Genomic DNA, 257,546 nt, shown 5'->3' with positions numbered 1-257,546 from the left:
CAATGGATGGGTTGTATAAATACATGCATTTCACAGCTGTTACAGTCTCATTTTGAAGAAGAGAGGATTTCCATTGGGGCTTGGTGACCCCTGGACAGTTCTATATTTGTAACTCTTCAGCTTACTCCACCCTTCCACCAGGATGGAATGGTATTTGTGGTTTAGCCTATGTTATTCTACCTGTATCCATGCATGATCACTATATTGGCTGGATAGACATGTCCACAGCCAGAAATCTAGGCTCTTAGTGGCATTCTAGACCCAAGAGGTCAAGGCCAAATTCAGTAGCATCTTCATCAGCAGTACAAAGGTTTTTCTGGGCACTCCTACCAAATTTTGGAATGATGGCAATGATAGACTGTTAGAAATATCTCAGCTGAGGTTGAAAGATTGGCTCAAGACACAGTTCAAGTCATCTCCCAAACTAAGGCCATCTCTTACCTACAGGAAGAGATTGACTCCTTCACAAAAAACAGTTCTACAAAATTGGCTGGCCCTTGACATGCTCACAGCTGCAACAGGAGGTGTGTGTGCCTTTATTAATCAATCTTATTGTTCTTATGTAAATAGATTTGGAGAAATTGTGACAAATATTCATGAGCTTCAAAGGATTTTAAATGACACACAAGTGGCTATAGAGACTCATGTGACTCCTAATGATAAATGGTGGAATCTCTCATGACTACAGGAAACTGGTTTGCTTGCAGTTGTCATCAAATGAGCTCTTATAATTTTGGGGATTGTGGTACTTCTTAGAATCTGAATTAGTTGTACTACTGTTTAAAACAAGCTTTTACCTGGTGAAAAAAATATGTACACTCACACTGTGGATCATGGCCAAGTTAGAAAGGAAATAGAACTTGCTTTTGAGTAAGAAACCTTTGTGTTATGTCTCTGTTTGACTGACAGGTCACATGGAATGTGAATTATGAATTCTTGATTTTTTATTTTTATTATTGTTTTTCTTTATATTTTCAATAGCATATTTGATTTTTCTCTCTTTTTTTGTACTTGATATATGGAATCAGTATTAATGTTTTTTTTTATTTTGAAGGATAAGTTTACAATATCTATTAGCTCTAATACCAATGCATGCCCAAAAGCTTTAGACTATGGAAACCTGATATTGATTGTTAAGTATTATGGGACTTTAATAATTGTGTCTGATTTCAGAAGAAGGGATCACAAAAGAGCCACTGCACAGTGCAAAGAAACACAAGGTCAAGGAGACCAACAATCCCTGTGAGATTGATGAGTATCTATCTATGTCAAGACAGAGGATTTGTTTTGAGGTTCAAGAAAGGCTATTTGACCACTTCAGATGCTGGACTTCCTTATGCCAGATTCCTACAAATACCGTAGTTTGGCTTTCATTTTGGTTCCCCTATCCCTGAGATTGAAGGTAAAATTAGACTAGGGAATCATTCTTCCCTTTTACCTCATAATCGAATCCCTTTTCTTTTATAATATGGCAATTTTCTGTAGTCCTGGCTGCTGATGGGTAAGTGCAATATTGCTGCAATTGTCTTGCAGGCTTGTAGGATATAAATCACTATAATTGTGCCTTGCTGGTGATTCAAGGACTTGTTATGGGTTTATTTTTCTTTATTCATAATTTTATACACATAAGATTTTGATGTATATTTTTATCCAGAATTTAATTTTTTCTCTTCCATTGGGTTTTTTGGTTTTCTTTTGAGAATTAATTTGTATACCTCATGACTCAGCCATGTATCCTGGAGTGATTCTAATGTTGGTCAATGCCCTCCTCAGGGAGGGATTGTATAATTATCCTAAAATCCAAGGTTTAAGAGCTTTTAAAGCAATTTTAGGAAAAGGAAATCATCAACACCTTGAATCAGGAAAGTGGATCTTTTGGAGAAAGTGCCATAAGGATGAAAAAGATCCAGAGTGAACTTTGGGATATAATGAACTGAACTGGAGGGGGTTGAACATATCATTTATTCAAAATGTAAACTCTTATGCCAAAGGGGACTGCCCCCTAATTGTTTTTTGCCAATGCATCTATCAATCATTTTTTTGTTTTCTTTCTCTTTTCTTTCCCTTTTAAACCCAAATTGCTGTAATTCCCTCTTTGTAAAGTGCAATGTTTTACACACCTCATTGGGGAGACCTGACATGTTAATCTCCTAGAAACCCCAAGGGAAGAGATTTTAATGAGCTGGTCTCCCAAAGAATCACAGGGAGATTGTATAAAGGGAACCCTCTCCCCCAGGAATCACATAACTACGGTCATCCTACCTGTGTCCCTACACTGTGTGCACTACTACCTCACATGAGAGCTTGGGACAGGGACCTAGGCACATGACCTAGAAGGGAAAGGTTAGGATCTGAGGGATAAAGGAAAAGAAATAAAAGAGGGGGTTCCAGGAAGTGGGCTCTCTCTATTCCCTTGGATGTGGTGGTAGAAGACTGTGACTAAGATAGATAGCCATGTGGAGAGCACCCACGTGGTTAGATTAGAAATAAAAGTCAGTCTCTATCTATCTGCCTTCTCCATTCAAGTAAATTTTAATAAACTCTATGGAAATTAAGAACCAGAGAGTGTTAATTTAATTTAGTTTTTACAATAAGTCATATGATATCAAAGTGAATAAAAAATTTTAACTGAAAACAAATTAGGAAGTTAATAACAAAACCTTATAATCAGGCAGCTAACACCTCTATTACCATTTCACAAATCTCCAGACTCAAGGTTGAGTGTCCAGTGGGTTCTCTGTGTCCAGTGTTGATTTATTAATCCAGAGCTATGGTCTAGGAGAATCTGAAAAGTGTGCAAGTCTAATCGTTCCACATTAACCATCTTGAATATTAAACATATTATTAATATTAAATTATTATTATTATTAAACATTAACATAACAAAATAAATAAATAAAACATAAAAATATTAAACAAGTGACAGGCACAGACAGTTTGACCATGAGTGAGTAAGATAAGCTCCATGTTGCTGATATATTGGAGAAACCAAAGGGCTAGTCCTGTGGGGGATTAGAGAAGGATATGTGTTCATTTAGTTCTTTTTTTCTGGGTTTTCTATTTGGACATTTCATTTCTTACCTAACTTCCTGTTTTCTGTTAATGCACCACTATTGTCCTCTCAGTCTGCTTCCCAGACTAATAAGTTGTCATTTTCAACTTCACAATCTCTCATTCCCCATTTTCAATAAATTGCTAAGATCTATTACTTCTACCTTCAACATCTTTCCATGTTTCCTCCTCTCCACTCCAACTAATACCACCCTAGTTTAAACCCTCATTAATTCTCTTTACCTTTGATGATTGGAATAACTTCCTAATTAGTCTTCCTTCTTTCAGTTTCCCTTGACTATTTCATGCCAATATGAAAATAACCTTCCAAAGGGTAGTTAGGTGGTGCAGTGGATAGAGAGCTGGGCAGGAAGTTAGAAAGACCCAAATTCAAATACAATCTTGGACATTTACTAGCTGTGTGATCCTGGGCAAGTTACTTAACCCTGTCTGCCTCAGTTTCCTCCTCTGTAAAATAATCTAGAGAAGGATGTGACAAATCACTCTAGTATCTCTGCCAAGAAAACCCCAAATGGGGTGTGACAAGGAAATCACTTTAAAAGACTGATATATATTAATTTAAGGTCGCCAAGGAATTCAGCTATGTAATTCCTAAATGAAAACTCAAGTCAGCAGTCAACCTTTTATAGAGTTTAATTACAAACAGGAGGAAGAAAGGAATTAGAGATAGAGAGAGAGAGGGAGAGAGAAAGGGGAGAGAAGGGAATAGGGCCTAAATACCCCTTCTGTTTAGGCTGGGCCAAAAGGCCCAAGCCCTTAGATAGCTGAGGCAAAGAAAAGAGATCAGTCCCTATTACTCACGTGACCAAAATGGAGAAACAGTCTCAGGGGCCTCCACCTCCAGCTTCCTTCAGAGCCAACCCTCAAAGCACCACCTCTCAGAGCCAAAACCTCTCCAACCACCCACCCCCTCGTCCTCAGACCCCTCTCTCTTTAAGGAAACCATCCAAGTTCCCTCCCCTCAGTTCTCACATCTACCAATCACTGTCCATGTCTTCCCTGTGCCAATGGTGGCTCTAGCTTAACCCAGGACCGCCCAGAGGTCTGTGGCTTTGCACATGTCTGTTGAAGGTCATATTCTCAAATAATTAAATCTTGATCCTTTGCTGCAGCCCTTCCTAAATCCTGTTAGGACTGAGTGGGGTGGAAATTGTATTTTCCAAGATCTGGTTCTGTCATTCCAAGTATCTCTATTGTATCAATTCTAAAATCAATCATGACTCAAAGAACTTCCTGTTCTATGCTTAAGCATAGGTCAAAGCCCTTTCCATTGTTCAGCAAAAGGTTTCTGTCCTAAAGTAATCTTAAGAAGGGAGGAGGAGGAACCTCCCATGCCAATGGGGTTCACATTCCAATAGAGTTCCCACTATCAATAGGAAATTTTTCAAGTATGAAATTTCCCAATGGTGAAATTTCCAACATTTATAAGTCTAAGAAATTTTAAGGTTTACAGGGGTCACAAAGAAGGCATGACTGAATAACAACCTAACAACTTACTCCCTTTTGGCTCCCAATTGCTTGAGACCTGGATTCCAGCCTTGCCTCTGATACTCAATGGGTAAGTTTTTAGCCTTGCCAAAATTCAGTTTTCACATTTGCAAAAATAATCTTTATAGAACCTACTTAGAATCAAAGGATGCTTGTAAGGAAAGTGTTTGGTAATATTTTCAGAAGCTTATGTAAATGTGAGTTATTATAAATATTATTTCATTTCTTTGAGATTCCTACATTTAACCTAAATTATGGAGCCCCAAATAACCACAACTTCAACTCTAAAACACTGATGAAGAGCAGGTAAGGTGGCTCAGTGGGTTGAGAGCCAGGCCTAGAGATTCTAAATTCAAATCTGGCCATAGATACTTCCTAGTTTGGAGACCTGGGCAAATCACTCAATTCCAATTCCCTAGACTTTACTGCTATTGTGCCTTACTTAGTATTGATTCCAAGATGGAAGGTAAGTTTGGTTTTTTTTTAAACACTGATGGTACTGTAATTTGAAAATTTCTGCCTGGGAAGATTATGAATGCCATCCTTATAAGACTGAAGTTTCTACACCAAAACGTGATAGGATCCTCTGCCATTAATTTACCCATTTTGGCATTTTTAATATTTTCTTTTCTTTTTAATTTAATTTAATTTTTTCAATAAACAAAAAATCTATTTTCTCTCCCTCCCAGGTCCTTCCTCCTGAAGTAGAGGATAATGAAATCCTTATAACAAGTATGTGTGATAAGCAAAACAAATTCCCACATTGGGTACATCCAAAAAAAGTCTCAATCTTACCTTGAACCCATCATCTCTGTCAGGAAGTGGGTAACACATTTCATCATCTTTCTGAACCCAGAAAAATGTGCAAGTTCTATCCTTTTATCACTAGCAGGGAGCAGAGATGATGAGAGTCAAAAGGGTCAATGGAAAGGGGAGCAAGTGTTTTTCTCCATCTTCTAAAAAACTCAGCAAGAAGTTCTGGCCATGGGAAGGCCACCATGAGATGGGGGAAAAGTGAATGGAAGTTCTTGCTAACTCATTTACAAGGGAGTTTTAGAGTTCTTGTAATGTGGATGAGTTAGCAGGTCCCCACAGCTACCAAAGAGATAAGTCCTGGCTGGACAAAGAAGCAAGAACAGAAAAGCAATAAGGCAGAAACATGATGTAAAGGAGCAAAACCAAGCCAGAGCCTTTGCTGGTACTGGGGGTCTTGTGGATTGTGAAGGACCACAAGAGAGGGCAAAGGCAGTTCTCCAACAACCATAAGACCTTTCTTTGATTTCAGGGCCTTAAATCAAATACAGAACTGGACAGATTTGGAATGGCTATTTAGGTAAGATGGGAGCCACCAGATAGGGAAGTTTTCTTAACTGTCAATGGACTCATATGTGAATCTTTGGTATATATACATTTTTGCATGCAAGTAGTTTGTTCCATATCCCTAACCTTGGTAGTCCAGTTTGCATATAAGAGAACTTAAGACCCTTAGGTGATAGCCTAAAAAGAAAAGTAATTCAAGTATTCTCAGGAACTCAGATCTAATGATGAGGGGCAAATGGGAGTCATATAAATTGTTAGTTATTAAGAATTCTTCCAGATTGTATTTGTTCTACATTGGCTCAAAACCTTAGTAATGGACCACAGATTTTACATTGTATGTGAAATGTAGATTAGAGTTCAAAACATATACTTTCCATTTTATGTAGATAAGTCTGGTTAGAACTAAAATCCAATTCTAAATAAAATTAAAAGGAAAAAAGAACTAAACATCCAATTTTATAAAGGAGAAAAATTCAGAGTGATTCTTTCCTAGACAGAAGGAGGCATGATGGGAGATTTAAAGGGTAGTTCTGACTAATTCATTTTAGCCTTTAAAATAGGATTAACAAGATTTTTGTTTTTTTAAATCTTTTTTTTTATATCCCTTTTTAAAATCCCTTACACAGTATTGGTTCTAAGGTTCAAAATGTAAACCATTTGGATAATGACATATGTATAATCCCGTAGAATTGCTTGTCAGCTCCTGGGAGAGGGAAGTGAAAGAAGATGAATCTTGTAACTATGGAAAAATATTCTAAATTAAAATAAATTAAAATAATAATAAAATGTTTTGATAGGGAACAGCTAGGTGATGCAATGAATAGAGTGCCTGTCTTGGAGACAGGAAGATGAGTTTTCTTTCCTAAGCTCAAATCTGTCCTCAAACACTCACTATGTGGGTGACCCTAAGCAAGTCACTTAACCCTGTTTGCCTTTAAAACATTTTTTGATAGCTGTATTTGATAACTTTCTTTGTAATCTTGTGTATTCCATTTAATGCATTTAAAAACATTCTTCTGAGAAATAAGGGTCCACAGGTTTCACCAGATTGCCAAGGAGATCCCTGGCACACAATCCATGTTTATCCTCACCAACAACTCTTTGAGACCGAAAGGGCAGCCATTATTATTGTTCCCATTTTACAGGTGAGGAAATTGAGTCTCAAATAAACAAAAGGACCCGACAGAGAGGAAGCAGAGCGCAGACTTGGCAAAGTCAGTTCTCCCAACTCCAAAATCAATGATATGCTGCCTTTCCCAGCTCTCATTTGGCATGCAGAGCAAGGTCCACCTATGGTGTGGGTGGGTGAGAAAGAAACTATGGGAGAACCCATTTAATCCAACAGATCAGGTCACATTATAGAAGGAGCAAACAATACCTCCTTGTGTCAGGTAACTTTACGCTGCCCTTTACTCCTCGCCTTCCACTTTCTTAATGAGCCTCCTCCCAGGAGTAAAGCTTAAAGGGCCTCCTTCTATTTCTTCTCTCCTAGATAAACAAATTCCTCCCCACCCAAACCTGGTCCAAGGAAAAGAAATTAAGTCTTCGGGGAGAAGGGAGAGCAATCAACACGCCTCTTAATATCTCTTCCTTTCGAATTCTCAAAAAGATTCCATTAAATGTGGACTTTGGGCTCCCTCCTATTCCCGGGACCTCCTAGCCCAAACAGGTTGTGCAAGAACTCCTTTTATTCAAATAGTTCCTTGAATTAATCAATTAAGATCCACCCTCTGCAGAGCTGATACCTGAAAGGTGAGAGCCTGCCTTTGGGAAATTGGAACCGAGAAACCAAAATACATCCTCTCAGCAAGTATTTGGGAGAGGCGGCACTGCGGTGTAACGAAAGAAGCCCTAAAGCTGGACGAAAGGGAGCCAGTGGGGACTTTCAGCTCTGCTACTAAGTTAGCTTTGTGACGTGGAGCGAGGGACTTTATCTCTGGGGCGCTCCGTTTTCTTTTCTCGCCAGAGGGGAGGGGATTGGACCTGGCGTCCTCTCAGGTCCTGGCCAGCTCTACTCCTCTTTCCTTTATGTCTGGTTTCTTGAGAAGACGGAGAACCCCCATAAGGCTCAGAGCTCTCTGGGTCCCTGAGGAAGTGAGGCTCCCCCTTTCTCTGGGCTGCTCCAAAGTGAGGAAAAAATGAACTCGGTGTCCTCGAGAAACTCAACAGCTAATTGTCACAAGGCTAAAGGAAGTGGAAGTGGTGGTTTGGGGCAGTTAGGTCCTTCTCACTACCACTTCTTCTAATGGGTCTCCCCTTCCCCCCAGGGACTGAAGGAGTTGCGATACTCTCTTCAAAAATAACCCGTTTCCCCTCCTCAATCAGATCGAACGAGGCATTGCAGTTCTTTTAAAATGGTGGTTTCCCCCGCACATGTGGGGAAGGTTGAGAAACTCTTTTTTTGTTTGGTGCTTTCTCCCTCTGTCCCGCACCAAATATTTTACTATTTACTTTCTGTATATTTTATATTTATTTACATGGTCCCCCCTTTAGGCTTCCTCTCCCAGCTTGTACTTGACTGTTTCCCAGAAAACGAAGACAGAAGGGGCAGCTGGGTAGCTCAGTGGATTGAGAGTCAGACCTAGGGAGGTCCTAGGTTCAAATCCGATCCTAGACACTTCCCAGCTGTGTGACCCTGGGCAAGTTACTTAACCCCCAGTGCCTAGCTCTTACCTGCCTTGGAGCCAATACATAGTATTGATTCCAAGATGGAAGGAGGACTGACATTTCCAGCACTATTTCTCATGAGCCAATCGTGTAATTGCTATCAGTGTATGAAAGGGCATTTACTGAGAAAGTACAGCCATAAGAGTAGTTACAAAACAACTGGGCACATTCTCCCCTTGGATACAAATATGGGGTCCACAGGAAGAGTGAGTTTACTTTTTTTTTAAACCCTTGGAATCAATACTGTGTATTGGTTCCAAGGCAGAAGAGTGGTAAGGGCTAGAATGGGGGTCAAGTGACTTGCCCAGGGTCACACAGCTGGGAAGTGTCTAAGATCGGATTTGAACCTAGGACCTCCTGTCTCTAGGCCTGGCTCTCAATCCACTGAGCTACCCAGCTGCCCCCTTACTTTTTAGGGTACTGAGTCCTCCCATTAGGGAATCCATGGGGCCAAGGGTTACTCTTTGACTCCTGGCCCCAGCAGAGGACGGAGTATATTTGGGGGTAAAGTGTTCCTCTACACATCTGAGATGATTCCTTGGTCAGGTAAATCACTCAGCTCCTGCACTGATGGGACTGTTCCAGCTACTGACTCCATATATCTGTAAGAGGGTTCTCTCAGGGCTTTCATGAGTCTCACCAGTGCCTGAGCACTCCAATCTCAAGATATTCATTTACCCAAGACCAGAAAAAAAGAAACAAAAGAAACAGCTACCAGGTGTTCTAGGCATGTGGCAAACAGGTGAAAGAATACAAGTACTGTTCCTCCTCTCCTCTCTTTAGATCCCTTTGGTCTTCTTCACTTGAAAACAAACTAGGAAGAGCCAGAAAAATTGTCTACTTGAGCCATGTGTGTGTTTGCTCCCAATTCAGCCTCTCCTAAATCATCGATCCATCTGTCACTGAAGCCTCTTAGAAGGCTCCTCCTCATCATGATGAATTGTTAGGGCCTAAATTCTTTCCTAAGGTTCCAAATATTGAAAAGACAGCAAGTAGGGAAGATAATCCATTTCCTATAAAACCTTCCCCCATTTGAAAAGCCAAATCCAAGGATTCTCCAAGGGCTGAACCTGCACTGGCCAGTCCTTCATACTCATTGATGGGCATGTGGTTTCCCTGTGCCCAGTGGAAGGCAAACTCCCTGAGGTCAGGATCTACTCCCTTTTTGGCTCTGTCCCCAGCCCTAGAACAGTGCCTGGAACACATAGGAAGTACTTCATTTTCAATAACTCCTTTTTTTTAACTGAATTGAATTGTTAGGTCAATTTATGTCAAATCTCAATTTCATTACCTCTGTAGAAATATCTCATAACTGAGTAAGTAAACTTACAACACAGTGGGAAGTGTCCTTTGCCCCAGTGTCTCAATTTGTATATATGGAAACCGAGCCTCAGAGAAGGGAAATGAATTGTTTGAAGTCCTGCAACCAGTATGCACTTATTCTGTCTGCCAGCTATATAGAGATTGATAGAGCAGCTCTATAGGTTGTACTTCTAGCCATAGCTGCCTGTTATGATCTAGTTAAAGGCAATCTTTTTTTTTTGAAGGGGGGGAGTTGGAGGGACATTGAGCCAGTGATTTTATCTGTGTGGGGAGTTCCAGATAAGGAACTTCCTCTTTTAATGCATGTCATCACCTCTGAAATTTAAAAGTCTTAAGAGAGTTCCCTGGGGGTACTAAAATGTTAAGTAATTGCCTGTGTGGTAAAAGGAGGTCTAGAACTCAGGTCTTCTGGATTTCAGAAGCCAAGCTTCTATCTGCTTTGCTGTACTTTCTCTCCAAGACATATTTTCATCTATTGATCATCCTTCCGACATAGATGGTTAGATCAAACTGTTTTGAGTGGTTATAGAGACTTGTTTCAGTTCTATATAGTGGTGGAAGATCCTTGACATAAACATATCATTTTGTAATCTCTGCTTATTTAAAATAGGAGGGAGTAGCTGGGTATCTCAGTGGATTTAGAGCCAGACCTAGAAAGGGGAGGTCCTACGTTCAAATCTGGCCTCAGACACTTCCTAGCTGTGTGACCCTGGGCAAGTCACTTAACTCCCATTACTTAGTCCTTATCACTCTTCTGACTTGGAACCAATACACTGTCTAAGGCAGAAGGTAAGAGTTTTAAAAAATAAATTAGTAAATAAAATAAAATAGGGATGTGTTTAAATGCTGCTGCGATTTCTATATATTTCCAACACATCCGGCAGCAAGAATTAGAAAGAGAATTTCCATTTAAAATTACCCTAGATAATATAAAATACTTAGGAATCTATCTGCCAAGACAAGCACAGGAACTATATGAACACAACTACAAAACACTCTCCACACCACTAAAACTATATCTAAACAATTGGAAAAACATTGATTGCTCATGGGTAGGACGAGTTAACATAATAAAAATTACAATCCTACTCAGATTAATTTACTTATTTAGTGCTATGCTGCTGGGAATTATTAAGGAATTCATTTATTTGGCACTGTCATTTCCTATCTAGAAAAGTTGCTGGGATAGGAAATGGGGAGTAAAAGTAAAGATGGCTACTCTTTCCCTTCAGAAAGGGAAAACCACCATGGTGGAGTGAAAGGAACACTGAACTTAAGACTTAGAGGTTCATAGACCTGGAGCCTATGAAAGGAATCTCAGAGATTGCCTAATCCAATTCCATCATTTTGCAGATGAAGAAACTGAAATAAAGTAAGTTGTCCAGGGTCACACAGTCAGCAAATGGGTGAGCCCATGTATGGAACCAACTAAGCCCTCCAACTTCAAACCTGGATATTGTGATATTGAAATCACTTTAAAAGACTGATATATATTAATTTAAGGTCACCAAGGAATTCACTTATGTAATTCCTAAATGAAACACTCAAGTCAGCTGGCAAATTTTTATGGTGTTTTAATTACAACAGGAGGAAGAAAGTATTAGAGGGAGAGAGAGAGAGAGAGAGAGACAGAGAGAGAGACAGAGACAGAGACAGAGAAAGGGAGAGAGAGAGACAGAGACAGAGACAGAGAAAGAGGAGGGAGAGAGAGAGAGAGAGAAGAGAAGAGAAGAGAAGAGAAGAGAAGAGAAGAGAAGAGAAGAGAAGAGAAGAGAAGAGAAGAGAAGAGAGAGAAGAGAAGAGAAGAGAAGAGAAGAGAAGAGAAGAGAAGAGAAGAGAAGAGAAGAGAAGAGAAGAGAAGAGAAGAGAAGAGAAGAGAAGAGAAGAGGAGAGGAGAGGAGAGGAGAGGAGAGGAGAGGAGAGGAGAGGAGAGGAGAGGAGAGGAGAGGAGAGGAGAGGAGAGGAGAGGAGAGGAGAGGAGAGGAGAGGAGAGGAGAGGAGAGGAGAGGAGAGGAGAGGAGAGGAGAGGAGAGGAGGAGAGGAGAGGAGAGGAGAGGAGAGGAGAGGAGAGGAGAGGAGAGGAGAGGAGAGGAGAGGAGAGGAGAGGAGAGGAGAGGAGAGGAGAGGAGAGGAGAGGAGAGAGAGAAGGAAAAAGGGAGAGAAGGAAAGAAGTTTAACTCAGAACCACTCTGGCTCAGGCTGAGCCAAAGGGGGCATTAAGGCCTTGGATAGCCAAGGCAGGGAAAGGGATCAGTCCTTATCACTCACATGACCAATCTGAAGGAAAGCAGTCTGTGGGGCTCCTCCAACCTCAAGCACCAGCCTCAAATTGCCTCTAGCCCTCCTCACAGAAAGTCCTGAGAACTCCAGAGGCTGTTTTCTACCTTACTTCCTGCATCTCACATGTGCCAGTGGTGGCTTTAGCTTGACCTAGGACTGCCCAGAGGTCTGTCCTTTTTTTGCACATGTCTGTTGAAGACTATATTCTCAAATAATTAAATCTTGAGTTTTCTGCAGTCCTTCCTAATCTTGTTACACTGAGTAGGGTGGAGAATGTAGTTTCCAAGACCTGATTCTGTTATTCCAAGTATCTCTATTGTTATTGATCAGGAAATAGCTAAATCCGATCTTCTAATGAATGGTCTGAATAGGGTGGAGTAGTTTTGAAATTCACAATATATATTTATTATATATAAGTAGGAAATGACTTGTAGAACAAGAATTAATTGGTAATTTGCTCTAATAAATTAAATACTTTTTTGTGTCCAACAAACTAAAATATAATAGAATCTCATATTTTCTGTGCTTTAATCCACTTTATACCTGTGTGGCCTTGGACAGTTCTCCAGGTCTTAGTTTCCTCACTTGTAAAGAAAAGCAGTTAGACCAGATGATCTCTACCATCCTTTACAGTTCTAAAATCCTAGGGTCCTATGGTGTTGGTGTATGATAGTTATTTTGATATGTTTTATGCATGACAGTGCTTTTTTTTTTTTAAGGAAAGGGGGTGATTTTTTAAAAATCACTGAATAATATTTTCTGTGGCCTTAAGTTTCTTACTGCTCAAAAAGCCCAAACTCTTCCAAGTCAATATGAGTGCAAATCATAGAATATCAAGATATTAGAAGACATTTCCAGTGCCCGTTGGCAGTGGAAGATGCATGATAGCCATAAGTAGGCTTCATTCATTTATCATAGGCAACTTGTTTATGAGAAGCTTACATCATTAGACATGGCATAATTTAGATAGGAGGAGAGCCAATTAAGGCTAGAATGAGAGGTGGAAAATGGACAGTCACAGTACAATAGTGATATCCCCAAGATATTAAATGAACTGAAGACAAAATATTGATGTACTGAATTAATTAATGAATGAAAAAGTAGTAAGTGCCTACTTAGTGCCAGGCATTACACCAAGCAACAGAAATACAAATACATTAATAAGACTGCCCTGCCCCCAAGGACCTTACATCCTAATATCAAGGAGACAACAAATATGGGGGAACATTAGTCAAAGAAAAGGATTTTGAGTTTGAGAAGCCCTAGGAACAGTGAGTGGATCTCACCAATAAGTGGCAATTATCATGCTCTTTTTTAAAATAAAGTTATTTATTTAATTAATTTAGAATATTTTCCCATGGTTACATGATTCATGTTCTTTCCCTCCCATTCCTTCCTCCCCCCTACCATAGCCAAAAAGCAATTCCACTGGGTTTTACATATATCATTTCCATGTTATTAATATTTGTAGTAGAGTGATCATTTAGAGTCTACATCCCCAGTCATATACCTATTGAACCATGTGATCAAGCAATTGTTTTTCTTCTGCATTTCTGCTCCCACAGTTCTTTCTCTGGGTGTGGATAGCGTTCTTTCTCATAAGTCCCTCAGAATTGTCCTGGATCATTGCATTGCTGCTGGTAGAGAAGTCCATTATATTTGATTGTACCACAGTGTATCAGTCTCTGTGTACATTGTTCTCCTGGTTCTGCTCCTTTCCCTCTGCATCAATTCCTGGAGGTCATTGCAGTTCACATGGAATTCCTCCAATTCATTATTCCTTTTTTAGCACAATAATATTCCATCACCAACATATACCACACTTTGTTCAGCCATTCCCCAATCAAAGGGCATCCCCTCATTTTCCAATTCTTTGCCACCACAAAGAGTGCAACTATGCCACCACAAAGAGTACAGCTATGAATATTTTTGTACAAGTCTTTTTCTTATTATCTCTTTGGGTTACAAACCCAGCAGTGGCATGACTGGATCAAAGGGCAGACAGTCTTTTAGGGCCCTTTGCATAGTTCCAAATTGCCCTCCAGAATGGTTAGATCAATTCACAACTCCATCAGCAATGAATTAATGTCCCAATTTTGCCACATCCCCTCCAGCATTCATTACTTTCCTTTGCTGTCATGTTAGCCAACCTACAAGGTGTGAAGTGGAACCTCAGAGTTATTTTTATGTAATGCCCTTTTTTAGAAGTGATGATTTCATCAAATATTAATTCAAAGACTTCCTCAAGTAAAATGAAGAGAAGAGACAAAACCAGAGACAGACAGACAGACAGACAGAGAGGGAAGGGTGAGAGAGAAAAGGGAAGGAGAGAGACAGAGTTGGGGAGAGAGAGGGGGAGGGAGAGAGAGAGAAAGAGAGAGAGAGATGGAGAGTCAGAGAGGCAGGGAGAGGGAGAGAGAAAGGGGGAGGGGGAGACAAGAGTTGGAGAGACAGATACAGAGACAGAGAGAGAAACAGAGAGAAAGAAATTGAGAAGTAGTGGGCAAGATGCCCAGGGTAGGTAGGTGGATGTGAAGTATGGTCTGGGTAGGCAAGTTTATGCTTGTTCACTCACCAGTCAGGACCACTCAGCTCCAAGGCTGGACTTGCAAACTGAGTGACTTAACTCCCTCAGGTTGGAGACAGGAGGCACAGTCTCAGTCTCTGGAATTCAGACCAGGAGGGTCCTGTTCCAGGTGGGGTGAGCTATAACAGGGCAAATGGCAAAATGCCCCAGATGGATGGGTGTAGAAAGATAATGGACAAGAATGTGCACTGAGTGAGAAAGCAAAGAGGGACTGTGCTCTGCTGAACTTGAAGGAGTGCCCACACAGATGAGATCACACATGGCTCTAAAGAAAGATTTCTTTCCAGCTCTATATCCTATGATCCAAGAGCTAGGTAGAAGGGTGAGATTTCCTTCTGCTGTGGTTGCTGTCTTGAACATTATCTCTTTTCATTCCTGTTGTTTCTTTTTCTTGCAGTGTATTTCCTTGTAATACTGTAGTAGAAAGAACCCTGGATTAGGAGTCAGAAGACCAGTATTCTTTCTAGTCAGCCTCATCCTCCATGGACCTCTAACCTGTTAACCTGTTACATTCAGTACATTATTCACCTCTGTGGACTTCAACTTTGTAAAACTGAGGGGATTAAAGGGCAGCTACAGTGACTTGGCAGATAAAGAACCAGGCCTAGAGACAGGAGGTCCTGGGTTCAAATTTGACCTCAGACACTTCCTAGCTGTGTGACCCTGGGCAACTTACTTACCCCCATTGCCTAGCACTTATCACTGTTTGGCCTTGGAACCAATACACAGTACTGACTCCAAGAGGGAAGGTAAGGGTTTAAAAAACAACAACAACAACAACAACAAACCTACCAGGTGTACAAGGCATTGTGCTAGACACCAGGACCCACAAAGTGTATATATATCTATGTGGAGAAGAAGATAAAGGGGAAAGCCAGTACAAAGTACCAGTGCCCAGTGTCTGGAAACTATTTCCAGTCTTTTTCTCTTTCTCAGTATAATAATTATTTAATGGTTATTTTTTACCTACATTTTAAAATCAGTAAATTTCAAAGAAAATAATGATAAATGAAAACTTACTAATTATTGGCCAAAACAGTCTATAATAATCAAAGAACTATTACATATTAACAAAATAATATTTAAATTTTGAACTATATATATATAAACATATATATATATTTCATGTTCCAGACATGCCTGATTATAAATAATGTCTTCTAGACAAGCCTTGAAATAAGCATTTCTACCTTTAAAGTTTATTCAAATATTTGATTTGGTTATAGTGTCGTCTCATCTTCTTATGCATAGCCTCAACCTTATTGAATCAATTCTCTTAAAAATACAGATTTTTATGAATAGTTACAAATTGGAGTGTAATTTTATTTTATGATGGTAAGGTATATAGTTAAATTTTTAAAGTTATTTTTTCATTACAAAAGGCTAAATGATCTACATGTTTATTTTACAAAAAATATAATTTATTTTCAAATCTTTCTAACGACATTTCTTTTATTTTTAAAATAAGTAAGGTTTCATGTAAAAATTATACATTTATTATTCTAGGTTAAAACCAAAAACTGTTGCATTTTGCAAGTACAGTAGTTAATTTTAAAAATGTTACATTACATGAATGTTGCAATTTACAAAAAGTTGCAATTTGTGAGGTTGCCTTTCACAATTATTTACTGCAATTTTAATTTAATGAATGTGATATATGGAATTTTTATTTGTTTTAATATGTTGTTTTTTTAAAACCCTTACCTTCTGTCTTAAAATCAATTCTTTGTATTGGTTCCAAGACTGAAGAGTGATAAGGGCTATCACCTACTCTCCTCTCACCTCCCCTGAGAGAGGCTGTTGTCAATTTGCTGCACTGATATACTGAGGTTCCCTGGGGGAAGTTGATGACAGGGTTCCCCTACCAAATAAACCCAAGGACAACCTCAGTTTCTTTGGCACAGAGAGGTTTTGGCAGCAAGCCTTGGTGAAGGCTTTACCTCAGTGAGGGATGGTCTTGGTCCCTCTCTGTTGAACTTGATCCAGATATCTCCTCAAGTATAAACCAAGAAGCTGGACAAATCTGACTACTGTTTGTAAAGTTTAATAATGGAATTGTAGGCAAATTGGGAGATGGAAAGTGGGGATTGGTTTCCCTAATGTTTTCCTGATACTGTCTTTCACCTGGGCAGCATAATTTTGTGGACCCAGGTTTCTCTATCCCGTATCCCATCTAAATAACGCCACAATTTTTTATATATTGCCTAAAGAATCTATAAATAGATAGGTGCAAGAGGGCTGGAAGGGCAAGGGAGCTGGGCTCTCTCTTCCAGTAGTCCACAGACCCCCTTTGGGGTTTGAAGGATCTTCTCCTCAGTTGAGAGGTGATTAGAGATATAAGACCAATGATGGATCTATGGAAGAAATTGAATACAGGAAGAGGATATTCTCTTGTGGCTCTTGGTGAAATCCTCCAGCTAGGAAACAAGTCCTGCAAGGACTCAGCTGAAAGGCTAAGAATTCCATTCAGATCTTTCTCAGGTCAGTTTCCTTTCCCAGCATGCCTCGCTCTCCAATCCACACTTTCTGTCACTCACCCCTGATGCCAAGATTCCAAAATTTTCTCATGCACTGATCATTACACATCCCATCATAGTCAACTCACACCCATGCCTTCTGTCTATGTATACTCCTTCTAAAAGCCCTAATAATGATAAAATTCTTAGAGGTTACAGATATTGTCTTCCCAAGTATGAATGTAGTCACTTTAACCTTATTGAATCCCTTGTTATTCTTTTTATGCTTCTCTTGAGTCTTATATTTAAAAATCACATTGACTTTTCAACTTTAGTCTTTTTATCAGGAATGCTTAAAAGTTTTCTAGTTCATGAAATAGCCATTTCCCCCCTGAAAGATAATACTAATACTAATACTAATAATAGATTTGTTTTTTTTTAAACCTTACCTTCTGTCTCAGATTCAATGTTAAGTATAAGTTCCAAGGATAAAGAGCAGTAAGGTCTAGGCAACTGGGGTTTTGCCTGATCTAGGGTCACACTGCTAAGGAGTATCTTAGGCCAGATTTGAACCCAGGTCCCTTCTCCCTTCTCTAGGCCTGACTCTCTATTCACTGAGCCACCTAGCCACCCTGGGTACATGATTCTTGGTTGTGATCCTAGTTCCTTTACCTTCTGGGATATCATATTCGAAGCTCTCTGATCCTTTAATGTAGAAGTCACTAAATTTTATTTTATCTGGACTGTGGCTGCATGCTATCTGAATTGTTTCTTTCTGGCTGTTTGCAATATTTTCTCCTTGACCTGGGAGTCCTGGAATTTGGCTATACTATTTCTGGGAGTTTTCATTTGGGGATCTGTTTTAGGAGGTGATCACTGGCTTCTTTCAGTTTTTATTTTATCCTTCAGTTCTAGGATATCAGGGAAATTTTCCTTCATAACTTCTAGAAATATGATATTTAGACTCTTTTTTTTTTTAAGTATGACTTTTAGGTTTCCAATAATTCTAAAATCATCTCACCTCATTCAGTTTTCCAGGTCAGTTGTTTTCTGTGGAAGAGAGAGAAATTTGGGGAGCATGCAAAAAGACAGGAACAGCTGAGAATGATGACCTGTCAGTCAAATGAGAAATATTCTGATTTGGAATGTTACCGGGAGAAGCAGTTGGAAGAAAGGAACAGACCAACTGAAGGGTTATGTCTTTAAGCTTGAAGACAGAAAGGAGGTGGTCTATTGATTTTGAAGACAGAAGAAAGAAGGACAAAAGTCCAGATATATGTTTCTCTGACTTGCTCTGATGATGATAGTGACTGAACTTCCAAACCTATCAGCCATTTCTCTCATTTGAACTATATTCCACCATCCTCCAATCTAAGACTCATCCTAGTAATAGGGAAACCTCAAAATCCTCATTCTTTCCATTTCCTTATCCTTCCCTGTCTTCCCCAATAAACCCTTTTAGTTAAGATAGAGAAGAGAATAGGTATTTCCTTTGAAACATCATAGAACTCATCCCTGAGTTGATTTAGAAGAAGAAAGAAGGAAGGGGGAAGGGGAGGAAAAGGGAGATTGAAGGGAGGGAGAAAAGGGGAGAGGAGAAGAAAGTAGGCAACAGCCTGATCTTTCATTATAAATTACCAATCAATATAGTCCTTTATTATTATGATTTATTACATTTCCCAGTGAGATAGTTCATATTTTTTCCCATTTTTTTCATTCTTTTGATTTTTTAAAAATTGTTTCTTGATGTCTGGTGGAATAATTTGCTTTCACTTGCCCAATTCTAATTTTTAAGAATTGATTTTCATCAGTGTGAGCTTTTGTATCACCTTTTCCACATAGCCAATTCTGCTTTTTAAGGAGTTATTTTCTTCAGTGAATGTATATCTTTTCCCATTTTTTGTACTTCCTTTACCAAGCTATGAGTCTTTTTTTTTATTCTCTTGCATCATTTTCTTTTATTTTCCCAATTTTCCCTCTACCTCTATTATTTGATTTTTTTATCCTTTTTTTTAAGTTCTCCCAAGAATTATTTTTGGACTTGACCCCAAATGACATTTTTCTCTGAGGCTTTGCATGTAGGTATTTTGACATCATTCCCTCTTCTAAATTTGTGTGCTTCGGCCTTCCCTTTCATGACAGTAACTTTCTATGAACAGGTTCCTTTTTGTTGTTTGTTCATTTTTCTAGCCTAATTTTTAACTTTTAACTTTAGGAGTTATGGAATGGAGGAGACACTGTTCCAAGCTTCAAGTTTTTTCATGCTGTTGTTTTCAGAGCTATTTTTGGAGACCTGTAAATTTTCAGTTCTTCTAAGGTGGTATGATCTAAGGAGAAGTGTGGTCAATGCTTTTCCTGACCTGTGTTATTTTTTTTGAGTAACCACAAACACTCTTTTCTGCCCTAGAACTATGACCAGGGTCTTAGATTCCCTGTGGCTGCAAGCTCTAAGGTGCTAATGCTTCTCTTTGCTCTTGGACATCATCTTGGTCTACAACCCAGAATTGCATATGGGCAATGCAACAGAATCCTGCCCATATTGCCAGCAAAGTATCCCTAGTAGTCTCTTTCTGACTAGTTGTCTGGCCCTTTTACCATCTGAAGACTGAGAGCACGAGAAGTTACCACTGCCAATTCACCAAGACCTATGCTGGTGTGGACCTCACTATTGGTTTGCCAGAGTTCTACCTGCATGCTCCACTCTTTTCCTATTGACTCTGTACATTGATTAAGGCAGGAAAATTATTTCACCTCATCCTTTTGTTGGTTCTGATGTTCCAGATTCAGTTTTGAGGTATTATTCTAAAGTTGTTTGGAATGGAAGCTGAGAGAGATCAGGTAAGTCCTTGACTTTAGCCCACCATTTTGCCTCTATTTCAACAAGACATTCTTTAAATTTTCATTTTTACATATACAACTGGAAACTGACTAGAGATGGGTTCTTATTTGCCAGTCTTCCATTAAATATGTTTAAAAAAAATTTTTAACCCTCACCTTCTGTTTTAGAATCAATACTGTATATTGGGCAGAAGGGCAGTAAGGGCTGGGCAATGGGGGCTAATGACTTGCCCAGTATCACACAGCTAGATAGTGTCTGAGGCCAGATTTGAATCCAGGATATCCCATCTCTAGGGCTGGCTATCAGTCTACTGAGCCACCTAGCTGCCCCCTCATTACATATATATTTTAAGAATAAATGTATTCTTCTCTTATTCTACATTTTATTATACCAGGCAGATATGTGGGGGGGTGGGGGGGGGGGAGAATCTGTTTTCACAACAATACAAATTCTGTGTAAAGATTTCTAGCTGGTTCCTGGAAATTCTCTCCTCTTTTCTTCCCCCACCCCCACCCTCCTTGAATCTTCTTTCTTTTCCTTTTCTCTTTTTTTCCTAAAATTTTATTAATATCTTACTGCTTTTATAGGTCCTGCTAAGTACCAGATATAGATACAAAGAGAAAACAAACAGTCTCCACTCTTGAATAGCTTACATTCTTCTGGGGGAATGCTATCCCTTTTCATCTCCAACTTTACAATCTTTAAGGTTTCTTTAAGTCTCTGTTCAAGTGCCACCTCCTGAAGGAGGCCTTACCCAGTCCCTGAAACTGCTAGTGCTGAGATTACCTTCTTTATAGTCTCTATCTTGCATGTACCTAATTTATTTTATATATTGTCTCCCCCATTGTAATACAAGCTTCTTGGAAATAGGAAATATTGTATTTTATTTTTTGTATCTCCATCACTAACACAGGATTTGGCACAAAGTAAGTGCTTAAAATCTATACACGTAAACAGGTAGGAAGAAAATGGATTTATAAGCTATGTTGAATATAAAGTACATTGATAACTATACAGCTGATCTTTGACCAACTCCTCAAACCCAGAAGTCCCGAAATCACTAAAGATATTGGTGAGGTTATAGTTAGTTAAACTCAAAAGATGTATCTAAACCTTAATTGAGAGGAATTAAAGGGAGCGACCTCATTGGACCAATAAAACTTAGATATGCTCTGCCTTTGAGATTGTTCAGTTAGAGAGTATTTTATGGAGGACACTCCCATACGGAGGAGAGGAAGAGCATTCCTCTCTTTCCTCTCCTCAGTCATGTCATCTACTAGAGAAAGGCACACCTAATCCAGCACTTTGAGAGCTCTTCTGTTAGAAAGAGATCAAGGTACAATTAAGGGAGGAGAGACACATACTCCAGGCAGCCACAAATGCAAGGAGATGTTTGCCTTAGAAAAGAAGCAGTTTTGACCCTGCTGAGACTCTGGCAGCAAACAAACAAGCCAGCTACAGAAAGAAGACTATGGGAGCTCCACTGGACAAACTTCCCAGCAAAGGTGCTGCACCCAGGGAGAGCTGCTGGCCAAATTAGTGGTCAAAATACCAAGAGCTCCATGAAGAAAGAAAGGACTCCCAGACCCTTTGCAGCCAGGAATTTGGGATTGCTTTTGCCTTGTGTGCATCTTACACAGGTGCCTCATTACCATAAACCCATTCTTACTAAAGATGCTACATTCATGGGAGAATTTGCCTCAGGTCTATCAGCGAAATGCTTTGTAGCTACTGTTTTTACTGTGCCAGCTTAATAAATTCCTTTGCTAAGGACTAGACATCGAGTGGCTATTTGTTGATGAGAAGAATGCTGATGGAGGCTCATGAGCTAAGGTTTTAAGACAAGCAGGGTGACCCTAGGACCCAAGGTAGCAGCGACCTTCTGGGGACCTAATCTGCCAGTTCTAGTATACATTGGCAGGAGGAGATACATCTATAAAGCAAGTTTCAAGAAGCACGAATAGGATCTGGACCTGTGGTTTGATTGGGAAGAGAATTCTCTCCACCAATGCACAGTGTCACCTTTTCTGCAGCTTATGAGAAGTTGCTTTCTTTGCCCAGGGTCACACAGACAGAATGTGAGCCCAGTTTATCCTGACTGTAAACTACACCCCATTGCTAACTACTGGGAGAATCAGGAAAGGCTTCATGGAAAAGGTAGCATCTGAGATGTGCTTTGAAGGAAGCTATAAATATGGATCCTTTAATGTAGCAGTAAAAATACAATATGATTTTGAGTAACTATTTCTATAAAGTCATTTTGGCAAGAAATGATATGGTTGGTTTTTGAGATGATCTAGAAGATCATTTGGACTGGAGTAGAATAGGTGAGAGGCAGTAACATGGAATAAGCCCAGAAAGACAGATAGGGGACTTGCGCGTTGTGACCTAAACTATATTAATTATTGGTCGCCATAATTTCCAGCTGACTTGGTAATTTATTGCTTGAGATATCCCATGGCGACCAATAATTAATTTATATTTTAGGTCACCACTATAAAATTTTCCTTACAGGCTTTGACACGCTATGTAATGTCTACTTGAGAATTTCCTAGAAACATGCTTTTATCAGTGTGGGTTCCTGTAGATCACTTCCATCTTTCCCAACCCCCAGGACTAAGAAGACAGTCTTTAAGAATTATTTGGCTCTTGGAAACCTATGCCAGGAGAGCTCAGACTCTGGTAGGTCCTTTCAAGATGGACAGGCTTCAAGTGGGAGCCCAGAAATCCTCAGACCTGCCTAGATGAATGCAAGGGCTCATCCCCAAGAGTTTGGCCACCAAAGTGGGATTATTTTCAGTCAAAACAATTGACTGGGAGTGTCTTCTAAGGCGTGGGGGACCTAAATCAGTGGAGGAATGATTAAATTATGTATCCTTAAAATATGGAGGTATAAATATTCTCTTAATGCCCTGTGGCTCATGTAATGTGGGCACAAAATAAGCATTATTTGTATAAAGGGGCAACACCTAGGTGAAGACATTTTCAAATAACCTGAGGTTAGCCTGTGTACATGATGCTACATGCTAGGTTTCCACTTTGCATAATATACCCACACAGCCATTAAAGTGGTTAATTATTTGACTGGCATGGAACTACTCCCTGAGCTACCACATGGGGAGGTGGCCTATTCTCATTCTTATAATAATAATAGCTCATTCTCATATCATATTTTATATACATTATTTAATCTGAGCCTCATAACAACTTGGTGAAGGTAGGTGCTATTATTAACTCCATTTTACAGATGAAGAAATTGAGGCTCCAAGAAATGAAGAGCTTTCATTTACTAGGTCACATGACTAACAAGTTTCTGATGTGGGGTTGAACCCAGATCTTCTTGCCTCCAACTGTGGTGCTTTATCTATTATCCCAATAAATATTGACTAAAATCTGAAACATTCCATGTAGATATTACATGCCATACCTGTCCTTTGCCATACAAAAGAAAAGCCTGAATTGTGTGCCTTAGCTGACATCTAGATAAAATTGTTCTGCCATCTTAACACTGCACTTGAGTAATTTTATTACTTTTTGAAATCGCATATCTTAGAAATGAGGGTTGAAAGCATGTTTAAATGAAAAAACAAATGAACAAAAAACCAAAATGAGGGCAGAAATCCCTTACTATTGATGAGTTTAGGAGCAAGTGTTGCTAGGTATTTCACTCAATAATGCATGGTTTTGCCATTCTGTAGCCATTTTGATTTTTAAATCTTCTACTTTCCTGACAGCATTTCTCTGCCTCAGTTTCCCCATCTGTCCCACAAAGATCCTAACCTAGCTTTGGTTCCTCATATAGGACAGCAAAGATCCTGACACTCTGGACTCCAAGTGTCTTGATTTAATAATTATTCAGAATTACAAGCCCTTGCAGAAGGCTTGACCTGGTGGAATGGAAACTCTTTGGGAGCAGCAACTTTGCATTTTAGTCTTTGTATCCTCAGCACTTAACCACTGAGCCTGACACATCGTAGCATTTAATAAATGCTTGTTGAATTGAATTAAATCTATCCAGGCTTGAATTAGGATGAAAGATAATGCTCTGATTCAGTAGCAGATGAGTGTCTATCTATATACACACACATAGATAGACACACGTAGATGCTGCCAGAACTTTGAATGTGCTTCTTCTCCACACACACACGTGACATAAGTAATTAGGAGTCCACCCCAAGCCCGTCAAAGAATTCCCACTCCATCATACATACTAGTCTCGACCTGAAGACCTCCCGTGATCCCCCCTGTGCACCCTCCAGAGTTGGGAGCCTTTGGGACATTTGCTCTAATTATCAGAGGTTTTTCTTTAGCCCAGGCTCAGCTCTGGCTCCTTATCCGCCCCCCCTCCCCGACCCCCATCATTCCTAGTTCTGCCCTAGGTTATACCAGGTTGTGTGCATACTTGGGAGTCAGTGGCTTGTGAAATCACCAGGCGAGCTAGAGAACACAGAGCATTTTTGAGCTAGAGCAGGGTGGATGGGCTGCCCCGCTGGGCAATTTCCACAGAGTGAAGAGCTGATTTCTCCTCAGTTTGGACATAAAGGGGTACCTCAGAACTTCATTTTGTAGCTAAAAGCGCTCTCTTTGAGGAAAGGCAACAGTCGTTGCTTTATTCCTCTTGGGACTCAACTAGGTTTGACAACCACAACCCAGGGGGACCATTCTCCTGTGGCTCTAGAGAAAAATCTCACAAAGAGCTCAGTGGAATGAAGAGGCCTGGGTTCTGATCCCAGTTCTGTCCCATTCTTAACCTCTCTGCCCAGGGACTAGGGACATTGCAGAGTACCTTGGTGTCATAGGACCTGAGTTCAAATTTCATTGTTATATTCTAGTAGCTAAGAACCTAACTTTCTTATCTGTGAAAGGAAGGCATTAGGCTAGATGACCTTTAAGGTCCCTTCCAGTTCTAAATCCATGCTTGAGTCTTTGTTTCCTCATCTGTGCAATGTGAGAGTTGGACTACCTAATCTCTAAAAGGTCTTCCAAAGTCAAGATTCTCTACTTGTACCTGTTACCAGAGAGTTAGAAAGAATGGGGGAAATTTTTCACCTTGGAAAGAAAAAAAAAAGCTTCACCTAAGCCTCATGAAATGCAGCTTTACCTTTTTGGCATTCAAAAGTCTTTTCTGCTTCGTATCTCTAAAAGTATCTGCCTTTTCATTTCAATGACTTCCATTCCTTTTTTTTCCCCATTCTGCCCTGAGAAAGAACAGGCAGAATCTTTGAATGGCATCACTAACTCAGGCTAATGATTTCAATCATTTCCTCCCTACTATTCTCTTTTCAGAGAACCTCTCTGAAATTCTCCTCTCATCCCTTTCCCCCTAAAAGCCTTGGCTCCCTGGCCTCCGGCAGTCACCCAAGGGAAACCGAATGGTGCCAGTTGGCCAATTCTTGCAAAAACTGGGAGGGAGATAGGGACATAAGGCACAAGGGGTCCTGTTCCTGATGCCTAGTGACCCCTCAGAAGCCTTGGGGGAGCAGCCAGAAAGTGTATTTTCTCTAAGAGGGGGAGGGAAAACTGCCAGACTGCTGACTTTGCTCTAGCAGATGACGAGTCGCTGCAATCTGACTCCTTTCCCAGTTGTGGGGAATTCTGGTTTCCTGCTGCCTTTGCACAGTCCTCTAGACATGTCATGGCAGCATATCTCTTGCCTTGTGCCCACACACCCGGTACCAGAGAATCAAGAGATGAGCTTCTTTGGCTCCAGTTAAAAGGATGCCCTCTTTGGCTGAGGTGGAGAAGGCTTGCCATACCCTGGATGTGCAAAGCTGCTGAAAGCATAGTTATTAGTTGACAAGTCAAAGAAACGTGGGCCTGGCTAGACTTTCTCTGCCCTTAATTTGCCTTGCTTTTCTTTTTCTTCTTTCTCATGCTGGTCTAGTTAGGCAAGAGTGTGTGTGTGTGTGTGTGTGTGTGTGTGTGTGTGTGTGTGTGTGTATACAAATGTGTGTGTATGCATATCAAATTTCTTGGCGGGTTTTGGGTGGTCCCAAGTCTGCCTCAGTCCCCTGAGAACTTGCCCTGAGGCAACTCACCCATTTCAGACTGAATAATAGACCATAAAGTTCTTAATAGTCCAGGTTTAGGTAGGACTAGTAGATCTAATCAAATGTTAATATTAATAAGTATTATTATATATAATATATATTACTATATTATTACACACATATAATAATAATGAGACAAATCGTACCCTTTTGTCTTAGTAGTTTCTCCCATTGTATCAAAGTCCTCTCCCAGGTAGCCCAGCCCTGGACTGAACCCTTTCTTTTTGTGTCCATTGTAAAGCATCAGCCTCTCCCTGATAATCCTGTCTTCTCTTTCCTGGAGCCATAATAAAGCCAATCAATCATACTTCCCTGTCCTTAGTTCCCCAAATGGTATATAAGTTCCCCAAGTTCTGTTACTCTTTGGAGAATCTTCTAGCACAGTGATCCTCCCAGAGATATGTCCCCAGAGCCCCAGGGTTTTGACTCTGTATAGCATTTTGGCACTTGGCTCTATATAGCGGCTGATTATTATGGACCTCTCTCTTTCCTGATTAAAGACTTGGTTTTGCTGACTACTTTAGTAGTTCTGTGTTTTTCCAAGTTGATATATGTACATATATATGTATATAAATATATTTATTCAAAAATCATTTATTTTCCCAATTATATGTAATAACAATTTCAGAGTGTTTTTCCAAATTATAAGATCCAAAATGTCTTCCTCCTTCCCTTCCCTCCCCACTCTCAGAGATGGTAACCAATTTGATGTGGGTTATACATGTATTGTCATGCAAAACATACTCCCATACTGGTCATTGTTGTAAAAGAATATTTATATAAAACCAAAATCCCAAAATAAAAACAAACAAATGTGAATTTTTTTTTTTGCTTTGATCTGCATCTGACTCCAATAGTTCTTTCTCTGGAGATAGAAAACATTCTTTGTCATAAGTCCTTCCAAATTGTTCTGGATCATTGTTGAGAATAGCTAAACCATTCACAGTTGGTCATCGTACAATATTGCTATGTACAATGTTCTCCTGGTTCTGCTTATTTCACTATGCATCAGTTCATGTAGAACTTTCTAGCTTTTTTCTGAATCATCCTGGTTATTGCTTCTTAGAGCACAATAGCATTCCTGTACCAACATATACCATGATTTATTCAGCCATTCCCCAATTGACAGACATTCCCATAATTTCCAATTCTTAGAAACAGTATGATTTTAAATTATTTAAACATTAATGATCAGATATATAAAAGTTTGGGCCATGCAAGAAAACAAACAGGTGTGTGAGCTGGGGTCTAGAGATAAAGAAAACCTAAAAAGAAACATTGAAGTGCAGGTAAATGGAATCCACATGTAAAAGTCAAGGCAGCATAATAAGCTCAGAATTTGGAGACAGAGAACATGGGTTCAGTTTCTAGGTAGGCTATTTATTTCCTGTGTGATATCAAGCAAACTACCTACCCTCTTGGGCTTCCATTTCTTTTTCTATGAAGAGCTGCCATGCCCTGAGCCAAAAAAAGCTTTGGGACCAAAGAGTGTGCCATATGATTATTGGTGCAAACTGAACAAATATAAAGAGGAAGAAGTATGTATGACAGTGAAACTGGGGAAACATTAACCTGCTGGCAAAAACCATGACTTTTCTCTCTCTTTAGCTGAGCTGGACAGAAGTTCATGTTCATGGACACCTACTCACTCCTACAAGAACATGTGTACAAATTAGATGCATAAATCAGATAATACTGGAAATATGAAAGTGGAGGGATGGCCTCCAGAAAGCAAAAGTATACTAAATGCTACCTTCTTTGGGCATCCCTTACATCTTTAGGGAAACAAATACTCAAATTCTTATATTGCATCAATGGACAGCCCACAGGATAATAATAAAATCATAGAATCATATATAAACTGAAAGCAGAAAGGAAACTTAGAGATTATCTAATTTGACTCCCTCAAGTTACAGATGAGGAAACTGAGACCCAATGAAAGGGTTTTTTTGTTTATTTTGTTTTGCCAATCCCAAATATACTTCACATTCCTCCATGTTGATTGTCATTTGTGGGCCACTGTTTCCCCAGAGGCCAAACTTGGGGGACCTAACCCATTCAGCTCTAAGACTCATGGCCTGGAACCAATAACTTCTTCCATGCTTAGACGGCCCACATATATCTAACCAATATATTTGGTGCTTCACATTCTGCTATCTGTTCTGCTGTTGCAACCATCATCTTCTCCTTTCTATATTTTCCTCTGGGAATAATAATCATATTCATATTGCCATTTTATTTATAAAGGGCATGTTAGTTGCTTCCTAACCCAGTGATCCCTCCAATCCACACAGAACCATGGTCAATAGTGAGTTTCATTGATATGAAACCTGATGTTGTTCATCCAGCAGGTCTTGGGCCCTGGGCAGGGACACTATTAAATTTTCTGAGTAGATGTAATTCTATGTCAGGGACATGAAGTTCCTTAGGGCCTCAGAGGAACATCTGAAATAGCATCATGTTGGCCTGAAGGACAGATTGTTTTTCCCCGGGCTTATGAAATACCTCATTTCAGGGCTTGTTGTGGCCATGGTCTGGGAGGGATTGAATGTGGTGAAGGCAGCAGAGTGATGGTGGGGGAGACCAACCCAGCTGTTTCCAAGCTAAGCATCATTTCTGGGAACTTCTGCATTCAAGTCAACAGGAACATCATTCACCACAGATTCTGTAAAATAGTGCTGAAGAGGAAACCAAGTCTGTGGTCTAAGAGCTGACCAACTAGAAGTCTTGTGCTCAAGACTGTGTCTATGTATAAGGATTTTAGAAGTTGAAATCCTACCTTTTTTTGTGGGATGTGTGTGTGTGTGTGTGTGTGTCCATCTCTTAATATAGCTTTTCACACCTGGATTTCAAAAGAAATTAAAACCATCATTTTCTAAAATAACCCCAGTAACAACCCTGTCAAATAAAGTCTTAGAAATCAGGGACAAAAAAGGATAACATAAGAAAAGCACCTGTTGATCAACTCCCCTTTGGTTCTACTTGTCATCTCAGTGGCTTCCCAGACCAAAATACCCTTCTGTGGTCACTACTGCCCTATGTACATTGTCTCCTCCCATTAGGATCCAAGCTCCTCGAGGGCAAGCACCATCTCCCTCTTTTACATTAGTTGAGTTTTTATTGTTTGTTTTTTAGGCATTTCAGTCATATCCAAAGTAGTATCCAACTCTTCGTGACTGCATTTGGGGTTTTCTTGGCTGGTTTCCTTCTCCAGCTCTTTTTACAGATGATGAACTGAGGCAAACAGAGTTAAGTGATTTTTTGACACAAAGGAAGAACTTAATGAGTATTTTTCATTTGTTCAGTCAGTCATTGCCTAAAGACACACAGCTGGGATTTGAATCCAGGCCCTCCACACAAAGGGAGTAGAGGTAAGGAGTAAGTTGTATTAGACTATTCTAAGACCCATAAAGACATATTAGTGGTTGGTTATCTTAAAAAACTGGGGATGGGGAACAGCTAGGTGGCTTAGTGATAGAAAGCCAGTCCTAGAAACATAAGGTCCTGGATTCAAATTTGACCTTAGGCACTTCACTAGACAAAGCACTTGATCCCCATTGCCTAGCCCTTACCTCTCTTCTACCTTCAAACTAATGCATAGTATTAATGATAAGATGGAAGGTAAGGGTTTAAGAAAAAAGTTAGGGGAGCATGAATCAGTGTTAGGGGGTATAAGTGACAGGTGAAGCTGAGAGAAGGACTAAGCCTCATGCCCAGAGTCCAAACTACTAAACGAGATCAGTCATGTCACTCCTATGGTGGCACATCTAAAATGAAAAGCTTAAACTAAATAATCTCCATTCTAGGGACAAATTCTAGAAATCCTTGGTTTGATTCTATTCAACAAACATTTATTTTTTTAAAATTAATTTATTTAGTCAATTTAGAACATTATTCCTTGGTTATATTAATCACATTATTTCCCGCCCTCCCCTCCACCCACCCTTCCTGCAGCCAACAGGCAATTTCATTGGGTATTACTTGTGTCCTTGATCAGAACCCATTTCCATGTTGTTGGTGTTTGCTTTAGGATGTCCCTACATCCCCTCAACCCATGTATTCAAGCAGTTGTTTTTCTTCTGTGTTTCTACTCCCACAGTTTTTCCTCTGAATGTGAATAGTGGTTTTTCTCGTAGATTCCTCCAAGTTGTTCAGGATCACTGCATTGGCACAATATGGAGATAATTGCCACTACATTTGATTGTGCCACAGTGTATCAGTCTCTGTGTACAATGTTCTCCTGGTTCTACTCCTCTCACTCTGCATCAATTCCTGGAAGTTGTTCCAGTCTCCATGGAATTCCTCCACTTTATTATTCCTTTGAGCACAATAGTATTCCATCACCAACATATACCACAACTTGTTCAGCCATTCCCCAATTGAAGGGCATCCCCTCATTTTCCAATTTTTGACCACCACAAAGAGCGCAGCTATGAATATTCTTGTACAAGTCTTTTTCCTTATTATCTCTTTGGAGTACAAACCCAGCAATGCTATGGCTGGATCAAAGGACAGACAATCTTTTATCGCCCTTTGAGCATATCAACAAACATTTATTAAGCACCCAGTGTGTCAAGTCAGCAAGTATTTATGAAGTGCTTCTTTCATGCCAGGCACTGTGATACAAAGAAAGCCAAGACAAAAACAAAAACCAGTCTTTGCTTTTCAAGAGTTCATAGTCCAATGGCATAGTCCAATGGGAACAAACTATGTACAAATAAGCTATTGACAGGATATGTTGGAAATGGATTACAAAGGGAAAACACTGGCATTCAGGGGGACTGGGAAAGACTTCTAGGAGAAGAGGAGATTTTAGCAGGGACTCAAAGGAAGCCAGAGAGGCCAAGAGACAGAGATTTGGTGGGGAGAGCATTCCAGGCCTGAAGGATAGCCAGGAAAAATGCACAGAGTTGGGAGATAATGTTTGAGAAACAGCAAAGAGGCCAGTCAATGGACCAAAAAGGACTTGGGGAAGAAGGCATTAAGATGTAAAATGCCTGGGAAGGTAGGAAAGGTCCAAATTGTAAAGGGCTGTAAGAATCCAAGTGGAATTTAAAATTTTATCTTGGTAGTAAAAGGGGGCCACTGGAGTTTATTGAATAAGTAGCATAATCATACTTAATAGTGACATAATCAACTTCAGGAAGGTCACTGACAGTTGATTGAACTTAGGGGACTGTGAGAGAGTAAGGAGTCAAGGATAACATGTAGGTTTTGAGCTTGGGTGACTGGAAAGATCAGGGTGCCCTTGACTGTAATAGGAAAGGTAAAAAGAAGGGCAGAACCAGGAGAGCACCATACATACTAGTAGCAATATTGTGGAATGGTTGACTGTGAAAGCCTTAGCTACTCTCAGAAATACACTGAAACAGGACAATTCTGAGTGACTTATGACAAAGAATGCTATCCATCTCCAGAGAAAGAACTGCTGGAGTAAGAATGAAGATGAAAGCATATGATTGTTCAACTTAGTTTACTTGGGTTTTGACTTGGGGTTTTGATTTTACATGATTATTATCTTGCAAAAATGAACAATATGGAGATATATTTTGCATGATAATGCACATATGACCCAGATCAAATTGCCTGCCAACTCCCTGAGGGGGAAGGGAAGGGAGAGAAGGGACAATTTAGATCATATAACTTCAGAAAATTTATGTGGAAATTTGTTATTACATGTAATTGGTAAAATTTTTTAAATTTAAAAAGAAGAAAAGGTTTGGGATGAAATATACTGAGTTCAGTTTGGCATGTGTTGAGTCTAAGATGCATGAAACGTTCAGTTTGAGTCCAATAGATAACTGGGGATGAGAGACTAGAGATTAGGAGAAAGGGTGGGGCTGGGAAAGTAGACTTATAGTCATCTGTAAAGATGGACGTAGCTATGTGGCAAACTGGATAAGAGTGCTGCGTCTGGAGTCAGGAAGACTCAATTTCCTGAGTTTATCTGACCTCAGATATTACTAAGCTGAGTGACCCCGGGCAAATCATTTAACCCTGTTTGTCTCAGTTCCTCATCTGCAAAATGCTCCAGAGAAGAAAATGGCAAACCACTCCATATTTCTGCCAAGAAAACCCCAACTGGGGTCCTGAAAAGTTGGACATGACTGAAAATGACTGAACAACAAAAAATAAAGATGATAAATCCATGGGTGCTGATGGGATCACCAAGTGAAATTGTATAGAAAGAGGACTGAAGGGTAAACACCCATGGTGTGTAGAGTATCATGTCGAGTGATGGGCAAGAGACAAAGATAAATAAAACCTGGTTCCTGACCTCATGGAGTTTACCATCTAGTAACCACAGGAACATAATAAAGTGGTTATGATGTTGGGTGGATCCGAGAAATAGTGTAGAATAAAAAATTATAAGACTTTGAAATGGATTGATTGAAAAAGGTAATTTTATTTTAGTTCATCAAGCATCTAGCATGTGCAAAGCATCATATTGGATGATGTGGATAAAAACAAAAGGCACTGAAATAGTTCCTGCCCACCAGTGGGTACAGAAGGCACAACATGAATGCAGATAAGAAAATACAAGATCATTGAGAAAAAAGAAAGCATCCAATTGGAAATACTTTCATTGGGGGGAGGCTTTCATGGAGGAGATTGCATCTGATTTCAGCCTTGAAGGAAGGGAAAGAGTCTGAGCATGAAATAAGCTTCCAAAGGTAGATTTGGAAACAATTTATAAAAGGGCCTTCAATGCCCAGCTGAGGGGGTTATATTAATCTTAGAGGACATAAGGAGGTTTTTGACCATGTCATATCTGTAGTTAGGACACAGGACAATTCTCCTTGGGTTAGAGAGGAAAGAAATTGAAAGCAAGGAGGCCAGTTAGCACCATACCATTACTTCCTCTTCTGGGAGGGTAGTGCCCTTTGAAGGAGGAGATTAGGGGAGAAAAATGGTGAAATTCATTTTAGTTGTGCTGAGTTTTTTAATGATAGTGCAGATATTCAAGAGATAGTGATATGAGACTGGATTCTGGAAAGAGATGAGATGTACTGATCTGGGAGTTATAGAGGTGACAAATGAGCCTACAGGAGTGGATGAGATAATAAAAGAAGGCAGTGTAGGGAGAAAAGGAGAAAAGACCTAGGACAATACCTTGTAGGACACCCTGAGGAGGCAGGACATGGAGGAGGATACTGCAAAAGAGAAAGAGAAGTTATCAGAAAGGTAGAAGGATAATAGAGTCCTAGAAGCCAAGGGTAGAAAGAATAAGTATCTGGGGGAGAAGGTTGTTGACAATGTTAAAAGCTGCAGAAAGTTCAAGGAGAATGAGAACTGAGAAAAGGCCATTAGATTAAGCAACAGATGATCAAAGGAAAGAAGGGGTAGAAAATTAACTCATGTCTTAACAGTCTAGAGTGTGATAATAATAATAATAACTGACATTCACAAAGTACATTAAAATTTACAAAAGCCCCTTGGGTAAATTGTCTCATTTGAGTTTCATAACAACCCTGTAAGGCAGTTAAAACAAATATGATTATCCCCATTTACATATTGAGGAAAATGATACTCAGAGAGGTCATATATCATAATTCTCTTGTGTCTGTCTTTTATTACTATATTAAGCTGTATGTTCCAAGAAAGGGACAATATCTTACTTAAAGTTAGTAAATTATTCAGCTCCTGCCTCAGTGCTCTACTTGGAGGGTGCTAAAAAAAATTTGTTGAATATAGAAATGATGAAAATTCAGGAGAGGAAGTGTTAATGGTCAAATAGCTAGCAAGTGTTAGGGGCAGAATTTAAACATAGGTCATATTGATTTTAAATCTAGCCCTTTATCCGCTGTTTATTTGCTAGTAAGATGGCACAATTATTTATAATAATTTTTTAATCAGAGTATGTAAAGCAATGTATAACGTGTTCAGGCATATCCCATCTAATGTCCTTAACTTAATCTGGAAAAAAAAAACCAACAACCCTAATGCTAAATGAAACAAGGTGTAGACCCCCCCCCCCCCCCCCGCTTATTCTCCCAAGCCTATACTCACTAAGGCAAATTGAATGCCCCTATAACTTAGAGTTATAGAGGTTACCATGAGGGTTGTAGTTGCTAATATTACCATTCATGAGCCCCAATCTGTTGTGCTCTCCCAATAGCAGTCAACTAGTTCATATAAATTAGCTTTTACAACATTATACTGATGAAGGTTAGAAAGATTGTAGTTACAAACCATCTTCCCAAATCAGAAGGCTCACTCTCCCCTGGGCAGCATGGGGGGCATCAAGCTTAAAGTTATTGGTTCAAAATACTCATCCTCTCACCTAGGGGTATGTGCTCTTTACTGAACATATACAAGATCCCCAGGGAAGAATGGGCTCAAACTCGAAGCATAGTTATTTTTTTTTCATTTATTAAATTTAGAATATTTTCCCATGGTTACATGATTCATGGTTTGCCCCCCTCTTCCTCCTCCCTCTTCCAGAGGTGACAAGCAATTCCACTGGATTCTACATGTATCATTATTCCAAACCTATTTCCATGTTATTCATATTTGCAGTAGAGTGATCCTTTAACATCAAAACCCTATTCATATCCCCTTTAAATCCTGTTCTGTTCCCTTTCTCTCTGTTCCTCCTCATCCCGCCCCCCCCCCCCAACTTCCTCCTCCCTCTAATTACTTCCCTCTTCTCTTGTCTTATTCCCCTTCTACTTCTCTGTGGGATAAGATAGAATTCTATACCCCACTGAGAAACTAGTTTTACCCTCTCTGAGCCCTTTACCACGAGAATAAAGTTTAAGCATTGCCCATCACTACCCTTAACCTCCCCTCTATAATGATTTTTCATGTCTCTTTATATTATATAATTTACCCCATTCTATCTCTCCCTTTCCTTTTCTCTCAGTGCAACCCGTTCTTTCAGTTCTTGATTAATTTTTTACATATCATTCATATGCATACACATCATATCATATATACATATTGTTCCATATCATCATATTTACATATATATCATATCATCATTATCAGCTTACTTCTCCACCCTCTTTCTGAATAAATTCCTCCTATCTTCTCTATTACTAAGAGTAATTTTTGAGAATTACAGAAATCCTCTTTCCATGTAGACATATAAACATTTTGACTTTAATGAGTCCCTTAAATTTCCTCTTTCTTATTTACCTTTTTGGGCTTCTCTTGTGTCTTGTGTTTGGATTTCAATTTTTTTGTTTAGGTTTGACATTCCTCAGGAATGCTTGGAAATCTATCTTATTGAATACCCATTTTTTTGCCCTGAAAGAATATAATCAGTTTTGCTGGACAGGTGACTCTGAGTTGTAAACCCAAATCTTTTGCCTTCCTAAATATCATATTCCATGCCTTTTGATGCTTTAATGTAGAAGCCACTAGGTCCTGTGTGATCCTGATTGTAGCTCCGTGGTATTTGAATGGTTTCTTGCTGGCTGTTTGTAGTATTTTTTTTTAATTTAGCTATTATATGGAAGTTGTCCTTTGAGGATTTCTTTCTGGCGGTGATCTGTGAATTCTTTCAATTTCAATTTAATTTTCTTGTTTGAGGATCTCTGGGCAGTTATCTTTGATAATTTATTGTGTAATTTTTTTTGGGGGGGGACTCAAACTCCTTAGATAGAGAAATGAGGGTTGAAGGCAGTGAGGAAAGGGTTGATGAAAATGGCTTCCCTCATTACTCCCTCCCTGAATCCCTGAATTACTTGAGGGAGACAAAATGGAGATCTCCCCTCAGTGAAGACTTGCCCCTTGATGGCCAGGCCGGCCCTCAAGGGTGGCAGGGAAGTCTTCTCTACAAGGAGAGGTATGAGGGACCTCAATCTGGATATGTACAGCTTTGGAGCGCTTATAAGCCTCCCCCTCATGTCCTCTTGAAAACTGGCAACAAGATGGAGTCTGCCAATGGGCTTACTCTCCAGATATAAATAAATGAGATTGAATTCACTGACTGATTCTTAGATTTAACTGTTGATTGGGACAAAGGGTCAAGGTTAGAGGGGTTCTGGTTGACCTAAATCTCTTTTCTAAATAAAACTAATTACTGAAGTACAAGATTTACTCGTACCCAGGGGAGAAGTAGAAAAAAGGGGAAAGAGAACACTGCTCACTGATTTGAGTCCAGTATCTCAATAGTTCATGGATTGAAAGTCTTTGAAGAAATTAGGTTTCTTGACAGGAACCAGTGATGCTTTAAACAGGAATCCTCAATGTTAGGATTTCTGTCAGGGTCAGAAATCTCCACAGGTGTCTTGAAATGGCCCCAAGAAACAGCTCCTCCTTCTACTCCCTTCTATGCCTCTACCCTCAAGACCCTGCTCCTCAGGAGAATTTCCCAGAAGTCCTTGTTCCATTTCCAACTGTCGTTCTTGCCTCATGCAACTCTAGATCCTCAACATTCCATTCACCCCCAACAGTTCTCTTTCCTACTCCCCATCATTACACTTGTAATATGATAAACAAGTTTTTTTTCTTGATCATGGCTTTCAGGTAGTCCAATAATTCTCAAATTGTCTCTTATTAAATGGTAATTTGGACCAGTGATAATGTTAGTTGAATCTTGAATCTGTTTAGTTGCTAATCCCTGGACTAAGGGCAAGATGGATACTCTCAGGCCTGGAGCTCACTCACAAATTCGATCTGACTTTCTTGTAAACAAAAGTAGGTTTATTCAAGTTGATATTCTGGAATAAGGGAAGGATGGTGGGCTAGTAAAGTTCCTAATCTTTACCCAGATCTATCTATCCCAGGGCCCTCTGATCCTTGTGGATCTCTTCAGTGTCCAACAATGTTGGGTCTACTCTGCCTCCCTCTCTATCTAGTTCCCACCTTTCTGTCTAAATAAACTAACCTAAGCCCATCCAAATAGTCTGTGAATTAAGGTCAGAGCTAGTTGATCAATCAGGAGAATGGTGACAGAAATGACTTCACCACAGTCTGTAGGCTGAGTCCACTTGAGGTGACTAAGAAGTCCAAGTCCAAGTTAATGTCTTCTTGGGAGTCAATGGATGTCAATGAGATGTCTGGAATCAATCCGGAACCAAAGAAGGCAATTTGGGTCAATGTCCACACTTGATCTGGAGAGAGGTAAGTTCAGGAGCTGTGTCCTCCACAAACCCCTCACTTTCCCCAACTGCCAGTCCAGGCTCTCAGAACTCACTCAGAATTCCAAGCTCCCTCTTATATTCTCTTTTCTGGATCCAGCACAGTCCTGTATCCTCATCTCTGTCCCTTCACATTTTTTGCAAATTTCTCCCCTTCACTCTTCTAGATCTCTTTTCTAGATCAGTTATTTTTTCAATAAGATATTTCATGTTTTCCTCTATTTTTTCATTCCTTTGATTTTGCTTTATTGTTTCCTGATTTCTCATGAAACCATTAGTTTCTAGATGGTCAATTCTGATTTTTACAGCCTAATTTTTTTCTATCAGTCTTTGGTTCTCCTTTTTCAATTGGTCCATTTCTTCTTGCATTACTTTCCTTTCTCCTTGCATCACTTTTATTTCTCTTTCCCACTTTTCCTCTGCCTCTCTTAATTAGTTTTTGAAGCCATTTTTGAGTACTGCCAGAATCTGTGTCCAATACATATTTTTCTTTTGGACTTTGGGTGTCTTTCCTTTGCTCTCACTGTCCCCTTCTTTGTCTGTACCTTGCTCTTTGTCTTTATAAAAATTCTTTAGAATTGGGTGCTTTTATTGTTGTTTACCCATTTTTCCTATCTAATCATGGGTAGGTTTGGGGGGAGGATTTGATGGTCTGATGACTGAGAGCTCTGAGAGCCCCCTCCCCCTTGCTGATTCATTTGACCTTTGTGATGCTGATATCTTAAAGACTTCCCTCAGATCTAGGGGTAAGCTTTTGATCTCACTCTGATCTTGATCAGGTCAGGAACTAATCAAATTCTAGCCTCAGGCTTAGTCTCAAGTTTTTGGTCTCACTGTATACTTGATCAGGCATACCCTTTGACTGTTTTGTCTTGGAGCTCTTCCCTGAGCTTTAGGCAAAAAGATCAGTACTTAGTACTTTGTACTATCATCCACCCCAAGGTGGAATTAAGTCCTTGTCCCAAGCCCAGGCTAGAATTCCATGGACTGAGGTTCTGGACTTCTCCACAGGTTTGAAATTTCAAGGGGTCTGGGTTGGCTTTTACCTCTATTTGCTCAGGCAGGGTCTCAGGATCTGGATGCTGGGTCGGGCATAGGTTCCCAAACCTTGGACAGAAGATGTTGGGTGGGGTAGTGTGGGTCACTCTTGGCTTGCTCTTCCCTCCTTGATACATCTTCTTTCTGGGTCTGCTCTCCTCTCACCCCAGTGTCCTAGATGTTTGTTGCCTACCTATTGGGTTTTTCTTTTCTTGAAAGTTGTTTCACTCTGTCTCCTTGTTGGCTCTTTCACTCCTGTATTCATTTTGTGGCGATATTTTAATTTTGGTTGGGGAGGATTCTCATGGTGGCACAGAACTGCTGAGAATTACTCTGTTATCTATGAAGTACAGTTATTTAAGATGCTGAAAAATACCATGCACTCCTCAAAAATGCTGAGACATGCTCAAAACACTTGGATCATTATAGTAGTCTTTTTCACTTTTTACCGTCATGAAAATCCCCAACAAGTATATTTCTGGGTATGCTATTACTACACCCAGGAAGAGTTGATCATTTCCTCAGCTGTAAAAACTCCTTACATATCCTCATTAGCCTAAAGGAAAAAATTCAAAATAAACAGGCTCCATGCACCCAGGGACAGGTGGCAGTTTGGTGGGGAGATAAAGTAGCTACAACTACTGACCCTTTCCCCATCTAGAGACACAGAATTCCTTCCTCAATTGAAAGGCATCTGGAAAGAGAGAAAAGCAATTTAAAAAAGCCAAGAGAGGGGCATCCTGATCCTTGTGTATGCCAGCTTGGTTAGATTTCATCATCAGTTCTTCTGCTCACAAAGCTCTATCTTATTATAGAGTACTAGCCCCTTAGTCCTTCTAGATCAGAAAGTCTCTCTATGGTTCATGGATTAGATTGAAGCAGGTTGAATATATTCTGTATAATTCACAAGGAAGGGCAAACCTAAACCTTTTAAAGAAGGTTTGTCCCTTTTTATTGACCATTCCCCTGTTACAAATATTATATAAGGTCATTAGGTTACATAGGCACAATGTGATAACTAGATTTTGTAAATGGCATTACTTTAAGAATTCATCATGTTCTGATGAGGTTTGGTTAAGATCTATTAGTGATGTTTTTGTGAAATAAAGTTGGTTATCTGATGTTCTGTGAGAAATGACTATATGTACTACCTATAAGTCCTCTATTCTATTATTAGAGAATATTGGCAAATTAATGGAATTAGAATTCTGAGAAAGTAATAAGAAACTGAATGAAGCTGTCAAAAAAAATTTTTTAATGAACGCAATAGACAGCTTGTGATAACAACAAATTACATGTGCATGGAATTTGCAAAGCTTATAAATTTTGCAAACTTTTGAGTTTGCAAAGTTTATAAGGTTTGCAAAGCATTTTGCATACATTATATTATTGGAGCATGTAGAATTCTAATATAGTAAGACTGATGCACTGTATTCTATTTCCCATTCACACTGATAAGCTACTGAAAGTATACAAGTCCCAGGCTGAGTTTTAGATGTACTCTGAGAGATTAGGGGTAATTCTTTTTATACATTTTTAACTAAAAAACAAAATAAAACTAAGTCTCAGGTCCTACCTTGCACAGACTCAAAATGTAGGGGCTATTCACAGACCTAATCCCACTATTGATTGATCCTGAAGCTCTGACCTGCTCCATTTCTGATCTTGGCTAGTTTCCATCTTTTTAAAAAATTAATTTTTTATCTTTATATTATTCATTCTTGTAAGTGAAAAATCCCATAAAACCCAAACCCCCAAACATATGCCCAAATAAAGTGATAAATCATATGTTTTCATCTGCATTTCTACTCCAACAGTTCTTTCTCTGGAGGTGGAGAGAATTCTAGGTCATAAGTCCCTCAGAATTGGCCTGGATCATTGTATTGCTGTTAGTAGCAAAGCCTGTTACATTTGATCACCCTATGATATTTCAGTTACTCTGTATAATGAATGCCTGATTCTGCTTATTTCACTCTGCATCAGTTCACATAGGTCTTTTCAGCTCTTTCTGAAATCATCCTGTTAATCCTTCCTTATAACACAATAGTATTCCATCACCATTGTATACCACATTTTGTTCAGCCATTCCCCAGTTGAGGGACATCCCTTTAGTTTCTGATTCTTTGCCACCACAAATAGAGCAGCTATAAATCTTAATCAATCTTAAAGTGGCTCTGGTAGGCAGATAATGTCCTGAAGCCTCTCTCCCTTTGGAGGGCTTACAGTAATATTTGTCTTCTTACTTGGAAATAGAAGGCAGGGAAAGGAAGATATTCCATTTGGGTAGTTAATGTCTTTTGGATGCATCTCCAGGTTGACTCAGCAGTCAAGCAAAGGCCTGTCTCTTTACCATGCAGTTAGCAAACCCAACCAGTTACAAGCTCCAGATCTGGAGGTAGGACTCTTCCATCATACCTCAATCATGTCTTTTCCACCTGGGCTGGCAGCAAGCACAGCATTCCGTATGGGCTCTGAGGATGGAGCTCCATCAGTGAGGTCATCATGATACTAGGAAAGGATTTTTTATTCATCCATTAAAGTTCAACTGAAAACCTGACTCTTCCATGAAGCATTTCCTTATTTGCCCAAGTTGGTCATGGACTTTGCCTTCAACCTTGATTGGCATCTTATTTTGTAACTCTCAAATGCACTTATCACATGATATTTGTTCATTATAATTATCAGCCTCTTATAACTGCATTAAACAATACACACCATGAGAGATCATCTTATCTAGACTTTGTCATACAGTGGGGCTTAATAAATATTTGATGAAAACAGTCATAATAGAGTCAAGAGAGAAAGGTTGGAAAGAAAAGGAGACTTAAGACTTTTTATCAAATGTGAAGAAACTTGGATAAAGACAAGGAAAAAATGGGACTGTTCCAGCATCTCTTTTGGATGCTGGTGTGATCAGAGTGAGGTTGGTTTCTTTGGGGGACTTTTTTAATCTTTACTAATAATAGACTATGTCCATATTGAGAAGTGATCTATGACTGCTAACCATCCTCAGAAACAATCATGTATGCTTACAACGGAGTCATTGACTGAGAATTTTCTAAGGATGCTGCTTTAAGGAACAAGAAATAAATGGGTGATTGCTATAGCTGGGCAAACCAGAGGGGCTTGTTGCTGATTTTCTGAAATACTTTCTAAATGATGAAAGTATATGAAGAGGCTTTCATCCTTTCATCCAAGCAAAGAGACTTATTTTACTTTTCTTAATATGAAGACTGGAGTGGCCTGTGCTTTCCACTCATGGGAGGAAAATGTACCTTGTCTCTCTTGACATAGTGATTTGATGAGTGGTTAGATAAAGCTTGAGCCTGCTCATATTTTAAGGGTGAGTGAGTTAGCCTACTGAGTGGGATGGCCTGGTCAGTTTTCCCAATACAACCAAGTCACACTGAATAATTATTGAGCCCTGGGGATTCAGAAGTTTACTCTTTGAGTCAATATATTTTATATTTACTTTTCTTTGTACAAATTATTTCTTTCCAGCAGAAAACAAGAAATTGTTTTGCTTTTACCTGAAACAAAATAGATGCTTAATAAATGTTGGTTTTTTTGGTTGATACTGTGTCTGTATCCTAGTACAGTTTGAGCCTGGATATGGGGCAAGGAGGCAAGGTTGGGAAAGAGGATGAGAAGGGTCCAGTAAAGATTATCTAAAAACTAATATAAAATTAGGACATTCATCTACCCAGGATCCCATCTGTTCTTGGGTATTCTTTGAGAAGAAGGATAAAATGAAATTAAAAATAAGGAAGTGATATTTGCAAAAGTGCTTTGCAAACCTGAAAGCACTATATTCAGTAGTGATAGTAACAGAGGTAGTAGTAGTAGTAGTGGTAGTGGTAGTGGTAGTAGTAGCAGTAATACAAATTTAACCTCATCATCCTTAGACAAATGAGGTGATATTTGCAAAAGTGCTTACCCTTAAAGCATTCTATAATTCCCTAGTAATGGGAAGAGAGGCAGTAGTAGTAGTGGTAGCAGTAATACAAACTGAACCTCATCATCCTTGGACAAAACCCAGCTGGTAAAGGGGCAGAGAAGAAGAAAGCATCGTTTCCTCGGTAAAATAAAGGGTTCACACTAGAAGGTGTCTAAGGACCCTTCTAGCTCTAACAGTCTAGACGAAACAGAGCCTGGGCTGTGTGGATTCTCTTTGCTGCTTTTCCTTTCCCTTCCGCACTCTCCTTCTTCCCCAGCTCCTCTAATTCAGCAGCAGGCAGAGAATCATAATGAGGAAAGTTTGTGCATTTACACGAGTAATACAAATCCTTCCTGGAATACCCAGTACAAAGTGCCAGGGTGTGGAGGCAGGGCCCCAGGGATCATAGGCACCCAGGCTAGAAGCTCACCCCATCCTGCTCCCCAGGAACTTTCTACTTCAATTACTCTAGCTAACTGAATGAATTCTGTTGTTATTACTCTACCAAAGCGCTTCAAGTCCCTGTAGAATCTCTATTTGGCAAGCCTTCAGTCCCCCCCACCCCAGCTAAAGCCCTGACGGTGGGGAAAATGCTGGCAGCTGCACGGTTATCGCTGATCTAAAAATTAGAATCACTGCTGGGCTCAGGGGGGGCTGAGGACACTCGCCTACCAAGGGGCCCATCTGTTCCTGTGTATTCTCGGGTGTAGTCGAGCCTCTAGAACATCTCCGATTTCTGTTTGCTATTTCGCAGCAGTAAACGGACTTCTTTCGTTCGGGCTGTGGGTCGTAGTCTTTTCGTGTAACTAACATTCGGTGGGGAGGGGCCAGGCTGGCAAATGTGAGCGAAGGGCTACCCTTTCCCCTAGGAGCAGTCTGGAATGGGGCTTTCTTTTGCAACCTGGAGTCGGGTCCCTAAAACAGAGATATTTGATTGGGTGGCGGATAAATATAGAGAGATGTGTATACACATTAGTGCGTGCACACACATAACACACGATGTTGATGCATATGACATATGTGTGTAGTCTCATACATGTATATGCACATGTTATAAATATTTATAACTCTAGCTAGATCTATAAATATATATGTAAGTCTATATGTATCTCTCTGTGGGTATATAGAGTAAAGAGAGACAGAGATATATATACACACATAGGGATGTATACAACATATATGTATATGTAGATCATATATGCTATATATGTATATATATGTGTGGCTATATATATTTATCTATACAAGAGAGAGAAAGAGAGATGGAGGGAGGGAGGGAGGGGGAAGGGAGGGAGGAAGGGAGGGAAAAGAAGAGAGGGAGAGAGACAGAGTGACAGAGACATAGAGAGGGGGAGAGAGAGAGAATGAGAAAGGGAGGGAGGGATGGAGAGAGAGAAAGAGAGAGAATGAGAGGGAGGGAGAGAGAAAAACAGAAACAGACAGAGAGAGACAGAGAGAGAGGGAGGGAGGGAGAGAGAGAGACAGAAACAGAGAGAGAGGGAGAAAGGGGGGAAAGGAGAGGGGGTAGGAGAGAGAATCATCCTCACTCTTCCTCCTCAAGATTATTTCTAATCTTTCCACCTTTCAATCATTTTCTAGGATATCACTCCTTCACTGGCTTCACGCTCAGCCCTTCCTCATCTTAACATCTTGGTAAACCAGTATAATTCTACAATATCCTCTTCCCTGGAATCTGATCATTGATCATTCTCCACCAAGCCTTACCTTAGGATTAATCTTGCCATCTGCTGCCTAAATGGAACCAGATAAAAACCTCAAAAGGAGGATAATTGTGTCCACTACATATTTGTTTTGCACAGTTTCAACTGGGCCCTCCTAGCAGGAAGGCAATCCTTTGATACCTCCCTAATTGATTCACTATCCAATGTACCACGCATTTGTAAACATTTCGTCCCTTCTCAAACCTTCTGTGGCCACCCCTCACCCCCCATCCTCTTAGCTGAGAATCTTGCCTTTCTAGAAATTCATCATTCTGCAAGATTAAATCAACTGTGAAACTTTTACCTTCTCAGGTTATTTCCCTGCCTGGGATACACCTGCACATGTAACCATTCCTTCAGTCCCTTTCAACTTCTTTTTATAGGTGACTTCCCCCATGTTATGTAAGCTCCTTGAGAGCAGGGACTATTTTATGGGGTGGGTATTTTTGGTAACCCCAGCAATTAGCACACTTCCTGGCACATAGAAGGCACATAATAGGATGACTCCTATTTCACTGAAAAAACTTGAGACCATTTGCTGAGTTCCCTCTTCTCTCCCTCTCATCTCACTTCACTCAGATGCCTTCTAGTATCTCCTCCTTCATCTCTATTTCACATGAAGAGGTGGCCCTTTCCCTTGCCAAGAAAACATAAATACATCCCAGACCCCCATCTCTGCCAGCAGAATTTCCCTCTTTATAATCCCCCATTTTACTAATCTCCCATCTCTTTCTGTATGTTGCTCAACAGACACACACATGCAGGCACACACAATTAGTTGCCAAATCCTGTTGATTCTATCTTCTTAGACTCTCATCACTCCATGGATTATTGGAATAGCCTGCTGGTCATTCTCCCTATTTTAGGTCTCTCCACTCTACTTTATCCTCCAATAAGCTGTCAAATTGATCTTCCTAAAATGTGGGATAAAGCATGTCACCCACCATCCTCAATGAACTCCAATGGTTCCCTACTACCTCCAAGATCTACTTAAATATCCTCCTTGGCTTTTAAAGTCCTTCATAACTTGGCCTCTTCTTACCTTATATCTTAGTTTCACTGTTCTACCCCCCAAATCCTGCATTCCATTTAACACTGCTTTCACTCCATCTCCCATCTCTAGGTATTTTCCTGGAATTTTCTCTCATCTCTACCTCCTGGCTTCCCCGACTTCTAAGTAAGACCCAGCTAAAGTCCCACCTTCTGTGAGAAGGCATTCCTCAGTCTCCTATAATGCTATGTGCTAGTGCCTTCCCTCTGTGATTATATCCCATTTATTCTATATGTAACTTATTTATATCTCCTTTTCATATCACTTCCTTTTTATTTTATTTTATTTTTTAAACCCTTACCTTCTGTCTTAGAATCAATATTGGGTATTGGTTCTAAGGCAGAAGAGTGGTAAGGGTTAGGCAATGGGGGTCAAGTGACTTGCCCAGGGTAACATAGCTAGGAAGTGTCTGAGACCAGGTTTGAACCCAGGAGCTCCCATCTCTGGGCCTGGCTCTCAATCCACTGAGCAACCCAACTACCCAGCTGCCCCCATAACTTCCTTTGTTTTAAAAAAAAAACAAAGCTCATAATAAGTGTTAAACATTACTTTGGAAAGCATCCTGCTACAGCCTGGCTGTGCTTCCTTCTGTTCTTTTCTATGCATTTTAAAAAATGTTTCCATGGCCTGCTTCTTTATTAGGCAGGGGGGAATCACTATTCCTTATCAGCCTGGTGCCATCCAATTATTGTCCAAGAGAAAGCTAGGGGAGAGAAGCCCTCTACTAAGTAAGCATAGTCAGAAAAAAATAAATCCACATAGTGGCCATTAAAAACAAAGTATACCCTTGTATACTCTTCTCACACACTTCAGTTGTGAGAAATAACAAGTTCCACCCTCTTCTTCCTCTCTCTACCCTAATGTGCTCCTTTATGCACCTACCTTGAAGTATTTGTCTAGAGTTGAGTAATCATTTAATCCTAGGTTCTCTGAAGACATGGCTGGTCACTGCTCTGATCAGAATTCTCAAGTCCTTCAAAGTAGTTGTTTTTTTTAACAATGTTGTTATCTTTATATAAATTATTCTCCTGATTCTTCACACTTCATCCTGAATCAGTTCATGATTTCCCAAAATTCTCTGAAATCATCTCTTTCACTATTTCTTATGGTAAAATGGTATTTTATAACATTCATATGCCACAATGATTACAGTTATTTCCCAACTGTCCAAGAGAAAACCTAGGTTTAGGGTTTTTCTGTCTATAGTTCCTTAATATTTGAACTAATATTCTCTGTATGTTTATAGTATTTTTTCTTTGCCATGGGAGCTCTGGATTTTGGATATGTTATTCCTAGAACTTTTCCTTTTGAATTTTCTTTCATAAGATAATTAGTGGACTCCTTTGATGTTTACTTTGCCCTTTACTCTTAATGGATCTAGCCAGTTTTCATTTGTGATTTTTTGAAAAGTATGTCTAAGTTTTTTTTTAATCACAATTTTTAGAGAGTCTAATGATTCTTAAATTATTTCTCTTTGAATCATCTATTTATTATATCCTATATCATATTTTCTTCCATTGGTTAAATCTTGTGATTTTGTTCTAATATTTCTCTCTGTGTATCCTCTTAGTGGCATAGTAGATAGAGAGCTTGATTTGGAGTCAGAAAGAATTGAATTCAAATTTAACCCCAGACACCATGATCCTGAACAAATCACTTATTTCTGCTTCAGGTTTCTTATGTACAAAATGGCTATAATAATAATATCATTCTCATAGGTTCATTGTGAAACTAAAATGAGATGATATTTGTAACATGATTTGTAAATCTTAAACTGTTATGTAAATTCTAACTATTATTATTTTCTCAGGACAGGTAGGTGGTACAGTGGATAGAGTCCTGGGCCTGGAGACAAGAAGACCTGAGTTCAAATCTGGATTCCCAGATATATACTAACTGTGCATTCCTTGGCAAATCATTTAACCCTGTTTACCTCAGTTTCCTCCTCTGTAAAATAAACTGGAGAAAGAAATGGCAAACCACTTCAGTATCTTTGCTGAGAAAACCCCAAAGGGTGATATGAAGAGTCAGACACAACTAAAACAAATGAATGATAAAACAATAAAAATTACCTCATCAGCAACTATGTGTTCAATGATCAATGAATCAATTCCAGACCTATATATCCAATCCTAGTCTTTTCTTGGTCTTTTTCTGGGTTTCAGTTCTGTATTACCTCCTTATTAGTTCTCTCTAATTGGATGCTCCATTGGTATCTCAGGCTCAGCCTGTCCAAAATTAAGCTCATTATCTTTCTCCAAAATCTTCCTCCTTTCTCCAACTTCTCTATTTTTGACAAGTGTACCATCGTTCTTCCAATCACTCAGGAGCACAATCTCAGAATCTTCCTTAACTCTTCATTTCCCAAATCTAATCAATAATCTAATTATTTATTCGATTCTACCTCTTCACCTTTTCTTGCATTCATTCCTCTTCTCTCTGCTCACAGAGTTACCACCCTAGTCCAAGACCGTGCCGACTTTCACCTAGACTTTTGCAACAGCCAGCCTCCTACATGAGTTCTCTCCCTCCTATCCATTCACCAAACAGCTGCCAAAGTGAGATTTATAAAGTGTAAATATGACTACGTCACTCCTTAGCTCAAAAAGCTTCACGGATTCCCCATTACCTCTAGAATAAAATACAAATTTCATCAGCCATTTGAAGTCCTTTACAATCTGACTCCAATGTCTCTTTCTAGATTGATTTCACATTACTTCCCCTCATGAACCCCCCAGCTAAACTCCAGGTATTTGCTATTCTCCATAAACAACATCCCATCTTCTATTATTGCACCTTTCCACAGAGTGTACCCCAACCTCAGAACATGCTCCCTCTGAAGGAGAGGATCACAGCTCCTCCTGAATTGGGTCTTTCTTTATCCCTTTAGTAATTGGTGATCTCCCCTTTCCCATTCAATGAGATGGGGGAGGATGATTTAAGAATGAACTCAAAGCTCTCTTTGACTCTATCTACATATAAAAAACTGGCAATGGCAGGACAAGCAGAAAAGAGAAAGATCTATTTGGTTGAACTTAACTTTGTCTCTGTTCTACCATCCTCAGGCTGAGATATTTGTTCTCCTTGGGTCTGGATCAGAGGTTTGCTGCTTTTGGTGCCAAACAGGACTGAGACAGGGCAGATGGCAAGAAACCCACTCTGGAGAGACCCTAGTTTTTTGGTGGCCAGTTGTAAAGGACTTGGGTCTAGCTTGATGTAATGGAGTCCAGTGACATTCCTTCCATTCCCTCATCTTCATCCTGATGTAGAAGTGTGGTCCATAGGTGTCTTTTATTGACCATCAGACAACCTTTAGCAGGAACCACCAACCCTGAAGCATCAGATCTGCAGAAAACAGTTATGCCATAACTCATCTGAGTATCTAACAGTTCCTCTACTCCCTCCAGTTATTTATGACTTTTATTAGCTGCTGCCTGCTTAGATCTTTATAGAAGAAATATCTGACTAAGCACTTCTAATGCCCAGCCCTGAGTTGGTAGACTTTATAGGTTTTCCACTTTTATTTTGGCTGCTGTAGCTATAAAATGTCTTCTCTGCAGAATGTAATTTTGTTGTCTGGCAAGATGAGAAATTTAGCCTCTCAAATAGTCTCTGTGAGCAGCAATGCTGAATTCAACTAAGACCCAGAGTTTATTTTAGTTCACTTCATCTCTTGGGACATTAATTCCACAAGGAAACGGTTTCATTAATGAAGCTTGAGGAATGCTGACATTTTAGACTTCGAAGTGCTTTTGTTTGGTTGTGTTTAACCATATTAAGACCTCTCCCTAGGTGACCAGTAAGATTACCCTGGGGTTTAGGATACTCTAGTGTGGGGCCGCAGCAATGAGATGAGGACACAGAATACACCACAGTCAGAGAGCGTGATGAGCACTTCATTCTTCAGGAGCACAAGTTTTATAGCCCAATACAGTGGACTGAACCAGGAAGACTTGAGTTCAAATTTGACCTCTGACACCTTGTTGGCAAGTAGTTACTTAACCTCTGTTTGCCTCAGTTTCCTCATCAATAAAATGGGGATAATAATAGCATCAGTTTCCTAGGGTTGTCAAGATCAAATGAGATACTTATTGCATACTGCTTAGTATAACGTCTGGCACAGAGTAAGTGCTATAGAAATGTTAGCTATTATTATTATCAAGACCTGTGCTAACTTCTGCCTTTGACACACAAGCTGCTTTTAACCATATTAAATCATGTAAGTAATGCAATCCATAGAGCCCCCAGTACCCTGAGGAAATTCTCTTAGACTCTAAGATGGCACTTGTAGAGGAATTTCTACAATGAAAGTTCTTTTCCCTGACAAAATCATAGGTCTGATCCCACTCCATCCCCTTCTTCCACAACATATAATCACAGAATCACAGTTTAGAATTGGAGGGGACCAGAGAGATCAGCTCCAATCAATCCCTTCATTTACAGATGGAGAAACCAAGGATCTCTTCTCAGAAACCCTCTAAAGTGAGCACCTAAAGCCTGTGCAATGGCATGAAGTAGTGAGCTAACAGTTAAAAGATCAGGTTCTAATTCCAGTCCTGCCCCTTGTTACATGCTTGAAGCTTGAACAATAAAATTGAGCTCTCGGAAGTATTATTTACGGTCTCATCTGTAAAATGGAGTAAAATACCATTTCTTCTGCAGGGATTTTGAAAACTGCAATGTTGTTGAAAACTATCACAATGGAAGGCCTCAATTATTATTGTTTTTCATTTTTTCCTACCTTCCAGACCACAGCATACAACTGGCACATGAGAGGTCTAAGTTTTGTTACTGTTCCCCTGGACTCCTTTCTTCTTCTCATATTTTAGACTTTAAATGCTTTATATTTAGCTTTGAGTATATTTAATCCTTCATTAAGAAGATTTAAATATTTTCCCCTACATTCATTGGACCTACCATGTATATATATATCTACCAATCCTCCAATATCACAAAAAAACATTGAAAAAGGTACAAAAGCCTAATAATAAATATGCTCATTAAAAGTTTTCCCTGTAGAGGCATAAAGTGCTTGAGCCAATTCCAAAAAGTTGCTCCTGGGCTAATACTTCACAGAGGAGGTTACACTGAGCTGTGAAGAGAAATTGAACAACTTGAACTATACCCGGAGAAATGTCATGTTGTAATAGATAATAGGCTAGTAGATAGTAATAAAAACTTGGAGATAGACAAAGATATCGCGTTTTCATTGATTCTTGAAGTAGAACGTCTCTCTTTACAGATAGTCCAAGGACCAATCAAATTATCCATATGTACATCATTTGGGTTGTAATCTACTACACCCAAATATAAAAGGGAATGATTCTTTTATACAACAATACCGTTTGGTTAAGTACATACATAGAGAAAGGAAAGTGCTGTCACATATACATGATGTGTTCTTGGATATTCTTAGAGTCTTTCAAATGGCATTCAAACCTTAATCAGCACATCACTTACAACATTCCAGAGAGTAGAAAGAATTTGAAATGGTTGACTTTTGTAAAAATTAATAAGATCTCTAAATTGGGCTTCAGGCCATATTTCTGTTCAAATGTTAGTTTATCATAGAAATAAAAGAATGAAATATAATTCTAGAAACTCATGATTACAAGATTGCTGTTAATGTGTCCAATGACCTCCCAGTTCTTCTCACTTCACTCTGTATCAATTTAAATAGTTCTTGCCATATATTTCAGAAACCACTCCCTTTGTCATTTCTTATAGCAAAATAGTCGTCCATCGTGATCATATGCCACAACTTATTCCACTATTTCCCAATTGATGAGCAGCCCTTCAGTTTCCAATTCTTTGCTGCAACAAAAAGAGCTGCTATTAATAGGTACTTTTCCTTTTTCTTTGATCTCTTTGGGATAAAAACTTAGTAGTGGTATGATTTGGTCAGAGAGTATGCACAGTTTTATATCCCTTTAGGTCTAGTTTCTCCCTGCTACATTTGTTCACTTCAATCTTCTTTTTTCTTCTCTCTTTTTAATGATTAAGTGGGATGTTTATACTTTTGGTGATTAAATCTAACAAGAGGGCAAGGGGAGCTTATTTCATTTTCACAATCAGGGGAGAGATTTAATTTAATCTTCACAGCATCCACTGGCACCATTATCTCCTTCTATCTGACTAACTGCTCCTTGTCACTGACTAGTTTCTTACTTTCTGAACCTTGGGCTTTCTTTCTGAAACAATGCGCTTTCGGCCATAATCTAGGGTTGGCTTGGATATATGGGGGGGGGGGGGGGGATATCCTTAGAACTTTGACCCTGGGGACCTTGAAGACTGATCTCCAGTTTGATCCCTTTTCCATATTGGAGGTTGATGGCTATCATTCTACCACTGTTGTAGCAAACTTTAGTGAAGGGCATGATCAGGAATATCATTAGCCTCTGGGATATATTTGTGTCTCTACTTCCAAAATGCTCCATAAAGATACACTCTCTCCTTGAGTTCTACATTTCCAGTTATGTAGAATAAGCTTTGCCTGTACCAACTAGCTAAAGTAAACTTAAATAAATAGTTCACTTCCTCTTTCTGGGCTTCATTGTGCTTATTTGTAAAATGAAGGAAATGGACAAGATGCTTTCTTAATGATGTTCTAGTTTTACATATGATTCAATGATTTAAATTAGTAGAGGCAGCTTGGCATATGTATAAAATTGGGAATTTACAGTCAAGACCTTGCTTCAAGATCATCTCTGATGCTTATTGGTACATGTTACTGAGAAAATCACTTAACCTCTAGGTGCCTTAGGCAACTCCCCTAGAATTTACTTACTAAGTAATAAACTGATTGTTCCCAGGGGAGTGCCTGGCTGGCAAGATCACAGATCCTTTGCATTCATGATTCAGATCACAAAGGGAACCTTGTCCCACCCATTCATTAAAGATCAAGGCAAGACAAGTACTGGGGCAAAAATAAGAACCTTGCATTCCTTTCTAGCAATACCTGATATTAATCCATGGAAAGATGGGGAAAAAAATAGAAGAAATTTAACAACTTAAGAAAAAAATGTTTTTTCTTCTAATTATAGTCCTTTTGATTTGATTGTCTTTTATGAGAAATCATTGGTTCTTTAAAAGGATTAGAGGAATATTGTCATATCTTTTCTTGAGATTCTCTTAAAAGGGTAAGTTTTAATTTGGGGAAAATTAGGCAATTCTGAAATGATTCCCCAGATTGGCTTAACTCTCTTTGTGGCATAAGATAATATGGCACTTCTAGCTGTAAATAGTTATCTTACATTTTGAAAGGGCTCTAAATTTAGCTTTCTATGATGTCATTAGGAAAAGTAAAAATTATTCCTCTGTTCTTATTGTCTACATCTTAATTTTTTTGGTTCATTTTTATATAATTTCATGTAAGAATTTGGGACTCAGGGTGGCTATGTAACACAGACCTGGGGCTGGGAGGATCTGGGTTTGAACTTGATTTCAGATACTTCCTAGCTGTGTGACCCTGGGCAAGTCACTTACCCCCAACTACCTGGCCCGTCATAATCTTCTGCCTTGGAACCTATACTTAGTAGCAATTCTAAACCTTATGGTAAAGATTTAAAGAAAAAAGAAGAGTAGGTCCTACATATGTAATGAGGGACTCCATGAACAGCAAGGCCAACCTCTGTGGCAAGGTTATGTATTGCAAAGGCATTGTGTGCCTCAAAGGGAGGCAGAATTGACATCTCTAGTCCCTTCACCCCTACTCTTCTCTAAGGGAGATGTTCATTCCTGCAGGGAGAAACAGGAAGTTGGGAAAGGAGGATACTCTGCTCTCTTCAATGGTAAGGTGGGATGTAGGGGAAATTCTGGGCTAGAATTGTGTCTATTTTCTCCCTTAAATATAGTTTATCTATGGGATATGATTGTGTTCCATATAATATCTAATTATTGGGGGGAGGGGGACCCCAAGCTCTATACCCAAGGGTTGGCTCCCTTGCCAAATGAACCCACACAGAGAATAGCAAAACCCCTATTTATCCAAATCAAAGTGAAACAGGAATCAGAGAAGGTATATACATAGAAGAATATATAACAGATAATTCAGAGTGAAGGAGCTTTCCCTTTTGGAGTGAGATAATGGAGCTCAACCACAAGAGAGTATCTTGGATCTTAGCCCAGAGGAAACTCCCCAAAATGTCTACTGTAGCTAGCTGGGAATAAAGATATGATGGAGACTGCCAGTTCCTCTCCTGTCTTCCAAGAGTCTTCTTCAATGACCTGAAGTAGAGATGATCTCTTCCATCTTTTTTCTTGAAGCTGGAAGCCAGAATCATTAAAAGTGACTCAAATCTTGAAGAACTGAAAAGAAATAGTCCCCCACCGCAATGATACTGGTGCTTGAAATGTGGAAAAGGAGGCCTGTTGAGAACTGAAGCTCTGTCTTTTACCAACTCTGTACCACTCTTCACACAGAGCAAGGCATTCATTTCTATCAATAAGGAGAGAGTCCCATACAAATCATCTTTGGGGATAAGGTTTATATCAATTAAGGTTTGTTAAACACCAACTATGTGCAAGATACTGTGCTAGGTTTACCAAAATAAAACAGTCTGCCCAAAAGAAGTTTACCTTCTACTTGGGAGAAGACTACAATCAACCAATAGTTCTAATACCAACTCAGTCTTGGGCCATCTCTCTGGTCTTCACCTTTAAGATATATATGATGGGGGGGGGGTGAGCCCTGTGATTGGTAAAGTCCCTTTCAACTCTGCCATTCTTTAATCTCTGATTTATAGAAGTCCCTCCACTATTTCTAGAAATGGGAAGTCATATTCCATATTCTAAGGAACCCATTTTTTAAAACTTTTGAAAACTATGACTTTAACAAACATGAACATTTCAATATATGAAAAAAAAATTGGATATTGTAAAAGGGAATCCTTTGTTCTCTGTGAGTTTACATTTGTGAAAGGGAATCCTTTATTCTCTTTGCCTAGGTGGAGCTAACACTTTGGTTAATAATAACTTAATTATTCTTACTTTAGTACCTCACTAGATTGTGAAGATAGGATTAACTCTCCTTTGTCTGCCTTTTGATTGAATCAATAAAAGCTTGAACTAGGTGGAGGAGCTCACAAACTACTTAAAGAATTTATACCCTCAGAAATTCAATTAGCCAGGAAATGAGAATTCATACCTTAGTCAGCCAGGAATCTCTAAACTCTTTTGGTAAGTATTCACCTCTCCAGAAGGTAAGAAGCAGTTCCCACAAACACTGACCCTTGGGCAGTGCTGGGCAATTTGGAAGCTGTGATTGGTCCTTGTGAAAAGGGGAAGAGACAAGAAGTCACTATAAAAGGCCCTGAATTTCTGGGACTAAAAAGTTAACTCCAAGAAGGAAGTTGGCTTGAAGAAGGAGTTGGACTTCAAGAAGGAAGTCAGCTTCAAGAAGAAAGTCAGCCTCAGGAGTCACCTTCAGCTTGAGTCATCATCTTGACCTGCCTCTTGGAGGTAACTTGGGTGAGTGGATAGCTGGCTTTCCCTTCCTGTCTTCTGGAGAGAGTTTAATTCCAACTGAAGGTCAACAAGTCCTGGCTGAGTTGAGCACCAGAGCAATATTTAGTCTTCTCTACCCTTTTGTATTTCTCTACTTTCACTCTTTCCATCTTTTTTGTAAATAAAAGTTATTAAAATCATTTTGACTTTGAGCAATGTTACTTTCAATTGGAAACTACCATTATTATTTATAATCTTCATATATTTTAGTCAAACTATTAAAATTTAATTCTTACAATATGAATGTATCTGTTATAGTTTTAAAATCTATATTATATTTTTACTGTTAACATTACATATGCATGGTTTTAAAAGTAATTTCTAAATTTAATAGTTACATATTACTTGATTTTTAGTGCCCCCTTCTGAACTTCCTTCTGCTATTTACTGTTTCTCTATTGACTTTGCTTTATTAATTCTTGTTGTTTTGCAAGATCATTGGCTTCCAGTTGCCTAATTCTGGTCTTTAAATACTGGTTTTCCTTTTCAGTTTGGTCTATCCTGCTTTTCGTGGCTTCCAGCTGTTTCTCCAATTGGGAGTTCTTGTCCTTTAAACTGTTATTTTCTCTTTGAACTATTTCCCACTTTTCTTGCTAGAAGGCTTCCATCTTTTTGATAAGCTCTAATTTAAATTCTTCAAGAGCTTGTGGACAATTTTCATTTTTTTTTTGGAAGATTTTGGTGCATTTATTTGAATTTCCTCCTCTATTTCCTCTGTAGCCTGGGTTTTTCCTCTGTAAAAATTTTCCAGGGTTAATCCCTTCTTGTTTTTATTGGAGGGAGGTTGTTGTTCCTGGGCACAATTTGCCATCACTGTGGAGGTTTTTCCTTCCCTTTTTAGTCAGAAATCTGAGTGAGATGGGCAGGCTCTCTGTGTATGGAATTAAGGAGCAAGGATTTTGCCTGAGGCAAGCTCTGGAATCTCCACAGCTTCTGCTGTTTGCTGCCTTTCTCTGTGCTATCTTCCTGAGAGTGCCCACAGTCTGCACTCTTCAGCCTGCTGGGGTTTCAGGTGTAGCTGCTCTCAGGGGTAGGTCTTTGATGGTCTTAGTCAGTTCCCAAAGACTTAGAGATGTCTCTTTCTCACTCTAGAGGTGCCTCTTGCTCACTCATTGATTCTGGTGTGCACTGATTCTGACTCTGGCTCCATAGGTGGGGTGGGGGAGGGTAGATCAGCTTGCATTTTGGTGGGAGCTTTTTCACCTCCTTATAGTGTGGAAATGCCCAAATCCCACATTGCTTCAATGCTGTGCCCTACTGTAGAGTCCCTTTGTTCTTATGAATTTGTTATTTTTGGTCTTTTGAGGTAGTCTATATCAGTGGGTGCTGAGGAGAAGACAGTCTTGCATCTAGACTGATGCCATGTTTCCCTGGAAGTCTATTTATTGTTCTTTAAACATTTTATTGACATTTAAAATTTGTTCATGCCTTGTTCTCACTACTCAACTATCTCTCACAAAATTAAAAGTACTCCTTTGTAACAAATAAGTATAATCGTGCAGAACAAATCCCCACATTGGCTATATCTGAAAAAGTATATCTCATTCTATCCCTAGTCTATTGCTTCTCTTCCAAAAGGCAGAAAGCACATTTGCTCATTAGTCTTCTAGAGAGAAAGTGGATGAAAGTTCTTAATTCTTAATTGGGAGAAAGCTGGAAAAGACCTATATCCTTCTGCTCCTATGAAGGGTACACACCTTCTTTCTCAATAAAAATAATGTCTGTAGCATTGAATCCCTGTAGACACAGTGGTAACAATGGTAGGGGCAAATAGATCTAGACTACCAGTGGGTTTGGGCTCAAGTGGTCAAATACAAAGCTATCTCAGATGTGTAACTTTTCTCCTAAGAAAAATCACAGAATCAGGCTTAGAGCTGGAAAGGATGAAAGAAGCCATCTAGTCTAGTCCTCTCATTTAAAGATCTGCTCCTAAAATTGTTAATTAATTTTTGATAGTTTGTTTCAATGGTTATCATTACTGAAAAATATACTACTAAAATATGTAGATTATTAATAACTTTTTGAATTATTAATACAAATTATTTCAAAATATTGTGATTTATTCATCTTAGTTTTTGATGTATTTATATATGTTTTATAATGTATGCAATATGCTAGTATAGTAGTATATTTATATAATTTATAATTGCTGGGAAATGTTGGAACCTTTTTTTACTGAGAAGGTTCATGGTCATTTTCATTGTAGTTGATGTTTGATATTGGAATGAAATGAGGCATGTGTGGGTCATTCAACAATTAACAAAAAGATATTTATTTAGCCATGGCAGGAAAAGGATATTCAGCATGTTTATGCATTGAGAAAATCCTATGGTTGATTCTGTTGAATGAATCTCCCCTACCTCTGAGTTGGCTATCATGGCCTTTAATCAAGCATCAGAGTACTTGTAGCTTCTGGGTATCTTGTATTCCAGTGACTAGGGAATGTTATCAATAGCTTGAGCCTTTAGGTCTCCTGAGCCAATAAATCTTTTTTAAGCCCTTCCCTTTCATCTTAGCATCAATATTGTGTCTTGGTTCCAAGATAGAAAAGTAGGAAGGGCTAGGCAATGAGGGTTAAGTGACTTGCTCAGTGTCACACAGCCAGGAACGGTCTAAGGCCAGATTTGAACCCCAGAACTTCCTGTCTCTAGGCCTGGCTCTCTATCCATTGAGCCACCAAGCTGCCCCCTAAATTCTTGAGGATGGCTTCAATCCCTATAAAGGAAAAATTAAGTCTGACTTGTATGGTAACAAGGTGGGGGTTAGGATATTGCTCCCACTGCATAAGGGTTTGCTAAATCTATCCAATCAGATTCTTGGCTCCAATTGCATATGATATTTCTATCTGGATATCTCATAGTACTTCAGAGTATTTCCTTCCCTCTTCCCAACTTCACCATTTCCTTCCTGTGTCACATCCACACTATCTCATATTCAAAATCTTGGAGTTCATTTTGGCTTTTTTCTCCCTCATCTTTCTATCTATTCAATTGTAGGTTCTATGGATTCCATTTCCATATCTCATATCCATCTTTTCTTTAATTTACCCTACTCCTACCTTAATCTTCATTACTATTATGATAACTGCAATTCCCATTCTTACTCTTCTCTCCCTTAAAGCCATCCTTCATCCTACTGTTAGAATAACCTTTTATGAATAAACTTACACTAGCTTTCTGTTAGAAAAATCTTCAGTGGGTCTTTATTGCTGATTAAGTAAAGTTTTTTTTAAGACCCTCTACAACTCAGTATCATTATATACATACAAATATATGTATTTGTATATCTTATCTCCTATAATTTTTTCCCTCCTTAGAGTCTATGCTTCAGTTAGGCTATTCTACTTGATGTCCCAATATATTTTTTATTTTCCTACCTCCATTCATTTGCTCAGCTTTCCCTATATTAGAACATCCTTCCTCTCCTCTTTACCTGTTGAATTCTTACCCATTCTTTAAAGAATATTTGAAAGAAGCCTTTTCAAGTTCCTCCATTTTGGTGATGCTCTCCTTCTGACCTTACATAGCGTTTTGCTTTAATATTACATAATATAGAAATGTTTGTGTCTTATCTTCCTTTGATACTGTAAGTGTGGTGAAAAGAGGGACTTTATCTACATTTTTTATTTCTCCACCTCTCATTCTCCTACCTAAAAGCTTTAATATCCATCCCATTTTCACAGATAATCAGGAGCCTGATTTGATTAAGGAGTTGTTCATTAAATAGTAAGAAATTGATCAGAAGTGTAATTTGGCACCAAATTATGGAGAGTCTTGAATGTTAGGCTGAATTAGGAAATCAAATAGTCAATAATAGGAGGCCATTGAGTACTCTTGAGCAGTGGAATAATGTGATAATCTTTTTAGGAACATTAAGTTGGCAGAGTTGCATAAGGTAGATTGAGACTGAAAACAGGAAGACCAGTTAGGAAGCTTTCTTCAATTTGCATTTATTATTAGACACTAGGACAGCATTCATAAACTGTTTCTCAAGCCCTAATAATAGTATGTAATATTTCTGCTCTCCTTACTCTGTGGAGGAGAAATATATTTTTAAAAGGTCCTTTGGGACCTGTCAAAATTTTCACCATGTTATTTCTGCAGAGAATCATTAGGCACAGACCTATTACCTAGACCTTTGCTTCTCCTTTTCCATTCAACAACATTCAGCATGATTAAATATCCAATATATTCAAGTTGCTGTGCCTAGGTGCTGGGGTTATAGAGACAAGAATAAAACAGTCCCTGGTCTTAAGGGCTTTATAGACTGCTAGGGTGGATGTAAGGGTGAGGATATAAGAGGAAAGATAGGTAGAAACTAAGTAATTTCCAGAGAGATTATGTTTGGGGTGGATCAGGAAAAGCTGGTGCTGCCTAAGCTGAGCCTTGAAGGAAGCTAAAGATTCTGAGTTGAGGAAGTGTTTTCTGAGCAAGGAGATCATGAGAAATTGTGGGAAGAGATTGAATCTTGAGTTCAGGGAACAGGTAGTGAGCCAGTTTGGCTTGAGTGTAAAAGTCATTATAAGGAGTCAAAGGGAATAAATCTGGAAAGGTAGAAGTTAAGCTGTGGAAGACTTTAAAAGTGAGGCTCTAGAGTTTGTATTTTATTCTAAAGCTAAGAGGGAGTCACTGAAGATTTTTGAGTAGGAGAGTATTATGGTCAGACCTTGTTTTGGGAATAATAATTTGGCAACTGTGTAGAGGATGTAATAAGGAGGCGTGAGACTGGAAGCAAGGGGACCACTTAGGTGGCTTTGGGCTATAGTCTTGACTGCTTGTTAATTAGTTGGTCCATCACCTTGGAATTCAAGTCACTTTAGCATCTTTTTTTAGCTTGTTTTTAGTCTTAATATGATCTCCCCTCTATCCCCCTGAGATCATAACTTCCTACCTCACTACCATACAAATTCTCAGTTGTTTTTTTTTTTAATAGGCTTATCTCCTTTTGCTCTGCTATTTTAGAGGAAGAGACTAAGAGTAAGTCTCCTCTACTTGTGCTTTTGGTTCCATCCCCACTTGGCTCCTTCATGACTTTACTCCAACCTGTCTCTACTCTCATGTGTTTTCAGTCTCTCCTTCACTACTAGTTCTTTCTCATATGCTTACAAATACGTTCTAATTTTTCCAACCTTGAAAAATGCTTTTCCATGATCCTTCTGCCATCTTGAGTTATTGCCAATTTTCTTTTGTTCAAGGTGAAACTTTGAAAAAAGTAGTCTACATCCAGTGATCCCACTTGGTCATTGTCAATTCTTCTACTGAAACTTTTCTCCAAGGTTATTTCCTTATCCCTAAACACACTGGTCTTGTCCAAGTTCTCATCCTACTTGACTATAGCACTCAATACCTTTCATGTTCCTTTGTAATTTTTCTTCTTTTGTGTTCCCTAAAGCCACTTTCTCCTGGTTCTCCTCCTACCTCTAGGAAAGTTCTCTTTTGCTTGTTTCTCATCTTCTTTCTTTTCTAGAACTTTAAAGTGGTTGTCCCTTGAGTTTCTTTCTCTGACTCTTTTCTTTCTGTATCCTCTCCCTTGGCTATCTTATGTTGTTCCATGGTTTTGACCATCAGCACAGCTGTCTCTAGCATTGACCTTTCTTCCAAGTTTCAGATTTGCATTCTAAGTACATTTTGAATACCTTCATCTTCATGTGGGGCAACCCACTGAACTCAACATGACCTAAACAGAATGTATTTTCCACTCAAAACATACCCCTACTTTTTTTTTTAAACCCTTCTATCTTGGAATCAATATTAACTATTGGTTCCAAGGTGAAAGAGTAGTAAGGGCTAGGCAACTGGGAATAAGTAACTTGACCAGGGTCTTGCACGGCTAGAAAGTGTTTGAGGCCACATTTGAACACAGGATCTCCAGTCTCCAGGCCTGGCTCTCTGTCCACTGAGTCATCTTTCTGCCTCTATAACTATCTGACTTATTTCTGTTAACATTACCCATCACATATGCTTAAAACCACGGTATTACTTTTCTTCCCTCTTCATCAGCTCTCATATTCAGTCAGTTACCTATTCCTATTTAGTCTGTTGTTGTTCAGTTGTTTCAATCATGTCTGACTCTCTGTGACCCCATTTGGGGTTTTCTTGGCAAAGATACTGGAGTTGTTTCCCATTTGCCAGGTCTTCTGCCAAGATTCAGGTCTTACTGGTGGTGCAGTGGATAAAGTGCTGGGCCTGTAGTCAGGAAGATCTTAGTTCAAATCTAATGTTGGACACTTACTAGCTGTGTGATCCTGAGCAAGCCACTTAATTCTGTTTGACTCAGTTTCCTCATCTGTAAAATGACCTGGAGAAGGAAATGACAAAATATTACAGGATCTTTGCCAAGAAAACCCCAAATGGGGCCATGAAGAGTTGGGTACAAAATCTTTCTGACAACCAGCCCCAGTGCTCTATACATTGCATCAACTACCTGCCTAATTTCTTTCACATGTTTGAAGAATGAAGAAAATACAGGAGCCCAATTGCATTTATTCATTTAGTATAAAAAAAATTGATTTGATAAAGCAAGATCCAAGGCAAACATTAACAGCCTATTATATACAAGCCAGTGCTCTAGGCACTGGGGTTACAAAGACAAAATAAAACATAGCTCCTGTCCACAAGGAGTTTACATTCTATTGGGATGATGTAACATATAAAGAGAAATCTCTATGTACGTGATAATTTGAGGAGGGATTGAACACTGAGATAAACAACTGAGATAAAAAATGGCTTCTCTTAGGAGAGGACATGTGAGCAAAGACTAGAAGGAAGCTAGGATTTCTAAGCAACAACACTGAGGAGAAATTATATTCTGGGCATGGAATACAGCCTGTGCAAAGGCACAAATACCTCCTCAGTGAAGTTTCCCTTAATCCTTCTAGTTATTTGCCTCCTGCTTCTCCTCACTTTGCTTTTATTATAATTCTTTGTATATATGTTTAATTCCCACTCACCCAACATCCCCAGAATAGAAATTCATTGAGAGTAGGAATTGTTTCTTGTCTTTGTATTCCAGTACCCAGCACAATTCCTTGAACAAATTTAATATTTATTGAGTTTTATGATCAATATCAAGCAAGATATAAAGGTAGATGTGTGTTGCCAAAAGTGGTTGTCTCTATCATGAAGAATGTCCAGTGCAAAACTCAAATGAATAAGTTCCCTATTAATGGTAAAAATCCTCCAGACTTTCCTGTTTGTGGATAACATTATGCTGATTGCATCAATTCCTGAGTCCTAAAGAGATTGGCAATAATTCCAAATGGTTCTTATTTTAAAACAAACAAAAACTTCCATTATTGCTACCAGTAGGACTATATGGTTACAAATCATGAAGTAGCAAATCTCCAAAAATAAAAGTTGCAGGTGACTGAAACTTCAATAGAGAAATATGTGGTTGGCAGGAAGTTGTGGCATTTTATCAATAATTATTTGTACACAAATAGAGGACAAAGATGCTCAAACTTTTTGGTCTCAGGATCAATTTATACTTTTAAAAAATTATTGAGGACTCCAAAGGGCTTTTATTATTGAGGGCTCTGTCTCTCTATATTTATTGTATTAGACATTTTATTTAAAGCAGTTTAAAATTATAATGAAAATAGTTTTGATCTCACAGATCCTTGAAAGTATTTTAGGGTTTCTCAGACCACACTTTGAGAGGTGCTTCTCCAGGAATGTTCGATTGGAAAAGAGAGCCAGTTATGTAGGTATAAGGATAGGGATTGAATTTGTGACATTCACAGTTACAAGGCATTCACAGATCAGGAAATTCTTTCCCTTGGGTCAGAGGGAAGGCAGGTCATTTATCTTGTCTGAAATTTAAGAATTTTAGTGAGTTCTTAGAATACTGGAAGATTAAATGATCCGAGAAAAATCAAAAAGGCAATATGTGCCAAAGACAGAACTTGAAGTTAGGTCTTCTTAGTTTTGACACCAGGCTGCTCCTAGTTACACAGCAAAAACAAGGAACAGATAGCTTGAATGTTGCACTGGTACCCATATAATGCTAAAAGGCCTACACCGAGGGCTCTTTACTTGGAGTCTACAGATCCAAATAGCTTTATGAATAGATTTTTAAGGGGCTTTATACATGGATGGTGAAAAACACATCTTTATTTCAACATAATTGCTTTCCTTTGCCACCCTATATATTTTATTTTATGCATTTAAAAACATCATTCTGAGGTGTCCTCTAGACTTCATCTGACTACCAAAGGGATCCATGACACAAAAACAGTGAAGAACTGTTGGCTTGGAGCAAGGTCTCCAGAACCTTAGCTGGACCTCCTCTGAAGGATGAATATGGGAATATGAATAAGTTTGGTACCAGATTAAAAGGCATATCATGATCTGGATTATTGGGTCAATAACCACTTTGATGAGATCATAGATTAACTGAAGTCATTACAACAAACCTTTCTCAAGTGCTTACTGTGTAAGGAATACTCTGTTCTCATCTCCATTCTTTTCTATTCTCATTACCCACGACAAGCATTTAACAGCCTATATTTCTGTAACAGGCTCTTGACTGGTTTTCTTGCTTGTGAACTCCTTCCCTTTTACATTGTCCAGCAGATTTTCATCAGTTATTCCTCTGCTCAAAATTTTTCTATACAGCTCTTTGATGCCCATCAAGTTAAAATTCTTTAGCCTATTTGTCCAAGCCCTCTACAATCTGGCACTGCCTTACCTTTCCAAGATTTAGCTCATGATACCAGTTCTTTGCTCATGCATGCTATTCTCTATGCCTTGGACCCTTCATATCCCCTTGGAAATCCAAGTGGAAAGGGTGCTAGATGTATTCAGAAGAGCTGGTAAAATCTAGCTCAGTCACTTATTGCATGATCAGTCAAGTCAATTGAGCCGTTTTCTTATCTGTAAATTTTTATTTTTATTTATTTCTTTTTCTTTAAAACCCTTACCTTCCGTCTTGGAGTCAATACTGTGTATTGGCTCCAAGGCAGAAGAGTGGTAAGGGCTAGGCAATGGGGGTCAAGTGACTTGCCCAGGGTCACACAGCTGGGAAGTGTCTGAGGCCAGACTTGAACCTAGGACCTCCCGTCTCTAGGCCTGGCTCTCAATCCACTGAGCTACCCACCTGCCCCCCTCTGTAAATTTTTAATAAACACCACATACTTCATAGTGTCATGCTGATCTGATGAATGTCAGTATTCTGTAAAGTTTAAGGCACTCTGTAAATGTTACCTACATTATTTTAGTTAAGCACTGTGGGGTAGTGGAAAACTCACTGAATCTGAAATCTGATTAGGGGTTTGAATCCTGCCATTTACCTTGAGGAAGCCACTCCCCCTCCCAGCCTTGGTTCCCATTTATAAATAAGATCAGACTAGGTTACCTGCAAGGTTTAAATTTGTGATTCTGAGATCTTTCAAAGCCTGCTGCAATTTCTACTTTGTTCATAATACCTTCTCAAATTTATTTGAACTTGTATAACACTGCACGTTAGACCCTGCATAGTTGTTATTGTATAGCTGTTATGGAGAAAGCAGCAGCAGCTTTCTATAATGGCTAAACTGGACTTGGGCAACTGAAAGACCTAGCTTTGTGTCCTGCCTCAGAAGACACACTGGCTGAATGATCCTGGTAAATCACTTGACCTAATAGGGTCCTTAGGAACTCTCTTAAGCACATAAGCTGTAGAGAAGGTACCAATCTGTACTTGTAGAGTTTCCTCATCCAGGAGCTCCCTATACTTAAATGGGATCACAGCTCCAGTCCTTATTGACATATGTAGAACACATTTAGTTAGGTATATATTTCTCCTTAAGGCTGAAGCCCCTTGAGAAAAAGGGCAGTCCTCTTATCTTTGCATCTCCTTCCTTGTTCCTTTCTCCCATTAACTGACCTTCTTTTCACATAGTAGGGCCTTAGTTGAATATTAAATCCTTTAAGTGCCAGTGGTATGAAAAGAGCATGCTAGGAAATCAAGAAGATACTACATTTGCATATAGTCCATGCCCTTACAGAGCTTATGAACTACAGGTGAAAATGAAGCTTTAGAGTATATCTGGGCATACAAATTACCAAAATACATGAATAAGAAACCAGAGTAATCAATAATGGGGTATATTCATTTTGATCAACTAATAGTTTCCAAGAACACAGCTGCTTAAGTTTATTGCCAGCTACAGAATTTTTAGCTCTAAAATTGAAACCAACAATCAAGGGAATTGGGATCTATTTCTAGTTTTGCCAGGAACAGGACTGGGAAGCATTTCACTACATAGAGTCACAACGTATTTATCCTCAACTTATGTATGGATTTTTGATTACCTGTTTACAAGTTGTGTCCCTATAGAGGGATTCTAAATCTTTGAGGGCAGGGTCTATTTTTTATCTTATTTTTATATCCCAGAACCCAGAACCTTGCTCAGTGCCTTGTCCATATTTTTGTTTTTGTCTGAAACTATAGGTTTTTTTTTTTTTAAGGCAATGGGTGTCAAGTGACTTGCCCAGGATCACACAGCTGGGAAGTGTCTGAGGCCAGATTTGAACCTAGGACCTCCCGTCTCTAGGCCTGGCTCTCAATCCACTGAGCTACCCACCTGCCCCCTTGAAACTATAGTTTTATTAGCAGAGGGAACTTTGAGTGTGAAAATTCTCCACTAATTCTGATCACAAATTGGCCTTTAATTTATAGGCTCTATAAAAGCTGCCATCACAAAGCTAATATGTATCAAAGGTTGGATTTAAATCTAGGACTTCTTGACTTTGAGGCCCACCCTGTAACCACTGGTATCAAAACAGAAATAGCTATCTGCCCTGAATACTGACTTAGAAAACCACAAATTAACATTTATCTTGTATTACATTTTCATATATTTTGTTAAACATCTCCCAATTACAATATCTGGTTCAAACTGCACTGGAGAGTTTTGTGGGCTACTTTAGTACCTTCAATGCCTCTAAATTATACCATGCTTTCACCCTGAGGATGACAGGGTGGCATTAGACCTATAAAACATTTGGTGACTCTACTAGATAATCTCTTAGGTACCCCCAGAAACTTCATGATTCTGTAAAATGTTAGAGGAGGTGAGGTATAATTTGGAGGGAGAGTTTTAGAGTACTGATCTCTGCCAGACATTCAGAAATAAGGGCTAGCATCTTATATCACCACCCACCAAATGGACATCAGAAGTATCTGGGGAGTCACAATCAATTGGTAAACATTAAATACCTACTTTGCATTGGGTGCTAGAGATAAAACAAAAATGAAAATCCCTGAACTCAAGAAGATTTCATTTTATCAGGATCTACACATATACATATAATAGAAATAAAACATATAACAAAATAAAAGTGAAGTAATTTGGCATGAAGATAAAAGGAACAATGAGGATTAACAAAGACTTTATCTATGACTTTTCTAGTCACAAAGACTATAAGTGACCAAGATGGAATTTAATCCCACTTCTGACTACATTTAGCATCCTATCCAGAGGATTTCTACAAGGAGATGAAGGACATCAGGCATAGAGAAGAGCACAAGCAAAGGAACAGAGGCAAAATGATGGCATTTGAGCTGGCCTTTGAAGGTAACTAGGAAATTAAAAAAATAAAGAAGAGGGAGTGCATTCCAGGAATGGAGGATAGTATGTGCAAATGCATACTGGAGATGGGATGTTGTGTTTATGTGTGAAGAAGAGCAAGAAGGTCATAGTGTGTATGATGGGGAACAACATATAATAAACTTAAAGTTAGGTTGGATCCTGATTGCTAAATGCTTTAAATGCCAAACAGTAGCAGTTTATACTTGATCTTGGAGGTAAGAGAGAACTATTGGAGATCTTGAGCATCCAAATCGCATGATCAGACCTCTGCTTAAGGAATATCACTTTGGTAGATGGGTGGAGGACAGACTGAAAAGTAGAGAGACTGGGAGACCAGTTAGGAAGCTATAACAATAGCCTAGGTGAGAAGATAATAGCCTGAACCAGAGTAGTTGCCATTTGAATAGCAAAGGGGATGGACTCAATAGATATTGCAAAATTAGAATGAGAAAATTTGTAAACTGATTAGATATGTCCAATAAGAAGAATGAAGTCTTTGAGGTTTCAAATCTAGATGAGGGGAAGGAGGCTGGTACTATACAAAGAAATAGGAAAATAAGAAAGGTGGCTTTTGTGGAGAAAAGATCAACTATTTTGGAAATGCCAAGTTAGGCACAATATATAGGTGTCAGTTCTTTTTATGACAGCAGCATTCCTTAGATAATAGACCCAAAGCTGAAAAAAAAAGCATCCATAAAGGTCACTTAATCTAACACTGATTTTACAAATGTGGAAACCGAGGCCCTATAAGATAAGTGGCTTGACTGTGATCATAGCAGAGCTGGGATGTGAACTCAGGGCTTCTAATGGCAAAGCTCTGCCCACTCTAGCCTCTGCAGTGCTCCTTTATCAAGCTCCGTCCTTTGTGTTGCTCCTAAGATGGCATTGTAGATGTTTGGGTGGGGTGAGGATAGAGGTGCTGGGTATACATAGAGGTTCGGGAGCGCACTCTGAGTTGGGGCCTAGAGTGTAAAGAAGGGAAGGGCTTGTCCGAAATAGTGGGTGCTCATTCCCACTAGGGGAGAAGTGGGTGCAGCTGGTACACGGGGTACCCACCCTCCTCCCCCAGGGATGCCCCGCCCCCCCTGCCCCAATCAGGAACCAGATTGACTTATCTTCACTTTGCAGTTCTCACTTCCCTCCCTTTCACCATCCCGCCAGTCTCAATCGGAACCCCAGCCTGGGTGTCCCCCCACCCTGGACAGGGGAAGCGACTCAGAGCGCGTGCGTACACACTCACTCACATACACACATTCCCGCACTACTAGCTGGGGGGGGCGGGGCGACGACGGGAGGAGGGAGGAGGAAAAGGGGCGGGTCCGGCCCCTATTCCCTGCCTTTGAGAACCAACAGGCTGCGAGAGGATGACCCGGTCTCTTTAAGGCCGCGGGACCCTCGGCCCGAGCTACCCCGCGACCAATCGGCGCAGCCGAGGGGCCCCAGCGCGGCTGACGCGGCGCCAATCGGAGGCTGCGGGGGGCGGGGGCAGCTCCGGAGACACTATTGTTGATGAGGAGCGAGGAGCCACCGCCGCCGCGGGAGAAGCAGCAGCGGTAGCAGCGGTAGCGGCAGAAGCAGCAGCGGGGGCCGCGGCGGCTGCACTGGCTCGGGGCTGCCTGGCCTTCCGTCGTCTGGAAGGAGACCCAGCTCGCCCCGCGGCTTCGGGGGCCTCGCGGAGCAGCCTCCCCGCCCCCCGCGCTTGCATCGCGGCCCAGGGAGGGGGCGTCATGTCCCAGCGGGTGAGGCGCAATGGGTCCCCCACACCGGCCGCCCCCCTCGGCGGAGGCGCGGGCGTCGCGCCCGGCCCTGGCCCCGGAGGCGCCCCCGGGAGCCGCCTGCAGCCCATGAGGGCCACGGTGCCGTTCCAGCTGAAGCAGCAGCAGCAGCAGCAACATGGCAGCCCCACGCGGAGCGGTAGCGGTAGCGGGGGTAACAACGGCGGCGGCGGCGGTTCGGTACCCCCAGGAGGCGGCGGTGGTGGTGGCGGCAGCGGAGGAGGAGGTGGTGGCGTCGGTGGCGTCAACGTCCCGCGCACCTCCTCGCGCAGCACGAGCCCCACGCGCGCCGGCGCCGGCGGGCCCAGCGCTCGCGCCAGTCCCACTGTGGCCACGCAGACGGGCGCGCCCCCGACGTCCACGCGGGGCACCAGTCCCACGCGTGGCGCGGGCGCGCGGGGCAGCCCTCCCCGTTCGCAGCAGCCGCCCCCCCAGCCGCTCCTAGGCACCGTCTCATCCCCCTGTTCGTCTCCCATCCATCTGCTAGCGAGCGACGCGACTGCATCCCCGGCCGCGGCCCGGGTCCGGCACCCGAGGCGTTCCCCGGAGCAGAGCCGCGGTTCCCCGGAGAGAAGGAGCCCCAGCTCCCCAGTCTGCAAGGCGGGTATGTGTCGGGGAGGTATGTGTCGCGGCGGGGGGCGGGGGCGGGGCCAGTGCAGCAGGGAAATCTCGTGGAGCTTGTCCGGGGCGGGCGCCGAGCGGCACGGGGGCTCCCGTGGCCTTGGCGGTTGGGGGCGGGGTTAGGGTTGTCTCGGTCTTGCTCGTGCTGCTCCTTGGGCGGGGCCATCAATTGATGACCACGCCTCCCAGCCCCCCAGTTTCTTTTTTTGGGGGGGGGACAATAGGCTCATTGAACTGTAGTTCACCATGTGCGGGTTTCTAAGGAGGGGGCATGCCCGTGCCACCAGCTTGCAGTGATTTGTGTTAATCAATAAACAGGGAGGTTTGTCATTCCTAGGAGTTAAGCGATTCTTTTCTCTCTTTTTTGCTTTGTATATCCTTTCTCTTTCTAGAACCTCCGCCCCCCAAAGCAATAACAACAATCTGCTCAATGAAACTGTTTAGATATAGGGAAGAAAAGGTGGTTTGCTACTGTAGGCTTTCTTTAATAAAATGGTTAAATGCCTGTTGCTGCTTTGCTTTTTCCCCCTCCCTTCAAGTTATTAATGTAAGCAGAAGATAAAATGCAGGACTTTTTAATGGTAACTTTTCCCCACTAGAATAATTTATATGTTACTAGGGAAAAACAGGTGATTTTTCTACTAGAAAGATGAACATTTTAGACATTTGGAGGAGCTTTAAAGAAACTACATTTCTTAAACCAAGCACAGATTGGCTAAAATTGTTTAGAAACATCTACATTGAAAATCATGTATAACATAGTTATGTTTATAGTGATTGGAATATTTCTGTAATACACAAGTTGTGTGTCTTAGAGTTTGTTATTCTGACTCAATCACATTCAGCCTTTTTTTTTTCTGTCTTGGAATCACTACTGTGTATTGATTCTAAGGCAGAAAAGCAGTCAGGGCTAGGCAATCAGGGTTAAGTGATTTGTCCGGGGTCACATAGCTAGGAAGTATCTGAGGCCAGATTTCAACCTCCTCCTATGTCTAGGCCTGGCTCTCAATCCCCTGAGCCACCCAGTTGCCCCCTACATTCATCTTTTTTTTTTTTTTAAATTCAGTTACACAAACATTGTTTTCTCCAATTAATAAATTATTATTCCTTAAGATTGGAAGCTGCCTTGGAAAAGAACAATAGGCATAGGTTGTAGATGTTGATGGGAATGTACCAAGAATAGGACCAGGAAAAGAAACTGAGATGGTAGTGACTGGACAGTTAGACCAGATCATGTGGTCAAGAATGGCAAGGGGTATGTGAGAGAGAGTGGGGAATCTAGGATGGAGGGGAGGAAGGTGTAGGGAGAAAGCTAATGAGTTGTGTTTTGGACATAATTAAGTTTTAAGTTGTTTACTGTAGTCTGGTTGTAGATGTCTGAAAGGCAGTTGGAGATGTGAGATTGGAGGTCAGCAGAGAATTTAGAGCAGGATTTGAGAATCATCAACCTAGAGATGGTAATTAAGTCCATGGGAACTGATGGAGATCACTAAGAGAGCAGGGAATATCTTTTCTAGACATTTTATTTTTCATAGCCCCTATGACATGTTCTACACTGAACAGGGTGTGTAGTAAATGTTTATTATTTCTATTATGGGGCCTGAGAAAAGTGGTCTGGTATCACATCGGACTTTGGAGGTCTTCTGCCATAGAGTTGTCCAGGTCACCCTGGACATCCTTTGACCTCTTTTGCCCAGGCAACTTTCTACAACCAAGCTGTAGAGCAACTTGTAGCTTGTAGCTTTGGTGTTAAAAGAGGAAATTCTGCCAAAGATGCCCTTGAGATTGCTGAAATCATCAACTGGGTAAGCTGTAGCTGCCCATGTCACCTTGTTGGAATGATCACGTGGTGCAGGCTCAACTATTCAAGTGGACCTACAATCCACAAGTGGTATGGATCACAGTCTGTTTATACTTGCCCATTCTGTGGGACCCAGTATGTCCAAAATTCTATGAGATTTTGGCCAGTATTGAGGTCTACTTTATTTTCTCCTGACATGGTGAGGTGCTTATCTCTTGCTCTTCCACATGGCTAGCTCGTCTTTTTCTATCATTTCTTTTGACATCTTTATTCTGTTCTGATTGTCTACCATGATGTCTTTCTTTATGTTTAACTGATGCCCAGTGTGTGCAGGTAGCTCAGCTATGTCTTGTAAAGACAACTTGGTCTCTCAGAATGTGTGTCTTGGACAGACAGTGCAAATGGACATCAAGTTGAGCCCAGAATTAAGCTGGAGGAAGAGAACCAGTTGGATTTTCCTCCAGGCATTACAAACTTCCTTTAAGGGATCCCGCCCCTTTTCTCCCAGAAACAAAAGCCTATCACTCTTCTGTTGGGATTATATAGACTTCAAGTTATGGAGCACTAATCTCTGAAGATTTAAAATTGTTTAAAAACATACATATATTTATAGTGGTAGTCTCTCGGTGACCGAGAATGACTATTGTTTTTGTGCAGTTTCATCTACGGTGTACCCTCATGTGGCTTTGGAGTCCAAAGACTGAGGCACAAAGTTTGTGGCACATGGGGCATGGGACGCCAGTTGCTACGGGAGGTGTGGTTGTGGCCTGGTGACGGCGTTCACATGCAAGACTTAGACGATGTTCATCTTCAAAGGTGGTGGTGGCATGGTTAATGTGGGTTCACCAGCTGCTTCTGTCAGAGCTTTTTAAAAAGGGAAAAAGCATTGTAAACCTTTTTCTTAGTGTTTTTTCCTTTAATATCTTATTTTTCCTTTTTTCCTTTAATATCTTGTTTTGAAACTCTTCTAGGTGTAAAGCATTTTGAGTTATTTGTATTTTCAAATGTTACACTGTAAAAAAGTTAGGTAATCATTGATGAAGCGGAATTCTTCCCAAATTTTTTTTTCATATTCCATGTCAATTTTTGCCTTGGCTGATTTCCTGTAATTTACATATGAATTTTTTGGCTAAACTTAAAAAAAAAAATCTTGATTTTTTTGTCTTTATATCATCTTTTCCGGTGATTTATTTTCCCCAATCAAGAAGCCATTCCTTGTATCAAAGATTTAAAAAGGGGAGGGGACAGGAAAACCAGCACATCTAAGTCTGATGCAGCATTCCATACTCATAATAATTCTTCCACTTTTGTGAACAAGTGCTCCATTATATTGATGCTTCATTTATTGTAGAGGCAGTAGATTTTAGAATCCAGAGGGATCTTGGGGGTCCTCTAATTTAGAGATGTAGATTAAGGTGTAATTGGTAAGTAATTAACAAAATAACAAAATCCTTCCAGGAAGGATTTACCTTGACAACATTCTTGGCCAGCCTTCCTTAAGATTTCTATAAAAGGAAATTGAAGTCCTTAAGTTGAATTCATCTTAAGCAGTATATTCAACTTCTGTGTTGTTCTGATTTCTTAGGAAGTTCCTTTTACCTTGATTCCAAATTGCTTCTTAGCATCTTTGCTCTATTGGTTTTAGTAATCCAGAATTTTTGTAGGCCTGTACCATCAAAATACAGACTCTGATGGGTCCCCTCAGGCTGGAAAGCAGTCTCATCCTGGAATGTCCCCCTTCCCCAGGGTCTTCTTATCCTTATCCTGGAATATCCTTTTGCCTCTGTGTGTCCCCTTTCTTGAGCCCCCTCCTAGAATATTTATTTTGAGGAACCAGGCCTGTCATCCTTCATTTCTATCCATTTTTGCTTTTGACTACTCTCTTGGGTTAGACCTTTCCTCCATTATTAGAATATAAGCTCCTTCAGGGCAAGAACTGTTTTTTTGTTTTATTTAGGTTTGTATTAGTATCATCAATAATAGTGCCTGGCACATAGTTAAACCTTAATAAATGCTTTTTGACTTGAAAACTTTCTAGTATAAGGCCAATCATTTGTTGTGTGACTCATCCAAGAAGAGCTTAAATTTGATGTTAAAACCACTGAGTGACTTTTAAAATTTTTTATTGCTGGAACCAAGGAATGTTGTCTGGAAAGGTATGGAGAGAGTGAGGGAAGTACTTGGACTGATGAAATCATGGATTCCTGAATTAGAGTACTTGGTTGTAGCTGGAAAGTACCTTTTATCCAATCCAATTCCTTCATTTTACTGATGGGGAAACAAGATGAAACCCAAAGCATTTTATTTGAGATGAGGGCAGAGCAGAGGAACCTCGGACAGATTGGACACAGCCAGAGCCAGGCAGTAAAGAGCTCAAACTTTATTTGTATAATATATGTGATTTCCCTTTTTGCATTGCCTGTTAAATGTATAATTTCAGTCATTCAGTTAGACATTTGAACTCTTCTATCTTACACCTTTGACAATAGCATTGTTGACAATTTCCACAATTTATATAGCAAGGAAGAATTATTCTAAATTTTGCATCTGAAAATTAGTATCCCTTTCTAGTTCTTTTCAGTTTTTAGATTAGTAGCCTATATTTAGAGACATTTGACCTTAATGATTGATTTTTATCTGGTAAGTTACTACTTTTTCTTTCATGATAATGAGCCATTGTTTGACATTGTTAAGATATCTGGAAGAAATGATAAGGGTTTTAAGTGTGCTTACCTTATTCCTTTTTAATGGTATGTATTTTCAGGTATGACAGTGAGAATAGCATAACTATTTTTTTTCCAGAAGTCTTTTATAGATTTATATTTTTCTTACAAACTCATGAATAAAAATTGAGACATTGTGCCATACAGGAAACGAAGATGGACTTGGAGGAGCAACCTTTATTTAAAGCCCAACTCCAATATTTCTAGCAACCTGTTTGGCTCCTGACAATTCATGTAAACTTTTAAGTCAATTTTTCCTCTTATTTGTGTTACTTATATTTGTTTTGCCAACTTTAAAATGGGGATAATAATATTTATACTACTCAACTCAAATGCTCAGTATTGTTTTTAAAATTTGCTTTTGAAAATAAGTGAAATATTTGAGTGTTTTGAATACGTGTGATATATATATATACGTTGGACATTAAGTCTCTTTTTTTAATTCATCCTCTAACTAGCTGGTCTAATAATTTACCTAAGGCACAGGTCTGACCCCACCTCTCCATTTTTTTTTTAACCCTTACTCTTTCTTTGAATTGATAGAGAATCCAGAGCGTTAAGGCATAGGCAACTGACTTGCCCATGTCACATAGCTAGAAAGAGTCTTGGCACCAGATTTGAACTGTGGTCTGGCTTCCACTAAGCCACCTACTTGCCCTTATTGTTCCATTGTTTTAAAACTTCCACTATCTTCCTAGTTTACTCCAGGATAAAATACAAACTTTCCCCTGAAATTTAGAATTCCACAGTCTAGCACCATTCTACATTTCAAACTTTATTTCACATTATTAGTCTTTGCTCTTTAGTCCAGGTACACTTTTCATCTCTTGCTACCTGCATTTCCATATCTATAAAATATATTTGTAAAATGAAAGGCTCCTAACCTGTTGGCTATGGATCCTCAATAAAGATATTTCTGGGGAGCCTGTGAACTTGAATGGGAAATGTAGCATTTTTCTTGCCTTCAATTGTGAATTAACCACAAAATTTAAGAATATGTGTTATATAAAGGCAGCAAAGAGGATTGAATCCTGGGTTTAGTGTCCAGAAGACCTGAATTTAAATCCTGCCTTTGTCTCATACAAGGTAAGGGCCCCTGAGGGCACCTCACTTAGACTTTCATTGACACAGAGGACTTCCAAGAATTTAGACAAGAAATCCTGGATTAAAAAAATCCAAGAAAATCCCAGATCTTGTTTTAACCTTCTCAGATTGCCTTGTCTGTCTTTGTTTTTGTTTTGGTCTCTCTGTCAGCTTTTTTGAGGCAGAGATCCAAATTGGTTTCCCAGAGACCTATACTGGGCATCCATCAAGTGAATTTTTTTTTTAATTGAGTAGTTGGGAATACAAAATATGAGGCACTTCCCTGCTCTCCAGAAGCTTAACTTTGTCTATTTGGGGAGAAAAGGCAACTTAAGAGAGAGTAAATTGCCCACTAAGTAAAATGCTAGGAATCCACAGCAGAGATGGGGGTTGAATAACTACAAAATATGAGAAAAGATGTTCAGACTTGAAGACTAGAAGGGCCCTCCTAGAAAGAAACAGGAAAGGTTTCAGGGTGTGCCCACTGTGGCTTGTTCTCCAGGTGCTTGTGAAATATCCCGGATGAGGCTGATTTTTTGAGTCAGTGGATATGAGGAAGATTAATTCCGTAGATACTTTAAAATTCACCTGATAATAGACTGCTCTGCTAGATGCATTGTAGGAACTAGAGCTGGGGATGATGGAAGTCAGCTGGCAACGTTGTTGGAATAGTGCAGGCATAACCTTGGTAAGGCCCTGAACTTGAATGGTGGTATTGGAATGGAAAGGAGAAAGGATTCATTTGAGATATACTACCAAAGAAGACATAGACTTTAACAGTGGCTATGAGAGATGTGAGGCTGTGGGCAAAGGAGGAAGTAAAAGATGACTGGGGTGGTTTCAAGCCTGGTTGACTGGAGAGAATGGTGCTAATGTCTTTCAATGGCAAAGTATACTTTTATGTTCTCAGAAAACAGGGTAGACTTGTAGAAAATCATGTGATGTTTATAAATTCAGATTGATTTAACTTTGATAAAGTTGAGCATCTGATTTTTTTTAATTGAGGAAGTTTCTGAAACATCCCCACATACCTTTATGCCAAGTGCTGTGAGGTAGAAAAAAAATATTTGTGGTTGAATGTGAGTAATGATTGTGAAGTGGTATGCATTTCAATAACAGGCTTATGCCAAGTTTGTCTTTGCAATTAGAATTTTTCCCCATTAAAATTGTATTTCTCCAATGTCATATGTATTTACATATAAATACCTATGTGTATATATGTATGTACACAAAATAATAACCTTTTATAAGAATATGAGTCCTACTCACCTGGAATTTTCCCTCTATGCTGCATTACACTTGACATTAAGAGAGACAAAGAAGTCCAGAAGTCTTGGGCTTTACTTCACAGAATCCTAGGATTTTAGGGACATACTATAATAAAACATGTTTTAAATTATTATCAATAGTGAAAATAATTTTAAGGATAATAGCAACATGAGAAAACCCACTAAATTCGAAAGACACGTGGTATTGGCAGAAATCTTTTCTTGCTTGATTAAAATGAATATTTTTAGACTGAGTAAGGCCTTGGGGATAGGCACCTGATTATTTACATAGCCTCATTGACTGGCTCCTCCCACCTACACTCCCCTCCCTCATAACGTGCATCTGAACCTCAAATTTCATAGCTTACAGGGAACTCCTAATGTGGAAACTCCCATCTACCCCTGCAATTTGGCAACTACTCTGGGACAATGAGAGATTAAATAACGTGACTGAGTCACATAGTATGTGTCCAGAGGAAGGATTTGAACAGGTTTTCCTGACTCTGGGGTTAATTCTCTGCCCTTTAGGCCAATGATGCTTCTGGGCTTGTTCTTCAGTGTTATCCCCTATTAGGGACATTTCAATAGATCAATCCTTAAAGTCTTCCTATCCCTAGGAAATTCTCTTTTATGCTCAGACAATAATAATGGGGATAGGACCCTTGTTTTACCCTGATCTTGTTGGAAAAGCATCAAACCTTTTGTTACAGGCAATGACAATACTATTTTAGATGCTATTTGCTGGATTATGGTAATTATGCTTTCCAGTGTTTTTAGCATAAAGGGTGTTGTCATATTTGTTGAACACTTATTAATAGACGATCCTTTGAATTATTTTTGTTATTACTATAGTCTTTTATCTTTATGGTTTTCCTAATAGTGAACTCTATGTTCCCAGACTTTTTAATATATTGTTGTATCTTCAACTAATATTCAGGTTTTGTTTTGTTTTTGTACTGATATCCATCAGGAATTAATTGTAGTTTCTTTCTTGGCTTTTTTTCTTAATAGGTTAGGTGTCAGGACCATAATTGTCTCAAAGGGTGTGTGTGTATATATATATATATATATATATATATAATATATATATAAAGATTCATTTGTTCCCTTTTGTTGCTGTCAAGTTTATGTGCCAATGGAATTAATTGTTGTTTGATAGAATTTTCTTGTTCATTTATTTGGTCTGGGAGCCTTTTTTGCTAAGAATTTATGTCTTAATAACATGTTCAATTTTTCTTAAGATTGCATTTTTTCATTTTTTTCTCATTTAAATCTAGGTATGCATTTGTAAATATGCATCCTTTCAAGTTCTTAATTCTCTTGGTATGTAATTGAGCAAAATGGTTTCTAATTCCTTTATTGTCATTTGTTGTGAATTCCTCTTTTTCATTTTTTTATTTCAGCAATTTCATTTTTTGTTTTTTAATCCTTACTTCCTATATTAGACTCAATGCTGTATATTGGTTTCAAGGCAAAAGAATGTTAAGAGCTAGTCAGTTGGGGTTAAGTGACTTGCCCAGGGTCACACCTGGGAAGGCTTAAGACCGCATTTAAATGTAGGTCTTCCCATCACCAGGCCTGGCTGAGCCCCATCACTGAACCCCCTAGCTGCTCCAGCAATTTAGTTTTAATAATATTCTCTATTTTAAAAAATCAGATTAGCTAATTATGATCTTTTAATTTTTAAAAACGGTCCTGTTTATACTTGTCAAACCCAGCCTACTCATCCCCCATCCCTACTTAAAATTTTTTGTTTATTTAGGAAGTGATATTCCTAAAGTATAGGACTGATTATATCAATTCTTTTCTCCCCTTTTCCCTCCTCAAAACTTCAATAACTCCGTTTTTATCTGCAGAATCAAATATTAAGGTTTTTTGCTTGGCTTTTAAAGCTCTTCATAATTTGACTCCTACTTACCTTTCTCATCTTATGTTACTCCCCACCAGGTACTCTTATGGTGCATTGACTGGCCTCCTTGCTCTTTATTGACGATGCTTCATCTCTTGACACCTGTGCATTTTCATTTACTGGACTATTGCTCCTGCAATTCTTTCCTTATTTCTACCTCTTCTGACCTTTAGGGATCCCTTTGAATCTTAGCTCAAAACCCACCTTCTTCAAAATTTCTCGACTTCTCTCTCTTACTTCTAATGTCTTTCTTCTGAGATTATCTCCAATTTATCCCTTATATGTTTTGTTTGTACATAGTTGTTTGCAAGTTGTTTCTCACATTAGTCTGTGAGCTTCTTGAGAACAAGAACTCCCCCGGCCTCCCTTTCATTTAACTTATCCTTTCTCTTTTTTGTAGAAATTTCTAGCAAGGATTGCTTTGATTTTATTCCAGAAGTTTTGATATATTGCCCATTGTTGTAATCTTTGATCCACGAATTCTATGGCATTATTATTTAATTTCTGTTTAAATTTGAATATTTTCTTCAAATATGTCTTATTGATTATGATTTTTGGTGCTTCATTGTCAATAAAGAATATATTTAATATTCTACTTTTCTACATTTTAGTTCTTTATTTCCTAGCACACGGTTTAAAAAAATAAAGCTATGTAAAGATGATAATTAGATATATTCCTTTATGTTCTCATTTAGTAGTCATTGAAAACTATCATGTTTAATTTATAAAAAATAAAATCTTGAATAGTCATCTTTTGGTTAGATTATTCTAAAAGTCATACATTGATTTCTCCATCTATTAAAATTTTTCTATTTATTCCTGTAGTTCAATTAATTTTCCTCTTAAGTATTTAGATGCTATGTTTTGTGGTGAATTTTTGAGATATTAACGTTTTTGTTCTATTGTATCTTTAATGTAATGTAGTTTCCCTATTTTATCTCTTTTAACTGTGTGCATTTTTACTATTGTCTGACATGATTGACACTATGCTTTTTTTCAAGTTGCCTGAGAAACAATAAATTTTGTTTTCATTGTGGCTCTATTAGTCTTTATATTTCAAGTTCTTGTCTCATAAAAAGCATATTGTTAGAGATTCTGCTTTCTAATCCATTTGGCTACCCTGCTCCTTGGCTGTGGTCTGTTTATCTCTTAAGTTGTTAATTATGTTTTTTTCTCTATTATATCCTCTTAGAGTTTTTTCTTTCTTTCTTTGCTTTCTGTCTTTTTAACAATGAAAAAAGTGGGAAAAGATAGGGAATGGAATTGATACTCCAGAGGCCTGATCTTCCTTCTCCCTTTCCTTCTTCCTTCTCCCTCTTTTTTCCTGAGACCCAGATTTTTTTTTAACTTTTTCTCCTTTTAATCTCTATGATATACCTCCTATAGTTGAGGTTTGTTTTGCCTTCATTATTGGCGCCTCTACTCTATTTTCCCTTTTAAATCTCGTATTTTTCTCTGTATTTTGCCCAATTTTAAATATATTTCTTAGGATTCTTTTGAACCCTTCTTTTGCACAGTTCTTATAAGTTAAGTTCCTTGTTCATCTGTTCTTTAGGTGTGCTTCAATTATGAGAAATCGGTAGTACTTTCTCTTTCATATCTTCTTTAGTGGATTCCTTTCCCTTGCCTTTTTATTTTCCTCATTTAGAAGTAGAACAAAATTCTATCTGCACCTTAATTTATTTCTTGTAACCCTCAAGGATAGTGAAATTTTAAAGGGACAGTTGACTTATCTTTCCCTTTTAGAAGTAAACACTTGGTCATTTAGCCCTTAAGATGGTTCAGATGTTTTTTCCAAGAAGGAAAAAAACATATATTGACCCCAAAATACCTTTGAGTTAATTCATTAGTTATGATGATGTGCAACCTGAAATAAACTACTAAAAGATGCATTTTTAGAAATTTTGATAGTTGTAATGCACTCTTCTAAGTTGATCTGGCTGCTTTTTATGCTTATGCATCTTAGAAATTGCAGTTAACAGCAAGTCCATTTTTTTCCTTTGAACTTGCTCTTCTACATTTCTCTGGTCTTTTTCTCATAAGATATATAAAGGGTTTGAAAATCCATTGTATTGCTTGTAGGAAGTTGGACTATTCCAAATCTTGCTTTTGCAGCCATTACACATCTACATATTTTTCTTCTGTTTGTATTTCAAAGTCTTTGAAGCTCCGGGTTTTTTATCAGGTAAATGAGGGAGAGACTGGAGCAACAGTATTGGATAAACTTGGAGTCAGTGGACCTGAGTTTACATCTCACAGTGTGACTAGCTTTCTTCTTTCTGATCTTGGGCAAAAGAAGTAACCTCTGGACCTTTGCTTTCTGCATCTGCAAAAAGAGATTGGGTAGGTCTAGATATCTTATTTACTGCCTAGTCCTAGTTATATGTTCTGTGAATTCTTGAAAGTCCTTTCATCTGTTAGCCTTCTTCCATATGATTATACTAAATTTTATAAGATGTTAGTCTTCAGTGTAACCCTTTTTTGGGACTTTTGATATATCATATTAAAAGTTTTCCTTTTCTTTATTGTAGTTGGATCATAGTCTTGTATGATCCTGATGTAACTAAAAATTATGTAACTTTATGTAACTAAATTATAAGATCCTTTTGGAAGAGCAAAAAGAGGAAATGTTGGAAGTTCTTACAAATGAGGTTTTTTATTTTTCAGTGAGTTTAGGTATTATTATAAATCTCCCATTAGTTTTCTTACTTTTATGTAAAGGCTATTTATAATTGTATTTATGTCTTGGTACACTGACTTTATAGATATAGTAAACTTTTTATATTTCTTTTGGTTGGGCTTTTTCTTGCTATTATTTCTTTTTGGTTTTGATTATTACCATTTAAAAATTATGATTTTTGTGGATATATTTTGTATTTTGAAACCTTATTTGTCTCTAGGAATTTTTCTGGCTTGATGACATAAAATTCCAATGCTTTATGAATATATGAATATTTCTTATTTATATCATTGAATGGTATGGAAATTATATATGTAGCATAGGTTCTTAAAACCTACATTCCTTTTTTTCCCACCACAGCCACCTTTAGTAGCACTATGCTTGCAGTCTTTTTCAGTGGTTTCCCTAGGCTTTTACCCCTGATGTGCCTGTGATGGTGGGTGGGGGAAGACCTCTCAGACTTGTTATGAGGAAGATACTTTTTAAACTTTAAATTACTATCTAAATGGAAGGGTATGAGCTTTTCTTTATATATATATATTTTTTATCTTTTATCTTTATATATATATATATATATATATATATATATATATATATATATATATATATATAAAAGATACTGCCCCCACTGTTAAGTTCTTTTTCTTACTGTATGTGATAAATTTGTACTGTTCAACCTTCACTTGTAATCAGTGGCTGGGGTTGGGATTTTAGGTAATTTATTGCTATGTAACAATTAGCTATTTGTTGTAAAGTTAATTTGTAGATAGGGATCAAATCTATAACCTTGCATATAAGCGCAATAATCTAAACCATTTATAAAGGTTTAGGAAATGTGTCATTGTGGTATTTAGTGTCTGAATTAGTTTCACTAAAGGGGTACCAGTTTGAATTAGTGTTATTTCTTTGAGATTGCAGAGTTTTCCACAAAGTGAAAAAGAATAGATTAAGAACCCCATTTTAATTAACACTTGGCAGCAAATATCTACCAAATTACAGAAAGAATAATTCTTTGGTTAAAAGAAAATGTCCAAGCTAAGAAGGGAAAAGGGGAAAAAAAGACCAGAACATGCCCTCAAATGAGATTTGTTGAAAGATATCTTTTCAACCAATGGAGACCTCATGATATGGTCTCCTGATGGGAGGCTGAAAGTGTCCGAATCTGTATCCATCTCAGTTTTGTGGGTAACTGGGGGAAGAGTGGTAGCATTTGACCTTTTGTACAGGAAAAGTCCCTTTTCTGATATGAGAAATGTGCCTGTTCCCGGTTTCTGAGCAGGAGGTAGTCATACAGCAGTGCTTGGTGGGGAAGAAAGGTGTTATCCATTAGATAATTTAGGATTTTTGACCACTGTAATTGATAGAAAAAAAGAATTATGGAGTGAAGTTGGTTTCTTCCATACTGTTTACATAGAAATAAAGCCTGGTCGGTCCTATTAGATTCTGAGAAACTTCTGCACAGGTGGTCTTGAGATTGTACAAAGGTGCCAATGTTAATGTCCTGATTTAACTCTTCAAAAAAATTTCATCTTTATTTTATTCCAATAACAAATTTACGTTTTCCAAAGTTACATGGTTCATGTTGTCTCCCTCCCCCCCCTCCCCCCGGAGTTAAGTAATTCCACTGGGTTATAAATGTGTTATCACTCAAAACTTATTTCCATGTTATTCATTCTTGTAAGAAAATAATTTTATAAAACCAAAGCATATACCCAAATAAACAACTGATAAATCATGTTTTCATCTGCATTTCTATTCCAATAATTCTTTCTTTAGATGTGGATAGCATTCTTTTTTTTTTTTTTCAGTCCCTTGCAATTGTACTGGAATCATTTTAATGCTTAGTAGTGTGAGAGATATCCACAGTAGCTAAGTCTTTGATTTAACTTTTAACTCTTATAAGCCAGTCTTCAGACCAATAACCTGCTGTAAATACTGTCAAAATTCATTCTGGACTGCTTGTTAAATTGGGATGTCTTGATCCATGAGTTGCACCTGCAGATAATTATCCAAGACTAGAAGATGCTTTAACAGTTTCCTTTTTTAAAACTCAAATAGTTGAAAGTATCTGAAGAAGATTGGATTAGACTTTAATTACATTGTATTGATATGTGTATATGTGAGTATGAGGGGGCAGGGCAAGAATAGATAGACTTTTCATTATGGCATTTTATGTTTATATAGCCAACTGGTTATTGATAATGCTCCGAGTAGTAGTTAGCTATATCTTCTACTTTTGAGTATTTGAATTTGTGAAAACTACTGTGCCAAGTTTAGCATTCCTTCTGCTAGCTCCTTCCAAGGTACTTGGGAAGGAAATGAGAATGGCTATTACAATTATGAGCATAACTAGAATTCTAATGAAAAGGACTTTGCTTCTAGAAGTAGAAAGGATTGATGAGGCTAACACTAAATAATTTGCTACAAACTATTAATCCCTAAAAGGTGGCTCTGTTTGTTTATGACACTTGGTAAGTCATATATAACTCTGGTGCTTTTGTTTACTCATCTGTAAATGAGGGAGTTGGACTAGACCTTTTAAGGTCTCTTTCAGCAGTAAGTTTAAGCTTCTACAAACAGAAACCTGTTAGACTATTGAGACAATCGTCAGTTTTGTCATTTGGCTGGCCTACCCTTCTCATTGTGTGGAGCAATAACAGATCTGAATAAAATAGAATTAGATTATTCCATTTATAACATTAGAATCAAATCATTTTGGAGCAGAAAGTGACTAAGGATCCTAGTAATAGCTAGCATTTATAAAGCCCATATTATGAAATACTAGGTTGCCATTTTGTAATGTTAATGTTTTTGAGCTAGCTTTTGTTGGGGAGAGGTATTTTATCAACTTTAGATATTTTTCATGATATTCTTTTATATAAGTGCAACCATATCATCTCTTATCTGAAATCTTTATTCTCTTCAAACTGGCTTAAGCAGAGGAAGTGGTTAGTGATGATTAGGAATGTGGGTAGAATACCAAAAGTCCAATAGCAATTAAGTGATCAGATCAAGCTGAGATTCTAAGAGGATAGACACTGGATCCTAAATTAAAATTGGAGTATTCTGGGGGCAACATACTCTTGTCTTGATAAGGCAGATCAGTGGTGTTGCGCTTTGAATGGAGCATGATTGTATGCTATTTTGTGTACTCTACCTTCTTTATAAAAGGAGTTACATCATTCTTTTCTGGAGGTGGTGATGGAGAAGTTGGGGTTGGAGAGGACTTTCTCCTTTTTTTCCCTCAATTTTTTTCTCATTTGTAAAATTTCTTTTAACATTTGTTTTCCATATTTAAAGTTTCAAATTCTGTCCTTCCTTCCCTCTCAAGCCCCTCCTTGATAATAGATTATACATGTGTCTAGTGTCCTTTTCCTTTGACCTCTTTGGGATACAGACCTAGTAGAGTATGGCTTGTTTTATAGCCCTTTGGGCATAGCTCTAATTTGTTCTCCAGAATGGTTTTATCAGTTCATAAGCTGCTAAATCTTATGCAATATTGATTGACTTCAAATTGTTTTTTTTTCCTGATTGCTTGCAATATTTTCTCCTTGATATAAGAGCTCTGGAATTTAATTATAATATTCTTGGAGATTTTCATTTTGGGATCTCTTTAAGAAAGTGATCCATGAATTTTTTCAATTTCTATTTTGTCCTGTCGTTCTAAGATTTGGGGACAATTTTCCTTGATAATTTTTTTTTAACCCTTCCTTCCATATTAGAATCAATATTGTATATTGGTTCCAAGGCAGAAGAGTGGTAAGGGCTATGTAATGAGGGTTAAGTGACTTGTCCAGGGTCACAAAGCTAGGAAATGTCTGAGGCCAGATAGGAACCTAGGACCTCTCATCTCTAGGCCTGGATCTCTCTCCATTGAGCTACCCAGCTGCCCCAATAATATATAAACTATGATGTGTTGGCTCTTTCAGGTAGTCCAACAATCCTTAAATGATCTCTCCTGGATCCATTTTCCTCGGCAGTTGTTTTTCCAATGAAATTTCACATTTTCTTTTTTCTTTTTTTCATTCTTTTGACTTTGTTTTATTGTTTCTTGAAGTCTTGTGGTAATTAGCTTCCACTTTCCCAATTCTACTTTTTGAGGAATTTTTTTATTCAGTGAGTTTTTTGTTCCTCTCCATTTGACCAATTCTACTTTTTAAGGAGTTCAGTGAATTTTTGTGTACAAATTGTATTTTCCTTTGAGGCTTTCCTTATAACTTTTTTCTGCATTTTGTCTTGAGCTTCCCTGTCTCCATAGTATTTTTTATGATTAGATATATTTTGGGTCCCTGCTTATTTTCCTAGCCTATTTCTTGACCTTGTCTGTTGGGCTCTGTGTCCAGGATACAGTGGGAACTGTCCAAGCTTCAGGTTTCTTGCAGCTATTTTCAGAGCTAGTTCTGGAGGTCTGTGAGTTTTTGGTTCTTCCAAGATGGCATGATCTAAGGAGAAAGGTCTCTGTTCCTCTGGCTATGGTTGCAGTTGTTCCACAGCCACCAATGCTAGTGCTCTCCCCTTGGGAGTGGCCACACATGCTCTTTTCTGCCCTGAAGTTCTGACTAGGTTCCATTCTCCTGTATCTGGGAATTGCCTGGGCAGTACAACAGGGTTCTGAACCCAAGCCAGCAAAAGGACATCTGTAATTGCTCTTAAAAAAAAAAAAGCCATCTTCTGTCTTAGAATCTGTACTGAGTATTGTTTCCAATAAGAGTGGTAAGGGCTAGGCAATTGGAGTTAAGTGATTTGTCCAGGGTTACATATCTCAGAATTGGGCTAGGTTGGAACCCAGGACCTTCCATCTCTAGGCCTGGATATTTTGCCACTGAATCACCTAGCTGCTCCCTTCTAATCTTTTTCTAATTAGTTGCCTTGACCTCCTCATGGTTTGTGGGCTGAGGCTCCGAAGCTGCTGTTATTAGAGCTGCCTCCAAGGCCTTCTGCTTGGTGTTGCTGCAGGCCTGACCACCAACATCTTGGTGTGACAGACTGTTGCTCCTCCTAAGTTGTGTTGGATTGGAAATTGTTTCACCGTGACCTTTTGTTGACTCTGCTCTCCCAAAATTTAATTTGAGGCATTATTTTACAGTTGTTCTAAGGAATTTTTAAAAATTGACATTGTTTATTTTTTTGTTTGTTTTTTTCTGATTACATGTAATAAATTTCCACACAAGTTTTTCTAAATTCTGTGATCGAACCTAACTTTCTACCTCCCTTCCTGAAGGGAAATTTGGAAGAGTTCTAGTGAGTTTTTGCTTGTTTTCTGCTATCTTGGCTCTGTCTTCTCCGTCTTTCTTCTAACAAGGAAAAACAAGCAAAAATGCCCAGTATTCACTTGATGCATGTATATGACATTATTCCCTAGTAGGCCCCTTATCCTCTTCCTTGAGAAAGGAGGGAGATGTGTTTTGTTAATCTGTTCTCTGTGGCTATCATTTTAAAAATACATTTTATTGATGGCTTTTCAGTTTATATCAGTTATTAGTGTTGAGTGCCTTCCCCTCATGACCAAGGTAAAACAAGCTAAAACATACAGAAAACTTGTCTGGCATATTGTCCTGGTATTTATTCCCTCTTCTCAAAACTATTAGAGATGTTCATATGGTATGTTATTTCTAATCAGGAGCCTTCACAGATTTTTATTTTTTATTTCATTTCAGCTTAGTTTTAGTAGTTTGTTATAGTAATTTTATATATTCCTTTGGAGTTATTATTTCACTTTGCATCAATTTATCCAGGGCTTTGTATGTTTCTCTGAATTTCTCATTCACCATTTATTGCTGCAGAATAGCATTCCTTATCTTTATTATTATTAATATTTTGGAAGAAATTATCATTACCCCAATTACTAGGCATCTTTGTTACCATTTTTTTTTTGCTATAAATATCTACTACTCTAACTATATTGCTTTCCAGAGGATTGGAATGATTTAGAGCTCCACCAACACCTTAACATTCCCTGCTCAAAAAGCTCCTAATCACTAAAGAAAGGTCTTTGAATATTTGTTGTAATTCATTTGTAAATCTATCTGGACCCGATTTTTTCTCATTTTAAATTTTGTGGATCCTTTACAAATTGATCGGTTTCACTTTTTTTAATAGAGTGTTTCAAGATCTCTACATCTTCTGCTAATTTGGGGTAGTTATTTTAAACCTCAGTTTTGATAACATGATTGTGTAAAGTAAGGTCTGTTAACTATTCTCTGTTGTGCTTTCATTTTGTTCTTTAGTTTGGTTATTTGATTTTTTTCTTTTTTGAGCAATTTAGTTAGAAACTTCTAAGTGTTTTTAGTTTTCTAATGAGTAGTGGTAATACCCAAACTACCACTAGTTTGGGAAGAGATAAAATCTCAAGTAGGAAAAAATTTTAAGCTGGTAAATCTTTACCTTAAATTTTCAGAATTATACATTTATAAGCTGGATTTCATCAATATAGCTGTGTTCAGTGATAGTTTGGAAGACTACAAGAATATTTCGTCTAACTCAAATTGAGTACATATTCCTGTTTTCATGAAATATCAGAAAAAAGTGGTTCAATGAATAAGCATCTGAGTGGGATGGGATTATGAACAGTGGACCCCCCCACTACTGCAATAAGTTCACAAACATGGAGTTGAGAGGCCAAAATATAAGACACCAGTTTATTCTTTTGAGAAAGGGACATTCCCTGCTTTGGATGCTTGAGGTATTGAGTTCAAGACCTATTTTATAGGGTCTTCTAATCATAGAAACTCCTTGCCTTCCCACCTCCTTTCCTTTGTTTGGGCCAGTCACCAGTCATAACAGGAATCTTCCTTGACATCTTTAAAAAATAAGTGAGGTAACTATTCCACCCCTCAAGGCCTTTGAAATTTGAAGTGGACCGGCCAAGAGTTTTTTTTTTTTGTTTTCTTTTAGAGAAGAAAGGAGTGTTCTAAAAAGAAGGGCAAATACTACTATCTAGATTTTTGAAAATACTGGAGTGAAACACTACTTATGAGAAAGACACAGATTACATTCCTCTTAAAGGTTATGCCTCCCCTACATTGGACAATTTTGGCGGGGGAAATAACTCATAGTAATGTGTTTTTCTAGGGCACAGATTTCTAATGGACTAATGGGAATCTGTATCATTTTTACTTACTGGAAGAAAAAAATTACATGTAAGCACATTTAGCTTTTCACACACTACGTATAAGTACATTTAGCTTTTCACTTACAGTTCTACAACACATAATTGGACTTGAGTTTTCCTTGAATCTTTGAGTATAAATATCCATTTTTGATGTAAAATTGCCTTTAAAAAGCCAATTGATGCATGATTTGTAGTAACTAAGCATTTCTTTAAATAATTATGCCTCTTGAAAGCAAACCGATATGTATACATCTGGGGTAGCTTTTTTTAAAACAATTTCCTCCCCTCTTTGTCTCTCAGAATTATAGCTGCTGTTAACTAATCTCCAAGGAGTTAGATATTGAGAAGAAACATAGGTTATTCTAAGGGAAATAATTTAAAATGTTATACCCCAAGTAATTATACAAAACTCCCTTTTTTTTTTTTTAGAAATGTAACAAAAATTAGAGAGGACACTTGAATCTTGAAGATAGAAATTGCAAGGTTTTGGCTGAGGTAAGGATGGGGAGAGCATTCTAGTCCTAGAGGGTTAGAAGGTAAGTATAAGAGAAAGTAGTATGTAGTAAATGTGGAAAGGGAGGCAAATCAAGGATGAGAGATTTGGTTTGTTTGTTTTTTTGTTTGTTTTTCATCCTTGTTTTGTGGGAGAAAAAAGGATTGAAGAAGTAGCATGCTTGAAGTCATAAATAACAGGAGCCAGAGCTGCTCAGCTTGTATTTGGCTTAATGCTTTGGACTGGAAAAAAGAGAACAAATTTTGCTTATGAGGAAATGATACCTGCTTAAATAGTGTGCAAAGTGCGAGAGAACACCTTTATGTCCTTGAATAGAGTAGACCATTGGGCCTAGCTAACTGCATCCTTGAATTTGTGCAAGATCCTAGTGGATGTGGTTGCTGAACCACTATTGGTGATCTTTGAAAGATGATAGAGAATAAGAAAGGTACTATTAGATACTATAGGGCATATGTTAACAATTTTATAGAATGAATGGATACTACAGTCTATAGGCCAGTGAGCTTTAGTTTTTTTGGGAGAAAAAAATTTAGAATTCATAGAATATCCAGAAAAGCAAGCAATCATAAAGCTGCCAATATTTAATGGAAATCAGGCTTTGCTAGACTAACTTATTTCATTTTTTGCCTGGAAGATTAGGGAAATTTAAAAGAAATAATTTGTATTGATTTTAGCAAATAATTCCCTTTTCATTCTCCCCAGTTATTTTTTTTTTTTACTTCCAGTGTGTGTTTGGGGAGGAGAGAAGCAGGGGAAGGAAACTAAACTTAGGGACAAATAAATATCCATAAGTCAAGCAAAATACAAATTCCTATATTTAGTTCTTCTCTATCAAGTGATAGGTTGCATTAAAAAAAAAAAACTTCATTTTCTGTCTTCGAATCAATATTAAGTATTGGTTCCAAAGAAGAAGAATGATAAGGACCAAGCTTTTGGGATTAAGTGACTTCTGTAGGGTCACACAGCCAAAAGTTGTCTGTCTGATGTCAAATTTGAACCCAGAACCTCCTGTCTCTAGGGCTTGCTCTCTATCCACTGAGCCACCTAGATACCCTATGGGTTGTATTTTTAATTATTAGTCCATTGGAATCACAGGGGATTGCCTTGATCAAAGTTCTGTAGTCTTTAAAAATTGTTTGTTTTGGAAAAGTTCTTAGATCTTTCCAAACTGTTTGTTTTGAAAATATGGGCCCCTCTTTGATATCTTTTGTGTATACGTGTAATAGTGGTATTGTGGGTCAAACAGTATGCTCAGTTTAGTAACTTTGGTGATAGTTCCAAATTACTTTCCATAATGGCTATTCTAATTCATGGCTCTTACCAGAAGTTTAGCAAAGAATTCCACCAGCTCTTTCATTGGATCATTGATTTAGAATTTGAAGGGGGAATTTCAGAGGCCATCCAACCTCACCCCCTTGTTTTATTGATGAGGAAAGAGAGGTCCAGAGAAATTAAATAATGTGTCCAGTGTCACAAACATCAGGGTCATTCTAGATCTCTTCTACAATTAATTTTTTTTAGACTGGTTAGTGACTGCATCCAGAGATTACAGTATTTCCTGTGAATTGCTTCAAGGATCTCTGCTTGTCCATAAATTTGGATGATGGTATAGATGGCATCCTTATTAATTGTGCAGATATTTTGAAAATCTAGAACATTGGATTGAATTGAAGAAGATGAAATCAAATGAGAGGGAAATCTTAGGTTTTTATTCAACAAGTTAACTGCATATGTACAAGGTGTGACAGTTGAAATGGCCCAGGTGGTGGTCATCTGAAAAGCTTAGTGTGCTAAAGTAGCCATTAAAACTAATGTATTCATACACTTTTGTTCTCTGCTGTGATCAGATCAAATTAGGAGTGTCATGATTGGTTTTTAACATCTTTTTTTAGAAAGGAAATTGATTTATTAAGCAGGTGGGTGACCAGAGAATGATGGGTGGCCAATATAGTAAAGGACTTGAAGAACATCCTTTGAGGATAGGTTGGAGGAATTGAGGTTGTCAAGTCTGAAGGAAAGAAGGGTTGGGGATGTCCAGGAGGGGTGTATCTTGAAGTATTTGAATGACTATCAGATTACTGGGGGAGAGAGATTAGATTTAGAGATTAGGCTCCAGAAATCAGAACCAAGAGCCCTGTGTGGAAAACACAAAGAATGAATAAATGGTAAATGCTTAAGTATTCACTCTGTGTCAGACGCTGTGCTAAGCACTGGGGATACAAACATACAAGCAAACAAAATAGACCCCATGCTCAGGAAGCTTACCTTTGAATGGGAGAAAATAATATAATGGGAAGAAACTGAAAGTGGAGGTGGGAGAGGGTATAGCATGGTTTGAAAATGGCCTCATTCTGAGATGAAAGGTCAACCATCAGAAACTGGGGGCAGATTCCAGGAAGGAATCTGAAGGGAAAAGGGAATGCAAGATAAAACTTCACAGAAGTTGTAGATGTCCCAAAGTGGAATGGTTTGCTTCATTGGTGTTCTTTAAATAAAAAGCAAAACGATCATTTTGCAGAAATTAAAAAAGAATTCTAGTTTGCATATGGGCTATACTCGATGCCTTGGTTCCTTCCAAATTTTTGAAGTTTGGGGGCACTTAATTGAATTAATTAGCATGTTTGGGGTTTTTGTTTTTTTGTTTTTTGAATTTTTAAATGTTTTTATTGATGTCTTCTGTTTTTATATTTTTTACATCATCATATTTATCCCCAGTATCCCTCCCACCTCCCCTTTTCCTTCCCCCTCCCAGAGTTCCATCCCACACAATAAGCTATATATTTACTTTTCAATATATTAAAAACAATTATAAACTTAATATTAGGTATCATTCATTTAATTGTTCTTTGCAGCTAGTTAAATAAATGAGTTTTAATCTGAAAAATGTCATAATTTTTCAGTTGTTCCCTGTCTCCTTCAGGATTTCCTGTTTGCTCATTTATTCCTATTCAGATTATCTTTTTTTGAATACTATTTGTATTTTGTTCTGGTTCAGCTTTTTGCTTTGCATGATTTCCTAACGATTCTTCTCTATTCACATTTTTCATATTCTCCTTTCTTAATATTTCCAATATGATTCCATTGTGTTGATTTTTGTCATTTCATCCATTTCCCTTTTTTGGGGGGCACTTAAATTCTATTTTTGTTATTACAGTTAAAACTGCCATAAAAAAATCTCTTCCGGGTAAGTATGGTGGTCTAGATGCGGGACGCTTCCTCTCCCCAGCACCCACCAATATAGACTACCTCAAAAGACCCCAAAAAAATTTTTCATAAGAACGGAGGGACTCTATAGTAGGGCGCAGTATTGAAGGTACTTGGGATTTGGGCATTTCCACACTATAAGAAGGTGAAAACGTTCCCATCCAAATGTGAGCCAATCTACCCTCTCCCACCTCACCTACAGAACCAGAGTCAAAGCCAGCGCGTGCCAGAATCAGCCAGTTAGCAAGGGGCATCTCTAAAGCAAGCAAGGGACACCTCTAGGTCCTTGGGAGCTGACTAAAGCCACCAAAGACCTACCCCTGAGAGAAGCTACACCTGAAAACCCTGTGGATGCTCTAGGGAAGGTAGCACAGAGAAGAGCTGCAAAAGGCTGCAGAGATTCAAGAGCTTGCCTCAGGCAAAATCCTTTCTCCTTAACTCCATACACAGAGAATCTGCCCAGCTCTCTCAGATTTCTGCCTAAAAAGGGAAGGTAAAACCTCCCTTTTTAGTGATGGCAAATTGTCCACAGGAGGAAACACCCTCCAAGAAAAACAAACAAAAAAAGACAGTGACCCTCGAAATTTTTTATGGAGGAAAAATCCAGACTACAGAGGAAATATAGGAGGACATTCAAAACTACAAGAGGAAAAACAAAGCCAAAAGCTTGCCAAAAAACTGGAAATTGTCCACAAGCTCTGGAAGAATTTAAATCAGAGCTTATCAAAAAGATGGAAGCCTTCTGGCAAGAAAAATGGGAACTGGTTCAAAGAGAAAATAAAAAAAATTATAGCAGAAAATCAAAAGGTTAAAGCAGAAAACCAGGCCTCAAGGACCAGAATTGAGCAACTGAAAACCAATGATCTTGCAAAACAGCAAGAATTAATAAAGCAAAGTCAAAACACTGACAAGGTGACAGATCAGGAAAAGAGAGGAAGGAGAGACAATTTGAGAATCATTGGTCTAGCTGAAAAGCCAGAAATGAACAGAAATATTGACATCATACTACAAGAAATCACCCAAGAAAACTGCCATGAGGTTCTTGAACAAGGGGGCAAAATAGACATTGAAAGAGTTCATAGAATACCCTCTACACTAAATGCTCAAAAGACAACTCCCAGGAATATAATTGCTAAATTCCAGAGCTTTCGAGCTAAGGAGAAAATTCTACAAGAAGCCAAAAAGAGACAATTCAGATACCAAGGAGCACCAATCAGGATCACACAAGACCTGGCAGCTTCCACACTAAAGGACTGCAAGGCCTAGAACACGGTATTCGGAAAGGCAAGAGAACTGGGTCTTCAACCAAGCATTACCTATCCATCAAAACTGACTATATACTTCCAGGGGAAAGTAGGGGCATTCAACAAAATAGATTTCCAAGTCTTTGAAAAGAAAAGACCAGAACTAAGTGGGAAGTTTGATATCCAAACACAAAGATCAAGAGAAACATGAACAAGTAAATTTAAAAAAAAGCGAGGGAAAAGGGGGGGAAATTTTTTTATTCAAACAATTAGATCAAATTATATATATTAATATATGGGGGAAATGTTATTTGTAACTCAAAAATTGTACTCATTATAATTAGAAGAATCATAGGAAAAGATTGGAGCATTAATGGCTATAAGATGATATGCAAAAAAAGAAAAAGGGTGGGGAGGAATTGAAGATGGTACCAAGTGACACTTGAAGAAATAAAATAAATAGAATAATCTTTGTCACACAAAGATATAATAGGAAGGGGAGAGGAAGAGAGTGCTAATAGGTAATACTTAAACCTTACTCTCAGTGAAAGGAACTCTGAGAGGGAAAAGTATCTAGATCCATTGGGATCTTGAATTCTATCTTATCCTACAGGGTAAGGGAGAAGGGAAAACTTATGAGGGGGAGGGGAGAAGGAGTACAAAAATGGTGGGAAGGAGAGGGGGTAGGGAAATTAACAGACCCTAAAAAAAAAAGAAGGAAACAGAAAGGGAGAGACCAGAAAGGGAAGCATAAATAAGGGAGGGAATTGGGGGAATTGATTAAAAGTAAACCAGTGGTTTAAAAGGATAGAGCAAAATAAGAATGGACAGAACTAGGAGAGTATATCAAAAATGCTAGGGAATTCACAAAGTGACAATCATAACTTTGAATGTGAATGGGACGAACTCACCCATAAAACGTAGACGAATAGGAGAGTGGATTAGAATCCAAAATCCTACCATATGTTGTCTACAAGAAACACCTGAGGTGGGTAGATACTTACAAGGTCAGAATTAAAGGTTGGAGTAAGACCTATTAGGCCTCAACTGATAGAAAGAAGGCAGGAGTTGCAATCGTGATATCTGACAAAGCCAAAGTAAAAATAGACCTGATTAAAAGGGATAAGGAAGGTAAATACATCCTGATGAAAGGTAGTATAGACAATGGGGAAATATCACTAGTCAACATGTATGCAACAAATGGTATAGCACTCAAATTTCAAATGGAGAAACTAGTAGAATTGAAGGAGGAAATAGATAGTAAAACTATACTAGTGGGGGACCTGAACCTACCACTATCAAATTTAGATAAATAAAAAAATAAATAAGAAAGAGGTGAATGAAATCTTAGAAAAATAAATAGGGACAAAAAGAAATACACCTTCTTTTCAGCAGCACATGGCACATTCAGAAAGATTGACCATATACTAAGCTATATAAACATGGCATACAAATGCAGAAAAGCAGAAATAATAAATGCAACCTTTTCAGATCATAAGGCAATACAAATATTGATCAGTAAGGGTACATGGAGAGCCAAATCAAAAATTAATTGGAAATTAAACAATATGATTCTCCAAAATATATTCATTAAAGAACAAATCATAGAAACAATAATTTCATTGAGGAAAATGACAATGATGAGACATCCTTTGAAACTCTGTGAGATGCAGCCAAAGCAGTACTCAGGGGAAAATTTATATCCTTGAGTTCATATATTAACAAATTTGGGATGGCAGAGGTCAATGAATTGGACATGCAAATCAAAAAATTTGAAAGCAAACAAATCAAAAACCCCCAGAAGAAAACCAAATTAGAGATCCTAAAATTTAAGGGAGAAATTAATAAAATTGAAAGTGATAGAACTATTGAACTAATAAATAAGACTAGAAGCTGGTATTTTGAAAAAAACAAAATAGACAGTACTAGTCAAGCTAATAAAAAAAGGAAAGAAGAAAACCAAATTAACAGTGTCATATATGAAAAGGGAGAACTCACCTCCAATGAAGAAGAAATTAAGGCAATCATTAAAAACTATTTTGCCCAATTATGGCAATAAATACGCCAATCTAGGCAATATGGATGAATATTTGCAAAACTATAAATTGCCTAGATTAAGAGAAGAAGAAATAGAATTCTTAAATAATCCCATATCAGAAAAAGAATTGAACAGGCCATCAAAGAACTCCCTAAGAAAAAATCCCCAGGGCCTGATGGATTCACAATTGAATTCTATCAAACATTCAAAGAGCAGCTAATCCCAATACTATACAAACTATTTGACATAATAAGCAAAGAGGGAATTCTATCAAATTCCTTTTATGACACAAATATGGTACTGATTCCAAAGCCAGGCAGGTCAAAAAATGGAGAAAGAAAACTACAGACAAATCGCCTTAATGAACATAGATGCAAAAATCTTAAATAGGATACTAGCAAAAAGACTCCAGCAAATGATCAGGAGGGTTATTCACTATGATCAGTGGTATTTATACCTGGAATGCAATGATGGTTCAATATCAGGAAAACCATCCACAAAATTGACCATATCAACAAGCAAACCAACAAAAATCACATGATTATCACAAAAGATGCAGAAAAAGCCTTTGGCAAAATACAACACTCATTCCTATTGAAAACACTAGGAAGTATAGGAATAGAACAGTCTTTCCTAAAAATAATAAACAGTATATATCTAAAACTATCAGCCAACATCATCTGCAATGGGGATAAACTAGAAGCCTCCCCAATAAGATCAGGAGTGAAACAAGGATTCCCATTATTACCTCTATTATTTAACATTGTACTAGAAACACTAGCAGTAGCAATTAGAGAAGAAAAAGAAATTGAAGGTATTAAAATTGGCAGTGAGGAGACTGAGCTATCACTCTTTGCAGACGACATAATGGTCTACTTAAAGAACCCCAGAGAGGATCAACCAGAAAGCTAGTTGAAATAATCAACAACTTTAGCAAAGTTGCAGAATACAAAATAAACCCACATAAGTCATCAGCATTTCTATATATCTCCCAACACATCTCAGCAGCAAGAATTAGAAAGAGAAATTACCTTTAAAATCACAATAGACAATATAAAATACTTAGGAATGTATCTGCCGAGACAAACACAGGAACTGTATTAACACAACTACAAAACACTTTCCACACAACTAAAACTAGATCTGAGCAATTGGAAAAACATTAACTGCTCATGGGTAGGATGGGCTAACATAATAAAAATGACCATCCTACCCAAACATACCTATTTATTTAGTGCCATATCCATCGAACTTCCAAAAAACATTTTTACTGAATTAGAAAAAATTGTAACAAAATTCATTTGGAAGAATAAAAGATCAAGGATATCCAGGGAAATAATGGAAAAAAAAATACAAAAGAAGTTGACCTTGCAGTACCAGATCTCAAACTATACTATAAAGCAGTGGTCATCAAAACAATTTGGTACTGGCTAAGAGACAGAAAGGAGGATCAGGGGAATAGACTAAGGGTAAGTGACCTCAGCAAGACAGTCTATGACAAGCCCAAAGATCCCAGCTTTTGGGACCAAAATCCACCATTTGATAAAAATTGCTGGGAAAATTGGAAGACAGTGTGGGAGAGATTAGGCTTGGATGAACGCCTTACACCCTACACCAAGATAATCTTAAAATGGGTGAATGACTTGAACATAAAGAAGGAAATATAAGCAAATTATGTGAACACAGAATAGTATACATGTCAGACCTTTGGGAAGGGAAAGATTTTAAAACCAAGCAAGACTTAGAGTCACAAAATGTAAAATCAATAATTTTGATTACATCAAATTAAAAAGGTTTTGTACAAGCAAAACCATTGTAACCAAAATTAGAAGGGAAATAACAAACCGGGGAACAATCTTCATAACAAAAACTTCTGACAAAGGTCTAATTACTCAAATTTACAAAGAGCTAAATCAATTGTACAAAAAATCAAGCCATTCTCCAATTGATAAATGGGCTAGGGACACGAATAGGCAATTTTCAGTCAAAGAAATCAAAATTATTAATAAGCACATGAAAAAATGTTCTAAATCTCTTATAATCAGAGAGATGCAAATCAAAACAACTCTGAGGTATCACCTCACACCTAGCAGATTGGCTAACATGACAGCAAAGGAAAGTAATGAATAAGAGGGGATGTGGCAAAGTGGGGACATTAATTCATTTCTGGTGGAGTTGTGAATTGATCCAGCCATTCTGGAGGGCAATTTGGAACTATGCCTAAAGGGCACTAAAAGACTGTCTGCCTTTTGATCCAGCCATAGCACTGCTGGGTTTGTCCCCCAAAAGAGATAATAAGGAAAAATCCAAAGCACAAGAATATTCATAGCTGCGCTCTTTGTGGTGGCAATAAATTGGAAAATGAGGGGATGCCCTTCAATTGGGGAATGGCTGAACAAATTGTGGTATATGTTGGTGATGGAATACTATTTCTGCTCAAAGGAATAATAAAGTGGAGGAATTCCATGGAGACTGGAACAACCTCCAGGAAGTGATGCAGAGCGAAAGGAGCAGAACCAGGAGAACAATGTACACAGAGATGGATACACTGTGGTACAATCAAATGTAATGGACTTCTCCATTAGTGGCAATGCAATGTCCTTGAACAACCTGGAGGGATCTATGAGAAAGAACACTATCCACATTGAGAGGAAAAACTCTAGGAGTAAAAACACCAAAGAGAAACAACTGCTTGATGACATGGGTCAAGGGAGATATCGTTGGAGATGCAGACTCTACATGAACATCCTAATGCAAACATCAACAACATGGAAATGGGTTCTGATCAAAGACATTTAATACCCAGTGGAATTGTTTGCATTGGCTATGGGAGGGGTGGTAAGAGGGGAGGGAGGAATAGAAAATGATTTTTGTAACCAAGGAATAAATTGACCAAATAAAAAAAGAACGTTAATTTAAAAAAAAAACTGCCATAAAATATTTGAGCTCTACATTATAATCATTCATCTCAACAATGAAATTATTAGCCCAAGGAGTGATTATTTTTTTAACTCATTGCATGTTGCTATATTACTTCTCAAAAAATAATTGTACTTATGTTTTTTTAAAAAACTCTGATATTCTATCTTAGAATTTACACTAAGTATTGGTTCCAAAGCAGAAGAGTGGTAAGGAATAGGCAATTGGGATTAAGTGACTTGCCCAGGTTCACACAGCCAGGAAGTGTTTGCCAGGACCTCCTGTCTCTAGGCCTGGCTTTTTTTCCACTGAGCTGCTTAGCTGCTCTAAGCTGTACTTATTTATAATTCCATCAGCAATGAATGGATGCTTTCCCATGTCCTGCTAACATTCATCTTGGATCCTTTATTTTTTGTTTATTTTTGCCAAATATTTTGGTATAAGGTGGTATTTTAAAGTTTTCAGTGATTGAATTTTTTTCCAATTGATTATTAACAATGGTGCTTTCTCCTTTAAAAATTAGATATTTGTATACATTTACTGAGACTTCCCACTGCATGACTAATTTTACCCTGAACTTTAGGTTACATTTAGCTCAGATAGATAATACATTTATTAAGTGCTTATTAGAGACCAGCTTCTTGCTGGAAGGGGAGAAAATGCCATTCCATTAAGCTGTATCTTTTGTGGGAAGATGAGAACAACCACTCCTTCATCTCCTAGCAACTGCCTCCTCTCCTAAAATGCCTAAAGCCTAGAGAAGACTCCACCCAGAGACCAAATTCCTATGGACAATGAAAATCTCCCTAGGTACTCCTCAATCTTGAATGAGGGTTCCCTTGCTCATATGGACTCTTCCCAATTGAAGTGATTCTAAATCTCCAAGTGGTGGTCCTTATTTAGAGTCCTTTCCTTATCACATTTATTCTCATTTCTCTCAGACCAGCTTCCTCCCTCTTCCCCCCCCCCTCCCCCAGTACCTCCCTTGACAAGTATCCACCTCTGGTTATATGGAGAACAGGCTTTCTTTTTTTCCCTTTTTTTTTAAAATATATTTTATTTGATCATTTCCAAGCATTATTCGTTAAAGATCATTTTCTTTTCCTCCTCCCCACCCCCCATAGCCGACGCGTAAGTCCACTGGGCATTAGATGTTTTCTTGATTTGAACCCATTGCTTTGTTGATAGTATTTGCACTAGAGTGTTCATTTAGAGTCTGTCCTCTGTCATGTCCCCTCAACCTCTGTATTCAGGCAGTTGCTTTTCCACGGTGTTTCCACTCCCATAGTTTATCCTTTGCTTATGAATGGTGTTTTTTTCTCCTGGATCCCTGCATATTGTTCAGGGACATTACACCGCCACTAATGGAGAAGTCCATTACGTTCGATTATACCACAGTGTATTAGTCTCTGTGTACAATGTTCTCCTGGTTCTGCTCCTCTCGCTCTGCATCACTTCCTGGAGGTTGTTCCAGTCTCCATGGAATTCCTCCACTTTATTATTCCTTTTAGCACAATAGTACTCCATCACCAACATATACCACAATTTGCTCAGCCATTCCCCAATTGATGGGCATCCCCTCGTTTTCCAGTTTTGGGCCACCACAAAGAGCGCAGCTATGAATATTTTTGTACAAGTCTTTTTGTCCATTATCTCTTTGGGGTACAGACCCAGCAGTGCTATGGCTGGGTCAAAGGGTAGATATTCTTTTGTCGCCCTTTGGGCATAGTTCCAAATTGCCCTCCAGAATGGTTGGATCAATTCACAACTCCACCAGCAATGAATTAATGTCCCTACTTTGCCACATCCCCTCCAGCATTCATTACTTTCCTTTGCTGTAATGTTAGCCAATCTGCTAGGTGTGAGGTGATACCTCAGAGTTGTTTTGATTTGCATCTCTCTGATTATAAGAGATGTAGAGCACTTCTTCATGTGCTTGTTAATAGTTTTGATTTCTTTATCTGAGAACTGCCTATCCATGTCCCTTGCCCATTTATCAATTGGAGAATGGCTTGATTTTTTGTACAATTGATTTAGCTCATTATAAATATGAGGAATTAAACCTTTGTCAGAGGTTTCTATGAAGATTTTTTCCCAATTTGTTGTTTCCCTTCTGATTTTAGTTATATTGGTTTTGTTTGTACAAAAGCTTTTTAGTTTGATGTAGTCAAAATTATTTATTTTACATTTTGTGATTCTTTCTATATCTTGCTTGGTTTTAAAGCCTTTCCCCTCCCAAAGGTCTGACATGTATACTATTCTGTGTTTACCCAATTTACTTATGGTTTCCTTCTTTATGTTTAAGTCACTCACCCATTTTGAATTTATCTTGGTGTAGGGTGTGAGGTGTTGATCTATTCCTAGTCTCTCCCACACTGTCTTCCAATTTTCCCAGCAGTTTTTATCGAATAGTGGATTTTTGTCCCAAAAGCTGGGATCTTTGGGTTTATCGTATACTGTCTTGCTGAGGTCGCTTTCCCCCGGTCTATTCCACTGATCTTCCTTTCTGTTTCTTAGCCAGTACCAAATTGTTTTGATGACTGCTGCTTTGTAATATAGTTTTAGGTCAGGGACTGCAAGGCCCCCATCGTATGTGTTTTTTTTTCATTATTTCCCTGGATATCCTTGATCTTTTGTTCTTCCATATGAACTTTGTTATGGTTTTTTCTAAATCAGTGAAGAAGTATTTTGGTAGTTCAATGGGTATGGCACTAAATAGATAAATAAGTTTGGGTAGGATGGTCATTTTTATTATATTGGCTCGTCCTATCCATGAGCAGTTAATGTTTTTCCATTTGTTCAGGTCTAGTTTTAGTTGTGTGGCGAGTGTTTTGTAGTTGTGTTCATATAGTTCCTGTGTTTGTCTTGGGAGATAGATTCCTAGGTATTTTATTTTGTCTAAGGTGATTTTGAATGGGATTTCTCTTTCTAGTTCTTGCTGCTGAGCTGTGTTGGAGATATATAGAAAAGCTGATGATTTATGTGGGTTTATTTTGTATCCTGCAACTTTGCTAAAGTTGTTGATTATTTCAATTAGCTTTTTGGTTGAATCTCTAGGATTCTTTAAGTAGACCATCATGTCATCCGCAAAGAGTGATAACTTGGTCTCCTCCTTGCCTATTCTGATGCCTTCAATTTCTTTATCTTCTCTAATTGCTACTGCTAGTGTTTCTAGTACAATGTCAAATAGTAGAGGTGATAATGGGCATCCTTGTTTCACTCCTGATCTTATTGGGAATGCATCTAGTTTATCCCCATTGCAGATGATATTAGCTGTTGGTTTTAGATATATACTGTTTATTATTTTTAGGAATGACCCTTCTATTCCTATGCTTTCTAGTGTTTTTAATAGGAATGGGTGTTGTATTTTATCAAAGGCTTTTTCTGCATCTATTGAGATAATCATGTGGTTCTTGCTAGTTTGCTTGTTGATGTGGTCAATTATGTGGATGGTTTTCCTAATGTTGAACCAGCCCTGCATCCCTGGTATGAATCCTACTTGATCATGGTGAATGATCCTTCTGATCACTTGCTGAAGTCTTTTTGCTAGTATCCTATTTAAGATTTTTGCATCTATATTCATTAGGGAGATTGGCCTATAGTTTTCTTTCTCTGTTTTTGACCTGCCTGGTTTTGGAATCAGTACCATGTTTGTGTCGTAAAAGGAGTTTGGTAGAACTCCCTCTTTGCTTATTATGTCAAATAGTTTGTATAGTATTGGGGTTAACTGTTCTCTGAATGTTTGATAGAATTCACAGGTGAATCCATCAGGCCCTGGGGATTTTTTCTTAGGAAGTTCTTTGATGGTTTGATGGATTTCAATTTCTGATATGGGATTATTTAAGAATTCTATTTCCTCTTCTGTTAGTCTAGGCAGTTTGTATTTTTGTATATATTCATCCATTTCTCCTAAATTGGTGTATTTGTTGCCATATAATTGGGCAAAGTTTTTTTCCCTTTTTTTAAAATAAAACTTGAGTTCCAATGTCTCTCTCCCCATAAAAAACCCTTCCCCGCCCATTAAGAAAGCAAGCAATACGGTACTTATTTATACATGTGAAATCATATAAAACATATTTCTACATTAACTATGTTGCCAGAAGAAAAGTCAAAGAAAGTAAAAAACTGCTTCATCCTACACTTAGTTCCATCAGTTCTGTCTGGAGGTGGTTATCATTTTTTTTTCGTGAGTTCTTTGGAATTGTCTTAGATTGTCCTGTTGATCAGAGTATAGCTAAGTCTTTCCCAGTTAACCATCATTACAATATCACTGTTACTTGGTATAGTGTTCTGGTTCTGTTCACTTCATTTTTCATTAGTTCATATAAGTTCTTCCCCGGTTTCTGAATCCAAATGCCTTGTCATTTCTTTTAGCACAACAATATTTCTTCACAATCATCACAACTTGTTCAACCATTCCCCAATCGATCTGCATCCCTTCAATTTCCAATTCTTTATCACTAGGGGAAACGGCCATAAATGTTTTTGTACATGTAGATCCTTTTTCTTTTTCTTTGATATCTTTGAGATTAAGACCTAGTAGTGGTATTGTTTTGTCAAAGGGCATGGAATGCAGTTTGATGGCCCTTTGGGCATATTTCCACATTTTGTTCTCCAAAATGGTTAGACCAGTTCCTAACTCCATTAACACTGCATTGGTGTCCCAAATTTTTTCCATATCCTCTCTAGCATTTGTCATTTTCCTTTTCTGTCTTGTTAGATAATTTAATCTGATAGGTGTGAGGTGGTAAGAAAACTTCTTGTAAAAATTCTTGGTTGCATGGGTTTTATTTGTGCAAAATCTTTTTATTTTACTTAATTAAAATGACCCATTTTGCCTTTTTGTCTCATCTAGTCATAAAGTTCCTTATCTTAAAATCTGATAGGTAAATTTTTCCATGTTCTTCTAATTTGTTTAGTATATTACTCTTTATGTCTATCTAAACCATGTACCCATTTTGTCTAATTTTTATCAGCAATTTTTGTCAGATAGTGAGTTCTTTCCCTTAGAGCTAAGATCTTTAAGTTTATCAAATGCTAGGTTACCATGATCATTTTTACTATGACATATTACATACCTAATTGTTTCCACTGATCCACCACTTTGTTTCTTGGCTTATTATTTTGATAATTACAACTCTTTAATATAATTTAAATCTGGTACACCTAGGCTACCTCACGCTTTCTTTTAATGTTAGCACTTTTTACTTTGCTTCCATGTTGTTCTTCAATTTTGTGTTTTTGCATGTTCAATTAATCTGTGGGTTCACGTTTTTCTATTTTATCAGTTATTTGTGCTGAGTAGGTCATAAATTCTTCTCTCCCAATTCATATTTCTCCTTTGAACTTAAGGAATAATATGCTCTGTTGTTCTTTGCTATCCTCAATCCACTGCAGCCTCGGTCTCATTAAGTGTTGAATTATTTTCCTTTGTTTTGCAATATCTATTTGTATATTTCTGACCTTTTACTAGATTTGGAGGCTGTATTTTTCCTTCTGCTCTTATTTCCCTGTTGAGTATCTGCTTATGCCCAAGGTCTTTTGAGGTTTTTCTTTTTTTAAGGTCTTTGGTGATTTCAATCTTTTCCCTTTATTTTCACCTATTATTTCCTTTCCAACTTCCTCCCTTCAGATGTTGGGTTTCCTGGGAGACTGGATCTGACTTGGTGTCTCATGCCTCTTTCCAGGCTGGGAAAATCATGATGGTTCACTGGCCAATGTTTCTCTGCCCCCACTGACCTGTGAGTTGATAAAAGTGACCCTTAGCTGAATGGTAGGTTCTTTCCCTTAGGCTTAGTGAGTGGGGTGCCACAGAGTCCCCCACACATTTCTTCCTCCCGGGTCTTCTGACACCAGAACAGAGCCACACGCCCAGCTATTCTTGCCTGAGCAAATTTCTCCCCTGTTACTGCCTTGGGAGGGGGTAGGGTGTGGTTAGGGTGTGGAGTTGAATGTTGTTGCAAGCCCATCTGTTAACTTGTGCAGCCTTGGTGGGCATGAGGGGGAGGGAGTGCTGCTAGTGCATGGAGTTTGGATTTTTTCCCCTGTATAATTCTTTTACTTAAAACAAATTACACATAGAAACAATTTCCAACAATTGTTTTCTGATCTTCTGTGATCCAAATTCTCTCTTCCTCCTTCCTCAAGATAGTAAATAATCTGAAAATGGATATACTGGTTGCTGTCATGCACTACATCCATATTCTCCATCAAGTTCATGAAGGAAATAGTGAAAAATGGTATACTTTGATCTGCATTCAGACTTTTTCAATTGTTTCTTCTATGGTTGGAGGTAGCATTTTTTTCATTGAGTCATTTGGGATAGTCTTGGATCCTTGAATTGCTGACAGTTCTTCACAGTCGGTCATCTTACACTACTGTTACTGCATGCAGTTTTCTTTCAGCTCTTGGTCCACCATTCCCCAATTGGTGAACATGCTCTCAGTTTCCAATTCTTTGCTACTACAAAGAGAACTGTTAAAAAATATTTTGGTATAGGTAGGTCCTTTCCCTTTATCTCTGATCTCTTTGGGAAACAGACCCAGTAGTGGTATTGCTGGGTCTGGGTCAAAGGATATCCATAGTTTGATGGAACTTGGGTGTGGTTCCAGATTGCTCTGGTTTTATCAGTCAGTGTCCCAGTTTTCCCATATCTCCAAGTTTGAACTTTTGGAATCCTAGATCATTTAAGATAGCTAAAATGTCTTTATCTCTGGCATGTAATTTCTATTTTAGAGGGGTTTGAGATGTCATGAGGCTTGAGAAAAATGCCTGCTCTACTGCCATGTGATCTGGAAATTGGGATACTCTTTTAAAATAATTCTCTTCCTTTAACACCATTTCCATTAACAGTCAGCACAGAATTGTGTCCTAACATTTGCTCACTGAGTTTATGATTTATCTAGTTATGCACTTAAATATATGTATTTAAAAGTAGAGATATGATTGTATTTTGGTATAATGCATATATATAATATACAATTATTCCAGATAAAAAGTTAATGATAAGTCATCACTCAGCTTCTAATCTGCTGTTGAATTATGCATATTTTAAAATTGATATAATGAATATATACATATTGCTTTATTTTTTCACATTTTTTATGTTTTCTAATTTTCCATGTGCTGACGTGGTCCATACTTGTCATTTTAGTGATATCAATGTATTAATAATTATTACAATTTATTATCTATTCCTATAGTTTCATTGGTATAGGAAATTCACAGTATAGAAGCTCTGCCAATTGTAGACTGGCATCTTGGCTGTAACTTGCTGTCGTAGATACTAACAGGTTAGGTGACTTACAACTTAGGCAAGTATTCTTAACTTTGTGGCTCATCCTTCATTCACTGTACCATGTTGCCTCTATCACTTTTTTTTGCATTTTTGGAGGTATTGAATTTTATTTAATCTTTATTCTAATAACAAATTTACACATGAGTTTTCTAAAGTTACATGATTCATGTGGTTTCCCTCCCCTCTTCTCTCCCTGCTCCTGGAGTTGATAAGCAATTCCACTGGGTTATACATGTATTATCACTCAAAACATTTCTATAGTATCCATTTTTATAAGAGAATTATCTTATAAAAGTCAAAACCCCAAAACATTTGCCCAAATAAACAAATGATAAATTATGTGTTTTCATCTGCATTTCTACTTCCAACAGTTCTTTCTTTAGAAGTGGGTGGATAGGGGGCAGCTGGGTAGCTCAGTGAATTGAGAGCTAGCCCTAGAGACGGGAGGTCCTAGGTTCAAATCTGGCCTCAGACACTTCCCAGCTGTGTGACCCTGGGCAAGTCACTTGACCCCCATTGCCTACCCTTACCAATCTTCTGCCTTGGAGCCAATACACAGTATTGACTCCAAGACGGAAGGTAAGGGTTTAAAAAAAAAAAGAAGTGGGTGGATAGCATTCTTTTTCATAGGTCCCTCTGAATTGTCCTGGATCATAGTATTGTTGTTAGTAGTAAGGTATCACATTTGATCATTCCATAATATTTCAGGTACTGGGTATAATGTTCTTCTTCTTCTGCTTATTTCACTGCTTGTAGGTCTTTCCAGCTTTTTCTGAAATCATCCTGTTCATCATTCCTTACAGCAGATAGTATTCCATCACCATCATATACCACAATCTGTTCAACCATTCCCCAATTGAGGGATATTCCTTTAGTTTCCAATTGAATTATGCTTGTAGCCTCAAGAAATAATTTAATTTTTAAAGCTGGTCTTGAGAGATGCTATTGCTTCATGAGTTTTAGAGCTGGAAAGGGACTGTAGAGATTCAACAATTGAATTAAATAACAAACACTAAGGTTTCAAGACATAAAATGAATAATAACCACTCCCCTCCCCCAAGGTACTGAAATTCTGCTGGGAGATCTATTTCCTCAAGCTTTCAGCCTAATTCTCTCTTTCACAGCCCTTTGAAAAGGTTATCAGCACTTGTTGCCTTCATTTCCTCACCTCCTTCTCTTTCATGCCTTTGTAAAATGGCTTCCAACCCCTGTGGCTTTCTTCAAAATTGCCAGGGATCTCTTTTTACCTACATGATTTTTATTGCCCTAGGGTCCTCATTTCCCCTGATTTCACTGTGACTTTTGGCACTGTCTTTCCTTTGCATTAGTTGATGTCTTTTCATACATCTCTGATTTGTTTCTTATTCATGTTTCTTAATAGTGTCACACTATTTTATTACATTCCTGTACCATTACTTGTTTAGCTGTTCCACAGTTTCTCATTCTTTGCTATTTAAGAAATTGCTGCTATGACTATTTTGATTTAAATGTTAACTTTGTGTTTTTGAGCACTTTGGAATATATGTTGATCAGTAGAATATTTTAATCAAATGAGAATAGATATTTTAGTCACTTTGTTAGCAAAATTTCAAATTGTTTTCCAAAATGATTGACCTCAACTCACAGTTGGAACAGAGGTATATTCCTGTGCTTGTTTTGCAACCCTTCTCTCATTTACCATTTTTATCTTTGCTAACTTGCTCAATAGTAGGTAAAATGTGACTTTTGAGTTACATTTACCTTATCACAGGAGCATTCTTTTCTGTAGTTTTTTACTTAGTTGACACTCCTGCAATTTTTCATTTGAGAACCGTTTGTTCATATTCTTTGACTGCTTATCTTCTGTCTTCCTAAAATTTGATGTTATATCCTCAGCCTCCCCTTTCCTGCCTCAGTAAACTTCAGTAGCTTCCTGATATCAAATGTACAATCATCTCTTTTCACAACCTGATCCCTTCCTAACTTTCTAGTATTCTTTTTTTTTTTTAAACCCGTACCTTCAATCTTGCAGTCAATACTGTGTATTGGCTCCAAGGCAGAAGAGTGGTAAGGGCTGGGCAATGGGGGTCAAGTGACTTGCCCAGGGAACTTTCTAGTATTCTTGTGCTTGATTCCCTTCCATGCATTTTCAGCTATGGTAACCCACTTCTAAATGTCTAACATATTGATTTTGACATTGGAGGTATTTGAATTTAATTTCCAGTTTGGGGTTATTATTAACATGGATTTTATACAGATAAACCTTTTTTTTTTTTTAAAGTAAACTTTGTAGTGGTATGATGATTGCTTACATTTGCAGTTCTTACTGTTGTCAGAGGCCAATGACCTCAAGAGTTATAGCAGAATTCTTGATATTCATATATGCACTGAACACTTGGTGCCAACAAAATACTGGTATCCCTTCTACATCATGACTTCTCCTGTCATGATTTTGATATGTTATAGATCAGAATAAGAATAAGAAATTAAATTTTGGAGGAGTTTTGTAGAAGCTAAAAGATGACATGGGAAGGCCAGCAGACAGCACAGAAAACATTTAGGAACTCAGAAATGCATAAAATATGTGTAGTTTTATATAATATCAACATTTTATCTCTTACTACCATAAATATACATAGTAAACACCCTATAAAAGAAAAAGAAAGAAGTTCAGACTTCTCTGGTAAGAAGAGAGGGCCAAAAATTTTTATGCATATTTTTCTAATTAACCATACCCTTGAAGGAATCCCTGTATATACAGAGTGACTCAAAATAGTCATCAGACATGTTAGTAAACTGAATACTACATGTCTTGTACAAGTACTAATAGTTTTAAATTTTATTTAGATGCAATTAAGATAAATATAAATTCATTTAAAAGCCTTGCTGAATTCATGGTACCTTATTATTATTATGGCACATTATGTATTTTCTTGGATCTATTTATTATTAATTTAGCATGTGAGAGTATGAATTTAAGGAGGAAAAGATGTCATCAAACTCAAAAATTGAGAACACTAATGTAGTGCTTTTATGTTTTAGAAACAGGTCCAAGTGCTCCCAAGTCTGGAAAAACCTTCATTAGAACCTACTCTTCCCTTGTTATCTTCTTATACTTCTCTTTTCTTTCGCAATGGAATTCTTAGAAAAAAATATGTGCAGTAGTTTTACATATTTGCCTATATCCTGGCATCTACTTATATTTTACCACCCAGGCCTTTCTTTACAAGCAAATTTCTCATTTTTGTGGCTTGGTCTTTTCTTGGCAAAGATACTGGAGTGTCTAGACATTTCCTTCTCCAGCTCATTTTAGAGATAAGGAAACTGATCACAAGATAAGTGTCTAGTACTTGTCTTAGGTCAGATTTGAGCTCAGACCTTTCAGACCCAGTGCTCTGCCCATTCATTGAACCTCCTGGTTGCCTCCTCTATTTAATTATAATTTCTACATGGTTGATTCAGTCTCAACCTGTTGAACATTTCAGAATTTTGAGTTTAACTGATTTGTTTTGATTTGCATTTCATTTTTTAGTGATTGGTTACATTCTTTATTTTAACATGATTTAAATTTTACATGGTTAATGTTTTTTCCCTCCTCAAGTTGACAACCAATTCCAGAGTTTTAATATATATATATATATATATATATATATATATATATATATATTTTATAATTTGAACCCATTTCCATATTATTCATTTTTGAAAAAGAGCTTTGTAAAAGAGTTTTAAAACCAAAACCCTAAATCATATACCCATATAAACAAGTAAGTGATAGATTACATGATTTCTTCTGGATTTCTGCTCCCACAGATCTTTCACTGTATATGGATAGCAGTCTTTCTCATAAGACCCTCAGTATTGTCCTGGATCAATGCATTGCTTTTAGTAGCAAAATCTATTCCATTTGATCATCCCACAGTGTTACAGTCACTGTGTAGTGTTCTCCTGGTTCTGCTTATTTCACTGCGCATCAGTTCATTGAGGTCTTTCCAGAGATCCATCAATTCATCATTCCTTATATATGGCACAGTAGTATTCCATCAACATCTATACCACAATTTGTCCAGCCATTTCCCAATTAAGGGACATCCCCTCATTTTCCAGTTTTTTCCTACCACAAAGAGTGCAGCTATAAATGTTTTTGTACAAACAGATCCTTGTCCAGTTTTGGGGCTGTTTTTTTTTTTTTTTGGTTTTGGTTTGTTTTGTCATCTCTTTCGGATATAAACCCAGTGGTAGGATTGCTGGATCAAAAGGCAATTCAGTCTTTTAAAACCGTTTGGGCATGATTCCAAATTGCCCTCCAAAATGGTTGGATCAGTTCACAATTCTACCAGCAATGCATTAGTGTCCAAACTTTGTCATATCCTCTCCAACATTTATTATTTCCTTTTCCTGTCATTGGCCACTCTGCTAGGTGTAAGTGGTACCTCAGAGTTGTTTTGATTTGCATTTCTGTAATCAGGAGGGATGACTTTGGGAACTGTTTGTTCATTCTCTTTAACCTATTTTGGTTGTATATAATCTTGGGTGCCAAATTCTTATCCAAGGAATTAAATGCAAAGATTCCTTCATTATCTCATATCTGTGAAAAGCATATAATCTTCTCTTCTAATTAATTTTATGTTGAATTCTTTAGTATTTAGATTGAATACTCATATTGAATTTATTGAGGAATATAGATAGTATAAGATCTTTTGAACCTAATTTCTGCCTGATTATTTTTCATTTTTCTCAGAAGTTCTTAGCAACTAGGGAATTATTTCCTAGGCTATTTTTGTTAATTTGATAGGTATAGGATATATCTAACAGTTTTCCAATTACTTGTAAATTTGAACAAGTTTTCAAGTTATTAGTGAAATTTTTCCAATATGTTTTGATATTCATTGGATTATTAGCAGATATGTGCTGATTTCAACCAAATTGTTTTTATTTTAGATGTTTTTTTCATTAAGTAGAATGTTTTAATATAATGTCTATCTAGCTGCAATAATTTGTAGGCAATATTTCTATAATTGAGATGATTGTATTTTTTCTGATTAAAATTTATTTCATGGATCCAATTGCAGTTTTTACTATAATGTTTTGATCCACATCAATGTCCATGAAATTACTATCTAGCTTCCCCAACAATTTATTGAAAAATTATTTTCCATAATTGTTTGTAATATTGTATTGATCTAATATTAATCTGTTTTAATTGTTATATTTGATTCCTTTTGTGCATTTTTTATGTCATGATAATTTTTATCACCTTATGTAGTTTTTCATCTGGTGTGGTAAGTCTATTCGTCAATTTCGGTACAGTTCATAATTTCATTTTCCATACACTACTTTTGAGTTCTTAGAGGGCTTTATTTCCCTTTGTAAATTTTATTACTTTGTCTTAATTTTATGAAGTAACTGTTAAATGTATAAATTAATTCAAGGAATATTTATTTTTTCTTATGTAAAAATTCAGATTATTTTTGCAGGTTAATCACTTCCCTCCAATTCAAATAATCTATTAATTTTTTATTGTCTTTGAATTTTTAGATGCATATAACCATATTGTTTGAAGGTGAAATTTAATGGTTGGACAATAATTTTATGAAATGACGTGGTCACCAATATTTATTATAAGAGTCAGAAATTTATTTATAAGCAAATAGAAAGGAAACAATAAAGAAGAGAAATGTGAAGGGGAATAGAGAAGTTATCCATCCTATCATACTAAATGTTTTACCCTGGATCTGCTTAATCCAGGCAGAGATTAATTAGCTCTCAAGCAGGAAGGCTGGTGGTGAGTAACCACGGGGCCTCTGCTCCAAGATGGAAGCTAGTCTTTTAGGAAACTAGGAAAATAGTAAGCCTTATACTCACCCAACAAAGTAGTCCAGGAGTCAGAGTCCAAGTTGAAGCCAAGCTCCAAGCCCATGATTCAAGCCACAGTTTAGCAAAGCTCCCTCAAAGACAATCTGTTCTGAGGGAGTTCAGGCTTGCTTTTATGGTGACTTCTTGTCTCTTCCCCTCTTCACAGGGTCCAATCACAGTTTCCATATTGTATAGCACTACCCAGGGGGCAGTATCTGTGAGATTGATTTCTCACCTTCTGAAGGTCAATTTCTTATCAAAAAGGTTCACAGTTTCCTGATTGAACAATTTCTGAGGGTGTGAACTCTTAAAAGAATTCATGAGTTTCTGACTGAGTTTTTAAAAAGGGTAGAGCTCCAAGTATCTTGCTGGCTTCTCACCTAGCACTAAGTATGGGTATTCAATCTTTTGTTGATTCAATTTAAAAGGTACACAAAGGAAGAGTTAATCCTGTCTTCAGTCTAGTGAGGTACTAAGTAGGGAAATTTAAGTTAATGTTAACCAAAGTGTAACAGTGGACAATGCTAATTTTATAATTTTTTTAGGGCAAATTGCTAACATTTTTTTTGTTAGAATATTGATTTAGCAACTCTGGGGTACCACCTCACATCTAGCAGATGGGCCAATATGTCAGTAAAGGAAAATAAGAAATGTTGGAGGGGATGTGGCAAAATTCAACCACTAATGCATTGCTGGTGGAGTTGTGAATTGGTCCAAACGTTTTGGAAGGCAGTTTGGAATTATTTATGCCCAAAGGGCTTTAAGAGACCAGATGGCTTTTAATTCAGCAATACCACTACTAGGTTTGTACCCCAAAGAGACAAAAAAAAAGTTTGTACAAAAATATTTATAGCTGCATTCTTTGTGGTAGCAAAAAAATGGAAAATGAGAGGTGTCCCTCATTTGGGGAATGGCTGAACAAGTTGTGGTGTACGAATACTATGGTGATATAAGGAACTGATTGATTTCTATATGAACTGGAAAGACCTCTAGGAATTGATGCAGAGGGAAATGAGCAGAACTAGAACATTATACAGTGACTGTAACATTGTGGGATGATCAAATGTAATAGTCTCTGCTACTAAAAGCAATGCATTGATCCAGGACAATTCTGAGGGTCTTATGAGAAAAAATGCTATCTACATTGAGAGGAAGAACTGTGGGAGTAGAAACACAGAAGGAAAGCATTTGATTTATCACTTGTTTATATGGATATAGGATGTGGGGTTTTGTTTTTAAAAGATTACTCTATTACAAAAATGAATAATATGGAAATAAGTTTTGAGTGATAATACATGTATAACCCAGTGGAATTGCTTGCCAGTTCTGGGACAGGGGAAGTAAAAGGGGAGGGAGAGAATACAAAGCATGTAACTATGGGAAAATACTTTTAAAAATTTAATTTAAAAATATAGATTTAAAATAGATGCTTGAGAAAATACTCCAATATTCTAATAATCTGTGATTTCATTGATGTAAATATTTTTTCTAGTCTTTTTTTCTACTCTCTCAGCCTTGCCCTCCTAAAAGTTTGGTGCAAGTAGTTTATCAAGTGTATATTATTTGATAGAAAGTGAACACATTCACCCTGAATAAGTCTGTGGCACCTTTAAGCATTATCAGATGTCCTTAGTCTCCCCTCCTCCCCGTCCTGTCAGATTACCTTTATGTACATAAAGCTGTATATATTATGTATGTACTTATTTACATTTCATATTCATTAGCATGTAAACTCTGTAAGGGCAGGGACTATTTTTGCCTTTTTCTTTATGTTTAGTTCATGGTAGGCATTTAATATTTGCTGATTATTTTTGCTGTCTATTTTTCATTCCACTCTCTAGCATTTTTCTTTTCATGTGAAAATTCAAACCATTTATATTTAATCAGTAATTTAAAAATTTGACTTAGTTTCTACCATTGGAAAATTTTGTTGTTTAGATTCCTTCTGTCCAAATAAATAATGAAAAGAATGATAATCCTTGTACTGGCTAAATTTAATGTAGAAACATCAAACAGAATTATTATTTTTTATATGATTAACTGTATTTAATCTCAGATTTGATTTACCTCCGATTCTTTGTCAGAGAAAAAGGAACATTGACTTGGGATGGACTTTGTCATTATTCATTTGCCTTTTTCCTTCTTTGTGTAATAGTTAAAAGGGTGGTTGCCAATTGTAATAATTAAAATTATGAGGCTATTAGTAGCTTTAACAATTTAATTTAATTGAAATAGAGAGATGGTAAAATAAGGGAAATGTAGGAATGAGGTAGAGAATTGCCTAGCCTACTACCCTAGAGTCTGCTCCGATGAAATCCAGTCAGAAGGGCACAGGAGTCTCTTGAGCAAGTGTCCCCAGAGTAAGGGTCTCCCTTCAGGGTTAGTCACTAAAGCAGGAATTTGGATCCAAGAGTCTGTTCAGCAAGTCTTGCTCATCAGAGCAAGGGAGAGCTCCTAGAGGCTGGGTCCCTGCTTATATGCAGTTTTCTCCACTCTTTGGCTCTCCCATGTCGCACCTCAGAAACCAATCATATTTCCTTAATTTGTCTGGCACTTGGGGGGGGGGTGGGGTGGGGGGGGGGGTGGGATGAATGCCTGTGGGATCAATTTCCTGTCTCTGAGGGTGTGAACTCCTTTCTCTGTACTTGCAATCAATAATAAAGGATCTTTAAGTTCCTGACTAAGTTTTTTAAAAAGTGTTAATTCCTTTTCCACATTTGGTTATATCTATTATGATCTTTAAGTTATATACCTTTTTTTCTCAAAACCTAATTTGATTAATATTGCCCTTTTGAGATTAAAACCAGTTTATTCCATTTGAACAGTGTTATTTCAAATGCTTCTCTCAAAGAGTCTTTTGAAGTATGTTTTTTATTCATAAATTCTTTGAGGGCTGTTTAGTTTTTGGGTGTCCATGTTTTATTTTCAAACGGAATGATTAGATTTTTGAGATAAGCTGATTTTGGTCTAGTGGCCCTTTAAAAAAAAGTCAGCATGTGCTTTGTTTCGTTAGACAAATCTTGTGAAGACTGGTTTATTTTATCCATTTTTGGTGAGTTTATTTTATCCCTGTAACTATTTAAAGATTTTAAAAAATAGTTTGACCATATTTGTGCTTGGGGAGTTGAATTTTGAGTTTGTCCTTGTTGAGGTTCTGTGGATTTTTTTTACTATAATCTTTGATTTTGATTGTCCTTAAATGTTTTTAAATTCTTTCATAAAGCATAGTGTCTGATTTTTTACTTTGATATTTTTCTGAACCCTCAAAATTTCCTACATTTGTGCTCTAATTTAATAATTTTCTGTGATTAATGTTAATCACAATCTGTAATAACTTGAATCACTTTCATTTGTTGCTTCAAGGTTTTTTTTTAAGCTTTTCTTTCTTAAATTGTACTGTATACCTGTCTTACACTATTAATCTGCTCTATAAGAATCAGCCTATTAAAAGGCATATCCCTAGTGAGCCATATTAATCTAGTAGACAAAGCAACATTCAAAATGGCTCTTAAATCCCACATCCTAAATACTGCTCAGCCTTCTTTGTCTATGTCCTGGAATAGGACTGACTCCTATCTGTCTATGGTTCAAGCACAGAATTGCAAAGGATCTTTTCACACTGCAATTTCCTCTGCCTTTCTTTTCTTTTCTTTTCTTTTTCTTTTTTTTTAAACCTTTACCTTCTGCTTTAGAATCAATACTGTGTCAATTGGCTAGGCATTGAGGGTTAAGTGACTTCTCCAGGATCACATAGCTAGGAAGTATCTGAGGCTAGACTTTTGAACCCCAGGGTCTTCCCTTTCTATACCTGGCTCTTTTTCCATTTAGCTACACCTAGCTGCCCCCTCTCCTCTGCCTTTTCCTTTTCCTTCCTCTCATTGGCTGGTTCTTCTCTGAGACTTTTAAAGGATGACATCCAGATTAACCCTATCTTCATTCCTCTTTAAGCTGCCCCTCCTGACTCTGAGCTTTCTCTGCCAGGCCTCTATGAGGTAACATCCTCACCCATTTACCAGGTTAATCAAGATTCTTCTTTATTTTTTAAAGTAGATTTCTTTAACTTTGGACTTAATAGTTTCATTTTGGTATTTCCTCAAACCACTTCCTTTGTTAACTTTTTAATATGCAAGTCTTTTGAAAAAAACATTAAATAATTCATCCAATACTCTGAATACACTATCTAATCAGCGGCTGATTTTAGAGATTTGGGATGCATATTTTTAAACTTCTTGAAATGTATATGTCTATAAACTTGTTACATTCTTTAAAAATGTCCATCTTCTGCTTCATACATTTTGCTAAATTTTGTGGGGGAGAACTCCTGGATCTAAGATTTAGATTTCCTAAGTTTGCAAATGACATCCCAATTCCTCTTATCATTTATTATCTTGGAGAAGTCTGTGATGCTCATAGGTAGATGCAGGATTTTCTATAATACATTTTAGTTTAACAATAATGAGTTGAATATTGAGTTTTTCACATCAAAATCTGCATGATTTTTTCAGTTTATTGTTTGAGATTTTAAAAAATAACTTTGAAAACATTTTTTGAAGTTATTTATAAAATACAGTGGGTTTTTTTTTTGTTTGTTTCTTGGTATCTTTTGTTTTATAACCAAAATATTTCTCAGCTATTCTTCTCCCTTAAAGCCATTGCATATAACAGAAAAAAAATCCAGGAAATAAAATTAAAACATCAAGAAAGCCTGCTACTTTATATCAGCCTTCCGCCTCCCAGCCCTTTCTTTTATTGCTATTCCTAGCATTTCCAGAAAAAAGTAGGGAGAATGAACATTTTTTTATGTATTATTTTTAATTGTCTCAAGCTTCTCCCTAAGCAGTTAGTGCTTCCCTGATTATTTAGATCTCTTATTTTTTTAAAAGAACTGTTAAATAAAACACTGAGATTAATATAATGCCTGGGTGAATTTTAGGAGATTCACTCCCAAGAATTTTGTAGTTATTTTGAATGGGATTTCTCTTTTAAGCTCTTCCTGCTGGGTTCTTAAAGAATTACATAATGATGTATGAAAATATATTTTATATCCTGTAATTTGGAAAGACTTCTAACATTCATTACATGTGTTGTGGATTTAGCATTACATGCTCTTGAATTTAGTTAAGATCTCATTTATTTATGGAAGTATTGGATGGGGGGGCTAATCGTCTATGGATAAAGTCATTACTTTTGTTTATCTTATTAACATATTTTATATTTATAATCTTGTAGACATAATTCTCCATTACTGGTATAAATGCAATCTGATCATGGTGTATAGTCTTTTTAATATTTTGTTTTAACTTCCTAATAATTTAACATTTTTTCATCATGTTCATTAAGGACTTTGGTCTATAGTTGTTTCTTCCTTCCTTTCTTTTCTGTTTTGTCTTATTATTTAAATTTAAATGCTTTTTGCCCACTGAGAATATTGCAGAGCATTTCACAATGTTTCTTTTTCTACAGAATTTCTTTTGATACTTTGAATGTTTCAGGTGCACTGTAACATTTTTAAGAGTATTCAGTAATTTTTAATCCTCATTTTTATTTTGATAGATTTTTATTAGTTTGTGTGGTTTAAAATCTTTTAATTTTGTTTTGAGATGCATGAAAGGAGTTTGGTTTCTTAGGTACCTTTTATGTTATTTTTATTTTACTTCTTTACATTTAAGAAGTTCTTTTACATGTTCAATTGTTTGTCCTGATTTCTTAGCTGCTACTTTTATTATCTTCCTTTTGTTCTCTTCTTCAGCATACTCCATAATATTCATGTATATTTCCACACATAATTGGTTCACCTTTGAGTTTTTCCTTATTGCTTTTTGGGGTAAATTTTAAATTTCTTGGGAGATTTTCTAGTGGTTTAATTGGAAATCATACACCTTATCACTTTGCCATCTTCAAATGAATGCCAGTTCCTTTTGTTTTGTTTCTGCCACTAACCAGTAGGCAAGTAATTTAATTCCTTTGCAGAACAATTTGTAATGTAAAATGAAGATATTTTATTGTCCCCTCCACTTTGCATTCTCTCTCTCCACCCTCTCTCATCCTCTCCCCCCCCCCCCCCAATCCCCATCATCCCTCCCCTGAGTCTGCTTTCAAGACTACATAAATTGTAGGGCAACAGACTCATTGGTTTAGAACCTAGCATGTAACAGATGAAACAGATTTTTATCAATATAAAACCTCAATAGGAGATTGAACCTGTGACTATTGGTTGCTTCTAGCACTAGTCAAGACAATTCAGAAGATAGAGCAACATAAAATTTTTTAAAAACATTCATTGAAATGTTAATCCTATATATAGAAGATGACAAGAAATTTATAGGAAAGCACCTAAATGTCATGCAAAATTTAACTTTACCTTTTTCTTCTATAGGGAAATTTGTCATTCATCTGAGGTCCCCCCATTTCCTTTTTGGATTTACTATTGTAAATAAAACCCTGGATATGTATATGATGGCCGTAGAGATTAAAAAATCTGAAGGCATGTGCAATGTATAAACCTTTGTGGACCTCCCACTTCCATGATGGAGTAGCTTTGGGATGTGTCTTATTTTTTCTCTGCTTGTCCCACTCAAACTTTAAAAAGAAAAAACAACCAAAAAACCCTTCCCTTCTGGCTTAGAATTAATCCATTCAAATGCAGAAGAGAGAGGATAAGAGCTAGGTAATTGGGAATAAATGACATGCCCAGGGTCACACAGCTAGGAATTTTTCTAAGGCCATATTTGAATCTAGGACCTCTCATCTCTGTGCCTGGATCTCTAGCCACTGAGCTACCCATTTCGCTTGATCTTTACAATTTTGTTAATTTATTAACTTTTTGGTATGTAGTTGTTCTTTCTATTTACATTGTACTTCCTGTGTATATTGTTTTCTTGCCTGTGTTTACTTCACTGTACATCAGTTCATATAGAGCTTTCCAAGCTTTATCACATGCATCATTTCCTAAAGCGCAGCAATATTCCATTATAGCACTACCAGTTTGTTTAGTCATCCCCCTGTTGTTGGATGTATATCTTGTTTCCAGTTCTTGGTTCTTACAAAAAAGTACTTTTGTAGTGTGTGTGTGTGTGTGTGTGTGTGTGTGTGTGTGTGTGTGTGTGTGTGTGTGTGTGTGTGTGTATCTCTCTCACACTCACACACACATTCTCTCTCACATTTTTTTTTTAATGATGGCTTCCTTGGTGTATAAGCCCAAGAAAGCAATCATTATAAAGGGTTAAAAAAATCATTCATATAAATCATTCAAAGAGTTTGAACATTTAATAGTTTTATTTGCATACTTCCAAATTGTTTTCCAAAGTGGTTGTAACATTTCACAGCTCCATCAACATTGTATTAGCCTCCGACTTTGACTTGTCATTTTTTGGTCATTTTTACCCATCTTGTAAGGTTTGAGAGTACTCAGGGTTTTTTTTTTTTTTGATAGGCATTTCTCTCATTAGTGATTTGAATTCTTTTCTGTGTTTGGTGAATACTTTACAATTCTTTTAAGATTTTTTTTAATATCCTCTGACTGTTATGCTATTGGAAAATGTCTAGAATAAGGTTTTATTGTTTCTTCATGTTTTTATATAATAAAATTTTAGCTCATTGGAACAAACCCAATTGTAAACCCTTTAGTAGAGGAAAGTATCCAAATCTTAGGTTCTGTGTGACTGTAAGCTGGGAAACTCATTTTCATATGACATAGTATGAAAGTAATGATAAGATCTGTTTTATTAATTTTTTTATTAAGTGTTCTGAATAAATATTTGTTTTTTAATTTAGGTGAAAAACCTCGGCCACCTTCATCCAGCCCTTCCAGCATTATTCGTAGAACTTCCTCTTTGGATACACTTGCTGCCCCATATCTTGCGGGGCACTGGCCTCGTGATAACCATGGGCAGTCTGTTCCATGTATGAGGGACAAAGCTACACAGGTAAACTTTATGCTTTCATTTTGAGAGCGGTTTCATTTTTTCACCAAATATTTTCTCATAATATATTTACTTAACTCTTCATGTTTATGTATTATTCCTTCCATCTATTATTTATTATGGAAGAATTCAAAATAATTATAAATTAAATACAAAGGAAACATCTCACTTTTATTCTAAAAATAAAATCCTTTTATAACTGGAAATTCAAATATACAGAATTGATAAATTTAGGAACTTAATTTTTCTGGAATTAAGACTCTTGAAAATAAAGTTGTGTCTGTGTTAAAAGAGAAGGATAACTACTGACAAACCATGGAGGTTGTATCCTGGACACAACAGCAAAGTTTGCTTTTTTAAATCAATTTTTTTTTTGCTTTGATTTTTTATTTTCCTAAGTCCTGACTCAACTCTGATTTCTTTTTCTCTTCCCTGCTCTTCACCCACTGGCTTTCAGTTCTCTTTGTGTTGTCTTCCCCCATTAGTATGTAAGTTCTTGAGAGCAAGGTGGGAAATAGCACTCAGCATACTTCCTGGTTCATAACCTACTAAGCATGTATTAAAATTATGTAGGAGAAACATAAGTCTTATATGAAGTGGTACAGAATAAAGTAAGCTAAAGTAGGAGAACAGTATATGCAGTCTAATAACTAACCAAAATACCACTAAAAATGATTGAATTTACATAATTTGCAGTGAGTAATCTTGATCCTGGAAGATAGATGGTGAAACACATTTCTGCTTCTTAATAGCATTGTTGGGGTCTATGAGACTAGATGCTATCAGACAGAAGTTATTTGATTGGGTTTTTTTTTTCCTTTGTTACAAGGGGGATGTTCAATAATGGGGGACTATAGGAAAATGATCGTGGTGTAAAAGGCAAGAGGTCTCAGTAAAATTCCTCTTGCTTTTCACCATTTTGCTCACTCTCTTCTATTTTGTCTATACCTTTCCCAAAATGGAATACTCAGAAACAAACCTAGTATTTCACATATGGCCTAATCAAGAAAAAGTATTGTGAGCTATTAATGTCTCCTTCATTTGGAACACTTTCTCTTTTAATATAGCTTAAAATGATAATATCAAAGTTAGTTTAGCTGCATTATTGTACTAATTACTTATTGAGGTTTCAGGCAACTACAATTTTTTTTTTCAGATGTACTGCTGTGTAGCAGTACCATGTGCTTGTGAAAATGATTTTTAAAAATCCAAGTGCAAGACTTTGCATTTATTGCTATTAAATTTCATATTCTTACATTTAATGAAGCTTGGAGCTTGTCAAGATCTTTTTGGCTCTTGACTTTATACAATATTATGTTACTTATCTTTCTTAACTTTGTTATCTGTAAATTTGATAAGTCTACTATCTTTGTCTTTCTTTGTGTCATTAATTAAAATGTCTAATAGCTCCAGGACCAAAGACAAACATTTGGAACATTTCTTTTGAAACTTCCTTTGGCTACTTTTTGGGTCCAATCATCTAGCTAGTCTCCTTGGGACCACTATGGGATCACAAAACTCAAAGGGACTTATCTGGTTTCCTTCTTTAATGTCTGCCTCCTTTTTCTCCATCTGTAAAATGGAGATAACTACATGTACCTTCTAGAGATTTTTTTGATGATCAAATAAAATACTATATTTTATAAACCTTGAAGTCCTTTATAAAGGCAAGCTATTACTATTACTCAGTCCTCTGAAATTGATTCTTACTCCTCACACCAGCTTTTCCTAACCTTCTTCACTCTCCTCAACTTCTAAAACCACTTTTTCTTCTTAACAGAACACCTTACTTTGCAGTTTTCTGAAATGACTGAGGACATGCATACTGTGCTCCTCCTTCTCCTCTCCTGGACATCTCAAAACTCCTCAATATAATTTTTTGCTAATTCTTCTTTTATTCCACTCTGTGATAGGGTTCCATTCTTGTCAGAGCCTATCCCTGTTCTTAAACCCTTGAATTCCATCTTCGATTTTTAGCATATTATCTCCTCAAACAAAAATGACCATAACTTTTAAATTGTCAGATATAATGGCCTTTTCTCAGTATCTAATACCTCTCGACCCTTTTGTACCTTTCTTTCTTTCTGGATGACTTCGCCTCTCTAGTTTTGTTATTGTTTCTGTTTATTTTGTCATTTTCACACTTAATTTTCTTCTTATACATCTGAGTCCTTTTTAGTCTCTTTTGTTGTATCTTCATTCATATTATATACCCTTCATTGTGTTTATACCCAACCATCTATCCTGGGCCATTTTCTGTCTCTTTATGTCTGATGGACCTCATCAACTCTCCTCCCTTTCAAATACTGTCTCCCTTCAGATGACTTTCATGTTGATCTACCCAGTCCTAGTCTCCCAGCTCAGCTTCAGTTGCATGGTTACAATGGCCTATTGTACATTTCAAACCAAATACCCTATAAGAATCTAAAACCTAATATGTCTGTCACAGAATTCACTATCCCCCATCCCCAACCTTACCTCACAGTATTAATTGTTCATGGGTAGGCCAAGCCAATATAAAAATGACAATTCTACCTAAATAACATACTTCTTCAGTGTTATACTAATCAAACTACCAAAAAAATTAGTCTATAGAGCTGGAAAAAACAATAACAATTGATCTGGAAGAACAAAAAATGAAGAATATCAAGGGAATTAATAATAAAAATGTGAAGATGACCTAGCCATACCAGATCTCAACCTGTTATTACATTTTAATCATCAAAACAATCTGGTATTGGTTTAAGAAATAGAGTTGTGTAATTGGAAATCTTGTGCCTTTGAACTACATTTCCCAGGATCCCACTGACTTCTTCTGTCATTAGGTGCTTACATAGATAGGGGGATATATTGGGTGGGGTTCCTGGTCTCTTTGCTTCCTGTCATCACTTGGTGGAGTAGGGTCTTTGAACAGGTAGATTAGCCATGGGCACATGGTTTTATTTTGTTACCTTTTTATTCCTTTATTTCTAGTGATTATTAATAAATCTTATAAAATATAATATTTTAAATTTTTTTATTTTAATTTTTACAGAGTGGTGAATCGGTGTTAATAAATTAGGTACACAATACACAGTAGGAAATAACCAGAAGTAATTTTGTATTTAATAAATACAAAGATCCAAACCTTGTTTGGATCTCACTATTTGACAAAAACTATTAGGAAAACTGGAAAGGAGTTTTCCAGAAACTAAGTGTAAACTAGTACTTCATACCATGTGCCAAGATAGTTAAAATGGGCACATGATTTAGATATAAAGGGTGATATCATAAAGAAAGAGGACCTAGCGGGGGATCTGTTTCCCAAGTAGATCTGGGAAAAAGGAAAATAACCTATATGTTCCAAAATATTTATAGCAACTCTCTTTGTGGTGGCAAAGAACTAGAAATTGAAAGGATGTACATCAAGTGGGGAATATCTAATCAAAATTGTGGTATGTGATTGTGATGGAATAGTATTACACTGTAAGAAATGATGAGCAGATTAATTTTTTTTTAAACTTAGAACTACATGAGATAATGAAGAATGAAACAAATAGAACCAAGAGCACAATATATACAGCTACATATTTAATATTGGAAAAATAACTCACCTCCAGGAAATGAACTGAATGGAAAGACAAAAAATATAATCTATATATTTTGTCAGATGGTGCCTTCTGGGATATGGGGAGGGGGCTGAATAAATAAATTAAAATTTTTCTTAAAATAGATGTGTATATTTAAAAAAGAAATTAGAAGAGCATGGAATAATTTGCCTCCGATCTATGGATAAAGAGAAGAATTTATGAATAAACAAGACATAAAGTAGATAATTTTGATTGTTAGATAAAACTTTTTTCGCACCCAGTAAAACCAAGATAGCCAAGATTAAAAGAAAAACAGAAAATTGGGGATAAAATTTTATAGCAAGTTTTTCTAATAAAGGCTTCATCTCTCATATATATATAGAGAATTGAGTCAAATTTATAATAATTCAAGTCATTCCTCAATTGATAAATAAGTCAAAAGATATGAACAGGCAATTTTCAGATGAAGAAATCAAAGTTATCCATAATAACAGAAAAAAAATGTTCTGAATCACTAATGATTAGAAAAATGCAAACTCATACTAAGCAGATTATCTAATGTGACAGAAAAGGAAAATAACAAATGTTGGTGGGAATATGGGGAAACTGGGGTATTGCATTTTTGGTGGAGTTATGATCTGATCCAACCATTCTGTAGAACAATTTGGAACTATGCCTTATGGACTATAAAAATGTGTATACCCTTTAACTTAATCAACGTTTAGGTCTATATCTCAAAAAGATTTAGAAGGGTTTTTGAGGTTGCAAAAAAATTGGAAATTGAGAAATGGCTGAATAAGTTGTGGTATCTGACCTTTTTTTTATTGATTAAGAAAAATTTTCCATGGTTACACAATTCATGTTCCTTCCCTCCCTTCCCCCCCTCCCCATTTCCAATTCCACTGGGTTTTATATGTGTCATTCGTCAAGACCTATTTCCATATTATTGATATTTGCACTGGGTGATCATTTAGTCTATATCCCCAATGATATCCCCATCCACCCATGTGATCAAGCAGTTGTTTTTCTTCTCTGTTTCTACTCCCACAGTTCTTTCTCTGGATGTGGATAACATTCTTTCTCATAAGTCCCTCAGAAATGTTTTGGATCATTGCATTGCTACTAGTAGAGAAGTCCATTATGTTCAGTTGTGCTACAATGTATCTGTTTTTCTGTCTAATGTCCTCCTGGTTCTGTTCCTTTCTCGCTCTTCATCAATTCCTGGAGATCTTTCCAATTTACATGGAATTCCTCCAGTTCATTATTCCTTTTAGCATGATTCCATCTGTGGTATATAATTGTGATGGAATACTATTTTGCTATAAGAAATGAATAGAATGCTCTTAGAAAAACCTGGAAAATCTTAAATAATGCAAAGTGAAGTGAGCAAAACCAGGAGCACATTGTACATGATAACAGCAATATTATACAATTATCAACTGTGAATGACTTAGCTATTCTCAGCAAAGCAAAGATCCAAAGCAATTCTTAGGACCTACGTTGAGAAGTGCTATCCACCTCCAAAGAAAGAACTGATAGAACCTGAATGCAAATTGAAGCATGCTGTTGTTTTCTTTCACAACATGACTAATGTGGAAATATGTTTTTCATGACTGCACAGGTATAACCTTTATTAAATTGCCTTCTCATTGAGGGGGAAAAGGATGGAAGGAGAGAATTTGGAACTCAAAATTATAACATTTAGAAAATAAGATAGGAAGGGATTAGATTAGAGAGAGCTTTAAATCCAATACATAGGAGTTTGTTTTATTCTGAAGGTAATAGTAAGGCCCTAGAAGTCACTGATTAGGGCATGGGAAGTAATATAGTCAGCTTTATGCTTTAGAAAAACCACCATAGCAACTGAGATAATAGATTAAAAGAATGAGAATTTGAGGCAGGTAGACTTAATTAGAAGACTTGTAATATTTCAGTGAAGAGGTAATAAAAGCTTGAATTAGTTGTGATACTGCATAAGTGGAGGAGAGTGTATATGAAAAATATTGTTATAATGTATAAATAAGATTTAGTTAACAGATTGGTTTATTTGATGAGTGAGTGGATAATAAAGGAGAGTGCTCTTAATAGTCATCATTGAAAAGAGGAGAGGCTTTGGGGGGAAAGGTAATGAAATTTGTCTGGAGATATGAAATTTGTCTAGAGAATTTGAGATACTTGATTGGGTGGACCAGCCAATTTGACATTATCAGAAGTCAGGCTGGGATGTTTTATTATAGCTTTGGAAAGATTTTTAGATGGATAGCTACAAAGATCTGGGAATCATCTGCATAATTGAACCCAAAGGATCTGACAAGATCATGAATTAAGAAATAAGGGTTTGTTAATATTTTTATGTCATAGATACCTTTGGTATTCTGTCAATGAATATAGAGCCTTTCTCTGAAAAATGTTCTAAATGCATAAAATGCAGAGAAAATTATAATGGAAACCTATTCTATTGAAATATAATTATTAAAGTATAAAAAAGAATTACTAAACCATTGGTTAATAATTCCTGGAGAGAGAGGAAAGGGCCAAGAAGAGTTTCTGGGGGACATGGTTTCTTTAATGGGTATGACCTGACTGAAGAACCCAGTAAAGGAGACTTAAGGGATCATTCAGAGAGATAAGAGAAAAACCAAAAGAGAAGCAGTATTACCAAAACCTAGTGAGAAGAGGGCATCTAGAAGGAAGAGATGATCAACACTAATACTCTCAAAAGGCTGCAGAGGTTAAAAAGAGTAAAGATTGAGAAGAGGCCTTTGATTTGGCTTAATTCACTGGTGACTTTGGAGAAAGCAATCTTAACTCAATGAAAGCCAGATTGCAGAGTAAGAAGGAGTGAAGGTGAGTAGTATTGATGGCTTTCCCAGGAGTTTAGCTGTCGAGGAGGAAAAAGATGGGCAGTAACTAGTGGAGATTGTATGGTCTAGTCGGGATTTTTAAAAATATTTTTTTTAATTTTATTTAATTAGATGATTTAGAATAATTTTCCATGGTTAAAAGACTCATGTTCCTTCCCTCCCCTCCCGCTAACCCCCTCTCTTATCTGACACAATTCCACTAGGTTTAACATGTGCCATTGATCAAGACCCATTTCCTTATTATTAATATTTAGTCTATAAAAGTCAGGATTTTTTAAGGATGGAGAAGATGATTTGAAATTATGTCAGTCTTTCAAAATTGTGGAAATTATATTTCTCTTTTTTTCCCTATTAAATTCAGTAAATAGTTAATTGCTATCCCAAGCTGAACCTAGTTTGCAACTTTAGGTAGCCTGTATTTTTTGCTTGTGGACTCTCTGTTTATATCTTTAGATCCTTTATCAATTGATAAAAGGCTCTTGAATAAATTGGAATGTTTCCTTTGCTATTACTACAGTGACTTTTTCCTAGTCAATTTTTTCTCTCTTTATCTTAACCTCTGTTGGATTTGTTTGCAGTAAAACCTTCTAAATTTTATGTAGTCAAAAATAATTATGTGATTTTATAATTTATTTATGAAGTTTTCTACTCTCCATAGATCTGGTAATTTTTACCATAATTCTTTTCATTTCTAAATTTTTCACTTAATGAAGATTGTTTTTTTTTTAACCCATACCTTCTGTTTTAGAATCAATACTGTGTATTTGTTCCAAGACAGAAGAGTGGTAAGAGCTAGGCCATGAGGGTTAAGTGACTTGCCCAGGGTCACACAGCTAGGAAGTGTCTGAGGCCAGATCTGAACACAGGACCTCCCATCTCTCTAGGCCTGGCTCTCAATCCACTGAGATACCCAGCTGCCCCCTAAAGCCTAATTTTCTAACCTAACTGATGGCCATGTGTGTAGATTTTCTCCTCTGGCTCCTAGCCAGTCTCCTCAACACCATTTTGGGAAGAAGAGGAATGGTGTAGTGCCACAAAACTTTTGTCCTCTGTCATACCCCCACCCCAACATCCATTCACACTGTACCCAGTACAGTTATCAGTAGATGAGCTGTGTTGGACTAGTCTTGAGGAGCAAATTCTATCTACACAGTGCTCCAGTGTATCTCAGCCACACATGTAGTTGTACCATTGATTTTTGCCATTACCCCAAAATAGACCATTTTAATGTTTGTGAACTCTGTAATTCTTTAATTTGAACACAATTTTATCTCCACCCCTTCTGCTGTCCAATACTAAACCCGTATTTTTGTCTATGCTGCAGTGCTTCAACTCTTCTTTTTTCCTAGGTCATCTATCATTCCCTACAATAACCAAACTCCTCATACTTTGCTCATCTAAGATCCCCCCCCTCCCCTCCCCTGCCCTCTTAACATATTGCTGATTATTCCCTTTCAAGAATCAAAATGAGAGCATTCTCACTATCTGCTTCCATTATTCCTCCACATATGTTCCTGAATGGAAGTAGCAAAAATGATATGGCTATCCTGATTGGGTCCACTATAAATTTGTTACATAACCTCAGCTGGCCCTTCAACATCTCTGGAGTAATCATTTTACCCTTTCCTAATTAGTTAACTGTCCACCACAGCTTTCCCAAATCTTTATCTCTCTTGCGTTTTGTCCCTAAACTCTTTAAGACATTTATACATTAATGCATTATTGGTGGAATTTGTGAACTGATCCAGTCATTCTGGTGAGCAATTTAGGACTATCCCCAAAGGGCTTCAAAACTGCATACCCCTTGATTCAGCAATGCCATTACTAGATCTCTTATCCCAAAGACATTTTTTAAGAAAGGGGAAAAGACCAATTTGTACAAAAATATTTATAACAGGTCTTTTGGTGGTGGTTTAGAATTAGAAATTGTAGAGGATGTCCAGAAATTGGGAAATGGCTGAACAAGTTGTGGAAAATGATTATAATGTAAATCTATTGTGCTGTAAGAAATGTTGAGAAGGATGATAGTCAGAAAAACCTGGAAACATCCAGATGAAAATTGAAGTGAGCAGAATGAGAACATTTTCTATAGCAATAGCAATATTATATGATCAACAACTGTTAATGACTTAATTTTTCTTAGCAATACACTGGTCCAAGGCAATCAGTCCCAGGGATTTATGACGAAAAATACCATCTACCTCCACAGAAAGAATTGAGTTTGAATACAGACCAAAACATACTATTATTTCACTTTAAATTTTCTTCCACAAAATGACTAATGGAAAAATATTTTACATTATTGCATATGTAAATTTAGATTGCTCACCATCTGGGGTGGGGGGCAGTTAGACAATGAACAGGAGAGAATATGGCTCACCCAAAAAATTGTGTGTGTGTGTGTGTGTGTACACACACCAAAATTTCATCTTAGTTTAAATTAACAATTTTTTTTAAAAGGAAGGCTATGTGCAGCAAATACTCTTTTTCTTTCCTCTTGCTCTTCAATACTACAGCCTGGGATCTGACCTCATCAATTGAAGTTTCTATCTTTAAAGTTATTAATGATCTCTTTAATTGCTGAATCCATTGGCCCTCTCACATTCTTCATTCTTCTTGACCTTCTATGACAACATTTATCACCCTTTTCTCCCCTTTTTTCTCTAGGATTTTGGGACATTACTCTCTCCTAGTTCTCCTATCTCATCTGATCTTCTGGGTCTTGCCACTAAGCTCTTTACTATTTTCTCCCTTTATACTATTTGACTTGATGATTGAATCAGCTTCTGTTGGTTTAATTAACACACTGTGCTGCTGATTTTAAATTTTTATGGATACTTATCCAACCCTAACCTCTTTGGACCTCCAGGGTCACATCTCTAACTGCCTGTTAGACATCTTGAAATGGATGTTATGTAGATATAAACTTAATCTTTCTAAAACTCAACTCATTATCATTTCTCTCTAAACCATTTCCTTCTTACTAACTTACTTCTCTGTTATTGTCAAGGGCACCATCATTTTCTCAGTCCTCCAGGCTTATCCCCTGTTACTCACTATTTCTCACCTCCCAAATCTAATCAGTTGCTTAGGCCTGTTTAAAACCTTTGTGATGTCCCTCACATCTCCCTTCTGTTTCCCAACATTCCTAACCATTTGGTACAGTCATCTACTCATGCCTGTACTATTGAAATAACTTTCTGGTTGATCAGAATGCCAAAAGTATCAGCCAACTCCAGTATCCTTTACTTAGCTACCAGAGTGATCTTCTTAATGCATATACCTGGTTCCTTATCTGTCAAAAAATCAAATATAAAATCTTTGGTTTGATATTTAAAGCCCATTAGTCCTTTCTGTATCTAGTACCCTCCCTCCCCCTTTCTTCAAAGGTAGACTCCACCTTTCCCCTAAGTAGCAGGGGCTATCTTTTACCATATGTCTCCTTCCCTTAGCATAAAGCTTGGCATATCATAGGTACTTAAATGTTTATTTATTATTGACTATATAATTGATTATATTGACTATACAATTATAGTAAATACCATTTGTTTTATAAGAAAAACTGGGGATAGGTGGGTAGCTTGGTGGATTTAGACTTGGTCCTAGAGATGGGAGATGTTGATCAGATTTGGCCTCAGACACTTCCAGTCTGTGTGATTCTGGGCAAGTCACTAAACTCCCATTGCCTAACCCTTACCACTCTTGCCTTTGAATCAATATATAGGCCTGATTCTAAGTTGGAAGGTTTAGAGTTTAAAAAAAAAAAAGAACTAGGAAAGCAAGTGAAGCAAGCACAAAGAGAAACTAGTTTGCCATAGTGTATTGGGAGAATCTAGGTGGCTCAGTGGATAGAGATCCAACCCTATAGAAAAGGGTAGTTAGACAATTTTTTTAAATGAGTAGAAGAAAATTATGATGTAATCACAAGCAGCCTTAAAGCTGTGGTCAATTTTTAATAAATGTAAGCTATTTATTATACAGATTCTTAGTTTCATGTACAGTTCTCTTTTTTATCCTTAATATATGTGGAAATGCTTATTGATGTTTCTCAGTCCCAGAATAACAAAAAAATTTACAAAAGACATACAAAATAAAAAACAATTTTATGTCCTTGTTGCCTCTGCCCTCTGCATCTGCATTCTTCTGGATACTTTCTCACTTGGTGACTCTGTTAGTTCCCATGAGTTTTTAACATTAAAAAAAAAATCCTTGCCTTCTGTGTTATATTACTATTAAGTATTGATTCTAAGGCAGAGTGTTAAGGGCTTTTTAGCTTGATTGTATAATGAGTTTGAAGTCTACATGTGCTACTATTTTTTTTTTTTACATTCACATTTTTCATATAAATGAAAATGTATTACTACATCTTTTACTTGAGTAACTGTTTTTTTTTTTTAACCCTTACCTTCCGTCTGTTAAAGGTAAAAATTAGGGTTGTTGACTGAATATATTATACTAGTGGTCACCAGGGATTAAAATTCAATCCCAATAAAATACTCAAGTCAGTTTGGGATTTTTATGGTGGTTTAATTACAGTAGAGGGAAGAAATTAAGAAGAGAGAGAAAAGGAAATTGGACTGCTCTGGCAAGCCAGATAGGAGTTCAGATGCCTAGGCCAAGGGGCCTTCTCAGTCTAGCTCAGCTTCCAGCCATAAGACCTTCTCATAGATGAGGGGCCTCCTAGGAGGATAGCGCTTTAGGAGGTAAGAAAGAGGAATCAGCCTAACCCATTCACCAAGCACACTAAGAACACTGCCACGAGCTCCCAACACTGAAAGAGCCCAACATCTCCTCAAGAGAGCGCAAGAGCAAGAGGCTGGAGAGAGGAAGTGACACAAAATATATAGACTGTTCTTTACATCCCTTCCTGAGTCTCACATGTACCAATGGTAGCTTAAGCTTGACTTAGGATAGCCCAGGGGGTCTTTCATTTGTTTTTTATTTGTCACTTGCTAGCACATGGTGGTCATAGGCCATCCTCCTCAACACTTAATTCTTAAGTAGGGGTGTATACATTCCTGGTTGCTAGAATTCTAAGACTAAGCAGGGTGGAGAAAATCTAAAATTCACACGTCTTGAAATCAATACACGTGCAGGAGGAATACATTCTCCTAGGATAAGAGAGTAGCCCAGGCAGCCCAGGAACTATAGAAACTGGCAGAACTCAGACCTGTATGACATGGTGGTACCTCCTGCAGAGGCATCAAAACTGCAGAACTAGAATGAGCATAGTCTGAGCCACTGGAAACAAGTTTAGAATGCATAGAGGGCAGGGTAAGGGACCATTCCTGCCTAAGCCACTTGACAGAAACAGTGAAAACTGAGAGGGCAGGAACCTACCAACTCCCATGGAATGGCAGAGTGCCTGAGGCAGCAAAGTGGCAGGGTAGGGGACCAGGTCAACTTAAGACACTCTGCACAGGTAACAAAGACAGAAGAGACAGGAGACCAAAGCACTTCCATGTGGCCTGAGACAGTGAAGTGGCAGATCACCTGAGGAAGCAGAGCTCAGAGGAGAGAACCTGCCTACCTCAAGCCACTGGCAGAGGCAGGGAAGCAGCAGAATGGGGACCAGCCTAGTGCAGAAAACAACAGTGGGGTTATTAATATAAACTGAATCTAGCTGGATGGAAACAGCTACAAGCTGTCCCAGTACAAGCTAGTAGGACCACACCCTTTGAAGAGGAAACCTGGGAAACAAAAGACAGGCAGGCCTACCCCAAGAATCAGGAAAGAGTACTGTACAAGCTTGGAACAGTACTCCCTCTACCTAGGAGCAGAAAAGAACTTTAATAGATAAATAAAGTATTGGGGGAGGGGTTAGAAAAATGAGCAAAAGACAAAGAAAAACCCTGATCTTAGAGGGTTACTTTATTGACAGAGAAGATCAAAATGCAAATGCAGAAGTCAACAATGACAATGAAGGAAACATGAAGCCCCCAAAGGAAAGTGGAAGGATATCAGGACCCCTGGAAGAACTTTTTTAAAAAGTTACAAAATCTAATAAGAGAATTGTTAGAAAAACTCAGGAGCTGGCGGGGCTGGGGTGGGGATTTGCTGAATAAACCAACTTCTAAAAATTAGGATAGGCTGAGGAAATGGAGGCACAAAAATACACTAATGAAAATAACTTCCTAAGGAATAGAATGAACAAAATGGAAAAGGAAACAAACAAAAATAAAATCTGAAGAAAAAGACTCTTTAAAGAACAGGATTAGCCAAAAAGAAACAGAAACTCAAGGAAGAAATAATTGCTTAAAAATAAGAATTCAGCTAATGAATACCTAAGACAGGAAACAAACTAAATCAGAAGAATGAAAAAACAAATAGAAGAAAACCTGAAACAATTCACTGGAAAAACAACTAGCCTGGAAAATAGACCAGAAGATATATAAGAATCATCAAAATACCTGAAAGCCACAATCATAAAAAAGAGTATGCACACCATATTAGAAGAAATCATCAGGGAAAATTGCCCTTGCCCTGATATCCTTGAACAAAAGCAGAAAATAGAAATTAAGAGAATCTGTTGATCACTATAAAAATAAAATACACTAAGACTATTATAGCCAAATTCCAGAGCTCTCAGTCCAAGGAAAAAGTACTACAAGCATACAGAAGGAAACAATTTAAATATCATGAGTCCATAGTCAGGATTACACAGGACTTAGCAGCTTCTACATCGAAGGATCAAAAGGCAAGGGATTTTTAAAAGGCAAAGGATCCAGGACAACCAAGAATTTCATATGCAGCAAAATAGAGGGAAAAAAACTGAGGGAAAAAATTAAAGCAAGAGAAGCATGTCCTAGGGTAAGAAATTAAGAGTAGCCCAGATCTTTGGGAACTGGTAGAGCTCAGAATAGCTCAACATGTTGAGTGAAATTGCAGAGCTGAATCTAGCCCCAGTCTAACTTGACAGACAGTAAAGGCAGAGAGGGCAGAAACCTATAAACTAGAGTAGTGGATCAATGGAACAATTTAGGTAATCAACACGTGGTAGTTAATTTCCATAGCAATTTAGTGTTTAGCCTAAAGATCAAAGCTTTTGGGGAAAGACTCACTATTTGACAGAATTTACTGGGAGAACTAGAAAATAGCATGGCAGAAAATGGATGTAATAAATAAATTGGGAATTGTTTTTCCTGTCATTGACAATATTTTCCCATTCTTTTGAGAATTTTGTTTATATCCTTGGACCACTTACCCATTGAGAAATGACTGGACAAAAACTCTTATGGTAACTTTTTTCTAAAGAGATGGGCAAGGAATAAGAGTTGTTGGTTTTTAGTTTTTGGTTTTGTTTCCATGACTTTCTTGAATTGGTTTTAAGACAAAAATTGAAGATTAGTTGATAGTGCTTCTGTCATTGATATAATCAATTGATATAAGCAGAAATGGGGGAAACAGTTTATGAAGCTCAGAGAACAGGCATCACTGAACAAAAAATCAATGAACCTCAAATATGTTTTAGCAGCCTCTTAGATTTTGGTGACATAAGCAGTTAAGTACAAGGGAATTTTATAGAAACCTGGAAAAGGTAATGGTTTATATATCAGAGTGGCAGAAGGGGAAGATCTCTATCAGGTAAAAAGAAACCAGCTGACAGAAACTATAAATGATAAGCTTGATTTTGCAGACTTATAAACTAAGTGACTTATTCATCTTTAAAAAATAGTGGTAAGAAAGTTAAGCCAGTGTGTGGGTAATATGTAGAATAGCTTACAAATGTTTTCTAGCTTTGTGAAATATCTGTGTTGAGAATTTGGAAGACTATGTGGGTAGAAGATAGAAAAAGGAAGAAATGAAATCATTTTAACATAAGGACAAATTATTATTCATTAAGTGTGTGTGAAAATTGAATGGGCTTTAATTAAAACCTTTTTATAGTAGCACTTCCTGTTTTAGCAAACAATTGGAAACAAAGAGGGTAGTCATTAATTGGGAAATAATTGAAAAAATTGTAGCATATAAAGTGAAATATTATTGTAGTATAAGAAATTATAACTATGAAGCCTCCAGCAAAATTTGGGAATATTTGTTTGTACCAATGCAGAGTGAAATGAGCAAAAGAAGATCATTTTATATGATGGTGCCTTATCAATGCTGTGACCAGTCATAACTTAAGCACCCTTCCTACCCCTTGGCAGAATGAGACACACATTTTCAGACATAGCCCAAGTATTGATTTGGATTACTTGAGCATACTTATTTGTTTCAAAGGAAAGTGCCTTTGGATGCTCTTAAGTTACTGGGAAAGGAATGAAATGCCAAATTAATTAAAAAGAAAAGCATCAAAATATTGAAAGTATTGAAATACTGAAAATATTGAAATGTAAAAAAAAGTTTAAAAGGTATAAATAATTGATAGTTTTGCTATTACCTTTTTAAATGTAATGTACATTTAAAAATTTAACAGAAGTCTAATTTCCTATGTATAAGATTTATATTTGTATGAAGAAGTGGTTTGATTCTATTTTCCTTCCTTCCCTTCCAAATTTTCTGCCTTCTCTACGCATTGAGAAAACAAGAAAAAAAATCCCATTACAAATATGTAGAGATATACAAGATAGGTTTCTGCATTAGCCTTGTCTTCCCCCTCCTCCCCCCTTAAAAGAAGAGAAACAGAAGAAAATATACTAAAATCTGTACTCTTAATCCATCATTTCTTTTTCTGGAGGTGAACATTGTTTTATTATAAATCCTTTAGGAAAGCTCTAAAACTAAGAACTTTAAGTCAACAAAATTAAATATTCACTATTCTATGTCCTGTGTAGAAAGACACAAAGACAACATTGCCCTACCTCTTAGGAGCTTACATTTTATATTTTTCTCTGTATATTTATTTTTCTTTTTATAACATTATTATGTACTGTTTTTCTCCTTTTTTTTGCTCTGCATTATTTAATGTAAATCTTTTCAGTTTCTTTGTATACCTTTTCCTTGTCATGACAATAGTAATTAAATTTGTAGAATCATAGATTTATGTTTAAATTTCTTTACTTTTATCATTTTTTGTGATACCCATAGTTTTTTGTTACATTGATTTACCATGGAATTAAGTTGCCTCCTGTTTTTCAGTTGTCTTATCTTTTATTCAGAACTTCCCTCTTTATAACTTTTTTTTTTCATGAATTCCTTCCTATACCAATTCCTCACTGTGGTTGTGGATTATAATGTCTCTGGGTTCTTAAAGCCTCTGTCCACAGATCCTGCAAAATCCTACTAACCTAGAAAGTCTTTGTATCTAGGACTACTAATGACTTGGACTTTTGGTGTGGTCCAAAATTGGCCTTGCTGATTTTCAGAACAAAGCCTGTTGTTCTTAAGATTCTGAATTATTTTGATCCCTGAGTCTCTTGATTACTCTCTCTTACTTTGAGGGTTGTAGTCTGTTGGGTAGCGGGAAAATATACACACAAAGGAAATCACAGATCCAGAGAGTATTGAAGGATAAGATTCTTAAGGCATATTCCCCACAGTCTTATTAAAGTTAGTTTTGCAGCTCAACCAGAATTGAGTACAGACATTTGTATGAAAATGTACTCAGTAAGCTTTGTATTGCCAAAATACCTTGCAAAAACTGGCAGTGTTTAATTTTGTGACTTTTTGGTGATAGTTTTAAATGATAGTGTATATTTTCAAACCTGTATTTTTTTAAGCCAAGTTAAAACATTTTTTCTAGTGATTATTTCTATTGTTTTTCTTATTTTTTCCCTTTTTAACTTAATGCTTCTCCATTTTTATCCTTTGACCCACTTATCCAGTGTTAGACCAGATGTTAACTAAGTTGGTATTTTAATAAACCTATGATCTTAACACACTCAGAATGTAGATTGTCCCCCATCCATGTTGCCAGTTCTACACAGTGGGGACTCTTGTCTGGGTATTCATGTTAAGGGTATTCATGTTAAATCTTATAGAAAAGGTTAAGATTGAATATCTGTATCCAGGTATTATGTTTCCAATACTCCCTTCTGTTTGCTTTTATTAAGTTGTTTTTTTTTGTTGTTGTTGTTTTAACCCTTACCCTCCATCTTGGAATCAATACTGGGTATTGGTTCCAAGGCAGAAGAGCCATGAGGGCTAGGCAAAGGGGGTCAAGTGACTTGCCCAGGGTCACACAGCTGTGAAGTGTCTGAGGCCAGATTTGAACCTAGGACCTCCCGTCTCTAGGCCTGGCTCTCAACCCACTGAGCCACCTAGCTAGCTACCCCCCCTAAGTTTTGTTTTTATAACATATTTACTTCCCAATTATAGAGACCTACCATGGAGTCCTATATTATTTATCTGTGGGTGGGTGACCTGAGAAGGAGAATGGAGGCTAGAGGAATATGGATGTGAGATAGACAAGGCAGTCAGAGGAAGAGAGGCAGGAATAAAGACTCAGAGACCACAAGTTAAAACACCTGGGGATATGCGAGCTCTGTAATTACCTCTCTAGAAAGAGAAAGCAAGTGGAGAAATTATAAGTATGAGGACCAAGAGAACCTGCGTGGAGCTGAGAACTCTGGGACATCCCCCATGGGCCACACGGCCAAGAGATTAATGGGAGATGTGCGGGGCAGCTGCGCTGTGTCAGTCAGTCAGACACAAGGAACATAGTAGGCCACAGCAAGATCAAGATTGTAAGAGGCAAGAGGGAGAGCAAACCCTGTGAGAGTAAGAGGTGTAAGAGAAGAGAGAGGCTCGCACATGTTCCCCAGCCTTTATTGGGGACCTTAGGAATGCCAAGTGGGAGGTGATTAATGAATACGTGACATGATATAGGTTTTTACATTGGTGGCATTGACAATGACAGAATCACAGAGGAGGAGATTAATCGAACCCATGAATGTACTCTGAGCCAGGGCAGCCGTCAATGCCCAGCCCAGGAATTTTCTTGTCCTTTGCTAGTCCTTTGGATTGTCCCTTTCCATACAGGGAACATCAAGTGATCTGACCATGTGTCTGGTAAATGAATATACAGGATACAATATCAATACATCAATCATACTTCCAAGATGCCAAGATACCTGGTATGCTACACCAATGTATTTCCCCACCACGAGCCTCATGATAAGAATTTTTTTAAAAAGAAAAAGCACAGTTTAGCAAAACAGATCACTGAACAGAAGATGTTAATTGGCATAGACTACTCAGTTTCCCAACTGCAAAGAAGGAAGGGTGGCACTTTTACATATAGCATCTTCATTTAATACATTATTTAACAGCATTCAGTTTTATTGGGCTGCTTTTTGTTCTTCCTTCCGATGTTATTCTGTATTTTTTTTTTACTGCATAGTCTACTTTGTATCTGTCTTTTCATGTAACTATGTATTCATTCTTATTTGTTTCTTATAGGACATTTCATTCACACACCCCATTTTATTAACCAAATAGCATTGGCTATTATTTAAGAGGTCACAGAATTGTTGCAGGTGAAAAACAAAATAACTGAGGAAAGATTCACTCTTGTGAGCATTTTGATTTATTAAATACTGCATAGCAATTACCTGATTCATTTTTTAAATTTGAGACCAGTCCCCTTCCTCAGTTTAGGAGTGAACCCCAAGTACAGGGACAGAGTTTTATACATTAAAAACAATTGATCAAATATGGCCAATTAATTAAAAGGAAATAATATAACACTAGGTAATTTGATTTCTAACTAGATGAAATATTATGAACTTAAATTAGGAAGAGGAGTGTGAAGTAGATGCAATTCTCTGAATTCAAAAAAAGGTGTCCTACTATTCAAGTGTCTGTAAAAAAATCAAAGGAACATGGAACCAATAAATGATTGATTAGCATGGGACTAAATTGCCGATAAAACATATAGGTTACTTCAGATGCATGATTGTGAGAACTTCTTGCATCAGTGTTTGGATCTTACTGAATTTCTGGTCAGCATATCTAAGGTCCTTAGTTAAGGGTCTTAGTTAAGCCTTTTCTAATGATAGCAGCAAGTGAGGCAAACGTTCATGTTAGTCATTTTCCATCCGTGTTGCCAGTGATATACAGTGACAGCTAAGGGCTCTTGCTTCCTTTCTGCCGCATACTGGCAATGCCTGCCTTTGGTTTGGGGGAGAGCTCACAGTAGTTTCTGCAGGGGCTCAAAAGGCTCAACCCCTTGCATGCCATGCTTGGTATCTAACCCAGGATTTAGTGTGGCACTCTGGAAAGTGTTAGATTGAGATTCTACCTGTACAACTCACATCTGGCTCACATCTGGCTCTCTTTCACTTCAGTCCAGTGTCCTTTGACTTCTTGAGTTGTCAGTCATCTTTTCCTCCCCCATCTTTTCCCTTATCTTCCCTCTGCCCTTTTCTTCTCTCCATTCCTCAGAATTCCTGTAGGTTTTTAAAAACCTTTCTGCCTGTGAGATATTAAAATAGTTTGTTCACTAGGGATTGTTCACTCACTTTTTTCCTGATAAGTTTATGAAGTGTCTTCATATTATGCATACACCTAGGTTTGTTTGTTTTTAAGATTTAATGCCTCCTGCGTCAGTGAGTTAGCTTAGTGGATAGTGCACCAGGCCTGGAGTCAGGAGAATCTAGATTCAAATCTGGCCTCAGATTCATCCTAGCTGTGTGGCCTTGGGCAAGTAACTTAACCCCATTTACTTAACTCTTCCCCTTCTATCTTAGAGTTATTATTAGTAAGACAAAAAGTAAGGTTTTTTTTTTTTAATCAGTACCTGTCTAATATGCTAAAAATTCATCAATTTTTTTTTCATTGCAGACAGAGAGTGCATGGGCTGAAGAATATGCTGAAAAGAAGAAAGGATCCCACAAACGTTCAGCCTCTTGGGGCAGCACAGATCAGCTTAAAGAGGTCAGGAATATCTGTTTAGAGCTAGTTGATTCAAAGCAATTTATTTGTGTCAGTCATCCATGAAAGTGTGATACGTGAGGATTTCCATTGACTTGGATGAATTGCACCAAAATCAATTACATTGATTTATTGAGGGGGAAGATCAGGTGGTCATTACTCTATTGACTCTTAGGAATAGCTTCCATTCAGACTTTGGTTTTGTTGAATCTAGTTTATGTCTGTTGTATTAATTTAAATATCAGAACATTGATATTTTTAAATTATAAAAATTTTAGTCAACTTGAAACATTCATATTCATTATTAGTATTGTGACAAGGAAATCACTTTAAAAGACTGATATATATTAATTTAAGGTCGCCAAGGAATTCAGCTATGTAATTCCTTAATGAAAACTCAAGTCAGCCGTCAGCCTTTTATAGAGTTAATTACAAACAGGAGGAAGAAAGGAATTAGAGATAGAGAGAGAGAGGGAGAGAGAAAGGGGAGAGAAGGGAATAGGGCTTAAATACCCCCTCTGTTTAGGCTGGGCCAAAAGGCCCAAGCCCTTATTAGATAGCTGGGGCAAAGAAAGGAGATCAGTCCCTATTACTCACGTGACCAAAATGGAGAAACAGTCTCCAGGGCCCCCACCTTCAGCTTCCTTCAGAGCAAGCTTCTCAGAGCACACCGCAACCACTCAGAGCCAAAACTCTCCAACCACCTCTCAGTCCTCAGACCCCTCTTTCTTTAAGGAAACCATCCAAGTTCCCTCCCCTCAGTTCTCACATCTACCAATCACTGTCCATCAATTTCCCTGTGCCAATGGTGGCTCTAGCTTAACCCAGGACCGCCCAGAGGTCTGCGGCTTTGCACATGTCTGTTGGAGGTCATATTCTCAAATAATTAAATTTTGATCTATGCTGCAGCCCTTCCTAAATCCTGTTAGGACTGAGTGGGGTGGAAATTGTATTTTCCAAGACCTGATTCTGTCATTCCAAGTATCTCTATTGTATCAATTCTAAAATCAATCATGACTCAAAGAAATTCCTATTCTGTGCTTAAGCATAGGTCAAAGCCCTTTCCATTGTTCAGCAAAAGGTTTCTGTCCTAAAGTAATCTTAAGAAGGGAGGAGAAGGAACCTCCCATGCCAATGGGGTTCACATTCCAATACACTATCAGTAAGAAATTTTCCAAGTATGAAATTTCCCAATGGTGAAATTTCCAACATTTATAAGTCTAAGAAATTTTAAGGTTTACAGTATAGATAATATTTTGTATTCACATCTCTATGTTAATATTAATAGTTCCCAAACAACTTCAGGGAATCCTGGCATATTTTATATGACATAAATAGTGGCTCTTTGAAAATTTGGGAGGCTAGTCATAGCTTTTGAATATCAAATGATTATCAAGTATTCATTATGACAATTTTTTCAATATGAACAAAAAATTTAACTTCCTTAATTTTGTTTCAGTTCATTTCAAGCCCCAAAATGTGCTGTGGCTAAATTAATTTAGAAAACACTATGTTCAAAGAACCAAATGATGATATGGTACTGCTGTTAAGTTTTTATGATTATAACTTGTAACCAAAATATAAAACTGTAAAAGTGAATAATATAGGATGAATGTTTTCCATTTTAAATTTTAAATGAATCAGATAACAATTGCATGTTTAAATTTCTGGTCTAAAATCATTAACATATAAAATTGAGAATTGTGTTGACAGTAAACAGGTACACAGAATCCCTTTTTTTCTTTCCTCACTTTTCTTTTTAAAATAATGTTTTGTTTTTCTTCAATTACATGTATAAGTACTTTTCTAATATTCATTAAAAATTTTTTTTTGAGTTCTAAACTCTCTCATTTCTTTAATCCATCCCATCCTTCCCCCTCCCCAAGATGGTAAACAATCTGATATACATTTTCCATATGTAATCAAATAAAAATATTTTTCCATATTAGTCATTTTGTGGAAAAGATCTCAAATTTAAAAAAAAGGGAAAAATAGTTTCAAAGTATATATGTAGATAGTTCTCACTTTAAATAAATGGATAGACGTATGGAAACTGATTTGTGAATTTGCTCTTGGATGTGAGGAAGGGAGGCTTGTGGAAAGAAAGGAAGGAGCATTTAAAGATCCATAGGGGTTAGGAGCAGCAACATAAGGACTGGGACAGACACACAGTACCTACATACAGATGACAGAAGACAGGACACACAGGGAGAGACAGTCCTGGAGGTCTCAAGCCAAGCTTGAATCCAGCGGGCAACAGTGGCAGTCTCTTCTGCCCATTTCTTCTTCGGCTTTCACTTGGAGAAGTTAGAGACCACTGAGTGCTAAGCCAGGGGGGCAGGAACAGGAAGAGAGAGAGCTTAGTTCTATATGTTGTAATCAACATAGGTGTTTTTTGGCATGTGGATTTCTTTCAGAATTATTTGAAGTTAAATTCACTTAATGTGAACTTACCGAAAGTGAGAAATGTCTGTATTGTCTAACTATATTATGTCCCAAAAAATAGGGAAACAAAATGATTGTTTAAAATCCTTGTTACCTTTCCTACTGTCTCTTCTGTTGTAATGCAGGTATACCTAATAAAAGGTTATTTAGTTAGAAGAACTTTATTTTTCATGGACACTTTACATATTTTTTACATTGGTACCAGTAGAGTATGATTTCCCATAGAAACAATGTTAGAGAGTGTGTATTCATTCATGGTAAAATTCTCAAGTGTATTGTAGTCCCATTTAAAAGTTAAACCTTGAATTCCACCCATGTCAGTAGTAGCCTATATTGGTAGTACCCAGTTTAAGAAAATCTTATATTCAATTTTATTTGATTTTTTTTAGTGGCTACATTCTCCAATCTCCCCCCTTCTTTTCCCAACCCTTATAAATGATAGGAATAATGGCAACATCTCAAGAATCAATTATTTGGGGAAACTTTTGGTATACTTCTTTTCCCATAGTGATAGGTATTACATTATGTTAATCTTGAGGACAGTCAGCCATTCCCTCACCTTCCTGCTTTCATCACATCTACATGTAAAATTTGGGGAAAAAATGCCACAAAATCAGAATCTTGGAGTTAGAAGGGACAGTAGTGTTCAGGTAGCACAACTTATACATAGATGAAAAGGTTTCTACAACATATCGCACTATTTCCAAATGACTCCTTTGTCCCTGACCCTGTGTCCCAATCCAGAGCTGTCCACCACCCCCTTCAGCTGTGACCATGGAACAGATACTTATAATAAACAAACTTGATCTTAACATCATTCTTTCTCACTCCTTACATCTGCTAGCCCTCAATGAGTGTGACCTCCTTTCCCAGATGACTACATATTATCTCAAACTCCCAATTTATAATCATGGTAGGAGCATCCCCAGGACTATTACCAGATTCTTCCTTTACTACTAAACAACATCTCTTCCTTTGAGATTCATGCTCTCTAAATTTATTATCTAGTCCAGATATTGATCCCTGTTAAATCTTGAGTTCCAAGACATTTTCCTTCCTTCTTCAGTGGATTCATTTCCTGGCTCACAGTCTTTCTTTGTCACCCGATCCTCCCCTAATGTTTCTACCTTCAGAGGTTGTCTGTCATCTCCCTCCTCACCTCAAATCTCTCCCATCCCAATCCTTGGTTCTCACTGCTGCTAGAGTGCTCTAAGTGCCTGTCTGACCCTGTGACTCCCCTCCTCAAGCAGTTCTGTGATACCTCACTGCCCATAGAGTAGAGCTCATCTCCTCCATTTAGCTTTGAAGGATCTATACAGCCTGGCCCTTGCTCAGCTTCTCCTACAGAGTATATTTCCAGCTTTTGCACTGGCCTCCTATGGGCCAGGTAGGCCCTCCTATCCCCTAGCTCCATCCAAGAGGCCCTCTCTTCCTTTAAGGCTCAGTAGATAAGAGGATCAGACCTAGAGATAGGAGGTCCTTGGTTCAAATCTAGCCTCAGACACTACCTAGCTGTGTGGCCCTTGGCAAGTCACTTAACCCCAACTGCCCAGCCCGTATTGTTTTGTACCTTGGAACCAATGCTTAGTATCAATTCGAACACAGAAGGAAAGGTTATCTTCTGAATGAAGTTGCTCCTGATCTTCCCAAATGCTAGTACAAAATTGTTGTTTTCTTGGTTGAATTGCATTTGTTCAAATGGTTGCCAGACAAGTTAAATTGATTATAACAATTGTTAGTATTTATAGTAAATTATTAAGAAGGTCAATATAAAACATCCATCATTTAGTTCAATAAAATGATTGTTCTCCAAACCATAAGATGGAAGAAAATAGTAATTATCCACCAGTATTTTATTGGGATTTTATGTTTGTTTTTAACCCTTATTTTCTGTCTTAATAACCACTCTTAAGACAGAAGGGAAAGGGCAGCTTAAGTGACTTGACCAGAATCACACAGCTAAGAAGTGTCTGAATCCAGATTTGAACCCAGGTCGTCCCAGCTTCCTATCTAGTGTTATGTCCATTGTGCCATCTAGCTGCCCCAGTATTTTCTGGTTAATGAGAGAGTAGCTTAAAAGGAAGAAAATTTAACAGGAAAACGCTGTATTGATGCATGTGTGGAAAACTGCATATATGTAAGCCAAAAGGAAAAGTATGTCTGTGAACCAGCTCTAACCTGAAAGTTGAAAACGAAACGAGAAATTTCTTTCAGAAGTTGCAGCATGGGGCTTATTCATGGTCATGATTTATGTGATAGGTCTCCTCCCTGTGGGTAGCCACTGTTCACCTGAATTAGTACAAGTCTAGTTATAAGCAGTTAATTCACCCTGCTCACAACATGATTTTTGAACTGTTTCTTTGTCTTGATGGGAGTTGGGGTGGGAAAGAGGTAGTAGAGGAAGAAACAAACATTTTTACTAACCACTAATTAGTTTAATGTAGGTTGAGATTATTCATGAATCGTTTTTTAAGACAGGACATCAGGTTCCCAAAAAAACAGCATCCATATTCCTGCTATTCCTCTCCTCCCCCTCCCTGCATATCCTCTCCTCTTCTCTTCTCTTTTTTTCCCCCCTCTTATCTTCCATCTTAGAATTAATATTGTGTATTGGTTCCAAGGTAGAAGAGTAGGAAGGGCTAGGCAATGGTGGTTAAGTGACTTGCCCAGGGTCACACAGCTAGGAAGGGTCTGAGGCCAGATTTGAACTTTGGACCTCCTGTCTCTAGACCTGGTTCTCAATCCACTGAGCCACCTAGCTGCCCCTCCTGTTATCCTTTCTTGTGGAAAGAATGAGCTTTATTTAATTATGTAAGCATTTTTATTACTGCTGTTTTTCTAATTTACCCTTTGCAGATATCGGTGTGAAAAAAGTAGATAATTTGCAAATGTAACTTGTGCGGAAATTAGCCTATATGACAGCTAATGTGGTCTCATGATAAAAATTATATTGAATTGGAACAGTGAGGTGACTTAGCTTATTCAGAGCCAGGCCTAGGGGACGTAAGTTCTTGGGTTCAAATGTGCTCTCAGATTCTTCCTAGCTATACTATTTGAGTTTGACCTCACTGGTGTAAAAGGGTTCAACTCTCATCTCAGACCTTTACTAACTAAATGACACTGAACAATAATAACTGATTTATTCAACTTTAAATTTTGTAATGCATTTGAATACATTTGATTAAGTTATTGTCTTGGAGCCTACATTTTCTCATCTGTAAAATGATGGGGTTGAATTTGAGCTCTGCAATCCCTTCCATTTGTAAATTTGATCTTGTGGTGTAATACTGGACATTCCGAATTATGTCAACTTTTGCTTTAAATGGAAGCAGAAGGTAAGAGTATCTGTAGCAAAATGAAAGAATTGCTGGTGAATTTCCTTTGAATAGGCAATGCAGTAAAGAGTTGGAAGAGATGGTGTCATTTTATATAAAAAAAAACAATAAGAATTATAACTTCATGGAACATTGATCATATCATTTGGCAGTGTGTGTTATTAGTATTTACAAAAAAAGAATTTTATCATGAAAAAAACCAGCTTGTGGTGAACCAAGATGGTGGAATAAAAGTATACATAGAAATTTCATGAATAATTAAATAAAACCTAACAAATTATCTTAATATATTCTTTGGTAGTTGTGTCAGTGCACAATTGGTCACGAGGAACATGGCAAAAAATATGTTGGAAAATGTGGCTTAGGAGAAGCTTGAGAAATCAAAGGCTTGTGGACTACAAAAAAAGGCTTAAAGTTTTTGTTAAGTTCTTCATTGAGAACAATAAATCATTCATATTTTTCTTCCTTCCAAAATCCTTAAGTGCCTGAAATTGTGAATACCCAATAACTATCACAGTGAAATTAATGATACTTTTTAAAAAAAATTACTCATATGGGAGCCATTCTTGAGGATGCCATCTGTTTATAATTTGATTATTAACTTCTAGGAAAGATCAACATTTCATAAAGGCTAGAAGTAAGAAAAATGAGAAGATATGGTGGGCAATAAAAATAACTAATCTGATACATCTTAACAAGTTAATGACACCAAAAAAAGATATTACTGGAAGAAATGACATTGCAAAGTATAATAATTTCACTAAACAGTTTTAACAAATGTAAAGCAATAGCCACGAGGTAATTAAAAAAAAATCTTTAAAAGCCCTTAGTCATCTCATGCTTGATCTCCTTTAGAAATTGATAATGAGGTTTAGAATATAAACTCATATCTTATAGAGAATAATAGTGAAAATGATGAATAATTTCATTTAACAGTAAAGAGAAGTATACCAATTTAAAGAAAGTTTGATAAGATATCCACCCAGAATAGTCACCTTGAGGGATATTTTAAGTTGACACTGGAATGGGGATTTTAAATATGAAAAAAATGGAAAAGGATTTGTAAAGATTTTTATAGTAAACTTTTTGCCATTGAGAACAATGGAAATCATCCCATTTCAACCCTAATATCAGTTTCCTAGTAGTGCTGCCTGAAGAAATGTAACCAGAACTTAATAAATACAAAGAAGGAATAAGTAACTGAATGATAATAAGTTTACATACTGGAAGTCTATATTGGAGATGACAATTTTTAGGCCTTTGAGTAGACAATTTTTAAGATAAAAGAAATGTGGAAAGAAATTAAGGTGGTAGTCTAAGATAATGGAAAATCTCAATTTGCTGCCCCCCAAAATACAGAGAACCAATGATGAAGAATACTTCCCACTTCCTGAAAAGGGGATGGCAGACTCAAGATGAAGAATGAGAAATACATCTTTGAAATTACCTATAGAAGAATTTGTTTTGATTGATTGAAGTTTTGTTTTTATTTTTATTTTCAGTGGAGGTTATTTGAGTGAGTGATTAAAAATGCCTTTTTTTTTTTTTAAACCCTTACCTTCCGTCTTGGAGTCAATACTGTGTATTGGCTCCAAGGCAGAAGAGTGGTAAGGGCTAGGTAATAGGAGTTAAGTGACTTGCCCAGGGTCACACAGCTGTGAAGTGTCTGAGGCCGGATTTGAACCTAGGACCTCCCGTCTCTAGGCCTGGCTCTCAATCCACTGAGCTACCCAGCTGCCCCCTAAAAATGCTTTTTAATTAAAAAGAAATGGACCCAGCACTACCTTCTTTCACAATGAAGGATGAGAGAGAATAAGTATTTAATGAAGCATTTTATAAATAGAATATATAAAATATTTTCTTATAATTTATATTTGGTTTTTGCTCAAGATAAGATTTTGTTTCTTTCATAACTCAATTTTTAACTCTGTAAATATGCTGTATCCAAATAACAACTGTGTACATGTATTTTCATACTGTGGGGGAAAGATTTTAAAGCAATATATTTTATGTTTTCCTTTTTAGATTGCAAAATTGCGTCAGCAATTACAGAGAAGTAAACACAGCAGTAGGCATCATCGGGATAAAGATAGACAGTCTCCATTCCATGGTAACCATGCAGCCATTAACCAGTGTCAGGTAAGTCATCTATCATAGCATGCAGAGAAGGGTTAATATTGTTGTGATTTGTTATTTGGTAAGTAATTATTTTGCAGCAGAAAACTCATCATAGTCTATAATTGAAAGGTGAATTGAATATTAGCCAAATAAAAATTTTCCCCAAACCCCAGAAATATTAAGTTTTGAAAGGAAATTTAGGTATAATACTCAAGTGTTCCCACCAGTCTTAAACTTTGCAAAGTTCGTTCAATTTCTTTTCCTTCACTTTGTCTTGAGTAAAAGTAAGCAGGGCTTTTATGTATAATAAAGCAGCTTCATTTTTAGCACTTCTGTTTTTAAGTATTAAAACTTCACTAAAAGAGACTCATTTCTTATTATAGACTGGATACTTTAAAATGTACAGACTATAAGTCTCATCTATATCTTCCAGCACATCTTATGGAATAGTGCCTTCTGAAGGTTAGAATATAATGGGTTACTGATTAGGAATAGTACTTTAGCTTACAAAAATGTTTTACATGTACTATTTCAGTTGATCCTCTCAATGTCCCTCAATTGCAATTAGAGAAAATGAGGCTGCAAGAGGTAATTGAGAACTTACTCAGGTCACATGACTAATAAGTAGAAAAATTTAGATTTCTGGTGGCCATGCTTTTGATCTTAGCAGAAACTCCATACTGAAAACATGGTACCAATTGTTTTAAAGGAAAATAGTGAGCATTTGTACTTTTATGTGTATTTTTAAATTTTGTGCAAAAGGATTAATCTGTCACACCACTAGTTTTACATTTCTAACCTTAACCAAAATTCGAACTGACCTCATGGACTTGGACTTTGTTCTAGGACACCAACATTGGGAAAGTTAAAAAATAATTAATTTTAACAGTAATCAGATTTGTGATTTTGTTACCTTTATACTTTGATAGCACTTGTGCTCCAGTAACTAAAAACTAGTTTTAACAATAATTCTGAAGTAGAGGGACATGGTAGAATGAACACTGGTGTGAGTTCCAGTCCCATCTATTGCTTTAATTCTGTCACCTTAGGCAAATCAACCTGTACAGATCTTGGTTTTTTCATCTTTTGATGAGAGTTGGATTAAGGGCTTCTGTTCAGCTTCATTCCAACTCTGTACCAGTTATCCTGGGATCCTGGTCAGCAAGAGTAATGAAAACAGTGAAACAACTTACTGGTACTCTATCTTCCCCCCTTCACCCCTTTGTAGCTGCATCACCAGAGAACATTACTACCCTCTGGAGGCAACTTTCCTAACAGTTTACTCCCTCAGTTGATCAGACTTATGCTTTGTTGGCTTAGTAGATATAGAGAAAGCTAGACTTGGAAACAGAAGGGTTTGAGTTCATACTGTGTGGAGGTGATATATCAGCCATTGGAGCTATAATGGGAGGAAGTTCCTCACCTTTACAAGTAGATCCAATCCTTATCTTTCTCTTCATTTGGATTACCCTTAAGCAAAATTGATAGTTACAACTGACCAAATAATTGGATGTAGAAAGATGATGTTATTTAAATCTTATAAGTATTTTTTAATGTTTTAAAGTTTAGCAAAAATAGAACCGGAGAAATGTCTAAAATAAAAATATTGTGCATACTAATTTCCTTTGCTAAAATAGAAGTTATTGAAGTTTTCAGTATTTGGGTTAGTGATAAGGGTTTATTAGTGTTACCTTCAGCAATTGATAACTGATATTCCTTTAGGTTTTTAGGCCCTTTAGCAAGAAGATGACGTTTTTAGTTAATGCTATTCAAATACAGATTCTTAGGATTTCACATAATGAAATAAGAATTGAGTAACAGTGTAGTGATGTATTTTCCATTTAAATAGATGTGAAACTTCTGGATTTTCCACACACTTTTATTTTTGTTTTTCTTCACAAAATCCCTGAATCCTCTGGTAGGTAGCAACCTTTTAAAACTTCGACCTTTGATAGCATTTAATTTTCCTGTTCTGAATTTACTTTTTAATATTATTCATTATAGTTATTCATCTGTGATGGTTCCTTATTCCTCAGATACAAATCTCCTCAGATACAAATACTCCCCACCCCAGTGTGTGTATTAATTGATTTATAACTTTCTAATAAAGAGGCCACCCTCTGAAGACCAGTCCAGACGTCAGGGGGTAGCTAAACTATGGGAATTTCCACAGTGGCATGTGTGTTAGTGTTAGGTTGCCTAGATATGGAATAGATTATAAGTACACTCTGATTCCAAAAGCCAGAAGAAAATCGTGGGATAATTGAGAACTTGTACAGCAGTGGTAAAATATTAGGGAATAATGAGTGACAGGTAGGAGTGGCTATGCTGGAGATAAGCCCCTAGGAAGGGCAGGAATCAACTCATTTTGCTGACAATGGATTGGTTCATTTACTCATTCCATAGGGTCTTGCCCTGTCCTTTCAAGGGAGCCTGGCTCCTCAAGAAAGCTGAACACCTTGAAGGTAGAGATGACATTACATCTTAGTGGCATGATAGATATTGTATTGGACTTGGAGTCATAAAAGATCTGAGTTTGAATCCTCCCACAGGCACTTCTTAATTGTATGACCTAAATGAGTCATTTAATCCCTCTTCAGCCTCTATTTCTACATCAGTAAAATGAGAATGATATTAAAGCATAGGACTCTTATGAAGTTGAAATAAAAGAAGATATAATGTACTTGGTAAATCTTAATGTAATCTATACATGCTGGCTAGTGTTAACCATCATCTCAGTTGGTATTTGAAGCCTTTTATTTTTTTTTTACTCTTTTATAAAACATTTATTTAAAATTTCTCTGTTCCTTAAACACATACTATTTCTGTATGGGGGTAGTATGTAGTGCTAATAAATAGATATATTTTACAATTTCTGTTTAGATATTTCCAGCTCTGAATTCTTTATTTTGTTCAGTTATTATTTCTTTTTTTTGTTTATCCTTTTTAGATTTCTTCAGCTTTGAGAGCACATTAAATCTTCTATAATTTTTGTTTTACTATGTTAATATGTTACACCTATATAACTATAATTATGTATCTTTTATATACTAATATTATTTTATCTGTCTTGTTACATTTCACTTATCTTTTCCTGGATGAATTTAAAGAATGTCATGGTAGATTTAAAAAATTAGTTAATTTTTAAATTAAATAATATTTAAAATATTTTTTTGTTTTTTATTAAAATTAAATAAATTTAAAAAATAAACAGGCAGTAGAATCCCAGTGTGCAGATGCTAAAACTGACAAACCCTTAAGAGCATATTTTATGTAGAATACTACATACATATGAAGGTAATTTCCAAAAAATGGTTGTAATCAGGCCATCACAGAGAAAAGCAAATAAAAATTCACAGAATTGAAATAAATAGGCAGGCAACATTTATATTTAAAGAATTCACAGATTAACTAATTTTTTTATTAATTAATTTTTTATTTTGTTTTATATTTTTAAATACAGTAAAATTTTTTATGTAACTATTTTTAGTATTATGGCCTATAGTCTTCTAACTCCTGTTGTATTATAAAAATTTCCTAGAACTCTTTGTTTTGTTTTAAAATTAAAGCCATTAGAAATTTCATAATTTAATTTTACAGTTATAAGTGACAAATTATCAATCTAATATTAGCAAATTACCAAATAAGCAACCTCTAAGAAATGTCCTAGATAGATGTGGTTCCAATATATCTCTTATATATCTTGAGGTAATGTTTATTTTTGTAAGGGAGCTGGATTTGACTACTTTCTTATCAAATTTTTTAGGCCTCAGTACCCTCTGTATAAAATGAAGAGCTTGTACCAGATGGTCTTGGATGTTTGTTCTAACATGAACTAGACATACTATACCTATGCATTACCTCTACATACCTATACATTGCTATAGTTTGAACCATGATACTGAGAATTTGTCATGTTCCTGAAGTACTTTCAAAAAAGATTAAATTGTGTCCCTCATTTTAAAAATGGTTTGTTTGTCTGCTGAATTCTGCCTCCTAACCCTCCTACCTCAACTTTCCTCCTGTACTGCTCCTACAGTTTCTCCCATGAAGAACTCAAGAAAAACAAAATACATCACAAATACGGATAGTCAATCAAAGCAAATTTCTACCCCCAATTTGTTTCATTATATATTCTGAGACCTTCACCTATCTATCAGCAGCCAGATAGCTTGTGTTTGATCTTTAGTCCTCTGAAATCTTGGTTGGTCATTATGCAGACTACTTCAACACATAAGTATTTAAAATGTTTATATACCATAACTCATTCCTCTTAAGATTCCTCCTCACCCCCAAAAGATATATTAATATTTTGCAAATCCATAGAGGTTGTATTGCTTAGGACTAATCCTTTCCTTAACCTGCCTCTCACCTTTCCTTTTTCTCCTATTTTCCTGTTAAGTGAAATGTATTTGTTTTAAACACTTTCTGTTTGTGTATTTTTTTCCCCTTTGATCAATTCAGATGAGAATAGGGTTCAATTATCTTTTCATCAGGAATGCTTGGAAGTTCTCTATTTCTTTAGAGATCTATTTCTCTCCAGTAACATTGTAAGTTATTCTTTGCTTCAAGCCCCTTGTAATTCACCTTCTGAAGTATCATTTTCATCAGGTTTTCCACTTCTTTATTGTGGTGGCTGTTAAATCATGTGCTGCCCTGATAGGGTTCTTTCTCTCTGGCTGCTTGTAGTATTTTTTTTGTTTCTGACACGGAATCCCTGGACTTTGTCATATTCTTGGGAATTCTCATTTTGGGGTTACTTTTTTTTTTTTAACCCTTACCTTCCGTCTTGGAGTCAATACTGTGTATTGGCTGCAAGGCAGAAGAGTGGCAAGGGTAGGCAATGGGGGTCAAGTGACTTGCCCAGGGTCACACAGCTGGGATGGGGTTACTTTTAGAAGGTAACCTTTGAATTTTTTTTTCTTTGCACTTTGCCCTCTGGTTCTAAGAGATCTAAACAGTTTTCTCTTAATATTCCTTGAAATTTGATATGTGGGGGTCTTTTTTTTTTTTTTAAGTTATTGTGTTCAGGTAGACCAATGATTCTCAATTTTTACCTCCTGTTTTCCAAGTCAATTTTGTTCTATGAGATAATATTATATTTCCTTTTTGTTTTAACATTTTGGCTTTGTTATAATATTTCTTATTGCCTCATTAAAGTAGTTGTCTTTTATTTGTTCTGTTCTAATTTTCAAGGAGTTTGTTACTTGGGCAAAGTTATGTTACCTCTTGTGCAAGGCTGTTATTCATTCCTTTTCCAGTTATTTATTTTGTAGCTGTCATTTCTTTTCCAATTTTTTTCTCAGATGTGATCATTTCATTTATAAAAACATTTTAAACCTTTTTTTCCTAACCTTTTCCCCCATACCTTCTAGGAATGCAAATTGAATTTTTTATTCTCCAACTGTTTTTCTTTGAGATTATGCTTATAGATACTTTGGAGTCATTCTCTTCTGAGTTGGTCTCAAGCATCCATACTAGCTGATACCATAATAGCTTTTTATGGTTAGATTCTCCCCTTCTCCTTCCAAACTAATTAATGATTTAGGACTGGGCTCTCTGCACTTAAGGAGAGAATATCTCGGCTAGTCCTGTTACCAGGTTACCAAGACTGCTTTCTTGAGATATTGAATATTATTGTGTTCTTCTTAGAAACAGGCTGGGAAACGACAGGCTTTTATTGCTCCCCAAGGTATTTGATACAGGACAGTGTCTTTTTGTTTATTTATTTGTTGAATTTTATTTTTTTCAATTACATGTAGAAATAATTTTTGACAATTGTTTCCTGACATTTGCAATTTAGATTGTCTCCATCCCTTCCCTTCTCCCTGAGGCAGTAAATAGTCTGATAAAGGTTATATTGGTGTTTTCATGCAATACACATTTCTATATTTCCCATGTCATGACTGAAAACACATATCACACATATACAATAAAAAAACTTAAAAAGGAAAGAGTGAAACTAGTGTGCTTTGTTTTGCTATCAGATTCCTACTGAACCTTCTTTGACTATAGAGGGGGTTGGGTTTTTTATCATGAGTTCCTTGGGGTTATCTTGGAAACTTGTTTTGCTACAAATGGTTTGGTCCCTCACAGTTGATCTTTGTACAATATTTCTGTGACTGTTTACACTGTTGTCCTGGTTCTGCTCACTGCACTTTTGCATGAGTTCATATAAGTCTTTCCAGATGTTTCTGAGCTCATCCTGTTTATCATTTCTTATGGCATAATTATTTTCTGTTGGCAACTACATTTCATGGCTTATGGAACCATTCCTCAGGCAATAGACATTCCCTCAGTTTCCAAATCATTGCTATACAAAAAGAGCCATTCAAAATATTTTTGTACAGGTAGGTCCTTTTCCCTTATCTCTGATCTCTTGGGAATGCAGTCCTAGGAGTGATATTGCTGGGTTCCATATTGTTCCCAACCTGGGTCCAAGACTGTGTAAGAGTGAACTCCTGCCAGAAGGCTCTGTGGGTTCTGAGGGGCAGTCTCTCCTGCAATCTGGGATTCCTTGCTTCTCTTTAGCTGGACTAGCTGAGAATTTTTTCTGAGTTTGGGGTCTGAGCCATATTTGTGCTGCCACCACCACCACTTATCCTTCTCCTTGTTCAGCACATTGGCCGGCTTCATCCTCACCAGGAATGCCACTCTCCTGAGCAGGTGCTCTTCTCTACTACCTCGATGTGACCTCAAACTAGATAAACAGCCACATAGTTGTCATTTGGCACCTTTCCTTCCTCCCCTTCCATCATATTGTTAAAGAAGACATGTTTTAAAAAATGTGAAAATATAATGAATAGATCTGTTTGTATCTTCATTTAGACTCCATCAGTTTTTTTCTCGGAAGGCACGTGGCATTTTTCATCATAAGACCTTTGGGGTTATTTTGGATCATTGAATTGCTGAGACCAGCTAAGTCATTCACAGTTGTTCATTATACATTATTTCTGTTGTTGTTTATGATGTTCTGTTAGTTCTGCTTACTCCAGTTTGCATCCATTTACCCAGGTCTTTCCAGGTTTTTCTGAAAACATCCAAATCATTTCTTACAGCATGATAGTATTGTGTTACAATCATATATCACAACATATTCAGCCATTCCCCAATTGATGGGCATCACTCCCATTTCCCGTTCTTTTTTTTTTTTAACCCTTATCTCCCATCTTAGAATCAATATGTTGTATTTGTTCCAAGGCAGAAGAATGGGAGGTATAATGGTTAAAATTATGGTTGAGACTGAATGTAATAATTATTTTGGTCGCCCCAGATTTTATTTATAAAATCCTAATGAAACACCCAAGTCAGCTGGAAATTTTATAGTGATTTAATTGATAATGGAGGAGATTAAGGAGAAGGAAGAAGGAAAGGAGTAGGTTCTTCCCTGTGCCCACCCCCATCCCCCACTATTACCGAGTGGGGAGATTAGGAAATAAGGTTATAGAGTATGAAGGAGGAAGGAGTCAGCTTGAACTCCAAAAAGGAAAGGGCTAAGCCAAGATGCCCGAACCTGAAATCAGCTCCAGGGCAAACTCACCGCCAAACCCAGACAAAATAACTGCCACCATTCCAAGATTGTCAGAACGCCTAGCACACTCTCAGCCAGTTGCCTCTCTAGGGAAAGAGGAAGAGAAAGTTACATGCCGTTATAGACGGTTTTACATCACTTTCCTGTGTCTCATCTGTACCAATGATAGCTTGACTTAGGACAGTCCAGAGATCTGTCAACTTTTTTCTGTACATGTCTGTTGAAGGCCATTTCCTCAGATAATTAAATCTTGAGTTTGGTGCAGACCTTCCTAATCTTGTTAAACTAAGGAGAGTGGAGAAATGTAGGGTTCCCAAGACCTGATTCTGTTAGTCCAAGTATCTCTATTATTATTGATTAGGAAATAGCTAAATCAGATCTTAGGGTGGAATAGTTTTAAAATTCACTGAAGGACTAGGCAATGGGAGTTAAGTGACTTGCCCAAGGTCACACAGCTAGAAAGTGTCTGAGGCCAGATCTGAACCCAGGACCTTCTGTCTCTAGGCCTGGCTCTCAATCCACTGAGCTACCCAGTACCCAACCTGCCCCCCTCCCCCCCCCCCCCCCCCCGCCACAATCCCCTGTTCTATACCACCACAAAAAAGCTGCTATAAGTATTTTTGTTCAAATATCCCACCCCCAATATCTTTGTGATAAAGACCTACTAGAGGTATTACTATTTCAAAAGGGGTATACACAGTTTTGGATCCCTTTGAATGTAATTCTACCTATGGTATAATAGTGTCCCAATTTTTCTACATCCTCTCCAATATTTATCATTTTCCTTTTCTGTCCTATTAACCAGTCTGCTTGGTATGAGGTGATACCTCGGTGTTGTTTTAATTTACATTTCTCTTAATTGATGATGATTTGGAGCATTTCATATGATTGTTGATAGTCCTAATTTCTTCATCTGAAAAGTGCCTGTTCATATTCTTCATTCATCAATTGGACGAATGACACATATCCTTACACATTTGACTCAGTACCCTACATATGTGGTCTTGGTCTGAGATAAATAAAAACAATTTTTAACACCCCCCCCCCCCCTTTCTTCTAATCTTGGTTGCATTGATTTTTGTTTGGCACTTTTTCTTGTGCTGTCCTCTCCATGAGGCCTATTGATGGCCTACCCCATCCCCACTGAACATTGCTTTTATCTTTCTCCCTGTGCTGAGTTGGGATGGATAAGTGATGCACTGTTATCTTTTCTGGATTTCCTCATCAATATTTGAACCTGGTGCATTTTCTAGATCTGTTTGGAAAAGTTCATAAGCAGGAGATCATCCCCACTTCATCCTATTACTATTATCTTGACTTTGAACTCTCATTCTTCGTTGTTTTCAATAGTTTCTTTAGAGCTAATTTTTTTTTTAATTTAAAATTCATGGTATATGTGCTAAAAGCAAGAGAGAAATGTTCGTGACTGCCTCTTCCAAGTAGCTCTCATTCTAATTTGGGGGAAATAATACTCATGGGAAATTTCAAACTCAGGTCAGGTAGAAAGCTCTCCTAGTTCTTAGTGGCAAAGCAGATGATAATTTCTTCCTTAATATTATTATTTCTGCTGATCATATAATTTGCTTCTGATGGTAAAGATTTTGACAGAGCCAAAGACTTTGATGTTGAGATTCTCCTCTCCACACCCCCATCTCCATCCCCAAGTCTCAAGTGACTAGCTGTTCCAGGATCTGGGGACTGGAGCACCTAGAGAAGCAATTGCCAATTGAATGTCTATAAGGTTTATTTCCTGGGATGATGACTATGGGGATTGGCCTAGAAACCAGTCCCAGTGGTCTGGGGGTTATTTCTATTCTTGTCAGTCTTAGTTTTCATGCCCAATAATTACTAGCAGTTGGTATTGGCACTGATGAGTAGAATGGATCCCTTTTACTTCACTCAGTGATTGATGGAAGTGAGGCTTGGAAATGAAGACATTGCCAAAAGTTTAGCAAGTCCTGCCTTCCCAAGACACTTGGATTTAGGGCCCTGGACTGTCTCTAGCAGGGGAGACTATCACTATCTTGGACCATGGATCCTAGATTTATCTCCATATGAGTAGAGATAATGATTGAGGTGACAGCCTGGTAATTGTTTGACTTGCCTTGTACTTGCTGCTTTAGGTGGGTCATCTTGCCTGACCTATAGGTGGCTTTGGTCAAATGGCATGTAAGCGGAAATTATTTTCATGGGAAATCTGTAGCAAATAATTTGCATAAACATACGTAAGGATAATTTTAGCGTTGTGACTTAAATCTATGTAATTGGTCACCAGGGAAAATCCCAAATAATAAAATACCCAAGTCAGCTGGAAATTATGGTGATTTTAATTAATATAGAGAGAAGGAATTAAGAAGAGAGAGGGAGAGGAAAGAGTTAATTTAAACTGCTCCAGCTCAGGCTGAGCCAGGCAGGAGTTAAAGGCCTTGGACAAAGGGACCTCCCTGAGCCCAAGGGAAGGAAGTCAGTCACCAGGAGGCTGAGTTCCTTCATTGAACTGAACTTACAGGCTGTTCATATAGACCTCTTTTTAAAGATCTTTTATCTTGTGTCACCTCCCCTAAATTTTCCCATCTACCAATCACAGCAGACGCTTTTCTCCAGGACTGCCCATTCTTTAGTTCTCACCTACTTTGATTAGATTTTTGAATTACTTAACACTTAAGTTCACCTTTTGTTAGTTACTTGACCTTTTTGTGATTAATTTAACCTTTATAGGTACTTAACATCTTTTTGTATTCCGGTCTAAAAATACACTTAGCTTAATGTTCTAGCTTCACTATAAAGTGAGAACTAAGTACCTTCATTGTTCAATCAGGAGATTACAACTTTATCTTCCCCTAAAGTACTGTCTAAGTAGGGTGGTGTAATTTTAAAGTTCACACATATTAATATGAGATAATTAAATTTCTGATGAAATGCTATTGCTTATTGCTTTTGGTCATATAATAAAACCAGATATTCCAGCTGCTTCAAGGAGAACCTATAAGCCATTCTTCTAGTCAACTGCAACTTCTTCCTTGTTTAATTTATACCAAGAATGTCAAGATTGATAATTTTTAGTACCCCTACTACTTTTGAAGAACAAGCAACAAATTAAAATTTACAAATGGTTTTAACTTTGTGATTCTTAGCAGAATATCTTTTCTACTGTCACTACAGAAATTAAAGGAGTCTACATAGGGCTGAAGGTTGTTTGGTATTCGTCACCAGATGACTTGCCTACTGGACTGCTTTTCTGTGATTAGACTGGCCCTCAGAAAGCAGATTTGGTCAGCTATTGGGATCATACTAGAGACTTTCAAGCATGATAGATTCTTCTCAAACTTACATTATCTTTGCTTAGTCCATGAGAACCCCAAATCACCATCATAACCTAATGTGGCCTTAGAGTAGGTCTTTGTGGAGTATGTTGGTAGGGAATATTAGCACTTTAAAAAAGCAATCAGTGGACCTCATCTTTACCTTTAATCAGTTGATGGAAGACTGCAGAATACAAAATTTCACCTTGCCTATTATTTACTAATAAAAACGTACTTGGTTATGTAGAGGAAAACACCTCCAAAGATCTCTCCCCCCAAAAAATGTTTCACATACACTTCAGTCATTTAGAATCCTTTGAAAGGTGTACAATCTTTATATAAGTTTCTTCAATTCTGATTAAAAAAAAAATTGTGAGATGTGTGTTTGCCAGAGCTATTTGCTTTTGCAATAGGGAACAGTCAATTAACAGGTGCTTGTTAAGGTTTTTTTAATCCATTGAAAAATCCAAATGAATGATTCCCTGTAGATCATGAAGTCTTCCAGATTTTCCCTAGATGATTTTATATCAATTGTCAAGTCCTAAAAACATTGCAGAGCCTCAGGAATGAGACCACTAAGTAACCATTTAAAGATTTGGCTAGATCATTCACATAGGAAAACACACAAGTGGATGAAAAATATCTATTTCCCAAATTATTACATATGCTTAGATGAACAACTTTGTCCACCAGAATGTATATCTGGAACAAATAAAAGTAGGCATGTAATAATTAAAATAGTGGAAGACTTAAATTGTAGTAGATAAAAGAGTGGATGAGTAAATTGTGACCACAGAAAATATGTTTTTCAAGACAGTGTCTTGTTTTAAATCAAATATAAAGTGGTTGCCAGGGAAATATTCCCAACTATGAAATATACCCAAGTCAACTGGGTTTTATAGAGATTTTAATTCATACAAATGAGGAATTAAAGAAAGAGAGAATAGGGGAATAATGAGAAAAGGATAGGCTGGCCCAGGGCAGCCCTGGCCAACCCAGGCCTAAGCCCTAAGAGAAAAATCAGTCAGTCCTTAATCACTCACCACAAGATCTGTCCAAGCAAGGATTCTAGTGACACCAGGTTCAGCTTCATCTCAGCTGACTCCCAGCTCAATCCTGAATCTGAAACTGAATGTATATGTCCTCAGCTCCCTTTCTGAGTTCCTTTTAAAAGGAATTTTCTCCTATGTCACCTCCCCTAAATTCTTACATCTACCAATCACAGTAGATGTTTTCCAAAAGACAGACCATTCTTAATTCACACCTAAGAAGTCTAAACTTTTGAGTAATTCACGCCTGAGTAAGTTCTCACCTCTTTGCCTTTTGCAAGTTCACAAGTTGCCTGACCTTTATAGATACTTAGTACCCTTTTGTATTAGTTCTAAAATTAGGCACAGCTTAAGAACTTTTTGCCTTACTATAAGTATGGGTTTAAGTATTTTTTATTGTTCAGCAAAGAGTTTCTTCCCCTAAAGCAGGCTTAAGTAGGGGTGGAGTAGAGGTCTTCACATTCCTGATCTAAGTAGAAGTCTCACATTCCTGATCTAAGTTCCTTCATTGTTTAAAATGGGGAATGGTCTTAACCCAACCTTATGAAGTAGGGTCTGAGAATTTTTTTAAGGTTTACAACCCAACCTTATGAAGTAGGGTCTGAGAATTTTTAAGGTTCACAGGCAGGGGACTGATCCAAGAATTAAACAGAATTAAATGGCTTGAGGAAAGATCAGTTAAGAGTTCCTCAAAGAATTTGGACAGCCCTTTCAGTAACCCTATTCTTCTCCTAGAAAGAGATTGTTTTTGTTGGTTTTATTTATTGTATTTTTCCCCAATTACATGTAAAAAGGGTTCCAACAAATTTCAAAGAATATTGAGTCTTGAATTCTCTCCTTTCCTCCCTCCCCACCAACCTCCTATTCACCTGGAATTGGTAAGGAATCTCACAGATTTTACATGTGCAATCGTGTAAAACAATTTTCCATATTAATCTTTTGTGGAACAATACTCATAGAAAAAAGAAAGTGAAAAAAGTTTGCTTTGGTCTGTAGTTAGGCTCCTTTTCTCTGGAAATAGATGGCGTTTTTTATAAGGAGTCCTTTGAGATGCTTTTGGATCTTTATATTGCTGAGAATAGCTATTATTCACTGCTGTTCGCTTATATAAAGTATTCCTGATATTATGTACACTGTTCTGATTCTCCTTTTTTCACTCTGCTTCAGTTTGTGTAAGTCTTTCCAGGTTTTTCTGAGCTCCTCCAGCTTTTCATTTCTTATAACACAATAGTGTTTCATTATGATCATATACTGTAATTTACTCAGCCATTCCCCAATTGATGACTATCTCCATACTTATCTAAGCTTTGCCTCCCTAAAAAGAGCTACTTTAAATATTTTTGTATATATAGGTCCCCTTCCCATTTTTGTTTTTTCAATATCTGGGATACAACTAGTAATGGATTAAAGGGTATGTACTGTAACCCTTTTGGGGCATGGGGCATAGGTCTAAATTGCTCTCCTTATGATTTGAATCAGTTCACAACTCCCCTCAACAATGCATTAATATATCATTTTCCTTTCCTGTCATCATGAGAGCCAATCTAATAAGTGCGGGGGAAGTACCTCAGAGCTGTTTCTAATTAGTAATTTTCTTCAAAAATATTTTATTTTATTTTAAAAATATTTTTCCGTGTTTGCGTGATTCATTTTCTTTCCCTCCCCTCTTCCTCCACCGCCCTACCAGCTCCCAGAGGCAACGAGCAACATAACCACTGGGTTATACAAATGTTATCACTAGATTTACATATTATTCATTTTTGCAATAGAGCAATCTTTTAAAGTCAAAACCCCAAATCATATACCCATATAAATAAGTGATATGTTTTTCTTTGCATTTCTACTTCCATAGTTCTTTCAGTGTGGACAACATTCTTTCTCATAAGTCCTTTGGGAATGTCCTGAACTATTGCAAGCAATTTCCTAATTAATAGTAATTTAGAGCATTTTTTTTTCATGACTATAGAGAGCTTTTATTACTTTGTTTGAGAACTGCCTATTTGTATCCTTTTACTATTTATCAGTTGAGGAATGACTTGTATTCTTATATATTCAACTCATGTCTTTGTATTTGAGAAATGAGACCTTTATTAGAATTGTAAAAAATTTTTGCATTATTATGATTACTGTGTATTTTTTTACATCTTATTAACCCCTGTTTAGTTTCTGACCACCCCAGATCCTCAATTTGCCCCACCCATGCCTCAGGTTTTTTACAAGGGTTTTTCTCCCATCATCATTCATCCATTGTTCCCTACTTAAGGGCTGAAAGTTGCTTGTAACAAAATCTGGGCAAAAGATGCAGATGTTGCTTGTTTCTATGTTCATTAGCAGCTCCTTTTGAGAGATAGAAGGCATAATCGGGGAACAAGTTATCTGGTCATAATTTAAGAGCAGCCCTATCCCATGGGTGGAGCTGTCAGAGCATAAAGTTTCTCAGTCCTTGTCAGGACTGAAGTTCCTATTACTATGATTACTATGTAGTCTGAATGGGAGCAGGTTGCTAAGAATTCTTTATTATCAGCTGGCATTGGGCTGGAACTGGCACACCTTAATTAGTCTCATGCCTAAGAAGAGAAAACCATTGTACTTTTTTAACATTGGACTCTAAAAAAGACAAGTAGCTTTTATGTTGCCAGGCTTTGGCTAGGTAATAACACTTGTTTTTCTTGAAGTTTTAAGCACAAACTAGAGTCAGCCTAGACTAAAGGTGAATTGAGCTAGAAATGGGGTCAAAATGTAGCAAAAGTAGATTAGATTTAGAGGAAGGCACTAAAGTTCAAAACAATCCTCCTCCCTCTCCTCTAAGTTTTTGAGTTTTTCCTCCAACAATAATTTTTTTTCTATTTGCCCCTAAGACTTCTGCTGCTTAAGTTTCTGGTTCAGATCAAAACATAGTCTTATTTCCCAAGTGACACAGAACTGAATATTTTTTACAGGAATCAATTCCATTTCTAAATAATGTGGACTAGTTGAATAATTTCATTATTAGAATGTATTGCTCTGCAGTCATAATTAATTTTACAGTACTAACTATAACCTTTAATTGGCTAGATTTGTTTTCAGTGTCTTAGGGTGACAAGACAGGGCAAAAAATGGTTACCAGGAATTTATTCTGAAATAAATATATACAAACCATAGCTTCCTAGCTATATTTAACCAAGAATCAATAGAGTATCATCCTAATATATTTAACTTTATGTTTCTAGGGTACTTTGCAAATAAGAATTGATGTTTTGAGGTATTAACCTGAGGCATTCAAAGATTCATAATTCTCAAAGAATTACAATTATGTTTACATTATACTAATGAAGGTAAAGAGATAGAGTGATGCCTTTTTGAAAATTTTTCTTTTTCCTTTTTTTGATTTGAAAATTTTTATTTAATTAATTTAGAATATTTTTTGAAAAATTTTAAAGAAGGAAACATATTTTCCTGTTTCACCCCTAATTAGTCAGGACATCTCATTCACCATAAGTTCTGATTACTTTTATAGTTTTATAAATAGGTAGACAGATAGGTCCCATTTTGGTATGGATTCATTTTTAAAAGTTGTTTCACCCAAGAGCTCCACAAACAGAAATATACTCATGTGAATTTTTTATTAATAAGTTATGAAGTGTGTTAACCATTCACTTTTTAGAAATATGGATTGTTATGATAAGTTTAATAACAGAAGTCCAGAAAATCATTTTAATTCACTATGCAGAAATATGCAGGTGTAAGTCAAGTGTTGATGGATGAGTTTTGATTAAATCAGTAATAATCCTGGTTCTTAATAGACTGAACAATTATTGTTCAGGAATGTAGGATGTATTGTCAGAACAAATGTTGATCCTCACTTCAGATTTATATTGATAGTGGCTTTCACCTTTCCTTTGAATAGTTCCCTGTAAGTAATAATGGTATTTTGCCACAGGATAACCAAAACTTTGCCCCAGAGTCTGGCCCCCTAGCCTGAAGTTTAGCTATTTAAGGCAAGAGCCTTAAATAGACTATTCCTGTAAGTAAAGTGTTGTGTTGTTTTTTTTCAGGCCAGTATTGGTTGCCCCCTCGTTTTACAGGCAAGAGACTGAGGTTTTTATTAGTATCCCCTGCTTGTACTTACATAAAAAAAGACTCTTTCTCTTCAGCAAAATCAGTTTTTTTATTTGATACATAGATCATGTATGTAGCACTTATTTGTGTAGACATTATTTTCTTTCCTTTTTTGTAAATTTGTTGAAAGCAGAAACTATCTCTTAATTCTTTTTTACAATCTTGCATGATAGGTTCAAGATAAATGCTGATTGAAACATTGTCTAGAAATGACTGGGATTTTTTTGTTGTTTGTCTTTTAAGTTAGAGACAAACCATTTGGGAAATATTTGGCATTGGATAAAATACACTTGAGAAAGACTGTTAAACTGAATAAGTTGGGAATTATAGAGAATTTTTCTAGCTGAAAGTTCACTGTCGTTAGCAAAGAGGTGGGGAGGTGTATCATTGTACCAAAAAGTGCTCATTTATTACACCTGAGGGTCACTTAGGAAATATATTTAGAGCTGGAAGAGTAATTCATGATAATGCTTAACACTTGAACTAACTACCTTATTTTTTAAATAGGTTCTAATTAGAAGCATTTCATTATTATAAATGTAGGGTACCTTTATTGGAATTGTTACATGATTCTTTGCAAATTTCCAGTTACTACCATCACTTTCTATCATACTTTATTTTCTGCTCTCTTTTCTCAGCATGAAATTTCCTATCAATTTGAAATTTAACAATTCATTTGGTATCAAGATTTAATGTTTTTTCTTATTTGTAATTATCTCATGCCCACTTAGTCATGTCCTTCATTTTTGCACAAATGAATCATCTGTCAGCTATTCCTGAAGGAAAGCACCTATGTTCTTCAGTGTGCATTTTCACCTTATCTTGTGTAGCCATGATCTATTGAAGAGGATGACATGAATTACCTAGATATATAATAGATGTTTGTGTGGCACATGTCCAGTTCCCCTCCCTTCTTTCTAAGCAGCAGTCATAACTTCACTAAAATTGATGTAAAGTTTAAAGGAGTCAAGAGTGCTTCCCTCTTTTTATCTCCTTCACCTGCCAGTTAAGTTCTGCTTTGTGCTGTGGGAAAAGTGAAACCTTTATAAGGCAGTTTTTGCAACCCCCCTCCCCCTTTAAGCTGAGAATTGTCCATTGTTTAACACTTAAACTGGATATTCCCCAACCTCCCAACTACTAGGGTCCTTTAGATTCACCTTTATGCACATAATTTATAACTCTTGTAGTAAGTTGTTATCAAAATTGCCACTAGGGCTGATTAAGTAACGAATTCTGATTCTCAACTAATGTCATCTGGATGCTAGTCAATTTTGTTGAGCTTGTCTCATCCCATAAATTAGACTCTTGGAAATAATAGTCTATGGCCAACTCTGCAGGATAAAGTGTGACGATTTACGTTCTATTTAATATAATCAGCAGCTAGCTATTTATTAAATACCTACTATGTGTCAGGCACTGCCCTAAGTTAGTGGGGATTAAAAAAACAACCAAACAAGTAGTTCTTTATGAATAAAGGTATCCTTTTCCACATTTCTCAATTGACTTAAATATGTGAAGCCTTTAAAGACATATAATAGATGCTTTATATATTCGTATTTGCTAGCATATTAAAAAAGCAGATAACATCCTATATTTACATAATTTTAAAAAAATAATCCCTACCTTCTGCCTTTGTATCAGTTCTAAGACAGAAGGAGGGGCAAGAGGTAAGCAACCAAGGTTAAATGACTTGTTCAGGATCACATAACTAGGAAGTATCTGAGGTCATATTTGAACCCAAGCCCTCCTGACTCCAAGCCTGGTGCTTTATCCACTATGTGGCCACTGTGCCACCTAGATTGTTTTTTAAACAATTATATAAGAGAGAAGAAGGGAATGTACCCCAATGAGGAAGGCTTGGACCCTGAGGTGTATGGAGAGGGGGGAGAGGAGAGGAGAAACCCCCCTTTCCCGCAAAGTGGGGTACAGGGGAGACAGCAGCTGTAATGGGTTGGCTCAGAGAGAGGAGAGGGGGTTTGAAGAATTTCCCCCTTCTGCCTTCCCTCTTTAGCTAAAGCTGCTCTCCCCAATTCACTCTTGTCCCTCTTGTCTCCCCTCCACTTCTTGAGACCAAAACGTCTCCCCTCGATTCCGTTCACTCACACTCAGCTTGGGGAACAGATAACTAATGTTAACTCAATCAGGTAATACAAAAGGAATAACGGGCAGGGAAGGATGGGAAAAGGAAAGTAGGAAAAGGGGGTCCCTGTCTTTATCTTAAACCCTTTTCCTCGCTCCTCGAGTTTGGGGGGGAACTCAGGCCTTGGCAGCCTAACCCCCCACAACCCCCCAAAAGTCAGTTTGATTCACCCCTGGGCAGCAGCAGTTGAGGTAAAGTCTGCTCAGGTTTCTCTTCAGAAAGTCCTTTCAATTGGGAAGTGTTGGGGGAAGGATTTCCAGTCACCAGCAGAAAAAGTGGGTAACCTTCAGGAGAAAGTCTTTTTCCACCTTCTCTCTTCGATGTCTTGACAGAGAGACCCTCACTGCTCTCCTCACCAGAGTCTTCTCTCCTCAGGATTCTACTCCTGGGGCCCCTCCCCCATTGAGGTGATCAATTTCATATACTCTTCAGTCTGGCACTTTTTCCCTAGTGCCAGCCTCTATCACAAGGTGCAACAAATAAGTGCATGTCACAAAAAAGTGGTCATTTTTACAGTTTCTCTACAGTATGTGAAGTTTTCATTTTTATTTTGGATTAAGAAAGCAAACTACAGTTTCTTAGCTATTAACTTTGTTGCTAATTTGTTTTAAATATGTAATTATTAAGCCTGTTCAAAGCATATCATGTTTTCATTTTTTCCTTATATCTCCAGCACCTAGCAGAGGTTTTTAGTAGGTGCTCTAGAGATGTCTATTGAATTGAATAGAGAATGAAAATACCATGTTAAACCTTTTTTGCTTTATCGCCTTTGTTCTTTCTTCAGGCTCCTATTCCAAAGAGTATACTTATTCCAGTGATTCCCATCACCAAATCAACAGGGTCACGATTCCGGAATAGTGTTGAAGGGTTGAATCAGGAGATTGAAATAATAATTAAAGAAACTGGAGAAAAGGAAGAGCAGCTCATAGTGAGTATTCTCTGCCTTCAGATCTTAACATTTATTTAATTTGGATTCCCAGTGCTTAGTGTAGTACCTTACACAGAGCGGGCATGATAAATGTTTGAATTGAATTGTACAAAGTTTGATGATTCATATTTTTCCCAGTTGATTTGTTGTCCATAATTGGAAGAAAGGAAAGTAAGCTTGCTTCTTCCTTTTCTGTTAAGGTAAAATGCTGTTTTAATATAAAAATTTACTTTTATATTTCTATAGCAAAGAGATTTTAGGTTTCTGTTAAGTAACACATTTTAAAATTTCTTTGCACTTACTGATTTAACTAACTAAAATTTTTTTCAGTATGGAATTTTGTGTAGAAAATATTTGTTGTTATTCATATTGATTTTGAGATGGACTCTGTACTTGCCCATCCCTCAGGTCTTTTTTCAACTTTTTGATCAATTTAGTATTTGAGTTAAAACTTCCTACATTAAGGACTGGTATATTTATCATTACTGTTTGGTTCAAATTGACCTGAGCAGACAAGACCAATTTTTCTCTAACAGTTCTACCATGTGAGACACAGTGCAGTCCCGGGGATAGAAAGCCAACAATCAAATAAGGAAGGCCTGGCTATGTGTGGCTCTTGGCCAGGCTTTGAACTTGACTCTTGAGTTCTGTGTGCAGCTCTCTGAAATTTGTTAATTTGCAGACAAGTACTGATCTCCATTGGTTTCCTTGCCTGGGAATACATCTACATAAGATTCAGTCTGAATGTTTCTCATCTTCTATTTATTGTCTCAGAGCACACTCACTTAAATCTCCTCAGTTCTTTGAAAAGGAAGAGGGAAGAACCAAGACCTATATTCTTGCCACAGCATGATTATTATATTCTGTGGAGTTCTGAGCTATTAAGATTGCTTTGACTTTACTAGTCGGGGAGACTAATGACTTGGTCTTGCAGGAAATCTTGGCTCCTGATTTTGCAAATAAGAAATAAAAAATTCTTTTCAGTTCAGGCAGGTAAGATCCCACCTTCCTCCAGCAGCTGTGCCCTATATACAGTCACATCTAGTTTATTTTTCTCTGAGGCTTCTTTCTGGATTCATTTAGGGAGAGGGCGGGCAGACTGAGATTATTTCTGAAATGTTTCTTTAGTACCAGCCACAGATGGCGTCAGTACTCCTAATTTCTATAGAGGTGGTGGCACTACTGTTTGAACACTTCAGCTTTTCTGGAGAGGATAAGGTTTGGCTTGACAGTACCTAAAAAGAATAGTTAGCTTGGGGAAAGAAAGTCAAATGGATCATTAGGTAAAACACCACTGGAGTTGGTTTCCTTTAATTTTTTGTCCTCTCTGATTTTGAACCCAGGGTTATGTCTGTATTTCTCTTCTTTATGGTCCTATACTAATATAAAGAAGCAAAATTTTCATTGTTGATTTTTTATTTAATTAGGCCTGTTGAACATGAAGGGAAATAATAGATGTGAAGTTCACAACCTAGGTGGTGGGCAGAGGGAATAGTGTTAAAAAAAATACCCCTTGGGATATGCTTTGAGAAGGTTGACAATGGGCACAGTTAAAAATCAACAATTAAGTGGAGAATTTGTTTTTTATTTACAACAGCCACAAGATATTCCAGATGGTCATCGTGCACCTCCTCCCCTGGTACAGCGCAGTAGTAGTACGCGCAGTATTGATACCCAAACACCTGGTGGAGCAGACAGGGGAAGTAACAATAGCAGCCGTTCCCAATCTGTATCCCCCACTTCATTCCTTACCATCTCAAATGAAGGTAGTGAAGAGAGCCCTTGTTCTGCTGATGACCTTCTTGTTGATCCCAGAGATAAAGGTATAGCCCTGAGGAAATCATTGCTATTATTAGTTTATCCAACTCTTACAGTCTAAGACCTAATTGCTAACCATATTAGTAAGAGTTTGCTTTTTACTCATTTTCTAGCACTGCTTAAAAAGCATTGAGGAGTTTGAACTAAGATATTGATTACTCACCTAGAGAATTAAAAATAAATTCGGTTATACTTTTATTTCTGGGTTTTCCTTTTATCTCTGCATAATGATCATTTATATTTGTGTAGCTCTTTACAATTTACAGTATGTTTTTATAGCCATTCAATAATGCTGTGAGGTCTGAGCAGATGATACTGACCCCATTTCACAGATGAGGAAGTAAATTTAGAGTGTAAATGAATTGCCAATTAGCTAAGGTGATGGTGATAGTAATGTGAGAGCCATGCTTATAACCCTTGTACTTGCTTAAAGTTCGGTATTGGTGATAGAAAACCAAATAAAACCAAGAAACACACATGCACTGGTGAGTCAAGGGCATAACCTTGATCCTGAAGGCGTGTTGTCTTGTACTGCATAGCTCAATAAAACATCTGTCAGGATGTCTTTAGAGTGATAAATGTGATAATTGGTTCTAGAATTCACAGTAATTCCGAAAGATGGGGAGATAACGAGATTTTAAACTAGAGGTGTCAGACATATAGCCTACAACACTCCAAGGGCAACCCCAACCAGATGAAAATGATTTGAAAATACGTAACAAAATTTTAAAAAATACAATAAGCCAAAGTTTTGATATTACATTTTGAAACCAAGTCAATTTGTGGCCTCCATTTCTGTGTTTTAAATCATTTAAAAGAATAAAATATTTACTCTTTTTAGAAGTGATCATTTAACCTGATCATTTAACCTGATCAGCAGATGTACAAATCAAAAAAGATTTGAATTAGATAAGGAGTTGTTACCTCACTTTCAAGTACTGTGTGTGCTTGAAAATAACTCTCTTCTCAAATGTTCTTGACCTTTGCCTCTAGTTTGAACTTTTGAGTTCACAGTATGCATAGAGGCTGTTGTAAAACAGAAGTCCAAGTTAATACATGTTGCATCATCTCTCTCACATTATCCATCTTTGCTTCCTTTACACGGGGGCTCACCTGGATCTTGAATTCTGATCCATTCTTTTCCTCACTTCGTCCCTCAATGGCAGAGGATTGATTTGGGGGGAGGGGGGACACTGGATTTGGAGCCAAACCTATTAGTTTTGATACTTCCCATGTAGTGTGGCCTTTAGAAAGCCACTTGACCTTTGTAAGTATCAGTTTCCTCATCTATAAAATGAGAGGGGTTGGCCAAGATGATTTCTGAAATCTTTTCAAGCTCTAGAGTGATGAGACTGACATTTCTGAAATGCCTGTTATGATAATTACATGCTATTCAGCACTATAGGGGTCTGTTTATTGAGAATAGCTACCAAAGAAACAAAACTTTTTTCTCAAGAGTTTGCAATCTAGCTGAGATCTTGAAACAGATGAGAACTCATTTTAGAATACTTTAAGTATTCTTCTAACTTCATTGTTTCAATCCTTTAAGGAACCATGATTTAATTGGTATGCTGTGAGTATGCCTCCACCAGTGCAGCTTGTGATCCCTCTGGGAATTAGTAGAGGATATTCTTGAGCTGTTAGGAGTACTTTTTGAGTTAAAGGGAATACAGAGATGGGAATAAGCAAATTATTGACATAGTTTGTCTGGAGCAGTGGCTACAAAACTGATGAGTAGAGAAATGAGATTGGTGAAATACAAGGTGGACATTTTGATGGAGGATGTTGAAGATTAGGCTGAAAAGTCAATAGTAACTTTTGCAGGCAGGAGGCATTACAGCCAATTGAATAGGGAATGAGAGAGAAATAAGGAAGCCTGCTAAGAGGCCATTACAGTACAGGTAAAAGCTGTAAAGGACCTGTGGTAACTAGAAATACTGAAGTAAAAATTCTTTTAGAATAGATTTGACAGGCTTTAGTTTAGTTTGGGTTTGTGAGTCAGAAGAATGAATTAAATTTTTTAAGTTATAAATCAGACCTTTATTCAGATTGAAAAGTGTGAAGTAATATTGCTTCATGGTATGGGGAAGCAGTGATTATATTAGAAGGCATGAGCTTAGCTTTGAAAAGTTTGGGGTACTGGAGAGACATCAAAACAGTAAAAATTGGATTTCCTTTAAAAAAGAACAGTGATTTTATCTGACTATACTTTTAAAATAAGTGTGAAGTTAGGGTAGGAGATGAAGATGTAAAATTTGTATGCAGATAGTAATAGAGAGACCGTTAGTGGCCCAGAATTGAGAGAGAAAAATGGTAAATAAGTCAGCACAGTAAAAATGATTTAAAGACAAAGACCCGAGGGAGAAGAAAACCTAAACAGAATGGACTTTCAGAAGCCAAAATGAGGGTTTCTTGAATTCTATACTTGATTTATTGCTATTTGATCTCCTGACTTGTTTTCTTCAAAGATAATGTTACTCAGGTATACGTCATAATAGTTTCCCATGAGCTCCAGAACCACATAGGCTAAAATAGTCACAGGTTCTATTAAATTTTAGTGCTTTTTACACTGTATATGTAAGCATCTTAGGATTTTAAAGCTAGAAGGAATTTTAAAATCATATGGTTCTACCCTCTTATTTTAAAGATGAAATTGGGAATTAAAATTTCTGGGTTCAAATCTTGCCTCTTCTACCTGTGTGACCTTGAGCAAGTCAACTTTTCTGACTATAAATTACCCATCAGTAAAATGAAAAACTAGATGGTTCCTCTGTCCCTTCCCACTATAAATTCTCTAAACTCCAAAACTGAAGTCGAATGGAAGCTGAAAAGTGATTTGTTCAGGGTCACAAAAGTAATCAGTTGCAAAGACAAAATTAAAATACTAGTTTTCTGCCTCCAAATTCAGTGTTCTTTTGACTACATCATATTTTCTCTTTAAAAAGGATTTACACTAAAAATAGATCCTTGAGAAATATAGGGAATGACTTAAGTTTTGTCATAAAAAACTGACTTGGTAAAGAAGTTTACAACATTTCCTGTAGTTTTATTAAATTAGTTTGCTGTGAGTTCTTTGTTTAACTGTTTTTATACTTAATGTGTTTTTTTATATTTTGGTAAATTTGCCAATATTTGCTCCTTTCAGAAAATGGGAACAACTCTCCTCTGCCCAAATATGCCACCTCACCAAAACCTAACAACAGCTATATGTTTAAACGGGAGCCTCCCGAAGGCTGTGAAAGGGTCAAAGTCTTTGAGGAATGCTCGTAAGTATTTGCTAGCAACATAGGAATACTATTTTGAATTTCCTCAATTAATTTATCTTATAATTTTTCTCTTGATTGATATGAAAAAATAGTATTTCCTTCTTTCCTAAGTCTTTATTAAGTATTGTGGAATCCAGTGAATTATATGAATTTACTGAATATACTGAATTTAGTTCAGTAAGATGCTAAGTAAAAACAATTTCATTTGCTTTTTTAAATGTTTTATTGGGAGCAGCTAGGTGGCTCAGTGGATTGAGAGCCAGGCTTGGAAATGGAAGTCTTGGGTTCAAATGTGGCCTCACAGTTCCTAGCTGTGTGAACTTGGGGTAAATCACATAAACCCCATTGCCTAGTCTTAGCTGTTCTTTTGCCTAGGAACTAATATACAGTATTGATTCTACGATGGAGGGTAAGGATTATTTTTTAAAAAGATGATTGATTTCATTTTGACAAACAGCACATGCTTCTAACATGTCCCAGACAAACCCCATTACAAACAAAAAACTTCATCAGCTATTCCCACAAAGGACCAATACCTTTAAATTTAATATGGTAAGAATTGTATTGACCATTATATTTATCAATATTGCTTTCAGCTTTATTTTTACTCTGCTGTTACTGTGTATGTTCTTTTGACTTTGTTTTGTATTATTTCAAACAAATCTGCATGTTTCTCTCAATTTGTCATTACTATGGCACAGTAATATTTCATTACATTCACATACTTTAATTTCTTCAAACATTACCATTTTTGAGAAGACTTTGTTTTCAGTTTGTTTTCTAATAACAAATGGTACTGCTTTGTTCTTTTTTTTTTACTTCTATATCCCTTTTTACTGTCATTAATTTCCATAGGATATTGTCCTAATAGTGGAATTCTTCTGAAGCTATGAACAGTTTTTTTTAATAATTCCAAATTTTTTCCCACAATTTTAAAATTAATTCATAGCTCTAATGAATAGTCTTCCCATACACCTTTAATTCTTCTTTTCTTTTAGCATCTTTGCTATTTTGCTGAATGGGAAGTGATACCTTGTGATTGTTTTAATTTCCTCTCTTCTTGTTATTAGTGATTCTGATTTTTTTCCCAGGTTATTAAGTTTCTATTTCTATTTCTTTTTTTTTTTAACCCATACCTTCCGTCTTGGAGTCAATACTGTGTATTGGCTCCAAGGCAGAAGAGTGGTAAGGGCTAGGCAATGGGGGTCAAGTGACTTGCTCAGGGTACTCTATTTCTTCTTTTAAAAGAGTCCTTATCCTTTGACCATTTGTTGGGGAATGTAAATTCTTAATTTTAAAGTTTTGTCTAAGATCTCTCAAATTTGGGAGATATATAATAAAGGTGTTTTTTTTTTCTACTGCTTGGATCTTTTCATTCTAATTGTATTCATTTTTATGTAATTGACACTGTCTTTTATCTTTCATGATCTCTTTGATCCCATGTCTCAAATTTTTCCCATATTCATAATTTTGAAAAGTAAAAAGTATATTCCCATTCTCTCCAAAATTTATGAGTCACTTTTGATAAGTATTTTGATAATTAAAATTTATTTTGTTCCTATTTTATTCATTGGCTATTAACATTGGCTTCACAAGACTGTCATTTCAATGAAACAAAAAAGGGTAAAAAACTCCTACTTTAGGATCTGATCAGGCAGGATTTGTAAAAATCACCTAACACGCTTCCTGGCACATAGGAGCTACATAAATGTTCATTCCCTTCCCTTACCACTTAAAACTCTTGGGAAAAGTCCATTCACTTTGGATTTTTCCCATAAGACCCCACAAATATCTCACAGTAATAGGAGACAGCAAGGTCCTTTGCATTCCTCTCACTTGTTGCTACTCTTCCCTGGTGGTACCTTATTATCCCTTGAAAATTTTCCATGACTGAATTAAAAACTTAACATTGACCAGAAACCATTAGGCTCTGCTGACAATTCGTGCCTTTGTACCATGTGATTCTGGCCCAAGCCATTCCTTTAAAGGACCTAGAGGAAAGTTGGGTGTGTGAAAACCCTGTGCACGGTCAAATGTCCTTCATGAACCTCCTCTGCTCCTGCCCCCACTTGTCAGCCTCTGCTCTGTGCAACATTGGCTAAGTTAACTGCAGCACAGTGGGTGAGCTGATGATCAGTTCTCCTTTTCTAGATCAATGCAGAGAGGTGATCCATCCCACAACACTAGAATTCAGAGCAATCACCTTGGGGTCTGTCCATATGAGCAATAGCCATTCTCCAGGAGATAGCAAGATACCATATACCCATCCCAAAGAAAAACTCATAGTCTTGTAACTCTCAGGCAACTTCATCATCCCCAACTTTATGCTACCTGAAAACTAAATAAAGTGCCTTTGGCCATTTAGTTGTGGCCCCATTTCTGAATATCTCTTTGGGACCTGGGAAGGTTCCATGGTATGAAGGCATTCACAGTGCTGTAGCCACTCTGTTCTTGACTACCTTCCCCAGGGTCTTGAAGGAAGAATCCATAAGAAATTTCCACGATGAACAGTTTTTAGGCCTAAAGTTTACCATGTGTAATGGTTCAAACTTCCCATAGTTGAATGTGACTGGCTTAGACTTGTCCCCAGAATATACTTAGATAAATTTCTCCAAAGCTTACACATACTGTGGTACCTGTGAGGGTCTAGCCTAAACTAAAAAGTAGAATGTGGGGAGGGAGGGCTAGAGTGGGGAGATTTAATAGAAGAAAAATAAATAAAATGAGCTTTTTCTCCAAAAGAAAAAGGATCCTTAGTTACCTGTAATCCATAAGGATCTAGGATGAGTCTCTTAATAAATTCCCATGATCATCCCCTTCAAACTGTCTATAACTGTATTGTCCTTTCTCCCCCAATCTAAGAATATTTAGCCATGTTCTCCGAGCATCGATGGCATCTTTGCATTCAGAAGTAATTAGGCAGTTTTCTTAACTCTAATGGCTAAGTCCATTTCTGCAATTTTGACTTGTTTCTCATTCTGCCCTTTGGGGTTAACCAGACTCTAATCCCTCTTTAATGGCATAGAACTTCAGCCACTTGAAGATAGCTGTTAAACCTTCAAAAGTCTAGAGGATTGTCCAATGGAAGAAGAATTTGTCTTTCTCTGGACTCCAGGGGACAGAATCAGGAGCAATGAATAAAGGTTATAAAAAGGAAAATTCAGGCTTTATGTCTAGAGAAACTTTCAAAAAATGAGAAATGCCCAGAAGTGAAATATAATGTTTCAAAAAGTAACAGGTATGTTTCTACCCCACCCTGGTTGTTTTGTTTTTTGTTTGTTTGTTTGTTTTAGGAACTGGCCAAATGACCATCCTTAAAATGTATAAGGTGTTTTACAGTGAGAAATTTCTTGTGGGATGAGGTTGGACTGTGTAACTACAAGAGTCCTTTTTACCTCTTGAAATCCTGTGATTTTTCTTTAACCGATCTCATGAGGCCCTTCTAAAATGATCTCTTATTTGTCCTAGTCTTAAAAAAAAAAGAACATGTACCTCTTTAATCCTGGACAATATGCCTTTCTTATTACTGCCCAGTCTTGCTTTCAGACAAATGGCTCACCAGCATTTCTACTCCAATCTCATATGTTTAAATTCTTTTGAGACTATGTATAGGACTTTGCATTTATTCCAATTAATTTTCAGTTTATTACACTCAGCCCACAGTGTTCTAACCCAGCAAGATCTTTTTGAATCATGATTTTTATTTCTTAAGTCATATCCAGCATTTTCTTTCTTTTTAAATAACCTTTATTTCTGTCTTTGAAACAGTACTGATTATTGATTCTGAGGCAGAAGAGAAGTAGTAATAAGGGCCAGGTAGTTGGGGTTAAGTGACTTGTGCAGGGTCACACAGGAAGTGTTAAGTGTCAGAGGTAAGATTTGCATCCAGATACTCCCAATTTCAGACCCATCTTCCTATCTACTTATTCATCTAGCTGCCCACAGTTTTGCCTTCTGCAGATGTCACACTTGTTAAAGATGTACACTGCATGTTCATATCGTTTAAATATTTTTCAACTGGGGAATACTTTGTATTCTTATCAAGTTGATTCAGCTCTATATATTTGAGAAATGAGACTTTTGCCAGTGACACTTGCCATAAAATGTTTTTCCAAACTTATTTCCCTTCTAATCTTGGTTTCATCAATTGTATTTGTATAAAACCTTTTTAATTTAATGTCATCAAAATTATCAGCTTATTTTTCATAATGTGCTCTCTCTTATTTGATCATAAATTCTTCCCTTATCCTTAAGTCTGACTAGTTAGCTGCCTCCCTCTTTATTTATTTATTTGTTTATTTGATTCCCTTGATATTATTGGCCTTTTATTCCAGTTTCCAGATGAACTTTTAATTTTTCTTCTAGTTATTTTTTAAATAATTTGTGGGTAGTTTGACATGGTACTGAATTGGTAAATAAATTTAGGTAGGATTGTCAATTTCACTGTGTTGGCTTGGACTGTCCATGAGCAGTTAATATTTTTTTTTCTTTACCATCTGAATATGGATTTATTTTTCCCCCCAAGATTTTTTCTTTTAATAACAAATTTCCAAAAGTTTTCCAAATGTATATGATCCATATTGTCTCCTTTGTCTCCCTTTCCTGGAGCTGTTCAATCTGAGTTATACATGTATTATCACATAAAACATTTCCATATTACTCATTTTTGTAGAACCAAAACTCCAGATCACATAACCAAAATAAAAAAGTGATAAATCATATATTTTCATCTACATTTCTACTCCAACAGTTCTTTCTCTGGATTGTGGATAGCATTCTTTTTCGTAAGTCCCTCAGAATTGTCTGGAATAATTTTATTACTATTAATAGTATTGTTGTTACTATGTACAATGTTTTCCTGGTTCAGCTTTTTTCACTCTGCATCAGTTCATGTAGCTATTTCCAGTTTTTTCCTGACATCCTGTTCATCATTCTTTAATAGCACAAAAGTATTCCATCACCATCATCTTGTAAGGGGTAAAATTAGGGGTTATTGACTGAATATATTATACTAGTGGTCACCAGGAATTTAATTCAATCCCAATAAAATACTCATCAGTTTGGGACTTTTAGGGTGATTTTAATTACAATAGAAGGAAGAAATTAAGAAGAAGAGAGAGAGGAAAGAGAATTTAAAATGCTCCAGTCTGGGCTGAGCCAGGCAGGAGTTCAGAGGTCTTGGCCAAGGGACCTTCTCAGTATAGCTCTGCTACCAGCCATGAGGCCTCCAAGATGAGGGGTCTCTTAGGAGGATAGCACTTTAGGAGGTAAAGGAAAGGAAGAATGAGTCTAATTTACTCACTAAGCATGCTAAGAACGCTGCCATGAACTCCCCACTCTGCCGAGCCCAACGTCAGAGAGAGAGGAAGTGACACGAAATATATAGACTTTTCTTTACATCACTTCCTACGTCTCTCATATACCATATAGCTTAAGCTTGACATATGTTGGTCATAGGCCATCCTCCTCAACACTTAATCCTTAAGTAGGGGTATATACATTCCTGGTTGCTAGAATTTCAAAAGACTAAGCAGGGTTAATAAAATCTAAAATTCACAATCTACCACAATTTATTCACCCATTCCACAATTGAGGGATATCCCATTAATTTCCAATTCTCTGCCACCACAAAAAGAGAAGCTATAAATATTTCTGTACAAACAAATCCTTTTCCATTTTTTTCTCTTGGGATACAGACCTAGTATTGCTGAATCAAAAAGCAGTATGCTTTCTTTAATAACTCTTGGGGCATAATTCCAAACTGCCCTCCAGAATGATTGGATCAGTTCACAACTCCACCAGGAATGCATTATTAGTACTCCAATTGTGCCACATCCCCTCCAACATTTATTATTTTCCTTTACTGGTATATTGGCCAATCTGATGGGTGTAAGGTGGTGTCTCAGAGTTGTTTTAATTTCCATTTCTCTAATCAGGAGAGTTTGGAACATTTTTTTCTAGTGACTATTGATAGCTTTGATTTCTTCATGTGAAAACTGTCTTCATATCCTTTGACCATTTATTAATAGGGGAATGACTTGGATTCTTGCAAATTTGACTTGGTTCATCTCTATTACAAATAATGCTTGCTGAGAGTTTTAGATAGATGCCATTTGTCATTTTGAGGAAAGTTCCATTTATTCCAATGTCTTTATACAAAATGGATGTTGAATTTTACCAAATGCTTTTTTTGGTATCTATTGAAATAATCATGTGGTTTCTGTTGGTTTTGTTCATGGAAATAGTTGGTTATGTTGATGAGTTTTCTAATATTCAACCATCCCTGCATTCCTGGTCTAAAACTCAGCTGATCATGGTGTATGATTCTTACAATATAGTGTTGTAATCTCTTTGCTAGCATTTTACTTAAAATATTTACATCAGTATTCATTAGGGAGATTGGTCTAGTTTTCTTTCTCTGTTTTAGCTCTTCTTGGTTTAGGTATAAATACCCTATTTGTGTCATAAAAGATTTTGGAAGGATTCCCTTTTCACCTGTTTTCCTAAATACTTTACGTATTATTGGAGTTATGAGTTCTTTGAATTTTTGGTAGAGTTCATTTGTGAATCTGTGGCCCTGGGGGCTTTTTCCTAGAGAATTCTTTCATGATTTCTTCCTTTTCTTTTTCTGTGGTGGGTTGTATAAATATTCTATTTCAATTTGTTCTTTTTCTACTTTTTAAAAAATTTAGTTGCCTGCCCAATTCATTGTTGTGTTCTTTCTCTTTTGTTTATGTATACATTTAGGGACATAAATATCCCCCTAAGTATAGCCTTGGCCGTATCCCATAAATTTTATGTTATCTCCTCATTGTCATTTTCTTTAATGAAGTTGTTGATTGTTTCAATGATTTATTCTTCATCCCAGTCATTCGTTAGGATAAAATTATTTAGTTTAGTCTTTCAGCTTCCCTTTTTTTAGTGTAATTGGGTATCTTCTTTTCCATTACTATTCAGTTTTCTCTAGAGGCCTATCATAATCCAGCTTTTCTAAAGTTCTATTTACCTGATTAGCTTTTTTCTTATTTATTTTTTGGTTGGATTTATATACTTCTGAGAGGAGACAGTTTAGGTGACCCCCACTAGTAACATTTTACTATTGATTTCCTCCTGTAATTCATTTAACTTCTTTTAGTAATCTAGATACTATTCTATTTGGTGTATAAATGTTTAATAAATTGTTTCATTGTCTGTGGTGCCTAATTTCCTTCCTTACCTCTTCTAATTAGATCAATTTTTACTTTTGCTTTGTCTAAGATCATGATTGCTATCTCTGCTTTTTTTTTTTTCCACTTAAGCTAAGGCAGAGTAGATTCTGCTATAGCCTCATACTTTACTCTGTGTGTGTGTCTCACTGTTAAATGTGTTTCATATAGGCAGTATATTGTAGGGTTCTGGTTTTTAATCCATTCTGGAGTCCTTTTCTGTTTTATGGGTCTATTCATCCTGTTCACATCTAATTGCATGTTTCCCTCCATCTTATTTTCTCCCTGTTTACTCTTTTCTCTCTCTCTCTCTCTCCCTTCTTTTTAGCCTTTCCCTCTCACAGATGTTTTGTTTTTGATGACCACCTGCCCAAATTCACTCCTTTTTTGAGATTAAGGTTCAATTATAGCCACCCCCATCTTCACTTTATTTGCCACTTATTCTCCTCTTAATATGAAGTAATTTATCCATTATCTCTCCTTTTCTCTTCTCCCCATATGTTCCTTTTTCCCATCCCTTTTTTATATCAGCCCATCTTATTTTGCTTCCTTCCATCTTTCTTTGTATACTTTTTCATTGCTCTAGTAGTAATAAAGATGTACAGTATCTTACCTTTTTCAAACATCATAGATATCCTAATTTTTCATTATCACCATCCCAGATATGAATATACTCAATTCAGCCTTATTAAAACCCTTCAGTTTTTACTTTACATTTCATGTATTCTCTTTTTTCACTCTTCTGATTTTGTTTTATTATTTCTTGATGTCTCATGAAATTATTAACTTCTACTTGCCCAATTTTAATCTTTAAAGACTGACTTTCATTCATGATCTTTTGATTCCTCTTTTTGATTTTGTCTAGTTTGCTTTTCATGGCACTCTTTTCATTATTGGACTTCTTTTCTTCCAGCAAGTCAATTCTGGTTTTTATTGTTTATTATTTCATTTGATTTCTATGTCTCTCCATTTGGCCAGTTTTGCCTTTTAAGCTGTTATTTTCTTTTTGCATTACTTTCCCTTCTTTTCCCCACTTTTCTTATTTTTCTTCTGTCTTACTTAGTTCTTGAATTCCTTTTTGAGTTCCTTCAGAGTTTGCAACCACTTTCCCTTTTTCTTGTTGTTGAGAGTTTGTATGTGTTTTCTTGTTTCTCCACCCTCTTCTGTTGTTTCTGTTTTTTTTTTATTTTTCTCCATAGAAATTTTCCAGGATCAAGAGCTTTCTTTGCTGTTATTTACTCATTTTCCTGAGGACTGGGAAGTCATTTCTACCTTAGCTTCTGGCTCACGGGGCTTTGCCTTGGGGTGATCTTCCCTTCCCTGTCCGAGGCCAGGGAGTGAGTGTGCAGTATCATAGAGCTCTGATCCTCACCTTCAGGGCCTGGGGTTTCCAGAGGTCACTCTGCTGTGTTTTTGGGGGGAAGTAGCCTGCTGTTGCTGCCACCACTGCTGAGTGAGCTCAGTGCTGTTAAGCTTCAGATCTGCCAGGGCTTGGAGTTTCCAGGGGTAGGTCTACAGTGCTTTTTCTTTAGTGTAGCCTGCCTCCTAGAATTCAGGGGTTGCCTGTGTCCTGAATCTGTTTCTAGCATGGTGAGTTGGGGGTGGTTGACTTGTGCTTTTCCTTGTGCAGTTTTGCCCCCTCATAATGCGGAAACCCCCTTTCATGCCATGTTCAGTGGGAGAGCCCCTTTGCTCGTCCTGCTTTGACTTACGTCCTTTTGAGATAATATTTAAAGATCAGTTTGGAAGGATATTCAGAGTGGTTGATGTGTCTTCTTGCAAATAGAATTTGCTCATCAGATGTTCTTGTCATCTCTGGACTTTTGGTCAGAAAAGTCTGATATTTGTCTATTTCCTTAAATATTAACTTTTCCCCCCAGTAGATTATGGCCAATTTTTCTAGGAATGTGATTCTAGATTTGCCTTTAGGCATATCCTATTCTGTACCTTCTGGTCCTTTAATATAGAATCTACTAGGTCCTATGAAATCCTGGCTGTGGCTCCATGATTTGAATTTTTTTCTTTTTGGATGCTTGTAGTCCTTTTTCCTTGGATTGGGAGTTTTGGATTTTGGCTATAATCGTCTTTGGGTGTTTTATTTTGGGGTCTCTTTCTGGAGGTGATAGGTGGATTCTTTCCATTTCTATTTTTCCCCTCTTGTTCAAAGATATTAGGGTAGTGTTTTTTTCTTTTTCTTAACACCCAAAAAAGGTTTTATTAGGATATCTTGTTCAGAGCCAAGTCTGACATTTTTCTGAATAAAAGGAACCACCTCAACCACTATTTTTAATACTCAGTGGATTTGGAAATTAGCTTTTGCTGCAGGTTTGATGTTTCTTAATGAAATCCAACTAAAATTACAAGGCAAAACAGTATTTATATTTGAAACATACTGAGATAAAATCAGTTTGATAATAACTAACATTGTTTGAATCAAAAGCAGCTTTATACACTTCCTGAGCTACCAAAGGTTAAAACAAGTATAATGTCCATTCCCACACACATCTGTGATACATATTTTCTGAGCTCAAACTACAGTTCAAATAGCATTTTTCAGAACTTGATGTTACTGCAAAATGAATTTCCATATTTTAAAACATATTTAACCATGCAATTGAAGAGTATCAAATTAACCTTCCAAGTGGAAGTGATTGATGCCATATAATATGCTAAAAGGTTAATCTTTTTTATCCGAATTTTATTTATTTATATTTTTTTCTGATTTTCATTTTTTTGGTATTTATTCATTTAGGGTATTTTCCCATGGTTTTGTGATTCATGTTCTTTCCTTCCCCTCTCTTCTCCCCTCTCCCAGAACTGACAAGCATTTCCACTGGGTTTTATGTGTATCATTGTTGAAAACCTATTTCCGTATTATTAATATTTGCACTAGAGTGATCGTTTAGAGTCTACATCCCAATCATGTCCCCATCGAACCATGTGATCAAACAATGTTCTTCTGTGTTTCTGCTTCCACAGTTCTTTCTCTGGATGTGGATAGCGTTCTTTCTCATAAATCCCTCAGAATTGTTCTGGATCATTGCATTGCTGCTAGTAGAGAAGTCCATTAAATTCGATTCTGCCGCAGTTTATTAGTCTCTGTGTGCAATGTTCTTCTGGTTCTGCTCCTTTCACTCTGCATTAATTCCTGGAGATAGTTCCAGTTCGCATGAAATTCCTCCAGTTCATTATTCCTTTGAGCACAATAGTATTCCATCTCCAACATATACCACAGTTTGTTCAGCCATTCCCCAATCAATGGACACCCCCTCATTTTCCAATTTTTTACCACCACAAAGAGCGCAGCTATGAATATTTTTGTACACGTAGTTTTCCTTATTATCTCTTTGGGTTACAAACCCAGCAGTGGTATAACTGGGTCAAAGGGTAAGCAGTCTTTTAAAGCCCTTTGGGCATAATTCTAAATTGCCTTCTAGAATGGTCGGATTAATTCACAACTCCACCACCAATGTATTAATGCCCAAGTTTTGCCATATCCCTCCAACATTTATTATTTTCCTTTGCTGTCATATTAGCCAGTCTGCTAGGTGTGAAGTGGTAACTCAGAGTTGTTTTGATTTGCATTTCTCTATTCAGGAGGAATTTAGAACACTTTCATGTGCTTATTAAGATAGTTTTGATTTCTTCATCTGAAAACTGCTTATTTGTGTCCCTTGACCATTTGCCAACTGGGGAATGGCTTTTTTTTTTTTTTGGTAAATTTGACTTAGTTCCTTATATATTTGGGAAATTAAACAACTTTTGTTAGAGAGTTTTATTATAAAAGTGCTCTCCCAGTTTGTTGCTTTCCTTTTCGTTTTGGTTGCTTTTTTTTTTTAACAGGGTGGTTTTTTTCTGATGTTTTCTAATAATCTGGTGTCTAGGCTTTTTTTTTTCATTTTTAAAAAATTTATCTTTGTTTCCTGATGTCTTATGGTTTCATTAGCTACTGTTTGTCCAATTCTAACTTTGAGGGAGTTATTTTTTCCTTCAATTTTTGTGCTTCCTTTTCATTTGGCCAGTCCTAATTTTTAGAGTTGCTTTCTAAATTGTTTTTTGTTTAGGATTTTTGACTTGTTTCCATTTGGTCCTTTCTATTCTTAGGGAGTTGTTTTCTTCAAGGTAATTTTGTGCCTTACTTATCTTTTGACCTATTATTCCTTTTTTTAGGGAGTTGATTTCTTAAGTGAATTTTACTCAGCTGTTGAGTTTTTCTATCAGTTCTCTTATTGATTTTAAAATTTCTTTTCAAGTTCTTCCTGGGGTTCTTATAAGCTCTAACATCTTTTCACCCTTTCCTTTAAGGCTTCACATTTCCTCTTTTGTATTATTGTCCTTTTCTGAGTTCATAGTAAATGTTCAGAAAAGACTGCTAAAACCATAGCACAGGGTTAGGTTTCGTTTTGTTGGACAGCCTGACATTCTGTTGCTTAGAAGACCCACACATAATCACTATTTCATGTGACTAAATCATTTAAAATGCATTATTGTAATTATATATATTAAATCTTTTCCCTCCATCTATTTTCTATTTCTTTAGGCCATTGTTAGTCATTCCCCTTATTGACTGCTTCCTAAATTGAAAATATGGGGTTATCTGTTCCTTATTGATTTGGTGGAAGATTATTGCCAAGGAATTGGCAGCTGTGGCTAGTGTCATTTCTCCACTGCACAATAGCATCATCCATTCCAAGCACCGTTTTAAGTGCTTTTTTTTACTCTGGCAACTCGAGGCGTTGAAGAGAGAGAAGCAAGTTGTTTTTATATACATGGATTTTCTTTATGTGCTTATAGGTTACCAGGAAAACTGAGAGAGACAAAATACCTTGAAATCATTTTATTGTCTGTGTTTTGTCTAGGCCAAAGCAACTGCATGAAATCCCAGCCTTTTACTGCCCTGACAAGAATAAAGTGAATTTCATTCCTAAAAGTGGTTCTGCCTTCTGTCTCGTCAGCATCCTCAAGCCACTTCTTCCAACACAAGATCTTACGCTTAAGGGCTCAAGCCATGGCCTGACTGTCTCCACTGGCATGGCGCCCACCCTGCTGCAGCCTCTCGCCATGGCCTCCCTGGCCGCCAACCCAGAACAAGACCGGATTTCTCGAGGAACAAGTACCGTCCTCCCCCAGGCCTCTCTGCTTCAGCAGGCAGGACCGTTTGAGGAGGCTGAGGGATAGGCAGTGTGGCTCATCCCGGGCTCTGGGAACCGAAGAGAAACCCATTGGGATGATGGTGTGGATGAACATTCCAAGGCACGCCTCCTTACAGCAGCCGAGGTCGACAGCGGGAGATGGGCCTGAGCCGTCTGTGGCGGGGATGTCGGGAGCTCCCGGAGAGCGCTGGCCCTTGTCCCGCTGCCCATCTGGAAGCCCTCCAAAACTTTACATCCTGATTTTTTTTCTTTCTTTCTTTTTCTTTTTTTAAGCACTGGTTAAAAGAAAAAGGCTGTATCATTCATTACTTTTGGAGGACCATTTTATCACAATACTTTTTGTGTCCCAAGTTAGACTTTTTTTTAAAAGCAAACAGATCCCTGCAAACATAATTACCAAAGGGAGAAGTTACTTGATGCTGCAAGAACCATCTTTTATATAAAAATGACTATTTTATAATAATAACAAATGTTAATTTTCAGATGCATAGCAGACAATAGGATGTTCAGAAGACATTTCCCTGGCCACTTGTTTTTTGTTTCCTTTTCTAGATGTGTATGCTATTCTCAGCTGTTCTCCAGCTGCTGGGACCAAAGGGATTGTTGACATTTTCCAGCAATCTTAGTCTCTTGACTGTGTTCTTCTCCCAACCAACAACAGATAAATAAATGCATTGAACATTTGTATGTAAAAAAAAAAAGACACAAAGCAATATTAGTTCATTATGTGATGTTGTTTTTTGATGTCAGAAGTTTTGTGCTTTGGATAAACCATCCTTTTAAAAAGTGCTATTCCCTCTTCCACATTTAAGATTCCTGTATACCTTTATCTGCATGGTGAGAAAACTACACTCGGGATACAAGTGCTTTAATATGCTATCAGTGGAGTTTTGTTAGAAAATCAATGAGCCAAAAAGTAACTTAACCCCCATCTAGTTATCAGCCGTGTGTGAATCATGTGATCTTCCCCCTTGCGTGCGTGTGCACGCACACACACACACACACACACACACACACACACATTCATTTCTTCATTTCCCTCCTCTGTGTGTCGTAGCTCCAAGTGACCCTAATGTGGCTGTGCATGGAACTCTTCCCTTGCCTTTGTGAGCTTGCAGTGTTGTGGATTTATTCAGGGCCGCCGCAGTTGGCCGGGATTGTGCTGTGTCCACTGCAGTCCGTAGCCTGATCCCTTCTGCCTCCCCTCCCCGATGTTTGCCTTTTTTAAGCTAGTTGGCACTCGTTTGCTGATCCCAGTTGTCTTGAGGGTATGGTTAGGTTTCTATTTGGTTTGGTTTTTTACATGTGAGAGAAAAAATAGAAAAGAAATGAAAGAGGAGGAGGCTCTTCTCTCTTTGAGAGTTGACACAACTTTCAGCTTAGGTATTACGGCTGTATACAAAGTACCACAGATGTAACCAACAGCTGTAGGCATTTGATTATCAGATCAACTCTTAGAAAAACTGGAGGTAACATTAGTGTATCTGTTTCGGAGAGCTTCAGGGGTAGCTGTTGTCAAAGTAAATAATACTGGTAGAAGTATCCTTTTAAAAACTTCAGACAGTATCTTAATATGCAATATTTTTCTATCCCTACAAATGCTATAGTCAGAATCCATTACTAGCCACCTGAAGTGGACAGAACAACTTTTGATACTGTCAGCCATAGTTTTCTAAGCTCAGTTTTATCTCTTCTGGGAAAAACTGGTGGTAGGAATAAGCTTTCCAAACTTGTATTCATGTTCCTTTCAAACAATTGGTTCATTAAATAATTTTATAATGATGTGACTTAGCCATATGCAAACATTTGAAATAAATCTGTTACACATCATTTGGTAGGTACAGTGTACTCTGATGCCCTTTTTATCTAAGACTAATTCCAAGTATACTATATCTCCTTTTGCAGTTAGCTTTCAATTATTTAGGAGTTAATCATCTATTTGTTATCTTGATGCTCCATTTCTCTGCCATCTTATTTTTGTCTGAGGTCATTCATTGCACATTAGCTACTTTAAAAATAGTCAGTGATTTGAAGAGATGAAAAAAAAAATCAGTTGGTTTGGTTCCTTCATCAGTGCTTTTCTGGTGAAAGCTGAAATGAGTGTCTGAGAACACTAGGGTCTCTCATAGTTTATAAACTTTAATAATCCTTGCTATGTTTTTTCTTCCTCTTTCACACCTTCCATTAAAAATTATCATAGGTATTTCAGGTTGGTTACAAATTGAGTGCTTTGTGAACTAATTCATTCAACTCTTACCCAGATATATACCTATATCCAATATAGACGATACCTATGAATGTTCTACATAGCTAAATATGAAGCATTTCAAAATTACCCTTGAAGCAGGTATTTAAAAATTACTTTGTTTCTAGCTTGTCTGCCTTTCACCCTTCTGTCTCTTTTCACAGACATAAAATGAGGCTTAATCTTAAACTACATATAGCATTGCTACCACAGTAAAATACTCACATTGAGTGAGCCATTAAATAGAATAAAAATTCTAATGGATCATTTTCCCCAAATCTTAACTTGGAAAATGCTAACATTTTCTAAAATTATTCAACAGGCAATGTGTATGCAGGCGTGCGTGCGTGCGTGCGTGTGTGTGTGTGTGTGTGTGTGTGTGTGTAGGCAGAGGTGGTATTTAGGATGAGGAGGAACCTGAGAGATCATCTAGTTGAACTCCTTAATTTTACAGATGAGGAAACTGAGGCCAAAAGAGGTTAAATGACTTGTTTAGAGTCATAATTACATAGGAGGCTGAGCCAGGATTCAAATTCAGGCCAGCCAACTCAAAGTCTAACACTTTTAAAATAAATGGTATCCTTTACCACTGTTAAGGTGGAGGGTTAGGAGTGAGCTGTTGTTACTGCAGAGATTTCTCTTTAGATAATAAGGCTTTTCTTACTATCAATTTTCTTAAATAGTTTCATTATTATCTTTAAACCTCAATATGAGGTGGTTTGGTATAATGGAAAGAGAAAAAGATTTGGAGTCAGAAGAACTAGATCTGAATCTCACAACCATGGTGACACAAGGAAGTCAATGCCTCTTGATTAGTTTCTTCATCTGTAAATGATAGTGTTGGTTGCACTAGATGAAATCTTAAATACCTTCCAACTCAAAATCCTGTGAGTGTGTTCTTTAAAGTTCTCTTGAGTGCCAATTGCAATTGCTTGTTTTTCCCTTTGATAATATGGCTTAACACGAGCACTAAAATTGGCCTTACAATCCTATAGGTTCCTCAGTAGGATGTGTAAAAAAATTCTTACCTAAGCTTGAAAATCCTCTTGGACTTTTTAAATGCTGAGATGAAGACACCCATTTGTTTTACCTGTGGAATAAATGACTAGTGAAGCAGAAAAGCATTTTTTTTCCTTAGCATGTGGCTTTTGCTGGAAGGTGGTGATGTTCACAAATTGGTTTTGTTTTCTTTCTGTGTAAGACAAGGCTACTTTTCATTTCTTTTGTTAAATGAAACAAATAAAAGTGCCACCAACAGGGTTCATTTTATTATTCTGTGCTTTTAAGCAATTCCACAATAATTAAGATCTTGGTTATTTAATCTAGTTGTCATTGGCGCTGAATTTACCATTAATTTTGGGGGAAAACTGACTCAGCACTTTAAGGCTTAGACCTAGTTTGAAATCTGTTTTCTTCAGAGATGAGCAGAATAGTCAACAACAAAAGCAAGCTGGTGATGATAAAAGAGAATTTTGGGAGACATTGAGATCTTTAATTTATGATGAGGGTGTGCACTATAAGAAAACAAGGTAGTTTTCCTTTAAAAAATTGTTCTGTACATCAGTGTTAATGATGTTAAATATTACCATATGTATAAAAGGTGTTAAATGTATACATTGTACCTTAAGAATTGTTGGTGCCTCATGGAAAAAAGTAATTTACTTTTTATGTAAAGACAAGATATTTGTGCATCTTGGTGGAGTTAACAGATATTTTTCCCTCCCTGTTGTTAAAAAAATATTTCCATGAAAATTTGGACTATATTTTCATTCCAGAAATATCTGGTGTCTAATAATTCATTGTAAATGGTGTGATCTGCAATGAATTGATATAAAAAATGGATGCAATTGTAGAGTTGCAAGGTGATCTTTGCTGTTCTCCCCAATAGCCCCAAGCGCAAAAGTGAACTGGCTTCAAGAGCTCAAATGCAGATGAATATTGAAAGAAAATTGCTAAATGGTTAAAAGTTGGTTTTCCAAGAGCTGCCAGTTGTACCTTGAGGTGATTTTGCTTACAGGGTTATTCCATTCCACTCTGAAGAACCAGAGAGTCCTATCAGGAGGGCCCTGTCCTTGGAGCTATTTTTCCAATAAGAGTGATGGATTATGCTCCACTTTTGACCAGTAGTATGCATTTGCAAGACAGGGGGGAGGAGGGGGCAGTGATCCTTCTCATAGAATACAGCAGACCTTGCTAATGTCATGCTGTAACCAACCCTGCTAACTAGTCATAGATACCATGGAATATATAACTATGTTTTAGTAGTAGAGAAAGCTGGGCAATACTGAACCTGTTAAGTAATGAAAAAACTCTCCATAGCTACCAGCTACAAAAATATTAACAGAACTTTTCTTAAAAATTAAAAACGTAACAAAAAAGTTAAAATCAGATTTTTTAAAATCCTTTTTATATTAGTTAGAATTTAGTAGTGCCCATCTAATTTTGTTAATAAAGCTCTTCCATTGGTAATTTGAGTTACCAAGCTGAGATACTGTAGTGATTTTTCCTTTGTTTTCTTCCTTTTAAACCATTTATATTCCTCCCTTACCCTAAAGTTCTGTTGATAAGGAAGAACAAGTTCTGCAAAATGTAGGATTAGCCCTGATGTGATTTTCAGCATCTTAATCTTCTTTTCTGTCATTGTTACCTGGTTTGACAGTATTAAATGTGCAACAAACCTCCATTTGGAAGCAGCTGTGATCATTTCTCCTTCAGTTGATCTCTAGAAGCCTTCTCTGAAAATATCAGATGGTAGTTTTCATAGCAGTTCACTTCCAGCATGACAGAAAGTCTGAATTTTTTTTCTCTTGCCAAAATAAGTCATTTTTATCGGTGTTTTTAAAATCTTGATTTTTACCAGAAAGCTACATGAGATTTACAGTGTGTTGTTTACAATCTTTGTTGCTACATATGGTTCCTTTTTTCAAATGTGTGTCTTTGGGTATGCAGAAGAGTTTTGTTTGGAGCTGTTTTTTCTCTGTTTACTAAAATATGGATTTGAGAGGATGTCTGCAAGACATTTCTTCTTAGAAGAAGCTTTTAAACCTAGCCACACCCACCTGATTCACACCCCTTAAATAAATTCTCCAGAATGTCTCTTGTGTTCCATTGATTTTTTTTATTCCGTAACCCTTGTAAAGGTAAGTATGCAGTTTGCATCTCATCTAGGGTACAGAATATTGCTGATGTGCTGCAGCTTGTGAAGATGACTTGAGTTTTGTGAAGAGGATTGGATTTGGGTGGGGCAAAATGGTAGGTCTGAAATCTTAAAAATCTTAAACCTCATGCAGTCAAAAAATGTCAAAATGAAATAATTTTAAATGCTTTTAAAACTCAAGTGCTGTACAAATAAGAAGGGGTCATTGTTAATTCCTCTTTTCCCCTAAATGCTTTTAGTTTTTAGTTTAATGGAAAAGGTTCTCTGCTGAAAACATTTCAGGTTGTAAAATGTATTTATTTAAAAGTTTGTTGAAATTCAAGAATAAGAATTTTCTCAGGACCACATCTTAGACATAAATTTTTTTATTTAGTGTTATCTATTGGATGGAAAGTGCCAGGTGGCACACACCCTGCCCTGTTTGCTTCTCCCTTTCCTTTGATTAGGCTGACTTTGATGGTTAGGGAAGATCTAGAGACAGAAAGTAAAATAATTTGGGGGGGAAGAGACACATGACTGATGGCCTAAAATACATAGATCAGTTCTGGGAATTTTATATTTGAAATGAAAAAGTCACTGTTCTTATAGATATTTTACAGAAGAGCTTTCTTTGACTTTGAGAATATCTCCAAACATGCTATCAGGATTCTGATACATTTTTTTAAGCCCGGTTTTTCTTTAGAGAAAAAAGATTTTATGAAAATATTCCTTGTTTAATCACATTAATTCCTTCATGAGCCAATTTCAGTTTGGAGAAGATAAATTTACCTATTTTTCAGAATGTTGGCTTAGTCACTGCCTGCTAGGGCTTCCCAGTTATTTGCCCTTTGGCTATCCTGTTTACATCTTTAGTTAGAGGAAAGGGACCTTAGGCTGTCCTCAGAGACAAGTTGGTGTCTGTTCTGTTTGTCCTTTGTCTCTTCTCAGTGAAGAGTTTAATTCTGGCTCTGCCTTACCCAGTCCATTTACCACTTTAATCCCCAAACTGTCTTATTAAAAACTGCCTTTTCCCAGGCTTTTGAACTCTTAATGCCTGTAAAGTTCACGAACTTCCTTGCAGTTTTATTTCTTCGATGTTCTAAAGCTGATCGATAGATTTCCCCCCACAGAGGAAATGTAAGTCGGCCACCTGTAGGGAGGCTTCTTCTAAGCTGGCAGTAAGTAGAACCTGGCAGAGTACCTGTAAATCAGGCCAGGTTGCCCCTGAGAAAGCCCTGGCTTTGCACACTCCTCAACATCTTTTTCCAGATGGTGTCCCTTTAGGGCTTCCCCAAAACACATGATGTTTGATTATCCAGTGTTATCAAGATTGGAAACAGACTCGTGGATGATCATTGGAAAGCAAGTCACGGTGAAGCAGCCTCATTTCCCATTCTTGAGGCACACCTTCCACTGAGACATGAAAGAATCAGTCGTACAAGCAGAGTACCAACAGCCCCATTTTTATTTTCATTATCCGTCATTTGTCCTGTCTGTCACCCCTTCCAGAGCGCCATCTTCTGCCTCGGCACACGCGGGGCCTGAGGACTGCAGAATCAGCTGCTGATGCGCACGCTGGGATGTGCCGCTAGAGGTTCACTTCCCAAAATTATTTCATAACTAAAATTCTAGAAAGATTTCAGAAAGTACAAAGTCACATGAATCCTGATGCTCAGACGTCGATCGCCCTCACCCCCTTCGTGGGTTTGCGTGCGGCCTCTCTGCTCATTGGGCTTGTTTATCCCACAAATCCATTCTCTGGAAGAGAAACGTGGAGGAATGGTTTTTTGGTTGTTTCCCCCCAATCGATCCATATAAAAGTGGTGTTTTTTTCCTCAGAAAACTTTAAAGGTTACACTGAACTTCCTCGGTGAATCGAGGGTCCGGAGCGAGGTTTTTAAAGCGGGTCTCCCCGCTGGCTGGGCAGGTCCCGTTTCGTCGGCTTCACCTCATAGCATGAGTATTTCTCACATTTCATTGTCATCTACTTGGGAGTCACTAAGTGCTGGCCGGCCTTCCACGTGCCTGTCTTAGAAATAGCCAGGAAGAAAGCGTCTCCCTTCGCTTTAAGTACAGAAGGAAGTTTCCCAAGAAGTTGACGCCGTGCTTTTTCTTTGGGTCTTTCCTGCCTTCTTGGCCATGGGAGGTGGCCGGTGCTCCTCGCTCCGAGGGGACTAGAGTTTTCCTGGGTGTGTGTGGGAGGAAGACTACATGGAAGAGAAAATGCAACTGTGTGATGCTCACATGGAACATGCCTTAAAGTGGGTTGACGCAGCCGCCGATTTGAGCACCTGCAGCAGAGTTGGAGAGCACCAAAGATGAACCGTTGCTGCAGGAGCTGATCCTGGGTCGCTTCCCAGGATGGGGTAGCCCCCCCGCCCCACTCAGGAAGTGGGAACGGAATGAAGGCGAGTCCTGGAGGAGCCTTTCATGAAGGCTGCCAAGACATTCTCCAGGCACCTCTGTGCCCCGCTAACTCCTGTCCAACACCTGGCTGAGTTCGCTGGGATGGCTCGGCCTCAGCCTTCCTCGGGGGCGCACACGGCCATAGGGCGGGGAGGACACGGGCTTGGGAGCCTGAAAGGGCTGGGTTAAAAAAATGGATCAAAGAATGCGGCCGGAAAAAAAGGACAAGGGCGGCTGGCAGGGAAGTGGCGCCCTGCCCAGGTACCATCTTGGGCTGTGACGGGCGCCTCTCAGGGGGAGGGGTCTTAGCTGGGAGGGGGGGCAGGCGCTCCTTTTCTATGCAATCCTTTCAGACTGAGTTCATGAAGCCTTTAATCTAGTTTTAGAACAAACGGTCCATGGGGTGGCAGTGGGAGCTCCTGTGCCCCCCGACACCGCCAGGCCCGCCCCCTCCCCTCTCCCCAGAGCTCTCCTTGGCCCACAGAGGCTTCGCTACCCGCCTGGGCATCCTTCCAAGTCACTCCGCCATGCCCCCCCCTCCCCCCCGCCGCATGGTCTGAATCGTGGTCCGAGGCCTCCCCGCCAAGGCCGGGTGTTACAAGATCGGCTACCTCAGGGCTGGCGGCGCCATCGGGACCGTCTGGGCATCGGGCCGCTCGCTCAGGCATTGAGGAGTTCATCATCCGAGTGTCCGATGGCATCCGGGTTCGAGAGGGGATCCAGGTCCGCAAAGAGGCTAAACCAAGCTGACATGTCTTGATTAGTCCCGCCTGCTGGGGCTGGAAAGAAGAAGAGGGCCATTAGAGACGCCCAGCACCATCGAGAACCATCTTCCCCACAAACACCAAGGAAGCGATTCCTTTCATTTAAAGAACGTGCAGATGCGACCAATGGTCAACGCCAAACGGCGATTCTTCCCTTTTCTTTTTCTCTCTCCCCAGACCGGGGCAGGAGGGGAGGAGGCAGGGCCCGGGAGCAGCTGGGGGGAGGAACAAGGAAGGGCTCTCCTAAGACAATGGGCAGCCTGGAGCCCGGGAGGGGAGGGAGGAGGAGAAGGTCTGGGCCAGCTGCTGGGGGATCCCTGGGCCGACCTCAGAGCCCAGGAAGGAGGGGACAGACACCAGCCGGGGGAGCCTCCTTGGAGGCCTGGCCCAGAGAGGATGGCAGGGAGAGGGACAAAGACAACGGCCCGAATGAGGCCAAATGTGAAAAGCACCAGCGGACTAAGAAATGATAAAGATGGGTTTAAAAATCACGGGCACAAAATCCCTCCTGGGAGGTAGAAAATATGGAGGGAGCTCAGGCCTGGATGACTCCCCATGGCAAAGGCTCTTGAGGAAGACTAAGATGAAGATGGAGGTCATGGGCTTCCCAGCTGCATCGCCCTGGGCCAGGCACCGATACATAGTACTGATTCTAAGACGGAAGGTAAGAGTTTAAAAAAAATATTCTATGTTTACAGGTGTATTTTTAATAGAAGTGTGTGGTGTGAGAAACTAATGTGTAATTCTCAAGTTATTAGTAGTCCAATAAGCTTGTAAAGCTGGTCGCCCCCTCCGTCTCCCTCGGCCTGTTGGTTGGGGGGCGGCTGGGCCTGGCCTCTCCCTGTATGTCCTGACAAGCTACTGCGCTTCCTGTTCCTGTCCTTAATTTCTGGCTTTACACCTTTGCCTCCAACTCTTGATCATCTCTTTAAAATGTTCATTGGAAGGAAAGGCTGATTGTGTCAAATAAGCCTCTTGTCGATTCCTCCACGCTGTGGAGGCTCTCGGCCTGGGAGACGGCCCCGCCCCCGCTTAAAGAGGGTTTTCTGGGTCTTTTAAAGAGGGCGTGCCTGCCTATTTCCAGGTCCCCTTAAACTTCCACACCCCGCACTTATCAAATCAGAAGATGGTTTAAGATGCCCAAAAGCAAGTCAGAGACTCTCCTCGGAGGCTGGCACGGCGTCATGTGGGCCATAAAGAGACGACCCTCCCACGCCGCGCACTCCTCAGCTCCGGCTTGCTCTGTGTAGCGACTACATTTGCCCCCAACACAGCGTGCTTCATTTTCTCACCAGAGAAACATCCTGCCCTAATCAAGCCTGCTGTGATTCGTCCTTGGGGAGGTGATCCCTATTCTGCCATTTTTGAAGCTCTGAAAGCCTGACCTGTGCTGAAAACGGGGGTTTTGCTTCATTTATGGGGGTGCCTCTGGCCAGAGCAGCTGCCCCGATCCAGGCACAACCCAGCACATCGCCCCGCATTAGCATTCACCCCAGGAAGAAACGGTCCTTTTAGTTCCCGCCATCTCTCCTTGCTTCAGCAAAGCGTTCTCCCGATGAAGTGGGGGCGACTAGCCCCCCGGCACTCCTGAAAATCTCTCCCTGAGCTCCATTAGTTCTTTTTGTGGGAACAGTAGACTTACAAATCGCCGATTTCTTTGGTTTACTCTGTAAAGGCACTGGACGGTTGTCAGAGTCTGTGAGAGAAGGAGAATGTCCCGACTCCCCCAGGGAGGTCCAGCCTTAAAGAAAAATGAAGGAATGGTGAGACACACAAAAATGACATCACAGAAAAAAGGCAACAAAACACTCCACATCCTCTAGGTTTGGGGTTTTGCCCCTAGAAAATATTCCTGGAGGTCCCTGTGTGGGAACTTGGATGTTAATATCACATTTAGGAAATCGTGTCCCTTCTGCCCTCGCTCTGCCACAGCTTAACATACTTGTCAAGAGAGGACAGAAATAATCCACTCAGTGAATGGTCGGCCCTTGGGAATTCAGGTTGCTGACGGGAGAATGAGGCAGCCACCACCCAGCATGGGCCCCTGCCCAGGAGGACGGCATCCTAGAAAGTCGCGGACGTGACCTGACGTGAGCAGGGCTCAAACCTGGGTGCCAGGCTTGGGGGGGGGGGGGGGTGACCAGGGTCTACACAAACTCACTGGCAGACCCAGCAATGGAAGCTTTGCGCTGCTCGGCCTGGAGGTGTCTCCGGATTGATTCTCACATTATAGAGGTTTGCTCAGAGAAACAAGACACGAGGGTGCCTGTGACACTCACTGCTGAAAGTCCCCGCAGCATGGCGGTCCAGGTCAAAGAGCTGTGAAGGGAGGAAGCGGGACGACTCGGCCAGAGCCTCTGCTCCCAGGGCAGCGTCTGGGGCGGCCAGCCCTGAGCTCGGGCTCAGGAGGTTGTTCAGAAATGAGAATTCCTTCTCAAAGTCCTCTCCTTCCAAAGAATCTATAAGGAGATCTTTGGCAGCTGTTGGGGGAAAGAAAACATCACCGAAGTAAAATGGAGCTCAGAATGGCTCAGCCTCCTTCATCCGCCGCTGCTCTGGCAGCTTCTCGGGGGAGCCCAAGCACACGCAGTCACTAGATGGGAGTGCGATAAGCGCCTTACACTCACCTGCCTAAGCGGATGAACGTATGAGAAACGGGGTGCAAGCAGGGGAACAGCTAAGTTTCTCTTGGGGGATTAGCCCCTCTGGCACCTTCCTCCCTGCCAGGTGAGGTACAAAGGGTCTCCAATTGCTTTTTCAATGGTGGGGAGTTGATAGGGAAAAGAGGTCGATTTTTGTCCAAAAGAGAAGCCGCATCTACTGACAGTGAAATGAGGAAGATGGAGGAGGAGGGCATGAAGCTTCCCCAGCTTCCTAATACCTCCCACAAACAATCAGAACTATCTTGATAGAATCAATACGAAGAGTGCAAAAACAGGTTAGACTCAGGAGTGAAGCAGGGGAAGGAAGATCTGGAATCCGCCCGAGCAGCTGGAACCAACAAGGCAAGCCCTGAAGGCAGGATTAGCAAACCCAGCTTATTTGCTGACCCCCCTGGAGGATACTCCTGGAAGATGAAGGCAAAGGGCCCTGGGAGCAGCTGGGTGGGTTGACCACAGTTGGGGGCTGATGGAGTAGACACCCCAGAGTCTACAGGTGCCAGGCCATATGGGCAGGACTTTCAGCCTCACTGCTGACCCAAAAAGGACTTTGGGGTCCATGTATGGGGACTAGACACCTGCTCTATCCCAGCCTGTGGCATTAAGTGTAGGTGCTGAGGAACTGGGGCCCAGTCAGCTATGGTCACCCTCAGGAGAGTTAAGTTCCTGGTTGCTTCTACAGGGGGAGATGGACTCTGTTTGCAGTGACAAAACTACCCAGGATTTGATTGGAATACCCTGGTCCAAACACAGCCTGGGGTTTGCATGGGGGACAGGGAATTACACCTGACTTTAGATTATAGAAATTGGAAAAATTAACTAGAGTCCAGGAAATATCAAATAAAAAAACCTTTGAACCTGAGGCACCATCCCCTAATATCCTAAGAACTCTGGGGCTCCAGCAGAAAGCTAATAATTATATCTATTTGCCTGGCTGCTTAAAAAAAAACAAGAATAAGGAAAGGAGAAAAAAAAAGCAAATATCAATAGCTATTATGGGAACAGAGAAGACCTGGATTCAAGCTCAGAGAGAATGAAATAAAAACACCTACTTCTAAAATAGAAAAGAAAAGCAATAATATCCACAAGCTCGGAAGAGCTTTAAAAAGACCTCAAAAAATAAATGAGAGAGGTTGAAGAAAAATCAGGGGGGAAAATTAGAGAAATACAAGAAAGTCATGAAAGAAAAATCAGCAAAATATAAAAAGACACAGAAACTCACACAAGAAAATGATACATTAAAAACTAGTATTGGACAAAAGGAAACCAATGACTTCCTAAGAAAACAAATAAAGTAAAAGTAAAAATATAAGAAGAGTCAGATGCCAGGAAAGTTACTCTTTTTAGAGTTTAGATACCATACTTCAAAAAATCCTCAAGGAAAACTGCAGAAATTCTAAAACTAGAGGGTAAAACAGAAATGGAAAGAATCCACTGATCACCACCAAGGGACCCATAGATGAAAATGCACAGGAATATCATTGTTAAATTCTATAGTTCCCAAGGTTAGAAGAAAATATTATAAGCAACAACAACAAAAAATTAAATACTTTGATGCTACACTCAGACTAACACAAGATTTAGCAGCCACAACACTAAAAGAATAAAGGGCATGGCACACAATATTTTCAAGAATAAAGGAACTGGGTTTATTAACAAGAATAATATACCTAGCAAAGCTGAGCATAATAATACCAAGAAAAATATGGACATTTAACAAACTAATTTCAACAATTCTTGGGTAAAAACCCAGAACTCCATAGAACATTTGACCAAGAAGAAACGTATGAAGGTAATTATGAAAGACTAATAATAAGTGATCCAAAAGGTCAAATTGTTTAATTCTTATATGGGAAAATGCCATCTATAACCCTTAAGAATGACATCATTACCTGGGTACTGTGAAATGTGAATTTTAGTTTTACTACACCCTGCTTAGTCTTTAGAATTGTAACAACCAGGAATGTATACACCCCCCACTTAAGGATTAAATGTTGGGGAGGAAGGCCTAAGACTGGCATGTAGTAGCAAGTGACAAATCAGAAACAACTGACTGACCCCCTGGGCTGTCCTAAGCCAAGCTTAAGGCACCATTGGTACATATGAGACACAGGAAGTGATGTAAAGAATTTCCTTTATATTTCACATCACTTCCTGTGAGAAAAAAAGCTTGTCGGACTTGGCCCTGGAACTCGACCCTGGAGGAGCTCAGTGTGAGACCTCAGACTACTTTTCTTGAGACAGTCACGTGGTGAGTGATAAGGCTGGCTCAGCCCAGGTCAGGGCAATTCAATTCTCTCTTCCTTCTCTCTCTCATTCTTAATTTCTTCCTTCTAGTGTAAATAAACCACCATAAATTCCATTCTGACTTGAGTATTTCATTGGCATTTAGAATTTAAATCCCTGGTGACCAACTAAATTTAAATTCAGTCTCAAACCCTAAATTTACCTTAACAGAAAGAAAATAAATTGAATACTTGAGGTCTAGTTGAATAATGGAATGAGCAAAAACAATAATAAAGTAGACCTAGGTAGATGTAAAATTGAACAATTATCTCATATAAAAGAGGAATGAGTGGAAGAACTGCTACAGAAAAGGGGAGGAGTTGATGGAGGGCTGGTAGTACTAGAACCCTACTCTCATCAGATTTGGGTTAAAAAAGAGAACGTATCCCAACTAAAAGGGTAAACATTTTCTTAATATTCAGGAAAATAGGAGAGAAAGATGTCAGAATAAGGGAGGGACTAAGAATATCCTTAAGAAGCTGAGGCACTGAGAGAAAGAAAACTAGAATAAGATAAAAGGGGCAAGATGGGAGGGATACCTAGAAAGAAATACATAATAAGAAATGGGAGTGGGGTAAGGTGAAGAAATAAGGGAGGGAATCTCAGAACAAGAGGGGGATTTTTAGAATTGAATTCATATTAAGAAATAAAAAGATGTGTTTGATGAGATAAGTAAGAGACTTTTGGAAAGGCAGATAGAATAAGAACTAAAAGAAAAGGGGAAGGGAACTTTAGAAAGGTGGACCAATTTGCAATTACCAAAGCAAGGAGAAAGCATAAGGGAAGGTTTCTAAGAAAGGATAAGAATTGGAGAGGTAATGGATAAAAAAAAAAATAGTACATCTGATAAGGAATGTGGCAAAATGAGAGGAAGAGAAGGACAAACACTAAAGAAAAACAGAACAGTGGGATAAACAAAATTAGTAATTAGGACGTTGAATGTGAATGGGATGAATTCACCAATAAAACAAAAATAGCAGAATGGATTAAAAACCCAACAATATATTGTTTACAAGAAATACACTTTAAAATGAGAGCCATACTGAAAGGGGATGGATCAGAATATATTATGCTTTGGCTGATACAAAGAAAGAAAGGATCGCAATCATGATCTCTGACAAACTTTAAATTAAAATTGACATAATCAAAAGAGATAAATAGGGAAATTATATAATGTTAAAAGATACCATAGATAATGAAGTATTATCAATATTAAATCTATATGCACCAAATGTTATAGCATCCAAGTTTTTAAAAAATTAAATGACTTACAAATGGAAATATATAATAAAAGAATTATAGTGGGGGCTTTAATTTCATCTTGTCAAAACTAGATAAATCAAACCGAAAAATGAGAACTATGTGAAGGAGATGAATAGAGTCTTAGATAAGTTAAATATGATAGATATCTGGAGAGAACTGAATGGGGATAGAAAAGACTACACCTTCTCAGTGGCACCTTAACAAAAACTGACCCTGTATTAAGACACAAAAACATTATAACTAAATGTAAAAAAAGCAGAAATATATGGTTCCTTTTCAATGCAATGAAAATTGTATATAATTAAGGTACCAAAGAAACAAAAAGTAAAAACTAATTGGAGACTAATAACAATCCTAAATAATGAGTGTGTTAAGGGTGAAGCCAAGATGGTGGAGAAAGTACAAGCACCCATCTGATTTCTACCACATTACCTTCCAGAGAGTAATGATATAATGCTTCAAAATGAAATCTGGAGCAGCATAACTCACAAAAAGACAAAGTGAAGTGATTTTTCAGTACCAAACTTAGAAAGCCAGCATTAGGGATCTAGTGCACTCTGGTAGAGGTGGAGCCCACCACACCAAGGCATGCCCCACCAACGCAACATCCCCTAAGCACAACTGAAGCAAGCAGCCAAGACTTCCAGAACTCTCAGCAACAGATGGTAAAGGGGATTGGACAACTGCTCAGAAAGAGATTACAGGGGTACCTTTGCTGGTTCTAAGTGCAAGACTTGTCCCATTGCCCTTATGCAAAATTGGGTCACAGTCTTGAACCAGTCCCAGGGTGGGGAGGAGTACCAGCATACACCAGCACTTGCAGCATCAAGGGAACAGAGGACTCTGGTCATAGTTCTTTTTTTTTTTTAAACCCTTACCTTTCATCTTGGAGTCAATACTGTGTATTGGTTCCAAGGCAGAAGAGTGGTATGGGCTAGGCAATGGGGGTCAAGTGACTTGCCCAGGGTCACACAGCTGGGAAGTGTCTGAGGCCAGATTTGAACCTAGGACCTCCCATCTCTAGGCCTGACTCTCAATCCACTGAACTACCCAGCTGCCCCCTCTGGTCATAGTTCTAAGGGGTAAAAGAGTACTTGGGGTTAACTCACAGACCAGAACACAGTAGCCAGCTCTTTAGGCAGGTGCACAAAGAACATGAATCTTGAAATAGTGCTCCTTTCACCACAGTTACAGAATCCAATTTTAACAATTTTTTAAGTTAAAAGAAAAAGGCAGAAAAAAGAAACAGAGAAACTTATTTTAGTGACAGGGTGAACTTAAATTCAGAAGACAACAAAGTCAATACTGGTGCATCCAAAGCCTCCAAGAAAAATAAGAATTGATCTCAAGTCCAAAAAGAATTAATGGCGGAACTCAAAAAGGATTTTAAAAATCAAATAAGAGAGGTAGAAGAAAAACTGGGGAAAAGTAATGAGTGACACAGGAAAATCATGAAAAAGAGAGCCAACAGTTTAACAGAGGAGACAAAAAATACTGAAGAAATTAATACTTTGAAAAGCAGAATAGGCCAATTGGTAAAAAGGGCACAAAAATCCAAAGGGAAGTTCTTAAAAAGCAGAACTGGCCACATGGAAAAGGATATACAAAAACACACTGAAGTAGAGAAACTTCTTGAAAGAATTGGCTCTGGGGTAGGGGGGAGGGAGTACAAAAATTCACTGAGGAAAAGAACTCTTTACAAAGTAGAACTGGCTATATGGAAAAGGAGGTACAAAAGCTCTCTCGAGAAAATAATTACTTAAAATTGAGAAGTGAGCAAATGGAAGCAAATGACTCCATGAGACATCAAGAAATAAACAAAGTCAAAAGAATGAAAAAATAGAAGGAAATATTTTATAGGAGAAACTGACCTTGAAAATAATCCAGGAAAAATAATTTAAGAATTATTGGACTACCAGAAAACCTTAATTTTTTTAAAAAAGAGCTTAAATATCATCTTTCAAGAAATTATCAAGTTAAACTGCCCTAATATTCTAGAACCAGAGGACAAAATAGAAATTGAAAGAATGCAACAAACACCTGAAAAAGACCCTGAAAGGATAATTCCCAGAAGTTGTGAACCATTCTGGAGGGCAATCTGCAACTATGCCAAAGAGGGTTGTAAAATTGTGTATACCCTTTGATCCTGTAATACCACTATTGGGTCTATATACCAAAGAGATCATAAACAGAAGCAAGGATTTACTTTTAGAAAAATATTGCCACCAGCTCTTTTTTGTGTGGTGGCAAAAATTAGAAATTGAGGGGATGTCCATTAATGGGGGAATGACTCAACAAATTGTGGTATATGTTGATGACGGAATACTATTGTGCTATAAGAAATAATAAGCAAGATGATTTCAGAAAAAGCTGAAGAGATCTACTTGAAATGATGCAGAGTGAAATAATCAGAACCAGGAGAACATTGTACACAGTAACAGCAATATGGTACATTGACAAATGGAGAAAGACCTATCTGCTCTCAACAATACAATGATCTGGGACAATTCTGAAGGAGTTATGACAAAGAATGCTATCCAACTCCAGAGAAAAAACTATTGGAGTCAGATAAAGAACTAAGTATACTAACTTCCACATGAATTTATTTATGGTTTTATTTTGGGGGGTGGGGTTTGTGAGTATTCCTTACAACAATGACCAATGTGAAAGTATATTTTACATGATAATATAGCTATAATCCACATCAAATTACTTGAGAGGGGGAGGGAAAGGAGAGAGGAAGACAATTTGGATTTTATAATTTTGGAAAAAATGTTGAAAATTGTTATTACATGTAATTGGGAAAATAAAATAACTTTGAATTTAAAAAAATTTAAAGGATAACTCCCAGGAATATTACAACCAACTTCCAAAACTCCCAGGTAAAGGACAAAATACTACAAACTGCCAAAAAGAAATAATTCAGATATCATGGAACCACAAGCAGGATAACACAAGACTTAGGAGCTTCTACATGAAAGGATCAGACAGCATGGAATATGATATTCCAGAGGAAAAAGGAGCTAGGACTTTAAGAATCACTTGCTCACCAAAACTGAGCACAATTCTTTAAGAGTAAAAATTAGTATTCAGCAAAATAATGGACTCTAAAACATTCCTAATGACTGAAAAATTTGACTCTCAAATACAAGACTCAAGAGAATCATAAAAAGATTAAAAGGGAAGAGAAATCAAAAGGCATACAATAAGATTACATTCCTATGTGGGAAGATGATTCTTTTAATGCCAAATGTCATTATTAGGGCAGATAGGAAGTTAGGAGTATCACATAGACAGAGGGCAAGAATATGAGTTGAATATGATATGAGATATAAAATAAAATTAAGGCATGGGAAAGAAGAATGCATAGGGGGAAGGGGAAAACAGAATGAAGTAAATTATTGCACACAAGAGGCATAAAAGAGCATTCACAGTGGAGGTAAGATAAAGAGGTGGGAAGAAGAGCATATGAACTTCACTTACTCTCATCAGAACTGGCTCAACGAGGGAAGAATACATGCAATCAACTGGGTAAAGAAAGCTATCTTACCTTTCATGAAAACAGGAGGGAAAAGGTAAGAGAAGGGAGATGGAGCTAATGGAAAAGAGGGCAAATTGGGGGAGGGAGAGATCAGAAACTCAACAGGGGAAAATAGCATGGAAAGTAAGACAAAGTAATCTTAATGGCACAAAAATTATTTATGTTTCTAATAAAAGCCTCATTTTTCAAATACACAGAGAAATGAGTTGAATATATGAAAATACAAGTCATTCTCCAATTGATAAATGGACAAAGGTTACAAAGGTCATTCTTTTTTTTTTTAAACCCTTACCTTCTGTCTTGGAGTCAATACTGTGTATTGGCTCCAAGGCAGAAGAGTGGTAAGGGCTAGGCAATGGGGGTCAAGTGACTTACCCAGGGTCACACAGCTAGGAAGTGGCTGAGGCCAGATTTGAACCTAGGACCTCCCGTCTCTAGGACTGGCTCTCAATCCACTGAGCTACCCAGCTGCCCCCAAAGGTCATTCTTAAAGTAATTATACTCATGCAAAAAAAAAATGCTTTAAATCACTATTAATTAGAAAAATGCAAATTAAAACAACTCTGTGATATCACCCCACACCTACTAGATTGGTCCTTATGTCAAAAAAGGAGAATGACAAAACTTGGAGGGGATATGGGAAATCTAGGACATGAATACATGGTTAGGGGAGTTGTGAATTGATTCAATCATTCAGGAGAGCAATTTGGACTATGCCCACAGGGCTATAAAACAGTATATATCCTTTAACCTAACAATAACCTTTACTAGGTTTGTATCTCAAAGAGATTTTTTTAAAAAGAAGGACTTAAGTAATAAAAAATACTGAAAGTAGCTCTTTTTAGGGGAGGGAAATATTTGGTAAGGGGCTAACCATCAATTGGGGAATGGCTGAGTAAATTATAATATATGATTGTAATGGATTACTATTGTGCTGAAAGAATGACAAGCAGGGGGAATGCAAAAAAAACTTAAATGAATTGAAGCAGAGTGAAAGAGAATATTGTACAATGACAGGAATACTTTACAATGAACAACTGTGTATAATCTCAGCAATATAATAATCCAAAGCTATCCTAAAGGGCTTATGATAAAAAATGCCATCTATTTCCAGAAAAAAAGAACGGCCTGAATCCAAATCAAAGGAAACTTTTTTCATTTTCTTAATTGTTCTTCTATTTGAATTTTCTTCCACAAAAGGATTAATTTGGAGAAATGTTTTACATGATTGCACATGTAAAATCTATAAGGTTGCTTACCATATAACATACAACCAAGGGAGGTTGTGGATAAGAATTTGAGAATCAATATTCTTTGAAAAGTGTTGGAAACATTTTTACATGTAATTGGGGAACAAAACTAAATTTAATTTTAAAAAGAATGAGTGGGTTAAGGAACAAAATATAGAAACAAATAAATTCACTAAAGAGAATTTTAATGTGACAACATACCAAAACCTATGAGATATAGCAAAAGCAGTAATTAGAGGAAAACTTATATCTCCAAATGTTTATGTTAATAAGATAAAGTCCAATGAATTAGGAATGTAATTTAAAAAACTAGAAAAAGAACACATTAAAAATTCCTAAATAAATACCAAATTAGAAATACTAAAAACTAAAGATGATATCAATAAAATTAAATGTAAGAAAACTTTTGAATTAATAAATCTAGGGGCTGATTTAATGAAAAAATCAACAAAATAAACCATTGGTTAATATGATTTAAAAAAAATAAAATAAAATTAGTAGCATTAAAGATGAAAAAGGTAAATATACCACCAATGAAGATTAAATTAAAGCAATTATTAGCAGTTATTTTGCTCAATTTTATGAAAACAAATCTAACAATGTAAGAGAAATGGAAGAATATAATATAAACTGCCTAGAATATCAGAAGAAGAAATAGGTTATCTAAATAAACCTACTTTAGAAAAAGAAATTGAACAAACCATGAATGAACTTCCTAGGAAAAAAATAGGACCAGATGGATTTACAAATCAATTCTATCAAATGAAGGATCAATTAATTCAAATATTAAATAAATAATTTGAAATAACAGAAAGGAGTTTTACCAAACTCCTTTTATGAAATAAATATAGACCAATCTCATTAATGAATATGAATGCCAAAATCCTAAATAAAATATTAGTTAGGAGACTACAATATGGCACAAAGATTATACATTGTGACTGAACAGGATTTATACCAGGAATGTAGGGATGGTTTACTATAAGGAAAACTAACAACAGAACTGATAATATCAATAACAAAAAACATATAATAATATCAAAAGATATAGGAAAAGCATTGGACAAAATACAACTTTCACTCATATTAAAAATGCTGGAAAACATCAGTATGAATGGATTTCTTTTTCTTAAAATGATAACCAAGCATCTACCTTAAAACAATGGCAGGAATGATTTATAATGGGGAGAAGTTAGAAGCCTTCCCAATAAGATCAGGAAGGAAAGAAGAATGGCCATTATCACCAATATTATTTAACATATAATTAGAAATGCTAGAAAAAAAGAAATTGGAGGAGTCAAAATGGGCAAAGTATGTTCCAAAACATTTATAACAGCTCTTTTTGTTGTGGCAAAAAAGTGGAAACTGAGGAGATATTTATCAATTTGGAATAGTTAAAACAAATTGTGGTGTATGATTATGATGGAATACTCAATAGTTCCTTAAGAATTAATTGGAGGGCTTCCGGTTAAGATGGCGGCTTAGAAAAAGCTGAAGTTCAGATCTCCGGAAAACCCTTCCCGACCGATCTCAAACTAGAAGCTCCTAAGGCGCCGAAATTCAAAACGATCAACAGCACAGACCCTGGGAACCCTCCTCCTGGACCTGGACCCGGTTCAAAAGGTACGGCTCCCCTTAAAAGCCAGAACCCGAGATCCCTCGGACCTCAGGGGTAGGAGCGCAGAGTCCAAGGCTCCCGGAAGCGGCAGCCGCACCGGGCTCAGAGAGCAGGGTCTGAGGAACAACAACCCTCAGGGTCTTCTACCCAAGTCCCAGTCCGGGTGAAAGTTACTGCCTGGGGCTTCCGCTGCAGAGAGCTGGTCGGTCCGGGTGAAAGTTACTGCCTGGGGCCTCCGCTGCAGAGAGATGGTCAAAACAACAGCAACCCTCAGGGCGGGCAAGACAGCCTCACGGGCTGGATCCTGCTATCCAAGTCTCAGTGAAAGTCTGTGCTCTCGGAGCTTGGGGAAGCGGCAGCCCATCCCCCCGCAGGCCGACGAAACAGCCTCACGGCCAGGGATTCTGAAGGCAACTTCCGGAAATCGAGCCAGGGGGAGAGTGTGGCCTCGTGGTCCTACCCTTCCATTCCAGTTCCAGTGAGGCATATTCAGTTTAACCCAGGGAACGCTCATAGAACCAACATCTGCCCAGGACTAAAGCCTCTGATCACCAGACAAAGACAAGAAAAGCCAATCCTCCACGTTCAGAGATGACAAACTCCACAGAAGCACAGAAGCCCCAAAATACCAAGAAAAATAAGAAGAAAGGGGCGACTCTGGACACATTCTATGGAGCCAAAATACAAAATACAGAGCAGATAGAAGAAGATATACAAGAAAATTCTCCAAAATCTTCCAAAGGAAATAGAAACTCTCCACAAACCCATGAAGAATTTGAATCAGAAAGGACCAAAAAGATGGAAGCCCTCTGGGAGGAAAAGTGGGAAATGATGCAAAAGAAATTCACGCATCTACAAAACCAGTTTGACCAAACTGTAAAAGAAAACCAGGCTTTAAAGCAAGAACTAATAAAGCAAAGCCAAAACACCAAGAAATTAGAAGAGAACATAAAATATCTCACCGACAAGGTGATAGATCTGGAAAACAGGGGGAGAAGAGAAAATTTAAGAATAATTGGACTCCCAGAAAAGCCAGAAATAAACACCAAACTGGACATGGTGATACAAGATATAATCAAAGAAAATTGCCCAGAGATTCTAGAACAAGGGGGCAATACATCCACTGACAGAGCTCACAGAACACCTTCTACACTAAACCCCCAAAAGACAACTCCCAGGAATGTAATTGCCAAATTCCAAAGCTATCAAACAAAAGAAAAAATCCTACAGGAAGCCAGAAAAAGACAATTTAGATATAAAGGAATGCCAATCAGGGTCACACAAGACCTTGCAAGTTCTACGCTGAATGATCGTAAGGCATGGAACATGATCTTCAGAAAGGCAAGAGAGCTGGGTCTCCAACCAAGAATCAGCTACCCAGCAAAACTGACTATATACTTCCAAGGGAAAGTATGGGCATTCAACAAAATAGAAGACTTCCAACTTTTTGCAAAGAAGAATTAATTGGAGGAGGGGGCAGCTGGGTAGCTCAGTAGATTGAGAGCTAGCCCTAGAGACGGGAGGTCCTAGGTTCAAATCTGGCCTCAGATACTTCCCAGCTGTGTGACCCTGGGCAAGTCACTTGACCCCCATTGCCTAGCCCTTACCACTCTTCTGCCTTGGAGCCAATACACAGTATTGACTCCAAGATGGAAGGTAAGGGTTTAAAAAAAAAAAAAAGAATTAATGGGGGGGGGGAGGTGGGTAGCTCAGTGGATTAAGAACCAGGCCTAGAGATGGAGGTCCTAGTTTCAAATTTGGCCTCAGATACTTCATAGCTGTGTGACCCTGGGCAAGTCACTTGACCCCCATTGCCTAGTCCTTACTACTCTTCTGCCTTGGAACCAATACAGAGTATTGATTCCAAGACAGAAAGTATGGGTTTAAAAAAAAAATTGATGAGCAACAAGGGCAGCTAGGTGGCTCAGTGGATTGAGAGTCAAGCCCAGAATATAAAACCCAGTGGAATTGCGTGTCAGCTACAGGAGTGGGTTGGGGGGAGGGGAAGAAAAGAACATGAAGCTTGTAACCATGGAAAAATATTCTAAATTAAATAAATAAAATTTCCCAAAATTTAATTAATTAATTAAATGTCTGGAAAGTCAAGCCCAGAGACAGGAGGTCCTGAGTTTAAATCTGGCCTGAGACACTTCCTAGCCCTTACCATTCTTCTGCCTTAGAACTAATACCCAGGATTGATTCTAAGACAGAAGGTAAGGATTTAAAAAAATAATAAATTGATGAGCAGGCTAATTTTTTTAAAAACTTGAAAGTAACTACATAGCATAACAAACAATGATATAAGTAGAGCCAAGAACATCATAAACAGCAATAGAATTAATATTACAAAAATAAATTGTGAATATTACCTCCGAAGAGTGAACTGAAAGGTGAAAACATGAAAACTTAATTTGTACAAACATGTCTCTGAACAATACCTCTGTGGGGAGGGGCTGGGACACTTGTGCATAAATTCTATTAATAAATAAATAAAAAGAAAAGAATGGGATATCTAGAAGGAAAGTTTTTTAAACTTTCTTGTGGGAATTCATTATGTTGAAATGAAGAAAAGGAAGCTAAACATGTATGATTGGTGATTTCATTGATGTACAATCTTCCTTTTCTTTGCATATGGAAATGCTTTGGTTTTATTTTTTGTCTTGTAAAATTTGGAATTAAAAAACCTAAAATTTAAAAAAAGTAACCAGCCACAATAAAAAGAGTGAAGTGAACAGAACCAGATAAACAACTGATAGAACAAAAGCATTATAAGGAGAAAGCTTTGAACTCTGATCGATGCAATGACTAACAATAACAAAAAATCAATGAAGAATGCTCCCCATCTCCAAAGTGATGGACACGCACAACATTTTTACAGTCAATATGGAAACTGTGAAATTGATTATTGATTTCTGGCTGATTAGTAGTTATTGAACTGATAGTTAAGAATTTTTATTAATTATTGTAGCCAATTTCTAAGGCTTAGATTTGGATTTATTTTGAATAGGCCTTAGTAGAGAAATTTGTATAATGCCTGATTGGAGGCTGTGCACACAACGGAGACCAGAAAGATGGAGAGAAGCTGATTCAACCTGGTCAGATATTTTTTCCTAGCATTGGGTTTCTCTTCTGGCATGGATGGGGGTGGGGGTGGGGGGGACAGAGGACCTCTGACACAGAGCTCTCCAGAGGATGTAGATCACCTTTGTGTTTTCCCTGCTGCTATGGATTTTGAAGACCCCCACCTTTATAAGTCAGGAAAATGTAAGTGCACTTTCACTTCTAATATAAACTAAAACAGTTTATAAACAGTCTTAGTTTAATTAGTGTCATTAGACCCCGTGTAATCAAACTGAAAAGAAGTTGCTCTGACTGTATGGTGTGTCTTTGATCACGGAGGGATTGCTGACTTCTATTATTGCTAGCCTTGCCAATAAATAGATTATGTTCAGGTTTTTGTCTGTTTCTCTTTACTGAAGATTTTTTTTTGCAACAAAATTTCTTTTGTTTAACTATTCATTTTTCTTAGAAAGGTTTTCTTTCTCTTTTTTCTGTGATAGGAGGGGGAAGAGAAAAAAATAAGTCAGAGTACATCTTTGAGAGAACAATTTATAGTACTGAGGACAGAAGATAGATAAGGAGTTAAGTTCAGGAAGTGAAAGAAATGAATATAAACTACTCTTTCAAAAGGTTCAACAATAAAAGGAAGAAGACAGAAAAATAGAGAAGTTGTGGCTTTGGTATTTAAAAAATATATTTGGTAGGTTGATATGTATTTATAGGAACAAGGGAAGCAGTCAATGAAGAGGAAGAAACTAAAGATGCTAGAAGTAATTCGAACCCATCCTCTGTCTGAGCCTTTCCCCAGCATCCTTGGCCTGACACAAATCATGTCCTGCCAAGTTCCAACTTTAAATTAGTCCCACTATTACCCATCTTTGTTCATATTGATACACTGCTTATTGGAGTTGGGGAAAACCTGAAAACCATCCAGACTGGGTTCCTGATTTGTGTTTCCTGATCTCAACTGGTCCCTCTGTGCAACAAACAGACTTTTTCCACTTCCCTAATAGATTGCCCTTGTCGCTTCTCAGCAGCTACTTCAATGCTTTTCACCATTCCTAGCATCTTCCTTAGTATTCTCTCAACTCTCCCCCTCAGCAGAGGATCCCACCTTGTTCACCCTCTTCCTCATCTCATGCCACTCAAATATCTTCCCCCACCATCTCCTCCTTTACCCTTGTCTCACATGACCAGGTGGTTTTCTCCATGCCAAGCAAACTCCTCTACCTACATCCTTGATTCCATCCCTCCCATCTTCTGCAACAAATTGTACTTATTCTCATTGATCTTTCATTTCCTTCCTTTTAAAAAATGAAACAAAACAAAAAACCCTTATCTTTTGTCTTAGCATCAATTCTTTTTTTTTTTAAATCCTTACCTTCTGTCTTGGAATCAATACTATGTATTTTGGTTCCAAGGCAGAAGAGAAGTAAGGGCTAGGCAATGGGGGTCAAGTGACTTGCCCAGGGTCACACAGATAGAAAGTATCTAAGGCCAGATTTGAACCTAGGATCTCCTGTCTCTAGGCCTGGCTCTCAATCCACTGAGCCACCCAGCTGCCCCCTTTGTATCAATTCTAAGACAAAAAAGTGGCAGGGCTAGGCAATCAGGGTTACCTGCCCAGGGTCCCACAGCTAGGAAGTGTCTGAAGCCAGGTTTGAACCCAGGAACTCCTGACTCCAAGCCTGGCTGCACTGTGCTGCTACCTAGCTGCCCCAATTTCTTCCTTTCTATTGGCCGTTTCCCTGTTGCCTTTAGCACTGCCCATATCTCCCCCAACCTTAAAAGACCCTCATTTGATCGAACCTTCCCTGCTAGATATCATTCCTCCTCTTTGTGGTTAAAACTGTTAAGAGCTGTCGACGCAAGACGCTTCCACTTGCTTTTCTCTGTCAGCTCCAAACCCAGTGCGATCTGGCCTCAGACTTCCAAGGCTGGCAAAGAGCTCTTCCCTGCCTGACTTTCTGGACTGCTGTGGTCTCCTCCTGTAACTTCCTTCAGTCTCGAGCCGTCCGACCTCCCCTGCAGCCCTCACCCCCTAGAATATAGATCTCCAAGGCCTGCCTGCTTCTCCCCCGGCCCCCGCCTGGTGGTCCATCTTCTTTCCCTCTCAGCTCTGCTCTACTTCCAGATCTCAAAAACCCTGCCCCAAGCCCGGCCCATCTCTGCTGCTCCCCCCCACCCCCACCACCCCGTCCACAACTTTGGCAGGTGTTCAGGCCACGAGTGCTTAGCACAGCATCTGGCACCAACGAGGGCTTGATAGATGCCGATTCCCTCCTTTCCTCAGTGCCCTCGGCCCATGCTGCAGTTGGCTGGGCCCACTGGCACATCTCTCTGTCTGGCCTAACCTCTCTCCAAAGCTACAGCCTCTCATCAACTGTCCTTCGGATGCCTTTCACCCTGGATGTCCTGCAGACAACTCAGCTGGCGCTCATTCTCTTGCCCCAAGTCCTCTCTTCATCACGTGACACTGTGAGGGAGATCCACTAAATGGGGCCGTTGTCACCTCCCCCTGTAGCGTGCTCACAGGGCCCGCCTGTGGCCAGGTCTGGCTCTCTCCGCTTCACAGCATCTTCCATCTGCCTCTTTCTATCTTCCCACACAAGTGATCCCACAGTACAATCTCATGGCAGGACAAGCCCCTGGCAGTCACAGGCCCCACAGTGGTTGTCTCCTGGCTGCTCTCCCTACTGGGATCCTCTGATCCACCCTTCGGCTACCTGACCGGTTTTTCCTAGGGAACAGGCCTGGCTGTCCACACTGGGGTCAAACAAAATCCCTACCCAATCTGTCCCCTCTCCTCTGGCCTTCGGGCTGCTCCTCCGGAGGCCCATGGGCCCATCCTCCACTGGGGGGTCTCCTCCCTCCCAGGAGGCTCTCCTCCAGGACCAGATCAGATGCCAGGGTTTGTGCTTTTGCCTTTCTTTGCATACGCCCCACACAGAGAAAATGCTTAATTCTCCACCATGACAGACGCATGAGCAGAGAGAAGGGGGTGGGTTCACGAGACATTACCAAGGGAAGGTGAAGGACAGGGACGAGCCCCGAGGCCTCTGGGTGACGGGGGGGGGGGGGGGGGGGGGGGGAGGGGGTGAGGGCCGCAGTTTGTTGGTGGAGCCCAATAGAAACCAGGAGGTGTGATGAGGAGCAGGGATGGGGGAGAGGCCGCAGTTTGGACATAGCCTGAAATGCTTTGGAATCCAAGTGCCTCTTGAGCACAGGCCGGCCACCCTGTGAGCACCCTGGCGTGCTCCCTCCCAGGGATCCTTTCATTCTGGGCTGTTTGGTCTTTAATCCCCAGCGCTAGGCTGCAGGCCCATATGGTGCCGGGAGCACAACCAATGCTTCGTTCCCATCAGCTCTGTGCCAGACCAGGAGTGAGTGATAGAAGAAGGAGGGGACGATCCCAGGATGCTCTGCTCAGAACATGCCTGCAGTACCAGGTCCAGTGCTGAGGGCCTGTGCTCGAGCTCTAAGAGTCGGGAAGGCTGACAGGGAACAAGCCTGGCCGCCGGGAGGGGTTTTAGGAGAGAGGAGGGAAGATGAAAGGAGCACGAAGGGGCGGGTTTCAGAGGGAATGGGAGCTGAGGAGCCCTTGGAGGAGAAGGGGAGCTCAAAGGAGGACAGACACTGGCTGGGAAGCACGAGGAGGGGACGAGTCAGCCGGCCGGGGTTCGAGGAGTGACAGAGGGAGAGGTTTGTGCATTAGATGCCAGCCTGGCATCCTTCTCATCCTCGGTCTCGCCTCCGCATCCACATCGGTCACCCTGCAGCTTCCCCCTTGCCTCATCTGTTTCTCTGGAACACAGAAGGTCCTTTAAAAACACTTGTGGGATTGCCAGGCTCAGTACAGGGATCGGTTCCTTAGGTCTAGGTTGCTGTTGAGGTATTTTCAGTTATGCCCAACTCTTCGTGACTCTGTTTGGGGTTTTCTTGGCAAAGATACTGGAGTGCTTTGCCATTTCCTCCTCCAAAAGAGGATGAAGTGACTCTTGCCCAGGGTCATATAGCTAGTATGTGTCTGAAGCCAGATTTGAAATCAGGAAGAGGAGACTTCCTGACTGTGGCCTACTACCCCGCCTAGCTGCCTTATCTCTATCTGTACTTTAATCCACTAGTCCGAATAATGGAAATGAGGCAGATCCCTGATAAAGATTCAATCATGTTCTATACTTGCACTGATTTAGAAGACCTGGGTTCAAATCCACTCTCTGATGCTCACTCCCAGTGTTCCCTAGGGCAAGTTGCTTGACTTCCCATGAGCATCTGCAGACTCTCCCTGCTCTAGATCTAGGACCCTATACTACTTATTCGAAGTCAGAAAAACTAAATGTCTCAGTGTTGGGACTTGGCGAGGTCTTGCATTCCTTACCGCTTTCAGGCCCAGAAAGCAGAGGTGCTTCACATTCATTCACTGGGAAATGGTTTTCTTTGTGAGCTTCTGTTGCTGAAAGATTAAAAAAAAAAAAAGGTACAGTTAGACCACCTGGGGACACATCTGCAAGTCCCCAAAGAAGGGATGCAGAGGGTCAGCATGCCCCCACTCCCACCTTATAACATTAGCTCTGTGTGGCAAGGGAAGGATTAAAAAAAAAAAGGTTTGCCAAGGTGGAAAGGTTTCACCTATGGGGATGGGGATGGATTGTGTATCTACCAACAGAAGCCTAACCTAGCTAAGTTCAAAAAACCTCACCACAGATGGTGAACATTTTAGCCACAGCAGCTCAAGAAGTCTACTAGAGAAGAGCTATGATCTTTATTGGTGCTTTGGAATATTTTTGTTGTTCTTCATTTGTTTCAGCTGTGTCCGACTCTGTCACTCCACTTAGGGTCTTCTTGGCAAAAATGCTGGAGTGGCGTATCATTTCCTTCTCTAGATCATTGTACAAAAGAGGAAACTGAGGCCAACAGGGTTGAGTGATTTGCGCTGGGTCACACAGATAGTAAGTAAATGACTCAGGTCAGATTTGGACTCAAGTCTTCCTCACTCCAGGTCTGGTTCTCTATTCACTGGACCTTCTAGTTGGCTCAAAACTACCATGGATGAGGATGAGAATGGCTCACTTGTGAAAATCTGAAACTTCTTCAGGGAAAAATGTAGCCAAAGAGCACATATGTTGATTTTCAAGCCGCTAAAGATGAGTTAATTCTTGGAGGAAATGATGCTAAATTTCTCTCAAACTCAGCTGCAGGCCACAACAGTGTTTGTGAGAAAGCCTGCTGGATAAACCAGTACAGTAGAAGGAGGAAATACAGAACTCTATCCTACAAATATTCCACACAGATATCTAGAAAATGAACTGGGGGGGGAGGGGCAGGAGGGTTGTGGCTGGGTGACTCGGTGGATTGAGAGCCAGGCCTAGAGGCAGGAGGTCCTAGGTTAAAATCTGGTCTCAGACACTTCCCAGCTGTGTGACCCTGGGCAAGTCACTTGACCCCCATTGCCTAGCCCTTATCACTGGTCTGCCTTGGAACCAATACACAGTATTGACTCCAAGACAGAAGGTAAGGGTTTAAAAAAAGATAGAAAGAAAGAAAATGAACAGGGGATAAGCTAAGTATCTCAATGGAGACCAGAGGTGCTAGACACTTCACAGCTGTGTGAGCCTGGATAAGCCAGGGGCCAACTGCCTACCTTTTACCACTCTTCAGCCTTAGAACTAATATTTAGAATCAATTCTATGACAGAAGGTAAAGGTTAAAAAAAGAAAATGAACTGAACCAAGTTCTAATCACAAAGTTGAAGAAAAAAATTATAGTGAATCATTTTTTTAGCCCAGGTCAATAGAGAGAAAGCACTGCAGGAACAGGTAAGAGGTATCTAAACTTGTGCAGGGTGCAGGAAAAGGTGCCAACAGCTAGCTCTGTCCTCAATGCCCCCTTCCTTCACAGATATGGGGATGACTGAGGAAAGGTTATGCACTCCAGGGCGAGGAGTGGTCATGGGCCCTATTCTGGATATCAAGCAATGGCTAGGTGCCTCTGAACCCTTGGATAGAAAATTCTTATTTCACCTTCATTGCCATCATAATAAAATAATAAAAATTAGGCAAAATAGCATAGTTAGAACATGTCAAAGCTAGTCCTAAACTCTGGGTTCAAAGCATTATTTTTCTACTATACGGTTGTTGCTGGGTTTTTTGTCTTTCATTTTTTGAAGACATCATGAGGGTGATAGCTTGATTTAAATGCATATCAGCTGGTTACCATGTAAAGCTATAAATAACTTAAATTTTTTCAAACAGTAAGCATTATTCACACAATAATAATGTAGCAGATTTCTAACATAATAATAGAATATGCAGATGGAAATAAAGTCACATTATTATTCATTATAAATTACCATGGCATTATAATAAAACTACAAATCATAAAAAATTGAACAAAATTTACATTATAATAATATGACTCTTATTTATCTAGATCTTAATTCAATATGGTTTAAAGTTCTAAGAGTACATTATTTCCTAAACGAACATTTCTGTTTCTAAGATCAACTGCTTTAAAAAATTTTTCAAATACAAGATGAAATAAGAAGATTTAAGACATCTTTCTTACCTTGAAGCTTTAAATATAGTAATCCTCTTGAAAGGAATTATTATAGCATTACTGATTTCATGATCATGAAAATAAGTAAATCCAATTTGTCATCTTACCTGCTTCACTTCCCTTTTCACTTGTTTCCTCATCCAACAAAATCAGCCTGGGTGGCCAAAACAAAAATATGAAATTTTGATTAAAAGACTGAAAGCATTTGACTAATTCTCTTATGCTATTTGAGTGGAGAAACTGGAAAGATGTGGGCTAGATAACAGAGTAAGAAATGGTAAATGGCAAAATGTAAAGACTAATAATTAATGGCTTCAAATTAATTTGAAAGAAGTGTCCTAAACTCACCCTGTGAGGTTTACTATTTTAATTAGACTTGCATAAAGGCATAAAGGGCATTTTTTAAAATTTGCAGATGACACACAGCAAGAAAGAAATTAGCTAACAGGTTCTAAGTTGAGTTAAAGCTAGTAAGACTGAATTGGAGAGAGGTAAATCAGCTTCATAAATACAAGATGTGTGAGACATGCTTGCACTTCACTTCATCTAAAAGAGATCTAGGGGTATTAAGAGGTTGTGAACTCACTATGAAATAATAGTATGATATAGTAACTGAGAAAACCCTGAGGCAATTTTAGGCTGCCCTAAAAGATATATAATGTTCAGAATTAGGAGGTGATCATCCCAATGTAGTCTGCCCTGGACAGACCAAATCTGGAGTTTGTGTTCAATTATGGCTTCTAAAATTCATAGATGACAATGATAAGCATCTAGAAGAAAGCAATCTGTAGAGTAGATGGTTTCAAAGACCTGCCATGTAGCTATCAATGTTATAGATAATTAGCTTAAAGAAGAGAAAGGATAGGTGAGAACTCTAAGTATCTGAAGGTCTGCCACATGAAAGAGGAACTTCTGTTCTAAAGGGCAAGAATAATGAACAGAAGTGACAGGCAGATATAGCTTAAATTAAGGACAAATTTCCTAATAATTAGACCTATTCAGAAATAGAATGGCCTGCTTCAGAGGGTAGGAGATTTTCCTTTCTCAAAAACGGACTGATCACTTACTTGTGTATTTTGTTGAGGTACTATAAAGGTCATATTTCCTAAACAAATATTTCTGTTTCTGTGATCAATTGCTTTCAAGAGACAGTGACTCAAAACTGTGAAGATTGGATTTGGCTCTTCCCTGGTTATAAAATGAAAGTATTTAGCTCTTCCTTTATTGGGAAGATTAAATTGTAATCCCCTATCTATTTTTAGATTTTAATCCCCAAAGTGTAAACCCAGTACTTAAAGTAGATCTACCCATTTTAGCCACAAAAAGGTATGAACTAACCAAAAAAGGTATGAATACCAATTTCATACATTGAGTGGGAGGTCTGTGACCCATGTGTGAAAGAGTGGGCAGTCCTGGAGAGGAGGGTTGGCTGTGATTGGTAGACATAAAATTTAGGGGAGGTGACACAAGAGAAAAAGGTCACTTGGAGTTGGACTGGAGATCAATCAGTCACTCAGAGTTGGAGTGAAGACACTTGGCTGTGGAATTGGACCCCTGGAGGAGCTTGTGCAGGAGACCTCAGACTGCTTTCCTTTTAGATGGTCACCGTGGTGAGTGTAAAGGCTGACTTTCCTTCCTTGCCCTTTCTGGAGGTATGAACCTCCATGAAAGGCCAATCGTCTTGAGACTCCTTTCCCCTGACTGGTGCCTTAGAATTTCTAAATGGTTCAGAGGAAACAGGAGCTCGCTCTCTCTCTCTCTCTCTCTCTCTCTCTCTCTCTCTCTCTCTCTCTCTCTCTCTCTCTCTCTCTCCCCCCTTTTCTCTCTTCCTTAATATCTTCTCTCTATTGTAAAATAAACTACCATAATTCCATTTACTTAAGTGATTCAATTTGATATTTAGAAATTAAATCCCTATTGACCACCAATTAAATCTAATTCAGTCCAACCATAAAATTTAACAAAACTCTTCAGAAAGGTGAAATAAGAAGGGGATTACTTAGAATATCTTTCTTACAATGTAGCTTTAAAGACTGGTAGCCTTTTTGAAAAGAATTGTTATTAAAAAAGGTTGAACTAGATGGTCTCTGAGGTTTTTTCCAACACTTAAAATTCTGCATTTTGAGTAAAATTCATGGAATTTAGAGTCCAGTTTTCTCATGACTAGAGAAATAAAGATATGGAGAACTGCTAAACTTTTGTCCAATAGATTTCCTTAAAAAATGTCTGAGAGGATTTCCAAAAAGTGAAATCTCCTTTCATTCTACATTATGCATTCCCTAACATTCTACAGAGAAACTAATCTTCATATCAAGAGTTCTATCCAATTTTGACAAATTGACTCAAAACCATGAAATCAAAACCATATTTTGAAATGTGAAATGTAGTTTTTAATGATTGAGAGAGTTTGGTTTGTTTGTTCTTAAAAAGCACACTCAGAATTATGGAGAGAAGACAGAAAAGGGGATACAGAAAAACAGAAGAGAAAATGAAAAAATGGTCCAAGTCCCTAGAACAGAATTTCCTCAGGTGATGCATTCTCTCCAACAGAACAAAAGAGGGTTGCATTGGAGCATTACAGGGTCCCAGGTATATACTTGTATTTTTTTGGGGGGTGAGGTTGAAATCTCATTAAGGGCAGCCTTAAAAGATGATAAAAATGAAGATGTCAAAAAGAACATAGAGCCCATGGAAGTCGGAGAGGTATTGTTGTAGCAAAGTTAGTCTTAGCTCCCTCTGTGTTGCCTTTATTATGGTAGAAAGGTTTGTATCTAAGCTCAGCTATCTATTATCTTTTTTAGCTGTCAGGAAATTCTAGCCATGGTAGTTCTCCCAGAGAGTCCCAATTCAGGACCCAAGATAATCTTTCCAATTTGCTCTCCCTGGTGATGTCTTTTTTTTGCCTATCACTTTGAAATCAAAACTTAAGAGGCTACAAAATAAAATATGAAAAAAGATGTCAAAAATTGAAATGACAATTGTATTTAAATGGTATTCAATAATACTGTATAAGAATATTTTCTACTTACTTGTCAAGATTAGCAGTAAGAGAACTATTTTCTACTGTGTTCTCTTTGTGTTCTTCAGTAAGCTTGCTTGGAGACTCCTGGAGTCGCTAAAATAAAAAATCAATTTTAAAATATACAAAGGAATCATTTCCCTCCTACAAACAGAGTAAGACTATTTGTTAAAGCATAATACTAGAAACAATTGTGGGAAATGCATAGTGGTGTATTTCTGGAAGATTTTGCTTGTTATTTTTCTAATGGTTTTGATGGACTAACTAAGCCATCCACATTTCCTGACCAGCACGGCCATAGTGTCTGAAGACTTATAATAAGCTTAAAAATGACTACAGTCATATTAGATTGCCTCAATGAACCTGTAAACACATCTAAAGATTTTCATAAACAATACTGGAATGAAAGCAATGACTAAAATTGCTTAGGCAAACAGTGTATTAGTAGCTGTAAGACAGTTAGGAAATGACAGTATGACTATTAACGTGTCTCAAGTTAGTAGATAAAGTATGGCACTGACACAATTCCTGGTTTCAGTCTCAAAGAGAAGCCCTTTGAGCAGTGTAAGATAGAAGTCCAAGTCATAAATTCAGCTTGTTGGTCAGTTCCATCAATTGCAACATTTGAACTTTATTCCACCAAAACTGTTCTCCAATGTTACTAAAGATCTCTTAATTACCAGATCCAATGGCCTCTCCTCAATCTTTATTCTCCTGGACCTCTCTTCAGCCTTTGACACTGTTGACCATCCTCTCCCCAGTGATAGTCTTTTCTCTTTAGGTTTTTGGGGTACCACACTACTGGTTTTCCCCCTATCTGACCACTTCTTTTCTGTCCCCTTTGAAGGATCCTCTCCCAGATCGCCTTCTTCTCTTCTCCCCTCATTACATCATTTGGTAATTTCATCAGTTTTCATGCATTGAATTACCAACCTGTTGCTAAGATTCTCTCATCTAACTCTCTGCTAACCTCAAATCTCTCAACTCCAAGTGCCTTTCAGAATCTCAAATTAGATGTCCATCTAATGGGCATCTTAAATCCAATATTTCCTAAACAGAACTCATTATCTTCCCTGCTCCTACCTTCCCTATTACTGTAGAGGACAACACTCTCCTTTCAGTTCCTCAGGTTCGCAACGCAGAAATCATCCTGAATTCTTTACTCTCTCTCACCCTCCAACCCTCTCACCTTGCAACATCTGTCAATTTTACCTTTGTAAACTCAGTAATGCCCCTTCTCTCCTCTAACACTGCCACTATAATAATAGTTCAGCCTTCATTACCTTATGCCTGGATTATTACAACAGCCTGCTGGTAGTCAATCTGCCTTAAGCTTCTTCTTACTCCAATCCATCAGCCACTAGTGATGTTTCCTAAAAAGCAGATCTGATCATGTCATCCCCTATTCAATAAACTACAATGGCTCCTTATTATCTCTAGAATGCAATATGAAATGCTGTGTTTGGCATTCAAAGCCCTTCATAATCTATCTCCCTCCTACCTTCCTCGTCTTCTCATATTACTCCTTAACACATACTCCTCAATCCCAGGACACTGGCCTCCTGGCTGTTCCCTGAACAAGACCCTCTATCTCCTGGCTCCAAGTATTCTCTCTGACTGTGCCTCCTTGCCCAGAACATTCTCTCTCCTCTGCTTTGACTACTGACCTCCTTGTTTTCTTTAAGTCCCATATAAAATTCTGTTTTTTTACTGGAAGCCTCCTCCAACTCCTCTTAATTCTAGTGTCTTCCCTCTGTTAATTATTTCCTACTTATTTTATACTTTATACATAGCTTGCTTTGTATATATTTGTCTACATGTTCCCTTCATTAGATTGTAAGCTCCTTGGAGTCAGGTGCTGTCTTTTGCTTGTTTTTGTATCCTTTAATGAAAAGGGCAGAAAATATGGATTATTGTTTTTACTGATTATAAAAAATAATTTTACTTATCAGAGCAAATGAGTCCCTCATGTATATGCTAAATTCAAACCATGTTCTCTGATAAATGCAACCAAAAAGATAACTGTTAAATGATTTTTAAAATTTTTAAATATTAAAAAAGACATGAAAACAATGAGATACCTGCCCACTTCAGGTATCCACCAATGACATGGAGAATAATATCCTATTCAGAATATAAATGTAATCTCTAGTTAGGATTCCCCAGATACTCCTATTTCCAGATATTTTAATTGCACTGAGACTTCAAACAACATAAGGACTGTCCAATGATTTTTTTTAAAAGATTTGACTAACATTCATACAGATAAAACTAAGTGTTCAGACTCTGATGTGATGCAGAAGTTGCAACACCAGTCAACTCAATTAATATAGATATCTGAGATAAATGCTGCCGATAGATAATGAATTGTCCAGCCCAGAACTGAATTAAGGGAAGAGTATGAACTGGATTGTATTTAGGAAACTGTGAAATGTTTTTTTTTGTTTTTGTTGTTTTTAAACAATCCCAAAATAATCCCCAAGTAAAAGGTCATTTTGTTAATAAAAATGTGCTCCTGAGAATACTATACCTTGTAATACCACACTCTCTGATGACTAAAGGTTACCAGGGGACATAAGTAGGTTGCAGCATATTTCTCCTTATGTATAAGAAATATTATTTAAGAAATGTATGATTGGAAAAGGAAATTAGAATGTCATGTAGTAAGAGTGAAGAATAACAGGTGCATCCTGTAAAATGGAGATTTGAACCCTAGACTTCAATCCCCAGAAGTCCTTGGTATTTCCCAGAATTCCCTATAATCTCACCTGAATCTCCACCTGGGCAAGATCACAATGAGAATTTAACTGGCTCTCTACCTCACACGCATCTGCTCTCTTCCATTGCAATGATGTAGTGGGTAAGCTATTGAATGGGCTAATCAGCCCTAGGCATGTAGTTTTTCTATTTTGTATTTTCTTTATTCCTTGATTTCTAATAATCTTTAATAAACCTCAAAACCCCCGCACTTAGCTTACCCACTACATCATTCCAATGGAAGAGAGCCCAAGTGTGTGAGGCAGAGAGCCAGTTAAATACTCATTGTGATCTCGCCCAGGTGGAGACTCAGGTGAGATTATAGGGAATTCTGGGAAATACCAAGGACTTCTGGGAATTGAAGTCTAGGGTTCAAATCTCCATTTTACATTACAACATCACCATGCAATGAACTTTTAAGTGACTACTGTGCAATGCAAGGAGAGCTCAAATACTGGATAAAACCCATGAAATATTAAAAAAAAATTTTTAATCTAGAGGAAAGCTTTCAACATATTACAAAGATCTTCTCTGGAGGATCTATAAGAGAATGTGGACAAGAGATGTACAAGAAAAGAAGATATGGAGGGAATACTTATAAAAGTAAGATTGCAGATGCATGGAATATTTAAGGATGTTTGATATAATAGTTGGCAATTCTTTTATGTACTTAACATTTCTGTTTATATTATATTAATTTATGTGTATACTTTTCTTCCTTCCTTTTCCACTCCTATATTAGACTGAAAGCTCTTTGAGGATAGGGTCCAGGTCTTATTAATATCTCCCCTAGTGTGAAATACAGAACATATAACAGATGATTCATGAATACTGAATCAAGACACATAAATACATACTCCTCTATAATGTATCAGTCTTTAATATGCAAACATGAATTACTTAATGTTACAGAATTAAAACTGATTAAGCAAATTGTATAGTTTGCACTACTTTTCAAAGAAATTCTAAAAGAATGCCATGTGATATATCAGAGGTACAATATATGGGAAGGAATTCTTTATTTTTTAAATCTAAAAGAAGCTTGGTAGGATACCATTATAACATTTTTTCTTTTTTCCTTCTTACGTTTTCTTCTTTCACACTTTTCTTTCCTTTGTTCCACTTTTGTCTATTCATAACACTGGCCCTCAAGTGGCACTCAGATGTATTTGCTTAGCCCTATTGACAAATGTAACCATAGGATCTCTAGTGTAGCAAAGAAGGAAAAAAAATGCCCAATGGGAAATAGTTCAATATTTCTCCCCCAAACTATATAATATATAAAATAAAATAACATTGAGAAAACTTCACCTTTAGTGCAATAAAATCATATGGACGGAAACCTGTAAATTCTTCATGGATTCTGGCCATCATTCGAGCTGTTTTCTCCCAGAATCCAAGCAGTGTTCTCTGAAGGAAAAGGTAAGAGGATATTACCGCTATATTTTACCTATACATTATGTTAGTATTATTTTCCTCACTAAGGGAGTGGATGAACAATTCCAAAAAATTGGGATTTAGTCCCTCCAGATTTTGGAAATAAATAAACCAATTCAAAAGGAAAGTAATTAAATTCTTTGTATTTATAATATAGAAATAGCTGCTCAGAAACTTCCTAAAATTAATTATACATAATAAAAAAAGAGAAGGAAAAATGATAGATTAGAACTTCTTCCAAGAAATGAATAAAAGAATCACTAAAATCATCAATCTGTAAAGACAAGGAACACAAGTATAATTATTTTTAGCCCTTTTAATATTTTTCCAATAACCAATAACATGTAAAAATAGCTCTTTATATTTATTTTGTAAAATTTTGAGTTTCAAATTCTATCTCTATCCTACCCCTCCACTCCCATTGAGAAGGAAAACAATGATATACATTATAAATATGCAGTTATAAAAAACATTTCCATATTAGTCAAGTTATGAAAGCAAACACGCACAAAAAAAATCCAAGAAAAATAAATTAAAATTTTTAAAAGTATACTTTAATATGCATTCAGACTTCATCAGCTCTTTCTCTGGAGGTGATTAGCACTTTTCATCGGAAGTTCTTTGGCTCATTGTATTGCTGAAGAATAGCTAAGTCATTCATTTATAATTGATCATTATTCAATACTGTTGTTACTATGTACAATGTTCTGGTTCTACTTACTTTACTTTGTGTCAGTTCATATAGGCCTTTCCAGGTTTTCCTAAAAATGTCCTTCTTCTCATCCTTATAGAACATTAGTATACCATTTCAATCATAATCCACTTGTTTAGCCATTCCCCAACTGATGGACATCCTCTCAATTTCTAATTCTTTACCACCACAAAAAAGAGCTACTATAAATATTTTTGTATAAATAGGTCTTTAGTCACTTTGGGATACAGACCAAGTAGTGGTAACTGCTGGATCAAAGGGTATGCCTAGTTTTATAGTCCTTTGAGCATAGTTCCAAATTGCCCTCCAGAATAGTTAGATCTTTTGCTTTCCTTCTAATCTTGGCTACAATAGCTTTGTTTGTGCAAAAACATTTTAATTTAATGTAATGAAGATTATAGGTTTTGAGTGATAATACATGTATAACCCAGTGGAATTGCTTGTCAACTCTGGGAGGTGTATAATTGAAAATTTGTTACCCTAAAAAAGAACTACATTTCCAGGGAGCCCACTGACTTCCTGTCCTTATGTACTTCCTGTAGACAGGGGATATTAGATGGGGACGTGGAGGGTCCCACCTTTTTTTGGCCCTGTTGGCGAGCATGGAGGTGGTAAGTAGGGATTTTGAAATGGCTAAACAGCCATGGGCATGTGGTCTTTATTTTGTATCCCTCTTATTCCTTTATTTGTAATGATCATTAATAAATCCCTTAAAATATGACATTTTATTATTGCGAATTAAATTAAATTTTTATATTTATGGCAACCAGAAGATGGAGAAAAAACTCCATTTTTTAAAGATAGCCTAGATAAATTTTTAAATCACATTTTTCCTGCCAAGGCTTTTTGTTCCCCACCCACCCACCCTCTCAAACTCCTAGAGAACTCTGAACTCTCTTTGGAGCAGCTGCCTTACTTCTTCAGTCTCCACTTTTTGCCCAGTCACTCTCCCTCCCGGCCTGGCTGTTTTAGTTTGAGGGACTTAACCAGAAACTCTTGGCGGAGAAGAGATAAGTCTCTTCTCTCACCCATCTGCTTGAGCCCAAGTTTCTGATTCCTCCCTGCTGCCTTTGGTTGCTGCTGCCTATCCTACTTGTTCCTAGTTCTGCTCCTACTCCTGCTCTGGCTTTGGCCACAACCTTGACTTCATTCCTGCTGTTAGCTACTGCTGTATCTTTTCAAACTTGAAGCCACTCTCTGGGAAACTGGTAAAAACTGAGGTGTATTTTCCTTATGCAACAATTAGCCTCCTAACTCCCTCTCCACGTGGCTGGGGAAACAAACTGATCCCTAGCATTTTACCTCAGGGGGGAAGGGGAAGGGTACTCTTCCAAACAGGAAGTAAATTACAAGCATGGCACATTCTATGAAAGAGCAGTACCTTGCCTATTTCAAACAGCTTCCAATTTTAGGGTGTTTTTGTTTCTACCATTCATGAGTGCACTGGTCCTTTCAATTATATTGCCTGAGATTCAGGGGAGAAATTCATCTCCCTCCAACCCTATGCCATTTGGGCCTGCCCAGACTCTAAGATTCATCCAGTTTGGGATTCCTCAAAACCATGTTCTCCCTCACTATGGGAGATTCCAGAAATGTAACAAAAGGAATCTGAATGGATAGAGAAAGGAACTTTAAAGAGCCAAATTTTAAGCCTTTTCAGACTTTTATTGTATTTTGCTGATTGTTTTGCTTTAAAATTTAATTTTGTTGTTTTAAGTTCATATATTAATGTATTCAATACTATTCTGTTACATTGAATCCGTTTAATCTACTACATTTTAACTATTAAGATATATTCTGTTACCTTTCCCCTATGACTACTGAACAAAATCTTATAAAATATTGTAAAAGCCCATTAACAGCTTTTCCCCCCCATTTTGCATTTGTTAATTGTCACATAGATGATGGATGGACTCAACCTGGCTAACAACCTTTGAAAAATTTAATGAGTTAAATATCTTAAATTGATTTTAAGGGGTCTTTAGACATGATTTAAATTTTTTTTTTTTCTCAACAACTCTGACTGATCATTTTGCCTGCCTCTGAATTATCTGTAACAAGAGGTACTCCAAAATCTGCCACAATGCTGATTCAGTCACCCCCAAAGCCTATTGATAGCCTGCTAGGGCACAGCCTGTGCTGGCATTGCCTGTAGCTGGATTGCACTCCACTTTCATTCCAATGAGACAAACCCTTCCTGCCAACATTCTAAGTTGTCTTGGGCTAGAAAATTATTTCACACCATTTTTTTGATGATTCTGCTACTTCTGAATTAATTTTGAGTAGTTATTTTACTATTTTTTGGAGGGGAACTTAGAATAGCACTAGAGAGTCCCTGTCTTTACTCTGCCCCTCTATAATTATCAAGTTATTATGCAAGCATATTCTAATGACTAGTCACTGTGAGAAAAGTCACACACAGAAACAAGCCCTTTTAAAAACGTTTTCTGTTCACCTGTCAAAACTCAGTTAATTACTTAGAAATGGATTACCCTGGCTCTTTAATTCTCTCTTCCTTTCATTTGTCCCCTTTTTTGGTTCTTTTTTGGTATATTAGACAGAAAAGAGATAAAGCTCTAATTTGTTATATCAAGATACGGATTCCTGAGTCACTCAGCAGCACACGAAATTATGTGTTTTCCTCAGAGCTAGAAAAGGATTCCTTTCCACTAGTTTGCAATTTCCCCTACAGTCCTAAATGGAAATTTTAATGAATGTTAGTTATTGGTGGCTAATTTCATATTGTACTACTTATGTTCTGGCTTTGGGTAATCCTCACTAAAACTTGTAGTCCACTGTGTTGAGTAACAAAAAGTTGGCTTCATTCTACAGAAGAGGAAAAAAGTTTTCTATTTTAGGCTTGAACAGCTATGCCAAAGTCTAATAGCAAGCCAAGCACAGCAAAGTTAAGAGGATTCTTTTCAGTTTATTTACTTTTTTTTAAAAGAAATCTCACCACACTCTTTACTGGAAGGACATGCTGACCATGGAAGTGGGTACCTGGTAGGTAGTGAGTGAATGAGATAACAAATTGCAGCGACTAGCTCCAAGTAAATCCACCTTTTGGCAAACATCCATCTTTAACTTGTCAAAAGAAGTTTTGGTATTTCTCACTTGGATCTGCACCTAATAATCATAAAAACTCTATATTATAATATTGCCAATAATAGAACACAAAAGTGATATATTTGTTTATACGTATATCCTCTCATACATTGCTTTAATGACTTAAAACACTTTGCAGATAGTACACAGGTTGTTGTGAAAAGGAACTGTAAACTTTTATTATTATATATTATTACATGGGTTATATAAGTTATATATATTACATATATAGTCTATGACTAAAGATGAAGTGTGTTGTAGAGGAAGCATAGGATATATATGTATATACACACACAAATCAATCAATTTATCTGTTTTCATTCTGTTACATACTGTTTCTTTTCAACAGTATCCTATTTACTATCTGATAAATATTTGTGCAATTAGCCATTGTGCTATTGGCCCAAATATTTAGCAGATAATAAATAGGATACTATTATAAATAGTAAATAGAATACTGAATAACAATAAACTATATAAAATACACAATAGTAATATACAACATTAAGAACTGTAGAAAGAGGAATAGACACCAAAAGTTGCTGTGGAGATAAAGTATTATATATTGGATTTTGGAAAGAAACTTCAGAGAATAGATGACACTTTTATGAAGCATTAGTAAACATTTTATAATTCATAAACTATACACTCAAATGGTATGAAGGGAAGTTTAAATATAGTAATATATCTGAGGCTTAATATAAAATTTCATGGAAAATTATTCAAAAGGCTATAGAGTATGATGGGGTAAGATTATTATAGTCTCATCATCTTTTTCTATTAACTGCTTCAGATTTATTTATTCTTAAGTTTTGAAAACTTTTTCAGAAACAAGCCATTCTTTAATAAAGAAACCATAAGCTTCCCCCACCAAAAGACAAATAATGAAGCATATTTTTCATTTCAAAGAGATTAATAGAACAGAAGTGTAATAAAAACAAATATAAATGTACTGTCTCTCCCACAAGGGCTTTTAGAAAAGTAACATATAGCATATGACATTTTTATTAAAACATAATATTTTAAATACAGTTAATCAAATTAATTGTGGTTTAAGGTATATACCAATAAAAGAAAAAGATTTTCTTACTTTTCTGAATTTTTCCATTTGTTTGGATGTGTCTGGATCTAGCTCTTGGGATACATCTTTCATCCACAGCAAAGCCCCTCTGTATTCTATGCGGGCCTGTTCCATTCGATTGATTGTCATCAAGGTATCAGATACAGCCCTCTGACTAAAAGTTGCTACTTCTTGCTCAAGACGAGACAAAGGAGTACATAGGGCTAATCTAATGTAAAAATAATTAGATTCAGAGGGAATATAGGAAATAAAAACTGGAAACCTAGAGGAAAAAATCAATACTAATAAAGATTTCCATCTCCAAGACCATTTTGGAGAACTTGCAATTAAATATGAGTGATTATTTTTCTTTACATATGTAGAACACCATTTCAAATTTGTCAAATTTGTCATATCTATAAACAAATCACTTGATTAACTGTAGCAATTACAAAATGTTTAATGGCATAATAGATATATTAATAGGAAATCAATATACCAAAAGACTAAAATAATAAAGTTTAAAAAAATTGGACATTCACTGGTTTGATAAATAAGAAGCTGTCTGCAGTTCCATTTTTACCATCCCTTATTTTTAAAGCATAGCATTTCTGTAATACTATATAAGTCAATCACATTATTTAGATAATAATTATAGCAAATGCCCCTCTTAAATTTCTTAAACAAATACCACTTGTACAAAGTATACTCTTTCCAAAACAAAAACCTTTCATTCATATACATACATAACCTGAATTTGAAAGGATAGATAAAATCCTCAAAGAGTTAATAAGAGAATCAATTTCTAAAAACTGAAGAGGTAAAGAAGTAAATGTCAAGTCGAAGTAAACTGTTCCATTTTTTAGCATTGTACAATTCATGTCTTCACTAATCTCTCCTTCCTTAATAAAGAATTTTTCAAACACAGAACCATAGGAGTGAGAAGATACCCTAGCAATCATCCATTCCAATTCCCCATTTTACAACTGAGAAAATGGAAGTCTTGAACACTCAGTAAGTTGCCCAAGGTCACTGAGTTAGTCTAGAGTAGAGTGGAATATGAACCCTGGTTTTCTGACTTCGAATCCAATTCTTTCCCAACTCTCTCAGACCATCTACTGGAACTGGTGCTCTTTTGGCAAAGGACTTTCTCATATATCCTTTTGACTTAAGGTTTCTTGAACTGCATAGTCACAATGAAATATTACTCCTAACTTTAACTGGAACTGCTTTTATTCTTCCTCTAAAAAGTCAACAAATTTCAGCTACTCTAAGTAAATGCAATATAAGAGACTTAGCTTCTTTTATATTCAAAAAGTATAATGTGATAAAGTGAATTGTGGCTTAAAAGAAAAATATTTCTACGTTTAAAAGTAAGTTAAAAGAAAATTACAAAGTTTTGAAAACAATTACATGTAAATTTACATAGTAAAGTAAATAATTACATATTTAGTTCGGCAAGGCAGACTATTAAAATATTAACATATCTATATCTTGATTACATAAAATCTCCCAAAAAACGTAAATTCAGTACCAAATTCTTCTTATACAGCATAAGATACTAATGATTTCAACGTTTTTGAAAATAATTATTTTAAAGGCAACACTAATAGTATAGAATGTTTATAAATATTTGTTACTATATAATTTACCCAACATACTTGCATTATGTCTCTTAAAATATAATAAGTATATCAAATATGATAAAGTTTGAGGAAACACTGATTTTAAAAAACCTTTGGTTGGCTGAAGAACAGAGTGTCTTGCCAGTGGCATCCATCATTTTGCCAGCTTGAGTTACATCCCGTTCTGCTTGAAACTTTAAAAAGAGTCCAAGCTCATTTTCTTCCTCAGATATAGCTAGGGAAGTAAAAAATACCAATTAACACAATTATTCCATTGCATGTAAATCAAAAACTAAAATACAGATTTATCTACAAGGATATGATATAAAACAAGAAACCTTTATGCAACCATCCAGAGATTCATTCATGAATCACTGCATCTTAGAAAAATGACTTTGTTTTGCCATGTTTGCTTGGGCTCCTAAAGAATAATTTGTTCACTGATTTCTGCACTCACAGTCTAGCCACTCTCTAAACTACAATTCCTCCTGTGCATTCAAACTCCCTTGGGATTCTGGTGCTAACACCTACAAAATTTCTAAATATTACAACAAACTACGACAACTGGCAACTGTTATGGCTGAGCTTTGATCTTTGAAAGCCTGAGGAGTTTAAGAGAAAAGCAACAGATTGCTCCCACAATCACCCCCTATCTCTTTAATCATCTTCTATGAATTCCTCCCCTGCTCTCTTCAAACATACCCGTCACCCTCACTACATAGTTCTGTCCATCTCCGTAAACTACCTCCCTCCCTCTCCTCCCATTCTCTTCTGATGTGTAACATTCTCTTTGTATAATCTGGCTTTCTATCTATCATTCAACTGAAGCTGTTCCTGTTCCTGAAATCCTCTCTTCTCATAAGGCACTCTTCCTATCGGTCAGACTGGCTCTTTGTCTCCTGTGACAGATAATCATAAATGCCATCCAGTAACTGAGCTCTCCCCTGAATTCTCTTCTCTTCTCTTGACACTCTTCCATTTGGTAATTTTATCAATTCTGTGAACTCAATTATCTCTATACTGAGGACTCCCAGAACTACATATCCAGCCCTGGTACCTCTCCTGAATTCTAGTCCTACATCCCCAAATGCTGATTGGGCATCTCCAAATGTATATCTCCACCTATCCAAAGCATATTTTATTATCCCTTCAACTCTCTTCTGAACTATCCCATTCTGTCATGGGTACCCCATCTTTTCAGTCACCCAGGTTCACAAAAAAAGTTTTGACAACTCATTTCCATGCCAAACCTTGCCATTTCAATCTCTATTAAATCTCCTGCATGCAACCCCTTCTATCCACTCACATTACTACTCAACACCCTAATTCAGACCCTCATAATCTCTCACTCAGACTCCCGGAGGAGTCCCTTAACTGATCTCCTCCCCTTGTGTTTCCCTACTCCAATCCATCCTCCACACAGATGCCAAAGTGACTTACTTTCCCTTATCCTTAATCATTAAATTCAAACAGCTACTCTTACCGCTAATATCAAAGCTAACCTCTATCATTTAACACTCTTTTCAACCCAGCCTATTCCTCTCTCTCTCTCTGACACGCCCACCCCTCTCTTCCACCACCCCCACCCCCCAATTTTTGTGCCTCTGATCTGACTGTCACATAGGTCTTCAATGCTCTCTCTTCTTACCTCTGCCTCTTGGTCTTCCTGGTTTCCTGCAAAACCCAGTTCTTATACCAACTTTTCCATGAAACCTCCCAACTGCCGGTATCCTACTTCCCCAAACTACCACATAGCCATTTTACATATATTGTCTATATTTGTATGTGTACATGTTATCATAATCTACCATCAGAACATAAACTCCCTGAAGCTATGGGCTGTGTAACTTTTGGTTTTGTACCCCCAATGCCTAGAAAATACTTGGAACAAAGTAGGAACTTAATAAATGCTTATTGACTTATTGAATGAGGAGGATTAACATAGAAATATAGTGGATCTAAAATTATCAATGATTTTTAAAACTAAGTAACCACTTGAGTTAAAGAGAAAATATGGGAAAACAATAAAAATCAGAAAAAATGGGATATATATGTAGACAAACTTAAGGTATTTCTAAAAAGGAAAAAGAAAACTTATTCAAGTTTCCTTCAAAATTTCATTTCTATTGATCAGAAGGAATGTTAAAATTTATCTCTTTAGAGATCCATTGCATGCAATGAATCTCTCAGACCAAAAATTTCTGATTTATATTTTGTGTGGAGTTATATTAGAGGGAATTTTTTTCTTTCTAACCATATAAGTAGGATTCAATCCATTTCAAGCTTAGATGACATCATTTGTGGAAAACCTATTGGTTCCCCAAACTGGATTATACACTGAAATGAAATTTACCCAGGGAATGAGAATCTTGAACTACATATTTAATAAATAATAGATATGGAGTACATTAACAATATGCTGTGACAGTATGGATCAGGAGAGTAATAATCTTAACATCAATCAGTCACTTTTTTTTTAAAGAACAGGATACTTTCATTACCTAAAACCATTAAAAGTTACTTTAGTAAATTAGCCATCTCCTTTAATATTCAAATTAAATTTTAAAATTTTCATAAAAAGAGAATTTAACCAGCATAATGTAGATGTCTATGATTACATACCATTGAGTCTTTGCTGATATTTCTCAATAATCTTCAGAAGCTCAGTACACGTCTCTTGAATAGAGTGAAAAACCTTGAAAAATAAATTTTGTTTGTGTATCAGTTTAAAGAAATATTAAAAAATATAAAATATCACTTAGAGAATATTTTACAACTAGATATTTTTTCTTTAGCTTATATTAATTGTCCTTCATTATGATAAAAATAAGTTCCAGTTTTACTTCTTAGAGTAACAGATATACAAAAACAAGCAAATGAGTATGGTGAATTTTCCTTCTTATCATTACAATGGCAACTTCATTCAAATCAAACTAAACACAATCAAAGCTTGATAAACAAAAAAGATATAGTTTTTCATAAATAAATTTTAGTTCTAACCTGACTTCCCTTCAAGGCACAGATGATGAATGTTCCAGGAACACAAAGCAAAATATAATTAGGGAGATGATAAGGCTATAAAAATTTTACAACACATTGCCATAATAACTATCAATTACTTTAGTAATATTTTCTAGTTAGTACTTTTCAGACCATTAATTTCCCTAAATAAGAATTACTATATGAGGTCACAGAGGGTGTTGTGAGTATATATAACTAAGGTGAAAGTATGCACTCTTTTTTGTAGCTATCTACAAAATCTTTTACCTCGATCTTGGATGATCTGGACAAGGAATACAGGTTTCGCAGAGAAACACTGAAAAAGTCACATTTTGGGTTTTATAAAGCTAAGATTAAGAAAGCTCTCATTACTACAGCAATCACAAAATTCTCTTGCTTTGATTTTTATAGATAATTATGCTAATAGCATTTAAATGTTTATGGCTATCATGAATCATTGATTCATCGGGTGGAATCGTTTGAAATTTAGTTTCTCTGTTCTCCTGATGCTTGAACTTGATCACTCATTAAAAAAAAAATTAACAAAATAATTGCTATATGAATGGAAGTAGACCGGTATTAGTAGTCAATCTCCCATACATCAAATCTGAGACAGATAAGTCTCAATGACCTAGTCTGTATTCACACTATATACATCCTATCTTGGGCTCCTCTTCTTTCAAATTGCCTTTGTACTCATGGAATTCCTAACTTTACCTCTAGTTTGGCATCCAACTCTGCATCAGAGGCTACCACATGCTCATCTTCTTTTTTTCCTGTTGCTTTGATTAGGACTTGCTTGGTTTTCCAGTATTTCTTTTGCATTCTGCTGACTACTGACTGGTCATCTTCTGATTTAGGTGTTCCAAAGGAATCCATGGAGTGACTACAAGGAAGAGATCAGTATTAAACTACATAATAACTAATACTAATCTTTACTGATAAAGCAAAGGCAATCTATCTCTAATGATGATTCAAGAAGTTTAAGGTACTAAAGGATAAACTATTATTTCCTTTTAAAATGCATATTCTGATCACTGATGAGAACTTGAACAAGAATTTAAAAAAGAAAAAATGTAAATAGAACTGATATAATGAACTACTTACAAACTTCATTGAGATAATATACTGCAAATTGGTTCAGTGGATAGATAATTAGGCCTGGAGACTGGAGGTCCTGAGTTCAAATCTAGCCTCAGATACCTCTTAGCTGTGTGACTGTTGGCAAGTCACTTCACCCTAATTGCCTCTCCCTTAATACTCTTCTGCCTTGGAACTGATACTTAAAATCCATTCTAAGACAGAAGATAGGTTTGTTGGTTTTTTTAAGTTGATAGAGAACCAGCCTTAGAACTTGTGACATATATTGGCTGTACTGGTCTGGGCAGTCACTTAACCTCTCACTGTCACAGACAACTGGACAAGATTATAAATTGCAAAAGAACTGCTGATCGTCATTGGTAGAGGGAGTTTCCTCACTAGGAGTTCCTTCAAGGAATCAGATGTAGTTCTATTCACCAATAAAATCATAAATCCAGACCAAAAAATAGAAGTCCCAAAGTGCAGCCAGGTGAGAAATGGAGATGTCTGAGCTGAGCTCTCTCCTTAAGAGCTCATCTGGAGTTCATGGCCCCATCCTCCCACCAGAGAGGTGGCGAAGAGATCTTACAGCATGATGAGGTTATCTGAGTAATGAGCTTCCTGGAGCATAGTAGGGAAGTCAGTTAGAGAAGCCCCAAAATAGTGCAACCAGATGAGAAATGAGAGAAAGGGAATGCTAGACAGAGAAAGATTTTGGAAAGGCAGAAAAGAATGGGCTCAAGGATACGGGCAAAAGCATTGGTCCTAGGAAGTAGCAGGAATATTTCTTCTCTGTTCAGTAGGATGAAGAGAGAAAGTGATGGTGCAGAGAAGAGGGACGGTCTGAAAGTTGAAGGTGCTTGTGTGGTCTTCTCAGTAAAGTAAGAAGCTAGATTAACTGTCATATGCCTTCAGCCAGTGATGATATAGACATAGCACTACAACTATTGATAATCAGAACAGCTCTTTGCAGGGGGTCATGCTATATCTTCTGTGAGGAAAATGATAATAAAGTGAGCCTTCATTAGTCCATCTTTGACTGAGTTTTAGTGATGCAGTTATCTGCTTTCACCATTAGATGGTGATGAAAGGCTAAATGTACGACACTGGATAATTTTCTGAAATTAAAAGATAAAAAGTGGGATCAGAGTGGGGAGAGGTGGAAATTTCCCAAGTTAACTTGGAAAAAATCTCTAATTCTTTACTACTTATATATTTTAAAGCTTCATCTTCCTTATTTTCTATTATAATATAATCTCCTTGAGAATTGAGTCTGTATCATATCTTTGTGCCTCCAATGCATAGTAGAATAAATGATGTTGGAGGCAAAGCTCTAATGCCAGTAATCGCTATGATTATGATAAGATATGAACCTGAAGCTTCAATGTTAGAATAAATTTACAAGTCACTGAACAATGACCACAAGGAGGCTTATTTTTCCCTGGCAGAGAAGGATATACAACAAGGATAGAATAGCACTTAATCAGCTAGCATTTATTAGCATAGTCTACAATTAAGCTAAGGGCTCTGGTACAAAGAAAGGTAAAAGATTCACTACTCTCAAGGACTTCATGGCCTAATGGGGAAGACAACAAGCAAAAAATTATGTACAAATAAGATAGATACCGGATAAACAGTAATCTCAGATAGAAGACACTAAGTTAAAGGAAGGTAGGGCTTTAGTTGAGATTTGAAGGAAGTCGGGGAAATTAGGAAGCAGAGAGGAGGAAGAGGAAAAGCATTCCAGGCATAGGAGGCAGCCAGTGAAAATGTTTAGTTAGAAGCTGAAGTGATGTATTGAGGAACAGTTAGGAGGCCAGTATCACTGGACCAGGCATCACTGGATTACAGTGGAGGGGTATTAAGGTGTAGGAAGACCAGAAAGGTAGGAAGGGGCCAGGTTTTGAAGGACTCTAAAAGCTAAACAAAGGATTTTATATTTGATCCTTGAGGTAAAAAGGAACCACTGGAGTTACTAGAGGAATGATTTGGTCAGACCAGAGTTTTAGGAATTTCCATTTTGGCAAATGAGTGAAAGATGGACTGGAATAAGGAGATTTGAAACAGGGAGCCCAGCTATCTCTGACATAACTCCCTCTCATCTTCATATGGAAGTCCATCTTGGTCAGCAAGGCAAAATAAATTTACTTCCATGAGCTTTTGAAACCTACCAAGTCCAAGGAGATTCCATATGGCTGGGACCTTTTATGCCCTAGATGGCCAGGAAGATGCACCAGGAAAACTAGAACCAATCTAGTCTCAGGACAGCTCTGCCTTCTTTAAAGTAAAGCTTTCCCATGTTATGAGTGGAAAGAAGCTGTCAATGAAATGATGGTCTTTTGACAAGTGTTTTGTAGAGAGATGTTTAAAAATCTTTATTAAATTGAATTTAACCAAATTATAGATGAATACTCTAATCCATGACCAGTTCCCCACCAATGATTCTGGGGTCACATGGATCAGGTTCAATCCTGGGTTACTAAAGGGTTAATTTTTCTTTCTTTGGCTTAATTGCCCCCACTTAGTGTTACTCCAGGAAAAGTTCCAAAATGAAGTTTAGGTATAGCTTATGTCTAGGTTGAATCTACCTACATTTAAATGGTGAAAAGTGAGTAGAAATGTCCCTTCACAAGCATTTGACGTACAATATGGGTAGTGGATATGTGTATAAGGTGCTGACCAACAGCCCTTACAAGAAAGGAAAGATAGAAGGTTGACCCTTGGGGGAAGGGCTGAATCCGAGGGGATGGCTAAGACATGAGCCAGACACCAAGCAGTTTTACCAAGTAGTGAGCTACACAGATCGAGCCCCAGCTACCTAACTTCACAAGGACCCGAGACAGTTAGGTAACCTTAAATCAACAACAGGGGAGTTAGGAATGAGTATTGAGATCAGCTGAGAGAAAAGCCACTGATCGCTTAGAGCCAGTGCTCTAAGCTTGGTTTTAAGTATCTCAATGCCAATAAATAGGAGCAGCTCACAGCAAGCCAGCCCCTTATCATCTTTTCACCTGTCCCTGTCCTTCCTGGAGCTTGGCCTCTGACCAAGAATAGCTTTCTCATGGAATTTCCTTTATCTCTGTGAAAGACCTTTCCTTCTTAATCTTCTATCCTCAAGCATTGGCATTGAGATGCAAAGGTACATAATACATATTAATGAAGACACAGTGGATTGCCATTGGTTCAGGTGTAAATTACAACACAGCAGAGGCGTGGATTGTCTCAGCCAGGTGAGCACAAAGAAACCTGAGTTTGCACCTAAACCTTAGGAATGCTGGGATCAAAGGTCAATGCCTTTCTTGCCATGTGCAGGACTGAGCATGCGCTTTCCTAAGACAATCCTTACAGATTAATTATTGCCCTTGTGCATACACAGGTGTGGACTGTTACAATATGAAACAATTTTTTTTATTTTTTAAACCCTTACCTTCTGACTAGGAGTCAATACTGTGTATTGGTTCCAAGGCAGAAGAGTGGTAAGAGCCAGGCAATGGGGGTCAAGTGACTTGACCAGGGTCACACAGCTGGGAAGTGTCTGAGGCCAAATTTGAACCCAGGACCTCCCATCTCTAGGCCTGATGAAACAACTGTTATTTTACCCTACAAAAAAATTCCTCAGATGCCACAGAGTCAGGAGGGCTAATGAATAAAGAAACAAAATTCTAAAATAATCCATTAGTACCCCTAGAAGGGAATCAAACTTTCAACCTCTACTTGGAGAACAACTTTCTGTCATTCTATTGACTTCACTTTTCCAAAATTCTACACAACCTCTCCAAGACTCGTTGCCACTCTAGAGTCCTGCTAAAAGTTCACATATTTTACTAGCAAGCAATCCCCTTTCTGTGAGTAGTCACTGTCTTTGATTTTCAAATAAGATACTGTAGAACTATCTGGACTATCTTTTTTTTCCCTCTCCCCAACCCCAACAAAATGCATCTGGAAATCTTGTCTTTCTGTGATCCATTTATTTTGCTTTCAAATCCAAGAACTCTTGAACTTGGGATTCCCAATAAGGCATTTTCCAAAGCCGCTGCTTCCCAGGGGTTGGTGTAAGAGAATGAGAAAGGAGAGAAAATTTGGGGAAAACTGTTTCTAAATTTGTTTTTGACAACACCAAAAAGTTTTTTTCTAAATTTCAAAAATGGAGTGGGGGTTCAGAACTAATGGAATAATTAATGAGAATATGAGTTTCTATTAATGTATGAGTTACTATCAGAATATACCTCTTGACCACCTCAGAATCTGGTTAAAGAATTGATAGCGGCAGTTAAGTACAGGTAAAAGTGGGTGTTTTTACCAACTAGTATAATGTATCACAAAACTCAACCAAACCTATCTAACAATTAGAAGTATACAAAAGTGTAATGGGTTGCCTGAGGAGGTAGTAACCTTCAGGGAGAGACTAGATAACCATATATCAAGTGAATAACAGTAGAGAATTCCTTTTGGGTATAAATTGAACTAGATGGTTACAGAGCTCTCTTTTAATTCTGAAATTCTACCACTAATTCTGTGAGTAATGTAAAAGAAGTCTTGAAAAGTAAACTAGAGCCAAACTTAAGAAGTCAAGGTTGGGGGAAACTGGGGTGCTCAGTGGATTGAGAGCCAGGGACGGGAAGTCCTAGGTTCAAATCTGGCCTCAGACACTTCCCAGCTGTGTGACCCTGGGCAAGTCACTTAACCCCATTGCCTAGCCCTTACCACTCTTCTGCCTTGGAACCAATAAACAGTATTGATTCTAAGATGGAGGATAAGGGTTTAAAAAAAAGTAGTCACGATTTAAGTGGCATGGGAATTGTACCCCCCAAAACCATAGAAGTGTTTCAGGCAAACTATAAGCAAGGAAATTTCTTTGCTCCTTCTATCCTTGTGACTTCTAAACCAAGAATATCCCTTCCTGAAAGGATTATCCTCCTTGGATCATCCTTTAGATTAGAGATGGACAGAGAGATACACCTCCAGGCTATGCCTTGATAACACCAGGTTGTATCTAAGACATCTACCTGTTTTGTCCCCTAACCTGTCTTCAGGCAGTCCCCCGTCAGATGACCAAAACCCCCTGCCCATGCCTCAGTGCATACCACTCTAGAGCATGTCTTCAGCATAGCACAAAGTCACATCTCCATTGTTGTAAAGAGTATAAAGACCCCAGAAATCATGTCATCTGGAGGATAGCTTTCCATTTATGCTGTTCCACCTAGGAGGAAATCTTCCACATTTTCAGTATTCCTGACCAGATTCAACATTACCTTCTAAATTAATAAATTTTCCTTTTTATTTTTAATCTAAGTTTTGGAGTCTTGCATCCTTGCAAAAGGTACCCTTCCCAAATCCCGGGGATTCACCTCAAGCCCCCCACAACATAAGGAGACACTCCAAGGAAGGGGCAATAAGGAAAAGAAACTAACACAGCTGCAGCACACACGACCAACCAGGAAAAAGAAGGGAAACAATTCACCAAACCTTGGATATGATAGCTGCTTAAGGGCATGTCAAGAGAAAGGTGTAGGCACAATGACTGCATCAACATAAAGTGTTTGTTTCATCTTTTTAAACTGTTATGTTGATGTAGTCCTTGTCTATACTCTTTTCCAGGTCCTACTTACTTGGGTATTGATTTGTATAAATAGTCCTGTTTCTCTAAGTTGTTAGTCATCATTTCTTGACTCACATTCATAGATTCTGAAAAGCTTTAAATCCTAAACTGAAGAGTTTGATCTTTCTTTCTTTTTTTTTAAAGCCCTTACCTTCCATCTTAGAATCAATACTATGTATTGGTTCTAAGGCAGAACAGTGGTAAGGGCTAGGCAATGGGGGTCAAGTGACTTGCCCAGGGATAAAAACAATGAAACAAATCTGAACATTTTTAAATCGAAATAACCATGATTGACCCCTGAGGAAAGTGAAAAAATATCCCTTCCTCCCTACATTGAAGAGGGTGACTATAGTTAGAATACTGCATATATCACCAGGAAAGAGAGAGCCTAGATAAGCAGAAGAAATTAGGAAAGGCTTTTTATAGACTTGGTCAGCACCTGAGTTTAAAGGAGTGCTCAGGATTCCAAGAAGTAAAAATGAAGAGATTATGTACACTGGCCCAAAGGCAGGGAAATCGAATCCAATTCATTGACCCCTCCAGTTCACCTAGGCCTAGATGTCCATTCTGCTCTTTTAGGCTCAGTGGTTGCCCCAGGCTCTCAAGTAGGGAATAGGGGCATGGGAGTAAAGGGTACATACCAATCAGAAACTGTCCACTACCATTTGAGTGACAATACATATATAACTTAGTGGAATTGCTTGTGGACTCCTGGAGGGGTGAGGGAAGAGGGGAGGGAGGCAACAAGAATCATGTAACCATGGGAAAAAAATTTAAAAATTAAAAAAAAAAAGGAATTGCCCACTATGAATCAAATTATTCCACCTACCAATTACAGTCTTCAAAAAAGGAAGGTAAGGCAGTGGGACGTGATTTGCAGTACGGGAAAGATTCAATTATAGCAATTGCCACAAAAGGTGGAAGTGGTAGAAACACCTCTGTAAAAGCATGAGACTGAATTCTTTGCTATGAGGAACTGGTGGTTATGCAATCATGTTGGTGGGGGATAAGGAATATTGGGGAGGGTAGTATTGGTCACTTTGGGAACTAATAGGTTGGAGTTAGATTGTGAAAAGCTTTGAATGCCAGACAAAGGAGTTTCTGTTTTATCCAAAAGTAATAGGGAGACACTGAAGACTTTTGAGCAAGAGACTCATAGGCTTATGCTTTATAGTAATATCAACTTGAAGGGTATGTGGTTTGGAGAGGGAAGAGATAAAACACTGAACAATAGCTGAGTCTAGACACCAGAGCAATAAGTACCCCAGCAGGAAGAAATTCCAGGAGATCCCTGAAGTAATATCAAGGATTTCTCCGGCCTAGCCTGTGTCAGGGAGAGTTTCAAAGACCTCCACCACAAGGTCTTTTCAGAAGACTAAAGGCTTCCTAAGAGGATAATGTTTTGGAAGGTAAAGGAGAAAGGAATCAGCCTAAACTCTGAGAGAGTTCAGAGAAGACGCCTCACCTAAACTAGGTTAGTAAGCTTCACCCAGTAGTGTCAAGGACACTCGCTGCCAAACCCGGACAATAGCTGCTGCCATGCCAAGATGCCAAGACACTCAGCATGCTGCTGTCAGCCACCTCTCCACGCCAAAAGCCCAGAGAGAGGAAGTGACATGAAATATATAGACTGTTTTTACATCACTTTCCTGCATCTCACATGTACCAATGGTAGCTTAAGCTTGACTTGGGACAGCCCAGGGGTCTGTCAGTTGTTTCTGATTTGTCATTTGCTAGCAAATGTCTGTCATAGGCCATCCTTCTCAATATTTAATCCTGAAGTAGGGGTGTAGACATTCCTATTTTGTTAGACTAAGCAGGATGGAGTAATTCTAAAATTCAGAGAGAAAGTGGGGCCAATAAGTGTAATTTTCTTTTTTTCAGGAGCTTGCTTTTACTGTGAAGAAAGGAGAGTTAAGGAGTGCAGCTAGGTGGCTCAGTGGATTGAAAGCCAGACCTAGAGACAAAAGGTTCTGTTTTCAAATCTGCGTTCAGACATTTCTTGGCTATATGACCCTGGACTAATCACTTAACTCCCACTGCCTAACCCCATATTGGTGAACTTATGGTATGTGTGCCGGATGCCTGATGACATTCCTCACATTCCCCACCCCTCTGCCCAGCAGTACAATGGGAGCACTTCCTCCTTACTCTGTCTGGGGTAAGGTAGCGGTGAGGGTGACATTTGGGGATTTGGTCTCTAAAAGGTTCACCATCACTGTCCTAGGTCATACCACATTTCTCCCCCAGTATTGATTCTATGATAGATGGTAAGGGTTATTAAAAAAAGAAAGTCTAGCTCTCCTTCATAATATTCTATAAGGATCCAGAAAATATATTAGATGAAATCTTGATAGTGAAATCCAAGAAAAAGAATCAGTGAGACATTTTTCTAGCCCAAGTCGGAACAAAGTCAATAGGTTTGTGGTCTGAGGGATGGGATCTAGACAGTAGCTACATCTAGTCTTCTATCTCAGGACCTAAGCTAGCTCTACAGCAACAATATTAATTTAGTTAAAAAAACTACGGCAGATAAAGAGAATTAAATGGTAAGTCAGACATTGTTAGAAATAATTGAAATGCACATTTTTAACTAATACATTATGTTCTGAAAGTAAGCAAACATTTATAGTCCTGCAGCTCTTCACTAGGACAAGAAGAGCTCCCAGATCTGGCACAAAACAGGCTGGCCTTGTGCAGGAAGTAGAAACAAGATTCCAACTGGCAACTCTGGTGCCCATGCCCCAGAGCTGTCCAATCAGGTCTGAAGAGAGGGTACATGCCCAGTGGGGATGGACCAGGATATGATCAAAAAGCCCCATGCCTGAGGTGGCATTTCAGGGCATGGAGTAGTCAAGAGTCCTAGGCTGGGTTTTGATCTAGAAGCAAATACAGAATCGAGTAATGATTATATTGTAAAGTTTGTAAAGCACTTTTATATAATGTTATCTTATTTGATCCTCACAACAACCCTGCCAGATAAGGTACTATTATTATCTCCAATTTACAGATGAGTAAACTGAGGTTGAAAGACACTGAGTGCCTTGCCCAGGGTCACACAGGGTCTGAGGGAGGAATCAAACTCAAGCCAGCCTACCCCCATCTCCTGTATGGGTCATATTTGTATATATTTGTACTTATTAATTTTCTATTTCTGCTGTATGTTTTTATACGTATTTGTTATCTTTGCCATTAGAATACAAGATCATTACAAGCAGGGAGTCTTCATTCTTTGTACTAGGATCCCCAGCACCTACAACAATGTCTGGCACATTACATGCCCTTAATAAATATTTGTTGTTTCAGTGACTGATTATTTCCACAAAGTCAAAAGACCATCTTTATTAGCCCTAATTCCAATGACTAGTTCTTTCTCATTTTTGTCTACAAATATATCAAAATAACATGATTTTTCTTTTCCTTTCAATTTCAAGTTTACAGGTATTGTCATATGGATTCGATGATCCTGAAGGTCTGTTCCAGCTATAAAATTCTTTGAGGCTATAAATCCTCTATAAATTCCTTACCAGGTTGCATTCTCAACTTCTCCATCATGCCCCAGAAACTTCTTCATCACGGAAGATCATTTCAGCTCGAGGAGTCATACCTCAGAATTCCTGCTGGCCTCACAGCCAGCTCTAGTCTTTCCTGGGATGGCTCCTTCCAGAACCTCTTCTTTAGGAGGATCATCAGGCCAGCCTGTTTCTTCTCCCCTTTTGTCCTCTTCCAGCATTCTGCTTCCTTTTATGTGAGGTCAGCTCCTTGAGAGCAGAACTTTTTGCTTGAATTTGTATATTCATCATTTGGTAAAGTATCTGGCACAAAGTAAATGCTTTTTAATAAGTACTTGTCAATTGATTCTAATAATTAAGTTTTAGAATTAAAAAAAGTAATGGGCATCTAAGTAGCAAAGTGGGTAGAGACCCAGTCTTGGAGTCAGGAGGACCTGGGTTCAAATTTGACCTCAGATACTTCCTAGCTGTATGACCCTGGGCAAGTAACTGGACCCCAATTGCCCAGTCCTTGTCACACTTCTGACCTAGAATTGACAGACTTAAAAAAGCAAGATTCCAGTATTTCCTTTATAGGAACACAAATTATAATTTTTAATTAAGTTTATTCATTTATTTAATTTAGAATATTTTTCCATGGTTACATGATTCATGTTCTTTCCCTCCTCTCCTCCTACCCCCTCCCATAGCCAACGCACAATACCACTGGGTTTTACGTGTCACTGATCCAGACCTATTTCCTTATTAATATTTGCACTAGTGTGATCATTTAGAGTCTACATCCCCATCATGTCCTCATCGAACCATTGATCAAGCAAATGTTTTTTTCTTCTGTGTTTCTGCTCCTATAATTCTTTCTCTGGATGTGGATAGCGTTCTTTCTCATAAGTCCCTCAGAATCGTCCTGGGTCATTGCATTGCTGCTAGTAGAGAAGTCCATTACATTTGATTGTGCCAACAGTGTATCAGTCTCTGGGTATAAGGTTCTCCTGGTTCTGCTCCTCTCACTCTGTATCAATTCCTGGAATTCCTCCAGTTCATTATTTCTTTTAGCACAATAATATCCCATCATCGCAAGATTCCACAATTTGTTCAGCCATTCCCCAATCGGAGGGCATCCCTTCATTTTCCAATTTTTTGCCACCACGAAGAGTAAATATTTTTGTATACGTATTTTTCCTTATGATCTCTTTGAGGTATAAACCCAGCAGTGCTATGGCTGGATCAAAAGGCAGACAGTCTTTTAGCGCCCTTTGGACATAGTTCCAAATTGCCTTCCAGAATGGTTGGATCAATTCACAACTCATCCAGCAATGCATTAATGACACAAATTATAATTTGTACAATAAATTAAACAACTAATTAAAGGTAGACTGAAACCAAAATGTAAATAATCCTAGCTGAAATTCACTAGAATTCAAATAATGAAAAACTGTACTATACTCATTAGAAATGCTGAATATATTATGATAGTGATAATAAATAACTCATAGTATATAATTGGTCATTTATTGACCCTTCATAAACAATCATCATGATGAAGATCTAAGTAATTAAGTGATTCCATGCCTGGAATATTTTTTTTCTTCACCTTGGTCTCCTGAGTTCCCTGGCTTCCTTCAGGACTCAGAGCTCAAATCCCACCTTCTGTAAGAGATTTCTCCCAGTTTCTCCCATTGCCAATGCTTTCTCTCTATGATATCTTTCATTTAAACTGTATATAGATCTTGTTCATGCCAAGTTGTTTACATGTTGTCTCTCCCATTATAATGTGATTTCCTTAGAGGCAAAGACCATATATTTACCTGCCTTTGTATCCCAAGTTGTATTTAGTAGGTACCGTATATAATTGCTTAAGAAATGTGTGGTGACTCATTTTACAGTATTTACTATATATATCTCTACACATATATATATACATATCTATGCATATACATATCTCACACAATCCCATCAGTACATATAAAATCTTATTTCCAATAAAAGCATTTTATATGAACTTGCAGTGTGTCCTATTTTTATTCTAATTCAAGAATTCTTAACCTTTTTTGTGTGTCACAAACCTTTTTGGTAGTCTGAAGAAGCCTATCAATAGGCTCTTTTTTTTTTTTTAAATGCTTACCTTCTGTCTTAGAATCGTATCAGTAAGGGCTAAGCAAATGGAGTTAAGTGACTTGCTCAGGGTTACAGAACTAGGAAGTGTTTAGGGCCAAATTTGAACCCAGGTCCTCTAAACTCCTGGGCTGGCACTCTATCCATTGAGCCACCCTCACTACCTCTTCTATAGACTCTTCATCAGAATAATGATTTAAAATGTATAAAATAAAATAATTAGGATTGCAAGGGGAATCAATTATATTGAAATACAGTTATCATCAAAATATTTTAAAAAACAAATTCATGCACCATAGATTACAAATTCCTACTGTACCTATAGCATAAACAAATCTCATACTTTCTGGTATCCTAATTGTGATAGTAAACCAGGAAAACTCCCATCCCATCTACTGGCAAAACTATAGCAACATTGCCTGGGCCCAGGTATCTCAGGAGATATTTTTTTCCCTATTTCCCCCCATTCCACCCCTCCATTTTTTTTCTGAGGAAGCATCAGATATTTTGACAGCTGTCATTCTCAGCAATGGGGAACAGAGGAGCCCAAGAGAGTCAGAAAAAGACCAAATAGCATAGTAGCAAGGTGGAGTAAAAGAAGCCCCCACACAAAGAATCCAATACGTTTCACAGAATGCCAATCTTGTCACTGCCATTTGAAATAACTTTTTTTTTAGTTACTGTTGTTCTGATCCTCTTCTCAGTGTCTAAGGAAGATGAGAATTTCAAATTAGAGAGAGAGACAGAGACAGAGAGACAGAGACAGAGAGACAGAGAGAAGTGATATGTAAAGAGATACTGACAGTAGAGATGAAGAGGTGGAGATGGTTAGGTGAAAGCTATGAATAGTTGATATGTAGGTATAGATAGATGATAGACAATCAGTATAGATATCTATTCGTATAGCTATTAATATAGATAGATCACAGTAGAGATGGAAAGGTAAGCTAGAAAATGATAGAGATGGATAGGATGTAGACAGGTAGAAAAAGAGTGAGATAGGATAGATTGGATAGACAGAGAGAGAGAGACAGAGACAGAGAGAGAGGGAACTGACACTAGAGATAAGCTAGATAATGACAGAGATGGATAGGATGTAGACAGGTAGAAAAAGAGTGAGATAGGATAGATTGGATAGACAGAGAGAGAGAGAGACAGAGACAGAGAGAGAGGGAACTGACACTAGAGATAAGCTAGATAATGACAGAGATGGATAGGATGTAGACAGGTAGAAAAAGAGTGAGATAGGATAGATTGGATACAGAGAGGCAGTCAGAGAGAGAGAGAGGGAGGGAACTGACAGTAGAGATAAGCTAGATAATGACAGAGATGGATAGGATGTAGACAGGCAGAGAAAGAGTGAGATAGGATAGATTGGATAGTCAGACAGAGAGACAGAGACAAAGAGAGAGACAGAGTCAGAAACAGAGAGAGACAGAGAGAACTGACACTAGAGATGAGCTGGATAATGATAGAGATGGATAGGATATAGACAAACAGAAAAAGGGGGGGGGGATAAATTGGATAGGAAGATAGATAGACAAATAGATGATAGATAGGCAGACATACGGACAGATGACGCTAGAGATGGAGAGGTGAGCTAGCTCTTAGTAGAGAATGATCAGGGACAGAGAGATGGATAGGTGGGGAACCCAGAGAGAAGTGCTACGTTAAATTCAGTCTCGCCAGCCTCGTGCTCCCCCTCCCCCAGCCTTAATTAAGCAATCGCAGCCTCAGAAGGAACTAAGTCAGCCCCCACACAAGCAAATAAACGCCAACGCTGGAACTCCGGGTGTGCTCGAGTGGGGAAATGCCCTCTTTTTCCCAGGGGCCAGAAGGCCTCCGCAGGACGCGGGGACCTGCCTCGCAGGTCTGTGCTGGGGCGGAGGAAGGGTATCCCCCAGGCTCGGGCCTCCTTAGTCCCGGTGTTTCCATGGTAACCTACGGCCAAGGCGCTTCGCCACAGGAGGCCCAGCAGGGCCTAAAGCGGTGAGCCAGCATCCGCACCTGCATGGGTGGCCCCCGGGTGGGTGGGGGAGAGCTCCGAGGTCAGTCAGCCGGCCGGTGGGAGCACTCACCGAGACGCCGAAGCGGCCAGCAGCCCGGGGCAGATCCTCCTCCTCTGTCGCCGCCGCCTCAGGTGGCGCTTGGTCCTGGCAGCAGGTACGTGCAGTCCCTGTCACCGCAGCCGAGACTGCGCCCGGGCCGCTCCCCGCAGCCAATTCCCCCACCCCCCACCCCACCCCCGACCCTGTGCGGCGTCGCCTGCGGCGAGCTCGGGTTGCGGGCGGCGGCGGCAGATTCAAAACGGCCCGGGTGGTGGTGTTGACGGCGGCGGCGGCAGCAGCGATGGCAGCGGCTGCGGGCCGAGGTGTTCTCCCAGGGCCCCGAACCTGCCTCTTGGCCGCTTCCGTGGCCACCTCTCACGCTTTTCTGGAGCCCTTGGCCCTCCCCCACTGACCTCCTCGAAGTCCCCTCCCAGGCGACACCCCCTCCGGTATTTGTCCTAAACCCCACCTTTCCTTTCATTTCTCCCCATTGCTCCCACCCTCCTTGATCCTTCCCTCATCTTTACCTCCTCCCCCTACTCTTTACTTCTCCCCTATAGTCTTCACCTCTTTCCTTATTTTTACTTAAACTCTTATTCTTCACCTCCCTTTTATCATTTCCTTTAATCTTCACTTCCTTTAATTTCTACCTTTCCCCCTTAGTCTTTCCTCTTCCAGTTCAGCCACTCCTCTTAGCATTCACCTCTCTATATTCCTCACCTTCTTCCCTCTATTGCTTCTGTCCTTTCCCCGTTTATTCCTCAGATTTTTCACCCCTTTTATTTCTCAGACCTTTCTCTTTATTCCTTAGCCCTTTTTGGAAACTCTCATCAGTCACTAACCTATATTCTTCAGCCTCTTCCTGATCTTCCTCCTTATTCTTCCAAACTACCTCCCCAAACATAAACAGACCTTTCCTTCCCTTCCGGTGATTTATTTACTTTCCTACCCCCCATTAATTTTATATTTCCCATCCTGTTTGCCTCTCATTTCTTCTTTTTTTTTATCTTTCTTTTCTCTACTCCAAATCCTAAACCCACGTCTCTTCTTGTAATTATAACTGTATAATTATACAATTATAATTATAATTGTAATTATAACAACTGAACTAGAAGAGTCGAAAAACATTAGGTAAAATCTGACAAACTAGAAACTGCTTTTCTGCCTTCCCAAAACAATGTTACTTTGGATATTGCTTTCTACTTCCCTTGGTCTTTTATCATATTCCAATGTTTTAATACTTTTTGCATATTTATACATGTTTGATTTGCCTTAACCTTCCAGGTTGTGATCTCCTTAAAGACAGCAAGGACTAGATCTTAATTATCTCTGGTTCCTTCCCTCTTTTTAATATTTTATTATTTTTTTATTTAGAATATTTTTCCATGGTTATGTGATTCATGATCCCCCCACCCCCCTTCCTGGAGCTGACAAGCATTTCGATTGGGTTATATATGTATCATTGTTCGAAACCTATTTCCATGTTATTTATATTTGCAATTGAGTGATCTTTTAACATCAAAACCTCAATCATATCCCCATCAAACCATGAGATCAATCATGTTTTTCTTCTGCATTTCTGTTCCCACAGTTCTTTCTCTGGATGTGGATTGTGTTCTTTCTCCTAAATTCCTCTGGATTGTCCTGAGTGGTTCCTTCCCTCTAATGCAGCATTCTGTAGGTGCTATGTATTTAATATAATAGTTGTTTCCTGAATACAATGTGCTATAGTGTAATATTCTGGAATCCATAATACAGTCAAAACTGCTAGATTGGGAATTAGAGGACATGGGCTTAAATTAAACCCTTGCCCTGATTCTTACTACCTTTGTGACTCCAGTGAATCAGTGCCACTCATTACAGCAATTGGAATTAGGGTTTTCTGACTTCAAAACATTTAAAAATGAGAAGGAGATTTGATTGATTTTTTCCTACCCATTTCAGTTTTTTCATCTAGTAGTAAATGCTTCTCTAAAAGTAGGCACCTCCCCCACCCTTCACTAGAGAAATGTAAAGGGAGACCAAACTTTTTTTTTTGCATCATTTTAATTTCATACACTCCCCTCACCAATAGAACATTTACCTAACAAATATAATCAAACCGAACAAATCCAGATTTTAGTTATGTTTGAAAACACTTGTCTACTTCTACATCTCTGACCAGGGAAAAGGTGCATTCTTCATGATCAATCTTTCAGTGTTATTTTTCTTCATGCCATTGTGGTCCCATGAAGTGTCCTGGTTTCTTCACACTGTATTTTATGTCTTCTGGAGTTCCCCTAATCCTTCTGGTAGTGCAGAATGTGCACAGATATTATCTGCCTGCTTCCAAGTGCCTCTGTCAGCGCTTTGGAGCCCCTGCTTCAGGACAGGTGTACCCTAGGACTTTGCAGTGGGAGTTAAGAGCCGCCCCCCCCCCCCCCCCAACGGCTGCAACAGAAGAGCTGATGAGCCATTAATTACACAAAAACAAGATACCAGCCTCAATATTCCTTTCTTCCTTTCTGGTTTCTAGACTATTTCCAGCTGTCATCTTGAGAGTCAGGCAGGACAGTTGTCCCTGCTCCCACCTAGTCTATATGAGGGCATGCCTGTCAGGAACCTCGGACTGAAGGGTTCCTCCTTTGCCTTGAGTAGATGATCTTGTGAGTTTGGAAGGTCTGGGGTCTGCCAGTCCTGCTGTGTCCACCTGGGCTGGGGATAGCTCAGGGAGGAGGAAGCTTTTGCCTCAGGAAGCCTGCCATATCACCCACATTGTGTTTTGACAATGCAGTGCTCCTAATTAGCAGTCTTGAAAACCTGCTTTATGTTCTGATGAGGCTTAAATATTACCTTTCAGCTAATTGTAACTGTTGTTATAAGTTAATTCTTATTGTGATTCTTTGTTTAGCATTCCTTCTTCTGTGAAGGAATAAATTATATATCCTATCCCAATTCCTATTATGCAGGGGGTACTTCTTTGACTCTTAACATACCCCATCCGAGCCCTTGGTGTTAATAATGGAAGAGGGAATAGTATTAAAACTATAGGAGGGGGGCAGCTGGGTACCTCAGTGGATTGAGAGCCAGGCTTAGGCGGGAGGTCCTAGGTTCAAATTTAGCCTCAGACACTTCCTAGCTGTGTGACCCTGGGCAAGTCACTTGACCCCCATTGTCTAGCCCTTACTACTCTTCTGCCTTGGAACCAACACACAGTATTGATTCCTAGATGGAAGGTAAGGGTTTAAAAACAAACAAACAAAACTATGGGAGGCTGGGACTCCAGAAATGATTGAATAATATTCAACTATTTATTAATGAACAATAATTTTGTTGGTTTTCTAGATGTAATGCTATGCAAGGTGTTGGAAGAGATAAAAATAAATAAGAAATGGTTTCTTTTTTTAAATTTTAGTCAATTTAGAACATTATTCCTTGGTTACAAGAATCATATTCTATTCCTCCCTCCTCTCCCCTCCCCCTGCCCTTCCTGTAGCCGATGCGCAATTCCACTGGGTATTACTGTGTCCTTGATCAGAACCTATTTCCATGTTGTTGGTATTTGCACTAGGATGATCATGTAGAGTCTGCATCCCCAACGATATCCCCCCTACCCATGTGATCAGTTGTTTTTCTTCAATGTTTCTGCTCCCATAGTTCTTTCTCTGAATGTGGATAGTGTTCTTTCTCATAAATTCCTCCGGGTTGTTCAGGATCACTGCATTGCTGCTGGTAGAGAAGTCCATTACATTCGATTGTACCACAATGTATCAGTCTCTGTGTATAATGTTTTCCTGGTTCTGCTCCTCTCACTCTGCATCACTTCGTGGAGGTTGTTCCAGTCCCCATGGAATTCCTCCAGTTTATTATTCCTTTGAGCACAATAGTATTCCATCACCAACATATACCACAATTTGTTCAGCCATTCCCCAATTGAAGGGCATCCCCTCATTTTCCAATTTTTTGCCATCACAAAGAGCACAGCTATGAATATTCTTGTGCAAATCTTTTTCCTTATTATTTCTTTGGGGTACAAACCCAGCAGTGCTATGGCTGGATCAAAGGACAATCTTTTATTGCCCTTTGGGCATAGTTCCAAATTGCCCTCCAGAATGGTTGGATCAATTCATAAGTCTACCAACAATGCATTAATGTTCCAACTTTGCCACACCCCCTCCAGCATTCATTACTTTCCATAGCTGTCATGTTAGCCAATCTGCTAGGTGTGAGGTGATACCTCAGAATTGTTGTGATTTGCATTTCTCTGATTATAAGAGATTTAGAACACTTTTTCATGTGATTATTAATGGTTTTGATTTCTTTGACTGAAAATTGCCTATTCATGTCCCTTGCCTATTTATCAATTGAAGAATGGCTTGATTTTTTTGTACAATTGATTTAGTTCTTTATAAATTTGAGTAGACTTTGTCAGAGGTTTTTGTTATGAGGATTGTTTCCCAATTTGTTGCTTCCCTTCTAATTTTGGTTGCATTGGTTTTATTTGTACAAAAACTTTATAATTTGATGTAATCAAATTTATTTATTTTACATTTATAAGAAATGGTTTCTGCCCTTCAGAGACAGTTTAATATCTATAGCCCTTTATAATACAAGCAGTATTTTTTAATTTGGATCTCTTGTTTTAATATCACCTTTATTTCTCATCGTATACCCTTCCCTCTGCCTCCCTCAAAGAACTCTCCCTCAGAACAAGGAATTTTTTTTTTTTTTAAGAGTAAAAATTTTTCAGCAAAACCAATCAACATGCCTAAAAACATGACACAGAAAACATTTCACACTGGGAGACAAGCCTCAGCTTTGCATAAAGAGAAGCTGCTTCTCATCACTTTGTGGCCAAGCTTGATCATTATAATTTTGTAGTTCTTTTGATTGTTTTAATGTTATTATTCTTTCCATTTACATTATTGTAGTCATGTGTATTGTTTCTTGGCTCCAATGACTTCGTTTTATGTCAGTTTTATCATATGAGCCTTTCTATGCTAGTCTACGTTCATGTTCACTACTTACATCCTAGTAATATAAATTCCATTACTTTTATGTATGATACTTTGTTTATTCCCCAGTCAGTGGGCATCTCTTTTATTTCTAGTTTCTTGCTATTACAAACTGTGCTGCTATAAATACTTTGGTCTCTACGGAGCATTTCTTTTTGTCATTGATCTAGGGGTATTTGTCTAGCCAGGAAAGCTCTGGTATTGGTCATTTTAGTCAGTTTATTTACATAATTCCACATTGTTTTCTGAAAGGAATGTTTTTCCTAAAATTGCCCAAGAATGTGATGTGATATATTATCTTTAATTTTTATCTCACAAGATAAACCTGTGAAGGATCCCTGCAATGAATAAACCTGGTTTTAGAGTCTGCCCTAATTTTTCCAATTAAGAAACTTGAAACTGTGGTCATGGAAAAGATCTCCTTTTCTTCTAGCTGTTCTACTTTATTTTGTAATCTGATTTGTTTGATCTTACAAAACAAGTGAAAGGAAGTATTGCAGGTAAAGCTTTCAGAGCAGTCGGTTAGTCTGTGAAGATAGAATTTACCCATGGCCACCATCGAGAAAAAAATGAGTAGGAGATCATCAGCAAGAGATTTAATGTATGTCATGTTCCCAGAGGAACCCAAGATAAAGAACACAAGAAGGTATTTTTCTTCACTTTCTGCACAAGTGTGCTAAACATGAACAGGTCAATGAACCTTGTGCTTCTTTCCCCAACTATAGAACTGGAGGATATGGGGTCCAGGCCACTATACTGTCCCCAGTCATATGGTCTGTCGGTTCAGAAGCAGGCCTCCAACCAGTACACTGAGGGGGCACAGTGGACAGAGAGCCAGGCTTAGAGATCAGAGGTCCTGGGTTCAAATCTAGCCTCAGACACATCTTAGCAATGTGACCCTGGGCAAGTCATTTAACCCCCATGGCCTATACCTTACTGCTCTTCTGCCGTAGAGTTGTTAGTAAGACCGAAATCGGTTTGTTTGTTTTTTTAAATCACAAAAAAACCTCCTGTAGTATGCTAAAAGCATCTCATCCATTTTAGGAATTCACTTATGGTTTCTATGAAAGAAATAGACTTGAGCTGTTTTTAGGTCACAGAGCAAATAGACAAAGAAATGTATTTACTTGCCCAAAGCTACAAGTCATTAAATAAATAAGAAAGACTGGTTACTCTACTAAATAACCCTACAGAATCTTTTATTCAAACAGTATTAAAATATATATGTTCTTTATTTTAAAATGTTCTTTAAAAGCAATACAAACCAACTCAACAATTTTTACACAAATTGTTTTTCAGTTGATGAAAATCTAGACAAGGTTGTATGGCATTGTGGCTAGGGACCAGGGTTCAACTGCTGCCGCCTCTGATTACTGACCTGGCTGGGCCTATCATCTCAGACCATGAACTGCAGAGAAGGTGGTAAGAGTCTTGGGTTTGGACTTAGATGGTCTCGGTTCAGATTCCAGGTCTGCTCCTTGTTACTCAGATGCCTTATAAAGTGTAAAGAGTGAACAGGATAACTTCTAAATCCACAATCCTGGATATTCCATATATTTTGTATAATCTAAAGTTTTATATTTTGCTTGTAAGAATAGAAATTATGGTAATATAACATTCCAACATTCTTCCCCTTTTATTTATAAAAGGAAGATAACCTACTGTGAATTCCATAGCAAGAACATATCAAGAGAGTTTTAGAAGTGTGAACAGATTACTGTGATATCAGAGAATCTTTGTTTTTCACTATTATTTTTCTTTAAAAGTAATTAAATATTATTTTACAATATAGAAATATAAACTTTAATGTCTTTCTTCCTTTTGTCATGATGCTGGAACAACATTTTTATAAATTGTTAAGCATAATTGACAATATCCTTAGAATGCCAACTCACAGTCCAAGAAGGGCATGATGCAGCAAATACTCTAAATTATGTATGATGCAAACCAGTGGTAATATATTAACTTAATGTATTGATTTTACACATTAATTAGAATACAACATTTTAAATAATTCAAAGAACTTTCCAAAACATTGCTAAAGTTTAATGGTAACAAATGTTAAATAAACTTTTCTCCATATAAAAATGTAGATAGAAGAAATAGAAGGCAAGTTTTATTCTCATATGTCTTTTAAAAAAATCCCAGGGAACATGAAGTTTTATATATATATATGTATATATATATATACATACACACACACACACATAGATATAGATATAGATATGCACATTTCCCCTTTTGATTTCTAGACTATCCAGTGACCAGGAGTCCCTGAACCAACAAAATCAATTTTCAACTTTAAATCTTAGAAAGCTTTTCTGAATTACACTAAAAAATGGAATACAGTTTCTTTGCTTACTAAACCAATTTGGGAAACTGGGAATGATTGTTAATGTTACAATGCAAAAAGAGAAGGCATCAAATTCCATATACTTGGTTAAGGAAGGCAGTGGAAAAAATTGGTGTCAAGTAATCCCTCACCAAGAGAAAATGAGACTCATTAAGCCAAAGGAAAGACTTGGGATCATACATTTCAACTTGGAAGGGATTTCAAAAAAACTAGACCAAATATTTTATTTTATAAAGTTTTATTAATAACTAAAGCAAAAGAACTGCCTGAATTCAGCCCAGTCACAGGTCAAAAAAACCAAACAAACATGGAACAAACATCCACTTAAATAATGTGATAATAACGTAATCTCGCCGACATGGAGACGCAGGAGGGATAATAAGGAATTTTGGGAAATACTAAGGACTTCTGGGGAGTGAAGTCAAAGATTCAAAATCTCCATTTATACAGATATAAGAACATAACCTCCTTTCTTTGTAAGAGGCCAGGACCACAGCATCATGTAGGATATCAGATTCAGTTGGTGAGTTAATTTGTTTTGCTAAATTATTTTCTTTGTTATAAAGGATGGCCATTTTGGATGGGGAAGAAGTTGAATATAATTGGAAGTGAGAAGGATGTAAAAAATTAATATATTTTTTAAAACACTAAAACTTGTGTTTGCAACTGCTCTTTTTACTATTTTAATAGCCAAAGAGTAGTCACTGAAATCCTTTGAGTGTGGGAGGGGCATGATGGACTTTGACATTAGGAGGAATACTTTGCAAACATACCTGCCTTTGTATGGGCAGCTGGTTGGTACACTGGAGAGAGTATCTGGCCTGAAATCAGACTTATTTCCCTGAGTTCAAATCTGGCCTCAGATATTAGCCTTGTGACCCTGAGCAAGTCACTCTTTACCCAAGTTTCCTCATCTGTAAAAATGAACTGGAGAAGGAAATAGCAAGCCACCATTGCATCTTTGCCAAGAAAACCCTGAATGGGGTTGAGAAGAAGTCAGAAGCAGAAAAAATAGGAGGCTATTAAATTAGCCTCAGCGGCTGAGGAGGGGACAAAGGGCTAAATAAACACTTGTTTCCCCTATCAACAACTTTAAAATAGTGCCTCAAAACCAATTCTGGAGCAGCAGAACCAACTAAAGGTTGGGAGTGAGACAGAGCCAGGAGGAAAGGTCTGGCTCCCTGGGGTAAGAAGAGTGTGCATCATCCATGAGTTATCCACCTCCCGAGGAAAAACTGATGAGAGTCAGAATGCAAATGGAGGAGTGCTAATCTTCACTTTATTTTAGTTTCTTTTTTTTTAAACCTTAATCTTCTTCCACCAATGTTTTGCATGATCTCACAAATCTAACTTAGATTAAATTGCTAACTGCCTTACGAAGTGTGAGGATTAAATTTAACTCTCCCCTGATTGTGAAAATGAAAATAATTAATATTTTAATAATAATAAATTATTTTTATATATATTATATTTACTTATATATTTATATATATACAAAAATAAAAATAAAAAAAAATCTCCCCATTGTGAAGATTAAATTGTAATCCCTGCCTATTTTTAGATTTAATCACCAAAGTGTAAACACCCTACTTAAAGCTGATGGGGAGATCTGCCCATTTTTAGATTTAATCACCAAAGGTGTGAACACCCCATTCACACTTGAGTGAGGGAGGTCTTTGGTAGTGGGTGACAAGTCAGAATCAACTGACTGCCTCCTGGGCAGTCCTAAAGTCCTTTGGGGGGGGGGGGGAGGGTGGCACAGGAAGTGATGCAAGAGACAGTGTCTTTAAAAGGGAGTGACAACTTAATGAGTGCAGTTTTACTAATAGTTCTTGATGCTTTGGAGTTGAGGCTGGTGGAGAATCTGCTGACTGGACCTGAGACATGGTGAGTGAAAGGCTGACTCCTTTCATATTGGATTTTCTGAAGGGACCAGCTTTAGGAGAGACTTCCCCAGGTCCTCGGTTTTGCCCAGGCCTAAGGACTAACTCTCCCTGCCTGGGTTGAGCCAGGGGCTGGGAGTAAATTACTTCGTGCTTAAGCTAGATATTTTACCCTAACCTCTCTCTGATTTTCTTCACTCTTTCTAGATTTTTAAAATAAATTGTAAATAAATCTCTTTGGAATTAATATAAATTCCTGGTGACCCTATTTTAAATATAACTCAGTTAAACCTTTTAAATAATTAACCCCTTTTCTCCCCTTACAGAAGGGTGGAAGGGAAATTTGAGGGGAATGTGGGGGAGAATTTGGAGCTCAAATTTTTAGAAAATGAGTGGTAAAATTTGTTTGTCTTTTATTAAACCCTTACCTTCCGTCTTGGAGTTAATACTGTGTATTGGCTCCAAGGCAGAAGAGTGGTAAGGGCTAGGCAATGGGGGTCAAGTGACTTGCCCAGGGTCACACAGCTAGGAAGTGGCTGAGGCCGGATTTGAACCTAGGACCTCCCATCTCTAGGCCTGGTTCTCAATCCACTGAGCTACCCAGCTGCCCCCGTAAAATTTGTTTTTATGTGTAGTTTGAAAAAAATAGACATATAAAACTTTTTACATTAAAAAATAGAGAAGGGGTGATACTATGAATAATGAAGTATTATAAATATTGGACCTGTATACACCAAGATTTTTATTTCTGTTTTTTAAACCCTTACCTTACATCTTAGAATCAGTACTGTGTATTTGGTTCCAAGGCAGAAGAGTAGTAAGGGCTAGGCTATCAGGGTTAAATGACTTGCCCAAGGTCACACAGTCAGGAAGTATCTGAATACAGATTTGAACAAAGTACTTCCATCTCTGGGCCTGACTCAATTGACTGAGCCACCTTGTTGTCTCTATACCAAATTTTTAAAAGGAAAAACTAAGATAAAGACAAAGATGACAATAATAGTGGGAAACTTTTTCTCCTCTCAGATAAATCTAACCAAAACAAAAGGTAATGGGATTAATAGAATCTTAGATAAGTTAATTATAACAGATACCTGGAGATCCCACACACACCTGCATGAGGCTAGCAGTATATCTAAGGCTGAGCATACACATAATCCAAACATAATTTCTAGAGGGACAACAATGGTTTGGAGAGCATAAATATTCAGCAAGAGGCTTACTTTAATACTTACTTTATATGGTAGAGGTAATACTGTATTCCTGAGAGGTTGTAATACTGGAACTAAAGTTCCACTGGGCATAACCAAACTGGAAAGACTTGGTCTTGGAAAAATTATGGCCCTTGCAACAGGTTGTGTCTGCTGCCTAAAGGCCAATCTAGCCAAATATAGCACTGGCAGTGCATGTTAACTGAGAACCAGGCTGGTTAAATTGATCAGATTAAATGCTGATCGAAACAGAGAGAAACAGGCCTAAGATTGTGCTGCTAGAGCAGCTTTGAATTGTTTTTTTTAGAAAACAAGATTAAAATATGCATTGAGCAGTTAAGCTGTTCATGCTCATTGAACTAGGGATCTTATTATTAGGATTAGGCCCCAAGGGCATTATTGAGAGGATAAAAATTTGTGTATGTATGAAAATATTCATGGAAGCTTTGTAATGACAGGAAAAACTGGAAATAATACAAATGCAATGATTGAGAGAAATGGCTGAATAGATTGCAATAATTGAATGTAATGGTTTGTGTTATTAGAAATGACAAATACGGGAAGTATAAAGACAGTAAGGAAAATATATAAAGAGATAAGAGGGAAAAAAGTGTCAAAATAAAACAAATCCAAAGCGAACTCAAAAGCAGAGGATGTTTATATTAGTACACATGTAATTTACATATTTTTTAAACAAATTGTAAACAGTGTGGAGTTAACGGGTTAGCACATAATTTTATGAATTTGTTTATTTAAATGTTTTGTCAGTGGTGGTTATTCAGTACATAACAAATCTCAAAATAAAAATAATTTTAAAAGTTAATTTTTTAAAAATAGCCTAAGGTGAAAAAGTAATGATAACTTTAAACTTTATCTGGGGTATTGGCAATACTAATAAAAAAGAAAAAGAAAGGACAATAATATGTATAAATAGAATTAATAGGACTTACAGCTCTACGAGTGAAGAGGGAGAGAACACAAATCATGTAACAGTGGGGAAATATTTTTTAAAATAAAATAAAAATTATATTTAAAAAAGAATAGGACTTAGCAACTGATTGGATTTGGTAGATGATGTAGAAGAAAAAACTTTCAAAATGTTCCTTATTAAGTCACAGATCTATGATACCTTGATGCTCAAAAACTTACTGGCTCAATTACTTCTGGGATAAAATGCAAACTCAGCCTGACATTTAGACTTTAACAATCTAGTTCCATTATATCTTTCCAGACCTACATCATATTACTTTCCATCACATGATTTAAGTTCCAGCAAAATTAGACTGCTAGCTGTTTCCTAAACTTAACAGTTTTCCTACCTTCAAACCCAAGCTCATAACCCTCATTCTTATAATGGCATCCTTCATCTCTGCCTCCCAAATCCTTACCTTCAACTCAATCGCCTTCCCCGCCCCCCCCCCCCCGCCCCCTTCTGTGAATGTTGGTGTCCTCCTAGTTGGTAATACCCAGAAGTTAAATCATGCTTTTTGTGAGCTCTCCTACAGACTCTTCAATCAGCGCCTTCTATTTGTGCCTGTATACCTGTATCCTTTTAGTAGGATGGAAGCCCCTGAAGTGCAGGACTCTATTATCTTTGTATTCCTATCACTTGGCCCTTCCCACAAGCTTAACAAGTGTTTGTTGAATTGAATTTACAGTCAAAACCGATCATGGGACCTCCCAACTAAGACCAAGAAGGAGAATGTTGTGTCATCAATGGAAAGTTGAAGAAGGGCAGGTTTAAGAAACATTAGTCACTTTTGAACATGATAAGTTTTAATCCAAGGAGGCATGTTCATCAGGAGGCTGAAAATGGAGGACTAAACTGAGGGCTCGAGGTAGGTAATTGGACATCATCCACATGAAGGTAATAATGGAAACCCAGGGACTGGATCAACCTGCCAGAAGAGGTCCACAGCTAAAGACCTACAGAAATTAGCAAAGAAGACTAAGAAGGAGCCAAGAGAAAAAAGAAGTAGGAACAATATCACAGAATCCAAGAGATAGCCAGGATATTCAACAGGATAGAAAGGTAAAGGGGAATAAGGGCCAAATGAGGAACGTTGCATCTAACAATTAGGTTTGTAAGAATTTAAATTGTTTTATGAATATGAATATATGAAAGTTCTAACGTAATATTTTGGTCACCAATTTAAAAATATAGCTTAAGTCAAAACGACTTTTAGCAGCTTTATTTACAGAGGTGGAAAGAGTGAAAGTGGAAAAATGTAAGAAAGGTAGAGAATTGTCTAGCCTACCACCCTAAGTGCTGCTTTGGTGTCCAGCTCAGCTCTAGCAGAGCTCCATAATCTTCAGCCAGAGGTCCTTGTGGTACCTTCTGCAAGGGTTCCACCAATGCAGTCTCCTCCAGGAAAGGAAAGTCAGCTATTCACTCAGCAAGCCAATGCAGGATCCAGGGAGTCTCCTCCTTCAGTCCAGCTCACTGACACAGTGTCTCCAAAGACGGACTCCAAAAGAGAAGTTCAAAGGAGAGAAGTCCCTTGGAGAGGAAGTTCAGGACTTTTTATAGTCCTTTTCCCACATCACTTCCTGTTCCTTCCCCACTTTATGGGCACCAATGATAGTCTTTCAATTTGCCTAGCATTGCCCAAAATGGGTGGCAGTAGCCTTTGGAGGTATGAGCTTACTCCAGTAAGTGACTAGTGAATTCTCTTTGTGTCAAGTAGGGGTGCTTAAGTTTTTGATTGATTAAAGTTGCTGATTGATAGACAAAGAAAGTTTGCTTCACTCTTCACAGGTTGTAGGCCATCTTTGAGAGTTTCAGTAATAGGAAGGTAGAAGGCAGACTGCAAGGAAATGATCATGGGTTTGCTATTCTCTAAGTTTGGCAGATAAGGGAAGGGGATGGACAATGATTGCATTAAGAGAGAAAAGGAAGGGTTTGGAGCTGATAAGGGAGCCCTGAGGATGTAGGCAGGTGTAATAAAAGAGCCAGGCTCAAAAAAGAAGGTAAAGCTAACTCAGTAGATGAAGGAATCATCCAGTGAAGGAGATGAGGACTGGTTTAGGACTAGAAGCAATGAGGATCATTGAGTACCCCAATAGCTAAGGCGTATTCAAAATCAACAAGAGCCTAACAGACTCCCTCTGCTTCTACTAGTTGCTCACTTTCCTGGTGGACACGAGATGAGAACAATTTGTACCCACTGCCATGAAGGTGGCAGAAGCAGGTGGTGTGGAGTGAGTAGTTTGGTTAGAAACTGAAGGTCATCCACTGCATGCAAAGACATCTTCAGTCATCTCAACCTCAGAGACAGAGTGAGGAAGCAGACTTTGGGCAATCCTGTCTCACTTAAATCCAATTACGGGAGAGTTCAAAGATAACACCCTCTTGATGTCACTTGGGCCAGTATGAAGGATAATCAACCAACCAACCTAAGCAGTTCTCCACATATTATCATTGTATGGTCCAGGAAAAGAAAACGGAGTTTGTGACTCCGTGACTAAGGAGCAAACTAAATCCTTGAAACAAGGTTTTTCTTGCACTCCATTCAACATGAGCTCTATCCTTCAACTAAGCCAAACTGCTCAGTGTCCGTTGGATGTCTTGTGCTTTCTGGTATTTGTCAGTGCTCTACACTTCAGGTTGTTCCGTTTCCCCAGAATCCTCTTCTCCCATCTCTACCTACAAGAATCCCATCCAGACTCAAGATCCACCTCC

At 37.8% G+C, this 257,546-nt stretch overlaps 2 protein-coding genes across 9 annotated transcripts; one reads left to right on the top strand and one right to left on the bottom strand.

Annotated features, from left to right (window-relative positions):
• Window positions 1-67,353: 67,353 nt before the first annotated feature.
• Window positions 67,354-186,914, top strand: FAM117B (family with sequence similarity 117 member B). Of its 4 annotated transcripts, none has more exons than XM_016425180.2 (8): window positions 67,354-68,389; window positions 117,791-117,942; window positions 137,096-137,188; window positions 144,991-145,104; window positions 163,988-164,131; window positions 165,729-165,897; window positions 169,095-169,215; window positions 181,280-186,914. In XM_016425180.2, the coding sequence occupies exons 1-8, from the start codon at window positions 67,723-67,725 to the stop codon at window positions 181,596-181,598; spliced, it is 1,779 nt and encodes a 592-aa protein (XP_016280666.2). In that variant the 5' UTR covers window positions 67,354-67,722; the 3' UTR covers window positions 181,599-186,914. The 4 variants fall into 4 exon arrangements, with proteins under 4 accessions (XP_016280666.2, XP_056663338.1, XP_016280665.2 ...); XM_056807360.1 differs by having other exon boundaries at window positions 67,356-68,374; XM_016425179.2 differs by having other exon boundaries at window positions 67,356-68,389; window positions 165,729-165,954.
• ICA1L (islet cell autoantigen 1 like) lies at window positions 165,871-243,624 on the bottom strand. Of its 5 annotated transcripts, none has more exons than XM_056807363.1 (14): window positions 243,454-243,624; window positions 229,790-229,958; window positions 228,695-228,767; window positions 226,184-226,307; window positions 224,478-224,676; window positions 223,283-223,408; window positions 219,445-219,543; window positions 215,387-215,472; window positions 212,465-212,511; window positions 210,181-210,255; window positions 192,404-192,604; window positions 191,767-191,865; window positions 189,972-190,139; window positions 165,871-165,962 (listed from the first exon to the last, which is right to left on the bottom strand). In XM_056807363.1, exons 2-13 carry the CDS (start codon window positions 229,949-229,951, stop codon window positions 190,021-190,023), a joined length of 1,410 nt encoding a protein of 469 aa, XP_056663341.1. In that variant the 5' UTR covers window positions 229,952-229,958; window positions 243,454-243,624; the 3' UTR covers window positions 165,871-165,962; window positions 189,972-190,020. The 5 variants fall into 5 exon arrangements, with proteins under 5 accessions (XP_056663341.1, XP_056663340.1, XP_056663344.1 ...); XM_056807362.1 differs by lacking the exon at window positions 165,871-165,962 and adding an exon at window positions 186,926-189,245; XM_056807366.1 differs by lacking the exon at window positions 165,871-165,962 and having other exon boundaries at window positions 186,926-190,139; window positions 215,387-215,463.
• Between the last annotated feature and the right edge of the window lie 13,922 nt (window positions 243,625-257,546).

This window comes from Monodelphis domestica, chromosome 8 (genome assembly GCF_027887165.1).
Source record: "Monodelphis domestica isolate mMonDom1 chromosome 8, mMonDom1.pri, whole genome shotgun sequence".
Taxonomy (NCBI): domain Eukaryota; kingdom Metazoa; phylum Chordata; class Mammalia; order Didelphimorphia; family Didelphidae; genus Monodelphis; species Monodelphis domestica.
Note: the sequence above shows the minus strand (reverse complement) of the source record. Positions and strands in the feature narration are given on the sequence as shown.

Bases quoted from the DNA above. Each gene is read 5' to 3' on its own strand.
- ICA1L (XM_056807363.1), bottom strand. From the start codon at position 229,951: ATGGATTCCTTTGGAACACCTAAATCAGAAGATGACCAGTCAGTAGTC. The intron at 224,677-226,183 runs GTTTTTTAAAAT...TTTTTACATTAG, and splicing joins TGTTCTTCAGCCAACCAAAG to ATTAGCCCTATGTACTCCTT. The intron at 215,473-219,444 runs GTGAAGTTTTCT...TTTTTATTTTAG, and splicing joins ATGATTTTATTGCACTAAAG to CGACTCCAGGAGTCTCCAAG.
- FAM117B (XM_016425179.2), top strand. From the start codon at position 67,723: ATGTCCCAGCGGGTGAGGCGCAATGGGTCCCCCACACCGGCCGCCCCC. The intron at 137,189-144,990 runs GTCAGGAATATC...TTTCCTTTTTAG, and splicing joins GCACAGATCAGCTTAAAGAG to ATTGCAAAATTGCGTCAGCA. The intron at 145,105-163,987 runs GTAAGTCATCTA...TTCTTTCTTCAG, and splicing joins CAGCCATTAACCAGTGTCAG to GCTCCTATTCCAAAGAGTAT.